Genomic DNA, 288,358 nt, shown 5'->3' on the forward strand with positions numbered 1-288,358 from the left:
CCACTTAAAGTTTCTAAGGATAGTTCTCTGTTATAATATACAAGGGTTGGACCAATTAAGGCCAAGGAGGAATTTCACATTACGTATTAACTACGAGTTTGTGTGTGTGTGTGTGTGTGTGTGTGTGTGTGTGTGTGTGTGTGTGTGTGTGTGTGTGTGTGTCCAAAGAGAGAGGATTCAGTCAAACAAAAATCTACAATACAGTCAGTTGTATGAGGTCAATTATTCAGGACAGTAAAGGACAGTAATGGAGGAAAATGCAGAGCTACTTGTTTTGTTATTGTGATCATCTGTCCAGAGCGACTCTAACTGTCCTCAGCATCAGTGAACGAGCCAGCAAACAGTTTATAATTTGAAAATCATCCATTTAAACTGACTTGAACGAGGCTTTAACGAGTCCCTGTGGGATGGTAACAAACAAATCATACGTCAAAACCATTACACAATGACCTAGCTGTCAGGTGCAGTATTTGACACTAGGTGGCAGTATCATACAGCGGGAGGTTTGCATTCTAGCATCTTGTACATGACCTCCATGCTGATGAAAAGAGGTGCTGAGAGACGAGAGCCTCAGAACGACAGGAAAGATGGAGGACGTGGTTTCCTCTGGACGAAGAGAACGATGGTATGTGTCAAAAATGTCACTTACCGGCTATATTTTATGCAAGGAGGTAAAAAAACAAAACAGGATGGCTGTGATGTAAAACCTCTGAATCAACAAAATCCAGAGGGAAATATGTCTGTTTCCACCAAAGCATCACACGTTGCAGTTAAAATGATCAGCACATTCAACATTTGTGGATATTCATTCTTTTTGGAAGAAAAAGACTTTTGCAAAACTCTGCCTGTATCTTGAAAAGAAAGAAGATTGACTCTAAGTCGAGCACATTTTATACCAAGGTCGAACAATCCCACACGTGATCATCTAGTTTTTATTTGTATTAATTATTAAAAAAAGGAAAAGTCTGATAACCTAAATTACATATTTGTCATACTATATACTATATATTAATTTGGTTGAGCTAAGTTAAGTTTCGTTTATTTATAGTGTAATGCAAAAACAATAAAAATACAAAACCCTGGTACTTATTCGATGGATGATAAAGGAGCAGGAAGAAGAAAATCTTACATATAAATAACATAATATAAATACAGATGGCCATCGCTGTAGTTGATGAAAGTGATTGGAGTCCAGCTACAATTTTCCTGTCCGAACCTGATCAAGGGCAATTTAGCCGAGCCCACCCTACAAAACTCAAGTGCATGGCTCAGCCAACGAACCCGACCCAAACTTGAATATCATTCAAAATTATTGTCTGAACCCAGCATGACGGTCCCGACTGGCTAGGTTTGGTTATGCACAACTCTAATCTGCACCAAAATCGGGTTCCTCTCACACCCAGACTGCATCCCTTTGTTAAATTTAGTGGAAATGGTTTTTTGAGTAATCTTGCTAACAAATAAACCAACAAACAATGTTCACATACTGTTCATTCTGGTTCATTCTTAATTACTGTAGTTCCTTTGTTTGACAGCTGTTTGACACAAGGAACTTTTGATAATGGCTGAAAATGAGCCAACGAGGGTGTCTTGATTAAATTAGGCTAATTTAGCAGAACTGCAAAATTTGGTGATAATAATATACATTAGTGGAAAACAAAGGATCCATTAGGATGACAGTGTAGTGGTTTTTAAAATAGGGCATGAAAAGCTTCTATTTTCCATCCAGCCATCATCTATACTACTTTTCCTTTGAGGGTCACGGGTGTGAGGTGGGACAATGCTGACCACTTTACCACCTTGCCACCTCGATACTATTTTTGACCAGGTAAACTGGGTCTTATGGAGCACACGTGTGTTGTAGCCGCAGCCAACACAATGCCCAAGTGAATCTCTCCTGAATGTCCTTTAGAGCATCTTCTTTGTTGGGATGAAGAACCAGATATTAACACAAATGCACCAGTTTGAATCTGAAAAAGTGACGTGAATAAAAGAATCAGGTATTTGTTTCACATCCAAGACAAGGGGTCAACGTTCCAGATTCACCTAAACTGGCAAATCCAACCTACCGTACCTGGACATCATTTATTTATTTGTGATGTTGTTAGAACAACTCCAGACTCCTACAACCTTTAGCATCAGAACCAAAAGAGACTGGTGGTTGGTTTTCATGATACTCTGTCAAGAACAAAGGGGACACTGCACTGTTTATATGTGAGTATTAAATTGAGCTTGTTTCATGATTCAACTAATGTCCACAACTGATTTCGGGGCAAAACATATTTCATACAGTGTCTTTAATGTGTTACTGTCAAATAAAAGATGTTGATTCATGTTGAGTTTTCCACATTTTCTTAATTTCTACAGATTTTGTTACATTTACTTGAAACAGCTGATGTAGGGAGAAGAGGTGAAACTTATTTTAAAATAATATTTTCACAAGTTACATCCAATGGGGAACAACAGAGAAGGCAAAGACTGTAAATAAACATGAACAAAATGATTGCTCAGAACATCTTCATCGCCCCCTGGTGGCTGGCTGCAATAAAGGTCGTAGACTCCACATCCTCCATGTAAGCAGATGGGATATGGACCAAACTGAAAAATCAAAGGAAGGAAGGAGCAGCAATGATCACAGGTATTGTTACGCCCGACCTTAATTCAACCACCTTCAGGACGACAGCTTCATTTGTACATAAGCATAAATTTGTACTGAACACTTCGATGCTCTCCAGAGGATAAACCCTTCAGTTTTAAACATTCAAATAGTTTTTGCTGTAGCGCCACCATGAGGACAAAATGTCAAACTTGCAGACAAATACGTCAAATGTTAATAATAATGACAATACTATTACTACCACTACTACTAATAGTAATAACAGTAATAATAACAACAACAATCATAACAACAACGATCATAATAATAATTTAAATAATGTAAATAATAATAATAATAATAATAATAATGATTAATAAGAAGAAGAAGAAGAAGAAGAAGAAGAAGAAGAAGAAGAAGAAGAAGAAGAAGAAGAAGAGAAGAAGAAGAAGAAGAAGAATTTGACAGTAATTTATAGATATTAAAGGGAGAGAGAGAGAGAGAGAGAGAGAGAGAGAGAGAGAGAGAGGGAGGATGCAGGGGAACAGAGGGAGGGAGAGACTCAGGGAGAGAGAGAGAGAGAGAGAGAGAGAGAGAGAGAGAGAGAGAGGGAGGTACGGGGGGAGCAGAGGGAGGGAGAGACTCAGGGAGAGAGAGAGAGAGAGAGAGAGAGAGAGAGAGAGAGAGAGAGAGAGGGAGGGGAGGTACGGGGGGAGGAGAGGGAGGGAGATACTCAGGGAGAGAGAGAGAGAGAGAGGGAGGGGAGGTACGGGGGAGGAGAGGGAGGGAGAGAGGCTGGACCGGGAACAATAGAGAGAGACGAAGCCAGCAGTGAACCAGCAAACAACCGAGAGAGAGCGAGAGAGAGAGAGAGAGAGAGAGAGAGAAAGAAAGAGGGGATGGATGGAGGGAGAGAGAGGGAGGTGAAGTGAGAACATGTGAGGACTCAGAGACGACAGGGATTCTTCTCCTCCTTTTATTTTCTGTCCGCTCCTTTGTCGCTGGATTGTATTGATTCCGGTATGAACCCTGCAGAAGCGGCCGAGGAGGCGCCCAGCGACCCCGACACTGATGCCTTCTACAAACCAGGTAGAACCAGGAGCTGCTGCACAGACACACACAGACACCCACAGACACACACAGACACCCACAGACACACAACAACAGCATCACAACAAGTCTGCTGAATGTCACCGGCAGCACATGAGAGCCGCTGCAGAGGGGCCAGCACAAGATGAGCGTCAAAATCCAGCTGAAAATGACGTGAAATCCTGCTGTGTGTGCTGCTGCAAGAAGGCTTTACGTGTGTGTGTGTGTGTGTGTGTGTGTGTGTGTGTGTGTGTGCGTGTGTGTGTCTGTGTGCGTGTGTGTGTTGCACTGACGGTCTCCACAAAGGAAAGATAAGGAATTAAAGAGGAATCACAGAAGATCAGCTGCAGTAAAGCTCAAGATGTCTGTTCAATATGCTGCTAAAGGACGATTTGTGTCGTCCAGGCATGAATCAGAGGTTTGATAACCATGGTGTTTGTCAGTGTGTGTTTGTGCATGTGTGTGTTTGTGTCTTCTACTGATGCATTCAGAATGAAAAGGACAGATGGTTGTGACTAAACTGATCTAAATGGTCCTGAGGTGAGACAAAGTGTCTGTGCAGTTGTGTGCAGGGTGTGATAATGGATATAGTGTGTGTGTGTGTGTGTGTGTGTGTTTTGGTAACAAGAGTGTGTGTCTGACACTTCTACCAGAGCATAATGGCTCATTCTCAGAGCCTATTGGCCACTGCCTGATGGCGAATTAGTCTCTGGGGCCAATATTTCTGAGCTTCCAGTGTAGACAGCTGATATCCGGGCCAAGACTCTTCTTGTCTTCACTGTTCCCGATTAACGACATGAGATGGGTGAAGGGTGTTGGAGTTGGGGGAAGACATCTACGACCAGATTTTTTCAGCAAGTTTTCAGGTGTCCTTTAGGTCCGGACGTCATTTTGGCTTAAAAGGCCGATAGTTTCAATGTGTTTCGCCTCTTTTGCTCTCCACATGTACTGTTAACCTGCGGACAACCAAAACCTGCTCAAACGTGATTGGTCAAACTAGAAAAGTGGGATGCCAGCACGATGTGGAGTTGAGAAACGACATCTATGACCAGATGTTTTCACAACTAGCGAAACCACACGGCTCTGATTATGGAGATTAAACTGGGGTTTGCAACTAGCATATTGTCTTCATCATTGATTCATTGATTTTGTCCATCTATATCCAAACTGACGTCTTCAAACTGCTGTTTGGTCTGAAAATCAGTCACATGGTAGGAAACAGAAAAGCATTATATGTCTGGAACTTCTACTAGAGCACAATGGCTCAATCTCTGAGCCCATATATTGTCTGATGCCGAATTTGTATCTCGGGTTGATGGCCAATATTTCGGGGCTTCCGGTATAGACAGCTGATATCTGGGGCCCAGATATCAGGGGCCAAGAGTCTGTCTTCCATTTGCCGTACACTGTTTGGAGTCCAATTAGCAACGTGAGATGTGAGAATGGAGTTGGAGTTGAGGGACGACCTCTACGAGCAGATTTTTTACTAGCGAGTTTACAAACCGTTAACATGATGTTTTAGGTCTGAGCGGCATTTTGGCTTGAAATACGACAGCTAATGCATTTCGGTAAACGTTGTCCTACAGATTCTGCACATTCACATGCAGAATCTGTTTGTAGAGATTCTTGGCTCAAAAGCAATACTTGGCTTTGCAACTGGCAAATTCTCGTCATCACTGATTCATTGATTAAGTCGATAAATATTTGACTTGTTGTTTCCAAAGTGACATCATCAAACTGCTGTTTGGTCTGAAATCAGTGACATGATGGGAAACAGATTAGCAGCAGCTCGTCCCTTTAATAGAAGCTGAAATCAGACCATGTTTGTTTTGACAGCTGTTGATACGACTCACCTGCCTATTTAAGTATCCATTAGTCCATTGGCTAAACATTTACTGGCTGATTCTTTGATAAATACAAAAGGATCAATACTTATCTGGCTCCAGCTGCTTTAATGTGAGGATTTGCCGTTTTTTCTTTGTCATGTATCATTGTAAATTGATTGTATTTGACCATTTTGGACCATTGGGTGCACATAATAAGGAATTGCACTTTCCCCCCAAAATGTTCTCCTAACCCTAACCCTAACCCTAACCCTGATTAGGAAAGGTGCCTCGGATCAATGGACAAAATTTTGTCCGAACAAAGGTGGAGGTCTGGGTCCAGATAGTTCAGTTTGTTTTCAGTGTGAAAACACTTTTCTGGATAGTTCGGACCTTCAGGCCAATCACAGAAAGTTGAGACAGTATCAAACGCTAGATGAAGAGGAAGCAGCTGCAGGATTGCTGCAGTCTTCACCTCAGACGATACAATGTTTGAATGATTAGGACGTTAATTTTGCCTGTAGTAAAACTATATTGACATTACAGTGAAAGCTAAAACCTATCTGCCCAACTGACAACATGGTACTGGCAGACACACGCGGTCTATTCACCGATCTTTAGTTTGCCCCATAAATTATAATGTGAAACCAAAACTAACCAGATCAAATGGGAACAATGGAACAAACACACAAGGCCTGGTTCAGACTTTCAGGTGTGAAAACGACTTTAGTGTCTCATCATATCTAAGGGTAATAATGCAGTATAAAACCGTGTGTAATGAAGATTTCATGTGTTGCTGTATTGTGTGTATGTATGTGTTGATACTTGTGGTTAATTGGGTTCAGTGATGGAAATAAGTCTAAAACAGTGATTTAGTGTGACTTTGTGTGAAAGAGAGAGAGATAGAGTGTGTGAAAATGATAATAATAAATGTTTTTTTATCAGTTTAGAAAAGGGGTTACATATACACATGTTAAATAGACTTAACTCTGAGTTTGCAGCAGTGCTGGAGGGGGACACACCCTGAAATCTGCCTTGCCCCCCCGAGTGTAATTCAGTCCCATAACTTTATTATGAACAATCCAAGCCAAGGCAGTTTATTAAATCAAACACACACTTAACACTCTCTCTGTGAGACGCTGTGTGTGTTGTCTGCAGTAACACACAGCTCCATGTGTGATCGTCTCCTCTGCCTCTCTCCCATGATATTACATGACTGTCAGCTGGAACATTTCCAGCAGGTGGACGTGGAAATCCTCCGTTTGACTCATCATGAGTCACGGGGCCGAAAAATACAATCTGATTCATAGAAATCTGGTCAGAGGTTAAACAAATGTACGAGTGAAGTGGAGACGCAGAGAGAATTGAAGTTAGAGGTTATCAAGCTGGACTCACATTAAACATTATGTTTTCATGTATGTGTTTAGTACTTAAATGCATCGTTGTAAGTCCCAAAGGCTCAGAGCTGGTTAGAGTTGTTCAGATTGATGGTTGAATGTTTACACCGGCCAAGGAGGCTATGTTTTCGTCTGCGTTTGTTTGTTTGATAGCAGGATTACGCAAAAACTACTGGATCGATAACCACAAAATTTGGTGGAAGGGTGTGATATGGATCAGGGAAGAAGTCATTAATTGATTTCGAAAAAAAATAATACAGAGTTAAAAATTAAGGGACTGTTGGGCCATGGTGGAGGTATGTGTCTGGACTGAGTGCCGTTCAGTTTAAAGTAGGGAAATGAGCCATCACTTTCTTTTTCACAGTGTGTGTTTTCTTGTTGTCTGCAGTGCTGAAAATTAGCTGGAGGGTTCATTATTGCGTTTTATGTCATATCTAATGAAAGATACTCCGCACCTGCTGTGTAATGTAAAACTCAGATGTCCAACAGTTTATTCTCCTATGCAAATTGGAAAAACTACAACTGCGTGTTTGATTCTGTATGGAGATGATTAGGCCTCGCAGCATGGACTGCAGCGCAGAGTGTGATGCTTTGAATTTAATCTTCGTGTTAGTTTTGTTTGCTTCATATTTTTCTGTGAGTAGGAGGAGGAATGAGCCACACACACAAGTGAAATTTAATTATTTTTGTCGACATAAAAAACAAACTTAGAGCATTAAAATGCACGACTGTGTGTGAACAGCTGAACGACTCTTTGACTTGAGTACAGAGGAAATTGGAGCTGACTCATTCCCACCTCCTCATTTCATTTTCAGTAGTGATACCGATCTGTTAATGAGCAAATCATAAATCACGTTGCATGTTTCTGACATTATCTCATAAAATGAAGTCGACCTTACTCTTCTTCTCTTACTAACTATGTGTAACATCTCCTCCGTCTGTCCAGGAAGCTGTCAGGCTGTGGAGTGAGATAAGAAACATATGCTTGTGCAGCACAACTTTTATCATCTGGTATCATTTCATTTTCCTTGTAAACTTTATCATGCATGTTGCTTCTGCAAGCGTTTCATCAAATTTGTGGTAGTTTCAGTCCCATCACAGATTCAGCTCCTCAGAAAAAATCCTGTTACACACTTTGCATTCAGTTGCTTTGCTCTTTACTTCCTTTGTGACTAAATTGACTTAATGTTGATACAGTAACAAAACAACAGATGCAAGTCTTTCATTGAATTTGCGGTGACGTCCAAATGCTTGTAGAATTCATGTCAGTAGTTTTTTCTACCACCTTCTTTGATTTTCTGTAAAACACTGATCTTTCCACAGCAGAATTTATATGTCATGTCCTGCCTCCTGCTGCTCTACCCAGACTCCCCCCCTCACCTGAATGTTCCGGACACTTTCCTGTTTTGAACGAGTCGGACCCAGACAATCTCATACATGAATACACCGATTTATTTTTAAAGAAAAGACGAATAAATAGAGCTCAATCGGGATGAATTGATGAATGTAGAGAGAGCAGGAGGAGACAGAGCGTCACTTCAGAAAGTGACGCTCTGTCTGAGCTCTGTTTCTGCACTGAAACCTGATCAATTGGATTATTAAGTCATTCAACACAGCATTTTATCTTTAAACTGTTCAATCTACTGGTCCTAAGAGTAGAAGTTTTAAAGATAAAGATAAGATTTAGGATTTCTCAGCACCACAAACTTGACTTAATTAGACATTATACCCAAATCAGAACTACAGTATATTCAGCTCATCAATCATAATGTGTGCCCCAGCTTTAACAGATGAATGGCTGATTTTAAAACTGTTCTGCACTCAAATTTATTCGACTCGTCTTTCTTCTATTTATTTTGTCAGTTACTTGTGTTTCCTTTCAACACATGCGGCTGAGGCACTTAAAAAAAAAAAGTGAAGTTGATCTATTTGAATGTTGCATCTATAGGAAGTGATTGGAAATAAAATATTAAATGGAAATTCTGCAGCAAGAATCCTTGGATTAAAAAAGGAGCAACAGAAGAGTCATTGACAAAGAGCCGATTGAATGAATAAATGAATAAATGTTCAACAGTTCAAGTGCTCATCATGTGCCGGGCTTGAGTCTGAAAGCACACACTCAAACGCACAACCCCTGCAGGAAAGTGCAGGCGGCACAGCAGCTCAATGTTATGCTAATCATCCCGTTTATAAATAGGATCCCAAATTATCAGAAGGGGAAACAGGAAGTGACACGCACGCATTCATACCTACACACATGCAATCAGAGGTCGGAGAGTTTGCCAGGCGACTGACGTCAGCTTATAACAGAGGAAGCTTCATTCTGGTCTGAGTTGTGTTGGAAACAGGTGAAGCACAGCAGCTCCTCACCCAGGGCATGCTGGGAGATTAAGGCTACCCTCACACTAAGCGGCCTCATGAACGTGCTAAAAGCAGAATCTTGCTAAACGCTGGTTCACATAAATCTTCTAGATAAAATCCAATTACAAAGACCCGACTTCTCCGGTGAAACACAAGGTTAATACATCGTTTTATCCTGTTGGCTTGTTTGGCATTAAAAGCTGCCTGTTCTCGTGGGATTGAATCCCAGCGTGTGCCCTTCATATTCCAGCAGTGAGGAGTGAGGTGGGCTCCCGCTGTCTGCATGAACAGGTAATTAGATTTTATTTCCTCATCTGATGTGAGCCACAAACAACGTCTGTAGCTATGGTGATATGATTTCCCGCTGATTCGGTAAACAATGACCTTTATAATGATAAAGAAGCCGCGTTAATGAGCATCGGTTATGTCTGGTTTTGCCTAATCAGGCCGGTAGCAATGCACATACAGTAACAAGCTGCAGGGCCAGACTGGAGCATCTGTAGTCGACCCCACGGTACAGTGTGGGAGTTTGTGCTGTCTGACACATGAGTTGACAGGTTTGCACTGTCGTCCAAAAGCAAGAAGGTTTGGGGTTTCAACCATGAACTGTTTATAAAAATTAACGCAGACTCTGGAAACTGAAGTGCCTGAAACCTCTGGTTTCACTCTGGACAAAATGTAAAACCGAGGCTTCAGAATGGAAAGGTTTCCTGTGGGAATGTGAGCATTGCTGGGATTGGCTCCATCGCCCCAACAACCATGAAACGATAACTGTTTTTGAAGCCCATCGGCTAATGTCTGACAACGAACTAGCCTTTGCGGGAAATGGCCAATAATTTGGGGGCTTCTGATGTAGACTGATGTATATCTGGGTCAGTTTCTTTTATCACATCAGTGAAATGTTTCTCTACACAGACTGGGATATTTTTTAGGTTTGGGAATTTTAGGTTTTTGGTCCAGAATGAATAAATGCAGAAAAATTTTAAAAGCTAATAGCAACCAAAACCTGCTCAAACCTGATGGATCAAACTAGAAACCGGAAGGCTTCCAGCCCTAAAACCTTGTCCCTCCACCACAGATTCCTCATATTCACACATAGAATCTGTTTACAGAGATTAGAGACAATGGATGGATTAAAAAATTAATCCTAAACAGTCGTCCTGGATCGCATTGTGAGACAAAAGCTCCCAAAGGCCGACCACCAAACAGGAAATTGACCATCGGTGGACGAGTGTGATAGAGTTGCGTTGTATACGTGTCGCATGTTAATGCATCTGGTTGTAATGGTTATAAAAGTGCTATATAAACACAGTACATTAAAGTGCAACCAGGATTTTAGTCGACCCTCAATAAACTTGCACAATCATTGTTGTCCCGCTGCCTGAAGGCACCTTAAGACCGGTTTCATTTGAAGCATACTAAGTCAGATTTTATTTCACCTTAAGAGGAGATCTTGTTTCACTCTGACGAGACCTCATTTCACCCTGAACACAACCATCATCGGACTCTGAGGATAAAAGTCTGCGAGGGAGACCTCATCTCACCCCGAGGAGAAACTTCCAGTCTGCACCTCATGTCTGCTGGCACAGGTTTCTTTCAATAAAGGAAATAATTACAAGATTTAATTCCTCTGGTTGACATGGCAGATATTGTGTATGTGTGTGTGTGTGGGTGCATGCATGTGTGTGCGAGAATTAGACAGACTCGGCTGGTCTTTGGATAAAAATGGAAAGTGTACAGTATGTGTGTCTGTGTGTGTTTGAGTAGTTTGTGAGCAGAGACATTACACGGATGAATGACCAGTAATCCACACACACACACACACACACACACACACACACACACACACACACACACACACACACACACACACACACACACACACACACACACACACACACACACACACACACACACACACACACACACACTGCTTCCTCCCGTTTTAGAGCCAGATTAACCTGCAATGTAGTCGCTCAAACTCAGGTAGGCAAAGAGGGACAGGCAGAGATTTTGGATGAATTATATTCATGATGTGTGTTGTTTTCTTTAATGTTTCTCATCAGAATCTCAAGCTGCAGTTTGTCGGAGCTGAGGCGTCATTACAATCAATTATCCAGTTTATGTAGAGGGATTAAGGCTAATGATAAAGGCTGTTGTTTAAGTGAATCTTAATGAGATCACACTGTCACTAACACTGCCTGGTCTCATGCTAATCCACCAGTATTACTAGCACTTACACTGAAACCTATGATCGTAAGCTGCCATGAATTTACATTAACATATTATTAGACTTATTTTCAGGAGGCGACTGACTTTGCATGTAGGAGCTTAAATTATGTTTTTTTCAGGGTTTCTTTCCTATAAAGTGCTTTATAGGTGAATGTAAAGGTTCTACAAAATTACAAGCCCAAAGTTTGTGGTAAAGGGAAAAGAGAAAACACTTAAGCCCCTGAAACACATTTACTGGAAGTCATGATGTTGCATAAGGTGCCGATGCAGTTGACATCATTTAAGTCAACGTGGAGCCACAACAATCTTTATGCAAGGTCTTCATCTAAACAGTCTCATATTCTCCAAAACCTGTGAACTTACTTTGGTAATTCAAATCTGGAGAAATTACTTTTTACAGTTCAACACTTTTTACCATCTCTTCTTGGTCTTAATATTTTCTACACTGTTCATTTCCCATGGAGTCGACATTATACCGTCGTGTTATACATGCAGTGCACAGCAGGGGTGTCCCGGCACCATGTTGGAATATCATGTTATTAAAATGTAATTTCCCAAAGCAGCTTTGGTGCAGAGCTAATCCTCCGATTTGTATGATCTGTCAGTTAACTGTTAATGCAGCTGGTGCGTCTTCAACACAGGCTTCATCCAATGTAGTCGCTCTGAGCTGGAATTCAATATTGCTGATTGTCGCATTAGTGTAGTTTTAAAGCTAAGACGACTCTGCTACGCTTTTAAACAGAAATTAATGTTTTAGCTCTGTATCAGAATTTATATTCGTTCATACTAACACACCTGAAAATGTATATTAGAGTGTGGCTTCCTGATGGGTTCCTGCAGACATTTTTGAATGATATTCAAGTTCAGTTTTCATCTACGTTATTTTTGGGAAAACTTTAGGGTCAGTTTGGGTTTGGAGCGTTTTCTGTCTGGCTCGTATTTGTTCGGACAGAAATTAGCGGCCCAAGCCACACTGCATGTCACACACTGGGTATACCAATACTTGTCACATATTGCCACTTGATATTCCTTCTCATTTAGCTCTGTTTTTGGTCTCCACCAACTCCCTTTAAGCCTCCAAATCCACGCACCAGTGTGTACAGAGCCTCTTCAGAGCTTTTTTGATGAAAACAACTGCCGGCTGTGGCCAGAATTATACTTGGAGAGTGAATCAGAACGGTGAAGTTGTGGGTCGCTCAGATAAACAATAAGCTGAAACTCACTAGGAAGTTTTTTAAAGCCGAGAGGAGCTGCAGATTCAGACGATAACTCTCTGTATGCTCATCATGTTGTCATTTGATCCACTGTAGATGATAACAATATTGATTTCATGTCACAAATATTTATTTTATAACAAAGGTAAGTCATTTCCTGCGACAGCTGCACACTGTGGGTTTTATCAAACAGAAGGAAATTGTGTATTTGTTGTTATTCGGCCACATATTTGATGTGTATCGGACTATTTATGGCAGTGGGATGGTTGTATGTGTGTCACCCAATGTAGAGCTGTAGCTCATTAATGTGTTTGTATTTTGGACCTTAATGGAAGTTTTTGTTCCGTTAGTAAAACTGAACAAAATAAAACCAGTGCTCAACTTGTCTTAGTGCAGGGCAGCCTGGCGAGTATGATTTTCATCTTGTGAGTGTGCGTGCATGGAAAAATATGGTGCAGGAACTAGCACAGAGGTCATTTTGAATATTTTTGCAGGTGTTTATTGTCTGTGTGTTTGTCGGTGGACAGATTTTGTCATGCAAGATGCAGTCACGGAGCTTTACAGGTGTGTTTCTGCAATGGAAATGGAGGCCGAGTTTGAAGATGGCACACATCATTTGATCCTATGTCTACTGACCCGTGTGATCCCATCAGTTTGATATACAATAAGAATAACATCCAGTGTCCTGTTCCTTTAAATGAGGCCTCAGTCCTTAGTCATGGTGAGGAAACTCAGAGGGAGGAGCAACACATTCATTATTTAAGAGGGTGTGAGTGTGTGTGTGTGTGTGTGTGTGTGTGTGTGTGTGTGTGTGTGTGTGTGTGTGTGTGTGTGTGTGTGTGTGTGTGTGTGTGTGTGTGTGTACTGTCATCAGGAACAATAAGATGCTGCTGCTGAGGAGAGGCCGGGATTCCCTCCTTCCCTTCATCCATCTCTGTCTTTGTCTTCAACTCACACACCCAGTGCCAGGAACAGTGGCAGATGGGTGTGAAGACTGATGTGTGTGTGTGTGTGTGTGTGTGTGTGTGTGTGTGTGTGTGTGTGTGTGTGTGTGTGTGTGTGTGTGTGTGTGGGGGTGGTTGTTGGGGGACAGAGAGGAACAGAGAGAGAGAGAGAGAGAGAGAGAGGAGAGAAACAGCTTAAGTGGATTATCCCCTATTACCCACCAGGGGACAAGTGAGAGAGAGAGCTAGAGGTAGACTCTGACAGACAGAGAGAGAGAGAGAGAGAAAAAGATTGTTAAATAGATAAATACAAAGAAAGGATTTCCTCTCCTCCTCCTCCTTTTGTCTCCTCCCTCCCTAAAAGCTTTCTAGTCTTGGGACAGCTGCAGCCATATGGTGTGTGTGTTTGTGTGTGTGTGTGTGTGTAATCAGCATCCGTTTTGACTATAATCGATCACAAAGACATTTTACAGACATGTACGTGAGTGTGTGTGTTACTGGCTGCTTAGTGCTGCTAGCTAATAGACCTTGATGTCATTAACTGCTGTGGGCAGGTGTGTGTGTGTGTGTGTGTGTGTGTGTGTGTGTGTGTAAGATAGACAGGAAGCTTTTATCCTGATTGACAGAGCAGCACTGAGCTGTTAAAAGCCACATCTGTTAAAATCTATCTTCAATTCTATAAATATATTTGTACAAATAAATTGAGTCTGTTTTATTTTTATAACAAAAAAATGCCCTCTTTGCCTCAGACACTCAAATCAGAGAAGAAAAACAAAAACTTTGACTGTATTAAGTACATAGCAAATAGAATTAGGTAAATAGTAAAACAATAATAAATCTCCAGTAAAATTAACTGAACAAGAATTAACCCTGAAAGAATGTTTGCCATGTATAAGTTAAAATGTCATGCATTTTCAATCTCAAATCCATATTCCAGGTTTCCATGTTGAACGAAAAGGTTTGCTTGAAACGGTGCAAGGTTCAGGAGAGGAGCCTTTTAACTTTGCAGAACTTATACATTCTCAAAAAACCTTCATAACACACTGAAAGAAACACTGAAAAAAACATCATATGATTCCTTTAAATTACTTTCCCTGTTTGGCTCTTTGTCTCCACCCCACTGCCTCCCCTGTCAAAGATCTCTACAGGGGATGTACAGGCAGCTATTTATAGGCGTATACCCCAATGACAGAGTGGCTGCTGTAGAATTCTTGTGTTTCTCAGTGAGGATTCTGAGGTGTCCTTACTGCCCCACGTTTGAATTTGAAATAACTCTCACAAATTATATAAATATATCAAATAAAGAAACTGCAGCTTTCTCCTGGATCCCTGGAGAGGCTTTATTCTAGCCAATGGTCCAGTCATCCAATCAGAATAGGTTTTTCTGTTCTGCTCCCTGCGGCCCAAGCTCGACCAATCGTAGCTTGAATGTCACGACACATATACACACACACACTTAGCAGGGCTTCCTTTGAGAGGAGCAGTATGTTTGACCGGGAGTAATTACTCACCACCCCTCGTTTAAGTGTGTGTGTGTGTGTGTGTGTGTGTGTGTGTGTGTGTGTGTGTGTGTGTGTGTGTGTGTGTGTGTGTGTGTGTGTGTGTGTGTGTGTGTGTGTGTGTGTGTGTGTGTGTGTGTGTGTGTGTGTGTGTGTGTGTGTGAGAGAGAGCTACGGCTCCCGGCGGCGGGCTGAGCTGTCAGAGAGCAGATAAGCGCCCTGAGGGCGAGTCAGTCAGACCTGTGCTCTCTCTTCATCTGTTATTGATTCCTTTTGTCTTGCTCCTTTTTTAAAAACAGAACCTGCTCTGATTTTTCACTCTTCGTTTTGTTTTGACTGCTGAAGCACTTTTCAGTTAATCGATGGGTTGATGGAGAGAAAATTGACAGATCGGTGCATTGATTAACCATTTCAGTCATTCTAGTTTCTAGTTTCTCTTAGCTTTGCTGCTTTTCTCCGGTTTTTATTGTAACCATCTGGATTCTAGTCCTACATCTGTCGGGCAATAAAAAGCTTCCGTTCAATTGTGATGCTCGTTGGAATTGATTTACGAATTGCTTGTTGCAAACCTGCCATACGTTTCTTTTGAGAAGAAAGAAGACATGGAGATAATAGACTGTAAATAAAGATGCACGAAGCGTCTTCACTTCCTAACCATTATCCAGAAATGAAGCCTAAACATTACAGATACAAACTCTGTCATCTTGAACTTTTGTCGTCATTTGGAGCCAGATTATTCGCAGTAGCAATCGTGGTGTGGAGCCGGGATATCAAGGTCCCACCAATACAAAGGCTCGACCAATCACAAATCAGTTTCAGCGCTCAATCATGACATTTAACCAAATGTTTATCCCATCAAATCAGAGAAAATCCAATAAACGACTTTCATGCCTGGATTTTGCATTTTGGTGTGAGTTGCTTTCATTGAAACTGAATTCTTGGATACGGCCCACATTGCTGTTTTACTTGTGTGACTTTCCAGTGAAAAAAATTGCCATTTGCCATTCACCCATTCACACACACATTTATACAGTGCATATATTAGCAGAACGTTATTTTGGACACGCATGCATCTGGATGCGTCACGGTGCCATGTGACCAACATGTGACCTGTTGGCAGTTTGTCAGTTTGGTTTGCTCTGATATACCTCTCTCTCCTCATGTGCTAACTCCAGGGCTGTTCATTAGTTCACTGCAGTCAGTAATTAGCCTCTATACTCTGTACTACACAGCAGTAAAACACTTTATTGCCCGCCATTGGTAAACAAGGAAACTACTGTGTGTGTGTGTGTGTGTGTGTGTGTGTGTGTGTGTGTGTGTGTGTGTGTGTGTGTGTGTGTGTGTGTGTGTGTGGTAAATGAGGTAAATGAGGTCTAGTAAAAGCATGTGTTCTATGTAAAACGTGATCACTAAAAGTTTGAAGGGATTTCTTTTCCGCCTAGTTTGCGGGTTAATCAGGGCTGAACGTTGGCTCGAAAAAACTGACACTGTTATATAAAGGTAGAAATGTCTTACCTTTATAATATCGGGGTTTTTTACACATTTACATATAAATTAAACGTGTTTTTCCCAACAAGAAATCATACTATAGCCATGTGTGGCACAGATGGACGAGTGGATGCAGAGTCTGGCTCTAAGCAAACTCTCTACATCACATTTTATAGGTGATATGAACACAGTTATGCACAGGAAGCAGACTGTTGTTGTCTAACCTGGATATAGCTGTGAACTCACAGTGGTCAAGATGAAAACCAGACACTGTGACTGCAGTAACATCACCTCAGGAGCAGAGGTTTTCTTATCATGAAGCTCAGTCAGACCGATGAGCTCATTTCTCTACATGTCAGCCTTCACTTTACGGTCAGTTAGAAACTCCCATGTCTCGCTAATCCATTGGATTCAGGGGGAGTCTGAGTTGGTCTGTTTCCAGTTCATCATAATGCTGTTTTTATTAGGGAGGCCATCAATCTCTGACAGGTTCACCAAACCTAACCTGTTCCTCTCAGATGAAGAGGAACATCAGAAATAGAAAAAAATGTCACTCAAATGAATTTACAACAGCCTTGATTACTGTTGACAGCGACTTAAATAGGAAATCATAAAGAAAATGATCCAGTATCAAAATTCACAGTCACGGCACAGCCCTACATCGGTAAGAATATTCGTGAAATTGCTTTGAAAGTTCATAAACGTGCTGCACACAGTTTTGGAAAGGAACAGAAACGGTCGACCGCCACCCGCTCCTCAGGTACGACGCTGGAATGTTGTGGAGGAAGATGTTTCCGACGCTATCTGACCATCTGACCATCTAACAAGATAGTTATTTTTTAGAAGTAACAAATAAAGCAGTAAAATATATAAATATATGTTAAAATGTAGGTTAAAATGTCCTCTATGTCCAGTGTTAAACCCCCCCCCCCGTCTAACATCCGACTAGACAACTTCCAATCTCCACCATAACATGATATTGACCAAAATCCCAGATGAACATTAGAGCTCATACCTCCATCAAAGCCTCCTTTTGAGAAATCAGCAAGAATTTGGAAAAAACGTCCTAAAAACTTCTTGAAATGTTAAAGAAAGTGACAAAACATTCCTGAATCAGACACAAAATAAAATGTTTAGTTCTTCCCTGACCCAGAACCCATCCTTCCCCCGAGTTTCGTAGTAATCGTTTCAGTCGCTTTTGTGTAATCCTGCTAATTAATAGACAAACGGATGCAGATGGAAACATAATCTCCCTGTCTCTGGTTCCAGCTTCAAGCTCGAACTATACATGCTATATGTGATTGTCCGTCAATAAACAGGCACAGACTAGAATTTGATGATGATTTTTTTTAGCTTAAAGTTTCTTTTAATATCAAAACGTGGCTCTGGTCCATAAACACAACAAAGAGTATAAATAATGACAGAACAGACCGATTTTGTGCTGTGGTGTTGAAGTTCATGTTTTCGTCATGTCTGGTCACTGATCTCAGCACGACTCCCACAACTCTGAATCATAACTTTCAAATTAATAAGGAACCGATCAGTGACCTGACTGATTTACAGGTCGATGTTGCTTCCACCGGCTGAACCTGACTCTGTTTGCAAACGTGTCGACTGATGCGTCTTTTTGGGCCTCATGAACATTCCCTGTTTTTTCTTGTTGTCCTCAGTTTAACTTCACTTCATCCTAAAGCTTCCAGCCTCTCGGGCATGTGAAGATTTAGTTTGCTGCGGTTTGGCCTGAGTCTCTGGGTTTGTGTGTGTGAGTGTGTGTGTCGGAAAACACTCCAGTGCAACCACAAGTAGCTCTTTGCAGGAGAGTCGCGCTGCAGTTGGTGCGTTGGTGTGTGCGTGTAAATCCCCGAATTTCATTCATTTTCAAAGTTCTGTTCATAGTTTCCATGCACACAGAATGAATGAAGCAGCTGGGACTGATTGTAAACCCTCCTCCTCCTCTTACTCCCTCTTTCTTTGTCTTTCTTTCTTCAGTTTCTTTGTGCACTCATTTATTTTATTCATCTCCTCCATTTTTTTATCCTCTTCTGTTAGAAAGTGTTTCTCTCTGACTTCTCCTGGCGGTGTTTTTTAATCCGTTTTTCTTTGAACCAAGCGCTAATTAAAGTTCATTCTTAGAGGAGGCTACACACACACAGACACACATAGACGCACACAGGAACATTTGTGTCAGGCTGTAATTGAGCGAACAGAACCTGGCTTACTGTGGAGTATTAATAGAACAAAGAGAACCAGAGTGGAAACATTAATCCTTAATATTCCAGAGTTCAGGCTGCAATTATCATCTGAGCATTGGGAGCTTTACATCCATGATCTGACAATTTAATCTCACTGCTCCTCTTCCAACAACGACGCTCAATATTCAGAGGGAACCGGAAAAAACAACCTGTTAATGAGACAGAAGAAAGGCAGCATGTGTTCGTCCCTCCTGCTGACAGAGGTGTGTGAGCTTGTGCCATATTATACCCATCACTGGCCCATTGTCTCTGGATCCAAACCATGAACATCAGATATTCCACATTCTGCCTCCTGCTGTGTCATGTTGGCCTCCACCAAATCCTCTTCCCTGCCTTTGCTATGGATTACAGAATCAACATGGTTTTCTGAACATAGCTTCCATCAATTTGCTGTCGTGAACTGTCCAAAGTGTAGTTTGGACTGGATCCCGCTGCAAAATCCAAGGCCTGCAAATATTTACGCTGCCACAAAGTCTCAGTAATAACACTGCGCGTCACCGACTGTTCAAATGCAAATGTGCACTCGTTTTGAATCTTCCCGTGCACAGTGTTTCATGCTCTGCCATGAAGGATGTTTTGTTTTCGCCCCCTGTCCGTTTGTCTGTGTGTTAGCGGGATGATGCACAAATGCAAATTACTTAGCATGTGGGTCCAACATGTAAATGTGCCAGATTTAGCCACACAGCCTAGTTTTCATCGGCAGTCCCTGACCAGTTTAACAACATACAAATAACATATACAGACATGTATAAATAATACTGAACTACATACTCAGACAGTTAAATAATCCATAAATTCATTGAATAATAACATGAAACCACAGACAATGGAAGGCACACAAATATGGTTTCATTTATGGTTTTGAGTCGGTTTCATCAAAGGGTCTAATAAATCATTCCTGTGATATAGATCAGAAACATGATTATTGTTGCAGTGAATGCGGCGCCTGTGTATCTAACTGTCACCACCCTCTTCACACATCACACACACACATCCACATGCACACGCACACACACATTCCATGTCTGACCACTCCGTCTAAGTTTTTCCTCTGCACAGACAGCTGCTGTCTGGAGACTGAAAGCTGATCCAGAGAGAGGGAGAGAGGGCGAGAGTTTCATCTGATAGCTGAAACACGTGTTCCATGTTTTAACATTTGGTTCCTCTCTGTCTTTAGCTCAGTGTTTCCTTCAAGAGGGCACCTCCGGCTTCCTCTTGACATCTGTCCACTTTGGTTAATCAGGGTCGTGTGTGTGTCTCCGCAGAATAAGCGAGTCTGTGTTCGTGTGTGGTTTGATACGTCTAGATGCTCCGATGGGTAAAAGGAAACATCTACATTTTTCTTACTTATTGTCGCAGGTGTTGCGAAGGATGAGAATATCAGCCAGAGATGTTTCATGACCGTTTTACACTCGCAGCTCTATAACCTTGACCTCTTTTCCTCAAATCCTTCAAACGTCGGCTAAACTCAGTGGAACCAGATGTGACTTCCATCAAATTAAATTTTGATAACCAAGAAAGAATGTAGGAAAGGCCCCTAACAGTCATAAGATAAACCTGTAACTGAAAAATCTGTTTTGTTAATAAACTCTAAATGAAGATGGATGCCACGTCTCTCCTTTCCTCTACGATCTAGAAATGACGCTAAAATATCCTGGATACGAACGAGGCCATCTTGTGCCAAAAACCTGATTTGGAGCCAGAGTCTGTTTGGAAATGATCACGATGTTGAGCCGTCCGGATACACATGCTCGGCCAATCATGAGTCAGTCTAGGCTGTCAATCATGACAATCAAACTCGTTTTTATTTAATCACATAACTAATTAAAACCAAACTTATCAGAAAATACTTGAACAAACATCAGTGTGATAACAACTATTAAAATGACAGAAACCATTTTTAGAATAATGCATTTAATGTTTACTTTGACTTTTTCGGTTTGGTCCAAGTCCCTTCCGCTAACATGGAGGAGGCCTGGTTTATGACTCAACTGAAGCCAGCCAGTAGGTGGTGATTGAGAGGTTTTGGCTTCACTTTTGAGAGCTGTCATGTCGTCCATCTTTGATTTACACTCTGTGGTTACAACCACTAATATTTAAAGGATTCATTAATAAAATTCTGCAACACCATTGCCGAAATGCAGTAGAGTTTCTATGGCGTTGAGTGCCTTCTGGTTTCTGGTCTGCTTATTTGGTGTCTCTGTTTACTTCAGAACAATGGAGAGTGTTACTACGAGGATCATTTTGGGGTTGGAGCTGATAGATGTTGAAGAGCAAATACTTTTCGTAAAGAATTGCAACGAAGAAAAGAAAGACGTCGTCCGTGTTCGTTCCTTCAACTCAATTAACAACTGGCATTGAGTCTGTCGGAAATGCAATGCTACCAAGTCGACCAATCACAGCTCTTGCAGTCTCCATCACCTCGACATGTAGTTACATTTTTGGGGAGGTACACGTCAGGGTATGGCCTAGCTTTCACACAGAAGCATGAATTGGACTTTAGGGTCAGATATCTGTGAACATCTCTGCGTGATCTCAGTGGCGAGAGTCTGTTTTTCCACAATTTGGGTTGAACTGACCCTTTAAATCAGTGAATCAGAATCCCTGGTTCTTTCCTCTGGTCTGCTTCTACTCAGACCAGCACTGTTTGATCCCAGGCTTCTATATATTCTGATGCACTTCTCCTGTGGGTGTGTGTGTGTGTGTGTGTGTGTGTGTGTGTGTGTGTGTGTGTGTGTGTGTGTGTGTGTGTGTGTGTGTGTGTGTGTGTGTGTGTGTGTGTGTGTTGTGCTGACTCAGCTCCCTCCAGATGGCATCTCTCCATGTGGTAGGAGCGCAGCATTGTTGATGTCATCACTCCCCCCAAACCAAAGCTTTGATTTGATTGGTTCCCCGCTGAATGAGTCAGATGGTGCCGATGGACCAGGAAAAGAGAGAGAGAGAGAGTGAGCGAGGGAGAGAGATAGACATTCACACTGTGTGTACAAATAATCCAAGGTCTTCCTGTGTGATGGTGTTTTATTTGTATTGGCCTGTGTTGGCAGCGGCCTTGAGTCTTTAATGGGAGGAAAAGCTCATTGTTGTCACTGTGGAAACAGCAGAGTCTCATAGTAAAGTCAATTACCCAGAGATCATGAGTCAGACGTTAAACTGGACTGAGAAGACGGACAGAGACACACACGCAGAATCACACACACACACACACACAGAGCCTCACACAGAGACACACACACACACACTCACACACACACACACACACACACACACACACACACACACACACACACACACACACACACACACACACAGTTGTTGTATTGTTCTTCTTTTATGAGCAGAAGCTTCTCTGTGGAGAAAACATCCTTTGAGTGTGATGTATGGCAAACACTTGCAAACAAGCTCTCTCCTCTGTGTGTGTGTGTGTGTCTGTGAGTGTGTGTATGAGTGTGCCAATAATGGTTCAATAGCCTCATTGTGAGGACATTTTGACGTTGTGAGAACATTTTGGCTGGTCCTCACAATTTCAAAGGCTTGTTTGAGGGTTAAGACTTAGTTTGAGGGTTAGGTTTAGAATTAGGTTTAGGTAAGGGTAATGGTTAGGGTTAGCCATTTAGTTGTGATGGTTAAGGTTAGGGTAAGGGGCAAGGGAATGCATTATGTCAATAAGTGTCCTCAGCGCTATAGAGAGACGTGCATGTGTGTGTGAGTGAGTGTGTGTGCATGCGTGCGTGCGTGTGTGTGTGTGAGAGAGAGAGAGAGACAGAGTAGGACAGCAGTGTGTGGTTTGTGTTGGAGAAGTGATGGATGTGGTTTTGCTCTGCAGGGGAAATGGAGCCGAGGCCATTAAAGTGTGTGCGTGTGTGTGTGTGTGTGTGTGTGTGTGTGTGTGTGTGTGTGTGTGTGTGTGTGAGAGAGAGACTTAGAGATTCAGAGAGGAAACCCACTGTATTCACTCTGCAGTGTTAAAGAATATAGTCAGGTAAGATGACACAGAGATATTATTCATATGAGATGTGATGCTGTGAGATGAGGTGAAAAGGAAATTGAAAAAACACGAGTTTAATACACTTTGTTGTCTGCTACAGACTGAACTGAGTCAGTGCTCATCTGGATGTATTATAACAGATCTTACTTATTGCTTTGTGTTCAAAAGAATCTAATATCAGGGTTTTCCCGTTTGATATCTGCTTTGCCTTTCATATACATGTAGCTTAGAATATATGTAAAACCCTAGTGTATCCAGCCTGTAGGTAACCACACAGTGCACTAAACTCCACATGTCTGGTCACTGACCTGCCTGCAGATGCTTGACATTTATTCCTGCCTCAGCTCGGACCGAACGCAAATCAAAAGCACATTTTCTTCTACTTCCTCCTCTCCTTCAGACACATTTCCCTGAAACCATTTCCTGCAAACAAACATTTTAAACATTTGCAAACAAACTCACCAAACAGGAACTGTTGAATGTAAGTCTAAAAATCCCTGGGTTCATATTGACATGTGACACATTAACACATATACTCATATCTCTGTGAAAGATATTGGCCAATAGCTCTAGTTTATAATTTAATTATCAAAATAATCAGATTTCTCCATAGATAATATTAGAATTTTATTTTTAAAGTTACATTGAAAAGCGCTTTATAAATCAAAGGTAATATATATACACTACCGTTCAAAAGTTTGGGGTCACTTAGAAATTTCCTTATTTTTCAAAGAAAAGCACTGTTTTTTTCAATGAAGATAACATTAAATTAATCAGAAATACACTCTATACATTGTTAATGTGGTAAATGACTATTCTAGGTGGAAACGTCTGGTTTTTAATGAAATATCTACATAGGTGTATAGAGGCCCATTTCCAGCAACTATCACTCCAGTGTTCTAATGGTACATTGTGTTTGCTAATCGCCTTAGAAGACTAATGGATGATTAGAAAACCCTTGAAAACCCTTGTGCAATTATGTTAGCACAGCTGAAAACTGTTTTGCTGGTGAGAGAAGCTATAAAACTGGCCTTCCTTTGAGCTAGTTGAGTATCTGGAGCATCACATTTGTGGGTTCGATTATACTCTCAAAATGGCCAGAAAAGAGAACTTTCATGTGAAACTCGCCAGTCTATTCTTGTTCTTAGAAATGAAGGCTATTCCATGATAGAAATTGCGAAGAAACTGAAAATTTCCTACAACGGTGTGTACTACTCCTTCAGAGAACAGCACAAACGGGCTCTAACCAGAGTAGAAAGAGAAGTGGGAGGCCCGGTGCACAACTCAGCAAGAAGACAAGTATATTAGAGTCTCTAGTTTGAGAAATAGACGCCTCACAGGTCCTCAACTGGCAGCTTCTTTAAATGGTACCCGCAAAACGCCAGTGTCAACGTCTACAGTGAAGAGAGTCCGGGATGCTGGCCTTCTAGGCAGAGTGGCGAAAAAGCCATATCTGAGACTGGACAATAAAAAGAAAAGATTGATATGGGCAAAAGAACACAGACATTGGACAGAGGAAGATTGGAAAAAAGTGTTATGGACAGACGAATCAAAGTTTGAGGTGTTTGGATCACACAGAAGAACATTTGTGAGACGCAGAACAGGTGAAAAGATGCTGGAAGAGTGCCTGACGCCATCTGTCAAGCATGGTGGAGGTAATGTGATGGTCTGGGGCTGCTTTGGTGCTGGTAAAGTGGGAGATTTGTACAAGGTAAAAGGGATTTTAAATAAGGAAGGCTATCACTCCATTTTGCAACGCCATGCCATACCCTGTGGACAGCGCTTGATTGGAGCCAATTTCCTCCTACAACAGGACAATGACCCAAAGCACACCTCCAAATTATGCAAGAACTATTTAGGGAAGAAGCAGGCAGCTGGTATGCTGTCTGTAATGGAGTGGCCAGCGCAGTCACCAGATCTCAACCCCATTGAGCTGTTGTGGGAGCAGCTTGACCGTATGGTACGCAAGAAGTGCCCATCAAGCCAATCCAACTTGTGGGAGGGGCTTCAGGAAGCGTGGGGTGACATTTCTACAGATTACCTCAACAAATTAACAGCTAGAATGCCAAAGGTCTGCAATGCTGTAATTGCTGCAAATGGAGCATTCTTTGACGAAAGCAAAGTTTGAAGAACAAAATTAATATTTCAAATAAAAATCATTATTTCTAACCTTGTCAATGTCTTGACTATATTTTCGATTCATTTTGCAACTCATTTGATAAATAAAAGTGTGAGTTTTCATGGAAAACACGAAATTGTCTGGGTGACCCCAAACTTTTGAACGGTAGTGTATATATATATTTTTTCTTTCTGACAGTAAAGGAGATGCAAGTCCAACTTTACTTGTTTACATGAAAACTTCGCTGGGTGTCCTTATCTTCACGTTATAAAGTTCACTCCCTCTGCAGAGTTGACCCACTCTGTCTCTCTGACTTCACTCTGCAGTTTGGAAATGAGCAAATGAATAAATGTCCGCTCACATTTTGATCAGGTGAAGAACTGTTCTGGTGAGATTTGAGACGTTGCCTAGCAACAGATCTCAATTGATTGTCCATGTGTGCTGTCCACTTTTGTTCAGCCGCACTCCTCCCCGTCTGCAAAACTAAAACATCTGTGTGGGTCAAGGTCAGTATGTGTGTGTGTGTGTGTGTGTTACTAGTCTGCTGGTCTGTCCCGGGGCGTACTCATGTACTTATGGTATAAAAGTCTGATTTGGAGCTGATTATCTGCAGGAAAACATTTGATCACTGGTTTTATTAAACAGGCTTATTATCTTGATTCTGCTCACAGGTTGATTGGATTTAAAAATGCAAAGAGCATCGGTGGAGCCGCAGACTTGTCAACAAACAAAATGTGTTCAAGGTCGAGGGGAACGATGCTGCTGCTGCTTTGTTTTGACAGGAAAGTGCTCGTCTGGAGCTTCTTTTCTGGGCTTGCTTGAGATAGCAGGTTGAAAGAAATCCAAACCTTCCAGAATACAATACAACATGTTAACATAACATGTGGTCTTATGCAGTTGAGACTTCAAAATGCACCTTGCAAGATGCATATGGAGCACAGCTTTCACATAGTAAAACAAAGAGACAGCGTGGTTAATATATCTCTTGTTTTGCTGAAGTTGTTATTTATGGAGTTTCCCGCAGCGACTTCCCTGTTTATATCGTTAGTTGTTGCTTGATTGGACGTCTTTCTGTTCAGAGGTCCTCCAAGGGATCTCAAGACAAATGATGAGGTGAGATAATTAATGGAAGAAAAAAGTTAGGATTCTCAAATACCTGTAAATGTGTTGTAGTCTTTTGTAAAGTATTAGTTCACTTGACCTATGTGGACAAAAAAGCAGTTATTTAAATTAAAGCAAGTTAGACGTTTAGAGGGGAACTGTTTATTTGGGGGAATTTGTAAGAGCGGGAATAGGCTCGAACTAAATAATGCCTGTTTGCATTGGATCGTGAAAAGCTTCATCCGGACTCGAACACAAATGTAGGAATAGATACAAACAGCTGACGCAACCCAACCCTGACAGTTCACACATGCTGACGAGATTGGATGACAAGCGTTTCTTTGATCGGGCACTCGTAACCAGCGCCGACGTCGTTGATCTCTGAACGGATAACTGCTCGGCCGAAGCTTCGTGGATTTAACCGTCCACAGCCGCTGATCCAAGAATACTGGATGGTGTCGCTTAGAATTCTTGCAACGTGTAAGTGAAGCGACATCAAACATGATAGACCCCCCCCTCCAGCCCCAGCCCGCTGTCTCCGCGGTAACACATGAGGTCCGGCAGCCGGGTTGTGGAGGCAGCTGTTGCTAGGGCGAAGACGGGCTCACCTGTTGCCTTCTAATGACATTTAGGCACACACATGAACTCTGTGTGTGTGTGTGTGTGAGAATGTGACACATGTTATGACCTCTCACAGACACAGCGGTATGTTTTTGCATAAAGCCGTTTTAACTGTGGGTTTGGCTGTTATTCAAAACTACTTAATCAAAGACACACACACTCACACACACATTTGGCTCCTGTTATCTTTTCAATTTGGGAGACGAGCCTCTCTCTCTTTAGATAAATTGCCATAAAGTTGTATTTTTGGGGCTTTTACCGACTTAATGAACGCAGCGGATGTCTGTTGGCCGTCTGATCATCCTCAGTGTCACCTTCACAGTCTGATGAAAAGCTTGTATCTCTGACGAGGTGTCGTTACGTGAACGGAACTTAAAGCTGGAAGCGTCTGATTGCTTATCTCACTCCCACTGCATTGTGGGGGCATTTCAGCGCTGCCGTGGCAGTCCATCCTGTACCGCTCCTGGTGGGGGCGGTGGTGTTAATGGTTCCAGCAGGGCTTGACCTTTACCACAGACATGTCTGGAAACGGTGAATATCAGCTGTGTGTCTCTGCATGTGTGTGTGTAGAGCCGAGTGTATTGTGACCTTACCCCTGCAGTTTGTCATGAGACCAGACAGACTGTAGATAAAATGTTTGTCACACACACAAACACCACGAGCAGTGATGTCACCGCCCGAATGTGTGCATGACCTTGATGTGAAAGAAGAAGTGAGACACGCTCATTCTCAAATGTTTATCATCATTTTTCATTTGGTGACGTGGGAATAAAAGTCTCCGTATGGTTTGACTCCTGTGAAATGTGTGTGTGTACACGTCTCTACAGGGTTGTGCAGACAAATTTGAGCTTAAATCAATTGTTGTGAGGCTGAGAATGTTTTGACTGCTCCTCTCAACTTCAAAAGGCTGTTTGAGGTTGAAGACCTTACACTTCATATAAAAGTAGACGTGGAGTCCAGACCGGAAGCCGATGCAAAAGTACCTGAAACCTGTAAACCTGTATAAAAGAAGTCAGTTTCTATAGAAGTCTATAAGAATATGACTACTTCTCAGTTGATTTATAACGTCAGTAAACATTTTCCTAAAGATTTTAAGACTACATTTTTGTTTCAAGTCTTTTTCAATACAACTGATGTTCATTTTGTACATTATGGTCCATTTCGAGTCAAAATAGACCATAAAGCACTGTAGGCATTGGGGGTGTTGATTCTGTGTGATTGACAATTAGTACCATCCAATGGGTGAAGGTGTAGGTGGGTAAGCCTCCTCGAACTCTCAGTCAGCACCAAATATGGACAATTCTGGTTTAACAACAAAACAAAATTGCGCTGGACAAAATGCCCAAAGGGTTTATGTTGTGAAGAAGGTCGCCCACCTAAGACTAGATTTCTAGCAGGCGAGTTGGCCACTACTACAATGAGGAGTTTAACGAAGATAAACGAGAGCAGTAATATCCAAGATGAGCTGAACGTTGTGATGTTTGAATGATTGATGCATAAGTCGTGCAGGAGTTGTACGGGACATTTAAAATTAAGTCAAACATTATTGTCTGAGCTACATTGTGTTATGTTAGGAAATATACACTGTTAAACAACACTTATTACATTTGTGGTCAGTTACAGAACCATTATTTATATTGGCTCTTTTATTCTCTAAATGGGTCATATATTTGTTCTCATAAGTCTATGTAAGAACTAGTCTGCTGTGGTTCAACTTGTCTCAGTTCAGTTAAAACTCCACTGAGTGAAGTTTGAACTCACGAACAGCTACTGCTCCTGAACGCAGCCGACCTCCCTGGACATGGATAATTACTTACTGCAAGTCGTTTGGGGAGTTCAGAGGTAACCATAGCAACCTGTTGGATACATGCATCAAACAAATGGGGCACACTGTTGATGTAACACACACATACACACACACACACACATTACAGCAACATCGCTTCCCACTAGCAAATGAAAAAAACATGAACGTTCTCTGAGAGACTTCTGAAGACTTCTGTGTGTGTGTGTGTGTGTGTGTGTGTGTGTGTGTGTGTGTGTGTGTGTGTGTGTGTGTGTGTGTGTGTGTGTGTGTGTGTGTGTGTGTGTGTGTGTGCGGTTGGGTCTGGTCACAGTGGTTTTTTGTGTAGTTTTATTCCTTTGAAACAGTGTAAGGCACTAAATCAGTGATATATCGCAGAGACACAGTATTTCCCTGTGTGTGTTGGTCGTACTTCTCTTTAGATTAACTTTGTACTTTTAAATTGTATTTTTAGCAGCTGTTGGAACTTGTATCTCTGGTTAATCTGCAATATGAATTATTTTCCATATCCAGCTTTACTTATTCCAAATTACCTATAATAAGTCGTGGAAAGAGCGGAGTTTTCATTCTGAAAAAAAGCGTCGGTGAATAAGCCGGTGGACGAACTTTAATCGGACTGGTGAGAAAAAAAGAAATTGACAACTCCTGAGTTTCTGTGAGTCACTCTGAAAATTCTGCTCCGACCCGACACTGAGCCGAGTCACTGCTCGGCTTGTTTGGCTGCTGACGTGATCCAAAGCAGGAGTCGGGCTGTCAGGTTTAACTTGGGATACACATGGCACATGATGATTTCCAGAGGGAATATAATGCAGAACACAACTTGTTGCCAACAGCATCAGAGAGGATCAGACTTTGAAACGGTGCTGATGCTGGAAAACGCTGAATGTCTTGAGTTTGGCCACTTCAGAGAATCAAAGCTTTGTTTGTTATTTGTTTTATCTTTTAATAAGGTCACATTTGATCACATAATCTCAATATAGTGCAAATAATCTCTGTCTGTATGTGGAGACAAATGATGTATTTACATGCAGACAGAGATTCCTTGCAATATAGTGACATGATATGATAATCCTGGACTATGATGTTGTCTTTACTTGTTCATTGGTGTCACTGGGTTTGTTCTAAGCGGCTTTCAGACCTGCACCAAGGTCTGGACATATTACTGACATTTTCCAGAGGGGCTGAAAGTGAGAACGCAAATGTCCGAGTCATCTGCTCCAGATATTTTCTGGATCTTTTCCAGCAGCCCACTCGTAAAATGTCCGGTAAATATCCGAGTGAGTCCATGTAGAAGACTGTGAGAGACATATATCCAGAGCTCATGTCTGAAAAACGACTCAATAGACTTGTCTTGCATAGACTCGTTTTTTTGATCATTTATTGTTGTTTGTTTCAAGTGTCCGAAATAAATTTTTGGGGTCGATGATTTTCTTAAAATTTAATACCCATGTTCTAATCACAGGTTTTACCACCGACATCATTATTCTGATCAGGTTGTATTTATTTTAAACAGTAAAAGTGTGATTCTGCCTCTAACCTCTCAGGATAAAGCAGCAGAAAGTTTCAGAGTGTGACCTGCTCTGCCTCCAGCGCTCTTCGCTCTTTGTGTTGACTGAAGCAGCTTTTAATTTGAATTCATTACTCTCCTTCTTGCTCGCATGTAAATGAGACCAGACGCACAGAGGAAAAAGCTTTTTCTGGGCTGTCACTCATTCACGGTCATTATGACTTTATTCACTGAGTGTTTTCATGCTAACAAGACGACGCACAGCGAAGAGCACAGCCGGGCTGTTTCCTCTCGTCGCTTAGCAACGGCTGCTCAGTCTGCGAACAAACCAGCGAACACTCTGGGTAAATTTCTCTCTGGTTGTGAAGTCTTTTCCACTTCCTCAGGTTTTGAGCTGTTTGTCCTTTATGAAGAAAATAAGAACCCAAACCTTATTTTAAATTTTTATTTGGAGAATGAATGAGCCAGTGATCCGTTGGTGCCCACACCTCATCCACAAAGGCTTGGAGAATGAAATTAAGTTGCAAATTAAGAACACAAGTGACTGAGAAAGTGTTAAAATGTGTGTTTTTGTGCTTTTTAGTAAAACTTTAATAGAACATTAACAGCTTCAAATATGCATCAGAAGAAACATGTTTATGTGCAAAACTGTGACATAATAATCTGGAATATTTAGGAAACTGCTGTCATCCTTTCCCCTTTACTGATTAAAGCCGATTGATATCATTGAGCCAATATGAACGTTTCACAGACACATCCGCAAACAGAATTTATTTGCCAGTATGCATTAATATGAAATCCTGTATTTTGCAGTATAACAAATAAAGAAAAAATTTTCTTTAAATATACATATCGGCTGATATATCAGCATCACCCTTATTTTCTCCATAATATCATTTTTGGCATCGGACCCTAAATATCCACATCATTGTTCATCTGATGTAAAATCCTGCTCCTGGAATCATATTATTTTAACACCAGAATATTGAGTTTGATCTCTTGAAGCTTTTCTGATGCGACAGCTCTGATCATTTGTTTGATTCCTGCCGAAATGATAAAAAATCGACTTTATCATGTTGCATTTCAGTTGAAACACCATCAAAAAACATCCCTTCTTTAAACTTTCTTTTTTTCTTTTATTATTGTTTTATTCTTTTGTGACGAATTTAAGTTAAGTTTTTTTTATTCATTATTTATATTATTATGATATCACTGATTTGGTAGTAATGGTATCACTACACTTCTCTACCAGACACACACACACACACACACACACACACACACACACACACACACACACACACACACACACACACACTGTATGTCAAGTCGTTTCAGTGGCCCCAAGTTATTTAGTCTCTTGTGTTTACCTGCCATATGCTGCTGTAATTACTGCTCTATTGCTACTGTACAAACACACACACACACACACACACACACACACACACACACACACACACACACACACACACACACACACACACACACACACACACTGTGCATGTCTTTATGTGGTGAACTTCTCAGATTGAAAAAACTCATGTTGGATCAAAGGTTTGTGTGTGTGTGTGCGCGTGTCTTCGTGTATGTGAGAAAGAGTAAAGACAAAGACGAGTGACAACAAAATGTGTGTGACAGTTGTTTCAAAATTGTTTTAAAGGGGACATAGCATGCCCATTTTACCACAAGTTGATATGGTTCCTTGGGGTCTTAATGAAATGTTTGTAACATACTTTGGTCAAAATACCACAAGGATCATTTAAAACAGCACCCTTTTTACCCTGTATAAAACAGCCCTCCACCGAGTGACCTGTTTTGACTGCCTGTTCCTTTAAATGCTAATGAGCCAGCTCCCCCCTCCCCCCTCTCCCCCCATGATTTTAAACGATATAAATTACATATTTTATATGATATAAATTATCAAATATGCATCCCATACTTTGTATTCCCTTGTTGTCCTGGAGTTTTAATTTTCCCAATCACATAATTAAATGTCCCCTCTGCCCATCCACTACAAGCACACAAGCAGACAGACAGAGAGAGAAAGAGAGGTGGGGGGCTATGAAGACCATCATTTACCCCGAACCCCGACATTCAACGGGTACAACAACAAGCGCCAGCGGAGAAATGCTCGTCCCGTGTGAACAGCCAGGCGGCTGCGCGCTGGAGAACGGCGCTGCGCTGCCTCGCAGCGGCACTTCCGCGTCCGGTGTACCCCGGCGTAACTACTGTAACCCGGCGGAACTACTGTAACCCGGCGGAACTACTGTAACCCGGCATACAGTAGAGCTGAACACTGCGGAAGTCTTCCACACAGCTGGCAGTGTGGAAGACCGCTGCGAGGCAGCGCAGCGCCGTTCTCAAGCGCGCAGCCGCCTGGCTGTTCACACGGGACGAGCATTTCTCCGCGCTGGTCAGCCCCATAGACTGTATATATAAGGTCAGCCCGCGATTCTGCTTTCTCCGCTTGTTGTTGTACCCGTTGAATGTCGGGGTTCGGGGGTTACAGTAGCGCTGAACACTGCGGAAGTCCTCCACACTGCTGCTGTGTGGCGCTGACACAAATTCCAGCTCACGCACGGGAGAGCGAGCGGTCGCTCCCGAGCAGCTGCTGCAGCCTCCCAGTCCCAACGATCCAGACAAATGCCACATGTGAGTGAATCGCGAGCTGACCAGCGGAGAAATGCTCGTCCCGTGTGAACAGCCCGGCTGCGTGCTTGGGAACGGCGCTGCGCTGCCTCGCAGCCTCCGTGTAAACCCGAAGTAACGAGTGTGGGGACGGACGGACGGGGGGGGGCCAAGACCATGTAGGGAGACTTCCAGTGTATTGTTACGACACAATACCCAGGAAGCGCAATCGAGTCGCTCAAGCATGACGTTTCTGACTTAGAGGAACTATAACAAAACGCGCGAGTGTTTTTTCCCAGAGTTTTGGGTTGGTAGACATGCCAGATACCCACATTAACCTGTAGAAGCACTAACAAAGTGGAATTTGCATGCTATGTCCCCTTTAAGCTTTAAACTGAACTTGCACACTTTCATCACTTATTTAACTTTATGAATGTGTTTTGTCAGTGAAAGAGAGAGAGAAGAAAGACGGAGGCGACAGCAGATAGATGAAGAGAGTCAACATGTTCTGTCTTTTGGTCCTTACTCAGTTTTCCTTTGGGAGCTCACTGACGATGTGCGTTTTTAATTTACTTGATGAGACAAACCTCTACTGTCTTACGATCACATGAAAGAAAAAAAGTTGAATAAATGCATCATGTTCATCTGGATTTTAATCTTACATCCTCTCTGTAAAGGTAAACTGACACCTGTGAAAACCTGCTGCTAACTGTTGAAGGCAGTTTTCAGTTTGAGGTATTAACGCAGGTTTTCTGTAGCTGTAGTTTCAAACCTCAGAATTTCTGCCTTCATTTCTGATTCTCAAGCATTTTTAATAGTTCCAGCTTTGGGCTCATTGGAAGGTGTTGTCCCACTGTTTTCAATCAGAGTTGTGCTGGCAGGATTAGAGCTGAGAATTTCATACTAATGTGCCAAAGACCAGAAAAGGCAAACTCATCAGAAACATGAACACGTTATCAAACATCAGTGGGATAAGAACTACCTAAAATGACAGAAACCAATTATATGGCGTATATATTTTTTCGTTTGGCCCATGTCCCGTTCACTAACACGGAGGAGGCAGGTTTTATGACCTATACTGCAGCCAGCCATCAGGGGGCGATCCATCATTTGGCTGTCAACAAAGTCTAAACCCTCTTTATTGAATCATCATCCTCTGTTCACATTAACTGAACCTCTCGGTATTAAAAACACTTGGAGAGGTTTCAAAACGAAGGCCCATGTGTTTTAGTGCAGCTTCAACACTCGACACATTTATTATGAAGCATATTTAAGAAGTGATGAGTTAATATCAACAGCAGCTGCGTCCGTCCGCAGACCTTTTTAGCAGCAGATGAACGGAGCAGAGCATCATGGGGCTTCTGCTGTTCCAGCGACACAGAGACTGCTGCAGAGAAGTAAAACAACATCATGGACAGCTGTGGTGCCGGAAAGCTCTGGCTGAATAAACGTACTAAAAACACTGACATTAATATTTCTATTGGGCAATTTACCATTCACTCATGTGGCAGTGTTTCACATTGTGTAGAGTCTGAAGTTTGTCATTAGCAGTGGGAAACATGATGCATCCTGACTTATTTAAAGATCTGTCCTGAGGCAGGGAGCACACAACTATGTGATATGTGATTTTCACATTGTGGGGAGTCAGCACGGCTCTGTGAGAGACACTCGACGTCAGCAGGGACACTCAGCAGACAGACTGTGAGCTGGAGGTTTTGCAGGATTTTGAGGATTTGAAGCCTTGGAGCAGTTCGAGCCTCTAGATTCAATCAGACATGTTTGTTTTCTGTGTTTGGAAACAGACGATGATGATGATGGGTTATAAGAATCGACAGATATAAAGATCTCAGGGTAAACTCTGTCCATCTTCCTCCCCTTTTCTCCTACTCTTCTGCGTGTCACACAGTCACATTGTCCCCGTGTCAGTTTGAGGTGTGAGTGCTGAAGGGTAGATAAGGATAAGAATCTCTCAAGGAATGAATGTAACGTTGATGCAAATTGTCTTGTACCTTGTTCAGGCAATTTGATCCACCTTGTCGGCTAGAAATAGCATGTGTATATTACAATGTGTATATTACATGTGTATATTACATGTGTATATTACATGTGTATATTACAAACTATATATTATTGTACATAGAACTCTTTTCTGTGATGGTGACAAATGAAACACAGTGATACTTTTTTAGGTCTTTTGGGTCCAGACGACATTTTGACGATATCAAGTTGCAAAGTGTTGCTTGAATAAACACGTTGTATCTCAGGTCCCTGGAGGAAATCCCTTAAAATAACAACACACTATAAAATAATCACCAGCTCAAACCACAGTCCTAAAAATCTCTGGATGATCAGTGATTTTATTGCAGTATTTTTGGTTCAGTTTGTAGTACTTTTGATTGGTGGGATAAATAAACCACATGACTCAAGCCTGTGAACTTGAAAAGCTGCTGCAGGAAAAGGCCGAGGTCGAGTAAAGAGACTTTACGGTTCCATACAGGAACCAAACCTCTGCTGGTGAACAGAGAAAGCTGCAGGATCATAGCCAAACCCAGCTATGACTCACCATCGCTTTCCTGTCAAAGTGTGTCTCTGTGTGTGTGTGTGTGTGTGTGTGTGTGTGTGTGTGTGTGTGTGTGTGTGTGTGTGTGTGTGTGTGTGTGTGTTGTGTGTGTGTGTGTGTGTGTGTGTGTGTGCGTGCGCGCCCAAACAAGACTGACAGCTTCCTGTGTGTGTGTTGAAATGACAAAAGCTGTTTCCTCCTTGTACAGTAATGGACAAATGAGACACACACACACACTATATGTTTTATGCTGTTGGAGAAGTGTGGATGTTGGCAGCAGATTCGCTTCTCTCTGTTCTTTCATTTATTTCCTGGAACAAAATCACTTTTCCTTCTATGCAAGTCATTTATATTTGAATAGAGACATGCAAACACAAATTCGTCTGCAACCAGTCAATTTGTGTCTCCATCATGGAGGGACAATGTTTTAAACCTTGTTGTGGTTGTTCTAGATCCATTCATTCAATGTTCAATCAGTCAGGTGGTCTGTTTTTGAATGGATTTTACTGTAAGTTCTTACTGAAGGTGCAGGTTTAGCTTTTAACATGCACAACAGCTTTGTTCCTGTTGGGTTCAATTCCAGTTCCCACTTTGCGTCAGAACGGCATCTGAAGGAACCAATTGTGATCTGATTTTGATTTTTTTTTTAAATTGGACGACTACAAAACTCAAATTAGCTTTCACTTTTAACATTATGAGATGTTATGGGAGCATTTTTCATTTTCACTGTTCTCCCAGGGAATAATTCATGGATCTTGATGGAAAATAAGTGGGCAATTTGGTGCAGCTTGATTGAACTTAAGGAGACTGTTGGGCCATGGGGGAGCTCTGTGCTCTAATAAGTGACATCGTCTTTCAACCGATTATGTTGATTATAACAAAGGACGAATCGGTAACTGTTCTGACCCTTTGTCTGCATTCATTAAATTTGAATGGGCTCTGTTTTGGCCCATGTCTCATTCTAGTTCAGTGGAAATCTGTTCTGTAGTTTGTGAGTAATCCTGCTGAGAGACACAAACATACAAACTGGGGTGAAAACTCTGGAGGTTAAAAATAAATAATGGTGTGAATAAATGCAGGAGGGCTCCACATGTCGTGACTGGAAACTTCAGGAAGATAATTTTAGCCCAAGTTTTCACCATAAAATCCCACTGAACATGAAACATATGAAAACGTAGTATTTGTTTGAACAGGGTTTTAAATGTTGACATATTGTGCCAGGAAAACATGCATGAATGAACACATGGCATGTCGACTACAGTAGAAATAAATAAAAGTGTGACACCACAGCTACACTGCAGTTATTTACAATGAGCCTCTTTAAAGGACCGCACCAGTGGTTTAGCATGATTTATTTTATTTACTACAACTCACAGAGACTTAAAGTCTCAGCTAACGATTCTGCTGTATGCTTATGATTATAATTTTTTTTATGTTTTATTCCAGGCATCTGGTTTTCATTCATTTCTTTATAATACAGTGACATTAGCAACCAGCTCAGAAGATTTAATGTCATCAAATCAAAGGTGCATTAACGCTACTTGAAAATGCAGACTTGTGCTGATGCATTCTGCAGAATTATTGCGACTTTTACTCTTTATTTTGCACATTTGGTTTTCAAATTCATACTTGAGCCATTTTCAGGAGTCTGTCATGGAAGGTCTTAACTTTAAAACCATTCAGCGACCATTTGAAGATTGTTTTTTAGAAAAGTTAAGTGGAAATAATTTGTGGTTGGTGAACTGAAACTTTCCAAAACACCACCACCACCACACCACATCAGGCCTAAATCAATAGTTTCTCTATAAACCACTGGCACACAGTCACATCAGCCAACATAAAACTGATCCATTAGATTATTAACCTTGAGTGACATTGGCTGTCGTGACTAACTGGTCCGTCCCTGAACCACAGACAGCTCTGATTGGTCACGTGCCACCAGCGACCTCTGATGTGACCTTGGATCAGATCTCATCAAAAGCTGCATGTCTGGGATCGAATCTCACAGGATGCATTTCAAAGATGTTAGGGAAAAAAAATATATGATACTGACAAATTCTTGTACAATTTATTGCTCATATTACCAAACTTAAAGTGACCTATTTAAATATCAAAATGACCTCTTCACATTTCGGGCCCTTATCTTATTTCATAAATATGAAGCAGGATTCTAAAATGGAGGAATATATTCTGTCAGCTGGTGTCTCTTTCTTCAGTTTTTTCCTTTTCCTCTGTTTCCCGAGATAGATTTTGCCGACTTAGCGTTTTCACCATGGAATGTTGTTGGAATTCGTGTCGTCTCTGTGTGTTGTTTGTGGCCAGGACAGTGTGTCGCATGCACACAAACACACACACACACACACACACACACACACACACACACACACACACACACACACACACACACACACACACACACACACACACACACACACAGCAGGACATGGGACATTTGGGCTTGTTTTCTACTGAGACAGGGAGAGAGGTGAGGGGGTAGAGAGAGCATTATTAAAAATGAAAGGGAGAGAGTGATTTCATAACATGACAGACGGACGACCAGATGAAGCGAGATGGAAAGAAAGAGAAGAGACCACCAGGGGAATGAAATGAAAAATATGAGTTTATTCTAATTTCACCACATTTCCTGTAAAACAACTTGAAAAACACATTTACTATTGTTCTTGCTTCTCCAGAACTTATGTAAAACAAATCACAAATGTGTAAACTGATAACAATGATGCCAATGACAATGAAACTGTATGTTAGGGTCAGAAGAAGTGTGTAAAAGCAGGATTTCTGTGTGTGTGGGTGTGTTCTGTGTTACAGGAATGTTGATCTGATAATGGGATTAATGCTGAAAGCTCCACCTACTCAGTGTTTCTCTGTGTTTCTCTGCAGGATCATTGAGGAATGAAGGCATCAGGGCGTCCGACGTCCTGCCTGTGTTAAAGGAGAAAGTTGCCTTTGTGTCAGGTGAGTTGGTTAAATCATTAAACCTTTGAATTCTGAGGCCACAGCATCCCGTCCCGGCCCATACCTCAGTTCCTCTGGTGTCTGTAACTCAGAGCTGTCTCTCATTCTGCTTTTCTCTCGTTAGTCTTGACAAATGGAGGTTTATTTTCCATATTCCAAAACAAATCAACATTCTCTACCACACCTGCTAATTTTGTGATTTTTAAGGCCTAACAGTCCCCTTATGAAACCACATTTAAATGCACTAGATCAAGATCCATACATTATTCTCTGAGAAATCAAGGAAAATGTTTGAAAAATGCCTTATTTCACAATTTAAAAGAAAATGAAAAAATATCGGCTATTTAGTTTTTTAGTAATCCTGCTAACAAACACAGATGAACACATAGCCTCCTTGGCGGAGGTAACTACATCTCCAATGAGAGAATACAAGCATGGTAGCGCGAGTACTTAAAGGTTCAGTGTGTAGAGTTTAGTGACATCTAGTGGTGAAGTTGCATGTTGCAGCTGAACCCCCCTCACCTCAACCTCCCCTTCCAAACATGAAAGAGAACTTGTGGTCGCCTTCAGTTGTCATAAAAACTCAAAAGGTGTTTAGTTTGTCCAGTTTGGGCTACTGTAAAAAACATGGTGGCCTCCGGAGAGAGGACCCGCTCCCCATGTAAATAAGTATTTAAATATAAAGAGAACATTCTAGGGTAAAAAAGAAATTCATCCAATTTAGATGAAACACACTCGTGGAAACATCACTAGGATTATTACACACTAAACCTTTAAGTCTTGGTTTAGACGTAGATGGACGACATGACAGCTTCCAGAGGTGAGGCCATATGGGCTGAGACGTCATGATTGACAGCTGAGACTGACTCACGATTGGTCAAGCCTGTGTGTCGACGAGACCTTGAAACATCATGACCGCGCACACTCGTTTGAATCTAGAATATTTTGGGTTCATTTTTGTAAACTGCAAGTACACGTCATCCATCTCTCTTTACTGTCCATACACATACATTTCTAATTGGATTTTTTTTTCACTCCTCCCTTATCAGCTGTTATCACAGAAAACCCCCAAAGTTACATTCAGCAGCCAGGACTTATGGGAAACGGTGTTCATAAAACATAAATACGGAGCAAACAGGATATTAAGCTGTTTGTCTTTATTGAACCACACTGTATGAAGGTAGCGATGCGAGGTAATGCTGAAATCCAAGTCACTAGACTATATCAGTCAGTGCAGGTATAGTTTAATGTGATGTTGTCACAAAATGTATACATGATTCAAAATAAAACTAAATTAATTCAAATTGAATTAACTTTTCATTCATTAGATAGAAGGCATATAAACGTTCTCTTTTTCATTTTCCAGGTAGCTCAGGAGTGGCTGTGCAAAAGCCTCATTTATTCAACATTATACAACTGCGATATATTCCATTACATTTTGGTTTGATTAATACATCGACCAGATGGCTGAGAATATATTGCAAGTTCAACAGTGCTGTGAACTGATTTTTTTTGCAGACTTGTGTAAACCATCATCTGCAGCAGTATTGGATTGTTTTGATTTGTTGTCGAGATGATTCATTCTTAACTCAGCGCCATAACAATATGCTTTTAAAAGTTATTTATCATTGAATTATTCCAATAACATTGACTCAACACGGTGCATTACCAACATCAGCTGACTGATTGTGACGAGGTCTCAGCTAAAATGATTTGTCAATTAATCAAAGACAAAAGAAAACTTCGGAGTGAGAAAGCTACAATGGACACACATCTCTTATATTATGTGTGCAAGCCTCTTTTCTCCATACCACTGCTTCATGATCTCACTCACCACATTCAATAGGACAGTGTGAGCGATGGAAGCTGCAGAAAAGATCATGACCAGGAGTAGTTCACCTCAGTCAGGAAACAGGCAGGAAAATCATCACAGGCCCTTCACACCCTGAACATCACTTAAGTGACCTCCTCCCCCTCAGCGGAGGTTACATGTCGCTGCGGGCCAACACAAGCAGAGAAAGCAGACACATCAACAGTTTCAATCCAAAGGCTGTCAACACTCACACACACTCAGGCGTGTAATGGATTCTGAGTCTGAACAAACAAGATGTAGTGTCACATTATCTCTGCAGAACAGAGTGTTATCTCCACAAATTGTTGAAAAACGACATTTCCGATTAAAAGAATCGGCAGCAAAGTCAGAAGAGTCCAAGAACAGCAAAACCAAAGCGTCTGTGTTTTTTGTGTGTCACCTGTGTATCACTTTAACATAGACCAGTGTTATTATGAATAAATGTTTAAACAGGGGCACTTCTAAATATATAAACATGTTGGGCAGTACTCTCTAGCTTTACAGCACTTAACTACTTTGGTTAATTATTTCATCAGTGGTACTGTTTGAGTACAGCAGTAATGTGTAACAGCGAACTCTGCATTTATGAGAGAGAGAGAGAGAGAGAGAGAGAGAGAGAGAGAGAGAGAGAGAGAGAGAGAGAGAGCATGTTAAAGGCCCAGTGCCAACAACAATCTGTCATCAAGATCCCTCCTTAGATTACAGCAGCATACTTCCTCCCTAATCACACACTCGAACGCATACACAAACACACACAGACACACGCACACACACGCGCGCACACACACAGAGGCCGATTTTCCACGTCTGAGTAGCAGTTTCATAAACAGTGTGATTTGTGTTTCTTATAATAATCTAACCAAAACATCTCCGCACACATAATTTATCACTGTGTGTGTGTGTGTGTGTGTGTGTGTACATCTCAGATGTAGCTGTGGTGATGATACTGATACAGAGATGTTGGAGGGGTTAGAGTAAAATAATGTGCAGATTAACACTGATATGATGAGAGTGGATGTGATTAAATATCTGCTAAGAAACAATAGTTTTTTTACTTAAGTGATTTTGATATTTCGTTTTCTGTTTTACTATTATAACAATTTTTACCACTTTTTATTTTTGTTACTATTTTATGTTACGCTGCTGTCACCACTACAACTTTAAACAAAAGAAATACGACTACTAACGACTACTAACGACTGTTGTAACTACTGCTCCTAATAGTACTTTTATAACTTACATAACTACTGCAACTACTGCTTCTGTCACAACTGGTAGATTCGAGATTCAAGAACTTTATAGTCATTGTGAAAGCACAGTGATTTACAAAAGTGTCCTCCACAAATCAAAATGTTAGGATGATTTACAAATACAAATATGCAAAGTATAGAAAGATAAACATCTATATATTAAAATATAAATATAAGCAATGAAGTATAAGATAATGGTACAACTACAAGTGCTTCTACTGCTATTACTAGTAGTGCTACTATACTGCATCAATAGCTCCTACCTCTGCAGCTCCTGCAACTAATGCTGCTATTCATTGTAATGAATGTCATTTCTATGCAGCCAATCTCAGGCTGCAGTTATAGACAGTACTTAATGACGTGTTTACAACTGCCCCTGTTTGGTAACCGCTCCATTCATTTCCTCCATTCAAACAGAAAGACTACTACCCCCCAACTGACAGCACGCTGCTACAAACCAATCAGTGTCAAGTATAGGTAGACGCAGCCCACGTAGGTGATGACGACAGGACCGACGTATGTCAGACAAATTTCTTTAGTGCGCTCCCTCAATTCCAATGTGAAACCAAAACTAACCAGATCAAATGAAACAATGGAACAAAGACATGAAGCTTAGTTCAGACTTTCAGGTGTGAAAACGTGCTTTGTAGCACAAGTTCATTGTCAAGGATTTGTCAATAACATCATGAGTAACTGTTACACTATATAGTATTTGTCAACATTACACATCATACTCATCATCTGTTTGCATGTGCACGCACAGGTGGGCGAGATAAAAGAGGAGGACCAATTTTGACGTTTCCTGCCCGAAGTAACCACGACCGAATAAAACAAGAAGACCTGAGGAGGCTGGTCACGTACCTGTCCACTGTTCCCAGGTACACTCCCTCAAACACACACATACATGTATCTGCAGCAGATGTAATTATTAACCATGGCGTGTTTTTATCAGTGCTATGAAGCAAAGTTGTGTCTCAGTTCAGTGACTCTTTGTGAAGAGACAAGACGGGAGAGGTTGAGGATGAAGTGCATGTGGAGTGCTTCAGTGCTGTCGACGCTGTGGAATCAAACGCTCCTTTCTCCTCCGTCGCAGCAGCAGACGGAGAGCAGCGTTTGATTTGCATCAGCATGAAAGCTGCTGTGTTTGGTAGCCGACAGCTACTCATCACAGTCTGAGGATGTGACCATTCATGAGCTGGTGGAGAGAAGAGTCCAGTCTCCGTCTTTCTGAGATTTATATTATTGACACAGATTGTCTTCTCCCCTAAACCCTTTTTTAAATTTATTTTTTGGTAGTTTATTTTTGCTCAAGAGAATCAGTAGCATTGACTATGTGGCATCCCAACAAGGTATATATATATACAGTATATTATAATAATAATAATAATAATAATAATAAAAATATAACTTTATTGAATAGCACTTATCTATGATAACATATTAAGGTTGAGTCCTTAAAAACCAGCAGATCTATACAGAAAGGAAGGCATTCACTTTTTTCGCTCGTGGTGCCACTCAGCTGCAACCTATTTTAAAAACTCCTTGGTGGTGCATTCAAGGACACTCTGACATCAAGTACTCATATCCATCTACTAAAAAGCATTGATATTCTCTGTCATAACAAAATGAAAAAGCAGGCCTTTCATTGCATGACTAAATATGAGTGTCCTTGGATGAGCACAGGGGAGAGTTTTCCATCCAGCAGCTGCAATGGGCAACTGATGTGCATGTTAACACACTTACCTGGGTGATGAGAACACTGTTATTGAACCAAACTTCTGTATTATCATTCGATCCCCATCAGCCCCGCTCGGCTTCACCCTGCTAATCGAGCTGCTGTTTCCATGGTGACGGGTAGAGTTTGTGCCTCCCTGAGGCAGATTATAATGGATGTGCCGCTGCTTAATTTACATTAATACAGACTGAGTGTGTGTTTGTGTGTCGGTGTGTTTGTGGTGGTGAGGTCATTTCAGTATATTTTCACTCCCCAATCAGCAGCGGCTGAATTTACTGGAGTTTGGGGAGACTGTTTACGAGCTGTTCAGTGATGGAAGATGGCACCGTCAGTGGCACTGCAGCGTACTTCAGCTCTGATGGTTAAAAGGTTTGCTTATAAATGCCAAAGTAGTTTTATTTTAAGGCAGCATGGTGATTCATTTGTTACTTCGCTCCTAAAGGGTTCTGTAATCGCACTGGAGGAAAACTGTACATGAATTCCTTCTGTAAAAACACCACATTTTTCAGAATTATCTTGATCTTTTGATTAAACAAACAATGCATCACTAAACCACTGCCTTTGTGCCAGAAGATTTCATCTCATTCAGGCTGTTTTGAAGTGTGCAGTTGTTAAATCCTGTTACGAGTATCTCATTAGCACATAGCTGTGCGTTCACTTTTGTTTCTGACTGGCACTTCACTGACAAGCCTCCAGAGCTCGAGGGGATACAGAGATTTGTGTCGAAAATAAAGTGATGGAAACCATTCACCGCTAAAGACCTGCTACACCCTTCATGCTTCCGCAATGGCAGGAGGATATTTTAGTGGTTAACGGTCCAGGTTGCTGTGACCTTATAAAACACGAGGACCTGCAGGGAATCCTTTTAAATTTGGTACAAATGTTCACTTGGACTCAAAGATGAACTGATTAGAATTTGGTGGTGGAAGGTCAAAGGTCGAGGTCACTGTGACCTCACAGAAGACATTATTTGGTCTTGTGAATGCAAGATCTCAAGGACTTTGAAGGACTTTTCTTCAAATTTGCTAAAATCATTAACTTGGGTTCAAAGATGACCTTGTATGCTTTGGGAACACGTTGTCTCAAGAACCCTTTTGATAAAATCCTTCTAACTTTGCCACAAATGTTTACATACACTTACGTTTTCGCAGATTAACCTATTACATTTGGGTGGTTGAAGGTCAAAGGTCATGGTGGCCTCACACAACATCTTTTTGGCCTTTTGAACCTGATATATCAAGTCTACCTTTAGGGAATTTCTATTTGACCCATTGTCAAAGATTAACTGGTTAGATTTCAGTGGTCAAAGGTCAAATGTCATGGTGACCTCATATGTATCTGGAAGAAATGTATGTAGACTGAAGCGGTACTGGTTAGCGGACTTATACAACTGCAGGGTGGTAATTCTAGTTTACTCATCAAAGTGCGACATTCTAAAGGAAATGAAAGGAAACGAATGCAGAGAATTTGATGGCCTAATTGCTTCCTGATACTTGTAATTGTTTTCAATGATATCAGGGACTTTCTGCAAGCTCGCCAGACTGCTAACCTATCTAAGACTATTTCACTTATAATTTCCTTCAGTAATTAGTCCGATGAGTTTAGGATTTAAAATCTATTTTACTGTTTCTTCTAACCTTCTGCATTATCTTTCTCCATGGTCCTTTTCATTCCCTCCTGTCACCCTCTTCATGTCTTTCTCAGTGAGGACGTATGTAAACGCGGTTTCACTGTAATCATCGACATGCGTGGGTCAAAGTGGGAACTGATCAAGCCCCTGCTGAAGACGCTGCAGGAGTTCTTCCCTGCTGAGATCTGTGTGGCGCTCATCATCAAACCGGACAACTTCTGGCAGAAGCAGAAAACAAACTTTGGCAGCGCAAAGTTCTCCTTCGAGGTCAGTAGGCTTTGTTTCAATGATGAAACCAAAGATTGCAAAGTTTTTGGGAAAAGTTTGTTTTCCGGTGAAAGGATTTTTCGCTGAAGCTGAAACAGGAAATTCGACATTATTGACTATTTATTTTGTAGGTTAGCAGCAGTTTGCATCTCTCATATAAAGTACTATTATTGCACTTTAATCCAAGATTGTTGTTTATGTTTTCTTATTATTTAATGTTTAAGTTCAGGTGAGGTAACGGTTCATATTAGCACATAACTGTTGCCAAGGTCAGGATACGGACTACTGTATATGCAGTCATTGGCTCAGGATAAGTAATGGTTTGGTTTGGAAAAAAATATATAAGCCAATTGTTGAGTCACGGTTGGTTTAGGTTTGCTACTTGCTAAATTTTGCAGCTAAAAAATATATTGTAAGCTAATGGTGGACAAGCTGTTTTCGCAGGTAAAAATATTTTAGTTTGTTACGGATGAGTTCAGGCTGTTTTTTTAGGGCTAACTGCAAAATGTTGCAGGTAAAAATGCTTTTAGATATGTGTTAAATCGAGTTTGGATCAAGTTCACTCAGCAAATATTTTGAAGGTGAAAACACTAGCGGCTAAATTTTGACCATAAATATTTGGTTTGTTAGTGGTGTAGTCAAATGTATTTTATGTAAGCTAATGGCTGCATTTCACAGGTAAAAATATATAGTTAGATAATTAGTTGGATCATGTTTGAATCATGTTTGCTAACGGCTACATTTTGAAGGTAAAATATTTGGTTTGTTAATAGTTGAGTTTAGGCTATTTCATCTGAGCTAACGGCAAAATTATGCAGGTGACTTTATTTCGTTCAGGTTAGCTAACAGCTACATTTTGCTGGTAAAATATATGGTCAGATAATTGTTGAGACAAGTTTGAATCAGGTTTGCTAACTGCTAAATTTTGCTAATGACATTGTTTTGGTGGTTAATGGTAGAGTTGAAGATTCAGGTTAGCTAACGGCGAAATTTTGCTGGTGATATTTGTTCGCTCTGAACAGTTCGCTAACTGAACCAAACTGTTCAGTTTGGCAGGTAAAACTGTTTGGTTCAATTAGCTAACACTTCACTAAAACTAGCTAACAGTTGGGTTGTGTTAGCTAAAATTTTGGTTTAGCTTTCAAATAATAAAAGCTAAACCAAATTAGCTTGGTTTAGTATCTCTTTTGTTGGTTAGTTAACAGTTTAGTTTAGCAGCTAAAACCCTTTCATGTGATATAAATCAGGGCAGGGTTTCCACTCTCAATTTAGAAAATCACATCACAAGTTCATTCATAAGTCCGAATTTTATAACCTCCAGCTTATTTATGTTTGTATTTTCTTACTGTGTAAATCAATCAGCTCTCACTTGATCATATGCATCATCCATCACTTCTAAAAACATGTATTTTATTTCTCTCAAATTTCTGTTTGTGTTTTATCAGACCACTTTGGTGTCAGTTGAAGGTCTGGCCAAACTGGTGGATCCCTCCCAGCTGACGGATGACTTCGAGGGGTCTTTGGACTACAACCACGACGAGTGGATGGAGCTGAGAGTATCTCTGGAGGAGTTCATGTCCAGTGCTGTTCACCTGCTGTCTCGACTGGAGGACCTGCAGGTGGGTGGTGGACAGACCAATGAACGGCTAATCAGGGAAAGATGGATGGTTTTAACGGATCGAAGGAGCTGTCCATCCCAGTATTATAAAGGTGTGCTGTGTTTTGCAGGAGCTTCTGTCCAAGAAGGAGTTTCCTGCAGATGTGGAGGGATCTCGTCGCTTGATTGAGGAACACACACAACTTAAGAAAAAGGTGAGAGAGAGCTACTTTCAGGACAGACACATCTAAAGACAATGAATGTTCAAGACTTTATGTGTTTCGACTGAAAGTACAAGGAACTTTTAATACCAGGAACTTATATCTGCTGTCTAAAGACCAGGGCAGATGAGGCAGATTAGTCTGCTGACGTATGAACAACTGGCGGCTGGCCCCTTTCATGGTGCAAGTCCCATCCCAAAGTTCTGGTACTTTCATGAAGTATTACCTCCCTAGATGGACATTTTTTCTGGGTTAATAAGATATTCTACTTAATTTAGACACTGATCCCTTTGGCGGAGACGTGAGGGGTTCCTGATAATGTTCCTAGTTCCGGGGGAAAGTTCCTATGGTCTTAATGTAGCTATGGTCTAAACGTGGCTATAGTTATATAAGCCATTAAAAACATTATACGGTCTTCTCCTCCTCTTCTGTAGGTGCTGAAGGCTCCAATTGAGGAGTTGGACCGGGAAGGCCAGAGGTTGCTGCAGTGTATCCGATCAAGTGATGGTTTTTCAGGGAGGAACTGCATATCTGGCTCTGCTGACTTCCAGAGCCTGGTGCCCAAGGTAATTCCCCAGGGATGTTCACCCCAGCTGGAAATTTAACTGGCTGGTTACAGAGCACATTGATATTATCTCTTTAAAAATGTAAGTGAAAAAAAAGGCCTCGAAACAGGTCCAGGGATAAAAAAATTAAAAAAAAAGTAAAAGATTCAATGGTTCAAAGCTTCTTGATTGTTGAAAAATACAACGATTTATTTCTACTTTCTTAAACACATACACCAACAAACACCAGAAGTAGGTTATAGTATAATCACTGATTAAGTGCATAGTCTCTTTTATTTCCTCAGGCCCTCAGCTCTCAGTACAGCTAATGAGAAGTACTCGCCGCATGTTAGCTCGTTAGCTTGTTAACCGAAGGGCTCTGCAGGGGTTGTGTAAGAGCTCATTGAGTTTCAGTTCTCAGGTTGTTGGCATGAAGTAGATACACTGTACATTACAAACAGAGGAATGCATTTAATGAATTTTTAATACAAGGCTTAAAAGATACAGGACTTCTAATGTCTTACATACTTAAATTCTAAAGTGTAGACCCGATTTAATATAACAGCCTCTCAAGGACACGTCTGTTTTTTAAATAAATTAACAATGAATAAATTGTTTAAAATACTCACATGTGCCGACAGTTTAGAGTTATGTCAGGAGACTGGATGTGCTTATTCTTACATGACACACTGGTGCAGTTTAAAAGCAAAATAAAGAAACTAAACTTATCCGTCATTAATTCCTAAACCTGTTTAATTTACCTGTTTAATTCATGGTAAATTGAATATGCATTTAGATTAGCAAAATAAAATTTAGAGGTGTGTTTGACTGGATAGCAAACCAAAGAAAACACTTGAATGACAGCTCCCATCACATCAAAAGTTAAAAAGTGTTTTATTTAAACATTAAATGTTCACACTGGCAATATTAAAGTGGAGGATAAAATAAACACTATATGTTTTATTTATTCAGACAAATTGTCCGACCATGAACTGTGACATGTTTCCCTGCTATGATCTATCCGATAGATCATAGCAGGGAAAGCAGGGATAGATTCTATCCTGTAACCAGTCGACATAAACAGCTGAACTCTAAATAAGTCTGACATCATAAGAAACATCATCTAACAATTCTTCTTTATTTAATTTCACCAGGTGGCCAGTCTGCTGGATAAGCTCCACTCAACGCGGCAGCACCTCCATCAAATGTGGCACGTCAGAAAGCTCAAGCTGGACCAGTGCTTCCAGCTCCGCCTCTTCGAACAGGACGCAGAGAAGGTGAGTCTCACCCGAGCCAGAGCAGAAATCATCGCTAGGGATGTGTGGTGTGTAAAAAAAATGGAGCGTGATTTATTTTATTCTTGAAACTGCTTCACAGTAAAAGTCCTCCAATGACACCTTCTTGTTACTTTATGTCTTAACCTATAAATCTGATTCCCAGCAGCGTTTTACTGTGAAACCGCCTCAGACATTTGCTGCACAGGGAAATTGTTGAATTAATCATCACAGTAAATGTGCTGATCATTAAAAGCTGTGCTAAATATTTGCTATTGTGGAATCTATAAAAATGGTTAAAGGTTACGAAGGTTAATACCATAAAAAGGAAACAATCACTACAGATCATTACCTTTGGTTCAGTATCATATTGTGACCTTAATTATTAAGTTACAGGGCAGATTTACTTTTTGCTCTTAATTCCACTGTAACTTCATGTTCAGCTTCATCCAGGATTTTAACTTTTGTATATTTTCCTGCCTCCAGGACAGTTTCATAATGTATATTTAATTCTCTCCTCTTTTCATCTTATCTGTGTCACTGTATATGCCTCCAAAAAACTTCAAGGCGCCCGAAAAGAAATATCCTTTAGCATTTGTCTAAACACAGGAACAGTGAGCAGTTAATCCAGTGGAAAATCAGCCAGCACTGCTTCGCTTACATCAGTGAAGTGATTAGCTGCAGTTGCGGGTGAATGTTTGGATTCCATTCATCATTAACATACCAGCCTGTTTACGACAGCACGCAACTATTTCAGTTTTAGTCCAAAATACTATATATGGAAACATCACGCGCTCTCTAATGTTTTTCTTTTGTAAACATTACCAGACAAGTAAAAGTAAAAATGCAGCATTCGAACACATCAATGAAATACCTACATAGATGATGAGTGTGATAACTATATACTGATGTGTGACATCTACACACCAAAAGTTACCATTATATCCTGTATGCAATATAACAACAATCATGTAAACAATGACATCAACACTGGAAAATTCTAAATCACCAGATAAACAAAGGCATTCAGAGGATTACAAAAATCAGGTTCAGGAAAAACCTTCATGCCCCAGATAATTCCCTCTCATTCACACCTACCCTCAGCCTTTTCAGTTAAGTCTGGATCTTTTCAGTTAAGTCTTAACCAAAAAGGTTCAGAGGTGGTCTGGGTCCGGATCAAACTGAGCCATGGTTCGGTTCATTTGCAGAGTAAAAACACAGTTTTGGATAGATAGATTTTTGAAACGATCACAGGAAGTAGCGACAACATAAACAATAAAAGAAGAAAAAGAAGAGGAAGCAGCTGCAGTCTTCTCCTCCTCCGATATAATGTTTGAACGATGAGGACGATCATTTGGTGCATTTGAACTAGTGTGGACTACTGCGCCTGAAGGTGCTGATGCTGGTAGTCATACCATAATGATGCTACCATGGCAACCAAATGGACCAAATGAACTGGTTCATTAATTTTCCTCCAGACGCACGCCCATCTGCAAACCAATCACTGTCAAGTGTAGGTTGACACAGCCCACTTCTGTGAGGATGACAGGACAAAATAATTCAGTGCGCTCCCTAAATTACAATGTGAAATCAAAACTAACCAGATCCAAAACAATGGAACAAAGACATGAAGCTCAGTTCAGACTTTCAGGTGTAAAGGGTTAGTTTTAAAGATGAGTGGATGCAGATACACCAGTCATTATGGCAAAAGTAGTGAATGATGAGCAAGGTTATTAACATGGATTAAGATTGTCTCAACCATGTTAACCTTTAGTCCTGTCTAACAGAGCTTTAAGTGTTGTAGTAGTTCCGGTGTTGTTGATGGAAGTACAGAATGTACACAACACTTGTGTTGTTCCACACAGAAATCCACATGCAGGAGCAGTAACATGTACTCTCATGCAAACAGAGAGGAATAAGAAAACTGTTTAGTCCACATCAGTAACGAGTAGCTGCGGGGGTGTGTGGACGAGTTTACACTGCGGGAAAACACTTGGCCCTCTCAGTTGAGACAGTCAGACCTGACGTTGAGGTCTTTCTGTGGAAAATACTGCCCTGTAAATGTGGTGGTGACCACGGTGATCACGCAGGGCCACCACCCCCCGCCTTCGTCTGTCTGGAAAGATTGATTCAGACGGAGGAGTGAGCGTGAAGGTTGTCCTGGCCTCTCAGGCTTTAAGCCGATCAGCTGGTGAAGACAAAGTCAACAAAAGGAGAAAATAACATTTGTGTTTTTAAAGGAATATTCCTTTTTTTTGTTTAATGCCTCAGATTCTCTAAGTTATAATAACAAGAGTTTAAGAAAACAGTGAAAATGATCTTGTGGTCTCTTATTTCTTTTCACATAGCAGATGGTTTGCGTTTATTCCTCTGTATTTGCAGTGGAAGTTTACATGTTAATAATGTGGTCGTGTGTGTGTGTGTGTGTGTGTGTGTGTGTGTGTGTGTGTGTGTGTGTGTGTGTGTGTGTGTGTGTGTGTGTGTGTGTGTGTGTGTGTGTGTGTGTGTGTGTGTTTGTGTGTGTGCAGATGTTTGACTGGATCAGCCACAACAAGGAACTCTTCCTACAGAGCCACACAGAGATCGGCCGCGCTTACCAACATGCTGTGGAGCTGCAGACTCAACACAACCACTTTGCCATGAACTCCATGGTAGATAATGTCTTTGAAATCATAAATCTAACATTACATCACTGTACATCGCTGCATGTCATGGCATGAAATGAAAATACACTTAAATACAATTCTAAATACATAAAATAGAACTTTGTTGGGTCCAGTTTAATATGACAAATATGTGTAAATGTACAATAGCAAGACATAATTGATCTGATTTACATATTTAGATAATTGAGTGGTTTAGGAGCATCATTTATAAAGATTTGAGTGTCTTAACTCAGTATTTTATGCAATGTAAATGCAATAATTAAATAATGAATGCATTTTATCTTTATCTATCCCAGAATGCTTATGTAAACATCAACAGAATCATGTCAGTGGCGAGCCGTCTGGCTGAGGCTGGTCACTACGCCTCCACACAGATAAAACAGATCTCAGGTCAGCTGGATCAGGACTGGAAAAGTTTTGCTGCTGCGCTAGACGAGCGCTCCACCATCCTCGCCATGTCGTCTGTCTTTCACCAGAAGGCTGAACAGGTGAGGCAAAAAATAAAACTGAACTGAACTTTGCAACGAGTAGTGAGGATAATTCTTTACCCAGCAAGCACTAGGTGGAAACTGAAGACTTAGTATGAGTATGAGGGATCGTACTATAAGGTCGTACTCGAATACAGTCGTAAATTGAGAAGAGGACGTAATATTAAGGAAATATATGATAATGTGGTGCTGATGTGCCAAATTCTTCTTGTTTTTATGTGAAATAAAAGTATAAATTAAGTACAACTTAACAAAAATCTCAACAATCCTCATTTTAAAGCAGGCGACAGGCTGATCATCTGATATTCCCACTCTAAAAGCACACGTAGCCTAAAATCAAATCTCACAAAATTTGAATTCTCTCTCATAATCTCTTTTTCTCGTAATACTAAACATTTTCTCAGTAAGTTTTGGCTTTATTATTGTAAATTTAAAACTTCATTATTGTAAAATTGCGGCTTATTTATTCCCCTTTAAGTGGCCCTAATACTCTTGGAGAAACACACTGGTTGTCTTTGTGAAAAAGAATCATCCTACGCTTATGTAAGAACTCCCCTTTCAATTCTCTGGATGCTCCACTTACTGTGAGACTGCTGCTGCCGCTGCGGCTCTGTTGCTGATCTGCTAACTATCTAATCTCGGGGTCTCTCTGCAGCAGACGCTTGTCCAGAATGTAAAATGTAAACGGCACTTTTTTTTTTTTGTATGTCTGATTATATTTAATAAATCAAACTGCTCCACTGCTGATTCCTGGAAGGTTGACATGGCAACAGATGGGACTTGTTTGATTCCTGCTGGGCCCTTGACATTAGCTACAAGTGTACATTTGAGGGAGAGCAGCACATGAAAGAGGAACAGAGGGAGAGAGGGAAAGAGGATGGGGGCAGAGGGAGGCTTGGCTCAGACTGAGAAAGAGAGAAACAGAAAAAAACAAACATGTGTCAGGATGAGAGATGAAACACAAGACGAGGAACGAGAGACGAGCAAAAGATAACTGGCTACATAGAGTAAATGGAAGCTTGTGTAATATTTCTAAGTAGATTTTCAGGAAGGGAAATTAACACAGACCGAAAATGTCACAGCAGCACACAGTTACCAATACAAATTACAATAATTAAATTTCTTTGAATAGGTATGATGAATACCTATTCAAAGCAAATGTCATGGCAGCGCACCGCTCTATGCTTTGGACAAATATCAGAAAAATAAGGTCCAGGACAAAAATTAAACTGTGACAGAGTGAAGGCTTGACAGTGTACAGTAATTGTTATGTAAATTCATTCATACATTATGTTTTTAAGTTGTCCATCCGTCCATCCCATTCTTGTGTACACGATATCTCGCCTTGAGGAAAATTCTTTTTTTTGACCTCACAAAACACATTCGCTGCCTTGTGAACGTAATATCTCAGGAACACCTTGTGGACATTTCTTCAAATTTGGCAGAAATCTTCACTTCGACTCAAGGATTGACTGATGAGTTGGGTGGTCAAAGGTCAAAGATCAAGGTCACACTGCCCTCACAAATATTATTTTTTGGCTCCTTCACATTTTCATTAGATTTCAGTGGCCAGAGGTTACGGTGAACTCATATGACATCATATGAGTCTGGAAAAAATGAAACTGCGCTCTTGGTCGAAGACATACAAGTTCACTCTTTGTATGATTTCCAACGTGTTTTTATCTGCTTCCTCAGTTCCTGTCGGAGGTGGAGGCCTGGTGTAAAGTCTGCAGTGAGGGAGGGTTACCTTCTGAGATGCAGGAGCTGGAGCTCGCCATCCACCGCCACCAGAGCCTGTACGAGCAGGTAACCCAGGCTTACACTGAGGTAAATCCACATTCCCAGATAACCCATTAGCTGAGATCTGTAACTACAGGCTGGACGAGCAGCTCACGAAGGCTTTGGTCAGCGTTACACTCAAATCGAAATGACCAAAATTCGATTTGACAAAATCCAATTTGGTTTCTAAATTAAACGTAGGAAGCATGGAGTCTCAGTTCACCGTACACAGCCAGTTCTTTTAGTTAATGGCACCAGTTTATTCAATCGCTTTTTTGTATTTTCTAACAAAACACAAAACATTTGTGGTTTGGTTTTCACTTGGCACTGGTGTAGCATCGCTCCAACTTGTTTCTCTTGTTTGTTCCATTTCTGTACGTGCCCTGGAATATTTGGAGCTTTTACTGCCCCTACACTGCAGAATAAACAATCATAGCTTTCAAGTCATCAGAAATGCCCTGAAAATATCCCTCCAAAATACAAATATTTGTCGTCGAAAAGACCATGAAACCTTTTCAGTTTGTTAGCTGATGATAAAAAATAATTGTGTGTTGGAAATTTTTTCAGAAATAGTGCGAGGAGGGTAAAATGGGACTGCAGAGTACAGAGGTTTCTCCTGTAAAGGGTTGCTGTGCGGTAGCAGAGTGCAGCTGGCTGTGATTGGCTGTGATGACAGGGTGGTGTTGATCAGCTGCTGCACCCCCACTGTCCAGATCTGCTGTCTGGAAACAAAAACCTGTGTTCCACTAAATTTAGTCTTGGAAGTCTCCTGCTCTCCTCTGCTCTTTGCTTTGGTCTGATTTTGTATCTTTAGACAGACTGTTAGTTCAATTCATGGTTGTCTGTGGAAAGATAAGTTCACAAACACACACGCACACACACACACACACACACACACACACACACACACTCAAAGCTTTGGGCTGAGGCTGAAGTGGTTCGGCTTGGCGAGCTATGACAGCATGGTTTTGTGTGAGCCTGCTGCAAAAAGTGACACGCTTACAAAGTGTTTTATCTTCTACTCTTGACCTGATTCAAGAAACAATTAAGCTGCTTTCAGACAAGCACAGAAGTCTGGAACTTCTCCTGAAATTATCTGGAGAGGCTGTATGTGAGAATGCAAATGTCCGAGACACTTCATCTTTTACAATTTTTCCTGCAGCAAGCAATTGTTCATGATGTTTCTAGCATGCGGTGAATGCAAAATAGAAGAAGACAAACAGTGCTGTAAACAATGAGATGCAGAAGAATTTATATAACAAAGAGAGGAAAAGAAGGAAACGATCTGAAAAGCAGAAAATACATGAACTGTCTACTTGTTTTTCTTTCTTTCTTTCTCTCTCTGTCTCTGTGCATTGCTTTTATAATCTCTTTGTGACCGACCTCTGTGTTTCCAGGTGAGTCAGGATGGCAAAGCCCTATTGGATGTCCTCCAGAGGCCTCTGAGTCCCGGCAACTCTGATTCGCTGACAGCCAGTGCCAATTACTCCAAAGCGGTCAGTGCTATTGATTTCACTTGTGTTTTCAGGGCTGTCTCTGCTGGCCAATTACAAAAGAGAAGCAGCTTTACGTTTTTTGTAAATTAAATAAAAAAATGTAATACGGTAAATAAAAAATGTCTTAACTTTTGTGTTATTCTGCAGGTTCACTGCATCCTGGACGTGGTTCATGAGGTCCTCCATCATCAGCGGCGTCTGGAAAACATTTGGCAGCACCGAAAGGTCCGACTGCACCAGAGACTGCAGCTGTGTGTGTTCCAGCAGGACGTCCAGCAGGTGTGTGTGCACACACACACACACACACACACACACACACACACACACACACACACACACACACACACTTCTGGTGCCTACACAAGTGAAACACTACATTTTATTGCTGTTTTGAGTTTATTGAAGGCGGTTTGTAAAAGTTTTATTCAATGAGGTTGGAGAATTCTTTCAAACCACAGTCGAGCATGTAATCTTCTACGTAAGCATGTAATCAAGTGAGCAGACCACAGTCGTGTGTGTGTGTGTCGTGAACTTTTCTCAGCAGTGCAGACGAGAATCACCACAGCTCGGTTATTCGTTGTCGTCCCAGCGACACATATTGTGTAACATGAAAATGCCTCAGATAGAATCCTCTGCTCTTGCTCGTACCACTGCTGACATTTGACAGACAAGCAGACTGCGTGGGTTTGGAAAGGTGTCGTCCCAGATTACTGGATTTTTTATAGATATTCAGGAACTCAGAATTTCAATTTATGAAGGCTATTTATAACTAAACGCAGTGAATGTTATCATTGTGGTAGGAAGAGGTTGCGAGTATTGTTTTATTTCTTCAATATGATTTATTGTGGCTTTAACACTCATTTAGTAGGAATGAGGTACAACCAAATACAACTGGCATGAGTGAAAATCCTGAAATCCACATGTTCACTTGCCTTTTTAGTACAGTACAGTAACAAGTAAAAACACACAGTGACGCTGATGCAAAGCAGCTGAAATCAGCCCCTGACAGTGTCGTCCAGAATCGCAGCCAATAAGGTTCAGGTTTTTCCACCAACAGGCTAAAACAGGAACAGCAGAGCCAGTTAAGATTTACAGATGTTAATGTGTAACATCTGCAAGCAAGGACAGTATAACAGATAAATGATGCAATTTATAGGACAGGATATGTCAGGAAATGAGATTTCAGTCAAGTCTGCTGGTGAAACAATAAAAATGAAAGTAAACTGTCAACTATTTCTCAAAACAAGTAATATTTTGAGTCGTTTATCATATAAATAAAAATGTTGAATATTTTCTCTATATTCTGTTTACATCACTTCTTTATCTAAACCACTTACCTGAGGTTCGTGTCTGGGCGTGAGCCAATTTCATTCTGCTTTTCTGTTTTCTGTTTTAGGATCTTAGACAATGGTATTTCCTGAAACTTCAGTGACTCAAACCAAGATTGATTCATTGAAAATAAGGAAATAAAGATACAAATTGTGAAAAAAACATTTGGTTGCAGCCTTAATCCAGCCATATAATGATGTTTATATATTTGGTTGGTTGGAATGATAAAATGATAGAATTAAGACAGAAAATAGTCCATTATGTCTATTTTTACTATGTTTTTGCATTGTGAACAAGTTATCTTAAGAAAGCCTCGTGACAGTCATTTCAAATTTGGCATAAATGTTTGCTTAGAGATGAACTGAGTAGATTTGGGTGGTCTAAGGTCCAAGGTTAGGGTCACATGACCTCAAAAAACATATTTTGGCCTCTTGAACATGATATCTCAAGTCTGACCTTTGGTAATTTCTTCAAATTTTTATCAGCTGTCATTTGGACTCAAACGGTATTTCTTGCGGGTGGTATTTAAAATGATTTCAATTGTTATTTCCTGTCACCAATAAAAAAAAGTGTCAGTTACAGTCATTCATATATAAGCAGCAGAATAAAGCCACTCTTCAAACTCCACACTGCTGCTGTTTCCATGTAAACCTAAATATTACTTCTTTTTCTAGGTCACGTTCAGTAGTTTGGGAATACACACACACACATGCGCGCCCACACACAATTAATTTAAGAGAGAACTATTGTAACAGTCAGAGACTCAGTAGAGAGAATTAGGGCATCGGGTGTGAACCATACAAACATTTATATGTGACCCAAGAGAGAGAGAGATGGAGTGAGGGAGTGTTGAAGAGAAGTAAAAAGAAAAAGAAAAGATAGAAAACGCAAGTGAAGAAGAGTTCATATCAATAGATTATAAATTCATTGAACACAGAGCGTTGCCAGCAGAACTCGTCATGCATCACTTTCTATGAGACCCCGGAGAGAGAGAGACACATAGTGGGTGAGAGTTACACAGTACATAGAAACTTAGACAAGGAGCGCGTGAGAGAGTGTGCTCATACCAATAGTCTATAAATCAGTTAAAACAGGCCTATTCCAAGCAGAGTTGTAATGCTACAGAATATATGTGGCCCCAGAGAGGAAGCGAGAGGGAGAGAGATGCTGAAGAGAACATATTGGGTGTGTAGTTTCATTTGGCAGCTTTAGTTGCGCATTCAAACAAAGATAGTCCAGCTGCAGTCGGCATGTTTCAGTTTGTATGTTGCGACCTGGCCCTGACCTCTCCGCGGCTCCAGCTGGACCGACTGCACGACGCTAACGTCATGAGTTACAGCACGGTTCATTCGTACACGCTGCGCCTTCAAGGCCCAGATGTAGTGATGTGTTAATGCGTTGTGCTGAAGGTGATGTCGGTGCAGAGGAGGAGTCCGTTCTCCAATTTGAAGCTTGATCTGCTGCTTTTAGATGCGGTCGCGGACAGGGGGTTGTGTAGGTCAAACCAAAAATGTCAAGCTGTGTCAGCAGAAAAATATGTGTACACTTATACAGGGAGGAAAGTGTGAAGATTTGATCTAAACTAGCTCAGAACGCTGCTGCTTGGATGCTATTAGGCACCAAGAAATGTCAATTCATTACTCTAAAACAGTGGTCGCCAACCCGTCGATCGCGATCTACTGGTCGATCTCTCAATCTTCACTGTCGATCCCCAAACTCTCTGGACTCACTGGCTGTCGTCACGCCGCAGATCAGCTGTGTGTCGGTTGTCTGTTTTTCACACGTGCTGTGTGTCCGCTACTGGTGGTGGAGCTGCAGGTTTATCTCCTGCATTTCCTTCAAGAACAAGTTGGTTCATGTACTAAAGTAAATGTCAAGACTCTACATACCGTAGAGCTTCACAGCAGAATAAACAGAGAAAATTATCTTTCACCTGATTTTTTATGTTTATCTGATGAATTTATGTCACAAACAAATGGTTGCAACACTTTCTGTATGCCTTTTTCAAAATAAAAGCACTCCAGCGTTTCTGTTGATGGAATCCATTCCCTTGTTTAAAAAGGGTTTTTTATTGTGAAATATTTGCAAGATGGGAAGATGCACGGCTTCATACTGTGTAGTACTGGTATTTATTTTAGTACAAGGGACTTCTTTCATACAGGGTAATAATCCTATTTGTGGCCATATTCAAATCAAAGCCTATATGTACAAACATTGTGCTGCAGTAGCAGCTCCTATGCAGAACATGTTGTGGAACTGAGAAGCTACATATTAAAGTGATCGAAAAGGCTGGTGACCACTGCTCTAAAACATTCCAACTTTCGCTGGTTACATTCTGCATTGATTTAACAATTCTAATCATCACATTTAAAGCAATCAAAGGCCTCGTTCCAACTACATCATTACTTCATTAACGTGCCTGGGCCTGGGCGTTCACTTATGGCTGGTGACCCAAAAAGGTTCCAACATTGTAGAAAATGCACCACAAAGCAAAGGATGGCACCTGCTCAAGTTTGGACTGCAGTCGTCTAATGGCGCAGAATATTCAACATCTCCTGTTCTTCTCGGCTGCAGTGACCTACATTTCCCTCTCAGATCATGAAGGTTTTATCTGATCCATTTCTAATTCATTAGGCCTGGGACCATTTTGCGCTGCTGATCTGTACGAACCCTGTGAGAAAAAAAAAAAGGGTGCAGTGCCAGGAATACAAGATTGAGCAGGTGACCTTTGATCCTGAGTGTGTGTTTGAAGATGATCTGAAGACGATCGCTGTCTCCTCTCTCTCTTATGCAGGTGATGGACTGGATAGAAAACCACGGCGAGGCTTTCCTCAGCAAACACACTGGTGTCGGGAAATCCCTTCACCGAGCCCGAGCACTGCAGAAAAGACACGACGACTTTGAAGACGTAGCTCAGGTGAGTCTGTCTGCTGAAAGGAAAGAGCAATACTTTAACTCATGTGCTTTATTTTAACAGCAAAACAATTTTACCTGTGTCTCCATGTGTTGCCATGTTTTCATAAATGCTAAATTACACCCTTAAAGATCCACTTCTACCACGAAAATCATGAAGTATTTAGTTTTTTTATGAAATGTTTATTTGCCTTTCTTGCAAGCATCTGTAAGTAATCTGCCTTGATTAATCCCAAATTTTCAAAACCGCAATGGCTGCTGGTGGCAGGAAGCATGAAGATATGCCTCGACATAACCATTTATGGTTACAATCCTTTTCTAAAAAAAATCTGCAGAAGATGTTATCCATTCCTGAATTTCAGTGCTACGCTCGATCGTGTAGGAAACACTGGCACTGAGATGTTGGGCATAAAGATGAAAACAAAACCTGTTGAAGGTCTCAGAGGAAGTTTAGAAAACATGAGCAAAATGTGGCAAAGACAAGGCTGCAGAAGATGAGCATTTTGGCAATTTTGTAGGAAGTAAAAAAAAAAAAAAATACATCAGCATAAATATTTCAAATCCAAATGAAGCCTTAAAGGGCTTTGACTCTGAAAGTGAAGTGACTGAAGTTGTCCACTTTGATTTGATTTTAAGTCATGTAAGTTCTCGGATAGCACATGACAGTATAAAATAAGGTTATACACACACACACACAGACATACTGTACACTGCCATGGTTCCCAGCTTAATTGGATTCCAAGAACCTTTTTTTTTACATGTGACACCATAGATGGGATGGATGACGAGAATACTTAAACTGTATTCTTCCCATGTGAGCAGGCACATTGAAAGCTGTATGTACCAAGTGTATGACACATTTTCCTTGACTGCTGAGGATGGTAAAAACCTCTTTTCTTCTTTCCTTCCTCAGTTTATCATTTTCCTTCTCTTTCTTTTCCGCTCTTGTTGTGTCAAACTTAACTGAGTCCACCTCACCAAGGTCATCTCAGTCCACCAATATGTTTTCATTTTCAGGCTGTTCTTCAACAAGTGGATTTATTTGAGTGCTTTTTAGTTCTTGTAAAAAAGAACAATGGTCTAATGGCGTCCAGCAGAGTCTTAAATATATTAACTTTGAATTTATTCAGAATCCATGGTAATTAATAAATAATTTTCCCACTTTGGTCAGTGGAGTTTTAGTACAGTGATAATCCTATAAAAGTGTGAATGCCAATCCCATAAAAGAGCGTGTAGTTGTGTAATGTGATGTTTACACTCTGGATTAGGATTAACCTTTATAACCTGCTGTGGATCAGCTTTATTTGGGTCGGATGTTTCCTTCTCTCTCCGTTTTCCCCGTTAGCGTTTCTCTGCCATTTGTGGTGTTGTGCTGGCAAAGCTCTCCTCTTAGCAATATACATAACATTAATAAATTTTGTGCTCATTTAAGATACAAGACGATACATGAATACATAAGTTTGTTTACTCACAGGGCACTTTGATAGTTTCTCTCGCATGTAAACACAAAGACACGAAGAAACATATCTGATTATTGACAGTTTTGTTCCTGAAGCGGAGAAAACAGGGTCGTCTCAAGTTTCTCTTGAGGGCGCATATGAGCGTCCATTTTAATTAAAGTGTTTGTATGTACTTCTATTTGTGTTTAACTCGGAGAGCTTTAATGTCCTTTTACCATCATCATTGCTATTTTTAATCTCAGCTCTCATCCTCTACATCTGATTGTCTGCTTCACCGGTAGAACCAACTAGTCATGAAATAGATTTAATGAAAACCCAGATCTCATTCACTCATATTAAAGCCGTAATTCATCAGCTTCTTCTTACTGCCTTGGATTTTAATTTCCCCAGGGAGGGTTGTCACTGCTTCATACCAACAGTGGTTGGTTGACAGGGAGGTCAGATCTAAAACTAACATTATTCTGGTTATTGTAGTGTGATAACATTGCCACGGTATGGAAAATATAATGCAAAGAAAACTGGGTTGTTGGTAGCTGATGCTTTTCAGGTGGCTCTCAGGTTTCTGGACAGTTGCTGGGATGTTGATTGGCAGTTTCTGGGTTCCTCTGGGCGGTTGCTTTTATTGATGCCAAGACGATTACAGCATGCGGTCACTAGAGTATCAGCGGGTGGTTGCTAAAGCCTGATGGAAATGGATTTTTGGGCAGCAGTGCTGATACCGATATTACTGTCTTTAATGTCCTAAAGTGTCACGTTCAGGCTTCTGTGTTCAGGTGACAGGGTTAAATCTGCTTTTCTGTCATCTCCCTTTTCAAATCCTCACCCACAACCAAACCAGTCACGCAACAGAGCCTAATAATCTCCTGTAAATTGTAATCTTTATCTTCTAACTAATCCTGCTATTATATCATCTGAGATACCAATACTGTAACCATACACCCAGATGTCCTAACTCGTAAAAGATATTTTTCTCTCTGCTGTTACACATCGCAAACCTCCAGGAGTCCCAAATATCTCAGATGTAACATATATTTTCTTATGTGAAATATTTCAGTGATAATCTCTCATATTTACCAGAATAGACCTACACTAATCCAGTTTGTCGAATGCCAGGAGCTTTAACACTCAGATGGGATTTGGACTCTTTTTTTGGAAGAGAATTGAACGTAGACACAGGAAACGTTGTGATATTGATTTACAGTAAATGGAATTAACATTTTAATACAACATGATCTAAATGTGTGTGATGGTAGTGAGGAAAATGTGTATGTATGGGATTTTCCCATGGTATTAGAGTGTATTTAATGCAGATATGGCAGGGTAATGTTGAAGCTGCTGCTGATGATAATGAAGATCCCCTCTTCTCCTGTCAGAACACATACACTAATGCAGACAAATTGCTGGAGGCGGCTGAGCAGTTGGCTCAGACTGGAGAGTGCGACCCAGAAGAAATCTACAAGGCAGCCAGACACTTGGAGGTCCGGATCCAGGACTTCGTCCGACGAGTGGAACACAGGAAGCTGCTGCTCGACATGTCCGTCTCCTTCCACACACACACTAAGGAGGTGAGACAATCAAACGCAGACAGTCACAAAGTAACACATTCACAGACATGATACCGCTGCCAGAGACGATTGATCGCACCTACACTAACCTGCTGTCTCTCCGTCCTTCCACCTGTCTGCTTGTCCAGCTGTGGTCATGGATGGAGGAGCTCCAGAAGCAGCTCTTGGATGAAGTTTGCTGCGACTCCGTCGACTCAGTTCAGACTCTGATCCAGCAGTTTCAGCAGCAGCAGACGGCCACCCTGGAGGCAACGCTCAACGTGATTAAAGAGGGAGAGGAATTAATACAGCAGCTCAGGTAAAACGAAAATTTATATTATTATTCATGATGGTGTTAGAGAGGGAGAGAAATCAATTGTGAGGCTCAGGTAACGATATTAATATTTATAATGTTATTAAATCAAGAGAAGGATTTAGCTCAAGTGATAAATTTCACACTTAAAAACATCATTAAAAAGTCAAATCCCTTCAGCCACATGGGAAAGATTATGAATAATAATTAACATCTTGGCACATAAATATGAATACATTTTTGGAGTGGAAGTTTCATCACTTCTTAAGTCTCCATTGCTGCATTTCTCTTCCTCTTCCTCTTATTCCTGTCATTGGAAATAAAGTAATATTATTTACTGAGTGAAAGTCACTGAATGTAACTCTAGACTGTAAATGCTGTTTAGTTAAAAAAAACTATCCACTAGTGTATCCTCAGTTAAAAATATGTATATGCCAGATTCATTTATTTAATCTTACAAACAATGTAAAATAAACAATTATGTAAATAATCTACATAAAATGAAAGTTACTTGTATGTTTGTGTTTATTAATTTGTTCTCTGTCTCCTTCCGCAGAGATGCTGCCATGTCGACCAACAAGACGCCGCACTGCAGTTCCATTGCACACATCCAGGGGGTGCTGCAGCAGCTGGACGAGGCCCAAGGCCAGATGGAGGAGCTGTTCCACGAACGCAAAATCAAACTTGACATCTTTCTCCAGCTACGCATCTTTGAGCAGTACACTATCGAGGTTAGTGAAGGACAGTGCGTCTTTGATTTACAAAACTCAGGCAAGTAAGTACATTTATTTTGACAATAATACTGCAGTTTTTTAAAGTGCAGCTCCAATTATGACCACTTCATGTCGTACATTATTTCACACATTCTGTTATGTACGTAGCACCGTAGCACTTAACAGCAAACAAATACAGCCGAAGCCACATGGATGTGACCTGTAATTCTCAGCCCAATGTCTTTTATATGTGGACCATAGATTGTATATAAAGATGGATGACATGACTTGCGATTTGAGTCCCCCTGTACGCTAATGCACAGACTCTGGCTTCAAATGACGCCCTCGGTGCAAAATGGCAGCGTTTATATCTGGGATGTTTGGCCGTAATTCTCGATAGTAGGAGGAAGTGGAGAAATGTCATCAATTTTTATTTACAGTCTATGATGTGGATAAAGTCACAAAAGTGCACTAAGCTGAGCAGCTGTTCAGATAACTCTCTCCCACAGTCTGCCTCCACAGATGATTCATCATGTTCATTTAAACAAACAGCCGCTGATAAGAACTAATAAGAGCTTAAATGTCTTTCCATATCTTGTGTTAGATTTCTCTCCTCGTCATATCCTCATTTGTATGTGTTCCCGTAGGTCACAGCAGAGCTGGACGCTTGGAACGAGGATCTATCTCGTCAGCTGAACGATACCAGCCGCTCGGGCGGTGGCAGCAGCAGCGGCAGCAGCAGCGGCTCCTCCTTTGGCAGCGCAGAGGACATCGGCCTAGCAGAGCAGCGGCTGAAGCGACACGCGGAGCGGAAGGCTGCCATGAATAACATGACCTATGAAGTGATGCAGCAGGGTCAAGACTTGCACCAGTACATCATGGAGGTTCAGGCCTCAGGTAAAACACAGAGAAATCTGTTGCTTTATCAGACGGAAAATGGGAACGTGTGAGTGAGACTGGAGGAATTTGAAGGAATAACAAAAAAACACACCTGCAGCATCATCATGCATCTCACCAGGGGCGGCTGGCCAATAGAAGGTGATAGTGCGCAGCCCTCCCAAAGAAAAAGAGGAAAAAGATGATAGTGAAACATTTTCTTAATTATCATTAGAATTGTCATTATTATTTTTTAAATTAAATTATACAAATTCTCACGAAAGTTTGTCCTGCCTTCTGCCTCTGAATATCATCCAATCAGCTGCAGCGTCAAGCCCTGTTCCATCGAGTACAGGGCGATTAAAGCCTGGTTGAAAACCGCTCTCATAGACTTTCATGTAAGACCTTTTTTTTCAAACTGCAGGCACTGCAATGTAATCTCTATAACTTCCAGGAGGGCTCGCGCTAACGTGCTTTCGTCCCACGTAAGCTGGTCCACTTGCACCTTGGTGGTCAAATCACACTGTGCCTACATCTCGCCACTCGAGAGGAGCAGTGTTGTGCATGAACGGCGTTCATTGAACGCGTTCATCTTTTTTTAGCCATGTTCACGTTCATTTTTTTAAATCATCACTGTACCAGGCAATCATGTGAAATACCAGGAGCGAGAGAAAATGTGTGTCTGTGTGTGTGTGTGTGTGTGCTCCCAGTCAGCACACACACAGGCCCCGGGGCCCCGCCCCCACTCACTGAGGAGCGTTACCGTGAAGCAGCTGGTAATTGACTTTGTTGAAGAACAGTGGAAACAGTGAGAATACTGAGTTTCTCTCTGGTCCACATCTACTTAATGATCGGCGCCGCTGCGTCATGATCAAAGCAGAAGCTGCAGTTGGTTTGTACCGAGCTGGAGTTTCTGTCTCCTCCTCCGCTCTGACCTGCTCTCACTTTAACTAATAAACACTCATCAGTTATCAGGACCTGATCAGCACATGAAGAAACTGAGTGTTTGTTTGACTCGCCCCAGATTTCATGAGGCTGCATTTATACATCATGAAAAATGACTCGTCAACATTTTGTGCTCAGTACAACACGAGACGAGACGTGAACAGAAGGACTCAGTGTTAAAGTGACTGGAGCGACACGGATACATTTATTTACCCATTAAACAAGTAACCTTAGCCATCATCGCAACAATTGCCCCCGAGAAAATTGTCAGGAGCCGCCAATGCATCTGACATGTTTCCCAATTGAGATGTTGTGAGCTTTTCAACAGAAAAAAATACATGCACCCAGGAACTAGGCCGTAGAGACACCACACACCACATAGTTCACCAGTCCTTACCATTTGTGTACCACAGAGTAAAAGGTCCACTTGAAGGGGAAAAAATCTGAGGTCATAATATTACAAGAATATAGTTATAATTTCAGGCTGTGGTGAATGTGGAGCATCTTGTTAAGTTAAACTTTAGTTTCACAAATATCGTCATACTTTATCTTTTGTCACATCAGCTCCACATGCAACCAAGTATCAGGACTCCGAAACGATTGTGTAAGAAACTTCGTCAATTCTGAAGACACAATCACACAGACTTGGAAGAAATTGTCTCTTTAGTGGAGGAGGACATCTTTGGAAGTGGTCGACTCTGAGGTTATCATTGGTTACATCTGCATGGATTTGTAGTTTCCCAAGAAATTATGAGATTGGTTCAAGATTTTGGATCCAGACAGTGTGAAATCCCGGTGAGCACAGGTTCTCCTTGCTGCCTTTTGCCTTAGATATACATATATTTATTAAAATAATATGACTTCTTTCTTATATCTTAATAACGACTTTATTCTCAAATTCTCCCCAAATTATACACTGTAATACTGTGTTGTAAGTCTGAATGTGGCTGCACAGACTCACATCTAGATTCACAGCTGCCCACTGTACTACAAAGCAGAAAGGGAACCCTAATGCTGAGGCAGCACCATGAACTGGAAAAGCTTGCTGTGTGGAACAGAGAGAGAATTAGGTTAAAAAAAAATCTTCACAGCTCAATCCTCTTACTGTGTGTGTTTGTATACGGAGGTCACTGGCTCAGTCACTGCACCCCCTGCAGTGATAAATCTCTCATCCACCACACTTAAAACATGCACACACTCTCTTACCAGCGCCAGTCACTGGAGAAGTGAGGAATTAATAGTTTACTGGTGCCACAGACTGAGAATAGAGGCAAACCACTCATGAACTAAGGAGACATCTGCAGCTCAAACATTAATACAGTGCAATAATAAGCTAAGTCTGTAATATGTTTAGCTAAAAATATTAAATCAGAAATCCTCTGCTTAAAGCAACACTATGTTTGATGTTTCAATGACTGTGGATATGGAGAATGTTTCTTCTTTCATTCCCACTCCTCTCCCGGAACGTCTGCTTTTGCTCAATGTAACTTTGGTGTAGACTTTGATTTTATGCTACATGAAAACCACTTCCTCGCTTTAAGATGACGTTTTTAACAATTTGTTTTTGTGTAATGACTTTAAATTAAAGATGGGATTCCTTGCAAGAGAGATATAAGTAGATATATTTACATGATACAAATCTTGATGTTCAGTACTAAGGTGGAGGTGAGGCATGTTCAGCCGAGCGTAGCATTAAGAGTGGACGAGTTGAGGAAACGATAGGGAAACAGTAGCAGTGTAAACGTGTTTGCTTCTTGTGGTTCAGGTATCGAACTGACGGGGGAGAAGGACATGGACTTGGCCTCTCAGGTTCAGGAGCTGCTGGAGTTCCTCCACGAAAAGCAGCAGGAGGTGGAGCTCAACGCGCAGCACACGCACGCACGGCTGGAGCAGATTCTGCAGCTACGCCATCTACAGGCTGAGGTTAAGCAGGTAAACACATTAAAACACCTGCATCAATAAACTGAAGAAAACATATTCAATTAGTACTTTTCTTTTTTTCAGTTTTGCTTGCAATTCATTATTTACATTTTTTTTTACTGAAACAGGATCCACATGTTCACTCGTCCACTCAGCAGCTTTACTAGGTTGCTGCGTCAGGCCTGTTAGAGGCCTGTACTCTGACTACTACCACTACTACTACTACTAATGCTTTACATTTTTATGAACGTGCACGGAACATAGGTGCAGATATTGGGCCAGTAATCATTAGTAATATTAACAAATTATTCAGGGGTAAACCTGTCAGTCGACTGTAGAAATGACTGCATATTACTACTACAGTACTACAATACTGCCCAGTAAGTAAGGTTCAGCTACACTTTAACATACCCAGTATTATTCTAATCCTCTGAAAGAGAAGAGCAGAAGTCTACATCCTAAAATGGAAACATTATGCAGCTTTAATGGGGCGAGGTGGACTTGTTTTTATTATTAGAAACAAAGGAAATCTCCTCCATGTGGGAGAAATGACAAGAATAACACGCAGCTCTTCCTCCCCAGTGAAGCCAAGGTTTTGTGTTTTTATGATGAAACTGCTGCAGATGTGAATATGAACTTGCTGCGTGCTGAGACAGGAAACACACGGCCGCTGCAGATGGATATGACTGAATTATTTATGAGGTGTATGGCAATGTGCTAATAACAGACATACACACATAGACACACAAACATACACACATGCTGCCACATCCTCATTCCTGGTGTCTTTCTTACTCCAGTCTGTCCAGGAGACCTCATCTGGTCGTAGAGCGACTGCAGATTAATATTTCCGTGCAGCCACAGCTCAGTGAAGTTAATAACTTACCTCCAGTAATTGTCACAATGTAGGTCTAGTGTGGGGTAATATATTGTATGTAATTTATTGTATGTAATGTGGGCGAAGGTGCAAATAAACCATGCAGGAACAGGGAGCTCCTCTCCCCAGATAAAACGCCGAAGCTCCTGAAACACTTCGTCAGTAGAACAGACAAGTCTTCAGCATCGTGACATCACAATGCCCCACATTTGTCTAATGCACACCTACTAGTCTGACGCCAAGTGAAGCGAGGCCGAAGCTGACATTTCTTACATGCGCTTGAAGCAGTTGACCAATCACAACAGAGGGGGCCAGCCAGCCAATCAGAGCAGACTGGGCTTTAAAGAGACAGGAGCTAAAACCAAGTGTTTGAAACAGAGGCTGAAAAGAGGAGCTGCAGCGATCAACAATTAGAGGAAAGAGATGTGTTTTCTGAACATTAGAGCATGTAAACCATTTTAAGTTTTATTAGACATTGTGTGGGAGAAAAGCTATTAATTATGAAAAAGAATCAAACCAGAAAAGATAATTTGGTCATATGTTGTCTCTGTCTCTCTGTCACTGTTTAGGTGTTGGGTTGGATTCGTAACGGTGAGTCCATGTTGAACGCCAGCATGGTGAACGCCAGCTCTCTGTCTGAGGCTGAGCAGCTGCAGAGGGAACATGAACAGTTCCAGATGGCGATAGAGGTACACACTCACTCTCTCTCTCTCTCACACACACACACACACACACACACACACACACACACACACACACACACACACACACACACACACTCTCTCTCACACACACACACACACATATCCTAATTGCTGCTGCTAAAACCATGCTTACTGTACTTCACTAATAATTATTTCAGTATGCATTGGTTTGAATAGTAGCAGATGGGTGCATGAGCACAAACACACACACACACACACACACACACACACACACACACACACACACACAAAAACACACAGTTTCTTTGTCTTCTCCTTGTGAATCAGGCTTACCTCAATAATTATTTCATTATGCATTGACTTTGAAGAATAACAGATGCTGACAAACACACACACGCATTCAAAAACTATCTCTATGTGTATTTGTGCATGTGTGAATGTTACTTTGTGCAGCACTTTAAATAGCTGACTCCAGAAATGTGTTAGCACTAAAAGGGGCAAAAGACCTTTAGTCAGCACTGGACTATACACGCACACACAGACACACACTCACTCACACACACACACACACACACACACACACACACACACACACACACACACACACACACACACACACACACACACACACACACACACACATCCTCTCACACACACACACACACACACACACACACACACACACGCACACAAACACATTGTTTTGGCCCTGGCCCAAAATGTTGTGTGTTCATGCCTGGTTTCTGCTCCTGGTGGTTGTGGTGTGCATCCTCCATCAGACTGATGTAAGTCTGCTTTGGCTAATAGATTTAACACAGACACAAACACACACAAAGCACAATGCACAATGAAATCATTGTCTGGTGCAATAATAACAGCAACATGATGACACATTGATAAAAGACAAATTCACATTACAACTTCTGACAGTTTCCGGCAGATTATTACAGGTTAATCACATCGTCTGTTCACTAGAATGATTCCAAAAGTGTAATAATATTATTTATCTAATCCAGAAAATATTGCAGATAATCTATCAGAAGTTTATCATCCATGCATCTGTTCGCTCAACCTGCTTTTCTCTGAGGGTCGCAGACTATGGAGCCATTCACTGATTGTATATGAATAATAATATGACACACACATTAAAAGTAATGAAAATGGTAATTACATCTATTAAAACCTTCCATACCTGTTTTAAAAGAGTTCCTATTGTCCAGGGATTACACATGTCCCGTGGCTATAGCTTTAAAGTGATGATTTTTACTAGTTGGTTTCCGACTTCAAACATGATCAAATAAACTCCCCATCTAAGATTAAAAATTGTATATTGACAATTTTTTTTTTAGATATACCCACTTTAGACTTAAAGGTTTTCCATAGAGTTTCCCTGTCTGTTTAGCAGCATTTCTCACCATTACATTTGTGTGTATCAAACTTTACTTCCATTTTCAGAGCTGATTTCTCTTTCCTTGAAACTGACATTTTTTACATTCATGTTTACCAACTTGCAGACTTTTGGGAATGTTTTTAAGGAATTACTAATGGTTCAGTGAAACCTTTGGCTGAACTGTGAATGTAAGTCCCCTTGTGAGGGAATCTACCCGCTTCATAATGTAGGAGAGGTGAAAAAAAACTCCACAGGGAACTTTTTAAAGTTAAGTTCAACTCATGAGTGATTTGAATTTTACGGTAACTATCTCTTCTTCTTCCTCCTCTTCCTCCAGTCTCTGTTTCACGCTAACTCTCTTCAGAAGACTCATCAGAGCGCTCTGCAGGTCCAACAAAAAGCCGAGGTAAATCCGTCTGTTTCTTTAGTATTTACTGATGCACATTGGTAAGATTTTGAAAAAGTACGAAAAACTCGTCTACATACCTCCCGAGACATCGTTCACGCTGCATCTCTACATTCCTGTGTCCAGAGGATGCTGCAGGACATGTGCAGCAGAACCTACCACCTCTTCTCTCTGTCTTTGTTCCAGATGATGCTCCAGGCATGTCACTACGATCCAGAGGCCATTCGAAACTGTGCAGAGAAAGTGGCCGTTCACTGGCAGCAGTTGATGCTGAAGATGGAGGACCGCCTGAAGCTTGTGAATGCCTCGGTGGCCTTTTACAAGACGTCTGAGCAGGTAGGTTGTGTTTACCTATTTCTCTGGGTTGGTTGTTGTTGTGTTGTCACTGAGTGTTTGTGTCTATTTTCCAGGTGTGCAGTGTTTTAGAGAGCCTGGAGCAGGAGTACCGCCGGGACGAAGACTGGTGTGGCAGTCATGATAAACTGGGAACTTCGGCTGACAGCGATCACCTTCTACCTCTGATCAGTAAACACCTGGAGCAGAAAGAAGCTTTTCTTAAGGTGAACTGTAACTAAAATTCAATCAAGATTTTTGAACATCAAATAAAAGATGCCAGCTCAAAAAAAACAAAGTAGGACGCTGAAGAGAAAAGAGGATCTCTCCAGTTCTTTGATCGTCCTAGCTTTTGTAGTTTCCTTCTCTTGATCTGGATCCAAGGACAAATGAGAAGTTGTTGCCTTTAGATCTTAGTTTTTGGGTTGTTAATTCAAATGTAGACCAGTGAATCACAGCAACTCATCCTGCACTTTTAATTTACCATATGCAATATGAATCACAAAAGCCTGTATTTGGTCCAGTTTGAATTCACACCACCGATCAAAGTTTTATCTGTTTCGTCACTATCCCTAAGGTAACTTGCACAAACACTGATGAAATTATCACAGAGTACAGACAGACGGCTTCCTCTGTTTCGGTATACAAATCTAACATTGAGCATAATTGAGTCACATACTAATGTTGGTACACATTGCAGTTTGAATAATGGCTGTTACACCAGCCTGAAGGAACTAAAGCAAATACTGAAACCTACTAGATTAGGTATTAACAACACCGAACTGGCTACTGCCTAATAATGGTGAATGCAGTGATTGTGGTTTGAAAGTGATCTTGAAGTCATTGATTGACTTATGTCGGAGGAGTGTGTCAGTGTGTTAAACACCAATGTTCCTGTTTTTCAGGCATGCACTCTGGCTCGCAGGAATGCTGAGGTGTTTCTGAAGTACATTCACAGGAACAATGTGAGCATGCCCGGAGCAGCCGGTCACACCAGAGGCCCTGAACAGCAGGTCAAAGGTCAGTGCTGCTGTTACCATTAAAATACTGTATCACCACTGGTGAAATAGCAGGAAGGCTGTCAGGGAAATCATCAGTCAATCACACAAGGATTGACTAAGAATCAACTCTCAATATCATATGTAATCAATATGCTAATATTTCAATATATATCTTATCAAGGAATATAGAACATATTGCTACTGATGTGTTGTGTTTAGTTTTACAACAAAAATAATTTTAATTTAGAACATTTATAATGTTATAATACATTTGACTGACAAACACCCACAGATGAGTTTGAGCAGGTTTTGGGATCCGGGTTCACTTTATGTAAAACTGGTTGCTGTGGCTGAGTGGTAGAGTGGTCGTCCTCCAGCCAAAAGGCCGGCGGCTTGATGCCAGCCCATGCTGAAGTGTCCTTGAGCAAGATGCTGAACCCCAAATGCCCCCTCATAGATGTTGAATGCATGGATTGGTGGTGCATGCTTTGGGTAAAAGTGTCAGCTAAATTATATGTAAAGTAAAAAGAATTTAACCTGTATTTATTTGTTGTGTGTTTTTGTTTGCAGCGATTCTGAACGAGCTGCTGCAACGAGAGAACAGAGTCCTTCACTTCTGGACGTTAAAGAAACGAAGGCTGGACCAATGTCAGCAGTATCTAGTGTTTGAACGCAGCACCAAACAGGTCTGGTCTTCAGGGAGTGAGTTTATATGGTCAAGTAAAAACACAGGTCAAGAGGATAAACTTCATCTGTTGGTTTTGTCTGTTTGTGTGTATTTGTTTGTGCAGGCTCTCGATTGGATCCAGGAAACAGGTGATGTTTACCTGGCTACGCACACGTCACCCGGCGAAAGCAACGAGGAAACTCAGGAGCTCCTCAACGACTACCATCACTTCAGACTCTCTGCCAAGGTGCGATCAGTTTATCATATTTAAAGAAATTAAATAAAGAGAAAAATCAGACAAGCAATACAGGATTTATTTTCTTTTAGTGATAAGGCTGTGGAGTCTAAAAGATAATAATGATAATAGTACATTTTATTTATATACTGCTTGTAACAATGCTCAAAGACACTTTACAGAGGTTGAAAACAGAGAAAATAAATAACCTGGAATATCAAATACACATCATTAATTACACATTAAAAGCCGAGCGAAAGTCACAAGAACTGAAACAAAAACAAAGAATACAACACACAGAGAGTGGTCCAGAAAATCAGTGAAATCTCCAGGTGAGCAAAATGTCATCCAATCAGTCTGCATGTGTGAACATCCCACAGCAAACCAAGGAGAAGGTGAAGCTGCTGATCCAGTTGGCTGACAACCTGGTGGAGAAAGGCCACGCCCACGTGTCAGAGCTGAAGCGATGGGTGAGCACGATGGACCGCAGGTACCGCGACTTCTCCATTCGAATGGCCAAATACCAGGAGAGCCTCGAGAGGAGCCTGGGGGTCAGCCCTGAGGTGAACACACACTCACACACACACACACACACACACACACACACACACACACACACACACACACACACACACACACACACACACACACACACACACACACACACACACACACACACACACAACAGACTTTAGTTGAACCTGATATTGACTGTCATGTATTCTGGTTGAGTACTCATGAACATGACTGTGGTTACAGACGTAGACAGTGTCATCAATATTAGTTTCAAATTACTGACTCAGATCAATTGACGTTTTTCTGTGCAGGACAATAAAGATTTAGAGTTGGATATTATCCCCGCCAGCCTGACAGACGACCCCGAGGTCAAACTACGTGACCCCAACCATGAGGTCAATGAAGAGAAGAGGAAGTCTGCCAGGAAGAAAGAGTGAGTACAGACAGGAAGTGGAGGAGCTTGTACTTTTAGTCACTTTCTAAATAGAAAGGAGTAGAGCCAGCCGATATGGATTTTTTGGGGAAAAAATACGTATCGGCCAATGCATGTATTTCATTAAATCTCTGTCAAGGATTCCTAAGATGTCGTTTGCGAAACCTTATGACAAAGAAATGTATTTGTGTCTTTGATGAATATAAATGTCAATTTTTTCCTGTAAAATAAAAGTTATATGTTATAAACAGCACCCAATATGGGGAAAAAAATGAAAAGCTCATATTGGGTGACTTTTATCGGACAACCGGTAAATAGGTCGGACTCTAGAAATAAGAGATATCATCTTACATGAAACATATGAACAGGGTTTATTTTATTTTATCTTTTTTGTAAAACATCAGACTTGCAAATGCATCCTGACCGTGATCGCCGCTCCCCAAAAGTGAAGCTTAAGTGTCTTGATGGTTAATAGGTTATAAATTCCACCTCTTACATGTTAGTGGATGTGACATGGACCAAACGAAATTGTCAACGTACACGTCAAAAATGTTTCCCCAAATATCGTTTCTGGCATTTTATGTAGCTCTTATCACACTGATGTTTGTTCAAGTGTTTATATTTCTGATAAGTTTGGTTTTAATCTCTCTGATCTTAACCCAAACCTAAAACACATGAAGTAAATACACTGACTGTCAGGTGATAATAGAGTTAAAATATATCTGCAGAATCTTATTCAACCAGATTCATTTCTAACCCATCCAAAACAGCGTTTCCTCCATCTGTGCAATAATAGCAATCATCTGTGTTCCATAGCATTCCCTGAAAATCAGGATTTTCAGACATTAAAGACAGTAAATTGTGATAATAGTTTACAGTAAAAGTTTATAGTGTTTAAATCTCTGTAGCTTTTGACTTATCATGAATTGTCAGGACTAAAGGTTTTGGAGGAACTTCAGTAGACTCGTGCAGTCATGGTGTAATCGGACACAAAATTGTACCAGTTATATAATTAATGCCATCCGATCCTTCTAGTCTAAAGTATTTTCCTCTGAAAGGTTCATCATGGCAGAGCTGCTGCAGACGGAGAAGTCCTACGTCAAAGATCTCAACGAATGTCTTGAGGTAAGAAAAACGACTCTGTAACATTGTTCGACACATGGAATATTTTCCTGTCTGCTTTAATTTTCTTTCTGTGTGTCAGACCTATCTGTTGGTGATGACCAGCGGTACGGAGGAGATTCCTCCTGGCATCGCCAACAAGGAGCACATCATCTTCGGCAACATGCAGGAGATCTACGACTTCCACAACAAGTGAGAGACACACAGACTTTGTTTACATGCACACCAGAAGTATCCCATTTTTGTGTTTTAGCTTATAAACGTCATATCCTGATTTCAGTTTCCTGGATAAGCCCCTATCCCAGTTTTGAGAGCATCCTGTAAATAACCATAACAAGCACAACCAGGTTACTGGTGCATGTATACATCTTATCTGACCACTGCCGACTACTTGCACAGGTGTGGTTTCAACTGGTGCTCGTACTGTTGTTTCCTCTGGTCTCCTAAAAGGTTCAGCTGTGACACACAGCCAGTAAAAGTATGCCCTTCTCATTCGGAAATTTTCTCTCCATTCGGTATTATTTAATTCCATCATGACGACCTGACCCCACTAGTCAGGACTGTGTCCCTGGTTCTGTGGGATGTCAGTGAGAGCATGTCACCGGCCAAAGTGGATGACATGTTTAATATTTGCGGTTGCTGGCAATAAGGTTGATAAGCCAAATCTGCAACGTGATGTTGGCATTTAATAAAGCTAAAGCCGCTATAGGCCAAAGCAGCCTCATTTTCAATAGCCACGATACAGGAATCAAAATTGCTGTTTTTTGTTTGTTATAAGTAACTGGAATACATGTATTTATCATGTATACTTGTATATGTATAATTAGATGTCTCAATGTTACATGTAAACATTATATCCCCAATATGATCAAAACTGGGATAAACTTCATAACCTAGATTTTTGTGTGCATGCAAATAACATCACAGATCGTTTCTAACGAAGCTCAGTGTCTGTGCTCCGAAGACGTGTCTCAGACTGTTCCGTGTTTCCACCAGTTTTAGACACGTCTGAAACCAGAGGGAGGATTTTCCCAGCAACAAGTGCACGGCATATCAACAACATATTATTTTGGGCTCTAGTTGCATGTAAGCAAGTAATGTCAAGTTCAAGAAAAAGATCATCACAGGCATTTTGCATATTTATCATTAATGAGCAAACTTTTCCACAGTGGTAATGCTTTTAACTGAGATTCTCACCACTTGTAAAAACCCTGAGGGGAAACTTTATCTGGGTTTCTTCTTCAAAAATCGCAGCTATAGGGGAGCTGAAGAGGAGACTTTGAGGTTTCCTCCGTCGACAGTTCATGAACTCCAAAAGTTTCCCAGAGGAACTTTTTTGTGTGTCTGATCTTCTCCTGGTACTTTGAGAAATCTGTGTTAGTTCATGATGGAAATGTTTTCTTGTACTCTACGAATCAATAGAGCTTAAAGGAATCTCTAACCTACAGGACTTCTTATGGTTTTCAGACATGTTGTTTTTATTTTTGTACAATTGTTGAGGAGAGCCACAGCAGACAATACAGTACTATACTAGAATGACACTCAGGAGAGCTCATACCTCCACCAAGGACCAACAGTCCCCTTAAATTGTTGATTCCTGACTGAATCCACATGATCTTAGCTACGCATTTGATGTAGTTGCAGGTTTGTAGCCCTAAGATTGTAGCCCTGAATTCATATAAAACATATCAAGTGCACATTGGGATCTTTTGTTTTCTGCATTTGTGTATTTCCAGTATTTTCCTGAAGGAGCTAGTGAACTATGAGCAGCTACCAGAGGACGTTGGTCACTGCTTCGTCACCTGGGTGAGACGTCTGACCCCTGATTTCATAAATCTGACCTCTGACCTTTTGATTAGAGGATTGGGGAATTAATAAAGTCACTGTTTAATGTAATATTGAGTCTCCTCTCCATTTTTCCAGGCTGATAAATTCCACATTTATGTGGATTACTGTAAGAACAAACCAGACTCCAGTCAGCTCATACTGGAGCACGCTGGCACCTTCTTCGACGTGAGTAAATCCCTCTGTGTTTATTCTGTCACAGCTCCATTCACATCATACTCAGATCATAAACAATAGTTACAATTAAAACAAAAACGTTTATTCCATCTAAAAAGTAAATGCTCTTTCATTGTAGTGTATATTTACAGATTATGTTATATACACAATTAGTGTATTATGATCAGTGTCTCCCCAGAACAAAACAAGCTGTAAACCAAACAGCAGGGTTTGAGAGTTGTAATGGATACGACCATGGGACATAACAACTAGACTCCAGTCTGTTTGAATTTAGTACCTCTGTCATTATTTTGTCAGGCTGATTATTTAGATTGGTAGTGAAAAATTAGATGAGGATACTTAGATTTGGAATGACACATTTGGTGAGTGCATGCAGCCGCAGGTTTCCAATTCCCCGCCTGCAGCTGCGTGTGAGGTTTATGTAGTTCACCTGTTTTTCAGCAGATGGTGCTCTCTGATCATTGAAAACATTTCCAGCAGAATAGAACATTTACCATTTATAGCAATTCCAAATATGTTATTTTATTTTGGTATTTGCCCTAATTTTGTCATTGTGTGCATGAACAGGACATTCAGCAGAAACGTGGACTGGCCAACTCCATCTCCTCCTACCTCATCAAACCAGTCCAGAGGATCACCAAGTACCAACTACTGCTGAAGGTACATCCACACGCACATACACTGTACATGCACACACAGCAGTTTTATCTGGATTTGCTCTCTGTCATTTTCTCTGTTCTTGTTTTATATCCTCTCTTGGTGCAGGAGTTATTGTCTTGCTGTGAAGAAGGCAAAGGGGAGATTAAAGATGGTTTGGAGGTGATGCTCAGTGTTCCTAAGAGAGCTAATGATGCCATGCACCTTGCCATGTTGGAGGGTGAGATACTGTCTGATCTAGTGTACTAAAATATATCATGAAATTATAATAATTCATAATAATAAAAGTAATTAAAGAAAATAATAAGTTCTTCGTTGTTTTGATAAATACATTTTTTATTATTTTTGATTGATACATGTTATGAATCACTTCATTACTCTACTGCTGATCTTAATCCAACACCAAACATTTGTTTTGTTTCCTGTTCAGCTGACTGATTGTGGGTCGGCGGTTTGGTTGATGATAACTATTCCTTTTCCCTCCTCTTCCTCAGGCTTTGAGGTGAACCTGGATGTGCAGGGTGAGCTGATCCTGCAGGACAGTTTCCAGGTTTGGGATCCGCGATCTCTCATCAGGAAGGGGCGGGACAGACACCTCTTCCTGTTTGAGTTCTCGCTCGTCTTCAGCAAAGACATTAAAGACTCAGCTGGCAGAACCAAGTACCAGTACAAGAACAAACTACTGGTGTGTGTGTGTGTGTACTGTAGCTACACATGATAACTGTTGCTAACTCACATGTCTGATAAACATCTTTCCCCTTTCACTGTGCTGCAGACGTCTGAGTTGGGGGTGACCGAGCACATTGAGGGTGACCCGTGTAAATTTGCCCTGTGGGCAGGAAGAACCCCTTCCTCTGACAATAAAACTGTGCTAAAAGTGAGTAAAAAATTGAATGTATATAAAATAAGTGTCCCAAACTCTGATTAAATGGTTTGCCATCAAGGTAAGATGTCAATAATACTGTTAATAATAATGATAATATTGGTTGGTTCTTTTCCAGGCGTCCAGTATGGAAGCTAAACAGGAGTGGATTAAAAACATCAGGGAGGTGATCCAGGAGAGGATGACTCACCTGAAGGGGGCGCTCAAGGAGCCTCTTCATATGCCCAAAACACCAGCATTGAACAAACCCAGGAATAACGCGAAGAGGTAAACAAGGATATGAACAAACACATCACACACAGAGGACAGAGGAGTTTTCACCACAGGTAGAAAGATATTCTGTCAGTAGCAGAAAATATCAGACCTGAGTTCACAAATATCACTGAGGAAAGAAACATCATTCATGACAAATCAGTCATATTCTTTCAGGAAAATTTCCGAGGGTCGGATTTATCTTTTATTTTTCATTTATTTCTCTTCATGAGGGAGAAGCTCAGCCTGCAGTGATAGAACTCATTGAGTGATTGAGTCTTCTGTAAATTCAGTGAAATGTACAGCCACTAACACATCTGTTTGTGTCGTTCCTCAAATCCTTTGACAATAAGAAGATTTAACACTTGACTTTTCCCCACTACTCTACTGTTGCCACAGCGAGAAATGTCATCAGTGTAAACAGTGGTAGTGCAGGCACAAACCTTCTAACCAGGGTTAAAAGTGTCATCACAGCCATTATCAAAGAGTCTAATAACATCAGTGTCACCACATTGTGTAAACATGTGATTTAAATTGAGACATTCCTCCTGACTGTGTGTGTGTGTGTATTCAGGGAGGGAGGTGAAGATGGAGACAGTCAGGGAGATGGCAGCAGCCAACAAGACACCATCTCCATCGCTTCCCGGACGTCCCAGAACACTGTAGACAGCGACAAGGTAGGACACACTCGCGTGAATGATGGAGGACCAGATGACGCCAGCTGAATAAGACTGTGTAGTCACATGCTCTGTGGTTCGGACTTTGGTGTGTTCGTGTGGTTTGAAGTCAGAATGTGGAAAATACATGGATGCTGTAAACAGAATGTGTGACACATTGACACCAGAGGACAAAGAGGAAATAAAAGGGATCAGGTGTGACAGACATAAATAATTCAAAAACAAGTGTAACATTTGATGAGTTTACATTAAAAGCTCCTATTTAGAGCTGATTGTTAATTGGTTTATAAGTGATGATGTCAGCAACTCCTGTACTAAAATGTCCTTCGACTTTCCGGGTGGTTTTTTCGGACCTGAGGTGGCGTTCCTGTGAATTTACCAGCCAGGAACAAATTTTTCCGATTATTCCAACACCACATGAACGCACTATCACTCTGCAGCCCGTGAAAAGCTAATGACCCACAGCTGCCTCAGTGCTACAGGGTCTCCCATGCAGCTACAATGGGCAGAAGCAGGGGCTGTGATCCTGCCAGTGGCTGACAGTGTGTTTGTGCACATTTCAGAACGTGCTGTGGAAAACCAACTCTGTGAGATACATGAAGCTCCATAGTTGTGTGTTTGTGATTGAGTGACACTCATCAGGTGACGTGTGCATGAGGAGTATTCAGTAATTTTACCACGTGAACAGAGAAGCAGTGGGTGATGAAAAACCTCTTCAGGTTGTGTGCAGGCGTCTGTGCTGATGCCTCCTACCAGCCAGTGTCTGGCATCCAAGTAAGCCTGAATTTAAACTTTTATTTAGGCTGCCAAATTGTGTTAAAGTAAGTAATGTGAATAATTATATTTTTTAAATTGAGACAAAGGTAGAGAGATGAACATGTTTACATTTAAATGCACCTTAGAATAGTTAATTATTGTTCCTCTTATTAAACTCAACTTTTAAGTATCAGGATTTCCCAACTTTTTTAGATGTGTTAAGTTTAGTTGTGTTGCTTTGTTTTAAAACAAGCAACAAAAGCCAAAAAGCAGAAATCTACAGACTTTCTGAACGGAATTAGGTGCAGCAGTATTTGTGGTTGTTCTGTTTTTGTTTTGATTTGAGCTGTTGTTCTTTAGTGTTACTACAGTACTGCCCCTCTCACTGCGACACACACACACACACACACGCACATACACGTCCACCCACACAGATGTCTGTCATGGCCTCCCACTGTAGGGTTACACAGTGTGGCCTTTTCACCGAGCAACCCCACGCCTACACACTTACCCTGCCTCTAAATGTCAGCAACACACACACACTCTCTTCCTCACTCATACAGAATCACTTGGTGCATCCAGATTGTGTTCTGTTCGTTCCTCTTCTGTTTTCTACTTTACCGCCATCTCTCTCTCTCTATCATATTCTTTCTCCACTTGTCTATGCAAAATATACATACAGTATGTACCGTACATGTAAATAATACACTCTGGTTTACAGTAACTCTGCATTATATTTCTGTTGCGTCTCTCTTTTGTGTCTCCACCTCCTCCTCTCCAGTGAAACATCATGACAAGTTTTTCCAGCCTGTTTTTAACGTGGGTGTGTTGTTGTTCTCGTCCAGTTTATTGTTACTGGGATTTAGAAAACTCCAGCTCGTTATTTTTGGAATCCTCCTCTGCTGTTTTCCTCAAAACATCAAAGTATAGGTTCCTGCATTTTGTTTTGATAAGTTTCATGTTTCATACGCTGACACAGCACAGCGCTGAGCTGCACTCCTTTGTGTTGTTAGATGCCGTTTTAGGCTGTTCACTTATCTCTGTTTTTAATTAGGCTGTACAAGGGGATAGGGTTTCATTGTGACAGAAGGAGGACTTAGCAACATTCGAGACAGTGCTGTGAATTGTAAAAAGTGATCATGGACAGGGCTGCGTTCAACCTGGACAAAATCTTAATATTAACGCAAACAGTGACACCCTGTGTTGAACACCCTGTTGTGTTTCAACTAGATGACATTGGATTAAATACATGTTAATATTTCAAAATACACTTACTGTTACAGTCTCAGCTTTTGCCTTCTGGAATAGCTGTTTCAAAAAATGTATGGGAACACCAAGCAGCATCTGCCACATATGTAGAGAACCTAATGTTCCATTTTGTCACTGCATTTTTAATACGGCGGGTTTTATATACACATCACTGCTGATTGGGCAACGCCTCTGACACCCACCACATGAGAGAAAACGTACCAGTGGTCAAAGAACCCACAAACACCCACTAACTGGCTTCTGTCTGCAATGGGAATGGATACATCGGCATTCACTCCCGGGTCAAATTAATCTGAGGTAGATTTTTATCGGCTCTGGCTCCGATTTGAAACACAAGACCTGGGTAAAGGTGCTGATTTCTTTATTTACTTTATTTTGACAGTCAAGACGCTGGCGCTGACTTAACGTGTATTGAACTTCTGGGCGTTGCCCCATAATTATCCAGGAATGTTTGCACTAATTGTTTTTCACATTTTTGTAACAAAGTGAAACAGTAATTTTCATTTTCATAACGTGCAAGATGCATGCTGCTTCAGACGTGTTGGGTTTCAGCACGTTTGTGATGTCGGACATGATTCGCCGGGGGAAAAGTCAGAAGGGAAAACTACTCTACTGGCATCGGGAAAGGAGTTAATCGCCTCCTTTTAGTGGCTTTACCCATTTAAAAAAAAAAAAACTGTGTATAACTGCTAATTTTTAACAGGATGTGACTTTGCTGATAAATCTCCATCTTCCTTTTCCACCGCCTTTGTGTAAGATGCTAATTTACTTTGCCTGCATCTCTTTGTCTTGAAGTACAAATTGGAAGTGGCAGGCTGTGGTGGCAATGGATCTGAGATGTACTCTATTTTCCCAGGAGAGTAGCAGAAGACTTGCAGTACTCGTCTCATGTGACGTGGTTGATGTTGCGCCCTTCTGTTGCATTCCCATGGCTCTGCGGGGCCTCCAGGGATTTATTATCACACAGCACGCCAATCCCTTGTGTATTTTGGAGCGGAGACAATTCAGTGATCTGAGCGCTTGTTTGTTCAACACTGCAGCCACTCTTAAGACTCACTTTGTGGTTAATATCACTACACTAATGGCTTTCACGCCAGACCTGAGAAGAAAAAAAAACACTGTGGATTTAAAGGTCCAGTGTGTACGATTTAGATAAAAGGGATGTATTGGCAGAACTTGAATATAAAATAATACTACTGATGTTCTCACTAGTGTGTTTTATCTAAATTGTACGAATTGTTGTTTTCTTTACCATAGAATGGGCACTTTATATTTAAAAACTTTATGTTTACATTGTGAGCAGGTCCTCTCTATGGAGGCCGCCATGTTATTTACAGTAGCCCAGACTGGACAAACTTAACACCTTTTTGAGTTTTTATGAAAACTGAAGGTTACCACTAGTGGTGCACCGATGTATCGGCCGTATATCGGTAGCGGCCAATATTCGCCTCGTTTACTGCCATCGGCGTATCGGTAATAAACTTGACTTTCACCGATAACATTGGCCGATGTTCATTGGTATGTTTTCTGCAGCCTGCCAATCTGGCATCCAGATTATGGTACACTGACGCCGGGTTTACACCGCACAGCGCAGCGCCAAGGAAAGCCAGGCGCCTCCCTATCCAATGTCCTCTGTCGCAATCCAATTGGCAGCTGGCATGGGACAAGCAGTCAGTATAGAGGTGCAGAGAGGGGGGGCTAAAGGCCTATTGAGAATACGTAATTTACCCCTGACACCATGGCATCTAAAGTTACACTTGTCACTTCTTTCTGTTTTCATTATTCATGAATAAATAAAATATCATACTGTTTTATCGGCTAGATTGTTGTTTTAAATATCGGTATCGGCCAAGAATTTCCATATCGGTGCATCCCTAGTTACCACAGGTTCTTTTTCATGTTTGGAAGGGGAGGATGAGGTGAGGGGTATTCAGCTGCAACATGAAACTTCACCACTAAATTCTACACACTGAACCTTTAGGAGTCAAAGCTTTTTTATTTACTCACCAGTCACGAGATCAAACAAAACAGAAAATAGTAGCAGATCAATCAAGTGTTTGATTAAAAATTAAACCTTAGAAAAGAGCAAACACATTTATCAGAGGCCACACATTAAATGTTGTAGACGACTGATCGCAGTGATTGATCAGGCCTAAGTACAGTTAGTTGCAACTAAGGAGGAGTTGTCTTCCTCAATTCATACCAATACTTGATCATATTTTATTTTAGTTGTTTTCCTTTTTCTCCTCATTTCACCTATTTTCAGTAAACATCCTCCCTTCTCTTTCCTGATTTATAAACCTCCTGCTCTATTTCTATCTCTCGTTCCACCATCTTCAGCCTGTCACTGAATTAGACCGGCACACACACATGCACGTGTGTGCCTAAGACGTGCCCATGATTAGTTGCTCATTTTGCAATCCAACCCTTCTTTTTCACTTTATGAATTTTCACACCTCTCTGTCCCACTTTTTTATGCCCCTGCGCCCCACTCTGGCTCCAGTTTACTATAATAACAGCCGAGTATTGGCATAGTCAGATGTTCCACTGTGTGTGTGGACAGGATGGGAAGCTACTGTTTCTCGTGGTTTTCAGAGACATTTTTTTTACCCTTGTGTCTGCAGAGTTTTTATATTTACTTTACTTTGTTTTATTTCCCTGTCTCTTACAATTACAAGCCCTCTTGTTGCTCAGCCTTCCCTCCATTTTAACACTTTTACCTCTGTCTTTATTAACACGCTCCCTCTCTCACACTTTACGGAAAAGTTTCAGTTGTAACAGAACAACAGAAGGAGCATCATCAGCATCTTATCATGTTAAAAGTGAATACCGCTGCAGTGTACGAGCACGTTTTGATGTTCATCAGTGCAGACATACAATCGTGTAATAGGTCACTTTAAACCATCTGTGTTACTGTTTGAAATTAAGAAGCAGCTCCAGCAAATTTGACGTCTTTGTTTTTCCAGACCTTTCTTTTCCAGACCTTTACACTCTAGTGAGAAAAACTAGCATCGTTTAGCAGACCTGCAGATCAACCCTGAAGTATATGGACAATGTACATTTTTCAAATTTATGAATTTGGCTCAGTCTTCCACTTCTGTCCTCCACTTCTCTACCTTAAGCTTTATTGGGGCTGTTAATATCCATAATATTCACATTCATTGTGGGACTCATTATGCTTTATTTCATATTTATATTCCATAAATCTCTATTTTTTTCCGTTTTAAAATGATCGCTAAATTTTAAATGATATAGAATATTATATCAAGCTGTGTACAGCACAGGCATCACTATTCAATGACGTCAAACATATATTTGACAATACCATATGTATTTTTTTAATGGGCAACATGTGCTCTGCAATGGGCTCATACTTATATTGATATAATGAAAGCCTTCATTATTCCATAATTCAATTTTTTGATACTCTATGAGACAGAAAATATGTAATTACAAAACCATTCCCTCAGCGTGGGAACACTCCAATCTGAAAGTCAAAACTTCTACATCTTAGTTTGAATTTAAATTAAATGTGATGCAGTACAGAGCTTAAAGGGGACATAGCATGCAAATTCCACTTTGTTAGTGCTTCTACAGGTTAATGTGGGTATCTGGCATGTCTACCAACCCAAAAACTCTGGGAAAAAAACACTCGCGCGTTTTGTTATGGTTCCTCTAAGTCAGAAACGTCATGCTTGAGTGACTCGAATGAGCTTCCTGTGTATTGTGTCGTAACAATACACTGGAAGTCTCCCTACATGGCCTTGGCCCACCCCCACCTCATCCCCCGCCCCCACACTCGCTACGCCGGGTTTACACCGGACGCAGCGAGGCTGCGAGGCAGCGCAGCGCCGTTCCCAGCGCAGCCGCCTGGCTGTTCACACGGGACGAGCATTTCTCCGCTGGTCAGCCCGCGATTCACTCACATGTGGCATTTGTCTGGATCGTTGGGACTGGGAGGCTGCAGCAGTTGCTCGGGCGCGACCGCTCGCTCTCCCATGCGTGAGCTGGAATTTGTGTCAACGCCACACAGCCAGCAGTGTGGAAGACTTCCGCAGTGTTCAGCACTACTGTAACACTGGCACAAACACACAGAGCCCCCACTCGTTACGCCGGTTTACACCGGACGCAGCGAGGCTGTGAGGCAGCGCAGCGCCGTTCTCCGCCGCGCAGCCGCCTGGCTGTTCACACGGGACGTGCATTTCGCGCTGGTCAGCCCCATAGACTGTATATATAAGGTCAGCCCGCGATTCTGCTTTCTCCGCTTGTTGTTGTACCCGTTGAATGTCGGGGTTCGGGGTAAATGATGGTCTTCATAGCCCCCCCACCTCTCTTTCTCTCTCTGTCTGTCTGCTTGTGTGCTTGTAGTGGATGGGCAGAGGGGACATTTAATTATGTGATTGGGAAAATTAAAACTCCAGGACAACAGAAGGGGAATACAAAGTATGGGATGCATATTTGATCATTTATATCATATAAAATATGTAATTTATATCGTTTAAAATCATGGGGGGAGAGGGGGGAGGGGGGAGCTGGCTCATTAGCATTTAAAGGAACAGGCACTCAAAACAGGTCACTCTGTGGAGGGCTGTTTTATACAGGGTAAAAAGGGTGCTGTTTGAAATGATCCTTGTGGTATTTTGACCAAAGTATGTTCCAGACATTTCATTAAGACCCCAAGGAACCATATCAACTTGTGGTAAAATGGGCATGCTATGTCCCCTTTAAACAAAAAATGAGCCTTGTTTTAATCCCTGGATCATCAGGATCATAGACTGTAAATGAGGGACGACAGTCACGACGCATCTCTACTTCCTCCCGTTCCAAAATATCCCGTATATGGATGCTGCCATCTTGTGCTTATCAAGTCATTTGGAGCTGGACTCTGTGCAGTACTGATTTTGGGATAAAGCCACAGTATTGGGTCCTGCAGATACACGCACTTGACCAATCGTGAGTCAGTCTCAGCTGTCAATCACAATGTTTCTCCCTGTTTTTATATCATCAAATAACAAAATAAAGCCAAAATTATTAGAAACAAACACTTATAAATAAATACAATTCAATATTAATTTAACATGTACTTTGATTTTTGTTTTGTTTGGTCAGTGTCCCATCTGCCAACATGTAGTCAACAGGGGTTTATGACCTCTCCTGCAGCCACTAGGCTGCGATGGAGATTATTTGGCTCCACTTTTAGGGAGCTGTTATGTCATCCATCTTTGAAGCACTTTGGTCAACTCTAGTTGTTTTTAAATATGTGAGTTTTTTTTTTCCATTTTCCATGAATGAAGGCAAACTTTTCATGACCTTTTTGTTACTGCAACGGAACCACACCTTAACCTTTAAAGGTTTCAGATCAGAAAACATAATTTGAAAATGACAAACCACTGTCCAAATACTTCAGGTCTGCTCTGAAAACTGTACATGATGTGATTCAGAGTTTGTCCGACTTGTGGTTTTTTGTTGATGTATTGCTCCCCACCTCTGATATTTTTCTAGGGTTCAAGCCAGTTGTGTGACATCTTGTTAAATATGTCAGTTGCATGGAACCAGTCAGTTGTGTGACGGTGTGGGGAATAGGTCTTTTCCTGTGACGTTTTGTGGCGTAATGAGTCAGCTGCGGTTCAGTCTGTGGTCTTTATTTAAAGTCTCATTCCAGTGGTTGACGACTTGGCTGTCCTCATGGCTCCACCACAGCTCTGCAGGTCAGAGCGCAGATCCCTTTTTTAGCCTCCGCCCTCAGTAGGAGTGAAAATTGTTCCTCTGCGAGCCAGGCTTAATAAAACTTACTCTACACTCCCCCAGGGATGAATATCGGTCACTGGTTGGAGCAAGGCTCAGCAGAAGCTGAACCAATGTTTATTATTTTGCTTTAAATGCTTTAAAATACATTTGTGATGCAGGATCAAGTCTGATGGCTTATTTTTAAGTTTAAAGGCCATCGTTGACTCAAATGATTGAAATCATTCACCCATTAAATTTTTCAGTGGAAATAAGTAGAATTTCAATTCAGTTTCTCAAAAGAACCAATTATTGTAAAGGAGCGTAAAGGGATTTCAGGGGCCCCAGGCAGAAGGGACCGACCTGACTGCCCCCTCCCCCCCCAAAAAACATATACTAAACCAAACTGTTCCAATTTTCAAATTATTATTCTTGCATTAAATATTTAAACCAATAGCATACAGTGTGCAGAAAAATAATAGTAAAGTAGTACAGTGTAACTTCAAACTGGTTGTAGCTGTGGACGACTGTAATCAGTTGCTCAGAGGACCCCTGGCAATTGCCTGCTTTACTTATGCTGTTAATGCCCCTGCACTTATAGTTTCAAACTAAAATATCTCTATTTGCAGTTTTTTGGAAAATTAAACCAAAACGATCTGACTATAGAAACCATGTCAAGGTGAGAAACACATTTATCTGGTGACTTGGAGGAAACTGATCCAGTAAAACAAGTAGTTTTAAAAAGGCAAAATCATTCAAACGCATTCAAATGGGCAAAATTGCCCAGGACTCTTCAGGGTTAATTTATCCTTCCATTGTAGCTTGATTTTGTGTTGCTGTCATGAGACAAACTAACAATTCCAACTTTGGAAGTAATATTACTCGGCCTCCGATAAGTAACCATTATTTCTTTCATTGTACGAGATGAAGATATGTTTGATTTTGTTTCTTGAGCGCCACTTTAACGCTGGTTAGCAATTGTTTACACGTGTGTGTTCTCATGAATCAAATGCAATCAGTGTCTGGTTCTGACTGAAGCTGTACAGTAGCCAACTGCTGGTCATATGACTCACACACACACACAAACACACAAAGAGAGCCCTTACAGTTAAAAGTGGTTTAGCACCAGTAGCTTCCGGGGAGTGGGTAAGATGTGAACACACTGACCCGCACACACATACACACACCGAGGAGAGTGCCATACCCATCTAACACAAAGCTATGGCTGTTTGTTCTCTCTCTCTCGCACACACACACACACACACACAGACACAGAGAGAGGGTGAGAGAGTGTGAGGGCGTGTTTGTGTGTGTGGCAAAGACACAAACGAGGGAGTTGTCAAAAGACAGACAGAGCGACAGTGAGAGTGAGAGAGGGAGACAGCCGAGGAAGAGGTCGACATGCCAAAGTGGATGAGCTTTAAACTGTTCAAAGGGAGCAGCAGAGTGAGTACGATCTGCTGGAATACACCCTGCACACTCACCACACACTCACTCTACTGGCAGCTACAATTATTATAACACTGTTTTCATTCAGCATTAACTGTGATCACAGATCTGCTGCTCTACTATGAGACTGTGTGACTGTGAAAGTAGCTCTGTTATGTTCAACTCTAAGTGCAGACACTGGTGAATTTTACTTTGTAGAATTCAAATTACTGTAAAAAAGCAGTGAAGTCAGTGAAGGGTAATGACCCAAAATATGTCCTTTAACCTGAAAGTTACCGGGGACAGAAACCAAACATTTCTGCCTATAGATTTTATTATTCACAAAGTAAGTCCTATGTTCTTTGCTGTGAAGTGTTTACTTTTCCATTCAACTTTGACATCTGATATAACTGTTTTGAGGTTCAGTCACTGGTTCTAATCCAGATCATACGTGCTGTTGAGTTTCACTTAGCATGTTGTGAAGCTGGACTGAAGTGTCTGTGTGAGTAATAGGGGAGATTAATGGTTAAACTGGGTGTGTGTGTGTTTGTGAGAGAGACAGACAGACCGAGAGGACAGGAAACTGGTCATTAGTTGCCACAGAGACTGGATAAATGAAATTGGAGCGTCCAGACGACTGAATTGAAGTCAGTTTGATTCTGATTATAACTCAGATGCACTGGAAAAATTACATAAACACGCTCATGGACTCCCTGTGTTATTTAACGTTTTGACTGCATGAAATTTAAAGTCTTCTCTCAGACTAAAAGTCAAATTGAAACTTTGATGTAGAATGTGGAAATCTGTTATGGAGCTAAGGATGCAATGTGTTTCTCTGTCTCATGTGAACGTGATGTCTCAGGAACGCCTTGAGGGAACTTCTCTTGACTTCCCTTCACCTGGCCTAACCTGATTAGACTTTGTTAGTTACAGGTTAAAGGTCGTGCTCACTCCGAGTGCACTAAACATGTTTACACAAGAATCCATACGCTAATTATGACAAAAGCTTATCAAGGATGAAATGATGAAGCGGTGACATCTCCTATCTGAGTTCGCTGTGACACAATGTCTGAGGGACAGAAGTGGAGACTGTGACCATATTTTATGTATCTTGATTGGCCAGCAAAGGCGTACAACCATGAGGGGGTAATTCTAGTTGTTTATTTTGCTAGTTTTGTTTTGGGGAATTCATCATATGTAAGTTAACTGTCATTTGCACCATAGTGTTGGTGTTACATGTGCTGGCTGTCGTTCTCCTGCTAAAGTGCATGCATCTCAGTGGAGTCCTTGCAACAAAAGAGAGGTTGATCGAACATTTCTGAGAAAAGCTGAGTGTTTGTCTTCGTTGTTGTCCATAACATCAGTTATTTTTAAATGAAACATCTCATCAGTACTTCCGGGGTATGGTGATGTCACATGATATCAACACGGCCCACATAAATCAACGCCTAGAGGCAGTCTGAGACACCCCCTAACAAATCCAGGACTTTGTTCAGTCTGGACAAAACATAGCAAAACATTAATTTAAACCATGGCAGCTGAAAAGCCCTTTCCTTAAAAACATGTTTCTCTGACTGCCGTCTGGATTAGCTGCTTCTGACATCTTCAACTGACGCAAACACCGAGCAGCAGATGCCACATTTGTAGAAAACTTTAGATTCCATACTACCTTTTAATAAATGTTCCTTGAGGCCCGCTGCACACAGTTTTGAGTAAACATGCCGTTCATCCTTTTAACCATAGCAAAACTGTTCAAAACATATTGAGATTCGGCAGCTAAAACCAAGTGTTTCAGACAGTAAACCTTTCAAGTAATAACACTAGCTAAAGTGATCAACCCGAACAGGAACATAATACTGCAGACATGTCTCCTGTTTACACTTCCAGCGGACACTGGATGAGTATAAAGTAGTATTTGCTGCAGGAGTTGTTTTCAGTGTTTGTGTTTCCCTGCCTCGTGGTTACTGATGTGTCTGTGATGGAGCCGTTAGCTCTTTACAGGCGTCTGTGTTGCTGGTTTTGAATTAAATGTTGGTCTGAGTGGTTTTTAAACTGTCTGCAGTTTATTTGCTTTTTCAGCCGGATTTCTTTTTCGTCTGTGGAGCAGGGAAAACATTGGAATTGGTCACACTGCGCAGTTTGACTGGCTGAGACGTAGCGGCTCACACATATTTCATTTTCTACTCTTGCTGCTGGATTTTCAGACACTGTGATGTTGGATTTGTTTGGCTATATTATACTTCTATTATAAAAGTCATTTTAACGCACAACATCTGATCTGAATATAAAACTGTTGTGTTTGTGCATTGCAGTGTTACATGCACTGTAGATGTCGGTTGGTTCCATATGTTGTAATATAACACGCTAACTGAACTACTCTGCTGGTTTGTTGACGGTGTAGACAACATTGAGCAGTAGCTCCTGTTCCTAAATACTGGAAATTATTTTAGAGTCCACGTTGTTTTTCTAACTTCACTCTGTTGACACAAGGAGGAGTTTCCAAAATAGAGGTGTATTTGCAGTTCACCACAGTTTAATCTTGGGACACGAGGGAGTTTTCCACTCAAGAAAGATGCAGCATCCACTGTGTGACTGTTGTTGGGATTATATTATTTTTATGCTGGCGACAGAACTATTATGTCTTTGGGTTGTCCAGCCGCCCATCTGCCTGATCGTCCCATTCACAAGTTCAGACATTTAACAAAAATAAAGTGATACAAACAGACGCTGACCAAGGGCTCAGGTATATCTGCAGCTGTACTAGTAAATAATGGTAAGCTAAATTAATTGTTTTAGAAACTTTTAACAATAAAGCATGCAGAAATGCTGTAGTACCAGTAAAGTAGTAAAGAAATAATATTTATATACCTATATAAAACACTTTTTTGCTTAGTAATAAAATCTGATGCAGCAGATTTTCAACACAAAATATGACTTTTTATCAAATCTGCCCAATATAAACCCTCACACTGACCTATCTCAGTGGTTTTTCCTACAGTTTTTGCTCCTGGAAAAAAAACATGATTAATGTTTTTTGTGTTTTGAATTTGATCAGCTCAGAAGCGCTTGGTTACATTCAGGGCAGATTGTTGTTCTTTGATGAATATTGGAAAAGTCAAATCTGACGAGAAGCACGAGACAGAGCATGAAGCTCGGCTCTTCAGCGTTGCAGTCAGGCGCTGCGGTAGGAGAATGTGGCACGCGCTTCATGCACTGGAACAAAACGCTGCCAGTGGATGTAAGTCCTGAAAATTAGTAGCATATGAGCGTGATTCCTTGGAGACGGGGTTGGTGGTCCTTTTCCATCAAATATTTCCACATAAGCAAGCCCTGTCCCTTTGCTTGGTTTACGTGTAAAGTTTTCAACCCCTATTAACAAGTAGAGCCCAAAAAGATCTCAATTATATTTTTAGTTTTCATACCTTGTGAATGTTTACCCTGTGCTGCACTAAAGAGTGATACTGACAAGCTGAAGCCGCCACACATTATTAACACTGATGCTTGTACTTTAGGCATTGCTGGATAATTCTACCTCTTTGGACCTCAAATACTTTTTAATGAAACCACACCACATCCACACTATTACGTTTTCATTTCAAAAAGCATCACAGCTGCTATATTTGCACCTGCTGTTCACACTAATTCGGTGTTTTCCAGCGCCTAGTTCTAATGAATTAGTTTTAAAATAAGTTTTAGTTTCAAAACTCAGTTCCTCCTTGTCATTAGTCCAATACAATAAATCACTGCTATTTTCACCATCACTGTTCCTCATTCTTAGTATTTAAGCAACCATCTCTAGAGTAAGCAATGTACTTCCTGTTATGAGTTTTCAGGCGTCTTTTAATTTACAGCTGTAATGTAAAAGGCAACTTTTAAGACTGATTTTCAAATCTTAGTAAATGTCGTTAATGTGCACCACTCGCATCAAGCCATATAAGTGAATAAGCAGCAGTAATTTTAACTCGTGGGTTTGTCATTAGTTTAAACAATCTACAGTGTATTTTACTGTGTTCATGGTTCATGGAGGGAGCAGGAACTCTGGTAATTCATGCAACGTGGACTGCAGCGTGTTCAGTGAGCGCTGTACGTCTGTGGCGTTATGGAGCAGATCAATATTGAAGGGAACAGATCTGCCACCTATGATACGCTCCTCCCGTCCTGTAAAGTCCATGAATTTGTTGTTTTTAAGACCAAATTCGTTTCTGCATCAATCACATTTATCCATGCTAAGCTTCAGCGAGCATTTGTGCCGACTTTTTTAAATATACATTGTCAAACTCAATCCTGCTAATTCGTCTAAGGTTACAAAGAGAAGCGTTGTAAAGCGCTCACATGGATCCTTTTAGGGAAACCATAGCTCGGTATTTTCAAACTTATCACTGAGGCACACTGGGCTAATAAGAAATGAAGGCTGCCGTGCACACAGAGAACATTGAGGCACATCTACCACATTTCTAGGAAAATAAAATCTTCAGCGTCCTCATCCAATGAATGACATTCAAGTTTTCCCGAACTCAACTGGTTCCGTTTGTTCTGCCGTTGGAGGAGGTGAAGCATGTTTGTTCTGCTTAACTCAGTCTCTCTCTGCTCTAACATATGACCATCACAAGCTGGTGTGTGTTTGTGTTGTCAGTGCACAAAATAATGTGTCATATGACAGCAGCAGAGCACAAGAGACGCCCTCCAACCCACAAACAAACGCGACCATCAGATTAAAGAGGAGAGCGGAAGCCGAGTTGGTAGAATCTGTCACACTCAAAGTTTGTCTCTTGACAATGATGTGTTCATTGTGTGAACAATGAGATGAACAGATGAAGTTTAGTATGCTTTTACTATGGGGTGATGTTTTTATCACTGCAGGATTACTCAAAAACTACTGATCCAATTTCAAATTTAAATTTTGTGCAGGGGTGGGACATGACCCGAGCAACAAATCATTAATCACTTTGAAGCACATCTGGATAAACATGCAGATCCAGGATGTTTTGTTGCTTTCTTTATCTTTGTCTGATGAAGCCTCGAGTATTTGCTCTCCAAACACCCTGTTATACAAACAAATGTAAATTTCCATCTACCGAACCTGGATATCAAAACCATTTTCATTTTGTATTGAGCGACATATTTACAACATTAAAAGAGTTGTTGAAAACACTCTATAAATGTGTTTTCTTATTGAGTGAGACCGTATAGAGGAGGTAATAAATCAGATACCGACTTCATGTGAGAACAAAGTTCTTGTGTTTGTAGATATGGGCTAATTGCCCTCGAGTTGAACTGTTATGGATGTTATGTCCTCAACCTCAAACCTCCAATTTTAGCAACATGTATGTCTGATTCAGTTGATTTGAAAGTCATGTGGTGTTGTTGATGCTTCTTTGTGGCTCCAAACCAGAGACTGTACATAAAGATGGACGACATGACACCTCAATGGCCTCCTGGTGGCTGGCTGCAGTATAGGTCATAAATCCAGCCTCCTCCATCTTAGTGGATGGGACATGGACCAAGCTAAAAAAGTCAGAATACGTGTCAAATCATTTTTCCTCAAATACGGTTTCAATCATTTCAGGTAGTTTTTATGACACTTTGTTCAAGTGCATATGTTTCTGATAAGTTTGGTTTTAGTTATTTGATGATATAAAAACTGGTAGAAACGTCATGATATAAGATGCGTATATAGATTCCTGGTTTTAAAACACTTAAAATTCAGATGTATAAACTCAGGTTCAACAGACTCCAGCTGGTTAGAGTCTGAGATGTAGAGAAATAAGGTTTAAACCAAAATAATGACTGGTTCAATGGCCACTGATCGGCCATCCTTTTTACGTTATACATGTGGTGGTTGGAAAGTGGGTTTGTACATTATCTGCCATGGGATTTACTTGTTGTGAAATTCAGATTTAAATCTCAACAGAAAAGTTACTAATTCAGCAACCCTGTAGGTATCAGTGCCATCAGGCGTACTTGCTCCTGCTCCGCACACACAGGCGTCTCAGGCCGATACTCTCAGGTCAACACGTAACCGCTGTGGAAAGATTAAAGATTACCACAGCATCTTCACTACCTGCTGCCCTTTGACTTCAGCTGCAAGGTTCACCTGCGTCATGTTTCCTTGGCTCCATAGAAGCAGATAAGAAGATTTTCCTGTGCATGATGCAATAAAGCAAGCAGCATGCGTGCACAGAGAAATGGAGTGCATACAGTTTTTCTTAGTACGCAGACGTCAGGGTGTTTCCAGGATAGTTCCACTTTCAACCCGAGCAGGAGACTAATCAGCCAGAATAAGTGAAAACACCTGCACTGACACTTTCTGTATGTGTGTGTGTGCTCGTGCGTATGTGCACGCACGGCCATCTGTCAGGTATAAAATCACCTGTACCTTTTTATAGAAATGGGGGCTCTTGTTGCTAGGAGACATTTAGCCTGGCAAAGAGGGCTTGATGCACACACGCACACACACACACACACACACACACACACACACACACACACACACACACACACACACACACACACACACACACACACACACACACTCCCTGACATTTTCCAAGACAAGGAGAAAAGAGCAGACGAGGCAGAAAGACAAATAGAAGGAGGTTAAGGTAAAAGTAAATGGCCTCATTTACAATTATCACACCGTTCATTAATTTCTTTATACTATTGCGACATGAAGTTTATTATTGACTCACTCAATGTAGTTGATATCATTAACTCTGCTATGGAGGTTGTTTTTACCCATTTGTGTGTTGGTTGGTTTGTTTGGTTACTTGTTTAAGTGTGTACAATTTGGTGCAGATCCAATTCAGTATCTGGATCTAGTGAATTTAAATGTGGATTCATTAGAGGACTGTTGGGCCTTGGCTTGTATTCACTCTACTGAGTGCCACTCCAGATTATATTATATATATTTCTATATTGTTGAGTTCTGACATCTACGTTCATATTCACATCTGCTAATGGTTGGTGTGACTTAGAAAGAAAGAAGATTCCTGCTCTTTAATATCAGCAGTAATAAAACAACTCAGGACAGATCCAGGATCCAGGTGATGTACTGTTGTTAGACACCACAGTGAAGGATAAACAGCCCATCAGCTGACGTTGTGTTTATACAGTACACAGATTATCATCTCTCCCAAGAACAGCACAGTCTTTTCAATGTTTTAGTTTTTTCCAAAGACACATTTCAGCTGCATTTGTTCTGTTATCTTCTATTTTCTACTCTATTTGTGCCGTATTTGTACTTGATTTTGTTTTTGTTATGTTTATTGTCTTCAGCTGTTTCAGTTTAATGAGTAAAGGTAAACACTGCAGCAGAATGACGTCAGTTGCATTACTATCAAGTGTCTGTGAATTTCGATTAGCTCTTTGTACACTGACAGCATGGACTGTAAACTGTACTTTATGACTACAACTGCAGCTTAACGTTTACAATGATTAACTCTCTCAGATCCTCATTTAAGTCTTGTATGAAACTAATGCTAAATATATTTATTTTCATTATCTCCTTATACTGTGTATATATATATATATATTCATAAATACTGTATACATCCTCGAGCCATTGCTCTTTGCTCAAGTACTTTACCAATCATACTATTTCTGTCGTGAAAGCTGTTAATGATGAACATTTTTTTTATTTATTTTATTTATTCATTCACTATTCACATGCTTTATATTTAAGATGTTAAGCAGCTGTTTGAAACCTTCCTATTTTCTATCTGTCCTTCAGTTAATTCATGTTAATGCTGTACGTTCAAGCACCCAAAAAGGAGGTTTGTAAACAGTGCTGGCCTCATTTCAGTTTGGGAACTCCTGGCCTGTGTTGAAGTCTGAAGCACAAAAATGGAGACACGGAAAATGGATTTGAAACAATGATGCGGTCCCCCACATTTGCTTCCTGATTGGTTCTTATCAGTCATAACTCGACTAATGCAGTGGTCCCTAAAACAAATCCCTGTTCTTACTTTTCTCTATTATCTTTCTTCGTTTGTTAGTATCTTCTGTAACTAAGCAACCAAAAGCAGAGTAGACTACTTCCTGTTCACAACGGCACGCACATGCCCAGTCTATGTGAATTGTCATGTGATCTACGTTTTCTGGTGTTGGTATAGACAGAGCTAAAAAGCTTCCGTGGACTGAGATCATTTAGAAAAACTAAAACGTATTTGTTCGTAAACACAGTTTCAAAACACACCAGCTAATTGTCCTTGTTCACTCTCTCACAGCTTTTCTTCATATTAGGTCCAGGTTTTTTCTGTAGATAACATTTAATATTGGTTATAGATTTAAAGGAATATGTGCCCTCACGCTGCCTGTTCGTCCTGTTCCTCCAGCCTGGAGTAGATTTAACTCTGCAAACATTCAACAGCAGCTACCGGGATGTTGTCATTTTCAAATCTGAAGGGTAAATTTTACTAAGCTAAGACTTTTGGCTCTACAAACCGGTTCAGCACCCACTGTTAACTTCACAGGCACATGATTATTTATGCACTAATAATTGTTCAGTGTGGAAATATTCAATGTTTAATGTGTAAACACAGATGTCAATCCTAACTCAGGGCAGGATCAAGTTTCTTTTCTTTTTGTCATCTGGTGAATTTGCTGCTGAATCCTTGAAATTAAAATGGAAATTAAGAAAATTACTAACTACTAACTGAAATGTTTTCAAGGTGCAGTTTGAAAGCTCTGTTCAAAAAACACACTGATGTTTTGAGATTTTAAAAGTCCTCTCTGTCTCGTTGCAGCTCTCTGGTGGTTGTGAGTTGACGGTCGTCCTTCATGACTTCACAGCAGGATGCAGCACTGAGATGTCTGTCAGCACAGGTGAGACAAACTTTACACAGTCCTCGTCACAAAGTTCAGCCTGGATCCGTCTGTTCAGTTTGTTGTCTTCAGTAGATCAATAATTCCAAAGACTGTAGTTAAAGTTATACCTGCTAGAATCAAGTATAAAAATCGACGTAGACTCTGGGTCCAGAAAATGAAGCCAACGCAGAAGTGCCTGTAACCTGTGTTCTCTAAATCACCAGCAGAGGGCGACCCTGGCGGTATTTATAGAAGTCTATAAGAAAGTGACTCTACTTCTCACTTGATAAAATCAGTAAACATAATTTTCCTAAAGACCTTATGTATCATTTTCTAGTTTCAATTCTTCTTCAATAATGCATTGTTAATTTTTTGAATTTTGGTCCCATTTAGAGTAAAATAGACCATAAAGGGGGCGTTGATACAGTGTGATTGACAGCTAGTAGTGTCCAATGGGTGCAGGTGGCAGGTGTAGGTAGGCATCCAGTGTCCTCCAGCTCTGTCAGGCTCCACCCCCACATGATATTTACCAAGATAACATTCTAAATGGCTTCAAATGAGACTTTTTGAATCTAACTCGCTGTAAAACATCCGTCTGCTCTTCTCTCCAGGTCAAACGGTCGAGTTGTTGGAGCGGCCGAGTGAGCGGCCCGGCTGGTGTCTGGTCCGAACCACCGACCGCAGCCCTCCTCAGGAGGGACTGGTTCCCAGCTCCGCGCTCTGCGTGTCCCACTCGCGCTCCAGCGTGGAGATGGACTGTTTCTTCAACTCGGGAAAAGGTAGGAAGAACAAACGCAATGTCCAAATCAACCTTCCACACTGACCTGCTGCTTGAGAATCAGATTTTGACAAGATTAGGAAGAGCTATTAAGGCAGGAAAGGCAAGATGTTAATAAAAAGTATCATTATATTTAGATACCTAATATGATAATACATATTGCCCTCCTACTCTGGCTCAGGGTCGGCCATTTCTTCATGGTGCGTTACAGGTAAGTTTTGTTAAGTTTATGGCGTGAAGTGACCATAGAGGTCCAGTCCAAACAGAATAAATTAAGATGCTGTGAATAACGTGCACACATGCTGTCTCATAACACACTTCAAATCAACATAGTTTCACACACAATGCAGAGTTATGAATGAAATGAAAGCTCAGGTTTGTGTGAACTGCAGTCCCATTGTGAGTCAGAAATCACACACACACACACACACACACACACACACACACACACACACAGCATCTCTTCAAAGAGTGGCGTTTTTCCAGTTCAAAGTGCTACAAAGAGGCCTGATTGGATGGATTTATGTAGCGAGGGAAGTCCGACCTCCAGCTGTGATGAATTATGCTGACGTTCAGGAGCGAAGAAGAGGGAAGTATAGAGAATGTGCAAATTTAAAATTGACCCTCTCAAATGTAATAACTCCTTCAGGTTCATCATGTTCCTTGTGCCTTCATGAATAATCAGCCAGACAGATGCAGAGAACATTTATTTTTCATTAGTCAGGTTATTTCAAACAGATCTGCACTGACCTCTACTGGTGAGAATTAGACACTACAATATTTATGAAACCCGCCCTGCTTTATCGATCAAGTTCCCCTCAGACAGACAGAGCTTCTAAAATTAATGTTAAATGGTCATCATGTATACCTGCATTATTTATTGATACGTGGATATGAAGTGAATATTAAGTACACTTAACGGATGGATTTAATGGAAGGTGTCTGTAGAGAAAATCTTCCCTCCGTTATCCTGAAAATCTGGCTACAGTTTAAAAAAAATGACAGAAAATCAGTTATTATTATTATTATGACTTTTATAATGACTGCAATGATATGCTACTACGTTGAATACATAGAATAGATAAGTCTCTTTTTAATAGTGGATAATGGAACATTTTGGCATAAAGTACCAATTTAGAACCTGGCAATGCAGTCCAATAAGACACTCTTTACTCACAGTATATAGCACCCTATATACTGAATTAGTGCCCTTGACGTGTGCACTGCTTTCTTCTGACAATCCCACAATGCAATGCAGATAAGATGAGCTAATCCTTTTTTATTCCCACATCAGGGAAATTTTGCTGTGAGCATTTACTGCTTCTTAATGATTAAACGTTTGAGTGTGAACAAAGGGGTCTTTGCCAACACAGAATTCTTGATGGTTACCCTGGTTACCGCTGTACACAGAAGTATGAGAGACGGAGAAGACATTACATGGCATGCACAGTTGCCCTGGTTACTGCCTCACAGTTTCTGAGCATGTGCACACTCGCACACAAGTTTGCGTTTCTATCAGAATGAAGTGTTCCTGTTCAGTCCTATAGAGGGCGCTGTGCAGCTCCTCCCTGCACTTGTTCCATGTAACCTCTGACCTCCAGCTGTCCTCACAAAGTGTTGACAGGCAGCAGATTGTGCTGATGATGTTTGGATCAGAAACTGACACACGCTCAGATGGAAACAGGAAACGCTCCTCGGCAGCTTCTCACTATGAGGTCGCATAAGGATGAGCTGATGTCATCTCATCGCACTGGAGCCATTTTGCAGTGACGAGGAAGTGGATGCTGAGAATTATTATTAGTCATTTAGTTAACATTCAGAGTCCTGTTTGTTATGTTGCAGATAGAAGCAACAATTATGGAGACTCACTGAGGCTGGATTTCAGCCCTGAGCTCAGAATTAGACCAGATTCACATAGTCAAGAATCAATTTCATCTTGATCTGAGTGTTGATGCTTTCATTCACATTTATCAGATGAATACTGAAGTTGTACAAAGCATCTCTCAGAGTTCTTCCAGGGAATTTCTTCTTTTGACTCCAAATTGGACGGGATATTTTAACCTCGCTTTTGTAAAACGGGAGGATGTGGAGAGGTGTTGTCCATCTCTCTACAGGGGTTACAGACTGAATATACAGTAGCCACTGCAAACACATAACATTAAGCACAGACATACATACACAGTATATGTTCTCTTCACTGTAGTTTCTCTCAGACTCACCCAGCATGAGATCACCTGATTTGCCTGACACAGTCATGGTGTGTTTCCTGCTCTTGCTGATGAGAGGAATGTTTTGTGTTGCTGTTGTGACATGCAAATCAAACCTCTGTGAACCACTACACATGGAAATAAACACCTAATCACACATGTTTGAGATATTTAGGGAATACGGAGGGCTGCATCGTGTTGTGTGGCAGTAAAGGTTGAAGTAGCAGCCCTGTGCCACATGAAAATGAGTTACACTTAAAATTGGGTTTCTGGCCCTCAGGCTCTTTTTGCTGCAGCAATAACACATGTTGTTTAACTATAAATACAACATCAAATACTTATTTTTGTTCTTATAAGTGTTCTGTAAATCACTGGTTCATTGAAATATAAACCAGCCTCGAAAAGAGAACACTGCCCTCAGTGTTCATTTTTTCCCACTGGCATCTCTACTGGGATATATTGAAAAATATTGTGTCAGAACTAATTGACCACTATAATGCCTCCATCCAACAACAACCACTGCAGTAGGAATAGCATAAAGACAATACATACATATATTATATACTGAAAATATTTTTCATTATAGCATCATTAGAGTATTTCATAAATTGTGTTTTATTGTGCACCGTACATTTTCTGCTGTAGCAAGACATGTGCACACACTGAGCAAACATGTTACATGAAACATCTGTTCTTTCACATCCAGGATCAGTTTTTATAATATTAGTGTTTTATGTTAGTTTTTACCTTGAAACCATGATTTTTGATGGCATAAATGCAGAAATGGGAAGAAACAGCCTCTGTTTCCTCAACAGTGAAATGACTGGAGGCTGCTGGGGACTTAATGAACTGTTCTCCATTTGTTAATGAATCAGTCAAACTGTTAATTAATCCACGAGAGTCACTGCTAATTAAGTAATGTGAATAATAAACCTCTGCCTCATTCAGCTTCAGCCTCCTCCCTCCCTCCCTCCCTCCCTCCCTCCCTCCCTCCCGCTCTCCCTCCCTCCCTCTGCGTGTGTGGCTGGAGTCTTGTGACTACTCTGTAAAGTAGGTCTCCTTGTCCTCACTTCACTGACTGTGAAGACACAGAGGGAAACTTTTCCTGTCAGGGGCCGTTGTTTTTATAACATCCTACCAGGGTCATACTAAATTATTGAACTTGTATCACATGAACATATCTGTTGGCTGGTAGTTATTGTCTCTGACGAGGCATCAGATGTCAGATGGTAGTAATGACGATGATGCTACTATTAGTTGATTTTACAAGTTTGAGTCTTTTAGTCTTGAGTGACTGGAGATCGTCCAATAGCATCAGAAATGCCTCAGACTCTGCCGAAAATGACACGTCTGTCACTGGCAAGTGTGCAAATCTATGTGTACCAATGGGATACCACGTCTTTAAAGCATATTCGTTTTAACCAAATAAAATTGCAATTTTCTTTTCCTCGAAATCACTTATTAGCCGCTACATTATATATTTTTAAATGCACTGATGTCGGATTGGTACAAATACTATCGGGGTCTTTGCAAGAGTCACTTTTTAAAAGTAACCACTCACAGCAGCAGGCTGTTCCAAATATAGATGAAAACTTAAATGCATGAATCCTTAGAAAGGAATAGATGTTCAGTTTATAGAAGTCGAGCAGAAGGAGGTTGTTGTGCAGAGCTCTGAATTCATTGCTGCTTTGCTCCTCGATGATTTTGTGCCGTAGATTGTCAGACACATCAGGTGGGTCCACATTAAAAAGCAAATGTATGCATTTCCTTTTGTCTCTTTTTCATGTCGTGAAATGTGTCCAGAAAGTCGTGACTTTAGCTGCTCTGGTTGTGTGAAGTCATAGCTGCAGAAGTTAAGTATTATTTTTGCTGTAGAACGTCAGGAAAGGTGCTCTATGTGTAAAATGGGACACTGCAGGGGAACAGAGCTGCTGGGCAAACTTTATCTGGGCTACGTGCATGTGTGTTGTCTTACCTGCTGCTGCAGTGCTCTTCAAGGTGCACACACATACAATGGGGGCAACATTTTCACTCCATCGTGGCCTGGATTGAATAATGTCCTTTATTTTAGTGTCGGTAAACCACTCGGGTCCTACTCTAACATAAACATCAGATTAATAAATAAAGATTGTGCTTGAAAAGGAATGGCAACTGGTAGCATGTCCATTTGATGACATTATTCAAACTGAATTGCGCTTTGTTTCTAATTAGTTTTCAGGAAGGGCTCAGAATTCTGTAATACTAGATGCTTATTAAGCCTCTGGTGATTTGAATCTGATCCAAATCTGAACCAAAGTTTAATGTGCTCTTCCCTGACACATACCTTTCCCTAAGTGTTATGGTTAACTTTCAGTAGTTTTTTCATAATTTTACTTAGAAACCAACTAACCAACAAACATGGGCTGCTGAGGGACTGTGGCCGGCAGAATAGGCTGCAGGATTCTCCATAATAATATGCTTTTGAGTCTCATGCTAGCAACATTTGCACTTGCCCCTAATTGGGCAGCAGATCAAAACGTGGTAGTCCTGGTTAGATTCTAGGGGTAAATATGTATAACTGACTGTGTGAGTGCATGGATGCATGTGGTCCTCCATTGACGGCACGGTTGATGCCGCGATCTTTGCCCTTGTACTGAATCGTTTTTGTGCAAGACGCTGGAAAATAAACTTAATGAGGAAAGGAAAGAATGTGGAGGGATTCCTTTAACGAACAGACATGCAATAAATGTTGTTGCTGATGTACAGAAGGGAACACGAAGCATATTTACTGTCCAGAATCAATATGAAAAAAATTATAAAATGTAATCCTATGTAGAAAAGGATGGAGAAAGAGCCGTCATGAGATAAGGACCTGAGCCTCTTCTCTAACATTAAGACCTGAAAAGACGCTGAGTGTAGCTCATCATCCTGCTCATTTATCATTCCTGAGAAATCACACTTGGGGGCAGTGGAAACAAGCTGTGAACACAACGCTGACAGAGTCTCATTTTCTCAGTTGATAAGGTGAACTTGTCAGCAAACAGCTGCCAGTTTAGACATCCAGGAGACGTAGAGCAACATTACCATTCATTTGTAGTCGTGCTTCTGTCCACAGTTTTATTCTCTTTAATCAACTCCTGCGGGAAAAGTCTGCCTTCAGTGGATAGATTCTCTACTAATTTACTCTCGAACTTTCTGCTGTTCAGGGCTGAAAACAGTTGCGTTGTGGGTCAAAATAAGTCCAGAAGTCCTTCATGTAATATTATTGTCCAACTTGCCACAGTTCACCAGCAGTGTCATTGCTTGCGGCAACAAATGTTGTGCAGCTTTATCAGATATGGTCCTGCCATATTTGAATAGACATTACAGGACATTTATGTAACAGGGACCAGTGTTTGAATGTCAGAAAGCCTTTGCTTCAAAAGATAGCTGAAGTCTGCAGTGTTACAAAGACACGTACACACACAACCTGAGTCCCTACTCTCTATAGCCCTCCACAATAAACTAACCTCTGTTCTAGAGAAGTGAGGTGTAGACGTATGTGAAGGAGGAAAATCCAATGTCTGAGAAAGATGTGCGAGTGTGTGCGTGTGTGCGTGTGTGCACATGCAGACTCCTCCTCTCTGTCTCTCTCTCTCTCTCTCTCTCTCTCTCTCTGGTGATTCTCAGCAGTGTGGACTTGAAGCTTTGAGTGTATGAGTGTAGGATGTGTGTGTGTGATCGAGGATGAAGCGAACCTGCCGTTGCTGTGAATGGATCCTTGGTCGCTGCTGCTGCTGCTGCTACAATGGTACAGGTGGGGCGAGATGTAGACACATGGACAGAATGTGTGTGAGTGAGGCTCAGGGTTAAGGCATAAGGTGTGTGTGTGTGTGGTCGGTCATGCAGTTTTCTATGTACAACTGAATGAAGGAGGCGTAGACGAACCAGACAGAAATTCTTGTAATCTTTTTGAAATTCTGATATGTGTTGTTGCCAGTGGAAACAGATTTGAAATTTAAATTGACTCGTCAAACAGGAACTAATGTGTCACACAGACAGACTGACAGAGGGAGAGAGAAGTAGATGGAAAGTGAGAGAGACACTTTTCTTTCTTTGTCTCTGTTGGATTGAGCAATGTCCTGCAATTCAGTCTGCCACACTGCAAAGGGGAAAGTGTATACTTCTAGATATGTGTGTGTATATATGTGTGGGTGTGTACTGCAGCAGGTTATTACAGAGCCTTTTACCAAGTATTTGTCTGGACTTCACGGGAGTCATTATAGTAATCTTTGTTTTCAGCCAATTACTGTCCATACAATCAGCTACTGTGGTTTTTAGGGTGTTTCATTCAGAGTAGTGCTGTTGCTTTTTTTTACAAAATCAAGTTTTAGCGAAATTTGACATGACACATCATTTCTTTGAATGTGGTTGTACCCGTGCACGTAGTCAGGCGAGGTTGAAGACTACCTCCTCCACTGCCACACTTGGGTGGAAAGCTTATATGTGAACCTGCAGATTTGTTGTGAGGAAGTTCAATGGTACAAAGACGAGCTTCTCGGATGCTCAAGTGTTATGATTGTTGCTTGCCAGCGTCTTCCGCTTTCATAGCAAAACAGAAAAACAAAGTATTACTGGCTTACTTTGATGAAAGGTCAAGAGGGCAGGCTATAGGTCAAGCTGACAGTGTTCACCCTCTGCTGGATCACGAATGTCTGATGAGCTAGACATGAACAGGTCATTACAGTTTGAATATGAAGTTTTCCCCTAACGTTCAAATTCATTTTGAAATAAAAAAGTCCTAATAAGTACAGCCCGCTGGATCATGACCTTTTGTCTGTCTAAACTGACTGACACCAGGTAACATACAGAATCCTGACGTGACTATTGACTGCAAAGGAGACAAATCACTTTTCTATCAGTCAAACAGGAAACAAGAGTCAAACCAGGTCCAGACTTTCTGTTCAGTTCAGTTCAGGTGCAGTGGAACTGTGTAGTGAATCAAGTTTCTCGCTACAGATAGCAGTCGATGCTGTAAGGAAAAATAAATGCATTCCGATAACTACTGATTTTTTTTAAATATTTTTGATTTGACTTTAACAACAAGACAGGCGTTTAAAGGAAGAAGGATTCAAATTTGGGGACGCACAAAACCGTATTGAACATATTCAGACTCAGAGTGTAAGATTCCTTTGTGTGCAGTTGTAGAGTTTGTTTTTTTGAATGAAATGAAAAAAAGAAAGCAGTTTTAGGAAAATAAGTTATTTCCAGGGAGACTGTTCTTCCCAGAAAATCACAGCTTTGGTTGTTTGTCTTCTCTGTATGGTCGATGACTTTCCTCTCCAGAAAGATAACAGAACTTTGTTGTCATAAAAGAGTCTTGACTCGATCACAAAACATTCATTCATACAATTGGACATCAGAATTATCCTCCGCGCAGTAAAATGACTTCACTGTGACTTTTATTAAGAGCAAGCATCGTCTGAAGAAGCCACAGATGAAACACATTGTTGGCTCCTCACAATTAAAGCAGCAGTGAAGCTGTTTTAGTGAGTGGGGGTTCATTTTGATCCTTCCATCAACCAGCACCTGATCAATAACGCTGGCTGTGCATCTGGCGTACTGCTCAAGCCTCATGTGTTTCTTCCATTGTTTCATTTGATCTGGTTAGTTTTGGTTTCACATTTTAATTTAGGTGAGCAAACTGAGGAATTTTGTATGACATACGTACGTCCTGTCATCAATTAGGTCTTGACATTGATTTGTTTGTAGACAGGCGTGTGTCTGATATCAGGATGTTGTTCATTTGGTAGGTAGTAGTCTTTCTGGTTAAATGGAGAAAATAAATGAAGCGAATATCTATAATGCATCATGTACTTGATATATATATTTTTTTCTCTATCAGCCAGATACATATGTCTCCATCATCGAAGAACAGTGGGAATGGTTAGTTAGGTAATCTATAAGGTTTTCCAGATGTGCATTGGATTTTGATGCCCCACCTCCCCCGACAACCCCAATCATGTGGTGTTTGTGTCTGGAGAAGAGTCCAGACTTACAATGCATATTTTGGAAGAGATCATTCAGCTTTCACGAGGATCACTTCCTATAAGTTGACCTGACAGCTCTGTTTATTGCTTTTTGTCTGGATATTTGGGGGGAAATGGCCAAAATGTCGTGATGAGTTTTTAAGCAGCTCTGAAGTCATGAGGTTTTTGAAGAGTCTCGTGTAAGTGGTTTTATTCAGTGAAGAGAGCTCACATTACTCCTCACTCAGTTCAGGCCGCACCATCGACTGTGCGTACTTCCAACCTGACCTTTGACATGGCTTGATTGTCTTGAGCAACAGTTGACACAACGCAAAGAGCCCTGATATTTTAGTTGAGGTGAAAACAACTCGGCGGTTCTCCATGAACTGCAGCTTTAGGAGCACATGCATCGTGTTTTAATGCAGGTTAGCATCCAGCTTTCGTGAGCTAAACGTTAACTCAGCTCTGTCTGTGTACAGACGCTAGACTTTGGCCTCTGAGTCTCTGAACATAGCACAGACTGGCATGTACGTAGCTGAACTGGTTACTCTGGTTTCATTGCACAGTTTTCACTGGTTTCAATGGACCTGTTTGAACCTGTGACAAAAAATGATCTAACTAGGCGGCTCCAAACCTATGAGAGCACACCCAAAGGTCACACTGAGATGAGGCCACTTTCATAAGTCATTAAACTGTATCTGCAGCGCTGGTGTTTTGTATACTGTGAAGCTGCACAAGGAATATTTTCACTGAACTTCAGTGGGAGACGTCCCTTATTCCACTTCTGTATTTCCCAAAATAACAGAGCATTCCCTCAATGGCCCATCCTATTTAAAAGTATGTAAATCACATTTTATAACCGTGACGTCATTATGTTAGTATCGGAGCTCGGCTGGTTAGACTGGTTCCTGTGACGCGTGTCTCTTACAGAGTGCATCCTCGTTTAGTCCTGGTGTAAAACATAGGTTGTACAGTTTGTATAAAGTCCTGCATTTATTCTCTTTGATATTAGGAAAGGGTCAGCCATTTGTTGTTGTTTTTTTTTGATATTGCATGTTTTTCAGGCACAAACAATCACATTTATACACAGAGGCACTTCCTCACTCACACTGATGGAGTAAGTGTCTGTTGGGGGTGTAAAGTGATCCTGCATCCCATCCACCAGCCATTAGACCTGAAGATGGGCAGGAAACTACCCTGACCATGAGGCAAACACACACACTGGCTGCCAGCAGAGATAATGGACAGAAACAGCATTAGCTTAGTCTTCACTCTACATTGCTTCATCAGCTGTGATTCAGTTCATTCAGTCTCATCTCAACTGCAGCTCTGTTTTAAATTAGGTCCAGTTCTTTAATAGTTCTCGTTTATCAGGGACGTGAGGTCACAGTGATTGGCAGCAGCAGAGTGACACAACTGATCAGTTTCTAAAAATGTTTGATTTGATTTCATAAAGATCTTTGAATTATTTCCTGGGAAATGAGTGAACATGTTAAAGAAATGTTACAATGTTAAAGATAGACTGACTGACAGACTGAGCAGATCAAATTGAACAAAGTCATGAAGCCTAATTCAGACTTTCAGCTGTGAAAACAAAATTTTGTCTCCGACTAAACACTTAAGCTAAAAGCCACTCATGTAGCCTTAAGTTATTTTGTGACCAAGACCCTTAGTTCGTCAACAACAAGCATGTTGTTTTTATTTCACACTGAGCCCTTTAATACAGGGTGGACCTATACTAGTATAACTAATTATTCTACTTCTATTGATTGTGTTGTTATGTAATTCATACGATACACTGCCATGAACCGGGCTCTTATGTAACCTGCTTGTATTATTGTAAAGTCATAAGTGAATCTGTAACTTCCTTTGACCGGCGACCAAAGGGACATAATCAGATGTTTGCGCACACACTGCAAACAATTCTCCATTTGACATTTCAATGTCCCTTAAAGTCTTAACCTGTATCACAGAGTCCTCTTCAATAAATCGTTATTATGACAAGAGTGTAAACTTAAGAAGAAAAGACAAAGATGAAAGAAGAAACATTACTTTTTATCTTTACTTGAAATAAATATATATGTTTTCAAAACAGTTATGTTATATCTAGTGTTTCTTACTGGATAAAACTGAACCATTTTATCATTAGATTAGTAACACATAGTAACACAGTCATAATTATAAGTCATTAGGTTTGTGTAGTTAAGCATGTTGTAAGATATGTACGGCACAGGAGAGAGAGAGAGAGAGGTATGAGAGGAATGTCATCTTCCCAGATTACTGTCTCTTCCTGTCATTGACAAAAAAGCAAGATGGGAGGAGAGAAGGCGGTTTAAAGACAATTACAGTCTACAATATTTTTCACATGTACAAATATGACAGTACTTCTTTCATTCTCTTGAAAACACAATATATATATTTTTTTTCATTTTGTTTTGGGGGAAAAGTAAAACAAAGAAAGTAAAGCTCTGCCCGTTTGTAAGTTGGTTGGTTCGATCTTAAGCAAGATTTTGCAAAAACTACTTGACGGATTCCCACGAAACTTGGTGGAAGGATGTGATCTGGCTCAGAGAAGAACTAATTAAATTCGGTGCAGATCCAGGATTTTTTTTAATAATGTTATAACATAACATTTTGTTGACATTTTCACTGGTTTCTCAGAGAATAATGAATGGATCTTGATGATAAAAATCAGACACATTTAGGAAACTTGAATATATGGGACTGAGGTCTACTGAGTGACTTTCTAGTTTCAAATGGTTTGGACACCAGACAAAACATGTCTAGTATTTAAAGAGGAAAGATGGTGCGTGCATGTGTGCAGAGCTCAATGGTTCTGAGTTTAACTATGCGCTTTTCAATAGAGCATTCTCTGTGTGTGCGTGCGTGTGTGTGTGTCTAGTGTAAATCCAGAGTGTGCGAGTGATAGAGTAAGAAAGATACGGAGCAAAATCCGTGTCGCATTTCAGGCTGCTGGTTTAGTATCTACACACTGGACATCAGATCTGTGTGTGTGTGTGAGATTAAAGATAGTGAGTGATGTGGATTTTAACAGTAGACTGTCTGTTATTACTGTCGGCTGCAGAACAAGGGCTTCCTTGTTTGGTCTCACCTGACTTTTGCCATCACTGTGACACTGCAGTCTTCTGTACACACACAATTCACTGTTACCCAGAGCACTAACGCACTAACACTGCAACATTCCCTCCATAACTGTTACTGTTTACTTGGACATAACATTTATATTGAGTCACACCGATTGATTACGTCAGTTAATGACGACTGATGATGATCGTTGTCAGAGCTTATCACATTTTCTGTCCGGCCTCTTAAACTAAGGGACAGTTTAAAAAGTTTAGCGTAACAACACTGTCAGAATGACTGTCGCATCAAAGCATTGTTGTGTTGGAGTTTGCGTGTCGCTGCCGGGAACGGATACAAAACACCTTTTACTTCCATTACTGACGTAAACCTCTTTTACACCAAAATTAGCAGGGTTTTTAAACACAGGTAAACACACTAAAAAAAGGCAATTGACTCCTTTCCTATTGCAAGTAGAGGATTTTTTCTTCCCCTGGTTAGCCATGTTCGATGTCACGAACGCGCCAGAAACCTCATTGTCTGTCAAGACTTTTGAACAACAAGAAAACTGTTGTTGCACATTGTTCTTAAGATGCAAAATCAATACTTACACAAACATTCATGGTTATTTCTACGCTAATGCCCCAAAAGTGCGATGGGTGTCGTTACTTTGTGCTGGAAAAGGTGGAGTGTCAGTGTCTAGACTGCAAAAATATAGAAGAAGAAATTGGCACGTTCACGCGAGTGCCATGTTTCCGTCACTGCCGATCGGAACCGATAGTCATTCGACCCGGGAGTGAATGCAGATTGTATTCTTTCCCACAGCAGACAAAAGCCAGATGTTGAAAAGGGGCTTTAAACTATACGATATCAGGCCAACAGCAACATAAACTGTTAGACTTCATCGAAGACAGAGACATGAGCTGATGTGGTTTCTGCAACAACTCAAGACGTCCAATCAGAGGGATGTGTGAGGTTTTGTCACGTTAGTTCATCTCTTCCTTCCTGACACTCTTCATTCCTTCTCCTTATCGTGGCTGAAACTGTGGAATGTGAGACGAAGACACATCGTGAGCTGATTGTCTGGTTCTTCTACAAATGACACACTGTTTAGAGTTTTTACTTTTTCATTTGTTCCCACACATCTCAAGATCTCTTTGCACAGACTTTTAAGTTTGCTGTAGCTACTGTAGTTTGATGAACATGAAGTCTGCTTTTTCCATGAATCTGCATTAACAGCTTGTCTGAAATTAATAAAGCAAAAACTGTCCGTGCACAATGACGTTTTAGTTTCAAAAACAAGAATTCCCTTCTTTCTAGTGTCATGATTCTGCCCCCTACTTTTCAGAGCCAATACCTTCTTACATTGAGTCTGGACCTTTTTGGGGATTTATCTTTGTTTGCTACAGAGCATATGGGAACTGGATGTCTTTACAACTTTCCTTGTGTGACATCTGCACCTTGGTCCTCCCCTGTTCCGAGATGGGACACTTGCACACCAGGATATTAGCCTTGACACTATTGATTCAATAAACATTTTACAAAACAACAAAAGCAGCGAACAACTTGTTGTTTCGCAAATTGCTTCTTCAGATTCGCTCCGGTGAAGATGTGTACTGAATACTTAATCCTGGCCTCCTGGTTTGCACTGGATTTTTTATTATTATTTTATATTCTTAATGTTTTTTGGAGCTTTTTGATCTACTATAGTCCCTTTTTATGATATGCTGAAATTCCACACTTCAGTCACTTAGTGTCGTGCTGTTGTCTCCGAGGCCAAGAATCAAACCTTGAGGCCCAATGTCTGGTGTCGTACTTTAACAGGTGTTAGTGGTGACCAGCTGACTGCAGCACTCTATGGCTCGGCCTCATTACGGAGGAGGAGAGGTTGAAGCAGTGACGTCACAGCAGTCAGCTGTGTGTGAATGTGTGTGTTAGAGTTTCTCTCTGCCCTTAACTCCTTAATGAGTTTCAGTGGTCAGCCAGCTGTCAAGGCCACTCACTGAATCTACTGAAAGTACACACACACACACACACACACACACACACACACACACACACACACACACACACACACACACACACACACACACACACACACACACACACACACACACACGAACGTGAAGAAATGACCTATGACATGTTTCCCTCACATGGCTGAATTTGCTCAATAGCACTTAAAGGAGTAACCAGTGGGACTGAGTGACAACACATGTACGTGAATGGGAGAGAATGAGAGGGAGAAAATCAGTGGTGAAGTGGTGGGAGGATTCAGGAGGAATCCAGGTGTCTGATTAACTTTGCTACATGTATACGGCCTGACCTGATTGAGCTGCTTGCTTGACGTCTCTGTCTCATAAAAACACAACAAACACAATGCTTGCATTAGGGAGGGAAGAGGAAATGAAAGAGCATCAGTGCGCCACTTTACGTTTATTTACTCCTGAGCGGATCAAATTAAACTTCAATTAAGAGCAACAATGACTCAGTCAAGTTCCAAAATACTATTTATACAAGAAATAAAAAAAGAAATAATAAATACAGATCAAGAAATACAAAAAGAAATATGATTGTACATGATGCACTGTAGCCTTTGGTGTGTGCATGTGCTCTGTAAGGCTTCACTCAAACTACAGTATTTGCATGTTCACAACAGGTAATTCATACGAGTATATGTACAACAGCAGTACTCCACACTCTGTGCACCATGTTTTCGTGTGTCATGAGAGAAACAGCGGCGCCTCAGTAACAGTGCATGACCTTGGCTGCTGTTTTGAGCAGTTTTATCTCGACCACACTGCTGACACAGTCTGATAACAACTAAAACTACCACTAGTACTGACTCATTAACCCACAGCACTGCACAATATGAAGGTAGATGTCAGGAAACAAGAGATAAAGATATGAGATATTAGAAAAACAATCATATACAACTTCTATACCATCAAGGCTATGTTCAATTTATGATAAATATACTGTATATAGATTGAAAAATAAATCTAAAAGCTAAATTTTCAATGAAATTAAAGACTTGTCGTTAGAAGCTAATATTACCACTGCGGGTTCATATTAAATAACACAAACACATCTTGATCTTTCTGATCGCTGTTGGCACCACTGCCCTTTGACATGCTCTGCCTTGTAATACCAGATCAAGGAAGTGAAAGTGATGTTACTGTTGGTTGTGCAAAAATCGCTATCAACATAATATCGTGGTTTTTTTTCCTTTGGTGTCTAAAGCTCAGCAGATTAGTAGATAAGTAGAAGACAAAAGTCAAATAAAAAGCAGATCCGGAATGAATAGGAGGAGAATTGAAGGTAAATAAAAGAAATAAGAGAGACCCATAGTAGAGAAGAACTCCTCAGGAGATCCTGTTGACCCTCAACCTTTCATTTCCTAACACACACACACACACACACACACACACACACACACACACACACACACACACACACACATTTATACACCCCAACCCCACAGCATCCGCAGCCAATAGCTCCCAGCTGTGTGTGAGTGCAGCTGATCCACCACTCTCCTGACACATGACTACTGACTCGTTTTACACACACACACACACACACTGCTTTCTTTCTCTCTAGAATCTGTAGAATGAGAACAGGGCAAACTGGTTCAAACCATTGAGATGTTTAACTGATAAAAGTCTCTGTGATTCTAAATATGATTGAAAGTGAAAGAAACAACATTTCAACATGTGTGCGATAACATTGATTTTCTGCTTCCTGGTTAAGTTTTAACATCATCAAACGATGCCTCTTTGCTGAATTAAGTCTTTTTTTATTCATTTTATTTACATTTAAGTGTTCAAAGATGAACAGAACTGCTAAGAATCATAGTACAGCAGCAGGGAAAGAGGGAATTTATCTTCAATCCCGGAAACATGTGTTAGAATTGACAGTGTTGTCAGATAAGGCTTTTGTGTGACATGAGAGCAGCTGCTGACCAGATTTTGTTATAAATAAACACACATGGATCTCACAGTGCTATTGTAGAGTATCGAGAATCAAAACGTGATGCTGTTCAGCTGAAACATCTATGTGCCTGGGTAGATCTGTTTAAAATGTAATATTCTTCTTTCAGAAAACTATCCAGTCAGCGGCTCTGATGGGAAGACGGAGTCAGTGGCGAACCTCCAGCCGCAGCCGTCCCTCAGCTCCCTGCAGTCCAGCTCCCCGGGTCCCAAACGCTCCGGAAACACTCTAAGAAAATGGCTGACCAGTCCGGTCCGCCGCCTCAGCCACGGCAGCTCCGTCAAGAAGCTCCCTAATAACAAACAGAAGAAGACGGGTAAGAAACAAAGACACGTACACAACCACGGTAATGACGTGTTACTGACACCCTGGAACGTGTGTCTCTTTGCTCAGCAGCATTGCATTCATGTTTGCACACATGCTTTCAAAGTGTCGATAAAGATCAGGCATGTGAACTTTACAGACACCACGGAAAGGATCATGTCAGTTTGTTTTTCTTGCACAAATTCTTAAACGCTTTGAAATCTAAGTTCCTGCTCACACACTTAACACTAATGTAACACACATTACCAATTCAAGTCTCTGTAGGACTTTTAAACCCAAGCTGGAGATGTGGATTTATTCAGTTTGTGGTTCATGAGCTAAAACGTAAACGGGTTTCATCTGTCATTTTAGCCCCATTAGGAAAAATAACAGGAAATCTAGCCTGAAGATGTTTAGTTTTTAATTTGTTCTCTATCATCTGCTCAACACCTTGAATCCATTAATTCAACTGTGCTTTTACGTCTGTGTGATCGATTGACAAATTAAGTGTTGGACTGATTGACAGGACCAGGATCTGGAAGAGAGGAAAACAGGAAGAGTATCGACCTCGGACAGCCTGACCTCACTCTACAGGATGACAACATTGATGAGGTAAACAACCGGATTCTAGAAAGCACGTTTCAGCTGTTTATTACGTGATAAAAGGTGCATGGTCTTTGATGACCACTGACATTAAAGCGACACTATTACTTCAACTGAGCAACAGCGCCCTCTGCAGCCACACATGGTGATTAATTATTTTAGGCTCTCTGTCCGAGCGATGAAGTGGTTTTCATGTAGAGAAAAATATATTAATGTATTGAGTGGAGCTCCGACTATGTCGTCCCACTCACTGAAATGCAACTGAATGCTGAATATTACCCATAATACCCAGCTTCCTGAACCAATAGAGCTGCAGCTGTAACAAATCCACCAAACTGTTTAGAATTCTTCATATTTTAAAGGTTTTCAGCTGAATATTGGAGATAAACTCTTGTTTTGAATGACTTCCAAGTCTTTTAAACTGAGAGTGCAGGGGAATAAAAGAGGAAACATTCTCTATATTTTTATTCTTGGATATGAAACACCTTCTAAGTTAATTTCCACATCCTCTGTCTTTAATGCCTCTTTTGCACTTTAAACTTTTTTTTAATTAAACAAATATGGTTTTAACAGTTCAAAGCTCCAATTCAGCTTTTTATTGGAACAAGTTTTTCAGAGAATTTTCTTTCTTCTTCTTTCTAGACCCAATGAACTAACTCATAAAATCTGACTATAACCATGAGGAGTTATTTATCAGTGATTCGTCACAACTTTACCAAAATTGTACAGAGGAAACATGACTCATCTTTTCACGCTGTTCGAGTTGATTTGGAAATTCAATGGAAATATAGGGGAGAGGAAATTTGAATGGAAACAAATACTGATGACGGCCAAGTGAGTGTGGCTCTTTAGAGGTTTCATCATGATCAAGATCAGTGATGTTGTTCTGTGTCTTTCCTCCACAGAGGGTCCTCAGTAAGGATGGTAACCTCCTTTCTAAGACCTCCTCCGGGATTCAGAGCGGTGGCGAGGAGGAGCAGGACGAGGAGGCCCACACTCCTCTGCCTCCCCCCATGGAGATCATCAAGGACTCAGCTCAGGAGGATAAGGTGAGAGGGGGCCAGAGGGGAAGGGATCTCAAGACACCTCTAAATATATTTTATTTATTTAATCTGACCAGATTAACTCAGCTTCTGCCTGTTTTCATTGCTTTTTCTTTCATTTGCTTTGTACCAAAAACTGAATGTCTTGTTTTTGTTGATTTGATGTTTGATGATTTTATTTGTGCAAAGTTGCTGGTGTTTTATGCACAGAGCCTCTTAGGTCCCAAATGGTGTTATTTTTTATTTTGTGTGCACAAGTCAACATGTTGACTTCTACATTTTATTTCGTTCATTATAGTCTTTAAAAGTCTTAAATTTATCCAATTGAAACTCACAGAAACCTTTAATTTCGTATTATTGTTATTTGATTAGGTTTTGCTTAGCAGTAGTTTCCAGTGTCAGAGCTTTACAGCAGACTATGGAATTACTATTTAAATTTTGATAAAAATCCTGCAGTATGTTAATGTGTAGCTCCGCTCTGATTTGCTGCTTTTCACTGCTAACTAACGTCTTCTCTTTCACTGCTGTTTATTCCTTTTATTTTCCTGCTATGACTTGTCTTTCTTTGTTTACAACTCCCTGCCTTCTCTCCTTCTCTTCCAATCCCTCTAACATCGCTCGCTGCCCTCCTCCTCTCAGTCTTCATCCTTGCTAACGTCTCTGCAGTCGTCCTCTGAGGTGCCCAGTGCTGCAGAGCTGGTTAGCGCCATAGAAAAGCTGGTTAAAACCAAGATGGTGAGTGTGTGTGTGTGTGTGTGTGTGTGTGTGTGTGTGTGTGTGTGTGTGTGTGACGATTGTGTTCATGTTTGGGACCCAAGCATGTAACAGATGTGTGAACAGATTTGCTCTAAAGGGTACAAACCAAAAACATGATGTCGTCTTTAGAGTGAAATCATGAATGACGTGTTTGGGCTCATTTCCCCTAAAGTGAATCTGTGGAGTATCACCAGTCATGCATGTGCACTTATTTGTTGTGTGACGTGTTTCTCTGCAGTGTTTGTGTTTTTAGTAGTTTGTGTAATTGGCCTGAATGTACTTAAATGTGTCTTGTGTTGTGCATAAGTGGCATTTTAGATTTATTGCACTGAAGAAAAGTGCATCTATGTGCAGCACCTTCTCCATCACATTTCACTCATACACTGGCAGCACAGTCCTCAGAGGTTTATTTGGGATTCAGACGCCTGCAGAATGGGGGAGACGAGGATCGAACCCTCTTGTTAGTGGATGACCCGCTCTATATCCTGAGCCCCATATGTGCTTTTAACTTAAACATGTGCCCCTTTTATTTGCCAAACTGTCATTGCTCAAATGCAAATTTTTCTTTGGAATTTTATTCTGTCTGTTTAGGATGTGTCGTAACTTCAGTTTTATTTTGTATTTGAGTAGAACCTTGGAATCAACAGTATGAAACGAGGAGATTTAGCCTGCATTTACTACTATTATTATTTTCTATCCTTTTTTGTTTTTTTCCAACTCTGTAAAGCACCATGAAAGACAGGCACTGTCTAATTATTATTATTATTATTATTATTATATCTCTACTTTTTATGATATAATAATCGAACAGAACAAAACCTGCCCTCACACACAGTGTCCAGTGTTTGTTTGTGTGCTGTTCAAACACACACTGGAATATTAAACATGGAAATGTGGACATTTAAAATAGAATATTCATGTGATTGTTGATCAGAGACTTTGGGCTGCAGGGATCAACGTATGATCCTTATTGTACCTAAACCCCACTGCTGCCCTCTGCTGTCATGAAATAATCTCATCACTCCAATGTTAGTGGGTTTATTTAAATGAACCTTTCTTCTTATTTAACGTCTAAAGACAGAGGATGTAGAGTATTGTTCATATTGTAAAATGCTCTGCGACAAGTTGATGTTTATGTTTTATTTAATGAGGCGTGAAAAGAGAATTTCAGTTATGCACAGTTGTCAGTTTGGTACTCGAGCTGCTTTTTCCGATTGTGACTCCCTCTCGTAAAACACTGACTCTTTCCTCCTCAGACTCTGGAACCAGGAGCGTACCCTGGTTTCTCCTCGCTCTCTCCGCCCGAACAAACCACTCCCGTCCAACCGCGGAACCCCGAGCTGGAGCAAATAGCCAAAGCTATGAGAGGACGAATGTGAGTACTGAAGCGTGTGACCATTACTGCCTCTGCTGCTGCTTTTCATACTACAACTTCTACAAATTCTAACATTAGTACTTTTACTACAGCTTTTATGAGGTGATATTACCATTAGATATACAAGTGCTGTGTCTTTACCACAAGCACAGTGTTAGTGTGTCTCTTCAGCAGGAGAAGAGGCTGACAGATGATGTTACAGAGATCTGTCTTCTTCTGCTCAGGTTTGTTCTGAACGAGCTGATTCAGACAGAGAAGGACTACGTCAAAGACCTGGGCATCGTGGTGGAGGTGAGACGCTCACTGTCTGTGCTGTGGTATTGTCATGACAACACCGTCACTGTTGTGTGTCTTTCTTTATGTTCATTTTTAGTTTCCGGGTTGTCCTCCCCATTCTTAGTTTGATATCTCAAGAACACCTTGAGGGAGCAAATGTCCCGTTGGACTCAAACAGGAACTGATTAGATTTTGGTGGTCAAGGTCACTGTGGCCTCACATCTTTGTTGGCGAAGACTGGAAGTAATTCCAAGTGAGCACAGAACCTCTAAAAAATGTAACCTGGACACAAAAAACTACAAACAACAAACAAAACAAAACTCTTTTTTGCAGTAGCTGCCAAGCTACTTATACGAGTGGCTCTGTATGTTGTTCATCATCATTAACTGACCTTTTCTGACCCCACAGAGTTTCATGAAGAAAATCGAGGATAAGGGCGTCCCCGAGGACATGAAAGGAAAAGACAAAATCGTCTTCGGGAACATCCACCAGATCTTCGACTGGCACAGAGAGTAAGCTCCACATCGGTGTCCAAATACTGGAACTTGGCCCAAACAGGGGCTGACGAATAACATCCATCTTCTGTCTCTGTCAGTTTCTTCGTAGGAGAGCTGGAGAAATGTCTGGAGGACAATGACCACCTGGCTGAGCTCTTCATCAAACATGTGAGTTTAGCTCTCTGCGACAATATGACGACTCTCATTATTTCCAATATATACAATATGTTTGATTAAATAACTTTCATGTGTCTGTGTTGCAGGAGAGAAGACTCCACATGTACGTGGTTTATTGTCAGAATAAGCCGAAGTCCGAGTTCATCGTAGCAGAATATGACACATATTTTGATGTAAGTGATGCTTCGACCATTTGTTTTTTCTGGTCTTTCTTTTTGATAAAGGCTTATCATCATAATCCAGGATGCAGAAATCCTCATCTGAGACTTCCAGCTCTGTAATTATATAAATTTATGGTTTCTCTAGCAGTGTTTTTGCATTATCTGAGGATTTCAGTCAGTTTTTTGTTATATTCTCTGGTGCATGTGATGTTTAATTGAGCGAACACTGAATATGAGAGAAACTTGAATGAAACCGAAGCTTTATGATGCTCTTGGTGTTTGTGTTGCAGGGAATCCAGCAGGAGATCCAGTCCAGACTGACCCTCAGCGACTTCCTCATCAAACCAATCCAGAGAATCACCAAATACCAGCTGCTACTGAAGGTATTCCACATGCAGACAATCAGGAACAATGATTTGAGTTCACAGACAGACTTTTAATCAGCAAAAAATCTCCTTTTAATACATTTTAAGTGCAAAAATTATAATTAAATAATATATAAAATGATTGAGACTGAGATCTTAATTTCCCATGTTGGTTATTGATAGAAACTGTTATAAATACATTTAACTGAAATGTTATTGGAGTTTTTGCTTGACACACTCGTCTGTGTGACCTTCAGGGTGAACTGTATTGAAACTATCATGAACTGAATTTAAATTGTGCTAAACGTTTAAGTTGTCGTCATATTTCTTCTCAGGACTTCCTGAAGTACAGCTTAAAGGCAGGAATTGACTGTGAACAAATTGAGGTAAAAGCACATTTTTATCCATAGTGCAGAAATATCAGTTTATAAGATACATGTACAGTTGATGTTACATCCAAGCCTGAATCCAAGGCTGGTTTATTTTTCTTCCACTGACACTGTTGTTAATCTCTTTGTGTCTGTCTCTTACAGAAAGCAGTCAATTTAATGTCTCAGGTTCCTAAGCTGTGTAATGACATGATGAATCTGGGTCGGCTGCAGGGATACGAGGTTTGATCATCTAAATGTTTGCACACAGAACCATGAAACATCAACAGGTCTGAACGAGTCGTTGACCACGACCATGTCTCCTCACAGGGTAAACTGACCAGTCAGGGCAAACTGCTGCAGCAGGAAACCTTCTTTGTGACGGAGCAGGACGCCGGCGTCCTGTCGCGCTCGAAAGAACGACGAGTTTTCCTCTTTGAGCAGATCGTCATCTTCAGTGAGCTGCTCAGGAAAGGATCATCCACGCAAAGATACCAGTTCAAGAAGAGCATCAAGGTAAACAGAGGATAGGGTTCATCATCCATGAGGAATAACTGATAGTTGAAAATTATAAGTCATAATTTTCAGTCATAACAGACAGTTTTATGTTCTATGAATCTATAAACTTTGATCACCCAGAGTGCTCCTCTCCTCCTCAGGTGTCGTACCTGGGTCTGGAGGAAAGTGTGGACAACGATCCCTGCAAGTTCGTCATGTCATGTCGCGGCTCATCTGAGCGTTTCACGCTGCAGGCGGCCAACGTCGACATCAAGCAAATCTGGATACAACACATCCAGGAAGTGCTGGACGCTCAGAGCAACTTCCTGTCCGGTGAGGGAAACATAAGCAGAATATAAACCTCTGATGCACGACCTTTACTCTTTTTTCGGCCAAAAATTGACAGCGGACTGATCCCTTCAGTTCAATCTACCACCTTCACTTTCTCCAAAACTGTCATCCCCAGAGAAGGAAACACGACAAGAGAGAAATCTAAATGCTCTGTCTGTGTGTGATTGTAGCTCTCCAGTCTCCTATTGAGTACCAGAAGGAGAAAGGCGGAGCAGGTGGCAGCTCGTCACTGACCAGAAATCGTTCGTCCTCTGGGAACCGGCCCAGCATGTCCTCTCACAGCCGGCCGTCCTCCGCTGTCGGCTTCTGTGACAAAGACACAGAGAGAGGGAGGAGCCAGATGAAAGTGTCTACCTCCAACGGTGGTTCGACGTGTTTTGACTCCAGGGTGAGTTTTCGATGAAAAGCCTGCACACACATGATAAATGGGAACTAAATTCTACTAATACAGAATACTAAATTCTGCATATTGGTTTTTTTGGCATAAATCTGGAGCATGTTAGAGAATCAGGCCATGATGCACTTTTTCTCTTTGCTCTGTGTGGAACCTGTTCCTGAAAGCCAAGGTTAAAATCTGGGCTACTGCAGGTGTAGCAGAATACTGTTCAGGTTTATACACACAGGACATGCATACCTGGCCTACTTTGAACAGTTCTGCTCACTTTGTAATTTAGACTACAGAGCTCTCAGATGTTGACCCTCACTTTTGGATAAATGTCCCTAGACTATAGTTTCTCCACTAGTTTCTTTTTAAATCTGGACAGAATGAAAACCTTAAAAGACTCAATTAAATCCAGATGGTTTTATTTGCTGTGGATTATCCAGAATAACCAGGACCATGTTTTCTGGAAAGAGACATTGATGAGTATTTCAGATTCAGTTTCCTGTGTTGAGGTCATTTCCAGACATTAGTTCTTTTTAACATTTATTTGAACTAGGAGCAGAAATCGTCAAAATTTCATTTTATATTAGATTGACAATACAGGTGTTCTATATTCTCATTATCCAGGTGCGACCAAAGTATCTCACTCATTGTTTCCAGTGAAATTTCGACCTTGGAAGATTCAGTTTTTTTTTTGTGGTTTCACTGAATTCACTCTGTGACGTTTCACTGGAGGAGGCAGGAAACTCAGCAGTAAACGTCAAAACATTTGTGCTGCTGTTTGTTTAGTTCCTGTTGGTATGAAAATAAAGTGAACAGGTCGCTGTTTTCCTCCGTCCTCCTGCTCCTCGCTCCTGGCCTCCCTCTGCTCCTCCTCAGGTTGAGGTCGGCTGCAGCAGGACTGTTATCCAACCCACGTAGTGGCACCTTCATGTTGTCCTCATCCTCAATTATCCTCATCCTCTCTTCCTCCACTTTCTCCTCTATCTCCTGTTCTGCTTACTTCATCCTTTCCCCTCCTCCTCCTCCTCCTCCTCCTCCTCCTCCTCCTCCTCAGGACAGCGACGGCGGCTGCAACGGTGTCTCCTCCACCATGCTGGTCACTCAGAACTACTCAGCGCTCAAGGAGAACGAGATCTGCGTCAGTCAGGGGGAGGGGGTGCAGATCCTGGCCACCAACCAGCAGAACATGTACCTTGTTTACCGTCCCGCCAACAGCCAGTCGCCCGCCGCTGAGGGCTGGGTGCCAGGACACGTCCTGGGCCCAGCCGCAAAGTCCATAAAAGACTCTTCCTCTACTTCCTCCTTCTCAGCGGCGGTGGCCGATGCCAACAACATCAAGTAAGTCCCCCCACCACAATCCCACCCAACCAGCACTTCTCTCCCTGCAGACAGATGCACTTCTGTCTCGATGACAAATGAGGCGACAAAACGCTGTCTCCCCATATTTTTTGGAGTCGGCACCCCGCCCTCGTTACTCACTGCCTCTTCCCTCACCTCCTAACTCCTTGTTCCCTCCTTCCCTATCCCCTCCCTCCTTCTCCTCCTCCCTCTTGGACCTCATGGGAGATTCTTTTTTTTTCTCCTCCTGATGTTCTTCTCCTCGGAGGTAAAAGGTACTGAACTGGTCTCTTACTGTCCATCAAGCAGCTTCGGTGACAGTTGTATTTATGAGCCATTGTCACTTGACGGCTCTGTGGCAACTACATGAACTCAAACATACACACACACACACAAACTCTGACAAATGTCCATGTAAACGAGAGCTGAGGAGTTTTCCTGCAGGAATAGACTGGATAGAAATTCTTGTAACCTGTAGGTGACTCTGGAAACACAAGATAAAAACCGTTGACACTTATGTGGAGCTAAAACCAGACAGTCTTATTTCAGTTTCTAACACTTTTTTTCTTTCTTTTTTGTAAATTACTTATTCTTTTCACTGTTTTTTGGAACGAATAATCGCTCACCTGGGGCATTCAGGTGGACTCGGCCCCGTTCTCCGCAGTGGAGAAGATTTATTTTGTTGTCTGTGGCAATCTATACAGAAATTTGTGTTTATTCCTCTTGTTGTTTGTTTGTTGTTGTTTTTCTGCCCTGTAATTATTATTGTTATTATTATTTTACGGACAAAGTTGGACTTATTTCCTCCATTTTGATTTTGTTTATTATGTCGGCAGTTCACTGTACAAAGTAAATTTCGGTTCTTCAACTGAAGCTCTAGAACATTCCTGTTTAAAAAAAAAATCCCTTTTGCACTATTTAAGATGAAGAAAAAATATGAAGTCAGGCTGTGCAATATGTTTCATTTAATGGCAACGGTCAGCATTGTACTGTTGGTAGTGGAATGATAATGATTTTAAATGTATTTTAAATATGTAAAATAAACCTTTTGGACTTGAGCATGAGTTAGCAAAGCGACATGAAGGTGACGTTGTTTTCTTCTGCGTTAGGCTGAAGATGATTGACAGTTTGTAGTTTTTAATATTTGTAAATAAACTACAACAGCAAATGTGACACTGAGCGTTCTGCCTACTTCTGTGTGCACTGTTACACCACTAGATGGAGTGATTTTGTTCAGAATGAGGCAGGTTTGAAGAGACAGAGTTTGAAAGTGATAAAAGATTTTTATCAAAACATTTTCTCCACTTTTTTTCTTGTATGATTGATTTCAAATTTTTGTATTTGTTCTTGTTGTAGTAATATTTATTTTGATATTTTTGTTTTAGTTTGTTTTTACTAACCAACGGTCTGATTCTCCACAAGATATAAAGACATAAAACTGGTGAAAAATTAGAAGATGCTTCTTCAGTTTTCGGAACTGTGAGTGATTAACAACCAAGAAGCCTCTTAAGGTGTCCAGGATTGTTTTAATATGAGATAAGGTCAATACTTACTATATTTAACAGCTTTAAAATGTGACAGGAATTATTACAGGCTCGGACTAATCATTCTATAACTTTTATTTACCTTCATTATTACATGAAACTCAGAAGAAGTTGCTCAACTCAACAATGAAATAATTAGTTTTCAGTTTTAACAAATGCAGATGTTAAATCAGTTGTCGGAACAAATATTCATGTAAATTATAATTCATTAGCACAGGAAACACAAGTGGATAAAGGTTGAAAATGTTAGCATTGTCGTCTTCCCAGGTTGTGTTGGAAGAAGATATTTTACACTTATGTGTGTGTCTCTCTCTCTTTATTCCAGTCTAAATGTTCAGTCTCTCTCTCTCCTCTCTGTCTCTTAATAAAGTCAGACCAGTGTCGCTCTATCCTCCTCCTGTCTAAACGGACCAGAAGAGTCTGGCTGCAGCTTCAGGCAACAACAACACACTCACAACCCTCTGCTACAACAACACAGAAAGACTCACACGTTTAGATTGTACAGACACACACATTTTACACAAACCACAGGGGAAGTATGGAGGTCAAAGGTGACACAGATGATTTCCTATTAATAATTTGTTTAAGGTCACAATTAAATAAGCTTATAGGAATATGAGTGATACAAGATGTAGATGTTCTGCCTATGGACATAATACAACTCTTTCAATTACTCATTACAGTTAAAATTATAAGAAATGTTCTCACAATTATGAAAAATTCTGCATTCAATGATAATTTCTCATAATTGTGAGATAATTCATTGTAATCATTTAAAAAACACCAACATTCAAAGTAAAGGAGGCTTGATATCTGAGTATTTTAGATAATGACACAACCACAATCAACAGTTTAATGACACAACTTGTCAAATATAGTTTTAACTTGGAACCAGTCACTCACTAGTTTGACTCAAATGGAACAAAAATGTTATGAGACATATTTTTTTCTTCAACAGATGTGTTTGTTTTAATACACAATGAGTGTAATAATATAAAACCAACATCCAATACAATATATAATAAAATATACAACAATATAAGACATGTTAACACTTCTATTTGCAACTGTTTTATACAATGTTTCATAAAGTATATGATGACAGTTTAAGTGTTTAAATGCTGTTTATACTTAATATATGTAAATGATGACACCTCATCTCTGCATTAGAAAATCAAGCCTTGTTTCCATAACGACAGAAACATGATATTAAATCACAAACACACATCCGAGTCACTAAATGGTGCCAGTGGTCAGAACGTGAAGTTGTGACCTGGCGGCCATGTTGCCTCTGCAGCCAGACTAAGCTGGACGCCACTGAGCTTCCCTCTGATTGGCTGCTTGACGTTTCTCGTTCCTGTACCGTACAGGAAGTCTCTGTCGTGGAACACGCTGCGTGCCCGGAAGCGCGCCGAAGCCAAGGATGGCACCTCGCTGGGGGTCAGAGGTCACGAGAACGGCCTCTTCCGTAAGCCCAAAGAAACCACGCCCCCTCCCCCTCTCGCCTCCCCTGCCACGGGGGTGAAGGGCAAAGTGAGTAACGTAGGTCGACGGCGCACGCTGGTGATGTCATGTGTGTGTGCCAAAACCCCTCACCTAGCTCCCCCCCCCAACTTGGTTTTCATTTTTGATTCTTAAACTGTGTGGGTGTGTGTGTGTACAAACCAACCAACACGCACAGTCGTTTTTGTGGTTTCTTGTTTTGATCCCAGCAGCAGTTCTCAACCTGCGTTAGTTTATACGAACGTTCACTCAACCAAAAGGTTGCTCATGAAAGTTTTATTTATTTGTTCAAACACTGATCCCAGAGTCTGTGACGGTGTTTAGTTTAGGGACATCGTGAATTTTCTGGATCTCTGCAGCCAATTCAGAACCAGAGATTGAATTAGCATTTATTTGATGGTGATGGAAGTGTTGTGACGACCTGCAGGCGACTGTTGATCAAATGCACAAAAAACCACTTAGCATTTATGTCCAAGAAGTGTGGAACAGAATGCAAGTGGGTGACAACGGATTGTGACATCTGTTGCCATGCCAATGTCCACATGTCTTCTACTGCCATTCGCTGTGTCTCAATGTGGGGCATGAAGAAAGCATCCTCACACTGGGGAGGCTGGACTGAAATGAGACAGATTTCCTTTTTGTGTCACAAGCTTTTCCAGCTGTAATGTTTGTTCCCTTGGCTAGTTTGAGCCGCTCAGCCACCCAGATATCTAGCTTGTTAGATAAATAAAAGATCCTGGGATATGTTGGTCTAATCCATCTATTTGATCCATTAATTGGCCACATTCAAAGACATGCCACTGTGACACAATTGGTCTTCAAATTCAGCCTCAGCTAATGTGTTGTGGCTTGTGCATTCTGTGTAACTCTCCCAGGCCACCGTACATTTCCTTCGATAAAAACCTCACAGTTAAATTAAAAATCCTGCTGTGACTGGGGCCACAAGGTTTCGAGAAAGCGGGGGTTGGATTAACGATGATTAAAGTCGGATCATAATCACACTCACAGAAATAAAGATGGAAATGTTGTTTCCACACATGTAAATATGAACTGGTTGAGAACACTGCAAGTGTTTTTTATTTTCTATTTTATCTTTATTTATTTTACCTGACAACCTTCAACTGCACTGAGTGAAAAATAAAGTCTCTTGTGTTTTTCGTGTTTGATTTCTTTTTCCCTCGCTGTGCATGGGTAGAAGTAGAACCCGGTGACTTTGGATTTGTTTTTACGTTGCTCAGCCTCTTAACTCCTGTTTTATTTTGTAGTGAACTAACATGAGTGAGAATGGGATTAAGTCTTTAGATATAACATTGTCCACAAAGTGAAAATGATAATCTTAAGATGATGTTTCTGTGACTCACTTGAGGTAAAAACTTGAGTTCATGTGACGCTTTATGTTTCAAAGCAAAAGTGCATAAGAAATGCACTTTAAAAAAAACTTGAAACAAATGTTGAAGTTTTATCCTGAAGCTGTGAAAAGAAATAATAGTGTTTTCCAACAAACACACTCTTTGTTCCTGCCTACGTAGAACATCACTTCTTTCTATTTGCATCATGTTTTGAAGCTAATTGAACAACCATCCAGTGACTAACTATTTCTACAGACAACACCCAGTAAGAGTTTAGTCTTAATACATTTTACTTAAAAAAAAAGTATAAAGAAAAAAAGCATTTGAACTCTCTTGCAGAAACAAAATCAAGATTGTTTTCTGTCAAAGCCAGAAATGGAAGTTGAGAAATTGTGGAATGTTTCTTCACCCCTTCTTGCTGCACGATTTCTAAGTTCCTGGATTCAGAAACACATTAAGGCCTAAATTCCCACGTCAAAGCTGCTCGGACTCTGAAGATTAAAGTGCTGTTGCTAAAATAATTCAACACTCAGCTGTGGTTGGCTGCTGCTTCATGAAACTCAGGAGGTGCAGATCTGAGACTGAAGCACAGGATAACGTGAAGAGTGTCAGAGCCGAGTGAACATTTACTGCTGCTGTTAGTTAATATATTAAAGGTCCTAAAAAGATTCAAACCACAGCAGCTCTCAGGTGAGTATCAGCCACTGAAACTAGGTTCGGTGCTGTTCCCTCCAGAACTTTTCTTATTTATGCCTCCTCTTAGCTTACTCCCTCAATTTCTCTTGCATGCCTTCACTCATTTCTCTATTTCTCGCATCTCCTTCCTTTTCCCTTTTGATTTTTCTCATCTCTTGTTTGCTTTCTTTCCTTCTGTCCTGGTCCCAAATCTCCACTCCGCTGCCTTCACTCCATCCCATTCTTAACCTACCTCTCTTATTCCTCTTCCTCCTCTTCCTCCTCTTCCTTCGTTCTCCACCAGGACACGTCAGATGAGTCGGACTGTGAAGATGACCTCGTCCCAAAGACCGGCATGGAGGTACGATAGGTCGCGCACACTTTATGTTTGTGTCACTTCACAACAGCAGAAAATAAAAGAATTAATAATAAACTATACTGTTGTGTTTTTTTTTCAAATATGACGACAAATTTGCAGTCGCACTGTTTCATGTGTCGAAAACTAAATATCTTAACTAAATCAATTCTTTTATTGTCTTAAAATGAGTTGAGTATGTTCTTGACCTCTGCTCCTGCTGATTATAGTTCCTACATTGGGTGTTTGCTTTTGATTTAATGTTTCTGTTTGGTTTATCATAAGGAGCTCAGTTTACTTTGACGTGTGTCAGGATTCACAACTGAAAACTTTTTAGCAAATGTTTGACTTGGACTTCATCTGTTTTCCAGCTTCTCAACCCAAACTTCATCCAGGAAGGTAAGAAACATGAGAAGAAACAGCCTAATATACCAATATATAACAATTTATTAGCATACGCTTCGTTTAATACACTTTATACATTTAAAATGGTGAAATGATATGTCTGATATTTGACCCAATTACTGACCGCGATACTTTTGTTTATCCGAGGACGTAGAAGAAGATATGTTGAACTAGGTCCACAGACTGAAGGCACACTGCCCCGCCCCCACTGACTGCTATAGAGCACTGGTCACCTGATTATTTCATTTTTATTAATATTGGACATTATGTCCATATTGATTGTGTTTAGCACTGCACACACTAATATGTGTGAAGCATATTAGACGAACTGTGCGTGAGAGACGTGTGGAATAGTAGGTAGATAAAGTTTGGTTTTATAGTTTCTTAGTGTCAACAGTGCGTCCATGTGGTATAAATTTGATTAAAGGGTGTGAAAAGCCTCCTGATCTGGATCCACACCGAAATTCAATCGCATCTTTCCTGACCCACACTACATCCTTCCAAGTTCCTGCTAATTAACAGACGAACAAACGCAGATGAAAAATGTCCAACTATCTCAATGTTTGTGGTCGGGGCTGTGCAGTTTTATTCACTAAATCAAAGTGCTTGAAATGCTTTTATCACAGCTAATGAGACTTAGCATGTCTATGTGTTTCTTCTGTGCAGTGGCTCCAGAGTTCCTCGTCCCTCTGTCAGACGTGGTGTGTGCATTTGGAGAAACAGTCGTCCTGTGCTGCAAAGTCTGTGGACGACCCAAACCCTCCGTCACCCTGAAGGGCCCCGACCAGAACCCAGTGACCATCAACAGCCGCTTCACCATCGACATCAGGTAACGTAATTTCTGCTCATCCTGCTTCCTTCCCATCAACCTCTAGACTACTTCCTGATCTCCACACACGATTATCCTTCTCCATCTTTTCTGCATCTTGTCCTCCATCCCTTCACCTTCGTCTTCCTCTCCAGGGACACGGGGGACATCTTGTTGAAGATCTGCAATCTGATGCCTCAGGATACGGGGATCTACACCTGTGTTGCTGTTAATGACCACGGCTCTGCCTCATCCTCCGCCTCTATTAAAGTGCAAGGTAATGCACCTGAATTAAAGTTACATTTAGTAGCTCTGATCAGCAGCGACTCAACTGTAACGGTACTGAGAGATTTTTTTTTGTCTTCTCGCCTCCTTGCAGGTATCCCAGCAGCCCCGGGGCGGCCTGTGGCACAAGAAGCCAGCAGCACGGCGGTGATGATCGACTGGTCACCGCCGACTTCATCTGCCCACTGTGCCGTCAGCAACTACACTGTGGAGTACAGACAGGAAGGTGTGTGTGTGTGTGTGGGTGGGTGGGTGGGTGGGTGGGTATTTTGGAAAATAAATAAAGTATACTGATCATTCTCACTCTTCTATTGCAGACTCGTTGCTATGGCAGCAAGTGGCCAGCAGCAGGGAGGAGTGTGTTCAGATCGACGCTCTGATCCCCGGCGGTCACTATCAGTTCAGAGTGCGAGCCTCCAACCACTGGGGGGTCGGGCCCCCGTCCGAGCCCTCCAACATGGTGACACTGCCCAGCAGCAGTAAGTCTGCAGCTCATACTCTTTCATAGCATGAGCCTACGAAACGTCAATAAAGAGTTCAACATACCTTTTAAGAGATATATCCACAATATGAAATAAAGGTGTTAAAGGGCCCATATTGTGTAAAATAAATGTTCTGGGCTTTTACTATCCGTAATGACTTGAAGGGGGTCAGTAGGGACCCTCAAAGTATGAAAACAGTCACTCCGTGGACTGGAAGCGACTAACCTGCATCTTTCGAAAAAGAAATGACCAATCTGGTGCCGGCCCACTGTGATGTCACCATTGGTTTGTGAGCTGCCGTTTTGAAGCCTCGATTTTATGTCCTGAGCCATTATGGTTTTTAAAACCAGAAATAACCATATATGGTGAAGCAGGGGGTGGAGCCTGACTGAGAGCTCGAGGACACGCCCACCTCCCTGCCACCTGCACCCATTGGATGGTACTAACTGTCAAACACATTGTATCTACTTAACTAAACTAGAGATTGAGGCCATAAACTCCTCAGGTAAATGTTTTCTGACGTTATAAATCAAGTGAGTCATTTTCTCATTTACTTCTGTAGAAACAACCACCGGAGTCGCCTGCTGCTGGTCGAGAATATTTTTATAAACAGTGTGTGTGACCAAAACATCTCGTGCCCACTTATTTACAATATGAAACTCAGCTCGCTGTTATATATGTCGTCTTTACGCTAAGCTAGGCTAATCACAACGATTCGCTCACTAATGAGATTGAAATGAATCTACAAATTTTTTATTTTCAAAGTGTCCTCACGCTGAAACGTTTCTAACATAAACGAGTTTATGTTAGAAAAAAAAAAAAGATTTAATCTTTCAATCCTGCTCCTGTGTTCAGACTCTGGATACGACGGAACAGGAATCCAGTGGAAGGAAAACTTTGACTCGAGCTTCTCTGAGATCTGTGAGATCGGAAGGTAAAGTGTCGCCTCAGAAAAACGCCTCAAACAACACAAACTTGATTATCAGCCCCGATTTTAATATCTGTTAGATATATTCAACCTTTTTTTAATTCTCTGATGTTTGTGGCTACGTCTGTTTTTAGGGGACGATTTTCAGTGGTGAGAAAATGTCTCAACAAGTCCACAAAGAAGGAGGTGAGTCCTAACACACAGCTGAAGCTTGGATGTTTGTGTGGTGAAGTGTTTAAAGGGTTTATTTTTGTTTCCTTTTCAGAAATACACATTTTTGATTAAGCAAAGTTTTTATGTGCTAAAAAAGTTTTATATTATTTGTATTGTATTTTTTTAGGGTTGTAGTAATTTTTCAGTAAAGTTTGTTATTATACAAATTTTCAATTTAGTATACAGTGAAGTTTATATTTATGTATTAAGTGCCAAGCAATGAAGATAAATAAAGTTTTAAGATTATTCTAGGGTTATTCTATTTATTTAATACATATATTTTTTCGTCTTTTCTGTCCAGGTTGCTGTGAAGTTTGTGAGTAAGAAGATGCAAAAGAAGGAGCAGGCGGCTCATGAGGCGGACATCCTGCGACACGCACAGAATCACCAGCTGGTGGTGCTGTTGGACACATACGAGTCTCCCAACTCATTGATGCTGATCCTCGAGCTGTAAGTCTGACATGTCAACTAAAGGTTCTGTTTTGCTTTTTCTACCTAGCTAGCTGGGGATCTAACACCTCAGCCATGTTAGCTAGTGGGCTATCCTGCGTAGCTAAGGAGCTGAAAAACCGTAACGTTACTTTATTTGTGCGAATCAGGCTGGAGGATGGTCGTCTGCTTGACTACCTCGTTGCCCACGATGAGCTGATGGAGGAGAAGGTGGCGTTCTTCATCCGAGAGACACTCGAGGCGTTGCAGCACCTTCACACCTGCAGAGTAGCGCACCTGGATCTCAAGGTCAGAACCACACATGTGCTCTAAATGAATAAAGATTATTTGAACTTTATATGGACTTATTATTCCATCTGTCTGAATCCTGTTTGTCTCCTCTTTAGCCTGAGAACATCATGGTCGACCTTCACACTCCCACCCCGTGCATTAAACTCATTGACCTTGGCGATGCTGTCCAGCTGTCCGCCCACCGCCGTTACGTCCACCTCCTGCTTGGAAACCCAGAGTTTGCCGCACCTGAGCTCATCCGTGGGACACCGGTCTCTGTTGCGACAGACGTGTGGAGCATTGGCGTGTTGGCTTACGTGATGCTCAGCGGCGTTTCCCCATTTCTGGATGAATCTCCAGAGGAAACTTGCGTCAACATCTGCCGCCTGGACTTCTGCTTCCCGGACGATTACTTCCGCGATGTGAGTCAGGCGGCAAGGGATTTTGTGTCGTCGGTGCTACAGCAGGATCAGAGGAAGAGGCCGAGTGCTTCTTCCTGTCTGCAGCACCCGTGGGTGGGTCGTGGGGGCGCACATGGCGGGGAGTACTCCAAGACACCTCTGGACACAACACGGCTGGCCACGTTCATTGACCGAAGAAAACAGCTGCATGATGTTAGGCCCATCACTAATATCAAAGGGCTGGTGAGCAGCAGCATGGGCAACACACTGTGAGACGAGATCTGAGTGTCCGAACATCCGAGAACAAACCATGTGTGACCACCAGGAATGACATCACAATATATGTTAAGCATTTAATTATCTTGAGTATTTAATACTTTGTGAGTGGGAAAAGGATTTGGTGCCTTTGGAGTGAGATTTAATTTTCCTTCCTTGGTCCAAATCTATGGGTTTATGGCTGCGCATTATTTAAATTTGACCAACATTTCATCAAGTCTTTTGTCACCGAGTATCAAACATTACTTTAAACAACTGCCCTACGAGAACCTACAGAAGTAGCTCAGAGAAAATAACCACTGTGAAGAAGCATGATGGCAACGTGTTCGATTCTGTTTACATTAAATTGTTTATTTTTACAGATAAAAAAATGTATTTATTAAAGACAACAGTCTTTTAATCCGTAATGTGGAGCTAAACCTTAACTTAGATCTGAAGAAGGTTGTTTCCTCAACCTGAGACACAATGCTCAGGGACACTTGGCAGTTCCAGAACTGGCTTGTTGGCATCCTCACTAGCCAACTGGCCAAAATAATCTATAACTGAACAGGCTAAAAAGTTATGGAAAGTTTTAAACCACCAAAGCACTCTGTTGTGCCAACAAAATAACTGGCTTGATGTTTGCGTGACCAGCGACTGACATCAAAGAGTTGGTTCGTAGCAAAACTGGTTAAACACTGTGATGAATTATGTTAATAAAGTGTTTGCTGTTGTCTAATTTGAGCTAAATTAAGATCCAGGATCAGTGATAGAGTAGTTAGAAAGCCTTTAATGTTGGTTTTCTTTCTTTGGCTACATAGGGAGTTGAGCAGGTTCAGAGTTCGATGTCTTGCCCAACTGTAATGACGTGATTTTTAGCCTTTAGAGACTAAACCTGGGGGTGTAGCTTAAGGGAAAAAACAAAGTCAACTAGTAATCATACGTTTGTGGAACAGTATGAGGAGAAATTTTTGCATCAACATCAAGAAAGTAGTAGTAAACTCTCTGAAGACCGACTGTTTCAGTATACAAATCTTAACATTGAGCATAAATGCGCCCTGATATGTCTGATGTGACCAGAGATAGTCAGTCAATGGTTTCTGTCAGAATTTGGCATTTCACCCACAAGCAAGAATGTTTAGCTAATTGTGGTGTTGACCATGAGGTGATTCGTCAAGGAGGGAATATGAAACAAGATCTTGCCAACACTAATTTCTCATTGTTTGTCTCAGTTTGGTCACTGTTGGGAATTTTCTTAAAACAGAAAAATAAAAAAAATGAATTTAGATCTTAAATGTCTTCAGTTAAGAAACCAGGACTTAAGGGGATGTTGTACTCGTCTTGTCCGTCTGGCATGAAGCAGATAAGAGGATTACTGGATGGTTCCAGGTAACAGGTCCTGAAACTTAAACCACCAACAACAAATGTTTTCTTGGCTGCATCTGCTTTGGACCTTTCTATCATATACTTATTATTTATCAGACTTATTTATTGAATGTTTGTTTATGTTAGGACTAAGGTTGATCATGCATCATATTTGCAGTCGTGACCTGGACCAGAAGATGAAGTCAAACAATTCACTGAGCTTCTGCTGAAGTGAGCAGGAGCAGAGTTAACATTCTGAACAGTGCCCTGCTCTGACTCATCTGCACTGGACTAACCTGTCATGAAACAAGATGAACTGGCTCGAATGTACCAGCGGCATCACTACCAGGACGGTGTCACCCTGACACTGAGGACTTCTGTACTTAACGTTGGATCGCTGACCACATGGGGAAACGTGGAGGCTGAAATCTGCTCGAAAGAACACAATTTGTTCATATCACTGTTTACAAGAACTTAGTTAGTAGAATAATCAGGGAAAACCTGCATGTCAAATCACCAGGGATGGTTTAGAAGTCCCTCAACATTTGGTGTGGAGGTGAGAAATGAACTCGATCCCTATCGTTTGTACATTTGTCTACAACCACAGTGACAAATCACAGACTCTCGTGTTTGGTTCTCGTTTGTTTGGCTTGTAAATTTGCTGACTGGGCCTCGGACTTAGCAGCCGCTGTGGCTGGAGGATAGAAGAGTCTGTTTCACTGTCCCGTTTCTACTGATGATTGTAATTTCTTGTAGAATGTGTTCTGCCATTATAGGTGCTGTCTTCTGCTTTCACCAAATGCTTTCACATCATTTTGCACCTCCAATTACCCAGTTAGCATTTAGCTTACTGTGATATTAGGCATTTATTTATTGTGCAGGCAGGGGCGCAGAATGTGAAAATGTGAGCACCTTTGATGGCCTCGCACAACAACATCAATACACATCTGCAGGTGTAGTCGTTTGTGTTTACCTGTGCAGCTGATTTGGATCAGTACAGACCCGGGAGACAATCGGGCATCGTATTTCTGCTTCATTTATTCAACTAAAACTGGCTGTGAAAAAAAGGCAACAGAGCAATACATTTTTAGGTAAGACACAGATTATTGTGAATATATAAGTACACTTAATAGACTTATTGATCTCACGTTCAGATTGTTTAATGCTTTCACTTAAAACCATGCACTTGCACTCAGGTAGCTCCTGCTTGTGCTTACATTTGCTCTGCATGTGCTCAAACTGTGCACTTGCTTTGCACTCATATTTTGGTGCTTGGATAGATTTCCTGCGCTCTTGCTTCAGCTCTTCTCTTCGTGCTCATGCTGCGTATTCGCAGATGTGAAAGTTCTGCTCTGTCCAGTCGTTGTTGTGGGAGCTTTAGCTTTATTTCCGAAGATGGTTTAATAATAAAGCGGTGGAGGGCGGCAGTGCATTAACCCGGTTAAAGTAACCACCCTAACGGGTCTCTCATAGATGTAAAGTTAACATCAGTCCACAAGTGGGGGGAACAATTTAATTTGTCAAATGTGGCAGAAGTTTCATTTGTGCATAAAAGCAGCATGAACACAACAAGAGCTGAAGCGCAAGAAATCTGAGTGCAAGCAGGAGCTGTTTGAGTGTGAGCGCAGGGTTTCGAGTGAAAGCATTTCAAAATCTGAACATTAAATCAATAAGTAGAAAAAACACAATAAGCAAAGAGAGGAAAAAACATAATCAGACTTCACAGCTTTGGTCTCACGACACAAGAGCCTGAGCCTTTCATGTAACCTCAGTTTACATTTACACTGAAGAAGTAAATGTGTTGTGTTTTAGTATTTCACTGAAATACTCAGGGTCTTCATGATCTATAAGGTCTAACCCAGCCTGAAAACATGTTCAATTCACCAGAATGTTTAAGTTCGACTGAGGTCTGTATTTCTGTCTTTTTAAATTCATGTGAAACCTTTTATTTATTTGTTTGGATTTAAACTTGTGCCGAGGTGACAGCTTGTAAATGGAGAAAAGGAAGAAATATTAAAACTTGAGAATGCAGTAGTATTGTACAGTATGTAAAATAACAGATCTGTTTAAAACCTGAACAGCTCCACATTCTGGTTTGCTTCAATTCTTTTACCCTGCACAGCAACCGAGGCTGAATTTTAACTTTATGAAGAAGAAGAGTCATCTAAACCACAAGATACTTCACTACAGAGGATGTTCCAGCAAATCAGGTCCTGAATCACGTCACCAAAAATACTTCTCACGCATCGACTGAGTTAAGATGGACAACATGTCTCTACTTCATCCTGTTGTACAGTGAAGCTAAAATGCAGGTGCAGCATTCTTGTGCGTTTTTCTACCCACGGTCTGCGCAGTAGTGATCAGGGGGGTGGAGCCGTGGTATCCAGGTTCTGCCAATAAATGCACTCGACCAATCACGACTCAGCTTGGGCTGTCAATCATGACGTTTCACCACATTTTTATAGCATCAAATAATTTATTAAAACTAAACTTACTGGAACAATTAGCACTTGAACTTTGACTTTTTAGTTTGGTCCATGTCCCATCTGCTCACATGGAGGAGGAAGGCTTACGGCCTATAATGGACCCAGCCTCCAGCAGGCGATGAAGATGATTTGGCTTCACTTTGGGGATCTGCCATTATCATTTAATTTTCAGAAGGGACTCAGACCAACACCCCTCTGGTCCAACTGCTACGCTACTGTGGCTGAAAATATTCAGAGGCAGAAACATCATCACCTTATAGCATGTCAGGCTTAACTTGTTTTGAATTTGTAGATCATATACAAATATAATGTAAATATGACTCATGTAAAGATGTAAATGTACCTGGGATTCTAACCCTGTCCCAATGTTTAGTTTTTATTTCTATCCAGAATCCTAACAAAGACAAGAATCATGTCCCTGCATGTTTCAGACAGACCTTCAGTTCTTTGTCTCAGAAGAGTTAAAACTTCAGATTAATTGTCCCAGTGTCGACTAAGTCCCGCTCCCACAATGCATCTGTCATGGCTTGGTGAGCCGCGTAGCTCTGTGGTGGCTCCACCCTGTTGAATGTGCTGTTCCATCCTGACCTTGTTGAAACGTTTTACAGTCGGCTTCCTTTCAAACTGCTGTATGAGTTACTTCCTCTTGGTCCATACGACCTGCTGGTTTGTTACTCTTTACTAATAAAGAACCTGCTTGTTTGTATTAATGACACTCAATGTCTCATGTTCCCACTGTTGGTTGATTAGTTGATTTGTTGGTTGGTTGGTGTGGATACCCAAGCCCATCAGGACACGTCCAATCAGGCCGGGTTCTAACAAAAATGTTTAAATGATATTAAGGTTTGGTCACTTGACGATCAACCTGATTTTTATACACTGCACAACAACCATGTGTGTCAGGAACAGGGTAACACAAACTTAGCGCAGCAAATTTGAACTTCATTGGGCTCAGGGTCGGGTTCCAACAGAAAATTGCAGCTGGAGCTGCACCGTAGTTTGTCAGCAGGATTACGCAAAAACGCAGAACAAATTACCATGAAATTTGGACGGATTAGACTCGGGTCAAGATATAACTCAATAAACTTCTCAGAGAACAATTAATGGATCTGGAAATTTAAAAACAGGGACATTTAGAGGACTGATCTTCATGAGTTTGATGTATAAGCTCTACAGTAATGCTACAATTGAAATGACAAACTGATTGATTTATCACATCATTTATTCAACATCCCTGAAAGAAACCATGTGATTTACCAAAGTCTGTACAAACAGCTAATCCTGGTTCAGAGTATTTACTGAGTTCAGTAGGATTATCAAAGAACGTTAAACATGTTCACATGCACATTTTTTATTTGGATTTAAGCTTCTAGCTCAGTTCTTGTGGAGCTGAACAACTTTGTAGATATTCTATAAATGAAGGTGAATGAGTTCTTTCTTTAACACAACTTAAAAATGTGAGACATGAAGCAGTGACGGGAAAGTGTAGTCTAACAGAACCTGCAGCTTTAATAGTCTTTATTCAAAACCCTTTTTGCAATGATAAATATGACCCACAACTTTATTATTTCAGTTCAGGCTCACAGCTCTTTAATTGTAAACTCTAAAAACTCACTGTAGTAAACAACTAAAGAGCCAGATGTTTCCCTCGGTGGAGACCAAACATGGAGCTGAAACCAAATAAAGTCTTTTGAATGGTCAAACTGGTCCTCACAAAGATAGAAGTACAAGTACACACACACACACACACACACACACACACGCACTCTACCACAACAAAGCAAAGTGCTGACAACAGCTACTTTAAACTCAAAGCTCAAATCACAACACAAGTGTGTGTGTGTGTGTGTGTGTGTACTCTCCCTGGCTGCGTTTGAACACCGTCACAGCAGCAGGTTAAACTCTCAGCCTCGGTTAATGAAACATTTATAATCCTGTGATCAGTTTGCGGTTTGAACAGAAGTGACCGACTCTGTGTGTTTACGGCACAAAATAACCTGGAGGTGAATCAGATGGAAAACTTCGGAGTGAAGAGCAGACGAGGTGGAAAAAGAGAAGCTGTGAATGTGGAGGTAAGTTGTTGATTCATTGGATTTCTGAAAAATTTTACATTCCAGACAAACAATAGAAACTTGAAGTCACTTGGGCTGTAAACTCATTTTAGACACACACACACACACACACACAAACACACACAAAACACCTCAGTGCCACTAATTCATGACAGAAAATAACAAATCTGAATCTTCTGGAAAACAATTGCATATGTCTGGCTCATGTCTGTCTGAAGCTCAGTCGTCAAACTCAACTAATTTTAAACATCAGATTAAGTTTACACATCTTCAGTTATACTCGGATGAAGTCTGATGAGTAGTCTTGAGTGATGTCAATAGAGTCAGCTCAGGTGTTAGGATGCAAATTACAAGACCCTATTTTTTTCCTACGATGTGAATAAACTTGAAGCTGCGTTCAGACATGCACTGACCTCCTGAGAATCTCCAGACATGCCAATGTCTGAGTGAGAGGTTCTGGACCTTTCTACAGAGTTTCTCCTGCCGGCCCCTGAGTATAAAGTCGCAGAATGTCCAAATGAGCCCAGAACACAGCAGGAGGGTCCTCCGCAGGATTCACAGCCAGCGAGTCGGTGTGTTGATGACCTTTCTAACACGCAACAGAGGCGAAAAATTAAAACATGAACTAAATTAATAGAAATATCTAAGAATGGAGAAGTTGAGCCACTCAAGTTCAATGTCAAGAGAGCTTAATTATAAGGGCCGATGCTGGTGTGAGGTCACGTTCTGTGCCTGCTGCACCAACACTCACCTAAGATTTCTCTGCTGTTGTAAATGAGAATCTCCCGCTGCGTTGTTCATGTGTGAAAGCAAATTCTAAGAGAAAGTCCGGACCCAAAGTGCGGACATCCTCCAGAGGTCCTCTCTGAAAACGTATCCCCACCAATAATGGCTGTAGTGAGCGTTTTCTACTCTTTGGCCAGAGGGGGCAGGAGTGTTTATACTATATAGACTATATAAACTACTACTATATTCATGACCTTTAGTGCAGCCAGCCACTAAGGGGCGATGAAGGTGATTTGGTTTTACCTCGAGGGAGCTGTCGTGTCGTCCATCTTTATGGTTCCTACTTTTGCCCATTGAGACAAAAAGTGACATCTGGTTCATTTGGTGCCGTAAAAAATCCGATTCACAAAAACAAAACAGGAAACATGGCTTAAATGAAAACCAGACGTAATTAAAAATAATAAAAAATTTATAAAATTACCACATAATTCCTGAGGATCTCACATTCACATTCTTCTTCTGACTTCTCTCTCTCCATCCTCAGATCCAACACTGCTCCCCTCCCTCCCCCTCCCATCTGCCCTCCGCCTGGCGAGGCTTTGGGAGGAAGCTGAGGTTGCTGCTGCCGTATGTCTGGCCCAAAGGCACTCCGGCACTGCAGGGACTCGTGCTGCTGTGTGTGGGCCTGTTGGCGGCGGAGCGGCTGGTTAATGTGCTGGTGCCTGTTTACTCCAAGAACATCGGTAAGAACTAAAACACAAAGAGAACCTGATGCGTCTTGGTTCACATGAAAGTGTTGAAATGTTTAAAAACTAAAAGAAAAATTTAAAACAAAATATGATTAATTCAGATAGACAAATGTTGGCATAGATAGATAGATTTAATATGAAGGTAAATAATGTTTCTACTAAATATTTCTGTGATATAATTTCTAAGTTGACTGACAAACACAAACATTCATCTGTTTAATGTTGATTTATCATTAAGTTCATAGATAAAGCAAAACAACAGAATCTACTGTAAAGCTGGACAGCTGCATTATGTTCCTAAAACTCTAGGTGGTAGTGTGGTCACATTTATTAAAGTGGGATTCAACTTGTTTCCATGTGTCCTTGATTGATTTGTCCTTGTTTGTCACCACAGGTTTTATTTTTCTCTATTTTATCATTAATATGAGTTATTTTAAATTTAAATAAAAACCAAAGCTCTGAAAATATTTTGTAATTTAATAGAATTGAATCCTACTGATTTGATTTATATGATTTTTGTATTATTATTATTTCTATTTTATGTGTGTGTGTTTGTGTTTTTGTTTTAAGAAGCTGTGTTAACCTCTGTTGCATGGTCCTGCCATATGGCAACAATTACTTTATCTCAATTTTACTGAAGACTAAATAATACAGAATCCATGTTTTACTGTTTAGTTTCAAAAGGTCTTTTATTTTGACAGAATATCTCAGCACATGACCAGGATATCCTGTTTATATTTCTTTTTACTTAAAATGTGAGACTGGAGATGTCACGACCTGAGAGCTCAAACAACTGATTCATTGTTTAATAACCAGGCAAATTTCAAGAAAGGTTACGTTTTCATTTTCAGCAGGTGCGTTCAACCTGTTGGATTGTAACTGACGACTCTCAGAATATTTGTGTTTGTGGGACCAACACTGAAATTAAACATAACTGCATCCCTTCTCACCATAAACTGAAGAACAGTCCAGACTGTGGTTTAATCTAAACACCCCAGTTCTGTTGGATCTTAGAAACGATTAAAGGAGGAATCAAGTTCATTTACACATACGAAGGATGAGTTCTAGTGCACAACAGGAGGGGGGTCTTTTGTACGCTGTTTTGTACGCAGGGCAGCGTCCGCCACAAGGCAACGACCCAGAAGTCTCCACTTCAGAGGAAGTCAGCGTTCAGTTTGTCTTCAGCCACTTTCCCTTTGACAAAATTGGCCATTTGGCTTTTGGAGCCACATGAAAGTGTTCGCCAGCGCTGAGGCCGAGTGCTGCTTTGTGTGATGAGGAAGGCGTGGAAGAGGTTTCAGAGGTGGGGGGTTGAGAGTGTGTGTGTGCGTGAGTGAGTGTGTGTGTGTGTGTGTGTGTGTGTGTGTGTGTGTGTGTGTGTGTGTGCAGAGGGTTTCTGGGAGGTCACCCCTCCTGCCAGTCATGCTTAGCCAGCATTAGCGGCCTTTTTGCTTGGCGCTAACGCACCGGTACAACGGACGTTTTGTCTCTGGGTCCGACCCCGCCTCCCCCCCCTCCGACTCCAGGACCCAGTGCCAAAGAGTTGAAAATACCCCCCCGCTGAAAACACACAGAAGAAAGTTGAAGAGTATAGAATGCACACATTTAAAAAAATATATTTCTTTTCAATCTTATTTTCTATTTCTCTGCCGTCTTTTCTCCACACGTCTCTCTCTCTCTCTCTCTCTCTGGATCTTCTGTTTCTCTTCTTCTTCCTCTGTCTCTGTCTTTATTCATTTCTAACAGATTCCCAGCACTTGTACAAAATGGTAATGAATGTGAATGAGAATGTGTGTGTGTGGCAGAAAGGGGAGTGTGTGAATGTCTGTGTGTGTCTGTGGATGTTTTTGATCTGTGAGAACCAGATCATTGACCTTGGTTCATAAAGTGTTGTGGATTTATAATATAAGATTTATTTAAAATGACCACGGTCCTATAAATGAAAATGTGACAAAAGTGTTGAATGTTTTCAGTTTTAAAAAAAGCTATAAAATGCTAGTGTCCAGCCGACAGACGCAGTCAAAAACCCACTGGTGACCATCGTGGATCATTTAGCAGCTAAAGAGTCACATGTTTCCCTCAGGAGGTGGTGGAGACCAAAAACAGAGACCGAAGGTCAAGTTTACTTTTATTGTCGTTCATCCTCATACAAAGTAAACGGAAGAATTAAATCTCATGGACCAAAGTGCAACACAACACATGCAACATCGAAAGATAACATACGACAGGAGAAGAAGGTGGTTGTTGCATATGATCACTGGCGATAAAGGTGCTGAGAGCCCAGGACGGATGTGGTCCAGGGGCTAGAGCGGGAAACAGCTGTCCAATATGTCAGTGGTTTGATCCCTGTTCCTCCTTGTCCATCAAAGTGTGAATGTTGTCTGGTAGAAAAAGTGCGGTATATAGAAAGACTTAGTGATGGGTGAATGTGACTTTGAGTGTAAAGTTATAAGGAAATAGAACAAAAGATTAGTTAATATAGATGTTCCCAATATGCTTATTGAAGTGTGTGTGTGTGTGTGTGTGTGTGTGTGTGTGTGTGTGAGCAGTGAATGAACTTTCCTCAGGAGGCGGATGGACTTCACTGATCGCCACCGTCTGCATCTACACGTTCCTCAAGTTCCTGCAAGGCGGAGGGGCAGGTGCACAAGTGTGTGTTCATATCATAATAGCTAATGTGTGTGTGTGTGTGTGTGTGTTTGTGTGTGTGTACTTATGAGCATCTTATCTCTGGTCCTCGTAGGCACATCTGGTTTCATCAGTAACCTTCGGCAGTTTCTGTGGATCAGAGTTCAGCAGTTCACCAGCAGAGGCGTCCAGGTGCCACTTCTTTTCCCACCTGACTCAGAAATGCTGCCTGATGCTGCCCAAACATTTATTTGAATGTATTCAGATGTAAATGTCTCACGTTGGTCTAAGTGAGTAACTATTTTTCTCTTTCAATCCCTTTAGTTGCGTTTGTTTTCTCACCTGCACAACTTGTCTCTGCGCTGGCACCTGGACAGACGCACCGGGGACGTGCTGCGGAGCGTCGACCGAGGAACCTCCTCCATCAACAACCTGCTGAGGTTGGACAGGCAGAGGCTGATGGAGACTCACTCATTTAGCTGGCGAGTAATAACCTGTGATTGTTTTTGTCTTCAGCTACATCCTGTTCAGCATCCTCCCGACCATCTGTGATATCATCATCGCCATCGTCTACTTTGTCTCCTACTTCAGCATCTGGTTTGGACTCATCGTTTTCACCTGCATGGTTCTTTACCTCAGTGAGTCAGTGTGTGTTCGGACTGTATGAGCTTGACTGGGTTTGTTTCTTACATTTTTCTTCTGTTCAAGATGGTTTCATCAGAACAGCAGCAGAGAAAACATGACAATGAAATGGAGACAACTTTCACCAGGACCCTTGAAGCACTCCTGCATCAGGGAACAAATGCAGCCACCTAAATTTAATCCAAAAGCTATTTGATAATATTATCTCACCAAAGTTTCATAAAACAAAACTTTTTCCTGAGTTTTTCTCACTCAATTATCTGTTAAATTACATAAATTCTGCCTTACAAAATATAAAAATATTAACCCTGGAAAATATTTATTCAGCACCGAATCAATTTGTACTTGTATACGATTGAAGTTTGACACTTGTGTGATTTCGGACTGACGGGAATCGGATGCTCTGTATCTGCAGCCTTCACCATCCTGATCACAGAGTGGAGGACGAAATACAGGAGAGAGATGAACACTCAGGACAACAACGCCAAGTCCAGAGCCGTCGACTCGCTGCTCAACTTTGAGACGGTAACACACTGCAAAACCTCTCCAAACAATAATTCTGTCATCTTTGTCATAGTGCTTCATTTCTCATTGTTTCATTATTTGAAAAGACTCAAGAGTCGAATCTTAAATTAGATTGTTGATGATCCAATTGATGAGCAGCTTATTTTCACAGGTGAAATATTACAGCGCAGAGGATTATGAGGTTCGCTGCTTCGAGGAGGCCATTCTCAAATATCAAGTAAGCTAGTGTTTGTCAGGTGAAGAGAAACATCATCAACCAAATCATTGTCATTCATTCATTCATTTCATTCATTGTGTGTCTTGTAGCAGTGTGAGTGGAAGAGCTCGGCATCGCTCGCTCTGCTGAATCAAACCCAGAACATCATCATAGGATCAGGTCTGCTCGCTGGATCGCTGCTCTGCTCCCACCTGGTGTATGATGGACAGTTCCAGGTACGAGTTTGGGTGAAGTAGATTTTTAAAAAAGCTTTTTAAACTTTAAATTTATTTCATGATATCTGATGTCTTTGATGTTTTTTTCTTTTGTTATTATGATTATTTTCCACAATTGTCCGGGACTCTAAAGTGACTTTCCAACTTTTAGACCCTGTTTGATGCTACTTCCAGTTTTACTTTGAAGTTTCTCACCTTGTGCGTCTCTTGGTTTTCTTTTACTTCCTGTTTTTCGGTCTTGTGATTGTCTGCATGTGTTTCACTTGTCTTCAGTACACATTTATTCTTCAAGCTCTCACTCCTCCTCCTCACTTTGTATGTTTCTTCTCTTCCTTGAAGTTAACTTGCTCTATGTTCCCTCAGTTTGGGATTTTCTGTTAACTATGTTCTGCATCAACCTGCTTTTGTCCTGAGTCAATATTTTGGTCCTGAAAACTTTACGTCTTTGTCCCTCTGCTTAAAACCAAACAAGTAAACAGAGGAAGAGGTTACAACTCAGACACTGAACTTCACTCACTTACTCTTGGACGTCACCCACGACCTCAGAAAACCAGAATGACTCAGACATGACGTCTGTGTCTCGACTTGACTGTGACGACTTGGACGAAGTGGCCTTCGTCACTTGACATGATTTCCGAGACGCTGCCCTTCAGACAACCACAATAACGTGGACTTGACAGTGACGAGCAACTCGACCATAATCTCTATAAATTAAACATTGACCCAGGAGGTGACCACTGTGTTCTGGACTTGACCTCAGTGAGTCATGACCTCAATAACACAGACCTCAGGGATCATGAGGACCTGGACATGACAGAAATATCAGACTTGGACTTGGCCCTTCAACATTGAATCAGTAGATTCATTGCAGCTCCTTTGACCCCAATAAACAGAAAAAGTATTTTTTTTAAATGTCTTACAAATATAAAATTCTAAAGACCACTAACATCTTAATCTGCAGCGCTGAAAGTTGTTTGTTTTAGAGGTCACATATTAAATTAGGTCACCTACGTAGGTGTTACTTTCTTCACCCGGTTTACAAAAACTCTCTTTCACCGCTTTACACAAACATAAACAGGAGGTAAGTTTAATGTTGTTCACATATGTGAGAAACTCCTGCTAGTCAGAGGTTCATTTATATTCAGTGTTTTCCTTTTCCCTCAGGTTGGAGATTATGTTCTGTTTGGGACCTACATCATTCAGCTGTACACCCCCCTCAACTGGTTTGGTACCTACTACAGGTGAGATGAGAGAATCAGGACCAGAGGCAAATTACCAACCCTGTTACACAATGTAAACAAGGACCTAATGTTCTGCTTCATTTAAATGTCTTAGACAGTGTATATAGTTTTCAAAATGACAGTAGACTGAGACACTGATTTTTTAATTTGTAATTGGGTCCCAGTGGATTACTCTGGGTTTTTCAAACTACTAATATTAACTAAACTAAAAATGTACATGATTTACATGTTCGTGGCTACAACCTATCAACACAGTGAGTAAAGAGTAAATAATATATATGTAAGTTTATATATTTATATTTTAATCTGAAATAAAGATACTACTGCTCCCAAAACACCACTTCCTTGGCTACTTCTTCACCTACAATGAATGTCACTATTTTAATATTTCTGCTTTTGCTATTTACTATTAGTGCAACTTACGACCTTGATTGTGCATCACATGTTTCTGCAGGTTGATTCAAAGTTCATTTGTTGACATGGAGAACATGTTGACGCTGCTGACGGAAAAGAAAGAGGTGAGTCACAAACTTGTCATTCATCCTGGACCCAGTTAGTGCAGAGAGCTCAGTTGGAGTTAATTAACTCAATATCAGAACCATCTTTCCTTCAACATATCTTTGTGTTTGCTTTGATATTAATACCCCCAAATCAGCTAGAATGAATATAATAAGATCAATATTTTGGTAATATGTTTAATGCCAGTGCACAAAATATATTTTAGAATAATAACAATTATAAAGGAAGATCAGATAATGTTAATAATGTAATAAAAAGTTGTCATTGATGTCATTTAATCATTTATTTATTAGCATGAATAGTAACTAAATGCTAATGCTCAGGTGTAGCTGTGTAAATGTTTTTATTAACAGGGTAGGATAATAAATACAATATAAGCATAATTTCAGATAAGCAAGAAAATATCAAATTAAATGTCGTAATTCAGCTAAAATCTGAAACGTTTTCAGAGTCACACTGTCTGTGTGCATGGAAACAGAGAAACTCACATAGGCAGAGGTCAGCGGATTAGGAGGTCAACAAGTGTTTGTGTGTGACTTTGTGTGTATTTGTGCGCGTACACAGTCTGCCTGTGTGTGTGTGTGTGTGTGTGTGTGTGTGTGTGTGTGTGTGTGTGTGTGTGTGTGTGTGTGTGTGTGTGTGTGTGTGTGTGTGTGTGTGTGTGTTTCTGTGGGAAAAGGCGTCCTCTGCCTTCCTCACTAAAGGCTCCTACATTCACAGGCCCTTGATATGGTAAACAGCCACATGAATGTAAACAAAAGCATTAGAGCACCTTAAAAACACAGCAGCCTCTTTTCTTTTGCTTGGGAAGCTGCAGGCGCGGGGGGTCGGGGGAGTCGGGGGGAGGTCAGGAAGAGAAATCATCAAACTTTAGGTCTATGTGTTTCATATTTATAAGAAATATCATGTTATAAATGGAATTAAAATGGCAGTTAGCAGATGTATGTGTCAACCATAGAGTGTGAATAAAGACGGATGGAGACCGCGGTGTCAATGTCCCACGGATACATGCGTTAGACCAATCACAAGCCAGTCTCAGCTGTCAATCATGATGTTCCACCCCGTTTTTATATCATCAAAATATAATCCCCATTTTTTGGAAACATGAACACTACCTAAAATGACAGAAACCGTATTTGAGAAAAATATATTTAATGCGTGTTTTGACTTTTTAGTGTAGCTCATGTCCCATCTGCTAACATGGAGGAGGCAGGGTTTATGACCTATATTGCAGCCAGCCACTAGGGGGACACTCAAGTCACTTTGGCTTCTCTAATGGGGAGTGGTACTGTCGTCCATCTTTAAATACTGTGTATGGTGTCAACAACTTTAAGTCCCCCAGTGACACAACTGTAATAATATAAATATGTCTTAATAGTTTTCATTTGTGGCAAATACTTATAATTCATAAAAATGTCCTTATATCTATAGAAGTTACATAACGTGTCAAAACAAATTATTATTATCTTATAACCTCACTCTGCTCTCCGCCTTCAATTCAATCAACTGAACAAATAATCTTTACTCACCAAATCAGCAAATGGGTTAGTGTGTTGGTGTTAGTCGTTGTATATGTTCAAACTTTCCATCATTCTGTCTGAGCTGTCTTGTCTCCAAAGTTTAGAACGAGTGACCAGGCAAAGCTTTGATGCCGACATGACAGAAACAAAAGTGTTTGAGCAAATGTCTTCTTCTTCTTGAATTGAGACTGATTTGCATTAAATATCTTCCTCCTCCTCTTCCTCCTCCCAGGTTCTGGATGCGGAGGATGCACAGGACTTGCAGCTCACAGCAGGTCAGGTGGAGTTTGACAGAGTCTGTTTCAACTACGTACCTGGGTGTGTAGCCAACAACGAATCTGTCTGTAGCCCAAATCCATCTTTCTATAACAGACATGACTCGAATGTACATATAGAAATAGCTTGATGCTGATAAAGCATCACTGGACGGTACAACATCTGTCTCTTTGTTTTTTACTCTCATTTTACATGTTCAGTAACAATGGCACATATGAAATACTCATGGGTGTTCCAGGGTCTTTTATTTATAAGGACAAGAAGCAGCAGTTGAATTCTGTATTTAGAAGAAGCTCAGCTGGTCATGGTCGCCTGCTGTCTGCAGGATGACTGACACCCTGACAAACACATTGACTTTTATTAATTAGGAGTCTTGGTTGACCTCCTGTGTGCACTGGCCTTTATTTCACAGTGGAAGACGAACGAAGACGAAGATAAGAGCTGCCCTTTGTGCATTGTATCACAATAATAGCTGCCATTTTTACTCTGAACCTCAAAGAATAACACTTATATCTGAAATGTTTGTGCTCCGTCTTGACTTTTCTCTAATCCACACAATTAGAGTTTAAATAAGGTTTGTTTGGATCCTGACCGTCGCTCTTTTCCACATGTGTGTGTTTGTGTGTGTGCAGCATGGAGGTTCTCAGACATGTGACCTTCACGGTGGAGGCGGGGCAGACGGTCGCCCTGGTACGATATCTTCTCTCCTTCTTTAGTGTTCTTTAACAGGCCACTTCCACCAAAGCATCACGTTTTTCTTTTTGTGTCTCTGGTGGTGTCTTCTTTCGGTTTTATTTGCTACATTTTTTAAACGTTTGTCTTTGAGAATTGCTCAGATTAATCCATTTTTTTTCTGATGAACAGTTTCATTGCAGCTACTGTTTAACGAAGAGATCCTTGACTTGGGTGAAATACAAAAATGTAAAACCACAATATTACAAAAACACAGCATTGATCTAATCTTAAACAGTGTGCTTGCATTTTATGAGCCTGTAATGTGTTTATGAAAACTTTAAACACGTGATTATTATAACATATATAAAATTTGCTTTTGAAATTCTAAAGTATAAACTGTCAGAAAATGGAAATATTCAAGTAAAGTACTTAACTACAGTATTTAAGTAAATGCCCTCTGGGAATTATCATGGAACCAAATCTATCGAGGTAGTTAAATACCACGATGCTGTAAAAGTAGTGAGGACATTCATTTATCTGGTTTGGGTGATCCAGTCGTTTAAATTCAATAGAAATGCGGCAGACTGCCACATGTTGTAAACACCACATGAAAGTTGAGGTGTCTTGTCCAGTAACGTGTGTGTGTGTGTGTGTGTGTGTGTGTGTGTGTGTGTGTGTGTGTGTGTGTGTGTGTGCGTGCGTGCGGGCGTGCGTGCGTGCGTGTGTGCGTGCGCGTGCGTGTGTGTGTGTTTGTGTTTTTGCAGGTTGGTCCATCTGGATCAGGGAAAAGCTCCATCCTACGTCTCTTGTTCAGATTCTATGACCCTCAGAGTGGCTGCATCCGCATAGACGGGCAGGACATCTCCAAGGTACACACACACACACACACAGTTCGTTGCATTGACTGTTTATGAAGATGGATCACAGATTGCTCCCCAAAAGTGGAGCCAAAGGATCTCGATCGCCACCTGAATTGTGGCTGCAGTATAGATCATAAGCCCTGCTTCCATGTTAGCAGATGGGACATGGACAAAACTAAAAAGTCAAAGCACATTTTTCTTTGAAATCAATCGTCATTTGAAATAGTTCTTATCACACTGTTATTTGATTATATAAAAATGGGGTGAAACGTCATGATCGACAGCTGAGACGGAGCTTGTGTATTGACGGTACCTTCATACCGTGGCTCCATCTCCGATCCACACTGCTCAGACTCTGGCTTCAAATCCGCAAGATGGTAACGTTCATATCAGGATGTTTTAGCTTCATTTCTGGGAAGTGGGAGAAAGTGGAAACCCATCTTTATTTACAGTCTAAGTTTTTAACAGTGGTATCAACAAATGAGCTTATTTCCCTCTTCTTGATTTCTTGTAGTATTTCTATCTCCTGTTTCCAGGTTTAGCCTCACGTACTTTGACTTGCACTTTCCCTGTTTCCACTCTCTCTCTCTCAGTCACACACACACACACCCTTACACACACTTCCACACACACACACACACAAAGCTGGACTAAGTGTGTGAGCCACAGTCACACTGTGAATAAATCATAGTAAAAGGTTCCTAAATAATGCAGCAACGAGTCCAGACACCACGTGTGTGTGTGTGTGTGTGTGTGTGTGTGTGTGTGTGTGTGTGTGTGTGTGTGTGTGTGTGTGTGTGTGTGTGTGTGTGTGTGTGTGTGTGTTTGTGTGTAGAGAGCCCATTTATTGTCGCTGTGGTTGAAGTATCTCTGTTTATGATTTGCCATAAGTCCCAATAAAACCCAAACTGTACAAACACTCTCTCTCACACACACACACACACACATGTACACGTGTTTTCATACCACAAACATACTTGCTGGGATGAAGAGGCTGGTGACGATTAAGAGGACGTTGTTTGTAATTACACAGCAGGAGGAACGTTTAATCAATGCACACATATGCACATGAGGAATTCTCTTAAAGTTGAATCAGACTCTTTATCAAACAGGGTTTTTATTTACAGAAGAGGAAGAGAAAGAAGTGGTAAAACTCCTCCTCTTCCTCTGCTGAATGATTCTGTTGTTGTGAAGCATCACAATTAAATGCCAAAAAAAAACATTAAAGGCCCAACCCACCTGATGAAATCTTTCGAACATAACATGGAAATTACAAAGAGGAAAAATGAGAAAATGACATCGAATATAGAAAACCAAATGTATAAAATGATGAATTATTAAAAATGACCTTTGATTAGCAGGTGGGCGTAAAGTTTCACTTCTTTAACGGAGCGACAGTGAGGAGGATGTTGACCTCTGAGTATCATGCCAGCAGTTTTTTTTACACATCTGTTTGACACATTGCCTGTTGTCACTCCATTAAAATCCACCACACTTGTTGTACTCTGTAAATACTTTTTTTTTATAACATGTCACTATCAAAGCACTCGTTGGCCATTTCTACTCTGTAAAACTGCGTCCGTCTTAGCAAGTACTTCAGTCTTATAGCTGTATTAACTATGCTCATGTGGTTGAAACAGAATCTGTGTGGTATGTGTTTGAGTCCAATGAGTGTTGTCAAGACACAAACATTTTGTTTTGATGCCCAGGAACAAAGCTTAGCGCCACAATACTCGACACTGAAACGGAAATTCTACAGAAATAGAATGTCCACAAGAGTTAATCACATTTTCCAATGTGACATGCACTTTTTTAATCAAAAGAGCTGTTAGGAAAAGTATCAGTCTCAGTATAACTGTGCAACAGTAGCGGTTCAATTCAAATTCAAAACAACTGTATTTGTCCCCAGAGGGCAATTCAAAGAGTCACTGGATGCAAAAATCTTTAGATGAGATTTGATTTGACTTGATTGTCATTGTGCAAGTACAACGCAAATGAATTGCAGTTAGTATCTGACCAGAAGTGCAAAGATTATTAATTATTATTTACCGATAAAGAAATAGTTCAACATTTCTCTGTAAATATAAAGCTAGAGCTTGCACGCAATTCGCTCAGTTTAGCATGGAAACTGCAAGCTGGTACAGACAGCTAGCCTGGCTCTGGACTAGCTATAGCATCCTCACTGCTTGTGTTTTTACATTTCTATTTGTGTTTCGATTGAACAAAATAACGTGATAATTAGTGACAAATCAAAAGTGGGTTTGGACAAAATCTTAAGTCCTGGATTGAGCTGCTTTGCCATTACGTCCTGTTTCTAGCTAAGAAAAGGTTGCCTCCTTCATATCTCTTTTTCTGCTTGTTGACATAAAATCACATCGCTACGCCTCATACAACTGATTTTCAAACCGAGACATGCAGAGATTTACCTTGATCGGATACTAATTTCATCAGCACGGATACTTCTTGTTCTTTGGATCACGTTAGTTTTGCTGCAAACTTGTGCAACACAGTGAACACAGCTCAGGCCCTCAGACCTCGGGAGTGGTCTGTCCTGTGCCATTCTGTTTGTATCGGCATATGGCTGCCACATGTGATGCAGCTCTGACGTGTCCAGTCATGCTGACCCCAACGCTGACGGCCGGTTACTGAATAAGTCATCTGTTTGTGTTTTTTTTAAGGTGCCAGTCAGGGTTGCTTTTTTTGATTTTAGGTGATAAAACCTGTCTGCTAAGCTGGTTTCAACATGTTGGCACTGCTCATAACTACCCATGCTTCCCTGTTATTTTATGACACACCTTCCTGTTGGTCAGCTGAGTAATCAGGCAATCAACTATTTATGAAGCTTTATAAGCTGAATCATTAGAACTTGACACAAGGGCACAGAATATACAGCCAACCTGTTAAATTAATAGTTGTATAGACAAATGTTTGTTTTCTTGCAGAGAGGTAACTAAGAACACAAAGGCTGGAAATATCTGTCGGCTCTGTCCATGAGTAACATAATAACAGACCTTCGATGACGTGTTATGTGAAGAGAATAAGTGTAAAATGTCCGATACAAGTAATGATTCCTAAAGGTTGGAAAAGACTTGATGTTAATACGCATACGCAAGATGGTTGCTTCGTGTATCTTGAAGTTCATCAATCAAATTTTATTTGTATAGCCCATATTCACAAATCACAATTTGTCTCATAGATCTTAACAGGGTGCAACATCCTCTGTTCTTAACCCTCAACAAGAGTAAAACTACCGAAAACAAGTCAGACAGAGCCACATGTGAGGGATCCTCTCGCAGGACGGACACAAGTGTCATGTGTAGCTGAAATAACTACAATAACAAAATAACTATTTATGTTACATTGATTAGAAGAAACAGTTGATACAAGATGGTATCTAACCCTTATGACAAATACATTTAACAGAGACTTGATATTTTAGTTTCTCTATAAACCTTATTATAAATAAATTAAAATGAAATACAAATACAAAAGCTGATACCCTATGTCTCTGCTGGCAATAAATCGCGAGGTGATGGGACAAGGTCGGGATGGGTCAACAAAATACTAGATTATTTTCCCTGCTTCCTAATGTTAGTCTATGTCGTGTTGTTTTTAAAGAATGAGCATGATATTCATCTGACCTCCTATTTGAGACCTTTTATAAAAGAGAGCTTTTCATTTTGAAACTTTTAATCGTCTGGTCAGATTGTGGTCTTGGTCAGTATTAAAAGAGTCAACACAAGCACATGACAGACCATAATTTGTCATGATCCTCAGTTTGTTGTGGTCATTATGTGGTGTTGGAGCTCAGTGCTTTTACCGAACCGTCCAGCCGACCTCCTCTCTATGAGCAACTGTTTTTACTGCTGAACATATTTGGCAAAGCAGCTGATAAAAAACATATTTTGTTGAAAGGAGGGTTGAAGAAATAAATTCTACATCATCTCACAGATTTACTTTAATGACGGTGATTATCTCATGTGAGTGAGGACAGCTGCCTCACACTCACATTTCCTCTTTTGATGTCATGTTTCAATGATAAACATTAAAAGCCTTTCTTTTTTGGGGGGTTTTCCCCTTTTGCCTTTTTTTCTTCTACATCTGTGTCTTTCTCCTTTTAAAACACTCGGTGCTACAGCTCCGCCTCTATCAGAAACAGATGTGATGTTGTTCTAGAGTGGAAGAAATGACAAAAGTGAGCAGCAAAGTTCGAATTAGGGGAAAGTGAGTGATAACTAGCCAAGACCGAGCTGGTGCAGGAAATGGAATTTGTATTGTTGTGGCTGCCGAGTAAAGCTTTCCACAGGAAAGACTCAAAAGTTCTGCAAACTGACCTGAGAGTCGATGAAAACAGGAAATTATATCTGGATGAGAAGGAGCCAAAATTCATAGGATGCTGAGAGGTTTATTGTTGAACAGGGGAAACACATCACAACGATTTCACTCGTTTGGACACATGCAGCATATTGATGTCAGTATGATCTGCCTCATCTGCTCTTAACAGTAGAATGAAGATAAAATCCCACAGTGTGTGATGGTTTTTCATAACATCTCGTTCCTTCTGATCAAATGTTAAACATTTCAATCATCATTGATCCTGATGAACGTGACAAGGGATTTAATAAACGCAGACAGAAGAAGTCCTTTGCAGCAACTGAGGAGAAAATACAAAACAGTTCCTTGTGAGATTCACTTCAACACGGTTTCAATCTTAAAAGCTGGACGGACACATGGAGAGCGCATTCCTCCGCCACGGCTACATGTATTAGGATTAGATACATATACTACAGAATGGTACAAAGAAATGTTCTGCAAACAGTTTACATTAATCACAGGGAAGATATAAATCCAATGATATAGTTGAAAGGTATATTTGTTACCGTCGTTACTGTCGCTTCTTAGAAACATTGAACAAAACACTTGAACCTACATCATCGTGATAAGAACTACCTAAAATGACATTTGGTCCATGTCCCATCCACTAACATAGAGGAGACAGTGTTTATTGCCTTTACTGCAGTCAGCCACTTTTGGTTGAAAAAGAAATTCTCGAGATTTGAGCTCTCTCTGCTCTGAGAACAAACGCAAACTTATTACATTTTATCCACCCCCAGTTTTAATTGAAGTTGTTAATTGTAGGAAAGATAAAGGACAAAAAAAATTGTGTGCATTAAAGCCTCAGAGAGAGCACAGAAATTACTTTAAGACATGTGTACTATCTGTGACCTGGAGCAGCATGCATTATATAGTATAGGATGAATTTAGTCATGCAACATTTATGTAGATGTATGCTTAGAGTGTGTGTGTGTGTGTGTGTGTGTGTGTGTGTGTGTGTGTGTGTGTGTGTGTGTGTGTGTGTGTGTGTGTGTGTGTGTGTGTGTGTGTGTGTGTGTGTGTGTTTGTGTGTGTGTGTGTGTGTGTGTGAGAGAGAGAGAGAGAGAGGGAGAGACAGTGAAAAAGAAGGAAAAACCAAGAGAGATTCAGATTTGTAGAAATTCCCTGAAGGCAGACTTGAGAAATCATGTTCAAGAGGCCAAATCTAATCAGTTAATCTGTGAATCTAAGTGAACGTTGAACCATAATTGAATAAATTCCTTCAAACCTTTCCTGAGATATTGACCAAAAACCTAGTTTGTAAGGTCACAGTGACTTTGACATTTGACCAATTAATTCTGAATCAGTTCGTGTGTTAGTCCAAATGACAAATACCAAAAAAGAAAGGATTTCCTGGAGGTGTTCCTGAGATTTCACATTCTCGAGAAAGGGACGACAACATAACGACTCCGGCCACTGACTGTCGGCACGAACGCCTAAAACGATAGAGTTTAAATGCATACATCTCTCCAATCCACATAAGAATTAAGGATTAGCAGAAGGATAACCAGCAAATGGGTTCAGGACTAGTGTAATGTTACAATAAGTCTCTACCTCATTTTCCTTGCTGTGTCTCAGGTGCACCAGTCTTCTCTAAGGTCGTTCATTGGCGTGGTTCCCCAGGATACGGTTCTTTTCAACGACACCATCGGCAACAACATCCGCTACAGCCGAATTACAGCCACCGACCACGAGGTGGAGAGAGCTGCCATGGCTGCTGACATACACACCAGAATACTGGAGCTACCTCAGGGTCAGGCCACGGTGTGTTTGTGGTGTGTTTAAATGCTAATTGTAAAAATGTACCTGTTTTTGCTGAGTTGTGTTGTGTTTGCCAATTCACGTTGTTTTGTGGCGCTGTGCTAGGCTATGACACGGAGGTGGGCGAGCGAGGGCTGAAGCTCAGTGGCGGGGAGAAGCAAAGAGTGGCGATTGCTCGAACCATCCTGAAGGAGCCTAAGATCATTCTGCTGGATGAGGTGAGGAGGCAACATACAAAAAAAAAGTCACTTCAAATATAGGATTTTCAGCAGCTTCTTCAAGAAGATGTGAACGGTCAAAAAGTATTTCCACTAGTTTCCAGGTCAAGGCCCATTATCCCTGACAAAACTTTTATTTTTGCCCACTGAAAGAGAACTTGGCAGCACTTGCACCTGTTTATATCGACTGTATTTAAAGATGGACGTAGACTCCGGCTGCAGAAGGTGAAGCCAATGTGGAAGTGACTGAAACCTGTATTCTCTTGAACGACCTGCACTAGATGTTTCTATAGAGTCCTAAAGTCTTCTTCAATACAGCTGATGTTTATTTTGAAAATTATGATCCATTTAGAGTCAAATAGACCATAAATCACTGTGTGATTGACAGCTAGCAGCGTCCAATGGGTGCAGGTGCCAGGTGTAGGTTGGCGTGCAGGCCTCACCCCGTTTTTTTCCAAATATGGTTACTTCTGGTCTTAGAAAAAACATGATTGCTCTGGACAAAATGACCAACTCAAAATTCAAACCAGTGGCTGAGGTCACAGTGGGTTGTTAACTTCCCTGTTCAAGATATTTTCGATAATAAAAGTCACACAGCCGAGAAACTTATTCCAGTGTCCATGTAAAGTCCTCTGTACATCTCAGCCTGATTTCAATTATAAACATCTCCGGCCATGTCTGGCTGTAACTGCCGTCTTCACCACTGCGTCATAAAAAAGACCTGTGTCCAATTTTAGCCATTTAAGCTTTCTTCACTGAGGAAATTCTTTAAGTGCTAGATCTTCTTTTGTTTTACAAGAGAACAAATTATACGACATCCGAAAAAACAAAGACATAAAGCAGTCGTGAACTCACACATTTTATCGGTTAATAGCGGAACTGTTCTTTTCTTGTGGTGTCTCCTGCAACAACAGTGATTCATTTTACTGTATTATTTTACTGTGTTTTGTCCATTAGGCCACTTCTTCCCTGGACACCCAAACTGAGAGGAACATCCAGGCTTCACTGGCCAAGGTCTGCAACAACAGGACGACTATAGTGGTCGCACACAGGTGACATTACATGATCTGAAGATGTGTCTCATTAGGAAGAAAACCTCCTGCTTTCTGTATTTATGACCATTAAGCTTCTTTATAGGTTTCCTTTTTTTTTACTTGAGCAGTTACTTGTTGACTATCATTGAATTCTCTAATGAGACAGAAAAGCTGTTTGAACTCTGGAAAAATTTCAGCAAAATTAGGTCCAGATAGTTTCTTTAGTTTGTTCGTCACATATGAAGAATGCAGCAGGAGATTGTCCGGGTCAGACTTGTTCACAACAACAGGAAAACATCTGGAACGTTTAGGCGAGTGGTGGAGCCCTGGTGGAGCAGCAGGACTCTGACGTTTGAATTCTCACAGTCCTTTCAGGAAAAGGTCTGGACTTCTGTGCTTGTCTGGAAGCACCTAAAGTTAGTTACGTGAAAATGTAGCTCAGCTTTTGCTTTTAGTTGTTCCAGTGTTGCAACATGTCCAACATGGTTTTGCCTCAGTTTTCTTTTTGAAAGTTGGAAGAAGCGGCCCACAGAGCTGCTAACGAGGTGGCCTAGGATCAGATTTGACAAAAAGGCGACGGCAAACAAGGCCACAGGATCTGTAGATGTATTTACACCAAATTCAGGAACTCAGCTTTGCTCAAAGGACTGTTAGGGTGTTGCAATATTTCCAACAAGAGCTATCTGTGGATCTTTGCAGCAATCATGACTGGATAGCAATGCCAATTAAAATCTTAGCAGAATGAAATTTGAACTTAATAAAATATCACACCAATGAAGTGAGGATGTTGTAATCTGTGGTTTGATGAACATTCAGCTCAACCTTATTGAACTGATCAGAACTGGTAAATGAAGGTAACTAGTGAAGTATGTTATATTGTGTTCATACCATTGTTATAGTCCTTGTTTTATTGTGGACAAGCACATTGTACAATGTGGAACTGGCCATGGGTTTCTATCCCTTGTTCTAAAAAATGTCAACGGTCTGTTACAATGTGGTAACAGCCATGATAATACAGGACATGAACTGAAAAGGAAAACCAAATGTGAATAGAGAAGATGAAAGGAAAAGTGGGACGTGGTGAAAGAAAAACAGGATTAGAGCGCACACAAAGAGAAGGATGGAGAGATTAAAGGGAAAGCTGATTGGAGGATATGAGGTGACGCGTGATGACAGGTCAACAAAAGTAAAAGAAACAGATGTCTGCTCGTTCATCAGTCAGAGTGATTTTGAAAAAAGACTTGAAAGGCTCTGACAATCGCAGACACTAAACTGCATCAGGAGTGAAGCAGCCTGTGGAGCTGATTCCTGCATCACTGCACGGATCCAGTTTTCATCACTTACTCCACACAATGGATCATGTTTATCTTTCTCTGTGACTGACATTACTAAACCATGGTCTCTATTGTACTGAACAGGGTTGACTCGTTTGATCAACTGGTCCAAAGCAAAAGGTTAAATTTTAAAAGAATGACTGACAAAACTAAAACAACCGAAACAAAGGTTTAACAACTTTTATCTGAACAACAAGTTAAACACTGTGACAAACATTCTGTGATGGTGTTAAAAATAGTGTTGATTTGATTTTGCCCCAATTTTCTTTCTGTCCCAGCAACATGTGCTATAGGCAGAAGTAATTAACAATTCATTAATAATCATTAATAATCAGCCTACAAGGTGGCCTAGGATCAAATTTGGCAAAAGGCTACAATAAACAAGGCCGCAGGATCTGTAAATGTTGTAGCAGCTATGGGCTCAGTTATATATCTATATATTTGTATTTGTTTATTATTAAAGCTCACAATGTGCTCACTCTAAGGTTCGATTGTCTGACATGACCTGACTGCTCACACTGCACGTTGCATCGGCTCCTCCGGACCAGATCGGACCGGTGTCTCCGTCACAACAATGCTAACCATGTAGAAATGGGCTGCATTCATCATGTTGTCATATGTGTCTAAGACACAGTTGGATTGTAAAGAGGTGGGGCCGTTTGGTTTGGCTGTTTTGCAGAAAGGAAAAAAAATAAATTTGAGGCTACTATATTGTAAATTGCTCTCTAGCTACAGTCTGATTACAGTAAGAACCACTTTATCTCCTCCTTTCTCTTTCTTGCTGTGCAGCTGCTTCCAGCCGTAAACTACTGTACATTTCCTACTGTTGTGTTCTGCTATTTCGTGCAGACACAGTGAGTACTGATTAAACTGATTTTGGGAGAATCGACTCATTGCATCCCCAAAATCAGGCTCAAATTGCAGAGTGTATGTCCGATTTGAGTCTCAGTTACCAATGATTCTAATTACATCATCGTACCCTCCCATAGACAATTCCACTGCCAGTCTCAAAACCTGATCGTATTGAAACCCATTTTCACACATTTTGAAGCATGAGCCAAGGTAATTGTAAGAGTCCTGCACCTAATAGTTAAAGGAACATTGTTCCCTGAGACACGCCGAAAGAACAAACATGTTTTTACACCTGTATGGAAACTCTGAGCCACACATACAAACACTGGTTACAGATGTTGACTGTGACTCGTCATCTGTGACTCAGATATACATCTCAGCAAACATTGTGGCACAAACACTTTAAATGTCTCCATCTCCTGTAACATTGAAGTTACTGGAAATTTAAGTAATTTATTTAGATATTTGAGTATCTGTAACCAACATTAGTATTTTGATTAACTTAACTTTCCTGTTACTTTGACATTATCACACAAATGTGTCAGAGGAACAATATTTAAATTTGTATTTATTAAGTATGTTAACACTGGCATCAAATAAATGAGTTTGTTTCAGTTTTCAACTTATAATTTATAATTTGTCCCAAATACACTAAATGATCTAGTTGATTATTTTTGCTGTGATTATTATTACATTCCTTCTTTAATCAACTGTTTGTTTTACAGTGTAAGTCTCTCTCCTCCATGTTGATTATATGTTGAGCGAGAGTCTTTGATCCAGCAGCTTCTTAATCTTTCAATAGCAGCAGATGGAGTCTGGATCAGATCTGTTTTTATTGACTGACTCAGTCGGGCCTTAAATGAAATTAAAACACAAACACAGCAGGCAGGTCGTGACTCTCATTTATTGGATGGATTTTTCACCAGCTCCTGAACATGGCATCAAGCTCACTGTGTCATATACGGTATGTGTAAAAACCACAAAGACATCACAATGATTCGGAAGGATTAGATACACTATTGGGAAGATGTTTCAGGAGAGCAGCTCTTTTTACCAGACTTATGGGTTTTAAATTTGCAGAACTTTTACGTCACGAAAAAACTTTAAAACAGACAAGAGGAAAGAAACACTGAAAGAACATAATTTGTCTCCTTTAAACTTCCCCTGACAAAACTAGAAACAGTTTGTAGTTTTAAGAAAGTCAGCAGATTCTTCCACTTCACTGACCATAGGTTAGAAATCTTTGTTAAAAAAAGAATTTTCTTTTTGCAAAACCTAAACTCAGGACATGAACTATACCTTCAATAAAATATCTGCATGTAAACACACTGGATGTTTTCTTCTCGCTCACAAGCCTGAATGAGAGGAGAAAAAAACAAACGTTGACATCTGCGTTCTCTGGAGAGAGATATTTCTACCTGTGACCGAGGCTTTCTATCAAATATTGAGCAGGCGGACGTCCAGAGATGGTCTCGATGACATTAAAGCAGAGTGGCGGCTCTGCTGAAGCTTTAAAGTGGCATTCAGCAGTTTGCAGAGGCCTATTTTTTTTTGTTGGGGGGTTCTTCATACGAGCGTAATATCCACTGGGGACCGGGTGATGTGTCCCCTTCAGTTTTCAAAAATCCTATTTTTAGATTCCAAGATGTCATATTCGTACATTTATCATCGAGAAAATTAAGCATCTGTGGAAAACTTTCATCGGTGCACCTGGGAAATCATTTTCTTGGTAACAGGGCAAAGTTGCGTCCGTCCCTGAGAACCATTCAGATCGCTGAGTGTGGCTTTAATCAGACTCTCATCAGAGCACGGTTATAAATATTAACTTTAATAATTTACAGACAAGTTCATTCAGAGTTCTCCAGCCCTGAGCGACGTCCTCAGCTGTGTGAGTGTGTTGGTATGTTTCTGTGAGTGGTTACTGAGGAGTGACTGTGTATTTTACCTTTATAGGGCAGTTGAGTATATTTAACATCTAACCACACATTGGGACTAACTGCTCTTCCTTTCTTTAGATGTGTTCCTCTTTTCCCATTTCTTCATTTTCCTCATCCCTCTATTCCCAACCTATGGCCCTTATGGAATTTCTCAAGAAATTTCCAAAGCACTGTAAAGAAGCGGACTGGTTAAAAGTTTTTAACGTAAACCTTTGTGACATCTTACTTGTGTTAAAAGAATATTTCTGAATTCTCTTCTCTGTAATAAAATGTCAACGTTTGAGGCTGCAATCTCAGAACATGGGAACATTGCTGTGAAGGAGCTACACATTTATATATATATAAATTTATCATATATATATATATATATAAATGTGTAATATGTATCTTTGGCAAGTTGTCTTCAAATCAAAAAGCATAACGTTCGTTTTGTTGCTCTAATACTTTATATTGAGCTGAATCGCCAAGCTTTTATTTTGAAGAGTTGTGAACTCTGGTTTAAAGATTGTGTGTCGATGGCTTAACAGATTCTGGAATACCTGAAAAATAACAGTAGTTAAGCAAATCATTCAAACTTTCATGTAAACCACACATGTGAACAGTAGAAAAGCAAATCAAGTTTTTTTGTTTTTTTAAACATTGACTGTAAAATCTTCAGTGCCGATAAACCAGGTAGGATGAACACAAAGTGTCCTAACTTCACTCGGCACCATAGACTGTTTATAAAAAGCTCTGCACACAAACAAAAAAAGTGACAGTATATTGTAGAAGTGTTTGAGGATGACTCACCAATGACAAGGAATAATTCTGAAGTATCAACACAGGACGAGTGAACACAACATTACAAACAGGCAGATTGAGAATGGCCACTGACCTCTGAACATAATCCAGCCAGTGAATATGCTGCCGTGACATTGAAATTAGGAAAACAGGTTAGAAGTATGTGAACTAAATTTACAGGAGACACGGTTGGAGCAACATGCAACGAGTAACATTGATTGTGATGTTGCAGGTTATCCACCATCGTCAGAGCAGACCAGATCCTGGTGGTTCACAATGGACACGTAGCAGAAAGAGGAAGGTAAGGATGTTTTTTTCCTCCTCCATCCCGTGTGTGTGTGTGTGTGTGAGAGAGACACCTAAATGTTGTTGTGTGTCCTAAGTGCTTGCAAATTTGTTATCGGTAGATCAAAACCTCAGATTGTGTTTTAGTGTGTGAGCCTTAAACCTTCTGGTATCCATCTCAGCCCCAGAGGCTGATTGACCATCACACACACACAGTGGAGCTGTCACTTACCTGCTGATGCATAAGATCTTTTGATATAGGAGCTGGTTACGAAGACTTCCTTTCTCGCACACTGTTTCACAGACACACAAAGGATGACAGCGCGGTATCAGCGAGAACACACCTAAGAGATGAGGTGGTCACATCTGGAGCAGTAAAAACACATGCACGCTGGCGTTAAACCACCACTCGCAGCAGAACACGATTTAACCCTGCAGGCAGGTGGAAGGCAAACCATCTGAAAACCATTCATCTTTTGATTGACACTGTGATGTAAACACAGGACAGGCCCATTTAACCTCCGGTGTCAGAATACACCCAATTTGTGCCTCAAAGTGTGGGGGTGCATCGTGAGACAAAGCCAGGAGGAGGCCTCATCCTGTCCCCGGGGTTTACCTTTAGTCTTACATGGACCATCCAATCTGAGCCGGCTAATTCTGAAAAACGCTGTTTATGTGTGAAAACAACACGCATCCAAAAAAACGTTTTTGTAAATAGTTCTTACAAAGATACACCTGAAAAATATACATGGTCTTTTTTGTCCACTTTTGGGCAGCAAACAACAAATACGGTCTTCGATAGATCACATCCCTTCAGAGTTTTAAACCTTTAATCTGTGGCTCACCTGAACTGTGGCTGCTTTCAGACATGAACTGAACCCCGGATATTCTCCTGAAATTTTAGGGAGGGGCTTTAAGTAAGAACGCAAATGTCCGAGCCAGTTGTTCCTCACATTTTCTGAAACTTTTCCTGTCAGCCCCCAAGTAAAATGTGGGGGAAATGCCACAGCAGAGTGTATACGTCATGTCCTGCCTCCTGCTGCTCTACCCAGGCTCACTGTGAACTAGTCGGACCCAGACAATCTCCTGCTGCTTCTTTATTTGTGGAAAAACAAACTCCAGAAAATGTCGAGACCCAATTTCCCAGATCATTTCTGGAGTTCATACCTGAAAATGGTTTGATTTCAGTCAAGCCAAACCTTATTTAGTGTTTGTCACTTTTATATATGCCTGTGTTTGTCATTCGGAAACTTAACAAGTATCATATTCAATGAGAAGATAAATAAAACAATGAAATAACAATTCCGTGATTAAGTCTTCTCACAAGAATGTTTCTGCTTTGGTGTGAAAGTATTTTTAGTCTTAGGTTTACGTACTTTTCTCTCCTTCCTCTTTTTCCTCTTCCATGTCTCTGGTCCGATTGACCACTTGACTTTTCTTCACTTCTCCCTTCGCTTTTTTTGATCCCATCTCCGCGTTTCCATCACTTTCTCCTTCCTGAACCTGCTGTTTTTAATTAATTTCTGACCCTCTCTTTCTCTCTCTCTCTCTCTCTCTCTCTCTCTCTCTCTCTCTCTCTCCATCTTGCAGTCCAGACAGTCACAGCCTTGTGGTATTATTAATTCATAGTAAAGTTGGTTAAAGTCTCCAAGAAGATTTTAAACAGCTAAACTTTGTTCTTAACGCAGCTCTGGTGTCACAAGACATTATGAGTGACCCACGTCCTCTTCCGCCTGCTCCACATTTCCTTCAATCTGTCAATCAGCAGAATTACTCAAAACCTCATCCAGGATCTACAGTTTCTTTAAGGCCAGGACCTAACAGCTCATCGACACCGGCATCAAAACTTATCCACAAAAACTTTCTTGACATCTTTGTCTGTTTTGAACGTGTATGGCTCTGCTTCATCCTGGGTTATTTGTATTCCTTTTGTTTTTTCATTTTTGCATCTGTCGCTTTCATCAGCACACCAACTCACTCGCGGTGAATCCTGCGGAGGATCTCCTGCCATGTTCTCACATTGTGCGGAGTTTTCACAAGGGGGCTGGCCGGAGAAACTCCAGAGAGGCTCTTACTCGGGCGTTTGCATTCTCACACACAGCCTCACTGGAGAATGTCTGGATGTTCTCAAGAGTTTACGTGCAGCTAGAGATTCACATTGACCAACTTTTCCACCAACTTAGCTTTGATTCTTGGACCCATGGTGCAACTGGGAACCAAATTTGCAGGTTCCGAAATCAATATATTCCTGTTCAAAATGCTGCGAAAGATCCAGATTCTGGTGCACAAACCGGAGCAGAAACCATTCCATGTTGAAGGAAAAGTTGCAATACTGGTGTTTGACTCTTTGTTGTCTTGTGTCATTCTTGTTTCCTCCTATTTTCTTGTTTCATCCAGACACGAAGAGCTGCTGCTCCAGGGAGGCCTGTATGCAGCCATGTGGATGAAACAGCAGAAAACTCTCAACGGACCAACAACAGAAACACACATCAACAATCAAGCTCAGGAAACTTGACGTAGAACTTGACTTTCAAACTTTTTTGATTCTGAACTCATCACATACTTTTTTCATATCTAACATATTCTCGTGTATATGCACCACTGCATAAAATAAATCCGAAGAAAGTGAAACTCTGCAGCTGGTTATTAAATTACCCAAATTCACTGTGGCTAAGAAGCAGTAGGAACAGTTAACAAAAATAACCATTTTCATTATAATTAATTACACTTAATTTCAACTCCCTAAGAGTTACAATTTATTTAGTATTCATCAATCTCTACTTTTATTAGATTTGAGTAAGACTGGAATTTTTCAGTATGAGGAATCATAGACTTTAATTTATGGTTGACGATGCTTCTCCACCTTCTCCCACTGACAAAATGAAGCCAAAATATGAAACAATTTCCAAGGATCTCAGGATACTACAGAAATGTAACAAAAGTGATACATTTTAAAGTTAACTCGAAGTGTGGATGTAGCCTGAGACCTCGTCTGCATATCCTTGAAAGTAGCAACCATCGTAGAAAACTAGCTGCAAGAAATGGTCATGTTTGCTCAGTGGCATCATGGTGGCAAAGCTGCAAGGAACAATGGTGAGAACTTAGTGAAATGTCAAGGTGAAAGTTTCCTCTGCAGCAGAAGAAGAAGCAGTGGACACATGATTCCACCTGAGTCATTAAAAACCGAGGCGATTGTGTTACTGTGATTGTTTTGGTCAAAACATCCTGAATGGGTTGAAAGTTACTGTTTGGGGGAAACACTATATCAGCAGCCTGAGGGCCCTAAAGAGACGGAGACAGATGGAGAGAATGTGTCGTTAGCAATAAAACCCACTGTAACAACAACTGAGTCAGTGATTCACATTAAAAATGTGTTTATGTTGGTTATATAACTTTTCTGAAAAAGTCACACGTAGTAATATCTTCGAAAAATACATTGTGATACAGTTCAGTTAAATTAACAGTTATTCATATCTTTATTGAAGCTGCCCTCAGCTTCATTTTAAAGCTCAGCTCATTGTTTAGTTGTCCGGGCCCAAAACTTTACTGCCCTCACTGCTGCGTTTTCCGTCCCAGCAGGCAGCAAAAAAAACGACATGGTTTTCTTTGAACATAGCGGAGCGTTTAGCAGCTACAGATCCAGATGTTATTCTCAGCGGTCGTCAGAGACTGAAAAAACAGAGCTGAAGAGAATATTTCACTCATCAGACAACTAAATGCAAATTATTATGTTGCTCACCGGCTTGAGGTGTAAATAAGCAACTCAAAAGAAAAAAATGTGAGTTTTTAGTTCATCATCTTTTAAAGCTTAATTTGAATTTTCATCGAAAAAAATCAACTGCATCAAGTTGTTTTCTCCTTCAGGTGATTACAAGTGTTGATGAATTGTTCTTTTTGATTATTAGCCCCTGTGTAGCCGGGTTCGTCGAACAGATCTCCCAACATGCTTTGCTGCACCATTACACTTGACTCTTTTGGTTTTCAGACCTGCACTGAACTTTACACATTTTACTGAAATTATCCGGAGCAAGTCTTTTGCTCTGGACAATTTCCGGAGCTTTACCTGCCAACCACACTGTTAATTGTCAGAGTTAGTCCATGTGAGAATACAGCAGAACGATGTCTGACAAATTCACAGCGAGCGCGGTGGAGGTGACACAAGAAGAATCCAAATAACTCAGGATGACAAAGATGATTAGAACAAAGTACACGCAGAACACGCAGACGAAGACTTCAACTTGGAAAGTAAACGAAAACACTGTGCTTTCAAAATGTATGCAAAGTATAAGGATCTAACATTGAGAATAAATAAGGTTTAAGACATAAAGTGTTGAATTAATGCGACTAAATATGTTTGATAATTTATTTCAGAAAAGTTAATCAGAAAACAGGTTAATATTGGAATATTGGTTTCCAGGTACACGTGTCTAATGTCTTTTCTCTTTCTAACCCTAACCCAAACCCTATTAATACAGTGTTTACTTGTAAAATCATGGAACAAGTCCAACTATTCTGCTGTATTTCCTTATAAAGTAGGGTTCACATCAAAGTTGTTCCTGTGTTGATTACATCTTGACAATAACTCATCATCGTCAGGACGGTGCTTCAGAGGTGGACACTGAACAAAGGAATCTCTGATACATCACTGCTTTCTAAAAGTTTTTTTATTGACTAGATTTTGTGATGCTGCATGCAACTAGAAACATTTCAGCTAAATTACATCTCGTATTCTGTACAGATCATTACACAAACTGTGAATATGCACATGTCGACTCGTTGGACGAGGTTTCGTTTCAAAAATGTTGCACGGCAAACTGGAAAGTTCAACCTCTGTCGCTTGAATAAACAAATCTCTATAGTAAAATCAGTACAATGAGGAAACATCAGTATGAAACACAGCGGGGAGGGAAGGAGATGCACTCTGGACTGTGGCTCATGATCTGTGTGGTTACTGCGAGGAAAACTAAAACATGACAGGAGGTAATGCACAGAGAAAAATCACAAAGATCCAGCAAAGCCAGCACGTATGTTGTAAGTGTAGAGATGGGTTAATGTTAGAGCGTGTGCATGTTTCATGTGATGGACCACACACACACACACATACACTTACATGTCTTTATTAAAATGCCATAGACAGTCTGCGTAGCAGCGAGGGCAGTCTCAGTGCTTCATATCTTAATCATGATCGCTGCTAACCAATCTCCTTGTCTGTCATTTCCCGTCTGACTCGGCCCATCTTGCTGTCCTTCCTCATGAAAACTCCTTCACCTCTACATATAAAAAAAGTGAACCTCCTGACGTCAGACACTCTGGTATTAGGACGTAAAATCCAGATTTTTCTGGAGTGCTGGCCATCATTTCATTATGGCATAAGTTTATTTGTCAATCCTGTTTCTGAAATCGGGGACTTATCGAATTATCGACTTGTAAGAAAGTAGCTACAAATACTCACTTCTCATGTAAACTGGGGATTTGTTAAAAACCTTATGTGGTTGTCACAGCGCCGTTGATTGACATTGCAAATGATTGAAAAAGTCTTATACGGTAGAGACTCTCCTCTCCAGAAAAATGACTGAATATCAATTCATATGGACACTGTTGCTTTCTCTTTCAGGATATTTTAGTTTTTTTTGTTATAAATCCAGTGAAAAGACCAAAATCAACAATAACTTGGAAGTATCTTCTATAAATCAATGAGCCACACTGTCACATGCTGCCTCATTATGATGAACACAGGCGCATTGGCTGTACATAAACATGGACGACGTGACAGCTACCAAAAGTGAAGCCAAAATGTCTCAATCGCCCCCTGGTGGCTGGCTGCATTATAGGTCATAAACTCTGCCTCCTCCATGTAAGCAGATGGGACATGAACCAAACTTAAAAGTCAACTATATTTTTCTCTAAGATGGTTTCTGTCCAAGTGTTACGTTTGGATTTAATTATTCAATGATATAAAAGTGGGCCCTTGCTACCATGTCTCCATCTCTCGATCTCTATTTACAGTCTATGTGTACTCAGTCCTGTCGCCACAAATACTAAAACATGTTTAAAATGTGTTTTCATCCACAGGTGAAACTAGTTCCTCTTCATGCATGATTGTTTGAGTGATGTTTGCTGAAAACGTCAGAGTCCAACTGTTTCAGGGATGATAGACGGGAACTTGAAATGTTTTGATGGACAGACTAATGCACTGCTGGCTTTGGTTTTTTCATGATAACAATATAGAATCATATTTTAAATATACGGAATAAACATCAGGGGAGTGTGGAAAAAAAATACTGTGAATACTGAGATAAAAAACTCACTGTTGGTGTTGGAAGTATTAGTTTGACCAAAAATGTGTCACAACAGTGGAGACTTTAGTCAGTTTGTGAAATAAAAACCCCAAATACACACAACACATGGATGGAAAGTCATTTTACGTTTCAGTGTTTCGTCCCTTTTGCTGTCTTGTGACAAATTAATTCCAGCATCTTATTCTAACTTTAAATGGGGAGAAGGAGATAATAAAGTGGATAAAGATACTGAAAAGGAGACAAAAAGAAATGTCAGAAAAAGCGACAGAGGAAGGGGAAAAGATGGAGGCAGCTGAGCGAAATAAGAAATGCAAGGAAGGAAAGGAAGGAAAGAAGGAGGCGAGAAGGAGGTGAGAAGGAGGTAAGAGAAGAGAGGGACGGTGGGAGGAAGGTGGCAGACAAAAGGTAAAGCAAAGGACAAAATGAAGGAAAAGAAGGAAGAAGTAATAAATGTCGTAAAGATTAAAATAGAGGCGGATGATTGGCTCTGACATGTTAAAGTGCCCAGGAGATGTGGCGTACACACACACTAACACAAACACAAACGCACGCGCAAAAACACACTGACCCGAGCGTAAGCTAGCAATAGTCTCCAAGCGTGGTTGTCCTCTTGTTGAACTCACACACACACATACACCCACACAAACACACACACACAACATGGCGTTCAGGACACTCCCATTGGGATGAGCTGTCATCGCCATGGTTACAGTCTTCGAGTTCAGAGTTAGGACACACACACACTTCAGTGTCCACAAAGCACACTGCAACTTAAGTCCTAAGTCAACACACCGCAAACACCTTGTGTGAGTCCTGTGAGTGTGTGTTTGTTTGTATGTGTGTGTGTGTGTTTGTGTGTGTGTCCATAATAAATCTCTCTCTCTCTCTCTCTCTCTCTCTCTCTCTCTCTCTCTCTCTCCTGGTCAGTCTCAGTGTCTCTCTCTCTCAGTTGGTCCGCCTGTGTTTCTGGTGCCACAGCGCGGTCGGCAGGTTCTGGCAGCCCTGGTATTCTCGTCGCATCTCCCCGTCAGTCAGCGGCGGCGTGGCGTTGCAGGGGGCGCCCGCCAGGGTCACGTTCAGAAGGCCGGCCCACGGCTCCAGCAAATGAGATATCCCTGCAGCCTGAAGGCATCACGAGTGGAAGAGGTCAGGAGATCATTTAGAAGAGTGACGAGAGAAATTAAACTTAACGGCGAACAAATAAATTACCTTCCCCAGGTGGTCCAGCAGGCAGTTTGCAGGGTGGATGTAGGACCAGCTGCCATCCTCCGAGCCCATGTTCACCCTCTGGTTGTGGTGGTTGTGGGTCTGCCGCGGCTGCTTTGGGATCAGGACCACGTTGAGGTGTTTCTGGGACCCTCGCAGCCTCTTGGACAGAACGCCACTGTAGCTCTGATCCACAAAGAGCAGGACGCGAGTGGCCCTGCAGCCGGCCAGGTCGGCCAGCAGCTCATTGACCGAGTATCGCTCCTTCAGATCAGCCTGGAAAGGGAAAGGAATGAAAAGGAGACTTGGGTGGGCTGTCGAATATAAATCTTCCAAGGTTTTTCTTTGTCTTCCTGATCTACCAGCACTGCACGCAGCCATAAACACATAGCACCAATTGCTATAGATGAGTTTGATGATTGTTGTGCATCTACTGGGTTTCACAAAAAAGTTTCTGTGACTCCACTTCCTCCCGCTATCCAGAAATGAAGCTAAAATGTTCCAATATTAATGCTGCCATCTTGCGCATGCGTCTGATTACAGTTTTCAAATACCTTGCCCAACATGGAGCTCTCTGATCTGACATATTAACAGAATAAATGATTAATAACTGAAATTCCATCCATGACCTGTTTACCATGACATGAGCACAGCCTGACTTCAAAGATCAGCTCATATCCTTATTTTCAGAAAATGTGACGACACAAATTCTGTTGTCTGGGTGGTCCTGTGTGTGTGTGTGCGTGTGTGTGTGTGTGTGTGTGTGTGTGTGTGTGTGTGTGAGTCATCTTTATCAGGCTGATATGGCTCCCATGTGTGTCCAACAAATCATTCTTTCCTAAAGTGTGTACTGTCTTTCTTACAATGCCGTTGAGGTTGGCGTCCCACAGCAGCATGGTGCCATCGTTGCGTGTTGGCGAGTTCAGGTAGAGAACCAGTGTGTCGGCACAGTGTTGCTTCCTGCAGACGTACGACACGTGGTTACGAATCACCGCTTTCTCTGTTGCCGAGTACACGCCCTCTATGTCCTCTGTTGGGGGGACATAAATGCATATTTTTATTTACACAAATCTCACAGCAAGAGGATTAAATATCTTGAGTTCAAATCTGCTCCACAAGTTTCAGTCTCAGCTGACTAATCAAATATAAATAAATAAATAACTTCTCAAAAACATGAACACTTGAACAAACATTAACATTAAACATTAAAATGACAGAAACCATCTTTGACAAAAATGTAAATACTTTAACTGTTCACTAACATGGAGGAGGCAAGGTTTATGACTTATACTGCAGGCAGCCACCAGGGGGCAATCGAGACATTTTGGCTTCACTGTTGGAAAGCTGCCATGTCGTAAATCTTTAAATTTTACAGTCTATGTTCTGTATAGTGAAAACTTTACTTTTGATACTTCATGCAATACGTTTTCTAGTTTTGTACCTTTACTTACCGACAAAGTCAAATTCTAAACGCAGGATGTTTACGAGTATTTTCATACTTGATACCAACTTTACTTTAACACATTTTATTAATTCTTCTTCCATCGTTAGTGTTAGTGTGTAACCGAGACGGTGATGAGATTTTAAAATCGTCGTACCAGGAAGTTGTCCACTGCTGGCAAAGAAGGTCTTGATGTGATCTTTATGGAAGCCATTGTTCCGGAGCATTTTATAGAACCCCTGAAGATTTTCAACGTGATGCTGGAACGTCATCTGTTGCTGCCAGCCACCTGCCCACGCCCACACACACACACACACACACACACACACACACACACATACAAACCACACAAGTAATTTTTCCCGACACGGAGCATTACACTCTAATAGCAACAGGACAGTCATCACTGTTATAAATCAATGTTGAAAAAAACTTTTAAGATGTGGCGATGTTTTTATTTATCAGTTTTACAAACCAAAATAACTCATAGATTTATGGAGAGATGGTGGTTTGGGTTAAACAAACGACTGAGTCGTACCCGATATGAGCACGGCGTGGTCACAGGTCTGGTAGAGCCGGCAGGAGAGGTGAGTGGCGAGCGGCTGCTGGTGGCAGCGGCGAGTGTTTTTATTCAGCTCGCAGCTGGAGACAGGCAAACTTGGAGAGCCCATCGGCAGCGGCTGAGGACACCTCGCAAACTCTGTGTGGTCTGTGGGAGGCAGGAATAAAAAAGGATCAGCTTCACAGAAAATGCACAGGTGTTTGTCTCGGAAACAACTTCTAAAAGAGCATTTAACCCATTTCCTGACATTAAGACCATTTGCTTGGGACACAACCAACCATTAGGGACAACCTCATCCCCACATATTTGTAGCATTTGGGTTGGGTTTTTGGTCTTATCCTGAGGATTGTCTGTGTTTTTTTTCCTATAAGCTTTTCTCACGACTCCCAGGTTGCTAGCAGAGGCTGCAGGTGTGGGTGGTCCTGGCAGAACGTGCATTTCACTCAGAAAGCCTCCCACCAGGAAAAGTGAAGCCAACAGAATGCCACTCAAGCTATAAAATGCAGGTGGATTTTAACAATCACTGCGGTTTGTTTAGTTTTTCTTTTTCTACACTTAACACTTGGAACACTTTCCGGGACATGCATGAAGCGTAAACTGTTAAATGTTGGATGAATAATGACGGTGGTTAATCCCCTGACTTTTTATTAAGGACCACCACCGACATCTGTGGTCTTGAGTGAAATGTTATTGGTTTTGATGATTTCCTGATGATTTATCTATTGAGTCAAATCCTTCATGTGTTCCATCTTCCTTTCAACCTGTGTCAGTACTGAATTCCTCACCCACACATCTAAGTCTCTGTGTTCGGTTGCTGTCTCCGACCCCGACAACCAGCGGCAGGAAGTGGACTTCGCAGAGCCCTCCGACGGTCCGCTCTACCAGCCGGCCGCCACCAGTGGTGCTGATACGGGCCCCACCTGCCAGCCGGCTGTGTCCGTTACCCATGAGCCTCTCTGGCCCGGCTTGCCGACGCTTCAGCTGGTTCTGACAACGACCCTTCAGAGCCAGAGTCAAGCACTCCTCACCTGAAGACACAGAGAGCGACACAAGAGTTTGAAAAGAAGGTGATAGATACAGTTTTTATCAGATTTATTGACATTATACAGATTCTCCCAATGCATAAGGAGTTTGACCTCTTTCTTTTAAGATATTCGAAACAAACTCATTGACAACTAGACTCTTTTATTTCTGTTGCCGTTGAAAGTCTGAATCTTTATGTAGAACTGCATTTTACTTGACTCTATTGGTCTTGTATCATTATATTATAGTATAATATCTTTTAAATTGATGGTAGCAGTTTATTATCTACTATTTCTTTTTTTCATAGGTACATATACTTTTTTATTTTCAATCCCAGCCAATCCCAACTGATATTTCGAGCAAGAGGTGGGTTACACCCTTGAAATATATATATTTTTATACATGTCCTTGTCTACTAATTGTTTTCTGTCAATGACATTGGTGTGTTTCCTTTTGAATAACAATAAAGTACATGTTGAAGTTAATCATTTTATTTCACACCAGACTGTATTCATCCCTGAATAATTATATTTAATCAGATTCGCACAAACTAACTGGTTTAAAAAGAACTTCAAGCAAATACTGTTTTATTTCTATTTTATTATTCACTTGCTCTCTTATCTTATCTTATCTTATCTTATCTTATCTCATCTTATCTCATCTTATCTTATCTTGGTGATCGTTAGGGGCCTGGCCACAGTTGCTTTGCCGTAGGGCCGTCTAACAGATTCATTGTGCCATGATCAGCATGGCTAGAGTTAAGTTATAAAATCATACATAGCATAAAGAACCCAAAGCTCCATCCTGCTCCTTTTGATTACACTTCTCTCTTCACCTCCTATGCCCTCTGTCATTTACAGTGCCTTGCATAAGTATTCACCCCCTTTGGACTTTTCTACATTTTGTCATGGTATAACCACAGATTAAAATTTATTTCATCGTGAGTTTATGTAATGGACCAACACAAAATAGTGCATCATTTGGAAGTGGGGGGAAATATTACATGGATTTCACAATTATTTACAAATAAAAATCTGAAAAGTGTTGAGTGCATATGTATTCACCCCCTTTACTGTGAAACCCCTAACAAAGATCTGGTGCGACCAATTGCATTCACAAGTCACATTTGCAAGTCACATAATTAGTAAATAGGGTCCACCTGTCTGCAATTTAATCTCAGTATAAATACACCTGTTCTGTGACAGACTCAGAGTTTGTTGGAGATAATTACTGAACAAACAGCATCATGAAGACCAAGGAGCTCACCAAACAGGTCAGGGATAAAGTTGTGGAGAAATATGAAGCAGGGTTAGGTTATAAAAAAATATCCAGAGCTTTGAACATCTCTCTGAGCACCATAAAATCCATCATAAGAAAATGGAAAGAATATGGCACAACCGCAAACCTACCAAGAAGAGGCCGTCCACCCAAACTGAAGAGTCGGACAAGGAGAAAATGAATCAGAGAAGCAACCAGGAGGCCCATGGTTACTCTGGAGGAGTTGCAGAGATCCACAGCTGAGGTGGGAGAATCTGTCCACAGGACAACTATTAGTCGTCTACTCCACAAATCTGGCCTTTATGGAAGAGTGGCAAGAAGAAAGCCATTGTTGAAAGTGAACCATAAAAAATCCCGTTTGGAGTTTGCCAGAAGCCATGTGGGAGACACAGCAAACATGTGGAAGAAGGTGCTCTGGTCAGATGAGACCAAAATTGAACTTTTTGGCCTCAATGCAAAACGCTATGTGTGGCGAAAACCCAACACTGCCCATCACCCTGAGCACACCATCCCAACAGTGAAATATGGTGGTGGTAGCATCATGCTGTGGGGATGCTTCTCTTCAGCAGGTACAGGGAAACTGGTCAGAATAGAGGGAAAGATGGATGGAGCCAAATACAGGGAAATCCTTGAAGAAAATCTGATGCAGTCTGCAAAAGACTTGAGACTGGGGCGGAGGTTCATCTTCCAGCAGGACAATGACCCTAAACATACAGCCAGAGCTACAAAGGAATGGTTTGGATTAAAGAATGTTAATGTCTTAAAATGGCCCAGTCAAAGCCCAGACCTCAATCCAATAGAGAATCTATGGCAAGACTTGAAGATTGCGGTTCACAGACGGTCTCCATCCAATCTGACTGAGCTTCATCTTTTTTGCCAAGAAGAATGGACAAACCTTTCCATCTCTAGATGTGCAAAGCTGGTAGAGACATACCCCAAAAGACTTGCAGCTGTAATTGCAGCGAAAGGGGGTTCTACCAAGTATTGACACAGGGGGGTGAATACTTATGCACCCAACAGATGTCAACTTTTTTGTTCTCATTATTGTTTGTGTCACAATAAAATTTATTTTGCACCTCCAAAGTACTATGCATGTTTTGTTGATCAAACGGGAAAAAGTTTATTTAAGTCTATTTGAATTCCAGTTAGTAACAGTACATAATGGGAAAAAGTCCAAGGGGGGTGAATACTTATGCAAGGCACTGTATCTCCCTCACTCCCCGAGCTTCTGGTTTATCTCACTTTTTCTCCTCCGTGTACTAAACTCCCCCTTTCCCCTACTCCATCTCTCCTACTCCCTCCACTCTTCTCCAGGTTAAATTAGGTCTAAAAAAAGTTTTGCTCTTAAAGACGTTGTTCAATCTCCGTCGACGGGACCCAGCAGGGGGCCCCGTGCTCCATGTGCGTGTGTATGAATAATTGACCGGTGTGTGTTCGTGTAACAAGAAGCCAAATTCACCTCAACATCTGGCCCCAACCTCTCTCACAGCAGGAGGTCAGCGACTTTCACTTCAACACACGATGATTTTACAGAACTTGTGAGGACCGATGCAGAACACATTGACTTCCTGTCCCATTAGACCGTTTCTACATGAATGAAGCACTTTGGAGACTTTTACTCTCGCTTTTGGCCTTTTATCCACATTGAAGCGGGCGTTTATATTTTAGAAACACTAAGGTTTGATAATTTCACAAAGGTTTGAAATACTCTCTTATTCCTTTTAAAATAACATTTTCTTGTTTATGCTGGGGACATTTCTCAATAAAGTTGCTTATACTGACATATCTTCTTTTCTGATCAGATGATTTACAGAGCACTAAATTGTGATTTAATAAACTAACCAGGACAAACAGTAAATCTTCAGTATATAATATATATAATATTATATTTTAAATGAAATAATATAAAAACATGCCTAACACAGTGTAGCTGTAGATGACAAACTTTAGAAAACAGATAAGAATGAATGGAAACCACTCAAGATGAAAAACAGAAGACACCTTTTGGATTTAAACACAGACTGCAATAAAGATGGATGACATGACACTAGCTCCTAAAAGTAAAGCCATGTCTTGATTACCTGCCTGGTGTCTGGTTGCAATATAGGTTATACAATTTCAGTCAGACAACTCATGTTCAAATGTTTATTGCAGCAGTAGAACATGTTTATTGTTTGGCGTCTAGGCTCCAACTTAATCACTCCCCCATATGATTACACAGGACTGATGGGAGTGATGAGCAAATACTTGTAACCCCCCGTTGGAGCCTACAGGTGGATGCTGGGGTGGTGGAGGGGCTGAAGCAACTGGTAGCAATACTGCAGCAGCAGTGCGAGCAAAGGGGATGATGGGAAATTTATCTCTGCTTAAATAGACCACCTGATAATATGTCACATGATGTATTTCACATGATTGGAGCAGCGCAGCTCGAGTTGGCTGCCTGAACTAGCTCGCAGGCGTCGCTCCATTAAAACAGAGTGAAACATCATGATTGACTGCTGGGAGTTACTCGCGATTGGTCGAGCACATGTATGGGCGGGACCTTGATAGAGTGGCTTCATCCTCAGATCACTACTGCACAGCCTCTGGTTTCAAATTACATATTCGGCGCAAGATGGCAGCGTTCATGTCCAGGACATCTTGATATTATTTCCAGATAGTGGGAGGAAGTAGTGATGTGTTGTCCATCTTTACTTACAGTCTGGGAGGAGAGAACTTGGTTCTCTTAAACTAAAAGGAAATTAAACTTGGGCTGAATTTTCATATTGTCCGTCTAAACATTATCATAGAACCAAAACAGGAAGTGATGAACAACCAAAAATATTCCCACCTTGCAAATGTCCTTACTCTTAATCTTTAACTCAAGTAGGTTACCATAAATAGAAAATGCAAACACACGCGCAGGCTGAGACATCACAGGTGTAGCTGTGGGCACAAAGTGCTGAAGTCTGGTCGAACGCCCTCTGAGCAGGAAAATGTCCTGCATCACACAATGAGCTATAAATGGGACCACGCCACCCAACTTGTCTCTTCTGCTCCAGTTAAAGGCAAAACCAACACAGTCAATACACGCTACATACACACAAATTCTACACAAGTGCATACACTGTATATCTGGTGCACGTGTTAAAACAGAAATTCGTAGACACACAGAAGGAAAAACAAAGAAGCCTTGCACTGCTTTTGAATACAATCACTATTACCCATGATACAACTATTCCAGCTTTAATATCATCTTTGCTGCAACTATAGATGCTACAAAAACTGAATGGGATCAACACTAAACTTTTCTTTAATTCACTTTATTAAGTGTCATTCCTTATTATAGTGGTCTTACTCCTAGCTTAACTATTTTATTGCTGTATTTGATATTGTTATGCTGCTTTTACTCATTTGAAACAATTTGGTAGCTTTTTCAAGATTGAGACGCATTTTTGAGAAAAACCGGAGGAACATTGATGGTCCGAAAACTATACAACCAGTTTACAACAATGGAAACTGTAATGGGCCAAGAAAAGAACCCTGCGGAACACCATTAGTGATTATTATCGCTTCTGCTACTTTTGGAACTGTCTTCTATCTGCTATTACCACTACGACTATAACTGTATCACAACTACTGCTACCACTGTTAGGTTTTACCACGACTACATGATGCTGTCTATACTATTTGTTGTGCATTTGAGAAGAAAAACTTTATACTCAGTTATGTTTAGCTGATAAATGCTTTGATTATACACTATATGCATTCATTTAGGCCAAATTTAGATAAATGATTGGGCATTTCCGAAACAGCTGATTGACAGACTCACCCAGGTAAATGCCGTCCAGGTGGGCACATCTCTTCTTTGTCATGTTCACGTCCAAGTAGAAGAGGACCACAGGATGTCCAAAGTTTTCCCCGGGCCTCGGATCCAGCACCAGGACGGCATCGTGGGCCATGGATCCAGGAAAAGGCTGCTGGTGTCTGTAGGGACCGTCCCCTCCATTCGGCATCTGGCTGACCCCGAAACCTCCCCGAGGTTTGGAGCTCACTGTCCCACCTGAGGAGTCCGGCAGGATGGCCACAACTTTGTCTGAGGAACCTGAAAGATTTTGGAACAGCAGACTCCTCATAGTAACACAAAAAAATTAAGTGTAATGATCCATTTATAAGAGAAATTAGAAAACATACGATTGTTGATAAGTAAATACTATAAATTTGAATTTGAAGTTTGCCTGAGGTCTCTGTGTCTTTAGTGTTCACAGGAATCATAGAGTGATGCTCAATTTGAATCCATATATATGGGACAAATAATTAATTTAAACATAATATAGTGGCCATATTCATATAAAATTGAATAAATTCTGTAAAGTAAAGAAATTATGAAAAATTAACACTTGAGGACATTTTACATTATTTGGTTTTGTATAAATTTGTTGATATTCTATTTTGATTGATTTAAAATGACTTTATTTCCATTTTCTAATAATTTAATATATGTGCAGATTTTACAGATTTTTTATTTAAATACATCTTGTTGTTTATCACATTAATATTGATTCTAATATTCAGACCAACACACATAAATTGTCTTTTGAAATTCATTCAAAATAAAACTTTTCACATATAAGTGATCTAATTTTGAATTTGAGCAGCACAACTTTGTTTTTAAGTTGGTGGACATAATAAGGACCATTTATTCAGTGAAATACTTTTATTCTAAGACAATTAATACCTTAATCCTAGTCAATTAATTTTTCTCTTTATCCTTATTCTAACTGTCTGACTCATAGATTTTCACATGAACTTACACTGTATGTTCTCAGTGGTTTATTCCATATAAAGTGCCAAAAACATCATATGATTCTCACACAAAATAAGAAACAATGTTTAAAACACTGTGGTGATGCATGACCTTTGACCTCTGTACCTGCGGTGGTGCGTGGCTCCGACACGTAAACGGCCACGGCAGACAGCGGGAGGTGGGCGAGCTGCCTGCACTCTGCCTCGGAGAGTGAGGACATGCGGAGGCACCGGTCCAGCTGGTCCCACTGCAGAGACTGGAGACCGGAGTGGACCCAGTGCTCCAGCCGGTCCGGGACCATCACGCTGCCTGTGGAGGCCGTGACGGAAACATGGAGGCTGAGGATGCTGAGCGGAGCAGCGAGAAGCAGCAGGAGCCTCATTCTCACACCAGGGATCTACTTGTTCTTTAACGTCTGATATTTTCACTTGTGATTATTCCTCCTCAGTTCTTCTTCTTTTAATTCGTCCTTGTTTTGTTCTTCACTCTTGGTTTATCCCTTTCTCCCTTTTTCTGTTCTCTCTTGATTATTCCTTTTCTTCTCTGTATCTGCCCTAAACCTCCTGGTCCTCTTTTTTCCTCTTATATCCCCAGATGTTCCTCTTTTCCTCTGTATCCTATTATTCCTTCACTTTTGTCTCTTCACTTGAGCTTTTTTGTCCTTTTCCTGTTTTTGCGTCCAGTTGTTTTCTTCCAGAATAATATATTTTTAAAAAAAAATGTCCTTTACTTTTCACGCTAATTACCTGTCTTCTGTATTCACGCTCTTCCTTCTTTATCTGGACATGAGAGGGTGAAGTTCTCACAAACGTTGGTCTATGACATCAGAAAACGTTCTCCTCCTGTCTTGTTGCTTTTCAGCTTTATTTCTCCTTTTTCTGCCTTTGAAATGAAAAGTAAATCTGTTATTCTGTCTCTATTTTTATCTTTAAATCTACTTTTCTTTGCACCTGAGTCGATGCAACATATCTCAACATCCTCTTTGGGTTGATCTGACAATGAGAAACCTGTTTCCCTTTTTTTCTCTCTTCACTTGTTTTTCTTTATTCCTCTTTTCTTCTGGACTTCAGAGCAGGGTAATATATCCAACACTCCCCAAAGGCAACACTTTTTTTGTTGTTGTTCTTTCCTTCTTCTTCTTCTTCTTTATTCGTCCCTCGGGTGGAGAAGGATTTATTCTGCAGCAGCTTCAGGCTCTGTGTTGGTTAGGGAGGCAATAGATCATCCTGTAGAAAGAAGAAAAAAGTTTGTCCTGGTGATCAGATCCTCTTCTGTCGTTCTTTTCTTCTCTTCCTTTTTGTGGGACGAGTCTTAAAGACTCTTTGCTCTCAGTGACACTTGAGATCAGAGCGTCCACATCCACCAGGACGGACACCACTCCTGCTGCTCAGCTTCAATCTGCTTGCCCTGCTCTCTTTATCTGTCTGACTCTCTCTCTCTCTCTCTCTCTCTCCTCTCTCTCTCTCTCTCTCTCTCTCTCACACACACACACACACACACACACACACACACACACACACACTCTCTCTCTCTCTATCACACGAACACACACTTTCCTCTCTCTCTTCCTCTAGCTCTGACATGCCAGAGGTAAAGGAGAAGGGAGGATATGAAGAGAGAAAAACTCCAGAGGAGGAAAGAGTTTGTGCAACGGAAGAGAAAAAAAAGAGGGAATGATGAGAAGAGAAGGAAGGAGGAGAGGAGAGGAGAGGAGGAGAGATGAGGGAAGAATAGACAACAGTGATGGAAGAGGAAGAAACGTGAGAGAAGGATCAGGATAAAAAGGAAAGAGAGAAAGGATGAAAAAGTGGGAGGAGGGGTCGAGAGGAAAAAAGGGTGGAAAGGCGGAAAATAGGAAAGGAAGAGAGGAAAAGTGAGAAGAAAACCTGCACAAGAGAGGAGAAGTGAAAAAAAGAGAGCGGTAGCGAAACAGAAATGGGAAAGAAATAGAAGGGGAGAATAAGAAAGGCAAGGAAGAAAAACAGGGAAAGTGGGAAGTAGAGAGGAAAGGAAACAGGGAGGAAGAGAAGAGGGGAGGAAAAATGTGGATGACGAAAAGTGAGAACTGGGAAAGGAAGTAATGGGAAACATAAGCAATAAGAAAAGTATGAAGGGAAAAGAAGAGTAGGAAAAGAAATAGGAAATGAAGGAAAAATTATGAAAATGAGGGGGGGAATTATAGAAGTACAGAGGGAAGGAATCTGGGAAATGGAGGGAAGAAGGGGGAAGAGGAAAGGAAAGGAGATGAAAGTGTGAGAAAGGACAGGAGAAGGGTAAAAGGGGGGACATAAGGAGGTAAGGAAAGTGATGAAGGAGGGAGGAGATGAAGGACAGAAGGTAGGGCTCCTCTAGTGTGTCCTCTAGTGATGAAATATGGGATGTACACGTTTCTCTGGTCCATCAGAATAAACTGCTGCTTATACAGATTTCACTCACAAAGAAGGTTATTTTTATTTTACAGGTACTTTGGTCCCTGGGAGTTTATTTGGACTGAATTAGTGAAGACAAAAAAAATGACTTCAAAGCACCAAAGCACTGAAATTAAACAATTATTGAACTTGTCTGTTTTCAGGAGAAGCTCTCCTCATATTATGTGTTACAGTTAACAAATTAGACATGATCATGCCTGATTAAGATAATTAAATATCTATAAAGTTGCCTTTTGACTATAACCTTTTTTATATCTCTGATATAAATCAAGATAGATGTCAAGAGAGGGTTACATGTACCAACACCAACATATATATATAGATATATATCTATATATATATGTTGGTGCAGTAGCAGCTGTTGACCGGTGGGGGCGCGGTGACGCAGCAGCTCACGGAAACGTGGACACCAATAGACGATCTTTTGCTGTGACGTGTCACTCTGATATTTCGGCTTCTGTCTGCGATGTAAGAAACTGTCGCTGCTCGATAAACCAACATGTCAGCGTCACCGCGGGAGATGACGAAGCTGTGAATATTTGTTATTCCACCGGTATCAACCCTGTGTTTTATAACTGACACCGGTGCAGCGGAAACACCGGGGGAAACACCGGGGCACAGTGTTTGTGTTGTCTGGGTCGCTGTTGCGAAGCTAATGCTAACCGGAGCCTCAGGTAACTGCTAGCTAAACTAACAGCAGCTGTAAGAATGGCGCAACTGTGGTCAGAGAACAGACTGCTTTAAAAGTCAAGTCTCGTCTTGAGCTAATGTTTTTATTTTTAAATGATTACAACCGGGCTGTTTGCTAAAGTTAGCCGGTTAGCCAGAGCTAAGCTAAGCGGCGTGTCTCACACACGTGAGAACTCACCTCTGCTGAGACTGACAGCAGCGACAACACATTAAAATCACCAATATATTATATTTACTTTAGTGACACAGGTGAACTAACTCATGTACTCTTAACTGTTCAGTGTATTTCACGTTTGTAACCGCGCTAAAATTATGTTGTTAACTCTTTTAGTGTGACGTTTTTGATTGTTGTCTTTATGTAAAATTCATAGATGGTCGAACACATTTTTATTTAAATGTGACATTATTTCTTATATTTACAAACAATAACATTGTTTCCTATTGGGGTTATTTTGATCCTAATGATAATTTGAAAATGTTTTTTTTAAATAGTTTTTTAAAAACAGTTCACTATTTTGTATCGATATATAAGTGTATATATTTAGAGACAGATTTTGTTCCTGAGCAGCAGAGAATTACCAACACTGAGGCCCAACAGAAAAACATTTTCCAAATCACAACGCACAAGTATTATATCAGTATGTATTGGACTTTTTGTTATGTTACTATTGAGTCTAAAATTCAGTAACCTGAGACCTGTTAATTTGAGGTAGAGGTCAGTAACTTGAATTTTAGGCCTGAAAAGGTCTTTGAAAACTACAAACGTGGAATTGATAAGAGATCTTCTACAAACGCTCAGTCAGAATTGATCTCAGTTCACTCAGCTTGTCTGTGGTAAAGTTTACATAGTCTTAAATAATCTGTGTGAAACCTGCAGAAATCCTCACATTGTTTCATGGCCCAGCACAAGGATCCTCTCAAATTCACTGTGATTGTCTTCTTGTGTAGTTTCCACAGAGACAGCTGACAGTTCAAGCAACTGAGGAGGATGATGGGAGCACTCAATGGACTCTGCTATCTACCCTCAGGCCAGGAACCTTGATGTGAGAGTCACATTTCATCCCTGAGGGTAGTTAAGAAGAAACAACTTCTGGCTTATAAACTAATGACACCAAGACTACTTGACATAGCCTCGGCCTTATGTCAAACTCTGAGTGTGACTGTCAGAGTGGGAGCCACTTTTCCTCAGGATAAAAAATACTACCTTATGTGCCTGCCTGTCAGAGCCGCACGAGTAGGCTCATAACACTGCTTTGGAGTCCGGCTGAGCTGCCGTCACTGCATCGGTGGTGGCAGTTATGTGTGCTGTTGGTCAGGATTTGTCGAGAACTTGTAGTCCATCTACAGCAACCAACAGAAAATGTACAACTCCATTCAGCTGGAGCTGACACCTGAGAAGTGACTCACTGAAGAACCAGTCACTGAGTGAGGAGCAACCAGGAGGGCTCCTCCACCTCAAGCTCATTTAGTATCAACTTGACTGTTATTTCCCACCCAGGACCCCAACCCAGAAACTCAGCCCTTCAGAAATAACCACGTCTTTGTTGGGGCGGTGCCATGCCCACCAATCAGTCCTCCCCCTGGGGTGGGGGAAAGATACGATCTTGCTCTAATGCAGACAGTTCCACCACTACAGCCGTTGTCAGTACACATGCCAAGACAGTTGTGGCCACTAAGGTGCCTTTTGGTCAGACCTCTCTAGAGCTCTTCAGACGAAAAGACCAAGCCAAACCTTCATTTTCTCATGTTGCCTCTTCTGCATCCCCTCTGAGACAGACAACAGTTGCCCCCTCTGAGAACGGGGACAGATATAAAACCAACACCCAGAGCCAATTCACCGCTGTGCCACATGGGTCTCCAACCCTGCCACAACTACGTAATGGGATACAGATTCCAAGCCAGGTACTGGCAGCAGGACAGAAGCAGGTTGGCAGTAGCCTCACAGGGACCAATGCTTCCTCCTCCATCTATAAGCAAGAATGGCAGGTTGGATTTAACGGTCAGCTGTCGGGTGCTATACAGAAATGTACATCGCTCCAAACCTCTCCGCATGAAAATGGCGTATCGATGAGCCAACATCAGGCTGCATCCAGTGATGCACCGCTGGGATCTGAGCCACTTTTGTCTGTTTGCCATCAAGACCTGTTCATAAAAGGAAAGTCCATCCTGCAAACAAACAAGTCCATGGTGAGAATTGATGTTTCATAGCAGTGAGCCTTTAAAAACGATACCTCACTCCACTAAGTCTGATCTTTAATATTCAGGAGATACGGTGCTTGTTGTGATCGTAAGAATTTTAAAAAGGCTTAGTTTAGGTTTGAGGTTAATTTGTAGCACCTGCTGAACGTTAAGAATTATATTGGACACCTGCATCTGGGCAACCCATAGAATGTGATGGAGGCTGTATATGATGGCCTGTATGTAACAGAAAATGCCAAACGAGGTAAGTAATAATCTGCAGTTCATCATTCAATCAAGTTTTAATGGAATTAAAGAAAATAAACCAAGGCACTTTTTCTATAGCCAAGATTAACAATGAACCTAGTAACGGCCCACTGGCCTTCATCAGTTTATATGGCCTGTGTGTCACAGATATATTTTTCATTAGCCACACGATCAAAATTTGTAAAAACAAAATGTATCACCCCTGCACCGTAAATCTTTATCAAGTTTGTTTATATTATGTGTTTACTGTCAGATGATACATCATGTCATGAATTTAAAAGTTTTATACAATATATATATTCATTAATTCATTATTTTCTTTAGATCTGTTGTTTGTAACTAAGTATTACAATATTTTATGGAACTCAACTGAAGAGTATTTAGCTCCAGTAAGATCAAAAGAGGACAACAATTCAGTCAATAAATTACAATTAAAATCAGATTTTTTTTGTCACCTTGTTGAAGCGGATACTTTCATTTTAATATCAGTATCTTAACACTTGTAATATCAAGTGTAATATCTGACATCTCCTGGTTTTGTCTCCCCAGCTTGAGGCTGCAGACTGTTCCTCTTCACCATCAACGCCTCCTCTATGCCTTGCTCTTTGTGAACATCAGGGGGCAACATTGGGAAACGATGCCTCCAGCCTTGATAAAACAACATTGGAAATAAGAAGCACAAGAGAAATGACGACAGGAAGATGCCATTCTGCAAAACTGCCAACAAAACCCAGTCCGACACAAAACAGTTGCACAATAATAACTGACTCAAACAATCAATTGCATGTAAGCGATGGTCCTCCTGCAGGAGGACCATCAGCAACAACAAGCAGTAAGCCCCAATCTTTTGCATCACTAGACGTAAATAAACAGCCCCCAGAAAGCCAATATGCAGCAGGAAGCTCCCTGACCTCATGCATAGGACACGGCCCTCCTGAGATCAGAACCTCTCCAAACGGCCTCATGCCAACTGTGCTCAGTGCCAGTGTCAGTGCCACGCAGGAGCAGCCGCCCACGCTGCCGCACGTCACCCCAGGTAATCAGAATGATTCGGTTGTTAAAACTTTTGGATGATAGATTAGTAGATTGTCTGGTCATTTGATCTACATCTTTAGAGCCAAGAATGTGGAAAAAATTATGGAACAACATAAATGTCCGAAACAAAATGTTATCTCTGCGATACGTGCACATCTCACTATAGCTTTGTAAGAATGGTCCTATGTTCTCTATTTATATATTTTAGTATTGGCTACATCACAATGGGGGAAAGGTGTGTGATTGTTAAGGTGCAAAAAATATGGACTTTAACAAAGCACGGAGAAAGCTTTTTTTTCTTTCCTAAAAAAACATGAAATATTGTCAGAATATCAGAAATAATAGACATAATTTAATTCATTAAAGCATGACACCAGAAATGGTCAGAAACTGAGAATGTGTTGCTGCTCCTTCTCTCGTAGCTGTGGCCTCCCCTCCTGCAGGAACCTTGGTTGGTTCTGTGACCACTCAGATCTCAGCGATCCATCTAACGAAGCAGGGACAGCCTGTCTCCATGTCATCTTCCTCTCCCTCCCCTTCTACCTCCTCGCCCTCGCCAACAGAGGAGTGTGTAGTAGGAGAAACTCACCTATCAGGGTGAGAAACGGCTGATTCCCTCTCAATCAATCAGTGCAGTTCATTTATTGACCCTTTACATTCTCAATCTGAAGATTTCACCTTCTGTTAATTGTTTCCAGAGCGGCGGAGTGTGTTATGCAGGTGGATGGAGTTGAGGAGGAGCTGCCTGATGAGCTGGAAAATGCCTGTAGTGACGACGGTAAGGAAACACAGTATAACTCTTCATTGTAGTACAGCTTATTCAGCCGGTAATCAATACAGTTTAAAACAATGTTTTTTAATTTTGTTCCTATCATCAGATGATTCAGACTGTTCGTCCATCACTGGCTCTTCTTCTACGGCATCCATTGGCCTCCTTTCTAGGTGAGACACACTGTGTAACCACACACACACCTGCACAACTAAATCATTTCTGTTCAAACTTTTGGCAGGTTTTTTTTCGTCTCACAGAGCAAAAAGCTTTCTTTTTACTCTTTCTAAATTCACCAAAATGATAAGATCACACTACACGTCTTTCAAAGTTGTTGGTAAGATTGACTTTATTGTCTTCATGGGGAAATCTGCTTTGGGCACTGTCCAGCCTGCAAATAATCACTGTGAAGTTCACATTACACGACTTGCTGTCTTGTGAGTCTTGCTGTCATGAGTTTATGCTACAAGACTGACTTGTGATGGGGTCACACACTACATCAGGGGTCCCCAACTGGCGGACTCCGGTCCAAATACAGACCGCGAGAGGTTTCCACCCGGACCCCAACTCTTCTTCACTCAAAAATTCAAAACAACAAAAAAAAAACATCAGCGGCCTAGTTTGACATTTAAGAGACTTTTAATCAGGCATATTGACACCAGCCCAGGGGGGGGCGTCCTATGGGTTGCTATCATACACTGTGTAGGTTGCTAGGTAGAGAGAAGCACGCAGATGGAGACACTCGTATGTAAGCGAAATCAGGAAAGTTGACGTTGAAACCTGAGTCTTCCGAGAAGAGTGGACAGAAAAGTATGCTTTTATTCTTCCTGCAGTGAGCTCAACGAGACCGGTGTGTCTCATTTGCTCAGAGTCTGCTGCGGTTGTCAAAAGTGGCAATTTAAAACGCCATTACGAAACTAAACACAGACACTTTGAAGACTCTTACCCGCAGCAGTCCGAGGTAAGGACGCGGAAACTAAATGAGCTCAAAGTCCAGTATGAGCGATCTAAGCGGGTCCTCTCATTCCCTCTTCAATTTTTCATATTGGCAAAGACAAACAGAGATACACATGTCAGTAAAAGGCTCTTATCAGTATTTATCAGTCAGCCAATAACCCCAAAAAGTTCTCTGACTGGTAAAATGTTGGGGCCCTACAAATATCCTACTTTCAAAATAAGTTTATGAGGTAATGATGCAAGTTTGGCTCAAGCCTTCATGTGGTTTCATCATGGCCATAAAAAAAACAAAATACACAGTTCATTTTCTTCCTTTTCTAACGTACACACCTGAAAATGTCTTTTCCTCACATCGCCCATCATCGTAGCCTGCTTTCTAATTGATCTCCAAAAATATCCATCGGTCAGAGAATCTTTGTGTCTCTCTGCCTTTATCTCTCAGTGCATTGTTAAAAATGTCCTGAAAGCAGCAGAGCGTGGTGGAAAGGTCCGCAGCATTGTGTGTCACATTGTTCTCCACTGTGATGGCCTCAACAGTAGAACTCCCCACCAAAGACTCGGAGCCGATTCTCTGCTAAAACAGCCTGGATAGGGAGCGCTATTCACTCTGGTTCTTTTTGTTGTTGTTTGTTTTTTAACCCCAACCTGCTGATTTGTTTATGTGTTCATTTACATACACCACCACCCCCCAACCTTTTCTGTAAGCCACAGCTCCTGCATAGTTATAGTATAGAGAGAAGTTGGCCTGGTCTGGCTGTAATGCCTTTATGTACCTGTCAGTGGTGGAAGGATTTTACTTACAAGATCTGGAAGACGAGATTATCATCCCCCATCATCATCTCTTTTTTCCTTCCTTCCTTTCTTTATGACTGTCATGTGAGTGTTTTTATTAATTCGTTTTTTTAATTGAGTGTTATTTTCACGTGACTTTAAAAATATTGTGTTAAAAGAATGCAGAATGCAAGCATTATTCATTTTGTTATATAAACAGAAAATTATTATTTTTGATAATAGTAGATATTTTTTGAAGAATGTGATTATCATGATCTGATTATTCCTGTATGAATGTATGTATACTCCCTTTTTTTGTCTTTCAGTATCGAGGAGCCAATGTCATCGGACGCGGAGGATGTTCGAGAAGAGCGACCAGCGCTGGTTCCCAGTCTGTTCCCCCTCATCCCTTCAACACTTTACTTCAGCACCGCCAGTGAGAAAGGTCAGGACACTGTTGTTTTCAGTTGTATAAAACATAGGAGGCAAAGTTAAGCTGAGCTCAAACAGTCATTTAAACACCTGTCAAGGGACCAATAAAAACTCTGTCAGCTACATATTTGATATATATGTCTTCGGAAGTGCTTTTAAGGTGTGATTATGACACTTTATATTTTTAGTCATTTGTTTTTATTTGAGAAGACAGTCAGAGAATCTTTTTGTGATCCTCACACCTTCCAGAATGATGGAATATCTGTTATCAGAGCTGTTATTTAGCAAAAATCTTAAAATATCATCCAACTGATTTGGATTTTTGGGAGCCGAAACTGATATTGGGCAGTAAAAAATGTCTGATATTTATTTATTATGTCAATGATTCCTAAAATGTCATCAAACCCTTATGACAAAGAATGCTAATTTAATAATAATTTTACAGTTTAACCATAACATTTATTATAAATATCTTGTTAAAAAGGATACACAAATGAAAACAAATATATATATATAAAGTTAGTTTATCATATTTTACAGCATTTTATTTTATGTCAATTTGATTGTTTTTTAAATGTACTAAATAATTTTACTGTTGCATATTTCCAGTATGTGTTAAAATGCATCAAAGTGTGTGAATATGTGTCATATCTTCAGCCTGTGAGTTTTATTTGTAGAAAGATATGGCAATAAAATAGTTACAACTTTGTGTTGTGTGCTCTGCAGTGGAACTGCTGCCTGCGGAACAAAGACGACTGTTAAAATGGAAGATGAGCACCGTCACTCCGAATGTGGTCAGACATACCATCGCCAGGTCGCACTTCAAAGTCACAAAGAGTAAGTTGGTGTGTGTGTGAGAGTGAGAGTGACAGTTGCTGCACATATTTCAGAATCCATCATACAGAGAGCGACCATGATCAAAATATAAATATATGCCAGATGTGTCGATTCAATCATTACGATTAGATTGAGAACTTTGGACGGCAGACAAAAACATAGCAACCATTTTAAAACTCAAACTTTGCAGTGCGGATTTAGAGTAAGAGGAAGCTGTGATGTGATGATTGTCTGTTGTTCATGTAGAAAGCCATGACTGGCTGGGCTGCTGGGGACACCACATGAAGTCTCCTGGTTTCAAGGCCCTTGGAGAACACCAGAAGGTGAGAAACTGTGAATCTGATCCAAGCTTGTGTCTCTAGGAAGCCTCAACTTAAAGAAAGGTGAAATTATCTAATTATCTTTTTGATCTTCGTAACACATGTTTTTTGTTCGTGTCCTAGTTGAACCACTTCCCAGGAACCTTTCAGATTGGCAGGAAGGACCGACTGTGGAGGAACCTCTCCAAGATGAAGGCTCGATTTGGGAAACAGGAGTTCAGCTTTTTCCCCCGCACCTTCATTCTTCCTCAGGACATCAAACAGCTCCGCAAGGCCTGGGAGGATGGAGTCTCCCGGCAGAAATGGATCATCAAACCTGTATGTTCTTCCAGTAAATCTTCATTTTGCTGGTTTACTCTTAGCTATAATAAGCTAGTTTTGACCATGATGCTTAAAATATCTTGAATTTTAAGCCAATATATGTAGTTTATCTTTTGATTATATTGTTTCTAATAGCCTGCATCAGCCAGAGGAATAGGTATCCAGGTCATCCACAAATGGAGCCAGATGCCACGTAAGAGACCACTACTAGTTCAGAAGTAAGTAGTCCAGATGTGAGCACCACGGGTTTGGAACAGAGACCCTTTCCCAGGACCTGACGCCACATTCCTCATCACTCATTTGGGTTGAAACTTCATAATGTAGTTGTGTTTTTGCAGATACCTTCACAAGCCCTACCTCATCAGTGGCAACAAGTTTGACCTGAGGATCTACGTCTACGTGACATCCTACGACCCGCTCAGGATTTACATCTTCACCGACGGGCTGGTTCGATTCGCCAGCTGCAAGTCAGTTTTCCCCACAGCCACCACAAAGACAAGTCAATGTAAAGGATCTGAGCTGAGGTAACACCTCTGTCCTCTTTCCTGTTGTAGGTATTCGTCTTCCATGAAGACTCTGAGTAACAAGTTCATGCACCTGACCAACTACAGTGTCAACAAGAAAAACTCTGAATACCAGACGAACAGCGATGACAAGGCCTGCCAGGGACACAAATGGTAACAGAGAGGTGTTTATGTTTGAGGTTACATGCACACAACTACATTACAGTTTTAAAACTAACCATTGCTTCTACATTCACGCCTGCTGTCCACTCTGGAGTTTTTGAGCGCTGAAAATGCAGGTCAAGTTTTATACGTTTTTCTAACACTTCCTGTTCCACCTCGTCGTCGCTCCAAGAAAATAAATCCCTGCTCTTATTTTGAACCATTGTTTATCTTTCGTAGTTTTATTTTGTAACTTGAGCAACCAACTGCAGCCAAGCCACTTCCTGTTTCCCCCACATGACCAGTGTACGAAAATGTGAATGTTTTTAGTTGTGTTAGCATGGACATTATTTCTGATAAGGAGCTAAATTGGCTGTGTAGACTAAGATCATTTTAAATTAACAACGCTGCTTTAAAATGAAGATGTGGACGTAGCCTGAATAAAAGGGAGCGTAAAGGTAGGGAAAGGGTTTATTGGAAGAAGTGAAAGTAGGGAACGAGTGAGGATTTAGGACACAGTCTGACTGAATAATAAACAACACTTGGTATGAGAAGTGTTTGAAGGGAGGAATTTATTTATTATATTGCATTCTGTTAATTTGGGTCTTTCCAAAGAGTTTAAATAAACCAACAATTATAATTCTACCTGAAAATATCTTTGGGCAGAGAAGCCGTTTTGTAAAAGTGAAACTCCAACCCGCTCCACATCTTGGTGACTAACACACTGTAGTGTTTTCTTTCTCTGCTCATAGATTCACTCTTAACAAATCCTGTTTTTGTGTTTTCAGGGCTTTGAAGGCCTTGTGGCAGTTTCTCGGCTCTAAGGGAGTCAACACCACTTCGATTTGGGAGAAGATTAAAGACATCGTGATCAAAACCATCATCGCGTAAGTTTCACTCATTTAGTCATCAAATGCTGGAAGTTATCGAGCAGATTTAAAATGATTTAAATGTTTAAAAACCTGTAACTACCACCATCATTGAGATCATTTGGATTTAGGAATCAACAGGTTTTGGATCTTTTAAGTTTATTGTCTTTTTTTTATTCCTCCTTGCCGGCGACGGCCATTGGCATTATGTTTTCGGTGTGTGTGTGTGTCCATCCACATGTGCATTGTTTTGTTTGCTTAGCTTTAAGACCTAATTAAATTATTGGCAGAGGTATGTGCTCTACCCAGTGATATTCTAGTTCACAAGTTAGTTTTTATGCTGCAGTAAAAAAAATTCCTGGTTCAAACGTGAAGTGAGCTACAGCTGATCCTCCACTCCCTCCTATTTGAAACTTTAGGGAAACATGAAATTAGCTCAGTTTTGCATTTTGCATGAAATGAAGTGACGACTGACTGGAGACGGGGAAACGATGAAATAATAATGATGATGAAATGAGCCCTCCCTCTTCTGTGGGTTGGTTTTTCAGGTCAGAACCGTACGTCAACAGCCTGCTGAAGATGCACGTTAAGACGTCGTACAGCTGCCACGAGCTGTTTGGCTTCGACATCATGCTGGACGAGAACCTCAAACCCTGGATCCTTGAAGTTAACATATCACCCAGGTAATATGCACGCACGCACACACACACAAAATCACATGCAGGTTTTCAAACCAGATCTTTTAACTGTCGTCATGTTTCTGGTCCAGCCTCCACTCCAACACAGCACTGGATGTTGCCATCAAAGGTCAGATGATCAGAGATCTCCTGAACCTGGCCGGCTTTCATGTTCCACAAAAAGATGTGGGTGCTCCCTGCAGCTCCGCCTCTAGCTCCACCAGCAGGTAGGGTGGAGGTACTACTTCTCAGAAGCTTAGGTAGGGTTCACACCTACATTGTTCGACTGAATGGAAACTAAGCAGTGATAGTTTAGGAACAACTAGTGCAATTCAATGTAGAGCCTCAGAAATGACCTTATTGTTTAACTAACCCTCCTCTGTGTGTGTGTGTGTGTGTGTGTGTGTGTGCGTGTGCGTGTGCGCGTTTGAAGTCTGTGTGGAGGGTCGAGGGAGAGGACCAAACCAGACCTGTCCACTGATGAGAAGGTTAAACGGGCATATTACCTCACACAGCGCTACGCCGACCAGGTAAGCAAATACAAATGAAAGTGAATTTACATTAAGACAATATATGTTAAATCACAGGTAAAAAAAAGTAATTGCATTTAATTTATTTCAAAACTTTTAATGAGTTAGAAATTGCAACAATAGCAGCTCTGTGCTCAGGTTTCCTCTCGTCTCTGTCAGGACTTCCTCTCCACGGTGTTGGATGTCTTGACTCCAGAGGACGTTCGCGTGCTGACAGAGAGTGAAGACGAGCTGAACCGCCGGGGAGAGTTCGAGCGAGTTTTCCCAAAACCGTCATCGTCCCGCTACCTCCGCTTCTTCGAGTCTCCGAGATACCTCAACATCCTGCTGGATCAGTGGGAACGGAAATACTGGAGCAACAGGACAAAAGGTACGTGTCTCTCCTCACTTTGCTTTAAAGACGGAATAACACACAGAGGAGGAGGAGAAATGCTAAAACTGTGTAAAGTTTTTAATTCTCTGTTGTGTGTCCAGGGATCAGTCTGCTGCAGACTCTCTGTCAGAAAGGAGTCCATCTGGGAACCACCGACCCTGCTCATATAGTAAGTAACTGTGGGAAGATTGAATTAATCTGAATAAATGGTGATATTTTTATAATCAGAAAGTTGTTGGCTTGATTTAAAATGTTTAATAAATCTGTTTGTGTAGTGGTCCAAGTGTAGCTACATCTCCAGCATTGAACCTCACAGACCAGACCTCGTCAGCCCATCCAGATCCAGGTACAGTAACACAATAGAACAACAATATACAACACAGTATAGACCGATTCTCTAAAGTTTCCTCCCGTCCTGTTCTCCAGGGTTGTGGTGAGCCATCATCACCGCTTACATCATGATGACAATGATGACGCTTCGGACAGGGAAGTCACTTGCGTCTCCAGTCTTCCTGTTTCGCCCAGTCCTGGATCCAGTGTCACCAGCAGTGCCTGCACGAGCCCTCAGCCCAGTCCCACCCAGAGCCTGCTGCCACACCAGTTCGCCTCGCTCTGACCATCCGGTTTGCCAACATGACGCTCAGGGTCGTATTTAGCCTCATCCTTTTCCTCAGCACCCTTTTAATTCACGTCTAATAGCTCTTAAAACTGTCTCTCTAGATGAGAAATGTACTTAGAAGTTTGAAGCCCAGTCTTAACAAACACTAGAAGGGAGTGAATTTTGGTTTTGAACAGAATTGAAGTGAAGCGTTACTGAACCAGATACTAATATGATTTTGGGCAAGAAGCAGCTTTTTGAAGTATTTTAGTGCTTAAGTCATGAGTGTTGCAGCTTATCCATTCTAGTCTTAAAATACTGAAACATCAGTGAAAATAAAACACCTACAGAACGACACCAGTGTTTTTTTTGTTTTTTTTAGCCTTATAAGTTTAAATGATGTATATGCCCATCAAACTCCAGAATTCTTCCAAACCTCTGAGCAGCTTCAGTTAATTTCTTTGCAGTATAAAATCACCCAGCAGAAACTTGCAGGTGACACGTGGTCGTCCATCATGGTCACATTTACAATAAAACATGTTGATTCAGTACAAACGTTCAAAAGGAGTCAGCAGCGTTACCGTTGCAATGAGAGCGCAGTTAGAACCCTACGCAGTCAACACAACGCCATCTTGCAAGGCCATTTAAAATCGACAAATAAGTTCTGCTGTTTTGTGACCGAGAATGAAATAACTCCTTATAGTATTTTAATCCATCATGCAGTATGTAAGGATAAGTCTTAAAACTCTGGGATGTTTTACTGAAACCTGACGGTAATTCTCCCGCAGCAGGAGATTCATGTCCCCCTCATACCTAGAGTCTTGTGCCATTTTCAGTATGAACATCTGCTAAGGTAGAAATCTCCAGATCCCCTGCTCCTGCACACGTTAGTCCTCATTGGCCTTCGGTACGAAACCTAAACTGTGAATTACTCCTGCTGGGCTTCCTTCCAACTTGGCTAGAGCCTTATGGAATACAGGTTTTTCGGGGATGATTTCGATACTGAGGGAGTAAAAAATCGTAGATACTGATATATCGACCGATGTATATTAAAAAAGAATTGGCAATAATTCCTTAAGATGTTACTATCAAACCCTGATGACGCAGTATTAGCCGAGCTTCACACATCCACCATTAAAAGTCAACACTTGTAGGCCACTATGGGTAGATAGGTATGTTTGTGCATAATCTTAATAAATATATCACTTTTTGTCTTATTTGGAAGTTTCTAAAACAAAGGTTAAATAAGGTCAAACATAAAAATATTGGTATTGGAGTATTGGTCCCTATTTCAATTTTGAGAAAGGTCAAATTTTACGACTTTATTCTCATATTACGATTTAATAATTTTTTCCTTCAACATTGCACTAATGCTCCTGTGTACTTATCTTATTCAGCTGCTCTGAAATGAGGCTCATAGGCTCCTGAGGACTGAACTGAGCTGCTTTCAGATGTGCACTGAACTCCAGACATTTTCCAGAGGGGCTGATTGTAAGAAAGCAAACGACCGAGTCAGTTGCTCCAGACCATTTCCAGAACCTTACCTGCCAGCTCCCTCGGAAAATGTCCAAGTGAGTCCATGAATACAGCAGGAAAATGCCCGGAAAAATTACAGCGAGCAAGTTGACGATATTTTCCTGTGAACGTTCAATCTCCTGCTGTGTTCTTCATATGTGAAAGATAAACTCTAAAAAATGTCCGGACCTAATGTCCTGGACATTTTCCGAGGTCATGTCTGAAAGCAGCTTTAGTTATTGAATGAAGAAGCATGTTCTGTCGGGGAAAACTTCATATTAGTATTAATGTTTGAATCTGCTGCGACACATTTATCAGATTCCACTTGACAGCAGCGCCACCATCAGGTTTGTTGGCTGCTTTACAGAATGAATTTATATATATATATATATATATATTACACATCACTGCATTTGAAGGTGTTTTTAACATAAAAGAAATGTTCTGTGAGATGATAATATTTTTACTAACTTGACAATTGTAAAGTTTCTATGTGAAAAGGCTGTATGAGTTGCTCAGGATGACTATTTCAAAATAAAAGTCATTTGAGGTGCAAGTAAGAATCTTTATCTGGGTTATTCTTTTCCATAGTTGTTAAAAAAAGATGAATTTGTTCATCAGTTTTTGATCAATTATGCATTCTCCTCTCTGGATCTGAGAGCATGTTAAAAAAATGGCTGGTGTTTAAAAATAAGTTCATTAGAAAGAAAAGAGGCTTTATTTACATCAGCAGTTCCAGAAACACATTTTTAAAGAGCAACTTTATTTTTCGGACTAATGTGTCTAAGCAGTTGCCATCTCATACCTGGAGTCTTGTATTTGTTTTTTAATTAATGCAACACTGTCACTTTTATAGAACAACGGCGCCCTCTGCAGGAACATGTGGTGATTACTTCATCGCTCGGACACAGAGCCCAACAGAATTAGTTTTCAAATAGAGAAAAAACAAAGTCTATCAATCTGTTTATCAAGCTCTGACTGTATCGTCCCACTCACTAAACTGAATGGTGGATATTTCCCATGATCCCCAGCTTCCTGAACCAGAAGAGCTGCCGCTGTAACAAATCCATCAAACTGTAGAATTCTTAATATTTTAAATGTTTCCTGCTGAATATTGGAGATAAACTCTGGTTTTTAATAACTTCTGAGTCTTTTTAACTGATCTACAGTTCAGCTCTACTTTTTAACTTGCATTGTGTTGCTTTAATCTTTTGCTTGTCTGAGATGCTCAGCTCACAACAATACAACACTAATGGTATTTTACTATATTATTTTAGTTTATTTCTATTATATCAAAGCTATATAATATATATAAAGTAAACATGCACACACTCTGCTGTGGAGAGAATTGTTGAGGAGTAAAGACCTTGTTAAACTGAATGTGTGTCAGGACTGTAAATAGTTGTAAACTATTAATATCTGAGCTCTTCTCTGTGACCAGCAGTGACAGGCCCGGTTGAATAACTGCATTTATTATTAGAAAGGTTCTGTATAATGGAAGGAAGTCCGAATTATAATTGTGGACTGGATTCAGGGAACTTCTAATATCTGGTTTGATTTGTATTAACACAAATCTCGTTTAAAGCAGCAGATCTCTACACCAACAAATCAAAATGAACTCCTGGGATTTTCTCTGCTCAGTTATAATTCAAATCTTTTGGATCGTTGATTTGTATTCCTGCTCCTCTTTGACATGACAGATGATCTGTTGGGAGTTACAGGAAATAAAAGCGTGTTTGAAGTTACACCTGATTTTCAAAGGTTATTTTTAAGACGTTTTTAAAATGTGCCTGATCACTATTTTCCTGACTTTTAAGGCTGCATGTAAACTCAGCTCTGTGAGAAGGAGGCGATACTCGTCTGATGCAGTTCAGTGTGTCTATAAATAGTTTGACCCAATGAAACTGGAACGTCTCCCACAGAAGCAACGGCAAACCCTTAAAGCTGCACTTCTCTCATTTTTACAGTGGGTTATCTTCTGCCAAGTTTCCAGAAACAGGAGGAATGATAATATTTCTCTGCTCCTGCTGCATGAATTTTGCTGATACATGAAGATATGAAGATGTGTTTACACTTCCTCCAACTATCTGAGAATGCAGCCAAAATATCCCCGTAACATTACCATCTTGAACTTAGGATTTGGAGTCTGCACAGGGGGAAGGAACTGTTGAGGACTCGCCGATACAACCTCTCAACCAATCAGGAGTCAGTCCCAGCTGTCAATCATGACCTGTTTTTATAGCATCAAATAACAAATTAAAACCAAATTTATCAGAGACATGAACACTTGAACATACTTCAGTGTTGAAATCTGTTTAACATGACAAAACCATCTTGAGATAATTTTATTTGAGAATTTGAGTTTGTCCCAAGTCCTATTTGCAAAGATGGAGGAGGCGGGGTTTATAACATCTACCGCCACGATCAAGACGCTTCGGCTGCACAGGAGGAGCTGTCATGTCGTAGATCTAGATGTATATATTTATTCATTCACAGTCTATTATTTGCCACAACACTGGTGGATTATTTGTCATTGTTACAGTTTATGTTACAAACAAACAAATTATTGGAAAGTAAAATTTGTTCAATATTACACCTTTGACAGAGCAAGTCACAAAGATTATAAAACAAACACAAAGTATTTGCACACATTAAAAAAAGGTCTTCGGGTATTAAGAGAAAAACAGCTGTGTTTTGTCCTGTTTGTGTCATTGGGATAATATGTCTGTTATGTATATTTACTGCCTTAGTTGTTTACCAGCTGTTATACAGTGACCTGAGGTGCAAATTATTCTATTTACTTTTCACGATTTTCTACCAAAATCAACAAACCTGATCATTGTTTTCAGTTTTAGTTATTGGACTTATTTATGATTTTATAAGTAGTTTGTCACATCCTAGCCCATCATGCATAAATTACATGACCACTGTGTCCCATTCCTGTGAAAACGATATCTCAAGAAAAACCTCAAGGGAATTTTTTTATATTTGGCACAAATGTTTACTTGGACTAAAGAATGAACTGGTAAGAGGAAATTAGTCGTCAAAGGTCAGTGTGAGCTCACCGAACATGTCAAGATTTCTTGTGCTAAATAGAATGTAACTCAATAAAGTTCACACCTCCACCAAGGCCCAACAGTTCCCTCACAAAACCACATTTAATTTCACTAGATCTAGATTTCTATTTGGACCCGCACCAATTCCAAACCATCAGATTTGTTTTTGAATCTGAGAAATCAAATACACATCTGTCCAAAGATCAGTCTACAGACAAACAACTGGAAATGATGAAGTAATGACAAATCATCCAAAAGGGCAAAGGTCAACTTTTATGTTACATCATAATTCTCTGCAAGAAAACCCTCTTTGGACATTATTTGACACCAGAACTCAGGAAGTGAAGAGGAGACCCTGTTTCCTGCAACTTGACTAGTTGGAGGTAAATCCAGTCTTATTTTAATCATCAGTGTCGTGTCTGGGCTTCGTTCATCTTTCTCAGCCCCTTTAATAATGATCCGGCTCTGTTTAGTTCACTGTTCTTCATCTTTTTCTCCTGCTCTCTGTGTTTTCTAAATGTTGCTGCCTCCTGATGTTCTCACCGTGGATGATAAAGATTCCTGTCACCACACTAACATTTACATGTAGGGTCTGTGTGTGTTCCTCCTCCCTTCTTGCTCTCTCTCTACATGTTCCCCCTCCCTCTCTCCCTCTCTCTCTCTCTCTCTCTCTGTGTGAGTGCCACAGGCCTCTCACCCCTTTGGTCCAGATTTAGACGTCAGTCTTTCCCAGACATCCAGACCCAGCTGTCCGAAGCTGCCTGCTGCTGCTCCCACTCCCTTGTCTCCTCGTTTTGTGTCCGATTCTTCCTTCTTCCGTTCCTCCCCTCCTCTGTCCTTCTTCACCATGTGTGGACTCTTTCATCACCTCTTTATCTGACATGGTGGCAGATCTCCACAGATGTTTCAGGGCGACCGTGTGTCGGAGTCTCGCAGTCTTTTGTTTTCATGCCCTTGTTTTTACCTGTCGGTCTGGTTCCACAGAGGCAGACGGCCTGTTCCTCTTCCCCAGCCATGGAGCCTCTTCCTGAGGTAAAGCTCTCGGCCGACTCCCCCTACTCTTTGTTTGTTCTGTGTGTGTGTGTGTGTGTGTGTGTGTGTGTTTGTGTGTGTGCTGGTGTGTGTTTGACTTTGTAACTGAGAAGCTGCAAAGAGAAAAACACGAGTCTGTTTTTACATTGCTATTCTTAACACTTGTTTTTATTACCTGAAGCAAACCCTTGTGCATCATCTGTTATTATTTACCTTTTTTGAAGTGAAGCACATTCACAGCCTGGGTTTTTGTTTACGTGGATAAATTCCAGATAAAGTCTGGACTGTGAGAACAACCTAATCCCAACAGCACTGGGCCCAGAACGTTAACTGATGCTGAATAATACAAAATAACGCATCCTAAATACTGTAATGTGATAAAATAGGTTTTATCACTGATAAATATTATCAATATAATGGAATATTATCGAAACATTTTCTGTTGGTGTGAGATACTAGAAACAAGTAAAACAAAAGAGAAACACCTTGACTGAAATTAAGGTAAACAGATAAGCTGCATGATGCTTCATTAAGATCTTCATGTTGCATTCATGAAAATGAGGTCATGAATAAAATATTATAAATACAATATCATATATTCACCAACTTGACTTTATAAGTATTTTATATACATAATCTCTGTGTAAAAGCAATGTGAAGTCAAATTAGAAGTTACATTTGTTATTATTGGCAGTGAAATCCACCAAATGTTGCATAGAAGAAACTGAGAAACAATAGAAGCTGCAGCTCCAGATGAAGATAAGTGTCAGAGCAGTTCTCCTGCTGCTTCTTCTACTGAAGCTGTTAGAAAATGAAAAGAAAACACTTATTATTATAACGCATCACGTAGCATAATGAGAATATTGACACTGAGTGAACATCTTAAAATATGTATGTTAAAATGCAAACAACTGAACTATCTTTTTATGATATGGCAGAAAGTGACATTAGCTCAAAGATCATTGAATGACTATGTTTGAAATAAAAACAAATATTAAAATACTGTTAATGGTGCCTTTGACTAATTAACACATAAAATACTGCATCATAAATAATCTATCATTCCCCATAAAAATAGGAGATGATTTCTTCTTCAGTGTTTGAACCTGACTTCATTGACGTATTGTCTTTTATCAGCTTTGGGCCAATGTTATGTTATAGCTTGCATGACCTCAGCAAGATTTAAATTAACGTTGTGATCCACATAGATGTGCTCACCTCATTTACCCGGGGCTCTGTGAGGTTGTGAAGCCAGCTGAGGTCAAGTTAACGTACAGAACGTACAGTGTGAACATCTTAATCACCACTTTAAACCTTCCAGCAGCAGGTTCAGACGATGTGAGGCCAACAGACACTTCACACAGTTACTTCTAAAGACCTGTTCCAAATACATTGGATAAGGGTGTTCCTTCTGTCTGTCCTGCATGATGAAGAACTGAAATGATCTCGCGATCAAATTCTAAATGAAAAGCATTGCGGGAGCCATGGAGGATTGTTCTTGCTGTAAGTTTGTTAAATCGTAATATTAAATCGGTAAACTTCAGATTTATTCCCTCATCCAGGTTCCGTTATTTCAGATGTACGAGGATGAGGAGGAAGATGTTTCCGCACTGAAGAGCAGAGGTAAAGAAGATCAGTTTGTGTCAATCTAAACTTCTGTTCGTCTACAACCTCACATACAAACGAATTCCAACCTAACTGAGTTAATGTGAAAACCATGTGATGCAAATATCAAATACAAACCCCCAACATTTATCCAGATTGTAAAAAAATATATAAACTTATTTTTGGTTTTAACAGTTCATGTGTGTAATTGTTTATCTATAGGTGGCTGTACGTATACTGGGGCGCCCCCTGCAGACACAGACCCTGACACATTCATATACATGAACTTCATGAAGAGTCACTGCTGCTACGACGCCATCCCTACCAGCTCCAAACTGGTTATCTTTGACACAACGCTACAGGTATGATAATATTATCATAATCATAATCATAATATAATCATAATCATAATAATCATAATCATAATTCCTCATTTTTGGCAATTTTGCATTGTAAGATTTGAAGATCCTCTTTTTCCTCAGGTGAAGAAGGCTTTCTTTGCTCTGGTGGCTAATGGTGTGAGGGCAGCGCCTCTGTGGGACGACAAGCTTAAGTGTTTTGTGGGTGAGCCCCAATTCATCTGTCCACGTCTCTGCCTTTGTTGCATAAACACACATCAGCAGCAGCGTTGCCAGATGGGAAATATTGAAGTTTCGTACCAGACATCGACATCGCCTACAAATCTAGCTACACGGAAAAAACATGCAGAAGGAAAGAAACTGAGTTCACCTCAGTGGGAAAGTTCAAGCTGCACCTTTGATTCAAAGACATGACCTGATTTAAGATGTGTTAAAAACAAATGCATGGTCCATATTCAGGTTCATCATCACACCAAGCGTGTTAACCAAGCATTATTTTAGTATACTGATTATTTTAACTCCTAATATTGTCCATCACATACAGAAGGACATGTTTCCCTCAGTAATGCACATTAGTAAAATACAAACAATCATTACTAATTTTATAATGATCACATCCAATCTGAAAAAGAATGAGTTTGAATTATAAACAGCTGGAGACTGACGCTTGGATCTCTTCTACTGAAGCTCAGGTCTGAAGGTTCAGGTTTCTTCACTGTAGTTTCATATGATGCCAGTTTGTGTGCTAACACTCGGAGGAAAGCAGGTCAGCGACATGACATATGTGTTGCATCACCTCGCTGGCTCCGAAGAGCTGATCATCATGACACCAGGTCTGTGGGTGTCAGTTTTCTGCTTGTAATCAAAATAGCTGCAGCCTTTAACGTGCAAACCAAGTTCATGTTCACGCATGGTTGATTTTCAACCTAAAGTCATATTAATGTTTCAAACCACTTACTGAGGTCACTCACTGCTGCAGCGCTGCACACAAACTACAAAAAAATACAGCGATGAAACGTTCTGTTACAGTAAGATTTTCCACTGAATATTAGAAATGGATTCCCTTTCAACATGATTTAAAAAACTTCTCAAACTTATTTTTAAAATCTTTCTTTTAAATAATTTCATTTCTTTTCTTTTCTTATCATGTAACATAATTTGTTCATTTTTTAGATTTGTTTTGACATTGTTTTAATATGTTCTGTTTTAAGGCTTGAGCTGCATTTTATGTTTATTTGATTATTGTTATTACTGAGATTAAATATTAAAATAGATGGAGAGATGGTGATATAATCACAAGTGGGCGGCAGAAAAAAGTCTGGTGATAAATCCATTTTTATTTTTGCATCGTGTGTGTGTGTGCGCGTGTGCGTGTGCGCGTGCGCGTGTGCGTGTGCGTGTGCGTGTGCGTGCAGGGATGCTGACCATCACCGACTTCATCAACATTCTTCATCGATACTACAAGTCTCCTCTGGTGAGCTGTTGTGTCTGTTGTTTTGTTGACATGACGCACATCACAGTGAAGTCACATGTCAGGTTAACCAGTATAATCTTAATGAAAATAAAATAAAATTCACACATCACACCTGAGGAGCGTCACTGTTGGATCTGAGAAGTTTGTTGTGTCTGCAGGTTCAGATCTATGAGCTGGAGGAACACAAGATAGAGACATGGAGAGGTCTGTAAAACAACCATCTCCTCATATAGCACCAAAAGTCTTATTATATAATCATCTGTATTTATTTGAACTTGTGTCTTCTTCTCTTTGCAGAGACCTATCTGCAGTACTCCATTAACAGACTGATCAGCATTACTCCTGAATCAAGGTGAATAGAGCCCCTTGCAATGATGTATTGTCCTTCCTTTATTATTTTATTCTGTTATAATATTTCTCCTTATCATTATTTTATCTAGTTTTGCTACAAATTCTGGGATTAAGATACAAATCCACTCAGGTTTAACTTTTGTATTTATTATTGTGCAATGCTCATTGTCTGTCTGTGCAATTCTGTTGACATTGTATATAGTATTGTTATTCTTTTAATATATATATTTCCTCCTGTTAATATTTACTTATACCTGTATTCCTTTTTTTCTCATGTTTTCTATTTTAATTAAATATTTTCTTATTGTACTGGATCATATTGTATCACATCGTATTGTATCATATCATATTGTATCATATCGTTTCGTGTATCGTATGCAAGAGAAGCAGTTTTTGATGTTCTGTTTTTTAAATCTTTTTTTCTTCTAAAATCCTCGTCGTCTGCTCAGTCTGTTCGATGCCATCTACTCTTTGTTGAAGAATAGGATCCACCGCCTGCCGGTCATCGACCCGGCATCAGGAAACGTCCTTCACATCCTCACTCACAAACGCATCCTCAAGTTCCTCCACATCTTTGTGAGTTAGGACTTGATTGTGCAACTCAACACTTTGTGAATATTTATTTACTCCAGGCTAGAAAAGGATCTTTTTGATTTAACTCAAACCACCATACATGTTTTTAACCCTCGCGCAGGGATCCATGATTCCCAAACCCAGGTTTCTTCAGAAGCAGATCAGTGAAGTGGCAATTGGAACTTTCAAAGAAATTGCGACGGTGCAGGAATCGGCCTCCGTGTACGATGCCCTGACGATTTTCGTAGAGAGACGAGTGTCGGCTCTGCCTGTTGTCAATGAGCAAGGTAGACCCAACGTCACGCTCATATTTAACAGTTTATTTCACACTTAACTATTAGAATCACAGTTTAGTAAATTGAGTTTCAGTTATTTCTTTACATGAAGATTACAACACAGTGTCTAAAGGTCAAACTAACTTCACTTTCAAGGTGGTGAAATTTGTGACTACCAGAATATTTTCTTTTAAAGGCTGAATATCTTGTAGTTTACATGACATAAGTTGACATCTGTCTATGTTTATATTTAATTTGTATCTGTGGTTTCTCTCTAGGTAAAGTGGTGGCGCTGTACTCCAGGTTTGACGTCATTGTAAGTCACTTAAAAATGTTACTATAACATCAATGCACAAATAAATCCTGTGACTTGTTTTTTTAATGTTGTTTTGGCCTAAATACTTCAAAGGGTTTATTCTTCACACTTAGAAATAGGCAAGAAACAGTCAACCAAAGGTATTATTGATAATAAAATAATAATAAACAGAAACTTGTACTGATGAGCTACAATCCAGACAATTTATAGTTAGTTAGTTAGTTAGTTCGTTAGTTCGTTCGTTCGTTCGTTTGTTAGATTGTTAGATCGTTAGCTTGTTTGTTAGTTAGTTAATTTGTTCTAGTTGCTGACATAGCTAGCAAGTCATAAATAGAGCATCTGTAGACTGGTCCAACTTAGAGACTAAATTAAAGATGGCTGTCAACACTTAATGATGGATTGTGGTTAAATTTAACCTTTTAGGTTGGGTTTTGTTACTAAAATCAAAATGTTCAGCTGAAACCAACTGCTGCTGGTGAAATAACTGTAGTTTTCTGTTTATTTCTATCATTTAGAATCTCGCAGCCCAGAAAAACTACAACAACCTGAACATGACGATGCGGGAGGCTGTCGCCTCCAGAGCCTGCTGCATGGAGGGAGTCCTCAAGTGTTACCCTTATGAAACACTGGAGACCATCATCGACCGCATTGCAAAGGCCGAGGTAATACACACACATACACAACTGCCTTAATTAAATGTAAGCTTGGACACTGTAACTCTCCTAAATGAAATCATGTTTGACTTGTTAGCTTGGTCCACATCTACTAACATGGAGGAGGCAGGGTTTATGATTAGACTACAGCCTCTCGTGAATCCTGTGTTTTTTTGTTTACAGGTGCATCGTTTAGTGTTGGTCGACAGTGACGATGTGGTGAGAGGGATTGTTTCTTTATCGGACCTCCTACAATCCCTGGTCCTCACTCCTGCAGGTATTGATGCTCTGTACTCCTAACTCCAACCCCTCCATCCATCCGTTGCTCTGTCTCTCAGTCCCTCTGTTCACCCAGCTCTCTGCCCGACCTACGCTCCTGCCTCCTACTGTGAACGCAATGGTCTCCCACCTGCCAAACTCTTCTTCATCCAGTTTTTCATTCTCCTGAAGACTGAGGGTCTTTCTTCTCTACCAGTGAAGGTTTCTGGTGTCAAAGCTCCAGCCTCTGCCTGTTTCCTCCTGATCCTTTGAGCTTTTTATATTCCTTATCCAAGAACCTCGTCCTGCTCCTCCAAGATCAACCTCCTTTGACATCTTCAAACCCTCTGAACAACTAGCCTATTACTATTATCAAACAAAGCACCTCCCCCAAGACCTCATTTGGAATGGTGCACTCTTGCCTACGCCCTTGCTCCTCCTTTAAAAGTCTCTTCTGAAGCATCAAACGGAATAATTCATGTTCCCCAAGCCTGCTTTGATATGTTCTACACAATCAACAAAGATCTTCTCTAAAACCCTTCAGATCTGGATGGTTCCTTTGTGCTTATAATGCCCCATCTTCCACACAAACTTCAAAAATCTACCATACCAAAATCCTATCATCCTACCGAACATCCGACCTTCATCTGAAGTTCCCACCAATCAGCTTTTCACCTCATCCTCTCCGTTCTCAGACGTCTCCGACACTTTCCCCCAAACTTCAATCCGTCCGGCAGCATCTTCATACTGCAGCGCCTTTTCAGAAACCAACAAGCTTTTATCCAACACAACTCAGGTAGGAAACCCAACAAACTGCTGGTTGCCTGTCTGAGTTTGCATCTTTATTTTTCCTTCTAAGCCTCAAGGTCTTCTGCTGTGAAGGGGAACTGGTACCTATGCAACCTTTATCAATATAACATGTAATGATATAATCTAAGACCTACAACAGGCTCCACTGACCCCAATAAGACAACAAATGTCTTATGATACAGTTTGCTGGTTCCATTACATCGTGTGGTTCTCATTCCAGTGTGGTACCATTCCCAACCGTCTCTGGTTCGAGAGTGTGTTGACATCTAGGGACAATTATTCACTACCTGAGCATCACATTAATGAAATGAGTGGAGACTAAATGTCTTGACTCATCACTAATGTGAGGGTGAAGGAAAATACGTTTTGAAAACATGAAAACCACTTCATCGCTCGGAGACGGAACAGAATTAATCTGCACGTGTGGCTACAGAGGGCGCTGTTGCTCAGTAAGAATTACATGGTGTTGCTTTAAATAATACTAAACCAGGCTGTGATAGTTTATTACCTAATGATAAAAACTTGCTGACATGTTGGGCTGAAGACCTCACCAACCAATCCTGCATCATCTTTCATAACGTCTGTCAGCGTTTAATGACGCTGCGTCTACATCATATCAGAAATACTCTAAATGCAAGAAGCATTGATCACAGAGCTGATAAGTGGGATTTGCAATTTCAACATTTTCTGCTTGGTTTAATAACTTTCCCAGTTGGTAAAATAGCTAATCACAGAAAACCTTATATGAAACAAAGACAAGCTGTCAATAACAGATTTTTTTGTCCAACAGTGTAAATGCTTTAATCCACCGAGTGTTTCCTGATATGATGTGAACATGGTTTTGAGTTTCAGCTTTGATATAAGTGTTAGATTGTGCACTTCACTGCTTTTGGGCTGTCTACAAATAAACACTGAACACATTCTAGATATTTTGTTGTGAATGTGTATAAAATGTAAATCATCGTTAATTTCCTCATTTCATCTTTTACAGATATTAACAGTCTGAGAGTTCGTCCCTTTGACCCTGAAGAAAACCAGGTAGAGACGATTTGTGTAAAACCAGAGAACAAGGAGGCGCAGGAGGATGGTGACAGAGAAGTCACTGGTTTCAGTCCGAGTCTAGAGGAAGAACATTGGAAGGAAAAGTGAAAGCAGAAACACTTACACTCTCCTCAATGAGCTCAGTAATGTGCCCTTTAATGCAACACTTTATTCCCTGGTGGAAAAGAAATGGAGCTGGGTTTGTCTGCAAAACTAAACAAACTTAGAAACCGAACTGGACTAAAAAGTCTAATTTAAAGTCATTTTGGAAGCTGCGTTACTTGGAGATTGATTTGCTGATATGATAAAAAAAAAGAATGATCGTAATGATTTTTTTTCTTAACTTTGTGGTCTTAGAGTAGTAGTCTAATAGTTGGAAACTTCATATATAAAAACTTGGAATCATGGAATTTCTGATGAGATTTTTGTAAATGCACTTATGCTCCGATCACTGTGAAAACAATAAATGTTTTGCTTTGTCTTCAGTCATTTTATGAGTGCGCAAAATATATGTAACTGCAAAAACACAAAATGTTGCTTTGCTTTAAGGCGATTTAGTTTTGATACGGTAAAGACAAACTTTAGAAGTGATGCAGTAATGTCAGTCAGATGAAGGATAAATACATAATACTACTACTACTTATTATTAATTATAACTAATATTAATATAATATATAATTAAAAATAATAAAACAATAATTTATAGCATTTTTTTTTTCATATGGAAAAAAGAGTAGAAATTAACATCTGACACCTATGAAGATTTTGGAAGATGGCAGCATATATATCAAACAATACTGAGCCCATACATTGATTAATGGATACTAAGGTTAAATAATGGATACTAAGGTTAAATACAGTTCAATGTCAGTAGTACAAATGTTTAACTATAACTTTTAACTGTAATGACTTTTTTGCTGTAGTCCCTATTATTAGTTTTAAAAATGTAAATACAATTTAAGTTCTTTCACGGACCAGTCTAATTTGTGGGATGATTTCAGGATTCTAGTTGTGAATGTGACGACAGAATTAATGAGTGTAGTTTTAACAATACAGCAAAGGTCAGGGGTCATTGTCTTTTGAAAACAGCTTGATGACTGAGGATTTAAATATCATCGTATTGATTGAATTAGCATTTAATTTGGTCAGCGATGACGTCATACATATTATAATTTGAATCTGCATCTACATGAAGTCCTCTTTGTCGGCTGATTGGACGGTCGTCTCTGTCTGACATGAGCTGCGGCTGCTCTGTTTACCAGGGGAGGGTTTGTTAACTCTGCCAGTTTCACACATCCTGGTCGAGTCTACACACACACACACACACACACACACACACACACATACAGTTTTATATATTCAGTAAACGACTCTGTTTCTGCTTGTATCTTAACACTCCTCATTAGTGATATATGTCAAACAGACAGATGTTAGGTCAAATCAAATTTAATTATGTATCATTAAATCATAACAGAAATAATCTCTGGGTAATTTTCATGTAGAGCAGATCTGAGCTGTAGTTTATTCTAAACTTTCAGAGACTGTTCGATTTCTAAATAAAATATAAATGTAACTTATTGACAGAATTAGTTTCAGGAGTTGGTAGCATGTTATCAAAGCTAATTTAACTAAGCTTCAGACATTATAGGGTTGCCAGTTAAATCAATTCTAGTGCAATAAGGGTTAGTGCAATACGCTTTCTATCCCTTTATTGTGTTCTACAACATTTCTTGTGCAAATTAAATATGTGGACCAAGATAAATAGAATGAATGAATTGATTCAAGCAGTGACTATCTACATTATTTCACAAGAGCAAGTAATGAGAAATATAACAAATCTACCACTAATATTACAATCTCTACTTTGTTTAGATTATTACTACTGATTCTGCTGTTACTGCAAAAAATATTTCTCTTGCTCCAACTGATGCTGGCTTTCAATTTGATGACCTCGATTGAATTTGCTATTATGATCTTTATTTTCAATTTCAAATATTTATTCTGTCAAATGTTTTATTGTTTTTTGTGTTTTTTATTTATTCTTAGTTTTTTACCCAGTAAATATATGTTTATATTCTTTTATTTTAAGACTGTTCTGCTTTGGTTGTTTTTAACAAAAACAATAAAGCAGTAAAAGAGGATAAATGAAATAAAGTTAAACTGTTGAACTGTTCAGCAGGTAATGAAATAAAAGTCCGTGACGACCTGATTGTCCATCAACCACATGTTTCCATCCCTTGAACAAACAGTTGAGGTGCAGGTTAGGTTGTTTAACTCTGAACGTCTGACTCTGCCAACACATGCAGACAGTTACACACAGAGTGACACTGACGTCTGACAGCAGCTATGGATCCTAAACCCAGGTAAGAGACCGGCTTTGAGTCAACAGGCTCGTTCTTTTTTTACTGCAGTTGCATTATTTTCTTTATCTTCTAACCTAAACTGAAGTGCAGGGTGCGCTCTGTACTTTTACTCAATTAAAAGTAAAAGTACCACATAAAGTTTTCTACTCAAGTAAAAGTAAGTACTTGCTTTTAAATATACTTTATACTAAAAAGTAAAATGACTTGCCGAGTGTAGCCTATATTCCCTTATGCAAGAGTTTACAACTGTGATACTGTATATTCTGTTTAAAGCAACACTATTTAACTCTTACTGAGCAACAGCACCCTCTGCAGCCACATGTAGGGATTTGTGTTTTGTTATGTTTGGTCGATGAATTAAATAAAAAAACAAAGTCTATCAATGTGTTGAGTGGAGCTCTGACTGCGTCGTCCCACTCACTGAACTCAAACACAAATGGAAGGGTGGATATTACCCATGATCCCCGGCTTCCTTAACCTGTAACAAATCCACACAACTCTGTTCAGAATTCTTCATATTTTAAATGTTCCTGCTGAATATTGGAGATAAACCCTGGTTTTTATATTTTTTTCATCCCTATTTACAGTCTATGGCTTTAATTTGGAGATCATGATAAAACTTTTGACTATTAATTAGTTCTGCCTTCTGTGTATCACCAATGATCCTTCAGTTTGTTCTGTTTTAATCTACCACACATGACAAACATCAATCATATCTTCCTTCCATAAAGCTTTGTGTACTTTGTGGATGTTTTTCATGACTGAGACGATAGAAACCGATGGTGGGAATAACTCTTTGAGACATGTGACTTAATCTTTTGAAGTGGAGCGCAGAGGGCAGCTCCCTTCACCTAAGCCACAAACTAAACACTCAACACTTAAGAAACTCAGCCACAGAAAGTTAAACATGGATAAACAATGTTTTCTTTACAACCAGGAGGAAGGAGCTGAGCAGGATAGTCATGTTTAATCCACGAGTACAGAGTTGTTTTTATAGTAAGTGTCGGTCGAGTTCAAAGTAGGCAGGTGAGGATGAACTGGTTAAAAATGTGTTTACTGAAGAATCTAAGGATAATCTAGAGAAGACAAAGCTCTAATGAGAAAGAGAACTGATCATTTGACACAGGGACAAGAAGCTGTCCTGATAACAGTCGACGATAGCGTGATGTATTTTTATTCAGGTATGGTCTGAAGATGAGAAGGTAAATCATTCTCTGTAACCAGATGTGATTCATTAAGGTGGAAAGTTAGATTTCCACCAACTTCCCGGAGGCCTTTTAGAAGAGAAAGAAAACTTCTCTGGACTTCAGCAGAATGGATCCTTTTGAGAGTCCTGAATCCCTGCAGCGGTGAGCAGCTTCACTTTAAATCGTCTCTTTCAACATTTCCATCTCCCCCACTGTTAAATCAGAAGGAGAATGATTAACACCACTCTCAGAAAAATGTTTGTATTAATAATGAAAATATATATTTTTTAAATTGTATCTAAGCTGAAAATTGGGAAAACAATCTTCATTTCCACATCTTATAGATACAGAAAGGTCATATTCTCGATTGATGACCCTTCTTACATTACAATAATGTTTTTATGGTTTATTCAAAGTTTTTCGAATAGCAAATATTAAAATTTAAGACTTTGATTATGACCCTGAGTTTTTTCTTTGGAGGGGAAGCATCAAGTGATTTTTTTATCCAATGCTTTTTCTTCTATAAAATGCTGAATGCACTTTTGAGGAAACTAAACCCTGCACTAAACTCTGCAGCTGAAAATTAGTCAGTTACAGAAATGTTGAGTTCATAAATAAATAAAAATGAAAATACTACACAATCAGTTTTACTGGAGAAACACGTTTTATATATAAAAGAAACAAAATAACTGAATCAGCTAAAAAAACAAAACAGACTAAGTCAACATACCGTAAATCAGTGATTAATCTGAAAACTGTGAGTTTCCACTGATGCACAAAAGGACATTAATGCTGCTGTATTATTAAAAAATAATAATATTGATTTTAAAAAACATAGTTACTCTATGAATCCAATAAATTTGTTGAATATTTGATGTATAAAAAAGATAAAATACAATATATAAACTATAAGAAAATATACAACTACAAATCATATGCTACACTATAAATTGAAGGGGTCAGGGCTTTTTTGTGATTGCAAAATTTTGATTCTATATACACAAATATATATGATACAAGTATATACATATATAAGCCTACATATACAGTATGTAGAAATACATCAGAGACCACTTTCCTTTTCACCTCATGATGTAATTCTGCTCATCGCAGATGAGATGTGTTCAGTCTCGTCCTCAGTTACTAATCACATTTGGTTGAGTTCAGGTGAAGTCCGATTTTTGAGCAGTTGCACATATATGCGTTTTTTTGTCACTTCTAGTGGAGAAGGTGGAAAATAACTGAAAGTGTTTTCTCCTTCTAACTGAAAGTCTTTGTCCTGCAGAAAAGCCAAGATGATGTTCGGCCTGAAAGTGAAGAAGAAGAAAGTCAACAAAGACCTGGTCCTGGCAAACAAGGGAGCTGTGGGTAAGGCCTGGAAAACAAACATACACAAACATACACACACACACACACACACACACACACTCACAGTAATTACCTGTGTCCATACACACACACACACACACTCACAGTAATTACCTGTGTCCTCTCACTGTGGCTGAGACAAACCTTTGTCAAACAGTCACATGTTGAAAAATGGACTGAGAGTTTATACAGCCACAGTCATTATGAGTCATTTAGGTTTTCAGAGATGTAATCATGTGTTTAACCAGTGAGCTGATAAGGGCTCTGTGGGAAGTGGGAGCAGGATTTATGTGTAGTTCCAGTATTTTCAGAACCACTCACAACACAACCACAGAACTTTTTTAAATAGAACTTCCCGTTTCAGACAGGAATGTATCTGTTGCAAGTGATTAGTGTCAAAACTCTGGTTTCACAGAACGCAACTTCAGAAAGTTTAGTCGAATAAGTCTTTCAGATAATGTCTATTGCGTTATCATTATTATTATTATCATTATTATTATTGTTGTTGTTGTTGTTGTTGTGTTGTTGTTATACCAACTGTTTTACTGAGCTGAGTGTAGTAGTATTGCATGAATGTGTGTGAATGGGTGAAGTAATTTTAGTGGTCGATAAAACAAAAAAAAACTGTTTGTGTGTGTGTGTGTGTGTGTGTGTGTGTGTGTGTGTGTGTGTGTGTGTGTGTGTGTGTGTGTGTGTGTGTGTGTGTGTGTGTGCAGACAGTGAGGTACAGTTGCATTCTGAAGGGACTCCTCTGCTGGAAGAAGAAAACACTAACGACCAACCAGGAAGGTCTGAAGTCAGATCCAGAATCCTACCGAACAAGAAGAGGTGTGAAATATGTTTCTACATAACATTTATATACATTTACATTTATTTTAAAAATATATAATCTGAACCCCTACGTGTTTATGACAACAAATACACAGTTTGATATCACCACACTACCAATAAACATTTAAGTAAAGTATCACTTTATTTTAATCAAGCATTGACACATCAAAATGAAAATAGAATAAACCTGTTATCTGGAACTGCAAATAACTGTTATATATATATATAATAACCTTAATATGCACATATCTCTCTATTACCTCTATTATTTTGACCCTGACCTGTTCAGTGAAACTCCCACAGGTCCAAACTGAAAACGAACATCCAGGACATTGAAAGGAAACCACAGAGCTTCCAGGTAAATATCGCTCTGTAGAGCTCATACCTCCGCCAAGGGTCAACAGCTTCCTTAAATACAATCAAGCTGCCCCAAATTAAACAGGCTTGTATAAATCAGTCTCTTAAATATGTCTTTCATCAATATCCATGAATTATTACCTGGGAAATCAATGAAAATGTCAATAAACGAACAAGCTCACAATGTAATAGAAAGTGAAAGAAACATCCTGGATCCACACCAAAATTGATCTGCTTCTTCCCTCACCCATATCACATCCTTCCTCCAGGTTTCGTGGTTATCCCTTTAGTAGGTTTTGCGTAATCTTGTTCATAATCAAATATTAAAATAAAGCACATATTTATGATGTACCAAGCTTATGAGAGACATAAGTTTGGAATCGCTGTATGAAACAAACTGTATTTCAGTAAAGTATGATATTTTTAAGCCTAATTGGAACTAAATCTTGGCAAAACTTATAAAAAAAAAAATATATTAGCTAATATTTATTTTCTATCTTAGATCGCCATCAACATCACAGAGGCCAGACAGCTAGTGGGGGAGAACATCGACCCCAGTGTGGTGATTGAGATTGGTGATGAGAAGAAACAGACGTCTGTCAAAGAAGGAACCAACGCTCCCTTTTACAATGAGGTTTGAATAGATTAACTTAAATTGAAAACACTTATAACCTGTGCATGTATTTGTAAGTTTGCTAACTGTCCTTCCCTTCTCGTCTTTCCATCAGTATTTCGTGTTTGACTTCTTTGCCCACAAAGACGTCCTCTTCGACAAAGTGATCAAGCTAACGGTGAGCAAAAAGAGGTGGTTGTTCAAAGAATGGCTGCTCTCCAAAATCTTTGAATAAAATGATTCATCTTTGACTTCAGACATAGTGTGTGTGTGTTGCTTCCCTGGTCAATTGTGCGTTTGCCTGAACATTTGATCATTAGGTTTTTAAGAGCCCTGTTTGTTTCTTGGCTTTGATCTCTTTTTCCCCTCCAGGTGATGCACTCTAAGCTGCTGAGGAACATCTTTGTCGGCTCCTTCAAGCTGGATGTGTGGACAGTCTACAAACAGCCAGGTAACAACACAGGGTTGACCATGTTGTGATTCATTCAGGCTGATGCAATGATTTGCTTACAGGCCTTTGTCTGTCTCGCTCCCTCAGGTCACCAGTTTGTCAATAAGTGGGCCATGTTGACCAATGCTGGTGACATCAGCACTGGGGTCAAAGGTTATGTCAAGTGTGACATCAGCGTCTCAGCAAAGGGAGACGCTATGCAACCCGGTCCCAAAGCAAGTGATGCTGACGAGCAGATAGACAAGTATAATACACAGCTTTTCAGAGTATCCTTACTTTATCTGAAAATATGGGGAAATATATAATAAAAAAATTATATGCTGCAAGATCATATTTACAAAACCCATTATGATTTTTAAATTATGTCAAAGATCACAAACCCTGGTTATGAAAAAGTTCATTGATTAGTTTCGGTCTTGGATATTAATAAAGTTGCTGCGATGTTCCTCCTCCACAGGAACCTGCTGATACCAGAGGGTTGTCCTTCTGAACGACCGTGGGCGCGATTCTGCATGAAGGTGTATCGAGCTGAAGGTCTTCCCCGGAACAACTCCAGCATCATGGCCAATGTCACCAAGGCCTTCATCGGAGACAACACAGCACTCGTAGACCCATATGTAGTGGTCGGCTTCTTCAAACAAGTGGTGGGTGGAATAACAATCAATGATTTTTGTGTACTTTCATTTGAATTGTATGTTTAAAGGGTTTTTGTAGCAGACAAGAGGCTCAGAGATGTACATGATTTTAAAAACAAGTGTGTAATTACTGACTCAAGGAACAGGTACAAAAGAGGGCAAACACAAGAGAGCTCAAAATCAAAGAACCAAACCGAGTAATTAGATTAATTCCAGACAGAAATCTAAATTACATATGGTTTATGCTTCTATCATTGAAATTAGAGGAAGGTACATAAACTTGTCCTTAAACTTCAAGAACAACACTTATCACGATCGCATCAAAGGAATCCACTCACCTTCATTTCTCCTTACCTCACCTCTCAGGGTCGCACATCCACTCAGAAGTCCACGGCCGACCCGGTGTGGAACGAACAGATCGTCTTTACAGAGATGTTTCCTCCTCTGTGTCAGAGAATGAAGATCCAGGTTGGAACGTTGTTATGTGCTTCTGCAAAATTTACTTTTGTTTTACGCTAAAAACACATTAGATTTAAATATCTAACAGCCTTACACACAGTATAAATGTCATAAAGTTCTGGCTCCTTTCGCCTCATAGGTCTGGGATGCGGGAAGCATGAGTGACGTTGCCATAGGAACCCATTACTTTGACCTGAGACGCATCTCCAATGAACAAGATGGTGACAGAGGTAAGGAGGGATGAAAGGAGCGAAGGTAAAAAAGGGATGAAGGAAAGGAGGTGAGAAGAGAATTACATGACGAGGTAACACAGGAAATGATTGTTGTTTGTTCTCTATATTTTCTCTCCATCTTATTCCGTCTTCCTCTCTTTCTCCAGGGTTTTTACCGACTTTTGGTCCTTCTTGGATCAACCTGTACGGATCTGCCCGAAACTCTTCCCTGGGCGACGACACAGTGGAGCTGAACGAGGGCATCGGAGAGGGCGTGTCATACAGGTTAACTTGAAAAGATGCTGATTATTCAAAAGATATTATAATGAAAAAACATCCTCAAAAATATCTGTCCATGTCGCTGGCTGCAGGGGGCGGGTCTACGTGGAGCTGGCAGTGGAGATCATGTCAGGAGGGACGGGTTCGGACTCAGGACGAATGAGCAAACCTGTGAAGGACACGAAAGCGGGAAAGGCCGGAGGGAAGGACGGTAAGACTGGTGCAGGAGGAGCAGCAAGCGGAGCAGCAGGAGGAGCTGCTGATGACGACAAAGGAAAAACTGTGGCCGCAGAGGTCCTGCCGGTGGAATCTCCTCCTGCAGTGAGAAAGAAATATGTTTCTTTTGTCCGTGGCAAATAGCTTCACCCATGAGTCCTATCTACAAGACTGTAGCTTCATAAATAAATGATGTTTCTCTCTCCAGCTGAGTGCCAACAACACCAGCTTCCTGCTGTTTGGTACCGTGTTTGAAGCCACCATGATCGACAGAAAGATTGGAGACAAACCAATCAGCTTCGAGTTCTCCGTGGGTGAGTCGTCAAACCCACTGTCACTTTTTGGTCCTCTTATTGAGTGAAGCCCCTTTTCCACAGGTCAAAAACCCACTAACATCTGGCTTTGTTCTGCAATGTGAATAGATAAAATCATTAACTCCCGGGTGAAATGACTCTGCAGTAGAAACTGTTTTTTATCAGCAGTGATGGAAACACCTGGGTGAACGCGTTAATTTCTTGGTCCTCATCTTCTTTATTTTGGCAGTCGTGACGACGACGCTTTTCCGTGGCAATGTTATGATGCACATTGAAACTTACGGGAGTTTTGTTTTTAACATCTTGGGAACAACGTGCAACAGCGAATTCTGTGTATCATGCAAGATGCAACACTGGCACTCTACGGGGAAAACAGACACTCCTCTACTGGCAGTGGGAGAAGAGTCAATTGCCTTTTTTAGATGGTTTTCTTGCTTTCAAAAAAACCTTTAAAGCTTTAAAAAATCTTGGTTGCCCCCTTGTGGATGGCGGCAGTACAGGACATAAACCCTAACTCTTTAATGCTAATGAATGAGGAAAAATGGACTAAACCTAAAATGTCAAAGTACACGTTAAAAAACCTTTAGTTTCTGTCATGTTAGGTAGTTCTTATAACACTGATATAAATTTGAGTGATTCTGATAAGCTCAGTTTGAATTCATTATTAGATGTTATTAGACAGCGCCTCAACTCCCCGATCACTACTGCGCAGACTCTGGCTCTAAATGACGCTACGAGCACATGATGATGCGCAAGTATCCAGGATTTTTTGGCTTAATTTTCGTACAGTGGGGGAAGTGGAGATGCCTTTAGGAGAAACTCATAAAATCTATCAATAAAGAGCTAATAATGTTTGTGTTAATTCAAATACTTCCTCCCTCAGGTAACTATGGTAATACCTTGGAGTCTACGGGCCAGCCCATCCCAAGTCCTTCTGTTCCTCGGAGGAGGAGAGTGCTGGACGTCCCCGACACCAGTGACCCCTCAGGCTCATCCCATCTCAGCCCCTCGCCCACCTCTGCATCTTCCCCCCTCCTGCCCAGAGAACCTCAGGAGACTGCCCTGACCTCCAAGTCCATCACACCTCCTGAAAAACCTCTCATCATCGAAGGAAACAGGTCAGTCACCTCTGCAGTTGATAAGAGGGATAGTAGATGACTGCTGCCAAGGATGTAAATTATTAAATTAAATTTGTAGCTACACTGATGCTTTAATATTTAGTTAATGTCAGTAGGAGAAGGAAACGGGGAGTTCCCACCTTTTTCTCAGCTTGTAGCTGGTAGATCAGTGACTTCCCGTGAAGAGGAGTGTTTTAAAGGATACAGTATCATACAGTATTTCTATACAGTGCTTTTATAAGTGTCTCTGTGCATTGTATGTATAACTGTATGTTATGTTTCTTTACATTGTATACATATTTACATTTAGGTACTTTATGTATCTGCCCCTGGAGAAGCAGAAGCCCTGTGTTAATGTGCTGAGTCACTGGGAGAACAGACCCTACCGACTCTACAACTCCAACATGCTGGAGAACATAGCTGTTCTGTTTGTATGTGTACACACACACACACACACACACACACACACACACACACACACACACACACACACACACACACACACACACACACACACACACACACACGTACGTTATTTTCACTATTTCAGTTTTGCCAGAATGTAAAGTACTGAGAAAATATTTTATTATTTATTATTACTTATTTTAGGAGGAGGGTGTGTCCGGTGTTGAGGAGTTAAACAAAAAGTCGGATCCTGGAGCAAAGGATGAGCTGAAAAATGTTCTTCAAGAATTCTGCATGGATGCCAGGTATATGTCAGACCACATGATGATGTAGTTTCTTTAAGTCAGGAAAGCCTGTTATTGCTGTGTGCATGTCTCATTTCTTTATTGTGAGAAAGCTCTGTTCATTTTATTTAAAGAATCCAAACTTGGCAACATTATCATCTCATCAAGCAACTAAATAAAAGCTGGTCCACGGCCTATATGTTTAATAACATACATGTGCTGTGTTTTTTCCGGCAGGAGTTTCATATCGGCAGCGGAGGCCAAGCTGAAGACAGAAGTAAAATCCACTTACCTGACACAGCTGGACAAGAAACGTCTCACCATGTGTAAAGAAGAGTTGGTGGGAAATCACACACACACACACACACACACACACACACACACACACACACACACACACACACACACACACACACACACACACACACACACACACACACACACACACACACACACACACAAACTTTTTATATAAACCATTTAATCAATTCTGCTCAGTCTCCACAAACAGACACAGGATCATTAGGTCATTAAAGGAGTTCTTTGAGCGGGTTTAATGTTTACAAAAACTTTGATGACCACTATACTATTATGTGTGTTGCAGGAGAGTATAATAGGAGAGGCTCAGTCCTTAGGAGGGAGGAAGAGAAAAGCTGGTGGAATGAAAGAGATGCTGCACGATGTAACAAAACTCACACTCAGACTTCGCTTTCTCGTGGAAGAGGTAACGACTCAGCCTATGTGTGTGTGTGTGTTTTATTTTTTCTTTATCTAACTTTTATCAAACACTCACGTATGCCCTCACACTCTGCAGCCCCAGCACACTGTGCCAGATGTGTTTGTGTGGCTGCTAAGCAACAACAAGCGTGTTGCGTACGCTCGGGTCCGAGCAAGAGACCTGCTGTTCTCTAGCAGCCAGGAGGCCCGAGGAAAACAATGCGGCAAGATCATTACACTGTTTCTGAAGGTGAACACACACACACATGACATAACATGAAGTAATATTTAACACAGGACGGCAGAAAGAAAAAGATACGTGAGTGTGTGGGGGTGTGTGTTGCAGCCTCCAGGGAAGCGTGTAGCAGGTTTATCAGTCCAAGCGAAGCTGGATGTGTATCTGTGGTTGGGAACCTGTTCAGACTCCACTCACATGCTGGACGACCTGCCTGCAGGATTCAGTCCGGCCACAGGGGGCACTGATGCCAGCAGCCCCCCATCACACCTGCTCTGCAAAGGTGAGAAACTGACCGTTAAAATCTCTGTGGTTCCTTTTGACATTTTGTCCTCGGAAATGAGTCCAACACTAAAGGAAAACAACAAAATAATACAAAATAAATCTTTTTTTCATGCTGTGTTTCTTGTTTGTGTCTCCAGAGCAGCATAAGTTCCTGCTGAGGTGTCACATGTATCAGGCTCGGGGTCTGATCGCCGGCGACACCTCTGGCCTGTCTGATCCTTTCGCTCGCGTCACCTACCTGTCGCAAAGCCAAACCACCGAGGTAAGTGTGTGACAGTTATTCAGTACATGTATGAATTCGAGAATTGTTCCTTGACTTATTTATGCACAAACTAAAGTATATTTGGACAATGTTGTGGCAAGTTAGGAAAAAATGGTCATGGTAAATGGTTTTGTATTTATATTGCGCTTTTCTAGTCTTGATGACCACTCAAAGCACTTTACAGTACAGTTTGCCATTCACCCATTCACCCACACATTCATACACTGCATCTATTAGCAGCACTTTTTTGCTCTATGAGGGGCAATTTTGGGGTTCAGCATCTTGCCCAAGGACACTTCGGCATGCAGACGGGGAAGACTGGGAATTGAATTTGCCAACCTTCTGGTTGGAGGACGACTGCTCTACCTCTCAGCCACAGCCGCCCAAGTGCTGTGGGTTTTTTCTCTCTTCACTCAAGAGTGGGGTCTTTCAGTTTGACAGCAGCACGTATTGTTTCATTTTCAGATTTTGTTATGCTCTCACTCAAAACCCTGCGAATGCACCCGCTTGTGCTTAGATTTACTCTGCTTGGTCTCAAACTGTGTGCTTGTATCAGCTGCTTCTGTGCATTTGAAACTCTCCTATTTGGATTTATTTGTGCAGAATTCCAGGTGTAGTGATGACATATAAAATTGTCCTTCCCTCAAACTGAAAAATCAGGCTCTTGAATTCAGAAGTGTGAGTGTGATATTTAAGCTGAATTATTTGAATCAGCGAGGGGATTTATGATTTCCACCTGGTGTGTGTGTCTCTACAGATAAATAAACTACACATAAAGTCAAACCTATATTAAAATAAAACATGCAACAAACTCAATAGCTCTAAATTCCTCTGTCAATAGAGAAACAGCTGCTGCGTTAGTGTTTTGCTTGTTTTATGAGCTGCGCCTCCATTTGTCAGTGACCTGAATTGGTGCTGTTTGGGTGTGACTTGTTTATGTGTGTCTTCACTGTGTGTGTGTGTGTGTGTGTGTGTGTGTGTGTGTGTGTGGTGTGTGTGTGTGTGTGTGTGTGTGTGTGTGTGTGTGTGTGTGTGTGTGTGTGTGTGTGTGTGTGTGTGTGTGTGTGTGTGTGTGTGTGTGTGTGTGCTGTTATCAGATCATCAGTCAGACTCTCAGTCCGACCTGGAATCAGTGTTTGCCGATGAGCCGCCTGCTGCTGAGTGGAGACCTGCAGCACATCCAGGAGGAGCCGCCACGCATCATCATCGAGGTTTATGACGACGATGCACTGGTACTGCAGAGCCGATAGATACATTGAACAGTATATTATTCAAATAAGGGTTTAACGAATGTTTTAAACACATGACCTCCTCTCTATGATCTAACCCCGCTGTGTGCAGGGCAAAGCTGAGTATCTGGGAGCCACAGTGGCTGTGCCCGAGGTTCAGTTGACCTCTGACCCCTACACACCTCCGACCCTAAAGTACAGCCCGCTGCACTGCGGCAGCCAATCGGGAGGAGACCTGCTTGCTGCATTTGAACTCCTGCAGGTGGGTTACTGCATCGACATTCTGTTTCCATCATGAAAACGCAGGATGACGAACTGATGATAACGAGGCTTCGCTGTATTAACTGTGTAGATCCCAGAGTCTGGACAAGAGAGTCTGACGGAGTTAGAGGAAGAGGAAGGAGGCATCTACCGGGTTCCAGCCAACATCAGACCTGTTCTCAGCACCTACAGGCTGGAGGTTTGGCTCTCTGCATGTGTGGTCTGACAGGGGTTCTGGAAAAGATGAGACAGACATGAGTCTATATTTCAGTTTTTCTCTCCACTAGGTGCTGTTCTGGGGTCTGAGGGAGCTGAAGAAAGTTCAGCTGCTGTCTGTCGATCGGCCACAGGTACACAAACACAAAAACTAACAAGGCTTCTGCTTCCTCACAGGTCCATAAACGTGCATTTCATCTGAGATGCACTGCAGACTGAGGTGAAAACAGCTGGTTTGACCCTGATTCCATGGATGTTCCGTGGCTCAAGCATGTGCCAGCAGAGTCCGGATTAATTCTACATTGATTTGATATCAAACTTCATGGTTTGAGTGTCTTGAAGAGTGTTGCTCCGATGATTCAATCTACGACCATAAAGCTGAACATTTAGTGTTGGGCCTGTGGGTGAGGGTTAGGGATCGTGTAGGTTATGGCTTTTATCATAAGATTTATTTAGGATGTGGGGGTCGGGCATCAACTGCTTATTTTATTTATTATTATTTATTTATCTACTTATTGTGTTTTTATTATTATTATTATTATTTTTTTATTTTTTTATTTTTTCTTGGAATCTTATGTGGCACCAGGGGTTTAAAATGTTAAACATGAAGCTGTAATATCCATCTTATGTCAATATACCTGTAAAATGAATGAGAAATAATTTATGGAGCTGTTTTTATTGTGATTCTTTTATTTTGGCTGTTTTGGTGAAAGATTTCATGCCTCCGGAAAACTTGAGCTTCCAAGCATCACAACTTCTCTGTATATTTATTATATCTCCCTATTTTGTGTCTTTATATTTGCTTCTTTTTGAAAAAACTAAAACAAGTTGAGTTAATTTTATTCATTATACATTCCTTATTAATTACGCATTTTGTTGTCATATTTTCTCGTCAATCATATTTTTGGATTATAAAAACTTTCCCCCAAAACCCTGATGCACAGTTTGTCATTTCAGATGAAGAAAAACAGGTGAACAAGTTAAATAATTCTCTCTCTTTCTCTCGCTCTCTAGGTCTTTATAGAGTGTGCAGGTAAAACATTGCGATCCTCCATCATTCAGAAGTACAAGTCCAACCCAAACTTCACCACACTGGTTGATGCCATAGACCTGGTAAGAACAGTACGACCTTCACAACATAACATTATAATAATCATTCTGCACATAGTGCATATAGTGGGAATACTATTGGAGCATCCTCACACCACCTGCCCACATATGATGACATTTCAGATAAAAGTCAATTTGTGGCAACAGCAGAAAGTTAATGGTTTGGAATGAGATGATTAGCAATTGTATTAAGGTGAAATGTTCAAGTGTCCATATGCTTTTGACCATGTAGTGTACTATGCAACAATGGAGTTTGACCAGGGGGATAAAAAATCTTTGACATAGATCTTTCACTTTCTTGTCCTGTAGCAGTTGCCAGAGAACGAGCTCCTCCACCCTCCTCTCAGTATCACTGTCGTTGATTGGCGGGCCTTCGGTCGCAGCACGCTGGTTGGAAACCACATCATCAACAACCTCAAAGCCTTTAAATACATCCCACCGCCGGCTCCGCCCGCTCCCACCGAGGCTCCCACACCGCCCAGTGTCCCATACGCCCCTGGAACCGCACTGACACTAGACCCACAAAGCACTGAGGGTAATACCCCAGTGTGTATGTCAGTGTGTGTGTGTGTGTGTGTGTGTGTGTGTGTGTGTGTGTGTGTGTGTGTGTCCAGCACACAAACAAATATGCAAGACCCTCAATAGTGAAAAACTGGACTGCGGATATTTTCTTGAAGCTATTCGGAGGGGCTGAATGTGAAAACACAAATGTCAGAGTCAGTTACTCTGGACATTTTCTAAACCTCTTCCTGCAGCCCCCTTGGAAAATGTCTGGAAAATGTCCGAGTGAGTCCATGTGAGAATACAGCAGGATATTGTCCATTGTGTTGATGACATTTGCCACACGTGACAGATGCAAAACTGATAAAGGCAAAAAAACTGGCAAAAAAAACAAAAAACAAATACAAATATCTCGTAGACGCAAGCGAAGACGTCAACTTGGAAAGGGGACAAGATGATAAGAACCCACGCCGCTGTGGATGTGCTGTAAACAAAAACATTGATCTTTCCACAGCAGAATTTATACGTCATGTCCTACCTCCTGCTGCTCTACCCAGCTACAGCCCCCGCCTCAATGTTCCGCACATTTTCTTGATATTGTGAACGAGTCTGCCCCGGACAATCTCCTGCTGCGTTTTTCATTTGTGAAGGACAAACTCTGCAAAATGTCTGGACCCAATTGTCAAGGCATAATCAGGAGCTCATGTCTGAAAAAAGCTTTTAGTCTTGTCCTTCAACAGAACTCTCTCTTTCTCTTTCATCCTGCAGGACCGTCGCAGTTTGCTGGAGAAACCAGTTCGGCTGTACCTCTGACAAATCAGGATTTACTCATCACTGTGGAGGATGAAGCTCCGCCTCCAGCCCCGCCCACCCCAAAGAGAGAACCCAGGAAGAAAAAGGTGAATGTTACTGCACGTGTACATGGAACAGGAGTAACTGCAACAATGAATATCCCTCATATCAATGTCTAAATATTATTTGCACGTTTTGTAAATTTTCAATCCAGGACGGCAGCGGTAAAAGCTGTCACAGTCGCTCCACCAAGAGAAAGAGGCGGACCATCGCTGACGAATCAGCAGAGAGCGTCATCGACTGGTGGTCTAAATACTACGCGTCTGTAGAGAAAGAGGTAGCTCGGGTTTGTTTTTCTTGATTTTTGAAAATAAAAGATGTGACCATGTGCACGTCTGTGTGTTTCAGGCCAAAAAAGATGAATCCGTGTTCCCTCAGGGCTTTGAAAATGGTAAGAACTCCTCTAATGTGACATCATGTCCTCGTCCAATGTCGGATGTCAACATAATGTGGCGATAATAAGATGAAGATCATCTGTTCGTTATTTACCATAGTTTTGATCCTTTACCTCTTTAGATCCTCAACAAATCCAACCAGTGACACATTGTAAACATAAACTCCACCAGTTGTATACATATCAAGGTGTGATTACATGTCTTGTATGCAGATGTGTAAAAGTTAAACTCGCCTGCTTTGTGAAGTCTGATGCATTGCCTCATGTGATGTCACTTGAGTCAGCGCCAGTTGTGTTTGCGAATGAAAATAACCAGTGACCTTACCCAAACTGCATGTAGTTCTCACATCTCCGTATGAGGCTCGAGGCTACATTGGCTTCCGTCTGACTGATCTGTCTGCGGTCACTTTGCATTGTGGGTAATGTAGGTTAGGTCAGGTCTGGACAAGGAAGAAGTATACATGGAATAAAAAAGGTGACACATCTGGTTCTGCTGCATCAGTTATGATTTCTAATTACTGATATAGATATCTGTATTTATATTTATTCTATAGGACACTTATTAAATTCTGTTCTGAACAGGAGTTACTCTCCAGCCTAAAAACAGGAAGCATTGATTAGCTGCAGTGAAATCAATATGTTATGCTCTCATACCAGACATAGAATAAATTGTTTGACATAATTAAAATAACGAGTTCAGTGTTCTAAACCTGACTGTCTGGAAAGGGCTGTTGGACCTGCGGTGATGGTTTCAGTTTTTCTTTCTGAAACTGTAAAAGTGATTGAGCCATGGCAAGTAAAAACATATTCTGCCACAGAACCTGAAGCTGCACCACCACCGCTGCACAAAGAGCTGTTCACCTGTTTATTTAAACTGTGAAGGGGAGAAGAAATACAAATACAGAAAAATGTCTGGAATTAATAGTAGGGATTACAGGTGAGGTCAGATAACAGGAGGGAAGAGACGGATGGAGGCTTAAGCAGATGAGAGTCAGTGTAGTTACCAGGTTGTGTCTGAGACTTCTGTTATTTACTGACAATTTAAAAAAACAGATATTATTATAGATAAAGATCTTTTCAAAATCAACTGCATGTTGCTGCATGTCACCACTGATACTGTGAACTTACATCTCAAATAAAAAGGTGTAAATAACATAGGGTTCCCACACACATTGTTGTGTATTGCAGCTCTGCAGTACCACTCCATTCTCGGCGAGGGAATAGAATCTCTGGGTAAGGACAAAGTTGTGTGATTCAGGGAAATGGAGCATTTTAAAGTCCTAACCCACCATCTGTTGACTTTATTTAAACCTTCCTTAGAGGAAATCTTCTGCTGGGTCTGACTAAAACTGTGACTTGTGAATATGGGCTATACAAACAAAATTTGATTGATTGATTGATTGATTGAATCTTACTGGTTTCTGTGGTACAACTCTGTGGCTACATGTCGACAGCTCTGTGTTTGGATGATGTTGATACACTAGAGGTTCTGTCACTGCATGATATCCCCTGCAGTCACTACTGTTACCCTGCAGCTTTTGTTTCTTTACAAACTTTTAGCTGTGGACAACGTTGTGGTGACCACTTGGACTAATGATGTTATTATAAAGCGATCACCACAGCGTTCTTTAACATGGAAGTGGGCCGCATTTAAAGGATTTCTGACAAATTCTCTTGAGCGTAAGGGATTAAATGGAAACTACACCTATTTTCCATTCTTTTCTTCTGGTGGAGATGGAGGTTTCTCAGTGACTTTGGAGCGTGGAGTTTCTTAAGTTACAACGTCAACCCTTCCCCTTCACACATATACCACGTTTCTCAGAGTGAGTGTTTGCACTGAAAACATGTCTTGTTTGTTCCATCAGTCAGCTCCCACTCAGACGGAGACAAGAAGAAAAAGCCGAAAGGAAAACAGACCGTAATGCTTAATGTTGGTCTACCTACTAAATTAGCCACACTCAAGGTACTCGCTCCAATAAGATTACAGTAGAATCTGAATCTTTTGATATCAAATGAGATCAACCACTGTATTTTGGTATTTATACATTTTCAGCCGTACAACAAAGAGCTGGAGGCAGAGTTCGGGCCATTCGATGATTGGGTGAGCACATATGAGTTGTTCAGAGGGAAGGCCAATGAGGATGATGGAGCGACTGAGGAGCGCTTCATCGGCAAATTCAAGGTGAGACAGTTTGGTTGATTGTTGTCCATACTGTATACGCTACTGTATCTGGGGAAGCATGAGCAGTACTGATCTATTCCACATTGTGCTGTGATCTTCTCTGCAGGGGAGATTCTGCCTGTATAAACTTTCTGAGGATGAGGAAGGGGACTGGGATGAATCTGCGGACACAGGGCAATTCAGAGTCAGCAGAGGAATCCCTCGCAACGGCCCGTCCCAAGTCCTCATACGGGTTTATATAGTGTCTGTAAGTCCCTCGTAAGACCTTGTTTCCCCTTTTTATGGTGCGTTCAAACCAAAAACGATGCAACATTTTGCTTTGTGTAACAAGTTACTGCGAAACTGATGTACTGGGGATGGCAGAGAACGCTAGTGCTAACTTAGTTTGTAGTAAAGTACAACCAGTAGCTGGAATATAGTAACTGATACATTTTTAGAAACCTACCTGGGGATCCTGCTGTTTTGTTGACGTTTCTCCAAGTCTTCTCCTTTTTATCCCTCTGGCATATCTGTTATACTAAATGAATCATAAAAAGGTCATGGTAGAGGAAGGCATCAAACATATAATACAAATATAATTCTGCATTGTGCCAATCCTCTGCACAAGTTCAACTTTTTGCATTACTGCATTGACTTTGTATTTGATCTTCTCTCCAGGCCTCTAACCTCCATCCATCTGACCCAGATGGAAAGTCGGACCCGTACATTGTTCTTCGTCTTGGTAAAAATGAAATCAAAGACAGAGACAAATACATTCCCAAACAGCTAAATCCTGTGTTTGGAAGGTAAGTAGTTGGTCGACTACAGCAGAATCCCGTGCTTCTGACACGTAACCTCTCACGCTGTTTCTCCGTCTTCCAGATCTTATGAGATGCAGGCAACATTCCCTCAGGACTCTCTGCTGTCAGTGCTGATCTATGACTATGACATGGTGGGAGGAGACGACCTGATCGGGGAGACCCGCATTGACCTGGAGAACCGATTCTACAGCCGACACAGAGCCACCTGTGGAATCCCCACTGAGTACAGTCTGTACGTGTGGGCCTTTGCCTTCCCTCTGCTTGATTTTCACATCATTTTGCATTTGGTTCATGGAGAGATGATCATAGCGAACAGGTTTTTTACTTTTACTGAACCTGCTCCCTCCCTCTGTTTGTCAGTGACGGCTATAACGCCTGGAGAGACTCTCTGAAGCCATCAGAGCTGCTGTCCAAGCTGTGCAAAGACAACGGTCTGGACGATCCTCATTTTAGCCCAGGACGCATCACTCTCGCGGGCAAAGTCTTCACTGGCAAAACACTTTTCATGGATGAAGGTAAACTGGACTGAACACTGCTCTTATGAGGCGTCGGATATCTAGATCTGCAGGGACAGAGGTCTGCAGTAATCCACCTTGTAATGGTGAATGTTAGTTTTTGATAGTATGTATGATGTGTTTCAGACCAGCCAGTGGAGTCCTATGAACACTTGTCTCTGAAGATCCTGCACCGCTGGGCCGAGATTCCAGCTGTGGGTTGCAAACTGGTTCCAGAACACATCGAGACCAGAACTCTGTTCCACAAGGCCCGGCCCGGCATGGACCAGGTAGACCTAAACCTTAACTCAGCTCATGGTTTGCTGCATGTTACTATTTTTAGACACTGCTCCTAACTAGTTCAGTCCGCGTTGTAAGCGTGTTTGTAATGTTGTCTTCTCTTGTCCTGTGTCGATACTTCAGAATTATTCCTTGTCATTAGTGAGTCTTCTCAAAACACTTTGTGTACATCCTACCTGGTTTATCTGCACTGACGGTTTTATAGTCAGTTTCTTTTATCAAATGAATCAGAATTTTCTTCATGAATGTTCACGTGTGTGGTTTATATATAAGTTTGAATGATTTACTGAACTGATATTATTTTGTCATACATTACTTCGACTACTATCTTCAGACCCAAGTTCACAACTTTTCAAAATAAAAGCTCTGTAATTCAGTTCAATTGCAGCAACAAAAGAACATTTTGCTTTCCCTTTAAAGACAGCTTGCACAACAGGAAATGAATGTTGTTGCCATGATTGATCTGCACCTGTGATTGTCTGTGTCTCAGTCTGAGTGAAATAAAAGTAATCAAATTATTAAAATTATCTGGCAGCAAATAAAAGCCTCAACACAGGTCAAACAAAGAATACAGTTGACAGTTATATGATGCCTGATTCTATTCACATCAGCACACCAACAACCATAGGGTGAACACTAATGCCGTGTAAATGTTTGTGTTCGTGTGTGTGTAGGGTCAGGTCCAGATGTGGGTCGACATGTTTCCCATGGACTTGCCTCATCCTGGACCTCCAGTGGACATTTCACCTCGTACACCAAAAGGGTGAGAGCTGCGTCTCTTGGTTAAAGTCTTGATTTTTTTTCTTTTGAAATGACAGTAAATACCTGAATGTGTGTGTTCAGGTACGAGTTACGAATCATCGTCTGGAACACAGAGGATGTGATTCTAGAGGACAGTAACTTCCTGACCGGTCAACAGTCCAGTGATATTTACGTCAAGGGGTAATAACAAGCTCAAACACATTGTTGGTTTTTATTTTGCGGATATATTTTCAAAAATTGTCATTGATTCCTAAGATGTCATTTTGAAAAAGAAATGTAATCGAGCTTCGATATTTTACAGTTTAACTTTAAACTTTACTATAAATAACTATAAAGAAAAAGAAAAAACAAATACTTGAAATAGAACTTGAAATTGTATAGAACTTGAAATAAGAAAATTAATTCTTAATGACTTTAATACATTAAATAACCAATAATAATGCATAATGTGGTATGAAATCATAAAACTATAACTTTTAGCCTGTTTGCCTTCTCCCAACAATTATATCCATTCACTATATGTGTTAATTATCACTATTTAACACAGAGACTTATTGTCTTTCTCTGTAGCTGGTTGAAAGGTTTAGAGGACGACCGACAGGAGACTGACGTCCACTACAACTCTCTGACTGGAGAGGGAAACTTCAACTGGCGCTTTGTCTTCCCGTTCAGCTACCTGCCCGCTGAGAAGGTACTGATCATGACCCACAATCCCCAGCAGCCCAGGTTGCTTGGCAGACGTAGAAACAGGAACTACAAGAGTAAAACAAGTTCACCTTCTATTTTCTCTGGATTACCCTCATCACATTTGCCTCCGGTAGATAAAGGGCATGAGTGAAATTACACATATTTATTAATACTGTTGTCTCCCACAGGTTATAGTGGTGAGGAAGAGAGACAGCATTTTCTCTCTGGATAAAACGGAGCAGAAGCTTCCCGCCATCCTCATGTTGCAGGTCTGGGACTTTGAGACGCTCTCCTCCGACGACTTCCTAGGTGTGTGTTTGCAAACCCTTCACTGTAGCCTGATGTGCACATACCTAGAATTGTAACTACATGTCGCAGACATCCAAGTCTCTCATTGGCCGGACAACTCCTTCAGCCTCCATCAGTTCAGTGGCCGTACGAACCATCTCCAATGTCATCTCTCTCTGCAGTAAATGCTCACGACAACATAGAAGTTTAAACCATCTTCTGTCTGTGGGTGTGTCTGTGTGTAGGCACTGTCGAGTTAGACCTCCATGGTTTCCCTCGTGGGGCAAAGGCAGCCAAGTCCTGTAAGGCGGACATGTTGACGGACGGTACAGAGAGAATCTCCATCTTCCAGCAGAAGAGAGCAAGAGGCTGGTGGCCCTTCAGCAAATCTGGAGAGCTGACGGTACACACACACACACACACATATACATCAGGTTGTACAGCCGAGACATTGACTGATATGTGTTCCGTGTGCTCTGCATGCATCAGGGGAAAGTGGAGGCGGAGTTTCATCTTGTGACCGCTGAGGAGGCGGAGAAAAATCCTGTTGGACGAGCGCGCAAGGAGCCGGAGCCGCTTCCGAAACCAAAGTAAAAGACAAATAACCAAGATGACTTGTGCTGGTAACAAAAAGCAAAGCTTCCAAATGTAATATGTAATAATAACTACTTTACTTTTTCCCCCCCCTCTCTGCTCACCTCAGTCGTCCAGACACCTCGTTTTCGTGGTTTGTGAATCCCTTCAAGTGTTTCTTCCACCTTATTTGGCGAAGCTACAAAAAGTACATCATCATCGCCCTGATCCTGCTCATCTGCATGCTGTTCCTCGCCCTGCTCTTCTACACACTGCCTGGAGCCCTCTCTCAGAGGATCGTCAATGGATAACACAAACATACAATAACTGTACCTTCTGCTCAGAAGGACCTTTTAGATAATAGAAACCCACTGCATCTCTTTCAGCTTTTTCCTCATCTGAAGAATATTTGCAAACTAGAAAGACCGCACTCAGTCTTCAGTCTACATACATATTTGTGTGAGGTCACTGATCTTTCACCTTTGACCGCTGAAATCTAATCAGTTAATCTTTGAGTCCAGTGAAAATCTTTCTTCGGTGCCTGAGAAATTCCCAATTCATATGCAAAAAAAACAGTTGGACACTTTTTTTTATTTTAGCTGCATTTATTAGAACCAATCAAGGTTTCAGTCAGATTTTTATATGGTGATTGCAAAAAACTAAAACCTTTTTCTTTCTAGCAGCCTTGACATGTTTCTTGTTAATGACCCCAGAGATAAAATAATACTTGTAACGTGTCATTTCAGCAATTCTGGCGTGAAGCTCACATTTCAACGTCACAGCAAATTGCACCAATTAGTCACTTGCACTCTGACAAACATAATGAGAGATTGTCCCTGTGGCATTAAATTCATTGCAAACAACTTTTTACAGGTTTATGACTTCAGTCAACCAATAACATATATTGTTGAAGGTTTCTACATAATTTTACACAAACATACAAATCATGTAGTAGTTTTTCCTTACTCTTGTTGAGGGTTAAAGGCAGAGGATGTCACACCTTGTTAAAGCCCTATGAGACAAATTGTGATTTGTGAATATGGGCTATACAAATAAAATTTGATTGATTGAAATGATTTAAGTATAAAATTCTGGATGTTGAAGTTGTTTACTTGAATATTTGAATAAATTTGATTTTATGTTTACAGCGACTGTTATGTTCTGTTGAAGTTGGATGTTATTGTGTAAAAGATGTAAATTGAGAGTAAAGGATTTCTTACAATGTACTCTTTTAAGGTTTTTGTCTGTATATGGCAACTGATAAAGATCCGCCATTGATTAATATATCATCTCTGCTCATTAGAACCCAATTCATGCTTCTTCGCTGTATGTACGCACGTAGCCTACCCCATGAACAATTGAATTTAAAATTGTTTTCTGGAGGTATGAGTGCAACTAATTGACATTCTAGTTAGGCTACAGTATGATTTCAAGTTGTATTACTTCTCGTTATTGTTAAGTTTTTACATGTTGAAGTAAATATACATTTTGTCAGAGTTGTTATGTTTAATTTAGTTTTCGACTTAATTTTGACCTGAAAAATAAATAAGTAATACTTAACGTCACAGCTCTCACTTAAAACATTAACACTGTGTAGCATCACTAATCCACCTCTGACCTCTGTTGAACATCAATGATACAACATATTATTGTGTGCACAGTCACAGTTGTGACTTCTCACTGTAAGATATCTACGTCTGTCAGGGAAAAGCTCTGGCTGATCTGGGGGTAGGACGAGGATGACGACGTTGATGTCACAGTGTGCTGGTGTGCAGCCATGATGGAGCTTCCCGGGAGCAGAGAAGAGGAGGAAATGGAGGTTATAAAGGGCAGAGCAGTGGTGATGGAGTTTGTCACAGACACGTTGTTGTCAAGGAAGCTGCTGGACTGAGGCAGTGTGGAGCTCAGTCTATGATGACCACTGGAGGAAGCTGGAACACAGGATGACGAAAACAATTTAGAATTTGTGCCGCTGTCTGATGACATCACTTAACAATTTAGTTTCACCTAATCTCTATAAAGACTATAAAACCATGTTTATAGACCATGTTTGACAAGAAGCCTGTTTGACGTACATATTTTCAGGTAGTTCTTATCACACTGATGTTTGTTCCAAGTGTTCATGTTTCTGATAAGTCTGGTTTTAATTATTTATTTGAGGATACAAAAAGGATTTGAAATGTCGTGATTGACAGCTAGGAATTACAGTCTGTAATCATGAAGCTTCTCATTCTCATACATGAAATATGTCTTTCACTGTTCGATGTATCAATGTCAATCATCATATGCTGCTTTACAACCAGAATTCAGAAGATCATCCCACCACAAGATTCTCTGCCCTCCTGATGTTTGCTCCTGATGGGAACAAAAGGTTGAGAAAGACCTGCAGCGCCACCTTGACCCTAAGAGCGAAGAAGAGAAAACAATCAACAGCCCGTCTATGTTAATGCTGCTCCAATGCAACAGGAAAGTCTTCTGGTGAGTCTTTATCAGTGAGCAGGGTCGGTGTGGAGTAGCTCCAGGTAGTGGATACTGGGCAATCAGGTCATGTGTTGACCATGCAATCTTAAGTAGGATCTGCTGCTGTTCTGTCACGTGTCAGGTTTAATGTTAAGTTAAGTTGGGTGACTCCACATTAACATCAGTCACTCAGAATGAAGCTAGATGAATCACTAAAAGCTTCCAGACTAACAGAAGAAGTTCTTCAAGGTTTCCAAGTGGATGTCTTCATCGTCGTCTTTTCACTTTTTTATCCTGAGATATTTGTATTCCTCTAATTTTGTGAACGTCACATTTTAAAAACATCATCAACACGCCCACTCGCTCACTGTGTCTGAAAGCAGCTCTTCACTGACCTGAGTCTGGTTCAAACAGAACTGGAGTTTCCTTTTTGCTCTCCATCTGGCCACCCTCAGCCTGGTCTTCTCTCGACGCTCTCGCAACTTCAACACATTGTCCCCATATTTAAAAACAGCTCGATGCAAAGACACACTCAGAATATGCAGAATATTTCTGTAAGGAGGGAGTTTGCCCTGAGACTTACCATATCTGCCAGCAGCGGCTGAGGCAGCGTTTCCTCCTGCTCTCTGCGCCTGTTGAGTCGTCGTTGCTGGAGCTCGTTCCTACGCAGTTTGTATTGTTCATAAAAGCTAAGGTTTTTAGACCAGGGTCGCCCTTCCTGGAGAGGTGGGATGCCGGATGGCAGGGTCACCATCGATGGCAGGGAGCCTATGGGCTGAAGCATCAGGTCTGAGAGAACACACATGGAAAAGTTAGTAGGGCTTTTATTAAAAGTTGAATTTACGGACAGTTTACAGGAAGACTTGTGCATTAAGCTGCTGATTTATACAATGATCAGTGATCTTAAGTCATTAAAGTAGTTATCAATACAGACTTTGGCCAGAGAAAGAAAGTAGGAGAATATATATATATATATATATATATATATACAGCTATACAGCATCATTTCATCTACATGTTCATGACGTCATGCTCACACTCTCACATCTACTCACAGTTGCTTGTTTCAGCTGAGCTGAAGGCTGTGGTTTTAGTTGCTTGGCTTGGTTGAAGCTCTGTCACTGAACTTTGACCCTGGAGGAGGAAACAAAAACAATCGTTTCTTGCACAGATGAACACTGAGTTATGTTTAGCGACAGTCTGGGCGGCTGCGGCTCAGGAGTTAGAGTGCTTTAACCTCTTGTTGGAGGGTTGATAGTTCGATTCCCTTGTCTTCCAGTTCAGTCCTCTAAACTGTGTTGTAAAGTGGTCATTAAAATGAGAAACAATATATTAATATAACATTCTATCCCTGTTAAAAGGGTTTTGTAGTCTTTGCTCACTAGTGAAGTTTTAGGACAGAGGATGTTGCATCTTGTACAGATTGTTAAGCCGTATGAGGTAAACTGCGATTTGTGAATAAAGGCTATACAAATAAAATGAGATTGAGTTTATTTGATAAATACATTTAATATTCTGTTCTGTGGCTAAATAGCACTATGGTGAAAGTAAATTGTAAATGCTGATGGAGAAATTGATTTGTTCTGTTTGATAACTGACAACTTTTGCTCTTGAGGGATAGATATCACTACCACAACAACTTAGAAATGATACACTACACTATATTGAGCTCTCGCCTCACCTCGGACCCTGAAAGTCTCTGCTGCACCTGGTAGTCCAACCCTAAGGTAGCCATCACCTGCTGCTCCTCTTCAGGCTCCTCCTTGATACAGATCACACCCTCTTCCTCCCCCTGCTGCCACTGCTGCTGGGCCTCCTGCTTCACCTGCATCACAACAGGAGACGACCAGGACTGTGAGGAGAAATTGGCATAGTGTTATAGTGCAAGACATCAGTCAGATGTGAGTCTTCTCATAGTTAGGGGGTCACGACTTACACTCAGTTTTATACTTTACTGTCCGAGTCAACTTAGGGTTTTTCTAGTGTCTTTATTTATACGTTGTCATTAACTAAATATAAAATGTGTAGAACACATGACACAGTTAACAATAATTAAATAATAAATAATTTAACTAATAATAATTTAAAAACAGAGAAAAGTTAAATGTCCAGTGTGTAAGATTGAAGTGAAAAGGATCAATTGTCATAACTTGAACATAAAATAATCCTTGTGATATTTTCACTAGTGTGTTTCATCTAAATTGTACGAATTGTTGTTTTCTTTAACCTAGAATTTTCCCTTTATATTTAAATACTTCATATTTACATCTGGAGCAGGTCCTCTCAACTGAGGCCGCCATGTTTTTTTACAGTAGCCAAAACTGGACAAGCTAAACACCTTTTGAGTTTTTATGACAACTGAAGGTTACCACAGGTTCTCTCTCATGTTTGGAAGTTGAGGGTGAGGTGAGGGGTATTCAGCTGCAACATGCAACTTCACCACTAGATGTCACTAAATTCTACACACTGAATCTTTAATATATAGATATACACTCACCGGCCACTTTATTAGGTACACCTTGCTAGTACCGGGTTGGACCCCCTTTTGCCTTCAGAACTGCCTTAATTCTTCGTAGCATAGATTCAACAACGCGTGGCGTTTAAACGATGCTCAATTGGTACTAAAGGGTACCAAAGTGTGCCAAGAAAATATCCCCCCACACCATTACACCACCACTAACAGCCTGAACCGTTGATACAAGGCAGGATGGATACAAGGCAGGATGGATCCATGCTTTCATGTTGTTTATGCCAAATTCTGACCCTACCATCTGAATGTCGCAGCTGAAATCGAGACTCATCAGACCAGGCAACGTTTTTCCAATCTTCTATTGTCCAATTTTGGTGAGCCTGTGCAAATTGTAGCCTCAGTTTCCTGTTCTTAGCTGACAGAAGTGGCACCCGGTGTGGTCTTCAAGGTTCGACGTGTTGTGCGTTCAGAGATGGTATTCTGCATACCCTGGTTGTAACGAGTGGTTATTTGAGTTACTGTTGCCTTTCTATCATCTCGAACCACTCTGCCCATTCTCCTCTGACATCAACAAGGCATTTTCGTCCACACAACTGCCGCTCACTGGATATTTTCTCTTTTTTGGACCATTCTCTGTAAACCCTAGAGATGGTTGTGCATGAAAATCCCAGTAGATCAGCAGTTTTTGAAATACTCAGACCAGCCTGTCTGGCACCAACAACCATGCCACGTTCAAAGTCACTTAAATCCCCTTTCTTCCCCATTCTGATGCTCGGTTTGAACTTCAGCAAGTCGTCTTCACCACGTCTAGATGCCTAAATGCATTGAATTGCTGCCATGTGATTGGCTGATTAGCTATTTGTGTTAACAAGCAATTGAACGGGTGTGCCTAATAAAGTGGCCGGTGAGTGTATATAAACCCATACATAAGCTGCACAGATTTTTATTGAAAATGATGAATTATTAAGAACTGCTACTGTGTTTCCTAAATAGCATTCAATGTTCAATGATGTCCTGTACAGTAAAAAAATATTTGTGGATTCAAAACATACAAAATATAAAAACTAAACATAATCTAGTTTACTTTTTCTAATCTCATCCATTTATTTCTTCCAATGATTTTCTGTACTACGAATAGAGTAATATAAGTAGACAGTTTTTTCTCTTTGTCCTTTTCAGTACAGTGTGTGTAATCTGTGTGTGTTGTTACCTGTGGAGCAGAGAAGGGCAGTGTGGAGCTGACGGCCTGAATAGAACCATGAGGGCAAAGCGGTCGAGTCGCTGACTTCTTCCCCAAAGTCAAAGTCACGGTCTGGACAGTAGGAGGAGCCAGAAAACCATTCACTCTCTCGACTGCTTCTTGTTCTGTGGGACAAAACAACATAAACACAGGCCTCTGTGTTTAATCCGTGCAAGGATATAATGTGACAGCAGTGATATTTACGAACATATTTTATGAAAAAACTGTTTTCTGAGAAAAAGCAACAATTGAGAATTATTTTGGGTTATGCTTCTACCTGAGATCACCAATTATTTCCAATCTCATTTGGTGATGGCAGCAGAGGTTTTGGGAGAAAACATGAAGCTCTCCACCCCTGAACCCCTCAGATCTGTACCTGTGCTGCTGTCCAGAGACTCTGCAGGTGTGTTCTCAGAAAGAGAGACAGGAAGCAGCAAGTCAGACGAGTCAGAGCTGGCACCTCTCGCATCTGACTGACAACGCACTCTGAAGGCACGCCTGCTTGTGCTGTGTGGCAAGGTGCTTTCTGGGAGCACAAACACAGAAACTAGTAAAACTCAGTGGCGAGAGAAGGGGAAGTGGAAGTCGGTCATTTTAGCTGTGGTTACCTTGATTACATCTCATCAGTGCTCCCTCAGTGGTCCTGTTCTGAGTCGAACATGATGGCGATGTGTCAGTGGACGAAAGGCCTGCAGCATCTGCCTGCGTCTGAGGGAAGGAGGAAGGGTGGATGCGGACGAGAGTGGAAGCAGAGGCTCTCTGCTGCAGCTCCTCCTCCACCCCCTGCCTGTAGTACTTTAGCTTCAGCTCGGTGTAGCGCAGCTTGGCTCGGATGTTGTCATTCTCCTTCTCTTTCAGGGCTTTCTCCCTCTGCAGCGCTGTGACGTCCCTCTTCATCAGAGCCAGCTGGGTTTTCAGCTCCTCAAATTTGACTCCTACCACTTTGAGCATCTCGGCCAGCACCGTCTCCACCGCTCCGTTCACAGCCCGTTCAACCACAGAGCCCATCTGACCTCGAATCAGTGATACAGCAATGCTGACATCCATTTTGTAGGTTCTTCAAAGTTTTACCTGTGAGCAGAAGCACAGTATTAAATCTTTGACTAAAGACATGGAGAGAATGAACCACACTGAACATTAATCAGTCTAAGTTCAAATTAGACTGATGTCATGTGGAAAAACAGTTCTGAGCAGAAAAAAACACTCCTCTGTGGTACATTTTTAGGAAGCTACAGCATTGAATATTTTGGGGTCTGCACTATGCTCCCAAAAATGTGGAAAACATGAGAGGGATGTGAATGTGAATTTGTTCTTGCAGCTCTTAAATCTCAAAAGAACAAAATAAAATGATCATGTCACGTTTGTTAACCTTATGAAACATTATTTTTAAACTTTACACAACGACAATTATAGACCTAGAAGAGTAAGAAAAAAACAGCATCCATAAGAGTGCACTTAGGAAACAGAATCTGTGGATACATAACGTTGATCTATTAGGCAACAATCAGCAAAGATGTGACGGAAGTAAAACAGAAGCAGCATTTATGGAAAAGAAAAACTTTGCCCACTGTTAAATATTGTCATAAACAGACAGAGACATCCAGCATGGACTCCTTCAAGCAACAAGCTGATGCTTTGAGAACGACCCTCAACATAAACACTGAGTAACACTGATGCTCGAACATTCACACACAACTGGTGGTGCAGTTTGCTTTCAGTACATACATCCTGGTCTATACTGTACAGTCGGAACACAAATCATATCTGGGACCTATTGATGAAACAATGGATATTTACAGTGATCTTCAGCTGAAGAAGCTTTTCAGACTCTCCACAAACAACAGGGTTATTAGCATTAGCTAACATTAGCACACTTTCCATTAGTCCATTGTTCCTGCAGAGGTTAACCTGTGTGTTTCTAGTTAAAGTAAACAGAGAGGAAGGGGGAGATGTCGAACTTACAGTTTCTTCTGGTGGTTTGTTGTTTAGCTGATAGCTTTAGCCAACACAGGATTACAGCTGGAGTAAGTCAGTTAGCTACGGGCTAACTTCTGTTTTAACGCATGATTCAGTTGTTTTTACGTCACACGGGCTCGCGTTATTCATCGCGACGTTAAACAGAATTTAAGTTAAATCTCTTTCTTTTCACGTTAAATGTTTTGAGTAAACTAAACAACAGTCGAGTCTTTTCTAACATCGCAGCAAACCGGTTAACTACTTCCGGTTTCAGAGGCGAAGATCTTCCACTATGGACAGATGATCACTCTACCTCTTCTTCTAGTCACTTCCTTTTTTAGTAGTTATCAGGATTGGTTTTATATGGAAATTCTTCGTTCCAGCCTTTTATATATTTAAATGTTTGTTTTAAAGACTGTCCAACATGTTTGCTTGTATAATTTTATTTGTATTTATTATATTATTTCAATGTGTTATTCTGCATTTTTACTTCCTCCCACTGTACAACAATGAAGCCAAAATTTCCCAGATATGGGCGCTGCCATCTTGCGCTGGAACGCCCCCTAAAGTCGGAATCTCGACCCGGAAAGTCGGGGTACCTCACCACCCCCAACTGCTAAATCCAAGATGTCCTCTCCGTCTATCAACAGTTTGTTAGCATTACTGTCATTAAGTGTGTCGTACACATAGTACTGTCCAATTACTGTCTGTGGACGTGTTACACAAAGTTGCGCAAAATATAGCGTACTGCGTTGTTATGAACTGGTTTTGCTAACAATGGCTAGCTGGCTAACGTAAACATTGTTCCTGTGCAACTGGAACGCTATCAACTTGTTATATGGGTGTAACGTCATTCTGAGCTCGGCGGTTAAATGGAAGCAGCAACTGTTGCTGCGCTGTAGTGATCATGGAGTGGAGCCCACTTGACCAATCACAAGTCAGCCTCAGCAAACGTCAATTATGATGTTTCGCCCATTTTTATATCATCAAATAACTAATTAAAACCATACTTGAACATGCATCAGTGTGATAAGAACGACTTAAAATGACAGAAACCAACTTTAAGAACTGACGTGTAGTTTCACTATTTTGTTGTCCATGTCCCATCTGCAAACATGGAGGAGGCAGAGTCTATGACCTATACTGCAGCCAGCCTCAAGGGGGCGACATTGTCAGACATTATGAATTGTTTATGTAGATTAAGAAGTAGTTCTTCCAACTCCGGTGTGTTCATTTGCATCTAAGTCTGACTGTGCAAATAATATTGATGCTACAAAAAAATGGTTATGTATGGTTACTCCTAAGAAATTATATTTTTAACTAGTCTTTCACTCCTTGTAGAGAACCACCAGCGCTAAACCTTAAATAGGATTATAATCATATAAAACAGCTTGTCACTATGAGAGTGTGAGAGAGTATGATGGTACATGTGAGAGAGTGTGGGCAATTTTCTGTGAATCAAGCACAAAGTCAAACAGTTGTCTTTCGGTAAGTTCAATTCTACATCTGCAGATGGACTCAAAATACACATCACCTGGTGTGACATATACAATGAGTGAAGAACAGACATGAGAGTTGTGTTCTTATAACGCATAGCCCCCTCCCACAAGGGAAAAGAAGGTATCCATCACCTTCTTTGATGTTTTATCAGGGTGGGGACATCATGGCTTCATTTACAAAACAAAGACCCCTGGAGGGCCCCCTGGAGTGAAATCCCAAAACCATTTTCTCAGAGACACCATAAAGTTTCAGGCTTCAAGAAGCCATAAAGTTAAAGTCCCTGAGCAATAATCGTAAACCTAACGTTGACTCACAGTTGACCTCTTAGCATGCAATCTTCTACATACACGTCTGTTCATCCAATAATCATTACACAAATGCAGAATTTCCATTACAAGAGTATAGTAGTGTGTGTGAAAGAGTATGATGGTACATGTAAGAGAGTATAGTAGTGTGCAGGTAAGAGTATTCTGGTGTGTGTGTGAGACCATGTATGAATTATCTCTCGTAGGGCCTCTCATAGTTTGGTTCTTTGTCATGATGACACACATCATTGAAGATGTGTTTATTCTAGTTTCTGGACAATGGTGGTGGTTTATTTCAAATATCATTTAAAACAGGGTGTTTCCACTGCACTTTATTGCAATCTTCCTATCCTGAAACATCAACTTTTTCATCTTGATTGAGTGTAACAAAAAAACTTTGCAGGTGGATGTAAAAGCACCTTTAGAGACTGTGTTGTTTACGTCGTCAGATGTTTTGTTCTCAGCTGTGGTTCACTTGGTTTAATTGCTCTCACAGGATAATGAAGATAACCCCACAATGACCAGTTCTACTGTCACAACTGCACATCCAAGTAGCCTTCAAATCTTACTCAGCATTGTGCCTAATAGTGAATCGTTCAAATATAATGACAAACTCATCACAGCGGATGACAAACGGACCCTGAGACTGAATAATAATAAATATATTTAATCTTTTTGATCGTCTTTTGTGAGGCTTTTGTGTCGAGGATCGTCCCTTTAGGGAAACTCACAGTAGCCACTGAGTCGTACAGTAATTAGCTGTATGAAGTGTGGCTGCAGCCATGTCCTGTTCCCTGAGGTCAGTTCACCGGGGACGTTACAGCAGAGCACCTCACACACTCATTACAGTTTCCTTACATCACCTCTGGGCTTGTGTGTATCACCTCTGAAATTACTGTATCCAAAGAAGAACCACAAAGCAAACATTAAAACTTGTTCTTTACACAATTTTTTCATGTAAAGTTGAAAATCTTGATTTGAGGGTTTACATTATCGTCATGAATTGTTTTCAAAATATAAAGACCTCTTCTCACAATGTGGTGGAATGTAATCAAGTAGATTTACTCAAGTACTGTACTTTACTCTATTTTGAAAAAAAGAACCACACAAACTTGTTTGAAGTTATTAAACTACCTCTATATTCTCGTAATATTACAACTTTTTCATAAAATTACGACTTTATTCTCAATTACAACCTTAATTTCTAAATAAAAAAACAACATTCTCTAAATCTCAAGAATATACATATTTTTTCAATATGGCCCCCATACTTCATCAAAGTAGGGTTAAAAATAGGTAAAAAATGTGAGAAGGAAGATTTTTTTCTTTTTCATTTTGAGGATATGGAAGACTCCTCTGGTCCATCGAATCAAATAAGTAATGACTGACAGTTATGTGACCGTGCTACATCGTTGGAGTTTATGGTGTAACCAGCTATATCCCTGCATTAGTCCATTATCCACTATTTCAATTTGCATGAATGCAGCCTCCTCTTCTAAGCTTGTGAGGTTTCTCCTTCCGAACAGACGCAGTTTTCAGTAAAGTTAAACAAAACATATGAAATGCTTATAAGTGTTTTTAATTCTGATATTTATTTGTATTTTGTTGAAATAAATTGTTTTATGCATTATTTTTAATCGTATTAAAAAATATGTATATACATATAATATGTAACAGTTATGAACATGAAGCTTAATAACTTAAAGTGCTTGTTATTAAAAAAGATTTACTATCATACAGTAAAATAACTTAATACAGTAGATTCATAGTTATATCCATTTTATTTATTCTGATAATATCAAGTTATCTTAGTATGTTTGTTGTAATGTTTGTGGTCATTTAAAGTCTGTGTTTCGACATAACTCCAATGATGGTTTGTATATTTCTAAACTTTTCTCGTCATATTGGTCTTCAGAAGTTACTTATGTCTTTAAATATGTTTTAAACAGTATCACAATAGTAAATGTGACTTGATTTTTGTCTCTATGATGATCTTATGATTCTGAGCTTCTCTTATACCATCTTTCATTGAAACTGAAAATCTGATGACATGACAGATGGAAAGAATCAGTCAATGTGTGTCAAGTGATTTATTAAGATTCATGTCACCAGTGAAAACCTTGTTTCCACTCGTCTGTCAGATGGTCGTCTCGGCTTGAGACGGAGTCAGACCCAGTAGCTGCAGTAAACTAAAATATGAGTAGATCCACGGCCGGGAGATTCCCTGAGTTTTCTCCAGACCTCCAGCCTCCAAAACAAGACCCCTTTTAAAGGCCAACTGCTGGTGCAACAGCGCCACCTCTCTGCACGGACAACACAATGAGAGAGCAGTAATGCATGAGACATTAAATGATTTCTCATTTGTCTTAGCTTGTCATCTGTGGAACACCCAATAGTAAATATACTAGTTAATAATAATATTAGTAAGGGGGCATTAATTAATGTGTTTATTATTTTATAAATTTATTCATTAATCTATAAACAAATAGACTAAAAGTAATTAAATTGATATTTTAATTGGCAATAAAAGTTGAAATCATAATGAGAGTTTATTTATCAAATATGAACCAATTTAATAAACAGTTTAAATTAAAAATAATTTAACAAAAAATACAGCAGTCAGTAAGAAAAAGAATGTAAAAATATACCTGGCGAGCTGCTCTGCTTGCATCCTGGCCTGCTCTGCGCCCAATAGAGCGGCCTCCTCTTCTCTCCTTTTGTTCTCCTCCTCTTTCTTCCTCCTCTCCTCTTCCTCCTGCTCCTTCACGCGGAGGTACTCGATCCTCTCGCTCTCATCCATCTCTTGTAGCTTCATGTTCTCCTCCTCCTGCCTCTGCTGCTCCTCCATCTGCAAACGCTCAAGCTCAGCTGGAAGAGGACGAAAACAAAATTTCCCATAAATTATACGACTCCCAGCAAATCTGAAATTTCATTAAACAGAACTGATGCAATAAAACAGCAGCTGCACCATCAGAATGCAACAAACGTTTAATGCGACATTAAATTGTATCTAAAGTGTTCACAAAAAAAATGTAGTGACAACATTTTTGAAAAAGAGCAATGACCTCAACCATGTCAACATTTATCAAAAGTCCAGTAAACTTTGACAAACAAATTTAATCATATGTAGAGATGGACTGACAACCTGGAAACTTAAAGCATTCGTCCAAAGGTTGATCCGGCATGGAGGCATAAAAACACCCAGAGTAAATCTCTTTATTTTAGGGAGGTGACTGAGCAGGGGCCTGTTTTACATCTTTTCTCTCCCTCTTTGTCTCCTTCTTCTCTTCCTTCCCTTATCCTCCCCTTTACTTCCTCTCACCTTTCCTCCTCCGTTCCTCCTCTTCTCTCATCCTTTGCAGTCGCTCCATCTGCCTCCTCCTTTCCTCCTGACTCCTTCTCTCCATTTCTCTTTTTGCCTGTTCCCGTCTGACTCTTGCCTGCTCCTCCTCCTCGTGCCTCCTCCTCTGCTCCTCCTCTGCCAGCTTCTTCAGTCTGAGGATGGAGACGAAAGATTAGTGCCGTAGCAGTGTACCATAATCTTTATAATTTTCCCCTGAATTAAAGGTAGGACCTGAGCTCCTCAGCTCTCTTCCTCCTCTCCCCCTCCAGCTCGCTCTTCATCCGCTCCTCCGTCTGCTCCCTCTCCTGCTGCCTCCTCTCCTCTTCCTCCCGCTCCCTCCTCTTCCTCTCCACCTCCTGCCTCCGTCTCTCTGCTCGCTGGGCCAGACGCAGAGCAGCAGCCTCCTCCTGACTCATTCTAGGTAACTAAAACACATAGAGTCCAAATAAGAACTGTGACTACGGTTATTATTTATTTTAGAAATTAAATGAATCAAACACATGGAAAAAGTACTGTATATTATTTCAGCTCACGTTCTACCAACCTCTGGCTTAACTGGGTTCAACATCAGCTGTTCATCCGCGACCATGACAGTGGAACATGACGACAGACGACCACATGCTGAAGAGAAACCTGTGGCACTGGCTATCATTGCCCCGCCCCAGGAAGAGGCTGCAGACCCCCTCGAGTTCCTCTGATGGAGGTGGGACGCAGTGTCACTGGACCTGAGTGAACTCACTGATCGGATGTTTCTGTGTTCGTCATTGCTGGAGAGACAATCTGTTTCCACGTCTTCACACATCTTTGCTTCTGTTTTGTGTTTTTGTGTTGCTGATGGGCTTGCGGGGGATTTTAGGAAAGACTCTTCTTCTTCCAGCTCCTGGTTGATCTCCACCTCCCCTTTCTCCACAGGGTCGTCATCGCTCTCTGTAGAGAAATGAAAATACAAAGAAAACAAGGAAAATGAAAAGTATCGGCGGGCAAAGCTTTAAGTTGTGTCTTTCGTCCTATAGGATGCAGAGATACCTTAAAAATTATTTCACTGTGTCATTTTCTGACTTCATTGTGAATCTCCTGCCTAATTTTTTGCAGAATCTTCTTGGGAAATGTTTTTCAGACAAAGTTTTTTGCTGACCTTGACCAATCAGATCCAAAATCCATCCATTTGTTTTAAAGTTTTTTTGCGAATACAAGGGCTGGACTGATATATGACAGATTTACGGAGGCCAATACCAACATTAGGAAGTAAAACATTCTGATACAGACACACTGATGGAAATCTGTTCTGCCTTGTTTATTCTGTAAAATAAAAGTTTTATATCAACAAGTATAAACTCTGATATCGATATTTCTGTGAAATGCTCATATCAATTTGCACAATCATGACAATAATCATGATGAAAAAGCTAAATTTGTTGTTAGATTAAATAGGTTTGTTGGTTTTGTCACACCTCCACACAATTAATATTATAATTATTGCATAAATACATACAGTGTTTATTTCCTACATGTTTTCATAATGTGATTTAAATTATTTTATGAAGAAGAAACCTTTGCCACTAGATTTAAATTATTTTGTGTAATTATTTTTCTTCCCTTTCAGGATTTGAGTGCATTGATGTAACTACTTTTTCATACACGTATTAGTGGTACACGGATAAAACATATGATCCATATGAAAATATGTGCCACAATCACTTACTTTTACGAGATAATTACAAACACGTCCCATCACATTGACATAACACGTGTCATGTATGTTATTTTTCTGCCTGAACGTTTGCTATGTCTTACCAACAACTAACTCTTTGTGTGTCTGCCTCCCTCTCCTCCCCCTCTTCTTCCCAGTAGACACTTCCTTCTGCCTCGCCGCCGCTCCTCCTCCTCGCTCGTGTCCTTCATTCTTCTTCACCTGTCCTCTCTTTACTTCCCTCTCATCTCTCGTTTGCTTTTTCTGAAAGGCAGTGATTACAATTGACAGAAAAGTAACTGTAAACCTGATGGTGTCTGATTTCATGCATTACTTTGGACAGGTATGTTCTGATACAGTATTTTTGTGTCTACAACATTTTTTTTACCAATATACTTAATAAGCCTGCTACTGTATGTATTTCATAAACTTTGGGTATTTAATAAAAAACTTTAATAACCCCACTTAACTCTCCACAAACGAAGCTGGAGGCCACAGCTTCAGTGTGAATGTCAGTTCTCACCGATGAAGGAGGAGCGGAGTCGTCATGAGTCTCTGTTGTTCCTCTGTTTGTCCGTTCCTCTGGTTTCTGGCTCCTGATTGGTTGAGAAGTGTCTTCTGTTTTTTGTCTCGGCCATCCTCCATCTCTGCTGATCCTGGACGTCTTCTGTCCCTCTGATTCTGCAGTTGTAATACCACTTGTCCTATGTAAATGAAGGACACGAGCCTGTGTGAGTATGTGCAACTACTACTGAGCATATTTAAAAAAAATCCAAATCTGTAAAGTTTAATCTCATTGCAGTGTCTGATTATTCCTCATTCACCCGGTTGTTATTGCAGCTTCTTCTGTGTCCTTCTTCTTAATATTCCTCCTTCTTCTGTCCACAGTTTCTTCTGTTGTTGCATCAGTTGGACTGATGTTCTGCTCGCTGCCAAACATATCCTCTTTATCGTGATGCTTCTTTCTAGATTGACTTGAGAGATTCAAAATATTTCACGTCACCCCAAAGAATAAACAAATGGTTTAGACTTTTCACAAAATGTAAAAACATCTTGAAAAGTTCTTGTTGGATTTCTGGGAAATGTAACGAAGCTTAACATGAAAACATCAAATTAAAAGTGAATTAAACAAACCCTGGTCGATGTGACGGAGACAAATGTCCTGTCTGTCCTTTCTCATCCTCCTCTTCCACCTCTGCCTCAGCGTCGCCTCCTCTTTGCTCCTCCGTCCCTACCTTCTCCCTCAGTGGAGTTATCCTTACATTGTTTCTCCCATCCTTCTTTGGTTTAGTTAATGTTTCCGTCCCTGCTTCTGCACTTTTAGTTTTTTTTAGGGTCACAGCCACTGGAGCGACAAACAAAACGTTTATTTTTTTTCATCATCTTAATTTAAATTAATAAAAAATAATCATCAGAGTTGTACCTGTGTCAGGGCGGCTGGTGGCTGGACAAATGTTAGTCTCAGTCGAGCCATGGACGTCTTGGAACTGGTGGGAGAACAGAGTTCATCAGACAGGAGTCAGACAGGGTCAGTTTATAGTGAAGGAGAGACAGAAGCAAGGTTAAACCGGTACAGACAGAATAATATCAAGCTGACTGACCAGTTTGGTTCTGAGTCTTCGCTCCCCTGTTGCAAACTGACCCACAGACACGTGACTTTCTGTTCCCTGGAGTAAACGGTAGAAAAAGAAGGAAACAGTCAAAATAAACTTGTTGTTCATGAAGAGGATCCTGGATCTTTACAACAACTCACCTTATGCTTGGGTAGATGTTGCTGGACGTTACTTATAAGAGCATCTGTGTTCAGCTCCACTGCTCCGTCTACACACACATATATACAATGAACAGACAATGGTTGGTTGGAGCAAGGAGAAGGACAAAGATTCTGGTCATGCACAGAAAATTGTAAGTGTTTGTTTCTATCTTTGTTCATGATATTAAAGAAGTGTGTATGTGAGTCATGCATTCTTTGTAGGAAACATGCACCTGACTTGGTTCTTGTTATTAGAAACACATGCTTCTGTGTTTCTCTTGAACTGCTTTCAAACGTGTGTGTGTGTGTGTGTGTGCATGTGTGTGTGTGTGTGTGTGTCCAGACCTCTAGGTGTGTCCTCAGACTGCAGCACAATGATCCAGGGTAACGTCTCTCCCTCTGTTGAAAGAACCTGGAGAGCTGGGGGACAAAAACAGTAAGTTACTAATGATAAATACACAGTTGTAAGATGTGCAGGTTTTGGCTCATCCTTTGTACCTTGCTGTTGTGTTCCATTATCAACCTGAGATGGGTGCTGGCTGTTGTTGTCGTACAGTGACAGTTGAATGATTTCTCCATCAGGACCCAGGATCAGGCTGCCAACAGATTTGCCATTCTGCAAATCTGATAATATAACAACTTTCAGATAATACTTTTGGTCGGATCACAAATCTGAAAGCAGAAGGTCTCAGTTTTCATGTCTACATGCAAATCAGCGACGTCAGAAAGAAAAATGGCAAAATAACCTATGCTTTTTGGAAGTTCTGATTGGACAACTGGCCCAACTCTGTTGTGATTGGTCAACCGCTTCCAGAAATATTGACCTCCACTCTCATTTTATGTGGATAGTCAGACTAGCAGGTAGGTGTGTATTATGCAAATGTTGACTTTTGTGATGTTACATGGCATCCTTTGAGTTTTTAACTTTGCAGAACTTTTATATTCAGAAAAACCTCCTAAACACACCAGAGGAAAGAAACACTAATGACATGAGCGAAACACATAACCTGAGAATTCACATAGCTCTGTGAGGTCAGTTTGCTTTAAAGGGGACATAGCATGCAAATTCCACTTTGTTAGTGCTTCTACAGGTTAATGTGGGTATCTGGCATGTCTACCAACCCAAAAACTCTGGGGAAAAAACACTCGCGCGTTTTGTTATGGTTCCTCTAAGTCAGAAACGTCATGCTTGAGTGACTCGATTGAGCTTCCTGGGTTTTGTGTCGTAACAAGGTACTGGAAGTCTCCCTACATGGCCTTGGCCCACCCCCACCTCACCCACCCCCGTCCCCCCACACTCGTTACGCCGGGTTTACACCGGACGCAGCGAGGCTGCGAAGCGCCGCTCCCAAGCGCGCAGCCGCCTGGCTGTTCACACGGGACGAGCATTTCTCCGCTGGTCAGCCCGCGATTCACTCACATGTGGCATTTGTCTGGATCGTTGGGACTGGGAGGCTGCAGCAGTTGCTCGGGAGCGACCGCTCGCTCTCCCATGCGTGAGCTGGAATTTGTGTCAACGCCACACAGCCAGCAGTGTGGAAGACTTCCGCAGTGTTCAGCCCTACTGTAACACTGGCACAACACACAGAGCCCCCACTCGTTACGCGGTTTACACCGGACGCAGCGAGGCTGCGAGGCAGCGCCGTTCTCAAGCGTGCAGCTGCCTGGCTGTTCACACGGGACATGCATTTCGCGCTGGTCAGCCCGCGATTCTGCTTTCTCCGCTTGTTGTTGTACCCGTTGAATGTCGGGGTTCGGGGTAAATGATGGTCTTCATAGCCCCCCCCACCCCTCTTTCTCTCTCTGTCTGTCTGCTTGTGTGCTTGTAGTGGATGGGCAGAGGGGACATTTAATTATGTGATTGGGAAAATTAAAACTCCAGGACAACAGAAGGGGAATACAAAGTATGGGATGCATATTTGATAATTTATATCATATAAAATATGTAATTTATATCGTTTAAAATCATGGGGAGAGGGGGAGGGGGAGCTGGCTCATTAGCATTTAAAGGAACCGGCACTCAAAACAGGTCACTCTGTGGAGGGCTGTTTTAGACAGGGTAAAAAGGGTGCTGTTTTAAATGATCCTTGTGGTATTTTGACCAAAGTATGTTACAGACATTTCATTAAGACCCCAAGGAACCATATCAACTTGTGGTAAAATGGGCATGCTATGTCCCCTTTAAACTAACTAAAGTCCATTTATGTAATAAAATACAATGTATATTTACTTCATACTTCGAGGATCATGGTTTGCTGCAGAGGTTTATGCTTAATTACCTCTCAGCTCCAGAGGTAGAAGGCCCCTGACCACACCTCTGTCAGCATCTCTGGACCCAAAGGGATTCTGGAGGTCAGGCAGTCGGTTCTGTAAGAAAGCCAAAGAGCTCTGTCTGCCCGGACCTATCCGTCCCACAACACAACCCGAAACTCCTACTGCAGGAGGAGGCTCTAGAGGAGAAAACAGAGTGAAACACCATCCCTGCATCTTTTAATAGATTCAATAAAATGTATAGAAACACAATATATTGAATGGAAAATTGCATCGTTAAAAGGGCAGAGAAAGACAAAGCAGAACAAGAAAACTTAACAACTAGAAACATTAAAAACCTGAGACTGTAATATTCTGTATATGGTCGGTGCAAAACTAAGACTGTAAAGGGTTTAATTAAACAGGACATAACTTCAGACCTAGTTTGGATTTAAACTGAAAGACAAAAATATCAAACAATATATGGATATGTCGTTGCTTTGCTGATTTATTTTAGATTTTAGTGACGGATCTTTAAGTATCCACCTACAGACTGTATATTTTCACTGTGACTTTAGTGTGTGTGTGTGCGCACTGTACCATGTCCGGGCTCCAGCAGTATCGTAGCACCTTTCTCAGACGGCAGCCTTCCTCTTCCTCCTCTTCTTCCTCCTGCTGCCGTCTGTTTTTTAAAGTAAGATCTCTCTGTTTTTTCTCTTTCTCCTTTCTGCTTCACACTCATCTCCTCTGAAATACAGAGTGAGGATGGAACATAGCATCTCTACACTGATAAGGAGGTCAAGTCATCATTTTAAATTAAAGGAAATAAAGGATATACCATCGTTCTACAACCTCTGTGCTCCTAAAGATTAGAACAGTTTACTCAACAGGAGGTTACCTGACACAGTTTGTAAAACCCAACAACACTTTCACTATTATTTGACATAATGTCACATAAATTTGATCCTATTGTGAAAAGTGAGCTCTGGTAGTAGATCCCACCACAAGTAAAGAAGTCACTGAAGTTCATAGTCCACTAAATTTTAGAATGTACGAGATTAAGTAAGCCAGTTGAATCAGTTAAATAGAAAGGACAGTTTTATGTTCTCTGTTCACCTTTTTGTTCAGGAAACAGTGGGGATAGAACCAAAGGCGGCAGACGGAATCTATTCAGATTTTCTCTGGACTGAACCGTGTCTTTTTCTGATCGTGGTCGGATGTCCTGCTGGTTCTGAGCCTGGATCACTCGTGCGGTGGCACCTGCTATGGGAGGCAGGCGTTGCGCACAGTGTTTGGCACCGTCCGACTGAAACACAATAGAAATTGATATTTCCTTTTAACATAAAAACCATGACTGACACCCTGCAAGATGAGAACATACAAAAAATGCACGTGCCATTTTTGTATAAATCTACTTGTCCAACAACAATGTAGAACATTGATTACCAATAAGTCCTTTTGACATACAATATACTGATTTAAAGTTACACTAGATGCAAATATTTTATTTTATCACCCGTTTTCTGCACATGTGCTGCCAATATCCAAGCAAACTCCTGGGGGTTAAACAGGAAAGTAGCAGCTGATAAAAGCTAAAACTATTGGTTTGGTAAACATTGTTTTTTTAACATTGTTTTTTTTTGTTAATCGAATAAAGATATTTAGAAAAAGCACAAGAGTTTAAATGGGCAACGAAAGCCCCAACCACTAAATAGTAGTCATGTTTTTTCTTCTGATGGACACTGTACTGTTCTAGATGCTGATGTCTTACCCCGTCTGTCTTCTCCCCGCAGGATCTGGAACAGGCTGAATTTCCCAATTCCACTGGAGGAAGGTACAGCCCTGTGTGTTGGAGATGCAATCATAACCTCATTGTCATTCTCAAGCCATTTATCGCTCACAAACTAACTAACAGGCTGGCTTCGTTTAAAGCATCAACAAATGACGCAGTCCATCTGTCTGGTAGATTAAATGAAATGTTCACAGTGACATTTGTTGGTGAGATGCCTACAAATATTAATTCAAGACAGATTCATACTTTTTAAGCCCTTTTATTTGTAAAATTTAATTTAAGACAGTTTAATATGTTTAAAGGATTTGCGGCCACCATGTAAAACTTTACCTGTTCTCCTGTGTCGGTTCCCACTCATCGATCTCTCACAGTTGCCTTTATCACTGAGTGTTTCACTGTTTCTCCAAATGGAACAGTCTCGATCATCAGCCATGTCGTAGACACAGTTCATGTGTGGATAATGCAGCTCCTCTCCTGTACTGTGGTGGTTTATTTCAGTGTACTGTGAACTTTCAGTCTGCTGCAGACACATGTCAGAGTACTCCTGCATTTGAAGTTAAGACCAATGAATTACACACAATTAACATTTGCAAAGATAAAGGAATATTAACATGTATTTATAGAAATTAGGAAGACACCTTATCTTCTTCTGGTTCTTCAGGGGTTAACGCTACATAATGTACCCAGGGCTGAGTCTCCGTCTGTGGGGTTGGACTCCTGGAGGTACATGTTATTTGAAGGAACACATCCAGCCTGACTCTGCTCCTGTTGTCCAGCTCCTCTTTATCTGCAGATTTAGTTAGTTTATCAGCAAGAAGCTAAACAAGGCGTATGAAAAGAACATGAGTCCAAGTGTGTAATCGTTGAGGTGGGAAGGGCATCTTTCTACCCGTCAATATTTTATAACCTTCAGGTTGATTCTCCAGTTGTTCAGTGTTTTCCTCTGCAGGAAGCCACACTGGGTTATGCTGCACAAACAACTCTGGACTGGGCTGTGCTGGTGTGGAGCAAGCCGGCTGAGGATTAGGAAAACGAACATTTGGAACTGGAGGGACGTGAAGAAGAGGAAAGAGGGATGGAGCGAGTCTGGAATAGGAGCACTGGAGAGAAGAGACACATCCAAATGTAAATTTTGCAGAAGGAACTCAACCATAAGCAAACATCTGTTGACATTTTCACATATACAACAAGAGATAAATACAATTATCCCATTTAAGATCAAAGCTATGGTTCTAAACTGTACTACAAGCAAAGTGGGGAAGATTTGTAACTAGAGCACTCAGACTGAACCATAAAACCCCAAAAAATGGGCAGGTTAAAACAGCCTAAAAAGCTCTGTTGAGCAGAAAAGTCACGTCATAACTAAAAATAGGGTCTCTTTAATTGAACAAGGTCCCACTAATACATGTGCTTGTGCAATCGTAAGTCAGTGTCAGCGTTTCACCCATTTATATATGATCAAACAACAAATTAAACCAGTAACATGAACAGAATGACAGAAACTATGGCTATCTGGCTATCCAGGTGGTTTGGCTTCACTTTTGGGTGTTGTCATATCATCCATTTTTATTTACAGTCTGTAGTCTAAGCAAGTACACAAAACATTTTCTTACATAATACAGTACAAACACATAAATTATACACATAGTATAACTAGAGAAGTCATTCCCGTCTCCATTCTATCTACCTGATTGTTGCTGTAGCTCAAAATGGCCGATGTCAGCTCCTTCAGGGTGCTGAGCTGCTGTTCCACTTGTTGAGAGTAATGTTGCACAACCCGCTTCTTCCTGTTACCAGCCACTGACCCACATTTGTTTTCCGTTGAAACCAGGTCCTGGATATAAAGGAAAGGATAAAATTCATGGTTTCTATGCCATATGTATATATCTTATTGACTGCACCTGGCCAAATGTCTCTTGTCACCTAAGGGACATTACTGTAGTTACTTAACATGTAAATACCTGGGAGTACAGTAGCAGTGGGCCCCTACGAGTGCTGTACGTCTTTGGAAGGGTTGACTCTGCTTTTACAAGTAGGCGACCACTGTTGGACAAATGCAGCAGAGGCTCCTGGGACTTCCAGATGTAGTAATCCTTTGAAACATGGATGGATTATATTGTTGACTATTACAGCAATGAATGTCTAGATTGATTGATGGACAATTAGATGGACGGTTGGTTGGGGACTGATGTGGCAACTAATGTGTATTCAAATGCTGATACAAATACTGTATAAACTGTATTCCAACATAGAATTGGTGTACCTGTGGTGTGAAGCAGACGTCCAGCCGTCCATCATGTCTTCCAGGATTTCTCTTGGACGAGATCAATCGACCACAGCCTCGACTCAGCAGAGACAGAGAAAACTCCTTCATGATGTCCTTTCAAGCTGGTGGATAATTAGGATATCCCATAAAGTCCAACATGCACCAAATAACAATGGTATATAATAATGCAAATTACAATCAAAACTAACAAATTACTGGGATAACCTGATAGCTAGATCATTTAAATAAACCTAATTCCTCAATCGCCAAGTTTATAAGTAACCAATTTATGGTCACAGATTAGAGCTCTGAATGCATTTCTGACAAAGACTTTAAGGAAAAAAGACATTAAAGGAAGAGAGATTTAGATCTTGTGTGTTGATATATTTAGTTTATCAGCTCCTTATTGCATCTTCTTAATTTGGATCATGTTTAATAGTAGAAATAAGCATTTAAATACAAAACAGTTAACATACCTGTTTTCTCTCGTACAAAAGCTGCGTCTCTCTCTCTATGCTGTGTGTGTGTGTCTGAGAGAGAGAGAGAGAGAGAGAGAGAGAGAGAGAGAGAGATTGTGTCTAGGCAGTTTCTCAAAACTGATATACACACATACATTCCTATGCACCAACAGTGGACTGTCGACTTAGGCTGACCAACTAAGGACGACAATTTGTTGTTTCAAACAAAACAAAAACAAATTACGTTTGAATTATTGTTTTCATAGTATAAGCAGCAAAAAATGCTTTAAATAACCAAGAGCAGATCTTACAACCTTTATTAAAGTGGGAACATCTGTAGCTTTCAATGGAAAATTCTGTGATGAACACAAATATATTTTCTGTCTGTCAAACACTGATTTAATGAAATGATTGTTTTTAACAAATCCGCATTTTGCTTTGACAAATATTCTAGAAGTTCTAACATCAACAGTATTCTATTCATGCTACACTTTAGATGAAACAAACATTTCTGTGACTGCAGTATTCGAAATGTTACGCACTTACTTGGCTTTGACAAATATTCGGAAGATTCTAACATCACAAGTATTAGTATTTTACTGTAGATGAAACAACATTTTTTAGCCAAGTGTTTGACTTATTTACACTAAAGTAACCAAAAGGCACTAGAATTAAACCAAATATGTTAGTGATAACTGTATGTAATGTGTAAAGTGTATAATAGTGGCTATTACTATAGTGCTTGTGTTTTGTTATACCGGATTCCTTTGGCAAAAGTCGGCACACGTATTTGGAGCTTTGAAGCAGTCCTGACCAAGTTGTTAATTAACATTAGTTCAGTATATAGAGGCTCTGAGTGCTCACTTCAGGTGTTGAACATTCCATTATGCGATTTCTCCAGAAACACTTAAAAGTCCATGTGCAGAATTTGTAATCCTTTTTTAGGACACTGGATTTCAAACTTAAGAGTGCATAAAATTGATCAAACCTTTGATATAAATTTGATATAGAACTTTCACGTTTAACCTGTGGAGGTTGGACTTCAAAATTAACCCACAACCTCAACATCCAATTACTCTTCAGCTGTTAGTCAGCTATCGTAAATTGAGACCAACTTTGACTGGTTATGATGTTGTAAAACATTGGAATGTCAGGACAATTTTGGTTTAACAGGGGACAACCATGAGTGGATAGTATTTTACTGCACATGTACACTGTACACACACACAAAGTGTAATAAACTTAAGAGGTGGGTCCTCTTAATATGGCAAAAAACAACTGCAGAATATGAGTCCTGGTAATGCACAAAAACCTGAATGTGTGTGTGTGCGTGTGTGTGCATGTGTGTCACTGCAGCCATGGAAACAAGAAAGAAACACAGAGCACCAACTCTGGAAAACCTAGCAACTGTGGTTGAACAATTGGACACAAAAACATGCACACACATGCACGCACACACACACACACACACTTTGAAATGTCTTTCAGTATGCTTCCAGACCAGGTTACGATCTAATGTGACACTAAGAGTATTGAGAAAGGACACACTCATACACACCAAACAAGACTTGATAGGTCAAAGTTAGTCTATATTTGTCATCTGTACTATTTTCCAGACTGTCAGAATTATTACCCCCACAGAGGCCATCATGTTTTCACCCCTGAGTACTACTGAACTGATTTCCATGAAACTTTGTGGAAGAATGCGACATTCGGGCAGAGAAAATACTAGATCTCAATTCATCTTGATTAAAAAAATTAGGTATTTATAGGGGAATTATTTGTATTCCTTTCTTTAACATTGCGAGATAGGGCCCTTGGTGGAGGTGTGCATTCAAAGTGCCACTCTAGTCGGATTATTGATTATATGATTATCTCCCTCAGGGTGCTTCTGAGATATCATATTCACAATTCCAAAAAATGTGATTAGTGAGGTCACAGTGACCTTGAGCTTTGACCTTTGTTCCAAATTTGATGACATTCCCTCAAGGTATTCTTGTCGCCGGTGCAGAGGCATCAAAATATACAACATAATGATTTGAGATTTTCTTTATCTTTACATGACGACATTGAACAAGAGAATCAGGCTCAGTCTTGAGTTGCATCACATTCTGCTCGTCGTGTTTTTTTTTTCATCAGGACTTTCGTATAAAGGTTGAGCAACTGCTGCTGTCTCAGTGGGGAGGGGAGGTTACAGTCTGCACTTTTCTATTGATCATCAATCTGTCTTACTCTTTGGTGAAGTTTTGATATGATTAAAATGTGATATATTGCTAAATGGTATGTACTGGATTCCGATCACATTGTTCAACAGCTTTTAACTGTTTGGAAGTGGGTCTCATAAATGTGCATTTATCTTAACTCTTGTATCTTGACATGTTTTATATACAATGTGTATCATATTTATTTATACATAAAGTAATGTAAAATTAAATAAATTGGATTCTGGAACCAGACATTCAGAAATTGCTGTAACTGTTTTATTCTGTTCAGGGTTGAATTCTTAAGGTAAGAAATATGCTTTAGTGATTATCTTTATTTACCCTTGAAACACTTGGATTTCAAGATCGATTTTACTTTTTACATTTGCTGTCACATATCCTCCAAAGTCAAGTAGTTAAACATATTAACCCTCATTACTAGGACTACAATGGAGAACTCAACAGAGAGTTTGTCATTTGTGTTGGCTATGTATGGTGACACAGGAAAGTTAAAGTACCTGTACTTTACTCTGGCTATGGTATTTTACATATCAGTGATTGTTGCAAACTCTGTGCTTATTTTCATTATTTATATAGACAAAAATCTCCATGAGCCCATGTATTTATTCCTGTGTAGTTTATTTGTTAATGAAATATACGGCAGCACGTCTTTGCTGCCCTGCTTTATGGTGCATATATTGTCAGACACACATGAAATTTCTGCCTCCTTCTGCTTCCTTCAAATATTTAACATTCATACATATGGAACTATTGAATTTGGAACATTAACAATTATGGCACATGACAGATATGTATGCATTTGTAAACCTTTACATTACAACAGCATAATTACAAAAAGGAAAGTACAAATTGTCATATGTTTTATCTGGATATTTTGTTTTGTGGAGATTGGAGCTTTATTGTCTTTTACTATTCGTTTAAATTTTTGTGGGACTGTTATCAACAAAGTATTCTGTGTACATCACTTAGTTGTTGACCTTTCTTGTTCACCAGACAGAACAGTGTCACTCGTTCATGATGTGGTTTTTGGTCTTATTGTCACTGTCGCTGGTCCTGTCAGTTATATTTCATACAGTTACGTAAATATTTTTTCAGTGTGTTTAAAAGGTTCCAAAGAGACCAGAATGAAGGCTTTAGAAACCTGCACTCCACATTTCGTTTCACTCATTAGCTTTGTGTTTGCCTGTTTTTATAGTTTGATCAGTCAGAGATTTGACCCGTCCTCAGTGCCGTACCCTCTCTGTGTTTTCTTGTCTACGTATGCGATGGTCATTCAGCCTCTTCTTAATCCTGTAATTTATGGTCTCAAACTGTCAAAAATTAAACATGCTTGTAAAAATTTGTTGACATTAAAAACATCACAACTCTACATTTTTCCTGAAGCGTATTTAAATTCTACCGTTCATTATTAACTAATGTGAAAGGAAACACTTGTTGCTAACATACACACATACACTACAGAATGTGAACATCTGTTGAATTGTCAATTAAAGTTTTGCATTAATTACAAAGCTTGAATCTTCTTGGGTTACTGAGCTATAAAGAGGTGTATTAATTTCACCAAAGAAAGAAATATTTTTCAATGTTACAAATGCAATTATTTAAATTTTCATTAGAATTATATTTCATCCTATATCAGCCCTCTTCACCAAAGGGATCTGACAAATGAAATCTGAAATACTTGCATATTCTGCCTCATCAAAACTTTCACATACGATTCAGAAATATTTTTGTCATTCCTAATCTGAAATTTAAATGAATTTGCCATCCAACAAAGAATCAACAAATGCAGACTAAAGGTTATTTAACAGGTTTAATGTATGTTCATGATAATGTATTTTTAATTAATTATATAATAATGATAATAATAATAATAATAATAAATTATTATTTGACGTATGTTTGACATAAGACAGAGGACACTGCATCATGATTACACAGCAATGTCTAAAGGATTTTTATTATTGTGGTCCTTATTAAGGACTGTTATTACAGACAGTAAAAACACAAGAGCTCATGTAGTGGAGTCATACTAACTAGAGCTGGGCGAGACAGCCAAAAGTTATACGGATACAAAATTTCTCATCAGTCTATATCAAATTTATTACAACAAATGTCATATTTAAGTTAAGACGGATTTGTGCACTTGAGTGAGCATTTGTCATTCAGCCTCGTCCAAATCCTCTAGTTGATGGTTTTAAACTAATTTTTTTTAAATGCTTGTCAAAAATTGTTGACATAAAAAATATATTTTTAAATATATATATATATATATATATATAAATGCTTCAGTTCACTTTTAAATTAAAAACAAGGAAACTGTTTGTTTTAATACATCCATTACAGTGTAGGCATCTGTTAAATTGTCAAAAATAATGTATTTGCCTTAAATTCAAATCTCCTCAATCAATTCATGATTTTAATGAGCAAGAAAGTTTCTGTGGCTGCAATGTTGCAAATGCAAATATTATGTTTTCAATATAATTATACTGACGAAGGAATAAAAGAGGGAGCAAATGAAGCAAGGAGCTGTAAGGACCAGTAAATATGAACTGAAGTTTAAATGTGATGTCTTCCCAAAATCTTAAAAATATGAGTGAGTAATTTAAAAGGCCATGGGGTTGTAAGTCTGGTGCTACAAAAAAAGGTCATTAAGTTTTTCATCAAGTAAATGAGTTGTGTGTGAAATATAATGGTGATATATACAACACAGATAATTGGACAAAAAGACAATTGAAACCAATAAATATTCACAATATTAGTAATGATATCAGTAGGTATTGCTGAATCTATTATTTGCCTGACAATCATTTTGTATATGGTGTCAATAGTTATTACAGCTAAAGGGATGTTTTGTTGAGGTTTGAGTTGCTTGGTGGAACATCCCATAAGGCCAACAAACAGTAGCCACTGGGTCAGCAATTAGCAGTATCAGGCCTGGCTGCAGCCGCTCCCTTTCCCTGAGGCCTGTTCAACACTGAGGAGGTGTCACACCAGGAAGGTCACAGTAGAGGACCTAATGGCACTAATTACAATACACTGACATCACCTCAGGGCTTGTTGCTGCACTTAAAACTCACTGTAAGGCGAGACAAATATTTGCATACCTTCAAATGAATATCTACGAAACACAATGCAATACTAGACTTTTAGGAGTGTCAGTTTTAATTATAATATACATATAATATACAGCTGAAATACAGCATTTTATTGAAGCCAACTATCACCAACAAAATCAATGGTAGATGGTCTGTATTGAATTTTTTCTCGTCTTGATGAACACTCAAAGTTCTTTACAGAACATTTATTTTGCCATTCACCCATTCACACCCACGTTCATACAGTGCATCTATGGACAGCACTTGTGGTTCAGTATCTTGGTCAAGGACACTTCGGCATGTGGAGTGAGGAAGACTAGGCTCAAACCACCAACCGTTTGGTTAGAAGACGATTTGCTCTGCCTCCTGAGCCATTGCCAAGTTATTACACATTTTTAAATTGCAGGACAGTATTTCTTTTAGAATTTAAAATAGCAGTTTAAGGAAACCCAACCCAAACTTTAAATTTTCTTTTCAAACATTTAAAAAATGTAAGTTTTGTTTAATGCTTTGTTCTGTCAATTGTACTGTTATTATAATTGGATGCATTGTTCACATTTCAAGTGTTGTTACAGTGATTGTATCACTTCAGTAGCACTCACTGTGACAAAATGCATACGAATTCAGGGAAATGTTGCATGAAACAAATGGATATTAACTTAACTTTTTTACTACTAGCTTTAGAACATGTCTCCATCTGTCCCAAAAGGCCAAACTTAGGGGTTCATGCAATTTCAGCAGTCACAGCTTCCTGCATTCCACTGCCTCTCTATGATCTCAGGGTTTTTGTAGAGAATTTGATGACTAATCTAAGCTCACTTTAACACTGACTGTCCTCAAAGGCATTTATGGTGTTTTTATTTTACTGCTGTTCACAAACCACACTGATGTAAGTCCACTAAAATAGCATAAAAAATACATTTAAATGGTCATAGGTGATATATACAATGCCTATAAAAAGTATTCACCCCCCTTGGATGTTTCACCCTTTTGTTGCTTTTATACATGAAATCATGGTCAATATAATTTGGCTTTTTTGACAGGAATTTGCAAAAAAAGCTTCTTTCATGTCAAAGTGAAAACAGATTTTTACAAACTAATGTCAATTAATTAAAAATATATAGTGTAAAATAAGTGTTTGCATAAATATTCACCCCCTTTAAAGTGACTGACATAATTCAACAGAGGTCCAGCTAGTTGATGCCAGCAGTGTCACAATTAGTGAAAGGGAGATCACCTGAATGCAGTTGATGTGTGTCAAGTGATTGGAGTATAAAAACACCTGTGTCTGGGAGGTCCAGTCTCTGGTTCATCAGGATTCCTGCTACAATTGCAACATGAAGAGGAAAGAACACTCCAAGCAACTCAGAGAAAAGATCATTGAAAAGTATAAGTCAGGGGAGACTTAATATACCAGCAAAAGATGTAAATACTAATAAAATGTTAAGAGAAGAACAATGTCCAGTCACATAGTGAGGAACAGAACAGTCCTCATGTTTTACATTTGACTTACACTCAAAGCCATTCCAAGTCCATTAATCTCTTGAGGAGAGAAGAGACGTGGGGACTGACAGAGTTGTTCTTGTTTTCACGCACCTTCCCACTTCTTTGGCTGACCAGCTTTGCCGTCTTGGTGCCTTTGGTTGGATTGATTCCAACGAAACATCTGAAATCACAAAATCACACGAAAATAAAATGGTTAGCAAAAATCATTAAATATTCAGTTAATATATATATTCTGTTGTGGATTACTAAACATATTTTTGGCATGTTTGTTGTGGTTTAAAATGTTGTTTGGCAGTTGTCCCACTTTGCTGCCACTGTTGTTGGGCTAGTCATGAGACTCTATGCCCAGGGTTATGTCCATGCAACGACGTCAGTGCTGGTTGGTAAGCCTAACCCTTAAGACAAAAAAAATCCCAACTATTCCAATCACTCTGATTTTATAACGGCATTACAATTACTGAATTACTAAATGGGCTCGTTACTTTTGTCTTACTTGGACAACTGCAGAGGGCAGCAGACAAAAGCAGTTTAGGATCCAACATCATTTCTGTTGCCTTCCACATAGACATGTCCACATGTTTAACTGTTATATAGTCTCGGTCTGTGGAATGCTTAACAAAATTTTTTTTAAAAACTGTATACACTACCTAAGACAATTAGTTTCGGAAAGTCAGGAAGTGTCAGTGTTCTTTCGACGTCAGCTGCTGTTGCTAAAACCTACAAGAAAAAATACATTTAAAAAAATAGCTTAACTGTTGAGGGTGACAAGATCATACCAATGTAATTTTCAAAAGCTTCAAAGTATAATAATTTCAAACTTACATCTGCTTGCAAAAGTTATACCTGCTAGAAGAAAACAAAAAAAATGGTATTGCAGTGTATCAGCCGATTTGGCTCACAGATGATCAGTGATCGGCAGGAAAAAACAGCAGGTCATCCCTACCACAAACAATGAAAACCAAAACCTTCAGTAAAATAATTTGTTGTGCATTCATTAGCCTACATAAATTTGCAAATTAACATGCATAGTGGATCACAATATACAGCTTTTAATTTTATGAAATGAGCTTTTCTGTTTTAAGTGCTTTATAAACATTAATCTAAGACATACCTTAGGTTTGCCAAGCATTCAGAAGCCTCCGACACTGGATAGGTGTGATGTTGGCAGGGAGATCCTCCTCTTTGATGAACTGCAGGTCCGATTTGGATTCCACTCCAATGCTTGCCAACTTGTCCAGGAGGGACTGTAGTTTGTCCTGTTAGGCTGGGTAATACCACCAACACAGCTTGTCTGATGTCCTCCCCCAGTACTAACATGTCAGTATATATCTGGGAGGGAGTGGTGAAATATAATCACTGATGTGCCATTCAGCTTGTACACATTAATGGACAATAATCAAGGAGATCTTCTTGCTTAACACACATGTAGTTTGAGCCCTGGACTACCTCTGTTAGACTGTGAATACCCAGATCAGCAAGTTCCACAGCCAACTGCCTCCCCACAATAAAGTAGACAAGATGAATGCCAAATGTCCCTAGGTTCAAAACACGACTTAGCTACAATTATGGGAAATTGCAGTCACTGACTGTTCAATTTAGGCCCAATCCCATTTCACCCAGCTAGCGCGCTAGCGTTAGCATGCTAGCTTTAGCGCGATGTTACTGAGCTTAACTGCTCCTCTAGTAACAAAGCATCCTGGCAGGGTTGCATACTAGCTTTTCAATTTCAAATGTCATTGATTCACTTCAAGTCATTCACTTTAGTAAGTTGTCACTTTAGTAACTGAAAACAATAGCATTGGTTTAATTAAGATCTCATCAATGTTATTACAATGACATCCCAACTTATTATGTAGTGGCTGGACACTGTTGCTCCTCTGCTCCCATGCTCTCATGTCAAGGTCCTCTTTCAAACCACCTCGTGTAACGCAATCGATATCAACAGTATTTAACTGTAACATGCACCATCTACAGTCAGAATACAACTCGCCTGTAATTGTGTTATTGTGGGAAAATGCTGTCAGCTACTGTAATTATATTTGTCCCATGATGCATTGCGATATACAGATAAACTTTGTAAAACGACAGAACAAGAAGTTACTGTAAAATTTTACTGTAGAAACTACAGCAATTTGTTACAGTGCAGAAATGGTTCAAAGACAACAAGGTGAATGTTTTGGAGTGGCCAAGTCAAAGCCCAGATCTCAATCCAATCGAGAATTTGTGGCTGGACTTGAAAAGAGCTGTTCACGCCCGATCCCCGAGCAACCTGACAGAGGTTGAGCTGTTTTGCAAGAAGAATGGAGAAAAATTGCAGTGTCCAGATGTGCCAGCCTGATTGAGACATATCCACACAGACTCAGTACTGTGATTGCAGCCAAAAGGTGCATCTACCAAATACTGACCTGAAGGGGGTGAATATTTATGCAATCATTTACTTTACCTTATATATTTTTAATTAATTGACATTTTGTAAAAATCTGTTTTCCCTTTGATATTAAAGAGTTTGTTTTTTTTGCAAATTCTTGTCAAAAAAGCCAAATTATATTGACCATGATTTCATGTACAAAAGCAACAAAAGGGTGAAACATCCAAGGGGGGTGAATACTTTTTATAGGCATTGTGTATATAGTGTCAGACTAAGCCAACGGTTAACCGTCCAATAAGACAGACACAAACACACAGCCAACACAGGAGGGCTTAAGAACAACTGAGTCCTTCAGTTTCCCAGTCAGAGCCATTATGTGAACTCAAGCATATCAGGAGAGGCCTGAAAAGGGCTGTCTACCAACTTCTTATGTAAGCTGCCAGCACTGCAGAGAAGAACGGCAGAAAATCAGCGGTGCTGATATCATATCCAAGAAGCTGCCAAGTGTACGGTGGCCAATGGAGCCCAACGCACAGCAAATTAAGAAAACACATGCAAATAGGAAGAACACTTGCATGTTGAAAAAACATCATCAATTTGACGACACAAATTGCGCGACAACGGAAATTTTTACAGGGACCCAAGAAAGAGATTAATCTGACTGCAGTTCGGTGCTTTGTGAAGATCCATCACAACTGAAGAGTGGCAGACTTCAATAACTTCACAGTATTTGCATGTGTTGGGACTTTTTGCAGCGCATGTGATGTCAAATTCATGAAGATGTTTTCTTAATTTACAGTGAGCTCAATTGGCCACCGTACAAAAGTGCTTCAACAGTGTAAACCAGGGACATGTGAACAGAACAGAGCCATTGTTAATGTTGGTATTTTTTAATTAGATAGTGTCCAGGATGATCGGGTCCGCATGGAACATGTCTTCATCATGCAGTGGAATCCATGCCATGAAGGAGTGAGAGCAAGAAGAGGCCACACCAAGAATGTGGTTCCTAATGAATTGCTTGCGAGTGTATATCCATCTGGAAACACAATCAATGAGAATGAGTTCACAGATTTTCTTTTACTGTGGGTTCCTGTAGTAGAAGCTACAGATAATACGAGTTTGCAACTTGGAGTACTTAAAAAATAAAATGCAAAATGCAGTAAATAAAGTGGAAAGTAGAAAAATCACAGGTCATATGTTTCGCTAAACTCTACAAACCAGTAAAAATGTAATTATATGGACAGCTACTAGAACAGATAGATGTGGTCCGATTTCTTGAAGTTCACTTTGATGAAAAACTTACCTGGTGCACACAAAGTTTTATTTATTTAAAGTCAAAAATAAATGCAAGAAAGATTAATATACTACGATGATATTGGGGAGCTAGCAGAACAGCACTGTTCAATATTTATCGGGCTCTTATGAGAGCAGCTCTAGATTACGGATGCAAAGCTTACATGTCTGCTGCAGCAACCAACTTAAAAAAGCTAGATGTGGAACAAGCTCAGATTTTTCTGATCTGTAGTGGAGCATTGAAAACATCATCAATAGCAGCAATGCAAGTTCATATGGGGGAGTTGCCTGTAAGGATAAGAATCAAAAGTATGTTGGCATATTGGGTGAATCCGACAAAAGCTGTATTACAGGAGTGTTGGTTTACACCAGGGGTGCCCACACTTTATAGGCTTGTGAGCTACTCTTAAAATGACCAGCTCAACAAGATCTACCGACCAAATAATGTTGGTATCCACCACCGCCGCCACGCCCCCCCCGTACAAAAATGTACTGAAATAAGAACAAATGAAGGTTACGCTACATTGTTTCAAAATCAATTAAGAGATTTATTAATAAACTAAAGGTAACATGGAGCTATAGTTGTAACTCTTACTTAAATTGCTATGTACAGTAGGCTCTCTCTCAAAGTTCTTTGCTTTTAGCTGTAAAATAGTTTGTAGTTCCAGTCCATGTGTAGAAAACGCAGGTGTGATCTCTCTGTCCCTCTCTCATAGATTCCGACTGTCCATTCACTTCCCTGCATGTAAAAAGCACAAGAAGCAATCGAGCTAAGAAACCAAACTAACCAATAGAGCTGTACATAGTCCTGAGCACACATACACAGCAGAAGCTACAGCACAATAGAATACATTTCAATAGATTTAGAATAGCACAGCAGCAGCACAGGCACCCATACACCAGCAGAGCTATCCGTGGTCCTGAGCACATAGCAGAAGCCACAGCACATTTAGCTTACATTTCAACAGATTTACAGTAGGGTACCTACCTTATTCTGACGATTTGCACTGAATGGAGTCAGCCAGGGATGCATAGTCCGGACAGTAGCTGCTGATAGCCAGCCTCAAGCACACTTCCAAATGATCATCAGTCAAGGTGGAACGGTATTTGGACTTAATAATCTTCATGTGGGAAAAGGCTGACTCGCATAAATAAGTGGAGCCGAATAATGCAGTCAAGGAGGTAGCACATTTCCTCATGTTGGGGTACTTTTCCTCTGTGAGTAAGTTCCAGAATTGTCCATGAGCCCTGGACTTAAGCTGAATGTCAGCTTGTAGTGTTAAAATCTCATCCTCCACTCCAGATGAGTTCAGGTCAAACAGTGTTGCAATTTCTGATGGGAGTGAATCAACCTCAGCATCTTCTCGAAAAGGGTAGCACATGAATGTAGCGACTGGCTCCAGTAAAACAAAGTCTTGAAAGCGTCTGTCAAACTCTGACAGACAGTTCTCAATCTGCTCTATGTAGCATGCACTATCAAGTTGCACACACGCCTTGCCTTGCGTCTCCAGCTCTGATGCGAGGTTCTGGAAGTTTGCCAAATCATGGCGCTGCATCTTTGAGGACAGATGTTGCATTTTCCGTTTGAAAGCATTAACTGAGCTGATCATATTGATAACGGTTTTGTCTTTTCCTTGCAGCTCTACATTAAGGTCATTCAACATGTTGGTCAGATCGGTTAAAAATGCTAAGTCTAGCAGCCACTGATCGTCATTTAGTTGGTTGTATTCTGCATGTTTAGCTACACGGAAAAACTTTAAGCTGTATAATAACCCATCCCAAGGCACCTTTCTATGTCACCCAACAATGTGTCACTGTTGTCCTGTTGTATATGATTCTTTTGGTAGTTTTGAGGATATTTGTTGTAAATTAAGTTAAATGTTTTTCGGACAATTGTAATTGTCACATACTTCAACCCCTGGCAGTGATGTTGATGCCATTCACCATCTCACAGACATGGTAGGGCAGTTAGGAGCTCAGATTGGTGAATCTATTGTAGCAAAGCTGATGTCGGCTGGTGTTGTAAACTTAAATAGTGGTAATCATACTGCTTCTATGACTGAGAACGCACCTAGTGACACTACCAGACATGATGTTCCACGTGTGACTGTACGTGTTAAGCCTGACAGAGAACTACAGGCATTCAGAGGTGACAACACTGACAAAAACTCAGTCCAGGACTGGACATGACTAAGACTTACCTCAGAAAGCAAGATGTTCCTATGCATTGTGGTGTATTTAGCTAACATGGATCATTTTGACATGTGTGTAAAACATAATGACAGGTTTAAAGCTAGGAGCCCCTCGTTTCTGGACTCTCAGATTTCCTAAGTATTATTCCATATGTTACTCGATTAGTTCTCTCCTTTTGAGAATGCTCTTTGACCTGTTAGATGGAGGGATTTCCATCTTTATGTACGAAGCATGTTTTGAATTAGAGGCCCCTATGTGTGACATCATTTTATCTCAAGTCTTGAGCGTAAACAAGTGCCCTATATGAATGCTTGTCCGACACCGGCGACTCAGGCTTCTGATTTGGCTGAGAACGTCTCTGGGTATCTAGATACCTGTCCTGACCTGTAACTTCTGTGTAATAAACCTTATTATACAAGCAAGAACGGTGTCCACGGAGGTTCCATCATCATCTTCAACATCACTGCTGCTTAAATATACGACAGCATGAACAGTCAGAGGAAATTATAAGCCATTTAATGGGCAAGGCCAGGGATATTGTGAAAATCGCCCTACGCAGTGACCCAGCACTTGATGTACGACAGAAACCAGAACTGGTGTATGACATTCTTCTCCAGTATTTCAGTGATGCTTCCTCATGTCTTCCCCTGGCAGACTTTTACACCACTCTGCCAAAGCATAAAGAGAATCCAGTCGACTACTGGATAAGACTGAATAAGGCGGTAGACCAAGCCAATGAGGGCCTGCGCAGGCAAGGGAAGCAGACGGAGGACATGGCTGATGAAGTGGCCCTGATGTTCGTCAAACATTGTCCAGCAGCATCACACCCTTCGCCCCTTTCCAGCGTCTGTAACAATTCAAGGTGAATCCCGTCCGGCTCAGAATTATGCCACTGTGCCAGCTGTGGCACAAAACCTCCAACAGTCAGAAGAGAGGCTCCTCACTCGCATAGTGGACATGTTTCAGGAGATGATGGAGAGAATGCAGCAGCGTAGTATTAACCGCCCGACTCGAGGTGGGAGGTTTCAAAATAACTCTCACGACAGACGTTCCAGAGAGGCGGTTTGCAGAGTGTGTAACGACTCTAGCCTGCATGGCCGAGAGACTGTGTTTTGGCTGTTACGCCCCTGGCCACACCCGGCCAAATTGTCCTGCCAAAAGCTCCTCCCCTTCCCAGGCTGAGGGAAACTAACTGACCTGTATTTGGAGGGAGGCAGTACAGGTTTCACCAGAAACTCCCAAACTGATGATATGTCGGACGCTCTGACTGTTTACACATCTGTGAAGGACTCATGTAATAACTCTACAGTTGTTTATCAAAATATTCACAGAATTGGCAATAGTGACAGTCTTTTCTACGCACCTGCAGTGGTGAATGGACTAGTGATAGGTGGTATGTTGGACAGTGGTTCTATGGCCTGCAGTATTAATGAAAAGGCTGAGATGAAACTGAGATGCTGGGTCAATTACAGATCAGAAATGTGTTGATGTGAATGTAGTCCTTGTTGGCTGCGGCGGGCTTCGTGTTAAACCCAAATGTGCTTTTGATGTGGAGATGGAAGTGTATGGATGTAGGATGTTGGTTCCCACACTAGTTGTCCCAGGACAGCATGACGAGTTGATCATAGGGACTAATGTCATAAAACACAATGCATCAGTCTAAGCAGCGTGAATTATATTGGAAGACAGTGTTTGGTCCTTGTCCAACCGTTGACTCAGAAACGGTAAATATCCTGTCAATGCTGTCTGGTGTGAACCCTTGGAAAGGAGAGGCAGTTCCTGACAAAGTTGGAACGGTGAGGTGTAACTCAGCTACCTGTCTCGACCCTGGTCGGGAATATCTCATCTGGGGAAAACTGCAGAAAAACACTGTTGTTTCACCTGGCAGCGCTGTCATGTCAGAGCCCACGTCATCACGCTCGATTCCTAGAGGCATTATGGTTGCGAGACTTGTAACTACACTCTGGGGAGACAGATGGGTCCCCCCACTCAAGCTAGTCAACACAACAAGCAAGCCTATAGTGCTGAGGCGCAATGCAAAACTGTCTGACATCTTTTCCTGTGTAGCACTTGAGGATATGGATGTTGCCGATCACTCTGAGGTTGCCCTTTCCAGTTCCACTCAGTCAACTGTGCCACTTGCTGTTGAAGCAGATTCTGTCAAAGACCGGCTCATGTCAGTTAGACTCAGTGATGTTGACATTGAGTCATGTGAGGTGTCAGTGGGGTGCAAAAGGAAAATGACTGATCTTGTCCTGCAGTATGAGGACATATTTTCACGACACCATCTAGACTGTGGTGAGGCGAAAGGTTTTGTTCACCGCATACACCTGTCAGACAACAGACCATTCAGACTCCCATACAGGAGAGTGCCCCCTGGTCAATACCAGAAACTTCGCCAAGTGTTGAGCGAAATGGAGGAGAAAGAAATCATCAGAAAATCATCCAATGAATATGCATTGCCTTTGGTGCTTGTTTGGAAGAAAAACGGAGACCTCCGCATCTGTACTGACTTTCGGTGGTTGAATAGGAGAACTCTGAAGGACGCTCACCCTCTTCCCCATCAAGGGTACTGTTTGGCAGCACTTGGAGGCAACTGCCTGTTCAGCACAATGGATTTGACCTCTGGCTTTTACAACATGCACTTCCACGAGGATGATAGGAAGTACTCTGCCTTCACCACACCCATGGGCCTGTTCGAATACAACCGTTTGCCACAAGGTCTCTGTAACAGCCCTGGGAGCTTCATGCGCATGATGATCAGCATCTTCGGTGACCAAAATTATCTGAGTCTGCTGTGCTACTTGGATGATTTGCTGGTGTTTGCATCTGATGAGAGGACTGCCTTGCAACGCCTGGAGATAGTGTTCAGTAAATTGCGTGGTCATAACCTGAAGTTGGTCCCCAAGAAATGCTTCTTCCTCAGGAGATCTGTAAAGTTTCTTGGTCACATAATAGATGAGAATGGTGTTTCAACAGACCTGTCTAAGGTTGACAGCATCACAAATATGACGAGCAATGACCTGATGGAGCCGGATGGCAAGACACCGTCTCAGAAGAGAATTAGGTCCTTTTTAGGGATGGTGAATTACTACCAACACTTCGTGCCCAGGTTCTCTGCCATCGCCAAGCCGCTTTTCGATCTGCTGAAAGGTGGAAAAAGGAAAGGCAAACAGTTCAAAATCAAAGTGTCAAGCAGAAAGCTGTGTGAAGCTGACTGGACTAGAGAGCAGGACCAAGCTTTCGAAAACCTGAAGGACTTGCTAGTTGGCAGTGTCGCCTTGGCTCACCCTGACTTCACCCGTCCCTTCATGCTGTCGACTGATGCTTCCTTGGATGGAGTGGGAGCTGCGTTGTCTCAAATCCAGGAAGGTGATAAAAGTGCCAGACCCATTGCTTTTGCCAGCAAGTCATTGTCTCAGTCCCAAAAGAACTATCCAGCCCACCGGTTAGAGTTTCTCGCTTTGAAATGGTCAGTCTGCGACAAATTCAGTGACTGGCTGAAAGGCCACAAATTCACAGTTTGGACAGACAACAACCCGCTGACTCACATCCTGACGAAGCCGAAACTAGACTTTTGTGAGCAACGCTGGGTAGCTAAGCTGGCAAGTTATGACTTTGACATTAAGTACGTCCCGGGTCAACAGAACGTTGTAGCTGATGCTCTGAGCCGTGTGCCATTTGTCGGGAAAGTGTTGGTCACAGACTGCTTGCTGAGCCTTACAAAGGTCTTCTTAACGAGGTCTCAAATGTGTCTAGTGCTTCTGTTCAGAGAGCCTTCAAATCTTCCAGTGGTCACAAAACATCCCATCTGGATAGTAACGACATTCAGTCCACTTGCACTCCAGTTCATATGCAAGTTCAGTCTATTGTAATGGAGGACGTGTCGGCCGTGCTGCAGTCACACATTGAGTGGGACACAGGTTCAAGGGTCCGCACAGCTGAAGTGTTGCAGCACCTACCTCAGTTGATTCCGCCTGGACTGGATGCCTTACTTGCCTACACCGAGAAAGAACTTCATGATAAACAGTTGGAGGACGAGGCCCTCTCCCGTGTTTTGTTCTATGTTGAGAGGCATCGGAGGCCTTCCAGGAGGGAAATGTTTAAAGAGTCTGTCTCTGTTACAAGGTACCTGAAGCATTGGGATAAGCTGAGTGTCAGTAACGGTGTGTTGTAGAGGGTTTCAAGGGACCACAAAACTAAGGCAAAGCGTTTTCAGTACATTGTCCCTGATTCACTCAAGTCTGTGGTCCTGCAAGGAGTTCATGACAGAGCAGGACACCAGGCTCAGTTCAGGACTCCCAGTTTGACAGAGGTTTTTCTGGCCAAACCTTGATAGAGATGTGAGAGATTATGTTCGTCATTGTCAGCGATGCATCGTCAGCAAGACGGTTGAGCCTGAGGCCGCTAGAATTAGTCTGCATTGACTTTTGGTCAGCTGAGGATTCCAAAAACAAGTCCATTGATGTCTTAGTGGTTACGGACCATTTCACAAGAATGGCTCAGGCATTTCCGTGTAGGGATCAGACAGCCAAACAGGTTGCAAGAGTTCTCTGGGATCGATACTTCTGTGTCTTTGGTTTTCCTGAGAGGATCCATAGTGACCAGGGTGCTAACTTCGAGAGTCACCTGATGAGTGAGCTTCTCAGAGTCTCAGGCATCAGAAAATCACACACCCCCTACCATCCTATGGGAAACGGGAGTGTAGAACGTTTCAACGTACCTTGGGTGGCATGATCCGTGCATTGTCTCCTGATGAGAAAAGTGACTGGCCAAGGCGCTTACAGACTCTGACATTCATGTACAACTGCACTGCCCACGAAACAACGGGCTATGCACCCTTTTACCTCATGTTCGGACGTGTCCCCCGCCTGCCTGTTGACGTTCTCTTTCGTACTGTCCTTCATGATTCAGCTGTGACAAGTACGTTACATGTCTCGCTAATGATCTGAAAGCAGCGATGGAGATCGCCCAAGACCACGCTGGAAGAGAGCAGTACAGATATGCACAGTTGTACAACAGGAAAGTGAAAGGTTCCAACATTAACATCGGTGACAGAGTGCTCATGGCCAACAAGAAAGACAGGGGTAAAAAGAAGCTTGCTGATAGATGGGACTCACACGTACAGGAAGGGACACACACGTACAGGATCCGTGACACAATCAGTGGTCAAGAGAAGGTTATCCATAGGAACCTACTGATGCCGGTCAATTTCCTCCCTGTTGGGGACACAAGTGTAGCATCTGGACCCGCCTCGTCTGAGCCTGTTATGGCTTCGTCAGTCCCAGGAACTGTTAATGTGGAAGGAGCTGGAGAGACCCAGTTTGAGAGTGATGGTGTGTCTATTATGGCCAGTGACAGTCTTGATGCTGACAATAACAAAGACTCACCTGCGTCTGATGGAGTTAGTCAGGGTCTCATGTCTGAACGAGAACCTGTAGATTCTGAGAGGAGGACCATAGATTGGATCACTCAGCTGTCGACACCATGCCCATCAGTAGTGGATGTTTCTGACCACCAGAGCGTGGACAGGACTCCAGGACAACATAAGGGGAATACAAAGTATGGGATGCATATTTGATAATTTATATCATATAAAATATGTAATTTATATCGTTTAAAATCATGGGGGGAGAGGGGGGGAGCTGGCTCATTAGCATTTAAAGGAACAGGCACTCAAAACAGGTCACTCTGTGGAGGGCTGTTTTATACAGGGTAAAAAGGGTGCTATTTTAAATGATCCTTGTGGTATTTTGACCAAAGTATGTTACAGACATTTCATTAAGACCCCAAGCAACCATATCAACTTGTGGTAAAATGGGCATGCTATGTCCCCTTTAAATTGCCTCTCACCTAGGGAAAAGGGGACAAGTAAAGCTACAAACCTTTGGCAAGATAAAGTGAGTTTTGTATTAAACTTTGAAAACATAGCTAAACTTGGCACAACAAACAGTTCTTAAACATAGGAATACATAACTAAGAACTTAAACTTAAAAACAAAATCGATCTTTACAAAAATCCTTTGTATAATTTGTAATCTTCCGACACATGCTTAATGACAGGTTAGGGAACATCATGTGTCTTTGTCTATGTATGCTATTTAATTCTGATATACATGTAGGAAAAAAAGCAACAGGCAATGCCCCCACATATCAGTGGCTAACAATGCTATTTGCATTTGTCTCAGACTTTACTGGATTTGAACATGGTCTCCTAAATGAACCCGTTCATACATGGCACGCTTCATCCTAACTTCTTTTTGCTGCTGTTTATTAAATAGCTGCTGTTTGAGTCTTGTCACCCTGGTGCAAATAGTCACTAAGATGAATAAGATGAATAAATGCATTCGTTTGGTGCTGAAATTCAGTAATATCTAGATCTAGTTCAAATAACTTCTGAGTTTGAACAGGTAAAAAAGCATAACTCAACTAACTATGTTAATAACTACAATCACAAGATAATAAAAACTAAAGATTACTTACATGTACCCATGGAATAGGACTGGAGGTGTCAGGTTTGGTTAAACAGGTGGACCCAGAAGCAGAGCTTTAAACACAAAATGTCCTTTTAATAGGAAAATGGCCAACAGAAAAAACAACAACCGGAGGAATCTCAAAAAAGTCTAAACTGAAAAAACAACTAAGAGCACACGGGAAAACACCAGGAACTTACTACAACAGAGAGGATGCAGAGGACGCGAGCACAGGAGACAAGGCATACGAAAAGCACAGGAGACAAGGCATTGCGACAACGAACCGACAAGGACAAAGGGAAGCACAGAGGCTTATATACACACAGGGAAGGCAGGGGCAATTGAACACAGGTGGAACACATGAGGACTGGTGCAGACAATCACAAAGACAGGAAGTGAAGAAAGAAAACACAATAGGAGCAGAGCCTACAAAAGAAAACCGGAAACAGAACACAGGGAGTGGGAAAACGTGAGACACAGAAACAACTCATATACAAACATAAACACAAGGATATACATGAAACACAAGGAGGTAATAATTAAACTGAAAACACTCTTAATACAGAGGTGGAAAATAAACACTCAAAAGACAGAACCATGACGAGGCAAATTTTCAAAGGAATCCAAACACAGTCAGTATGGAAAAAATCTTTCACCCTCCTAGTTCTGTTGCAGTGAAGACCGGAATAAGGTCCATGCAGGTACTGCTTAATTGAAAAGTTGCTCCTTATTGGCTAGTGACCCTAAGCATCCTTCATTTGATTGGTTTAGAGGCAATGGACATGAGGCAGGCGTGAGGAGGCCATGAGTTGATCTGTTAGTATGAGAATTCAACTAAATTCTAATCCCCAGTATTATACAAATGCCTTTTTTGTCAAACTAAGTATTGTAGTATAGCCAGCTGAATATACAGTATTACAGTGAAGTTATTGAATTTTTTTTCGTAATAAATATTTCCAGAAATTATGCAAAATCACTTTATCCCAAACTAAGTACTGTAGCATAGCCAGCTGGAGACCCTGGCCAAGTCTCCAGCTGGCTATGCTACAGAAAAGTAATTCTAAACAAGGCCAAATAATCTAAATTAAATCTTAAGTTGGGAAAAAACTGAATATCCTGCCTGAAGGCAGCCCTATGAAACAGACAAGTCGTATTAGGTCACAAAATTATTAAACAAGGTTATCAAAATGTTTCAAAACATTAACAAACATAAAACACATCATTATGCCATACCTTCAATTCATTACAATAAAGCAGAGACCCACGCCGTCCTTAAGCAGTACTAAAGCAGGACAAGAGAATTACACTCAATGTCACAGACATATAATAGTATGGACTCTGGATACATGTCCGGCGCATCACTTACAAGTATCGTTAGTTTGTGTGTACACGCTGACTGGAGGAAATTACATTGTGCGTTTATGGCGACGCTGATACCGTCACACACACACACACACAGCTGTACTCTGAGCTCTATGGACAGAAATGCGCTTTATGTTTACGGAATGTTTTCTGCGTGATCTCCATTTACTTTAAAGTGACTTTCAGTTAATAAAACTTACCGCAACAAACAAAGGGCGTCCCCTGCTGCGCCCCCGCTACACTTCCTTACAGGACCGGCAGTGGAGAGAGAGAAAAGAGGGAGAGAGCTACTATGATGTCCCTAAATAAACTTCGCAGACTCTCCGCATCCTATAGGAATCGCCGTTCTGTCAGGTAAATAAACATAACTGGGAAAGTAACACTGCTAAAATTATCCGGTTTTAGCTAAAGCTTTTATTAAGGATTAACCCCATTACAATAGTCTATTCACATACATATATATCCATGGGCACGCTCTCCAGGTGTTGCCTTCTGGTTCCCGGGGGCCACGCATCCCAGCGCGCTACTGCTGATAAAGAGGGGAGTCATTAGTTGACCTGGAACACCTGTGCACAATCAGACTTTCTCCCTGGCACCGATCCCAGAACCCCATCCCCACTCCCTCCCTCCTGCAGCCGACGCTGACCACGCCCCACTACCACATACCTCCCCCCCTCTGAACGGGAGAGGAAGTCGGCCACAGCCATCTGTGCCCCTGGCCTATGGATCACCTTGAATTTAAAGGGTTGTAAGGCCAAATACCAACGATTGATCCGCGCGTTGGCATCTTTCATGCGGCGGAGCAACTGGAGCTGAGCATGGTCTGAAAAGAGGGTGAATGGGCGTCCCAGGAGGTAATACCGTAGGGTGTCGACCGCCCAACGGATTGCCAGGCACTCTTTTTCTATCGTGCTGTACCTGGCCTCCCTCTCCGACAGTTTCCGGCTGATGTACAGCACCGGGCGGTCGACGCCCCTTACCTGCTGAGACATGCATATCTCTTCACCTAATTATCTCTGACCCCCGCTACATGTCGTAAAACATCCCAAAGGGGGGAGGGTGTTATCTCTCGGCCAGCCGCCATTTTGGAAGCACGCTGACTCACACAGACACACACACATGCATACTCACATGCCTATCTTTGTTTAGTAAGTACACCGTTAGTAATTTGTGTTTTTATACTTTATTATATTCATAATAAATGTTTTTTTCATTAATGTTGCATAAGTGAATTTTGCCAACCTCTACACTGTCAAGAACTCTATATCCTTCAACTTAGCTAACTATCTAGATGGTAATTTTGATTATAGTTATTAATTTAATTGTTAATCAGAATTCCAAATTTGTAGTTAGTACTTTTATGAGACTTAATCAATAAATTGGTTATCTTTTCCCTTCCTTTGAAGGGTGGTGCCCCGAGGTAACTTTAATCAATTAAAGTTATAATTTAATATTAATATTTTTAATATTAATATTCAATATTTTATTTTGATAACCACATTTATTGAATGCCGAAAGGCACACCATTTTATGGTATCACGTTTAATGCATTATTGCACAACATCAGCTATCCTGTTCATAGCGGTCACTGGATGCATCCAGCTACAATCATTTACAATATAGGACAAGATGTTGAATATCACTTGTACTGTTGCAGGTCTGAAGCTAATGAAATAGTACTTTGTAACATCAAAGGTGACTTAAATTAGCACATTGTGACATAACAGTTAAATAAGATCACCATAATGTGACAATTGAGTAAGATTAGCTCATAGGACATCAAAGTCTATGGATTTACTTGCAGCGTTTCTTCCAGTTCCTGTTCCGCGCCGGAGGGTCCCGGCAGACGCCACTCCTGTTCCGGCGTCGGGGGTCCTCGCAGCGTCTACTCCAGTCCCTGCTCCGCGCTGGAGGGTACCGGCTGACGTCACTCCTGTTCCGACGTCGGGGGTCCTCGCAGCGCTTCTTCCAGTTCCTGTACCGCGCCGGAGGGTCCCGGCTGACGTCACTCCTGTTCCGACGTCGGGGGTCCTCGCAGCGTACATTCCAGTTCTGTTCACGGTCGCAGACGCCACTCCTGTTCCGCCTGTTCTGCGCGGACGGTCCCGCAGACGCCACTCCTGTTCCGGCGTCGGGGTCCGCAGCAACAACGCCAGTCCCATTTCCTGTTCCGCGCCGGACGGTCCCGGCAGACGCCACTCCTGTTCCGGTGTTGGGGGTCCCAGCAGGCGCTACTCCAGTCCCTTTTCCTTGCCGGAGGGTCCCGGCAGACGCCACTCCAGTTCCGGCGTCGGGGGTCCCGGCAGACGTCACACCTGTTCCGGCGTCGGGGGTCCTGGCAGCTGCGACTCTGGTTCCTGCCCCACGTCCAGGGCTGAGGTCTGCGCCCCTTCATGTTTCGGGACAGCTGCAGAAGCGGCGGTTATCTCCGCATGAGTCCCTGTGCTTCGTCCCTGATCGGCCTCCGGGCCGTCCGCCTGAGGCTCCGTGCTTCGCCTCTGACCGGCCTCCGGACCGTCCACCTGAGCCCTTGTTCTCGGTTCCTGGACGGCCACGGTGCCGTCCGCCCGAGTCTTTGTTCCCTGTCCCTGATCGGCCTCCGGGCCATACGCCCGAGTCCCCGTGCCTTGTCCCTGATCGGCCGCCGCGCCGCCCGCCCGAGACTCTGTACTCTGTTCCTGATCGGCCATGGTGCAGTCCCCCTGAGCCCCTGTACTCTGTCCCTGAGCGGCCACGGTGCCGTCCGCCAGAATCCTTGTTATCTGTCCCTGATCGGCCACCGCGCCGCCCGCCCGAGACTCTGTACTCTGTTCCTGAGCGGCCACGGTGCCGTCCTCCCGAGACTCTGTACTCTGTCCCTGAGCGGCCACGGTGCCGCCCGCCCGAATCTCTGTTCTCTGCCCCTGACCGGCCTCCACGCCGCCCGCCCGAGCCCCGGTGCTCTGTCCAGGAATCCCTCCTCCGGATCCCCCCTCCTCCCTCCCGTCTAAGTGCGCGTTTTGGGCCGTCTAGAATTCGGCCCTTGAGGGGGGGGTACTGTCAGGGTTTGGTATTTTCCAGTGCTTAGTTTCCACCATTTCCAAGGTGTTTTCAGTTTATTTAGTATCTCCTCCTGTTTCATGTTTTCACACTCCGTGTTCTGTTTCCTGTTTTATTTTGTAGTCTCTGTTGCTTGTGTTTTCTTTCTTCACTTCCTGTCTGTGATTGTCTGCACCAGTCCACCTGTGTCCAATTGCCTCTGCCTTCCCTGTGTGTGTATATAAGTCTCTGTGCTCCCCTTTGTCCTTGTCGGATCGTTGTCTATTGTCGTATGTAGTTGTGTTCTCGTGTCTACCCGTCCTAATCTCCTGTCCTGTCCTGTCCGGATCTCCTGCCCTGCTCTCCCTGTATTTCTGTATCCCGTGTCTCCTGAGCCTCTGCACCTCTGCATCCCCCGTGTAAGCTTCCTGTGTTTTCTCCCTTTGTGCTCCCAGTTGTTTTGTCCGTTAAAGACTTGTTTGTATTAAAATTACACTTTTTAAGTTTAAACTCTGCGTCTGGGTCCAACTTCCCCACACACCGTGACAGGCTAGGCTACTTTAAGGATTCCACTGGCTGTGGAACAGCTTGCTTTTCATTTCCTTGCCCATGTTAAAACGTAGATTAGAGCGAGTTCACTGCCTGCGGTTCAGCCGCGGAAGCTGCGCTGCTCATCAAGAGATTCGAGGTCTGGCAGATTTTCTCCATGTACCACGCACAGTTCACAGCAGAAAATGATCTTTCATGGACTGGCCATCTTGCTTACTTTCCCTGTGGGTCTAAGTGCCATTGTTTTTTTTTTCTTAATTGATACGGGCTGGCGCAACCATTTCTTTAAACACCTACCCCTTTGGGCCCTGCGCCGGCGTCATTAAATAATGAATCTGGAGAAAAAAAACTGTCAGAGTAAAAATGGTAAAGAAAAGCAAAGGAGGCGTGGAGAAATTGCAAGACAAAAGATGACAGGCCCTTCAGGCAGATGTACAAACATGTACTAACATGTTTGCCGCAGCAGGACCATCTTCAGCACCTGTGGCTGATGATGGTGGTGGTGGCCACAGTGAGGAGGAGAGGGAGACAGATGAGGAAGGATAGATCTTGGGCTGGCTGCCTGGCTCAACAATATTTCACGAACACATTAACATCCCCTTGATAAAACAAAAGCACTAATGCTTAGCAAACTAGATCATGTTGTTGATAAAAAACAATGACCATCTGATCAATCATCTATCATGTCTATATATTCTGTCTGTCTCTCTTTTTATCTCCACTGCTTGTTTTAGGATTCATCACCCAGTCAAGCCCTATTCACCGTTATATAAGATTAGCACATTTTCACAACAAAGTCTAATGAATTCACCACTTTGTGACTCCACAGTGGAATCTGTGATGTCACAGTGTGCTAAATTCATTCAACTGATGTCTCAAAGAAAATCGACTACAAAGAGACACAAACTGACTAAAAACAACATAGTAGATGGCGGTATATTGGCGAGTGGCAACCAACGTCAAGGTGCATTACTGCCATCTACTATGTTCCCGGAGGTACTGCAATATCAGGTCGATGCGTGGAGTGGACAGAGCAAGCCCCTATTCCATCTCCCTGTTCCAAAAATATATTTAAATACAAAGCAATGGTCTTATATTAAAGGGATAGTTCACTATTTCACTCATGTACTCACCACTATGCAGATTGAGGGGTGGGTTAAGTGTTTGAGTCCACAAAACACTTAAAATTTCAGGGGAAAACACTGTTGGAGAATAGCAGCAGACATTTAAGCTAAAAACATGTTGTAAATGATGTTGATGTTTCGAGTCATGTTCGAATGTCGGGGCTTACGGACACTTGGATGATGTAATGTTGTTTCCTCAGTAAGAACTTTATTGTAATGAGGAAAAGGCCATGGTTTCCCCTCGGTAGGTGGGTGGTCATATTCATCCCCACTGTCTTCATCAGACTCTTGAGGCTGTTAGGCGAGCTGGTTTCTCTTTTTCTGTCTGCTTTTGTCATTTTTAGTCACTTCTGGTTATGTCTCAAAAGGTAAGTGAACACAGGACATGACCAAATTTCTGTGCAGGACCCTGACCCTTTTCTGGTCTTACATCATAAACCGGTCCCATTTGTCTCACTACTGTGTGAACTGTGTCTTCCCAACAGTCACAAAGCTTTCCTGGTCCTCCTCTTGGTGTCAGGTTTTTGATCAGAACCCGCTCACCAGGCTGTAGCATTGAACTCCTAACGTTTTTGTGATCAAAACAAATGATCAAACACAGACTCGTCACCCAATACTCCTCAGTTTAGGCTTTTTAAATTTAGACTACAATTTCAAAAACAACAGTGCGTTTGGAAAAACCAACCTTCCAATATGAGAACACAAATTCATAGTCTAAAGGCCACATCACTAACTATGCATATAAAAACCCAGAGTGCATACGTCAGCTGATTCATTCACATGTTGATCTCTGAACCCAAGTGAACACAACAAATAGAATGGCTGTAACATTTATAACTTATTAAATGATCAGAACAAATGATCCAACAGAACATTGATGAGTCATCTAATACTCCTCGCCGTCATCAACACTGTTGGCTCCAACCTCACTGCAATCCTTCTCCAGGGCGGGGGATAAAGAATCACTCTCGTGATTCTTTATCCCCCGATTACTGTGATGTTGTTTACTCATTAATGGCCTTATCTACCAAAGGTTTGCGCGTGTACAAACGTGTGCAAACTCGATTTCACTCACGGAAAAACATGCAAGCTGATCTACTAACGGTGCGCACTGAGGATTGCGGGTAGAATAACACGCGCTGTCCATTTAATACATTTGCCTTGATGAATATGCAATATCGGGCGTTTCTAGTAGATGCAAATACTTTAATTTAGAACACGCATTGTGATTTACAAAGCCTGAAAATAATTGCTGCGATTGGGACTGCATCTATATTTAATACTTTTGAGAGGTAGGTGCTAATTGTCACAGCCTTGCGCACAGATGTCTGAAGCCAAACAAAACTGAGCATTCACAGCCACTAAACAACAGAAAATTTACCTCAAGCTGAAAGAAAAATTTACATTTACATTCATTGTCTTCTTATTTCCCTCTTTTTGCCAATATTACATTTTTAACTTCTTTTTCGCAAGTTGCGCTTGTCTCCAGAGTGTTCATCTCCTCCAGTGCGCTCTCCTCCCTCTCGTGCCTCAGAAAGTCAACTGCACTTGCTGCTCCAGATTGAGAGGCCTCTCAAATCAGAGGCATCTCTTCCACCGGATCCCCACCTGTTTTAATATGAGCTATTTTTTCTTTTGTTCTTCTTCTTATGTCCTGCCATCTTCTCTTAATTTCATCGGTTGTTCTTTTTGTTTTACCCACAGCATTTACTTTCTCGCAGATACTCTCCCATATCACGTTTCTTTGAGTTATATTGATATTTCTTTGCTGTAGCTCAACAACATGGTTGTTCGCCTCTTCAACTAACACCTCCAATTGCATGGCATTCAATTTTGCTTTGTGCTTGCGGTCACTCTGCTCTCCGTAATGCTCCATGGCGGAAACCAGTAACACACGCAAAACCCTCATTTAAAATCTACTGCCTCTACCATGTTTGCACCTGTTATCATTTATGCAATTACATGCAATCTGCTGTAATGCACATGCAATTTTACCACTCTTTATTTGGGATCTTAATAGATCAGGCCCTAAGAAAATTTACTGTAATGAGGAAAAGACAGCGGTTTTCCCTAAGTAGGTGGGTGGAGGCCAAAGCAATCAATTTCAGACTCAAGATCAAGACCATTATGTAGATCACAGATTAACACTGTTATAGCTGAAATAACACAATAAGGAAAAAAGTAAACAGTGTCAGATAAACAGATTTGTCTTTTCAATCGGTAAAAGTTGATATTTGTCACGCATGTTGTGTTTTTTTTCCTGTTTTTTTTCTACGTTTGAAGATGGTTACTTCAAATGTATTGAATTTGGCTGCAAAGCGGTTTAACCCAGAGACTCCAGAAGTGTTTTGTGGACTAAAACACTTCACCCACCCCTCCATCAGCATAGTGGGGAGTGGATGATGAGTGGATTTTCATTTTTGGGTGACCTATCCCTTAAACAAAACTCTTTCAGTTTGTGTCTGTTTAGAAAAAAAGAAACAAAGAAGATCATGAATTAAACAAATTAAAAGCGCCTGCATTTATCAATTCCTTGAACATGTTGCGTCACTCACTGTTCGCTCTCGTATTGGTCAATTTTCTCAGTTCTCTCCTCCCATTGGCCGGGCTATCCGCCAATCACTAAGGATTGTTCAGCGAGTAGTTCCTGTTGTGGGGTTGAGCCGGTGAGAGTGACAGACAGACCATCAGTCAGTTAGACAGACAGACAGTCAGTTAGACAGACAGACAGACAGACAGTCAGACAGTCAGACAGCCAGTCAGACCGCTGTGTTCGCCTGCTGGGAGCATGAAGACTGACTGAAATGTGAAAGCCGGAGGAAGGAGTGAACCATGAAAGTCGCCTCTGTGGTCTTCTACGGTGTCGCTCTGGGGCTCCTGGCCGTCGGCCTGCGAGAGCTGCTGACTGGCTTCGAGGAGAACAGATGCAGTATGACCTACATGTTTGAATACCCAGAGTACAGGGTGAGTACACAGCCTCAGGTTTGTACCCCACTTACTGTGAAAACAGGCCAAATAGGAGCTCGTGGAGAACACAGCTGGCTAAATGGTTCCGTCTATTTTTTTGAGTTCCACTCTGAACAGACGATATAAATGATCACATTGAGATGCGTTTAAAGCTACTTCCTGAATTGAAACCTGCTAACGTTACCAGACGGACAGGTTTCTGTTTACACCTGCACCTGTTTTCACACTGAGTAGATTAGCCGAAACTAGCCAAGTTAAAAAACCATAGATCAGATCCCGGTCTTCCAATCCTCTCAGCAGGTTGTTTGTTTAGATCAGTAATGCCATGTAGGCATGGACATCAATCTGACTTCACACAGGAGGTTATGAGGGAGAGAAAAAGAGCCCCACGTATCTAAAAATGTTCTCTTGCCTTGTTTATGTGGTTGATGGACATGGTCTGTACAGTCAGTGTTAGTGTTTGTGATGACTGCAGGACAGAGAGCAAATTATGAAGCAATGCTGGTATTGGAATCAATCAAATTTCATTTGTATAGCCCATTTTCACAAATAAAATAAGATATTATTTTGCCTGCTTGATCCAGATTACCATAACACAATATGTAATAGAGTACAGAGATTAAAACAATAGTTTAAGTCTAAAGAATATAAGTGAAAATAAATATTAAAGGAAAATTAATTGAAAATAAAAGGTGTGTTTGGAGTATGGGAGCAGTGCCAAATAGCAACAACAATAGAAATTAAAATAATATAACATAAAATAAAATAAGTATGTAACCTGAGACAGTAAACCAAAGTGGCAGGAAGTAATAACGATAATATAATAGAAGTAAGTGATATGAAATATTGCACATTACGGTTAATTAACATAATATGATGACAAAAAAGTATTGCCCAAATCAAAATTTGTCTCATAGGGTTAAACAAGGTGCAACATCCTTTGCCCCTAGCCCTCGACTAGAGTGAGGAAAAACTACCAAAATAACTACATTTTTACAGGGAGAAAAAAAAAACAATAACCTACAAACAGATAGCAAGTATGATATTTGAATCACGGTGGGGAAAACACTGCAGAGGTGAAAACCAAATTTGATAGAACTTACATACAGTAATCAGCGCTGTCATTCTAAATACTTTGAACAGGTTTTATTTCTTGTCTGCTTTACAGGGGAATAATAGTGTTTAAGGTGAATGGACCAATATCAAATCTCATATGGAATATTCGGTTAAACAAATGTCAGAATTTTGTTTTTAATATCTGTGCAGATGTACAATTACACAGTACATGCACCATTAAAGGTCTGGACTTTCTTGGTGCAGATGAAGAATCAACTATAACAGATCAGATGTGATCTGACCTCACAGGAGTTTGTCGCCATCATATAATTTCTCATGTAAATCTTAAATTAGCTCTATGGAGTAATTAACTAAGGGACGTATTTTAAACAAGCGCAACACAAATATGAAAAGTGTTAACAGGTTTGACCTAAGGTTAATGAACTGTATGTGTTTTAATGTAAGTTTGGAACTTCTAATCCGTTCACAGCGTGTGTCCCTTCCTCGGCGTGTGGCCCGACTGTACCCAGCGTATGGACTCTACCTTTATGGAGAGGGTCTATACGCCCAGGAGACCCGAGCGCTTAAACTCACTGGCGCCCCTGTGCTCTTCCTGCCTGGAAATGCTGGCAGTTACAAACAAGGTTAGTGCACAAAGTCAGTTGCAGCTACAGTATATTGAAGATTGTCTTGAGTCAGATTTCAGTATTTACATTTAAATCTGTGAAAACTAAAATCTGAATCATGGTGACTTTCTTTGTCAATTAATTGACATGCTGAGGTTGTTTGAAGACATTAGAGTTTTTTGTTGATTGGTCTCTACCTGACTGGTGACCACATTAGATTTTAAATACAAGATTTCAGCCTCCAAGACAGAAGATGTCTTAGCTCTACATACCACAAAGTCAAGTTTCTACAGTCTCTATGTGTTTGTATGTGTGATTTGAGAACTTTTACATAAACATTAGATCATCTATCAATCACGGAAAACTGGCTTTTTCAATCATTTTACAGTTGTTTTTTAAAATCTTGTGTTAGTCTCATTTTTAAGGATACTCTGATGGGCTCAAATTGGATTCGCAATGTTTTTTAAAGCTTTTAATGTTTTTTAAAAACTTCACCACTGATTCACACACATATCAATTCAAATAATTTCCATGTGCAAACTTGCATTTCTCATGCTGGCTTATATTACAGGTTTACAAAGAATGATACATTACAACTACAAACTTTGGAGTTATTTGTGAGCATCACTTGCATTACATGGTCTAAATCTTATTGAGTCTGATTTGAGGTGATATTATCCAGTCAGTCAATCAATCAATCATCATATTTTATAAGGGCTTTGTGCTAAATATAGCCCATATTCACAAATCACAAATTGTGTCATAGGGCTTAACATGGTGCGACATCCTCTGTTCTTAACCCTCAACCTGAGTAAGGAAAAGCTACCAGAAAACCTTATTAACAGGGTAAGAAAATATGAATGCCACATGTGAGGGATCCCTCTCCCAGGACAGACATAAGTGCAGTAGATGCATTGGTAACTGAGAACATCAGCAAAATATGAGTATTTACAATATTAATTAGAAGAAACAGTTGGTAACATTATAGAAAAGTGTGTCAATGTTTAAAGTATTTTTACATAAGAAAATGTCTGATAGAGATGAAGGGAGCAGCAATGACAAATGAATTGAGTTTTTGTCATTAATGGTATAGTATGTGAATGAAAGCATATATAAGGTGAATAAATTTGGGCAGTGCAGATAACCCTGAGGAACACCGTGGTTAACTTTGGTGCGCACAGATGACTCGTCATTCATTTGCACAAATTGGAATCAATCTGATAAATAGGATTTAAACCAGGTTAGGGCGGTTCCTTTAATACCAATTGGCTGTTCTAGTCTCTGTAGTAAGATGTTGCACTGAGATCTAACAGGACGAGGACAGACACAAGCCCTTGATCTGAAGCTATGAAAAGGTCATTTTTGACTTTTGCCAAGGCTGTCAAATGCCTACAAATGGAGAGAGGGCTAGAAAATCTTCCCTTAGGAATTGGGAAGCACTTGCTACGTCATCAGCAGCCAACCAAAGTTATTTCAGTAACAAACATTATCAACTCACATTATTATTTTAACAACCGTTATCAACCAACATTATAATATTGACACATCTGACTGCAGGACCGACGTGACACAATTAATCAGCACATTTACATTGGTTCAATGTAACGTTAGTCCTGTCCATAGAAACTTCTGCACCACACTGAAAACATATTGACATGAACATTTGTAAAACTAGCGGCTTGACAATTTTTCAAGCACCATATATGGAACACAGGATTAACGAATGTTTCTTTTTACTCTCATTCAGTCTGTTTACGTTTGTTTTCCCTTTAATTTTTAACTTTAAATTAAATCACATATCAGATCTTGATGAATGAATTATTCAAGTTGAAAATCTTTACTGATTGTATAATTTGTTGAGAACAAAATGATGTCACAACGGTCAATGGAAACCAAAATCATTAACCCATTGAGGGCTGGATTCAAAATCAAAGTAAAACATTTGAATCACACGCTCATCCAACTTGCATAAATTTCATCACGGTAACTCATAATGTGACTCAGCACTGTGTATGGCCTCCGTGATTGATATCCCTGAATCTTAACTGACTTGGTGTTATACTGTGATGATAAAGTTTTCCCAAATTTTTTGAGCAGTGTGTGTGTATATATATATATATATATATATAGTAAAGTCAATTATTGTAAAGTAGTATTGGTGGTGACCTGTTTAACATTGACCCCAAAGTCCACATCTGATTACACTGAACTTTTCACACTTAATAATCCTTCTATTATTATTATTATTATTGTTATTGTTACTATTCAACACCAACAGACATCTTTTTCTCTGTTGTTGTAGCTCGCTCCCTGGGCTCGGTGGCCCTCAGGAAGGCTGAAAACTTGGAGGGAGGTCTCCACTTCAATGTGTTCACCGTGGACTTCAATGAGGAGCTGGTTGCGCTTTACGGTGGCAGTTTGCTCCAACAGACACACTTCCTGCATGAGAGCATTAAAGCCATCTTAAGGCTGTACAAGGTCAGGCCTCAAATATCATTTAGTTGTCAGAGAGGGTTACTTGTTGCTGGTGTGTTATATTTGACTGCCAGGGATACATATCATATTCCATCACCCTCTAAATTTACATGTGTTGGCATTTAGTTAAACCTTTCAAACTGCAAGTTGTGCTGTCATCAAAACATTGTGCAGTTATAAAAAAAAGTCTACAAATTCCTAAGATGCGAGCACTAAAGAGTTTAATCAAAATGTAGTTAACACTAAGTAATGTATTAAAGTAATCTACTTTGGTGATGGTTTTAACTGTCTTCTATCTTTCTGGACTTGCCAGCATCTGAAGACACCTCCCCAGAGTGTGGTGCTTGTGGGCCACTCCATGGGAGGAGTGGTGGCCCGGGCGCTGTTCACTTTGCCCCGCTTCAACACTAATCTGGTCCGCCTGATCATTACCCAGGCCTCTCCTCACCTGGCTCCAGTACTGGCCCTGGACCCATACCTGCTGGGTAAGAACAACTCTGATGCTGAGTCACTGGTACATTGACACTGTTGGCTCTGAGTTATGTCCTCATTTGAAGCAGAGACAGCAGTTGTTTCCATCATACTTAGTGAGGAGACACTCATCAGTAAAATTTGTTGCTCTGTCATTCAGTTGGTTTCCTAAATGGCACTTGACCTATCATAAGATAAAAAAATGAAATGCTGTTACTGATTTATGAACAGTTCCCGCTTAGAATACCTAAAGTATAGATTTAAATGTGGTCCGTTTTGTTCATAAATGTGGTGACTCGAAGTGTTCAATGTGATTTTAATATAAAAACTATGTGGTGGATGCTAGTGTCATTTTTTCCTCATCTTTACTGCTGTCTTTTGCAGATTTCTACTCTGCAGTGAGACAGAAGTGGGTGAACCAGGCCAACAAACTCAGAAACATCACAGTCCTGTCCGTTGGGGGCGGTTACCGTGACTACCAGGTCCGGTCTGGTCTAACATCACTGCCGTGTCCTTCAGGAGACCCCAATAAGTTATCACTGGTGGTAAGATTTGTTTGTGGATTGGTATGATTACTGAGACTCTTTCCACCACAGGAACTTTTTTTTGGAACCCATGGACATTTTTAAGAACTGAGCAACTGAAAGGAGCAGGTTAAAAATGTAGTTCCTTTTGTAGAGGACAGTTAAAAAGAAAAAACTCCCTTCTCTGGAAATAGTATTTTTTGCCTTGTCATACACAATGCCAGATGACTTAATGCTCCTTTGATGCCAAAGAATGACCCTGCACTACTCTATTTATGTTTCAATGTCTTATTATTTTTATCAAGGCAACTGCAGTTCCCAGGACATGGGTGTCAACCGACCACCTCTCCATTGTTTGGTAAAAGAGATGACATTACATTTTGGCAGACTATGTATTATCCTGAACATTTTTTGTAATATTATTCTTGTCATTCATATGCAATATGTATTTCTTTGGGCTCCAGGTGTAAAGAGCTTGTTCTTGCCACTGTCAGGGCATTCTTCGACCTCATTGATCCTGAAACCAGACAGGTCAGAGCAAACACTCACTAATCAACATTTTATTTTGCTCAGAATTGTTGGAGCCATACACTCACCTTATAATCAAAGCCAATGAAATGTCACATCTCTCATCTCTCACTTCATCTGTTGTGAAACTAATCAGTTTGTTCTTATTAGTTCACAGATAACCAGGAGAAGAAAATAGCCGTACTTAACCATCACTTCATCAGACATCCTGTCAGGATGGTGGGAGAAGCTCACGATGTTTCCATCTCAACCTTAGGTCAGAGACAAACACTTACATCAAGAGGCTGGAATAATCAGATCACCATCTTGTTCATGTACTTTTAGACCAGGGGTGCGCAAACACAGTAAATTACATGAATGTTAAATCAGTTTCTCCCAAAGTAGTGAAAGTAAACTCACCCTGTGTGCTTGCTTTAATGAGAACAGTGCTGCTGGTCACCTTTTTTTGTAAGTCCATCAAAGTCCAGTGTAATTTTTGTTGTGGCTATTCGCAGGACAGAGCTCAAGTGTTCATCAGTGAGCTGGGCTCTGTGCGAGTTTTGTTTATGTTCATCACTCTGAACGATTGCTCACACACACACCTAGAGCTGAGTAACACCATCATTTTCTGTGCCATCTGTCTGACGTTTGGAAACTTGGTCTCGTTTCATTGAGGCATACAATTCATCCAGTTTGAGGGAGTTGAACTTCTCCTTCAAGACAGAGTTGCACTGGAGATCACTCAGCTCCATCTGCAGTTGCTGTGCTGCTGTCTCATAGTCGAGTGAAAGGGGACATGACACCAGCTGCAGTGAATTCACAGTCTTTTCAAAATCAGAGTCAACAACAGAATTCTCTGTGCTGGTCGTTCAGTGATTTGCTGTATTTCCTTTGCATGGAGAGGGGCCTCTTCCAGTGTGTGGAAATGAGCGAATGCTTTGTTTATCACATGAGAACTTGAGAACAAAGTTAACCTGGCTTACAGTTCATGCACAAACGCATCCTTCCCTTGTAGCTTCACGTTCAGCTCATTCATGTGTGGCAAAATGTCTACAGTGAATGCAAGATCACAAAGCCAATCTGCGTTGCTCAGGGAAATTGTCGGCTTTCTCCAATGATGCCAAAATTGGTCCAATTTCCCCTCTGAGCTCCCTAACTCGCCAACAAGCTTTGCCGAAACTTAACCAACAGACATTGGAGTGGCAAAGTCATGATGGTTGGCATCAGTTTCTTCAAGGAATGTAATGAATCGACAGTCCTTTTGCACGAAATTTTGAAATTTTATGCCTGACTTCACTACGTGATCCAGCTGCAATACAATCTTGCACAGAGCTTCCTGGTGGATAATACGGTGTACGAAAACCTCTAACCTCTTCTTTTACCTTGTTCTGGATTCTTTTCAGCAGCGATCCATCTGTGGTGACATTCGCCAGTTTACACCACAGTAGCTTCAGTCTCTCAATGCAGCCAGACACACTGTCGAATAAGTCTGATCCTCTCTTTGTGCCTTTCATAGACTCCCTGGACAAAAACAGTTATTTAACTCACAAGCCAAGTCTTTGTCAATTTGCTCAATACGGCCAGTCACTGTTCTGTGTGATAAGCTTATGTATTCAAATTTGCTTTTGCTATCTGGACACAGAAGAATTTCCGTCTCTCCCATACATTCCTTCAAAAATGTGACAATAGATAACTTGCCTTTGTGCTGGACTCCTGTATTGTAGAATGTCGGGTAAAAATATTTAGCTGAGCTTGTAAATTGGCTGCTAAACTTGAAGCTTTGCTCGCCCTTTCTTAGGATGACAAGTTGCTACGACAGCTAGCGTGCTTGGTGGAAAAATGTGGGCTGATATTGTATTCTTTGAATACCACCCCGCCTTCTTGACATATCAGACATATGGCCTTTGATCGGACTTTCCTGAAACCTGGCACTTTTCTCTTCTTTGGCCTGCTCATTTTGGTGGTTGCTGCTCAGTTCAAGATGCAGGTCAAGTGAAGAGATGAGTGACTCTTGTTCTCTACATTAGAAAAGGCTGGTTGTATTTGAAGTGTGCCATCTAGCTGAACCAACCTTAACGTTCTCAACATTCTCAACATGCCGGATTAAACTATGTTAAATTATGTGGCCCGGGTGCTGTAGATGCCCACTCCCATATTGTCCTGTTCTATCACTTTGTCTCAATTTTTCTAGATTTTCCTGAAGAATGGAGTGAAGTGAACACACTGCGTTTGGCTTACAGCACACCGAAGGTACCAGATGAACTACCATCTTCTGCTTTACCATAGCAATTTA

The 288,358-nt window shown here is 40.8% G+C and overlaps 10 protein-coding genes across 20 annotated transcripts in view; 7 read left to right on the forward strand and 3 right to left on the reverse strand.

Moving 5' to 3' along the window:
* Window positions 1-3,397: 3,397 nt before the first annotated feature.
* kalrna (kalirin RhoGEF kinase a) lies at window positions 3,398-136,146 on the forward strand. Of its 3 annotated transcripts, XM_035174234.2 has the most exons (68): window positions 3,398-3,685; window positions 38,119-38,193; window positions 42,059-42,173; window positions 44,735-44,927; window positions 46,373-46,546; window positions 46,656-46,739; window positions 47,180-47,311; window positions 48,445-48,567; window positions 51,093-51,215; window positions 51,527-51,718; window positions 53,414-53,545; window positions 54,895-54,993; window positions 55,141-55,272; window positions 59,117-59,239; window positions 62,069-62,260; window positions 62,389-62,558; window positions 63,109-63,283; window positions 63,913-64,162; window positions 66,852-67,018; window positions 68,453-68,572; window positions 70,276-70,344; window positions 70,531-70,680; window positions 70,755-70,904; window positions 71,583-71,697; window positions 72,249-72,364; window positions 72,470-72,592; window positions 72,961-73,143; window positions 73,408-73,529; window positions 74,588-74,654; window positions 74,734-74,843; window positions 76,388-76,457; window positions 76,575-76,664; window positions 77,241-77,333; window positions 77,439-77,550; window positions 77,825-78,015; window positions 78,106-78,207; window positions 78,332-78,480; window positions 79,040-79,142; window positions 97,064-97,142; window positions 97,736-97,903; window positions 113,280-113,486; window positions 114,000-114,085; window positions 114,982-115,125; window positions 115,759-115,854; window positions 117,132-117,250; window positions 117,475-117,541; window positions 117,935-118,038; window positions 118,122-118,191; window positions 118,287-118,373; window positions 118,652-118,744; window positions 119,062-119,112; window positions 119,260-119,337; window positions 119,425-119,610; window positions 119,754-119,925; window positions 120,114-120,331; window positions 121,383-121,666; window positions 124,581-124,743; window positions 127,042-127,098; window positions 127,464-127,491; window positions 128,164-128,326; window positions 128,461-128,582; window positions 128,685-128,816; window positions 128,908-129,069; window positions 129,928-130,006; window positions 130,135-130,186; window positions 130,515-130,663; window positions 130,813-130,951; window positions 131,050-136,146. In XM_035174234.2, exons 1-68 carry the CDS (start codon window positions 3,619-3,621, stop codon window positions 131,605-131,607), a joined length of 9,066 nt encoding a protein of 3,021 aa, XP_035030125.2. In that variant the 5' UTR covers window positions 3,398-3,618; the 3' UTR covers window positions 131,608-136,146. The 3 variants fall into 3 exon arrangements, with proteins under 3 accessions (XP_035030125.2, XP_035030124.2, XP_035030123.2); XM_035174233.2 differs by lacking the exons at window positions 121,383-121,666; window positions 124,581-124,743; window positions 127,042-127,098; ... (8 more) ...; window positions 130,813-130,951; window positions 131,050-136,146 and adding an exon at window positions 121,205-121,369; XM_035174232.2 differs by lacking the exons at window positions 115,759-115,854; window positions 124,581-124,743; window positions 127,042-127,098; ... (8 more) ...; window positions 130,813-130,951; window positions 131,050-136,146 and having other exon boundaries at window positions 3,401-3,685; window positions 121,383-122,839.
* Window positions 136,147-137,452: 1,306 nt separating this feature from the next.
* On the forward strand, window positions 137,453-163,395 carry abcb6b (ATP-binding cassette, sub-family B (MDR/TAP), member 6b). The gene is made up of 19 exons (XM_035175136.2): window positions 137,453-137,512; window positions 138,783-138,981; window positions 141,537-141,629; window positions 141,731-141,807; window positions 141,940-142,055; window positions 142,132-142,253; window positions 142,673-142,782; window positions 142,934-142,999; window positions 143,089-143,214; window positions 144,379-144,455; window positions 144,910-144,973; window positions 146,727-146,812; window positions 147,403-147,460; window positions 148,210-148,314; window positions 154,258-154,432; window positions 154,546-154,658; window positions 155,616-155,710; window positions 160,828-160,896; window positions 163,278-163,395. The coding sequence occupies exons 1-19, from the start codon at window positions 137,453-137,455 to the stop codon at window positions 163,393-163,395; spliced, it is 1,929 nt and encodes a 642-aa protein (XP_035031027.1).
* A 2,131-nt stretch (window positions 163,396-165,526) lies between these two features.
* Window positions 165,527-178,863, reverse strand: si:ch211-67e16.11. Its single transcript, XM_035174235.2, has 8 exons — window positions 177,602-178,863; window positions 176,501-176,773; window positions 171,174-171,416; window positions 170,365-170,535; window positions 169,984-170,115; window positions 169,249-169,415; window positions 168,389-168,661; window positions 165,527-168,301 (listed from the first exon to the last, which is right to left on the reverse strand). Exons 1-8 carry the CDS (start codon window positions 177,855-177,857, stop codon window positions 168,125-168,127), a joined length of 1,692 nt encoding a protein of 563 aa, XP_035030126.1. The 5' UTR covers window positions 177,858-178,863; the 3' UTR covers window positions 165,527-168,124.
* Window positions 178,864-180,327: 1,464 nt separating this feature from the next.
* Window positions 180,328-192,550, forward strand: ttll4 (tubulin tyrosine ligase-like family, member 4). Of its 3 annotated transcripts, XM_035174818.2 has the most exons (21): window positions 180,328-180,578; window positions 181,543-182,781; window positions 183,589-184,075; window positions 184,497-184,671; window positions 184,773-184,852; window positions 184,953-185,016; window positions 186,898-187,016; window positions 187,730-187,840; window positions 188,087-188,163; window positions 188,284-188,478; window positions 188,617-188,699; window positions 188,820-188,948; window positions 189,036-189,158; window positions 189,935-190,033; window positions 190,564-190,698; window positions 190,785-190,919; window positions 191,126-191,222; window positions 191,382-191,592; window positions 191,697-191,764; window positions 191,871-191,941; window positions 192,022-192,550. In XM_035174818.2, the coding sequence occupies exons 2-21, from the start codon at window positions 182,152-182,154 to the stop codon at window positions 192,209-192,211; spliced, it is 3,279 nt and encodes a 1,092-aa protein (XP_035030709.1). In that variant the 5' UTR covers window positions 180,328-180,578; window positions 181,543-182,151; the 3' UTR covers window positions 192,212-192,550. The 3 variants fall into 3 exon arrangements, with proteins under 3 accessions (XP_035030709.1, XP_035030710.1, XP_047198603.1); XM_035174819.2 differs by lacking the exons at window positions 180,328-180,578; window positions 181,543-182,781 and adding an exon at window positions 182,843-183,037; XM_047342647.1 differs by lacking the exons at window positions 180,328-180,578; window positions 181,543-182,781; window positions 183,589-184,075; ... (1 more) ...; window positions 184,773-184,852; window positions 184,953-185,016 and adding an exon at window positions 185,079-186,676.
* A 4,913-nt stretch (window positions 192,551-197,463) lies between these two features.
* Window positions 197,464-205,991, forward strand: prkag3b (protein kinase, AMP-activated, gamma 3b non-catalytic subunit). Of its 2 annotated transcripts, none has more exons than XM_035173853.2 (13): window positions 197,464-197,796; window positions 199,359-199,419; window positions 199,624-199,763; window positions 199,884-199,965; window positions 201,176-201,234; window positions 201,393-201,438; window positions 201,532-201,586; window positions 202,035-202,161; window positions 202,280-202,445; window positions 202,712-202,749; window positions 203,265-203,411; window positions 203,586-203,679; window positions 205,462-205,991. In XM_035173853.2, exons 1-13 carry the CDS (start codon window positions 197,713-197,715, stop codon window positions 205,617-205,619), a joined length of 1,257 nt encoding a protein of 418 aa, XP_035029744.1. In that variant the 5' UTR covers window positions 197,464-197,712; the 3' UTR covers window positions 205,620-205,991. The 2 variants fall into 2 exon arrangements, 1 of the variants encoding a protein (XP_035029744.1); XR_004698118.2 differs by having other exon boundaries at window positions 197,465-197,796; window positions 203,586-204,456; window positions 205,462-205,524.
* Window positions 205,992-208,530: 2,539 nt separating this feature from the next.
* Window positions 208,531-229,898, forward strand: fer1l6 (fer-1 like family member 6). Of its 2 annotated transcripts, XM_035173847.2 has the most exons (46): window positions 208,531-209,223; window positions 210,347-210,429; window positions 211,146-211,257; window positions 211,564-211,618; window positions 212,120-212,251; window positions 212,346-212,408; window positions 212,603-212,681; window positions 212,769-212,925; window positions 213,139-213,325; window positions 213,683-213,784; window positions 213,915-214,005; window positions 214,155-214,272; window positions 214,359-214,587; window positions 214,691-214,796; window positions 215,680-215,914; window positions 216,225-216,345; window positions 216,524-216,624; window positions 216,841-216,943; window positions 217,208-217,327; window positions 217,418-217,570; window positions 217,667-217,838; window positions 217,978-218,102; window positions 219,200-219,334; window positions 219,444-219,593; window positions 219,684-219,791; window positions 219,880-219,942; window positions 220,823-220,921; window positions 221,228-221,453; window positions 222,188-222,318; window positions 222,426-222,548; window positions 222,620-222,662; window positions 223,854-223,898; window positions 224,531-224,628; window positions 224,719-224,847; window positions 224,954-225,094; window positions 225,505-225,632; window positions 225,709-225,879; window positions 226,008-226,162; window positions 226,289-226,431; window positions 227,116-227,204; window positions 227,285-227,383; window positions 227,774-227,894; window positions 228,079-228,199; window positions 228,424-228,581; window positions 228,668-228,768; window positions 228,882-229,898. In XM_035173847.2, the coding sequence occupies exons 1-46, from the start codon at window positions 209,189-209,191 to the stop codon at window positions 229,060-229,062; spliced, it is 5,637 nt and encodes a 1,878-aa protein (XP_035029738.2). In that variant the 5' UTR covers window positions 208,531-209,188; the 3' UTR covers window positions 229,063-229,898. The 2 variants fall into 2 exon arrangements, with proteins under 2 accessions (XP_035029738.2, XP_047198458.1); XM_047342502.1 differs by lacking the exon at window positions 223,854-223,898.
* Window positions 229,336-237,154, reverse strand: si:ch211-67e16.4. 3 transcript variants are annotated; one of them, XM_035173850.2, is made up of 10 exons: window positions 236,884-237,154; window positions 235,530-235,992; window positions 235,298-235,447; window positions 234,892-235,046; window positions 232,893-233,036; window positions 232,267-232,345; window positions 231,795-232,000; window positions 231,607-231,693; window positions 231,075-231,153; window positions 229,336-230,682 (listed from the first exon to the last, which is right to left on the reverse strand). In XM_035173850.2, exons 2-10 carry the CDS (start codon window positions 235,966-235,968, stop codon window positions 230,429-230,431), a joined length of 1,593 nt encoding a protein of 530 aa, XP_035029741.2. In that variant the 5' UTR covers window positions 235,969-235,992; window positions 236,884-237,154; the 3' UTR covers window positions 229,336-230,428. The 3 variants fall into 3 exon arrangements, with proteins under 3 accessions (XP_035029741.2, XP_035029740.2, XP_035029743.2); XM_035173849.2 differs by having other exon boundaries at window positions 232,893-233,063; XM_035173852.2 differs by lacking the exon at window positions 235,298-235,447 and having other exon boundaries at window positions 232,893-233,063.
* Window positions 237,155-240,757: 3,603 nt separating this feature from the next.
* LOC118120130 (uncharacterized protein KIAA2012 homolog) lies at window positions 240,758-252,309 on the reverse strand. Of its 2 annotated transcripts, XM_035174845.2 has the most exons (25): window positions 252,253-252,309; window positions 251,774-251,898; window positions 251,472-251,603; window positions 251,198-251,344; window positions 250,418-250,610; window positions 250,149-250,297; window positions 249,841-250,054; window positions 249,490-249,560; window positions 248,835-249,024; window positions 248,319-248,465; window positions 247,748-247,918; window positions 245,967-246,092; window positions 245,814-245,888; window positions 245,469-245,536; window positions 245,317-245,382; window positions 245,139-245,202; window positions 244,850-245,060; window positions 244,540-244,689; window positions 244,239-244,419; window positions 243,820-243,979; window positions 242,570-242,952; window positions 242,257-242,450; window positions 242,005-242,177; window positions 241,331-241,550; window positions 240,758-240,985 (listed from the first exon to the last, which is right to left on the reverse strand). In XM_035174845.2, exons 2-25 carry the CDS (start codon window positions 251,882-251,884, stop codon window positions 240,820-240,822), a joined length of 3,762 nt encoding a protein of 1,253 aa, XP_035030736.2. In that variant the 5' UTR covers window positions 251,885-251,898; window positions 252,253-252,309; the 3' UTR covers window positions 240,758-240,819. The 2 variants fall into 2 exon arrangements, with proteins under 2 accessions (XP_035030736.2, XP_035030737.2); XM_035174846.2 differs by lacking the exon at window positions 248,319-248,465.
* A 2,575-nt stretch (window positions 252,310-254,884) lies between these two features.
* On the forward strand, window positions 254,885-255,868 carry LOC124854633 (olfactory receptor 142-like). Its single transcript, XM_047342694.1, has one exon. The coding sequence runs from the start codon at window positions 254,885-254,887 to the stop codon at window positions 255,866-255,868; it is 984 nt and encodes a 327-aa protein (XP_047198650.1).
* Window positions 255,869-280,101: 24,233 nt separating this feature from the next.
* Window positions 280,102-288,358, forward strand: part of pgap1 (post-GPI attachment to proteins inositol deacylase 1) — a 16,289-nt gene continuing 8,032 nt past the window's right edge. The window contains exons 1-9 of one of the 2 annotated variants that reach the window (XM_035174320.2): window positions 280,102-280,403; window positions 281,953-282,106; window positions 284,391-284,566; window positions 284,877-285,048; window positions 285,419-285,579; window positions 285,864-285,916; window positions 286,023-286,089; window positions 286,237-286,342; window positions 288,257-288,315. In XM_035174320.2, the coding sequence (XP_035030211.1) occupies window positions 280,272-280,403; window positions 281,953-282,106; window positions 284,391-284,566; window positions 284,877-285,048; window positions 285,419-285,579; window positions 285,864-285,916; window positions 286,023-286,089; window positions 286,237-286,342; window positions 288,257-288,315 (1,080 nt within the window). In that variant the 5' untranslated portion in view covers window positions 280,102-280,271. The remainder of the gene's footprint in view (window positions 280,404-281,952; window positions 282,107-284,390; window positions 284,567-284,876; window positions 285,049-285,418; window positions 285,580-285,863; window positions 285,917-286,022; window positions 286,090-286,236; window positions 286,343-288,256; window positions 288,316-288,358) is intronic. The other variant, XM_035174321.1, reaches the window with a different exon arrangement.

This window comes from Hippoglossus stenolepis, chromosome 13 (genome assembly GCF_022539355.2).
Source record: "Hippoglossus stenolepis isolate QCI-W04-F060 chromosome 13, HSTE1.2, whole genome shotgun sequence".
NCBI classification, from domain to species: Eukaryota; Metazoa; Chordata; class Actinopteri; order Pleuronectiformes; family Pleuronectidae; genus Hippoglossus; species Hippoglossus stenolepis.

Bases quoted from the DNA above. Each gene is read 5' to 3' on its own strand.
- LOC118120130 (XM_035174845.2), bottom strand. From the start codon at position 251,884: ATGAAGGAGTTTTCTCTGTCTCTGCTGAGTCGAGGCTGTGGTCGATTG. The intron at 248,466-248,834 runs GTGAACAGAGAA...TCTGTATTTCAG, and splicing joins ACTGTTTCCTGAACAAAAAG to AGGAGATGAGTGTGAAGCAG. The intron at 244,690-244,849 runs GTTTGTTTAATT...GAATCTCTCAAG, and splicing joins TCTCCGTCACATCGACCAGG to TCAATCTAGAAAGAAGCATC.
- ttll4 (XM_035174818.2), top strand. From the start codon at position 182,152: ATGCCCACCAATCAGTCCTCCCCCTGGGGTGGGGGAAAGATACGATCT. The intron at 184,076-184,496 runs GTAATCAGAATG...CTTCTCTCGTAG, and splicing joins GCTGCCGCACGTCACCCCAG to CTGTGGCCTCCCCTCCTGCA. The intron at 188,700-188,819 runs GTAAGTAGTCCA...GTGTTTTTGCAG, and splicing joins AGACCACTACTAGTTCAGAA to ATACCTTCACAAGCCCTACC.
- si:ch211-67e16.11 (XM_035174235.2), bottom strand. From the start codon at position 177,857: ATGAGGCTCCTGCTGCTTCTCGCTGCTCCGCTCAGCATCCTCAGCCTC. The intron at 171,417-176,500 runs GTGAGTCTGTCA...CTGTGTCTTCAG, and splicing joins CCTGGACGGCATTTACCTGG to GTGAGGAGTGCTTGACTCTG. The intron at 170,536-171,173 runs GTGAGGAATTCA...TGCCTCCCACAG, and splicing joins ACAGAGACTTAGATGTGTGG to ACCACACAGAGTTTGCGAGG.
- LOC124854633 (XM_047342694.1), top strand. From the start codon at position 254,885: ATGGAGAACTCAACAGAGAGTTTGTCATTTGTGTTGGCTATGTATGGT.
- si:ch211-67e16.4 (XM_035173849.2), bottom strand. From the start codon at position 235,968: ATGGATGTCAGCATTGCTGTATCACTGATTCGAGGTCAGATGGGCTCT. The intron at 235,047-235,297 runs GTACAGATCTGA...TTTGTCCCACAG, and splicing joins GTCTCTGGACAGCAGCACAG to AACAAGAAGCAGTCGAGAGA. The intron at 231,154-231,606 runs GTCAGTGAAGAG...CTTCGCTCTTAG, and splicing joins TCTGTTTGAACCAGACTCAG to GGTCAAGGTGGCGCTGCAGG.
- kalrna (XM_035174234.2), top strand. From the start codon at position 3,619: ATGAACCCTGCAGAAGCGGCCGAGGAGGCGCCCAGCGACCCCGACACT. The intron at 115,126-115,758 runs GTGAGAGGGGGC...TCCTCCTCTCAG, and splicing joins ACTCAGCTCAGGAGGATAAG to TCTTCATCCTTGCTAACGTC. The intron at 130,952-131,049 runs GTCAGAACCACA...TCTCCTCTTTAG, and splicing joins TAGCGCACCTGGATCTCAAG to CCTGAGAACATCATGGTCGA.
- abcb6b (XM_035175136.2), top strand. From the start codon at position 137,453: ATGGAAAACTTCGGAGTGAAGAGCAGACGAGGTGGAAAAAGAGAAGCT. The intron at 138,982-141,536 runs GTAAGAACTAAA...GTGTGTGAGCAG, and splicing joins TGTTTACTCCAAGAACATCG to TGAATGAACTTTCCTCAGGA. The intron at 142,254-142,672 runs GTGAGTCAGTGT...CTGTATCTGCAG, and splicing joins CTGCATGGTTCTTTACCTCA to CCTTCACCATCCTGATCACA.
- prkag3b (XM_035173853.2), top strand. From the start codon at position 197,713: ATGCCCTTGTTTTTACCTGTCGGTCTGGTTCCACAGAGGCAGACGGCC. The intron at 199,764-199,883 runs GTATGATAATAT...CTTTTTCCTCAG, and splicing joins TCTTTGACACAACGCTACAG to GTGAAGAAGGCTTTCTTTGC. The intron at 201,235-201,392 runs GTGAGCTGTTGT...TTGTGTCTGCAG, and splicing joins GATACTACAAGTCTCCTCTG to GTTCAGATCTATGAGCTGGA.
- fer1l6 (XM_035173847.2), top strand. From the start codon at position 209,189: ATGGATCCTTTTGAGAGTCCTGAATCCCTGCAGCG. The intron at 214,273-214,358 runs GTTAACTTGAAA...CGCTGGCTGCAG, and splicing joins GGAGAGGGCGTGTCATACAG to GGGGCGGGTCTACGTGGAGC. The intron at 225,880-226,007 runs GTACGTGTGGGC...TCTGTTTGTCAG, and splicing joins ATCCCCACTGAGTACAGTCT to TGACGGCTATAACGCCTGGA.